The 288,358-nt window shown below is 27.1% G+C and overlaps 28 protein-coding genes across 85 annotated transcripts in view; 10 read left to right on the forward strand and 18 right to left on the reverse strand.

The window, feature by feature from the left end:
• Positions 1–4,119: 4,119 nt before the first annotated feature.
• On the reverse strand, positions 4,120–75,904 carry LOC124428997 (GTP-binding protein Di-Ras2). The gene is made up of 5 exons (XM_046973651.1): positions 75,713–75,904; positions 7,742–8,781; positions 7,005–7,150; positions 6,628–6,893; positions 4,120–4,586 (listed from the first exon to the last, which is right to left on the reverse strand). Exons 2-5 carry the CDS (start codon positions 7,926–7,928, stop codon positions 4,382–4,384), a joined length of 804 nt encoding a protein of 267 aa, XP_046829607.1. The 5' UTR covers positions 7,929–8,781; positions 75,713–75,904; the 3' UTR covers positions 4,120–4,381.
• A 3,621-nt stretch (positions 75,905–79,525) lies between these two features.
• Positions 79,526–114,914, forward strand: LOC124429162 (single-minded homolog 2). Of its 9 annotated transcripts, none has more exons than XM_046974065.1 (10): positions 79,526–79,926; positions 80,643–81,123; positions 103,951–104,353; positions 105,956–106,041; positions 106,135–106,224; positions 107,266–107,487; positions 110,515–110,732; positions 112,157–112,263; positions 113,408–113,887; positions 113,959–114,914. In XM_046974065.1, the coding sequence occupies exons 2-10, from the start codon at positions 81,100–81,102 to the stop codon at positions 114,684–114,686; spliced, it is 2,358 nt and encodes a 785-aa protein (XP_046830021.1). In that variant the 5' UTR covers positions 79,526–79,926; positions 80,643–81,099; the 3' UTR covers positions 114,687–114,914. The 9 variants fall into 9 exon arrangements, with proteins under 9 accessions (XP_046830021.1, XP_046830022.1, XP_046830024.1 ...); XM_046974066.1 differs by having other exon boundaries at positions 80,662–81,123; XM_046974068.1 differs by having other exon boundaries at positions 79,526–81,123; positions 103,964–104,353.
• A 10,564-nt stretch (positions 114,915–125,478) lies between these two features.
• On the reverse strand, positions 125,479–130,585 carry LOC124429238. 4 transcript variants are annotated; one of them, XM_046974254.1, is made up of 4 exons: positions 130,453–130,585; positions 127,332–127,453; positions 126,681–126,806; positions 125,479–126,262 (listed from the first exon to the last, which is right to left on the reverse strand). In XM_046974254.1, exons 1-4 carry the CDS (start codon positions 130,465–130,467, stop codon positions 126,067–126,069), a joined length of 459 nt encoding a protein of 152 aa, XP_046830210.1. In that variant the 5' UTR covers positions 130,468–130,585; the 3' UTR covers positions 125,479–126,066. The 4 variants fall into 4 exon arrangements, with proteins under 4 accessions (XP_046830210.1, XP_046830211.1, XP_046830212.1 ...); XM_046974255.1 differs by lacking the exon at positions 130,453–130,585 and adding an exon at positions 129,010–129,710; XM_046974256.1 differs by lacking the exon at positions 126,681–126,806.
• LOC124429235 (transmembrane protein 267) lies at positions 130,256–131,435 on the reverse strand. Its single transcript, XM_046974249.1, has 2 exons — positions 130,705–131,435; positions 130,256–130,627 (listed from the first exon to the last, which is right to left on the reverse strand). The coding sequence occupies exons 1-2, from the start codon at positions 130,993–130,995 to the stop codon at positions 130,295–130,297; spliced, it is 624 nt and encodes a 207-aa protein (XP_046830205.1). The 5' UTR covers positions 130,996–131,435; the 3' UTR covers positions 130,256–130,294.
• A 151-nt stretch (positions 131,436–131,586) lies between these two features.
• On the forward strand, positions 131,587–140,635 carry LOC124429232. 2 transcript variants are annotated; one of them, XM_046974244.1, is made up of 16 exons: positions 131,587–132,059; positions 132,180–132,379; positions 132,468–132,621; positions 133,102–133,781; positions 133,848–134,024; positions 134,089–134,453; positions 134,529–134,798; positions 134,880–135,236; positions 135,341–135,587; positions 135,659–135,870; positions 135,945–136,083; positions 136,181–136,434; positions 136,502–136,667; positions 136,751–136,923; positions 137,024–137,075; positions 137,889–140,635. In XM_046974244.1, the coding sequence occupies exons 1-15, from the start codon at positions 131,888–131,890 to the stop codon at positions 137,040–137,042; spliced, it is 3,585 nt and encodes a 1,194-aa protein (XP_046830200.1). In that variant the 5' UTR covers positions 131,587–131,887; the 3' UTR covers positions 137,043–137,075; positions 137,889–140,635. The 2 variants fall into 2 exon arrangements, with proteins under 2 accessions (XP_046830200.1, XP_046830199.1); XM_046974243.1 differs by lacking the exon at positions 137,024–137,075 and having other exon boundaries at positions 131,588–132,059; positions 137,889–138,811.
• A 343-nt stretch (positions 140,636–140,978) lies between these two features.
• Positions 140,979–142,030, forward strand: LOC124429237 (U3 small nucleolar ribonucleoprotein protein IMP3). The gene is made up of 4 exons (XM_046974253.1): positions 140,979–141,290; positions 141,386–141,700; positions 141,791–141,863; positions 141,945–142,030. The coding sequence occupies exons 1-4, from the start codon at positions 141,154–141,156 to the stop codon at positions 141,966–141,968; spliced, it is 549 nt and encodes a 182-aa protein (XP_046830209.1). The 5' UTR covers positions 140,979–141,153; the 3' UTR covers positions 141,969–142,030.
• A 996-nt stretch (positions 142,031–143,026) lies between these two features.
• LOC124429234 (phosphoglucomutase) lies at positions 143,027–152,113 on the reverse strand. The gene is made up of 9 exons (XM_046974248.1): positions 151,975–152,113; positions 150,426–150,504; positions 148,791–149,070; positions 148,088–148,526; positions 147,804–148,009; positions 147,518–147,719; positions 147,245–147,437; positions 146,977–147,160; positions 143,027–146,846 (listed from the first exon to the last, which is right to left on the reverse strand). The coding sequence occupies exons 3-9, from the start codon at positions 149,037–149,039 to the stop codon at positions 146,622–146,624; spliced, it is 1,698 nt and encodes a 565-aa protein (XP_046830204.1). The 5' UTR covers positions 149,040–149,070; positions 150,426–150,504; positions 151,975–152,113; the 3' UTR covers positions 143,027–146,621.
• Positions 149,917–156,044, forward strand: LOC124429233 (sodium-coupled neutral amino acid transporter 9-like). Of its 3 annotated transcripts, none has more exons than XM_046974246.1 (11): positions 149,917–150,245; positions 150,360–150,529; positions 150,662–150,797; positions 150,876–151,027; positions 153,662–153,819; positions 153,894–154,058; positions 154,143–154,202; positions 154,533–154,715; positions 154,811–155,013; positions 155,102–155,206; positions 155,318–156,044. In XM_046974246.1, exons 2-11 carry the CDS (start codon positions 150,384–150,386, stop codon positions 155,723–155,725), a joined length of 1,716 nt encoding a protein of 571 aa, XP_046830202.1. In that variant the 5' UTR covers positions 149,917–150,245; positions 150,360–150,383; the 3' UTR covers positions 155,726–156,044. The 3 variants fall into 3 exon arrangements, with proteins under 3 accessions (XP_046830202.1, XP_046830201.1, XP_046830203.1); XM_046974245.1 differs by having other exon boundaries at positions 150,375–150,529; XM_046974247.1 differs by lacking the exons at positions 149,917–150,245; positions 150,360–150,529; positions 150,662–150,797; positions 150,876–151,027 and adding an exon at positions 152,307–152,629.
• Positions 153,592–157,042, reverse strand: LOC124429236 (ATP synthase subunit C lysine N-methyltransferase). 2 transcript variants are annotated; one of them, XM_046974250.1, is made up of 5 exons: positions 156,787–157,042; positions 156,532–156,704; positions 156,263–156,451; positions 156,030–156,195; positions 153,592–153,738 (listed from the first exon to the last, which is right to left on the reverse strand). In XM_046974250.1, the coding sequence occupies exons 1-4, from the start codon at positions 156,899–156,901 to the stop codon at positions 156,055–156,057; spliced, it is 618 nt and encodes a 205-aa protein (XP_046830206.1). In that variant the 5' UTR covers positions 156,902–157,042; the 3' UTR covers positions 153,592–153,738; positions 156,030–156,054. The 2 variants fall into 2 exon arrangements, with proteins under 2 accessions (XP_046830206.1, XP_046830208.1); XM_046974252.1 differs by lacking the exon at positions 153,592–153,738 and having other exon boundaries at positions 155,926–156,195.
• Positions 157,043–157,213: 171 nt separating this feature from the next.
• LOC124429151 (splicing factor 3B subunit 5) lies at positions 157,214–157,923 on the forward strand. Its single transcript, XM_046974044.1, has 2 exons — positions 157,214–157,600; positions 157,821–157,923. The coding sequence occupies exon 1, from the start codon at positions 157,341–157,343 to the stop codon at positions 157,596–157,598; it is 258 nt and encodes an 85-aa protein (XP_046830000.1). The 5' UTR covers positions 157,214–157,340; the 3' UTR covers positions 157,599–157,600; positions 157,821–157,923.
• LOC124429149 (cytoplasmic tRNA 2-thiolation protein 1) lies at positions 157,896–159,525 on the forward strand. The gene is made up of 6 exons (XM_046974042.1): positions 157,896–158,037; positions 158,122–158,353; positions 158,423–158,541; positions 158,642–158,830; positions 158,910–159,114; positions 159,209–159,525. The coding sequence occupies exons 1-6, from the start codon at positions 157,990–157,992 to the stop codon at positions 159,448–159,450; spliced, it is 1,035 nt and encodes a 344-aa protein (XP_046829998.1). The 5' UTR covers positions 157,896–157,989; the 3' UTR covers positions 159,451–159,525.
• A 140-nt stretch (positions 159,526–159,665) lies between these two features.
• Positions 159,666–162,529, reverse strand: LOC124429150 (EF-hand calcium-binding domain-containing protein 1-like). Its single transcript, XM_046974043.1, has 4 exons — positions 161,229–162,529; positions 160,795–160,912; positions 160,444–160,697; positions 159,666–159,888 (listed from the first exon to the last, which is right to left on the reverse strand). The coding sequence occupies exons 1-4, from the start codon at positions 161,549–161,551 to the stop codon at positions 159,666–159,668; spliced, it is 918 nt and encodes a 305-aa protein (XP_046829999.1). The 5' UTR covers positions 161,552–162,529.
• An 850-nt stretch (positions 162,530–163,379) lies between these two features.
• On the reverse strand, positions 163,380–178,476 carry LOC124429158. Of its 3 annotated transcripts, XM_046974053.1 has the most exons (6): positions 178,305–178,476; positions 177,935–178,090; positions 165,925–165,958; positions 165,159–165,304; positions 164,636–164,877; positions 163,382–164,564 (listed from the first exon to the last, which is right to left on the reverse strand). In XM_046974053.1, exons 2-6 carry the CDS (start codon positions 178,049–178,051, stop codon positions 164,498–164,500), a joined length of 606 nt encoding a protein of 201 aa, XP_046830009.1. In that variant the 5' UTR covers positions 178,052–178,090; positions 178,305–178,476; the 3' UTR covers positions 163,382–164,497. The 3 variants fall into 3 exon arrangements, with proteins under 3 accessions (XP_046830010.1, XP_046830008.1, XP_046830009.1); XM_046974052.1 differs by having other exon boundaries at positions 163,381–164,877; XM_046974054.1 differs by lacking the exons at positions 177,935–178,090; positions 178,305–178,476 and adding an exon at positions 166,054–166,679 and having other exon boundaries at positions 163,380–164,877.
• On the reverse strand, positions 166,829–167,610 carry LOC124429159 (glycine-rich cell wall structural protein-like). The gene is made up of 2 exons (XM_046974055.1): positions 167,433–167,610; positions 166,829–167,181 (listed from the first exon to the last, which is right to left on the reverse strand). Exons 1-2 carry the CDS (start codon positions 167,515–167,517, stop codon positions 166,982–166,984), a joined length of 285 nt encoding a protein of 94 aa, XP_046830011.1. The 5' UTR covers positions 167,518–167,610; the 3' UTR covers positions 166,829–166,981.
• Positions 178,477–179,787: 1,311 nt separating the features above from the next.
• LOC124429157 lies at positions 179,788–182,400 on the reverse strand. The gene is made up of 4 exons (XM_046974051.1): positions 182,167–182,400; positions 181,316–181,713; positions 180,765–181,168; positions 179,788–180,543 (listed from the first exon to the last, which is right to left on the reverse strand). The coding sequence occupies exons 1-4, from the start codon at positions 182,255–182,257 to the stop codon at positions 180,510–180,512; spliced, it is 927 nt and encodes a 308-aa protein (XP_046830007.1). The 5' UTR covers positions 182,258–182,400; the 3' UTR covers positions 179,788–180,509.
• Positions 182,401–192,280: 9,880 nt separating this feature from the next.
• LOC124428998 lies at positions 192,281–194,162 on the reverse strand. 2 transcript variants are annotated; one of them, XM_046973652.1, is made up of 4 exons: positions 193,934–194,162; positions 193,395–193,542; positions 192,797–193,028; positions 192,281–192,456 (listed from the first exon to the last, which is right to left on the reverse strand). In XM_046973652.1, exons 2-4 carry the CDS (start codon positions 193,474–193,476, stop codon positions 192,405–192,407), a joined length of 366 nt encoding a protein of 121 aa, XP_046829608.1. In that variant the 5' UTR covers positions 193,477–193,542; positions 193,934–194,162; the 3' UTR covers positions 192,281–192,404. The 2 variants fall into 2 exon arrangements, with proteins under 2 accessions (XP_046829608.1, XP_046829609.1); XM_046973653.1 differs by lacking the exon at positions 193,934–194,162 and having other exon boundaries at positions 193,395–193,660.
• Positions 194,163–198,848: 4,686 nt separating this feature from the next.
• On the reverse strand, positions 198,849–206,203 carry LOC124429128 (spidroin-1-like). Of its 4 annotated transcripts, XM_046973997.1 has the most exons (6): positions 205,794–206,198; positions 205,133–205,480; positions 204,063–204,986; positions 202,090–203,589; positions 201,508–201,996; positions 198,849–201,113 (listed from the first exon to the last, which is right to left on the reverse strand). In XM_046973997.1, exons 1-6 carry the CDS (start codon positions 205,858–205,860, stop codon positions 200,887–200,889), a joined length of 3,555 nt encoding a protein of 1,184 aa, XP_046829953.1. In that variant the 5' UTR covers positions 205,861–206,198; the 3' UTR covers positions 198,849–200,886. The 4 variants fall into 4 exon arrangements, with proteins under 4 accessions (XP_046829953.1, XP_046829952.1, XP_046829956.1 ...); XM_046973996.1 differs by having other exon boundaries at positions 201,508–203,589; positions 205,794–206,190; XM_046973998.1 differs by having other exon boundaries at positions 201,105–201,244; positions 201,508–203,589; positions 205,794–206,203.
• Positions 206,204–215,185: 8,982 nt separating this feature from the next.
• Positions 215,186–228,188, reverse strand: LOC124428950 (glutaminase kidney isoform, mitochondrial). 10 transcript variants are annotated; one of them, XM_046973541.1, is made up of 12 exons: positions 227,869–228,188; positions 225,185–225,279; positions 221,753–221,788; positions 220,917–221,016; positions 220,669–220,811; positions 219,764–220,137; positions 219,287–219,567; positions 218,783–218,959; positions 218,542–218,702; positions 217,817–217,942; positions 217,577–217,717; positions 215,186–217,440 (listed from the first exon to the last, which is right to left on the reverse strand). In XM_046973541.1, the coding sequence occupies exons 1-12, from the start codon at positions 227,926–227,928 to the stop codon at positions 217,266–217,268; spliced, it is 1,869 nt and encodes a 622-aa protein (XP_046829497.1). In that variant the 5' UTR covers positions 227,929–228,188; the 3' UTR covers positions 215,186–217,265. The 10 variants fall into 10 exon arrangements, with proteins under 10 accessions (XP_046829497.1, XP_046829496.1, XP_046829500.1 ...); XM_046973540.1 differs by having other exon boundaries at positions 225,185–225,285; XM_046973544.1 differs by lacking the exon at positions 221,753–221,788.
• Positions 228,189–230,397: 2,209 nt separating this feature from the next.
• On the reverse strand, positions 230,398–238,563 carry LOC124428951 (sodium/potassium-transporting ATPase subunit beta-1-interacting protein). 6 transcript variants are annotated; one of them, XM_046973555.1, is made up of 7 exons: positions 238,062–238,429; positions 236,885–237,022; positions 236,686–236,766; positions 236,427–236,618; positions 236,249–236,309; positions 235,307–235,364; positions 232,148–232,285 (listed from the first exon to the last, which is right to left on the reverse strand). In XM_046973555.1, the coding sequence occupies exons 1-7, from the start codon at positions 238,113–238,115 to the stop codon at positions 232,276–232,278; spliced, it is 594 nt and encodes a 197-aa protein (XP_046829511.1). In that variant the 5' UTR covers positions 238,116–238,429; the 3' UTR covers positions 232,148–232,275. The 6 variants fall into 6 exon arrangements, with proteins under 6 accessions (XP_046829507.1, XP_046829508.1, XP_046829509.1 ...); XM_046973556.1 differs by lacking the exon at positions 235,307–235,364 and adding an exon at positions 235,864–235,897 and having other exon boundaries at positions 232,150–232,285; positions 238,062–238,433; XM_046973551.1 differs by lacking the exon at positions 235,307–235,364 and having other exon boundaries at positions 230,398–232,285; positions 238,062–238,563.
• LOC124428952 (OVARIAN TUMOR DOMAIN-containing deubiquitinating enzyme 7-like) lies at positions 237,809–241,880 on the forward strand. Its single transcript, XM_046973557.1, has 3 exons — positions 237,809–237,935; positions 240,495–240,628; positions 241,496–241,880. Exons 1-3 carry the CDS (start codon positions 237,842–237,844, stop codon positions 241,799–241,801), a joined length of 534 nt encoding a protein of 177 aa, XP_046829513.1. The 5' UTR covers positions 237,809–237,841; the 3' UTR covers positions 241,802–241,880.
• A 242-nt stretch (positions 241,881–242,122) lies between these two features.
• On the reverse strand, positions 242,123–251,027 carry LOC124428977 (short-chain dehydrogenase/reductase family 16C member 6-like). Of its 2 annotated transcripts, none has more exons than XM_046973615.1 (8): positions 250,862–251,027; positions 250,293–250,353; positions 245,083–245,279; positions 244,440–244,802; positions 243,335–243,449; positions 242,980–243,064; positions 242,804–242,914; positions 242,123–242,581 (listed from the first exon to the last, which is right to left on the reverse strand). In XM_046973615.1, the coding sequence occupies exons 2-8, from the start codon at positions 250,300–250,302 to the stop codon at positions 242,530–242,532; spliced, it is 933 nt and encodes a 310-aa protein (XP_046829571.1). In that variant the 5' UTR covers positions 250,303–250,353; positions 250,862–251,027; the 3' UTR covers positions 242,123–242,529. The 2 variants fall into 2 exon arrangements, with proteins under 2 accessions (XP_046829571.1, XP_046829570.1); XM_046973614.1 differs by having other exon boundaries at positions 250,780–251,027.
• A 3,048-nt stretch (positions 251,028–254,075) lies between these two features.
• Positions 254,076–256,136, reverse strand: LOC124429245 (short-chain dehydrogenase/reductase family 16C member 6-like). The gene is made up of 4 exons (XM_046974281.1): positions 255,999–256,136; positions 255,239–255,368; positions 255,024–255,141; positions 254,076–254,511 (listed from the first exon to the last, which is right to left on the reverse strand). The coding sequence occupies exons 1-4, from the start codon at positions 256,134–256,136 to the stop codon at positions 254,295–254,297; spliced, it is 603 nt and encodes a 200-aa protein (XP_046830237.1). The 3' UTR covers positions 254,076–254,294.
• Positions 256,137–258,085: 1,949 nt separating this feature from the next.
• On the reverse strand, positions 258,086–260,176 carry LOC124429152 (short-chain dehydrogenase/reductase family 16C member 6-like). Its single transcript, XM_046974045.1, has 4 exons — positions 260,009–260,176; positions 259,249–259,378; positions 259,034–259,151; positions 258,086–258,521 (listed from the first exon to the last, which is right to left on the reverse strand). Exons 1-4 carry the CDS (start codon positions 260,144–260,146, stop codon positions 258,305–258,307), a joined length of 603 nt encoding a protein of 200 aa, XP_046830001.1. The 5' UTR covers positions 260,147–260,176; the 3' UTR covers positions 258,086–258,304.
• A 956-nt stretch (positions 260,177–261,132) lies between these two features.
• Positions 261,133–264,072, forward strand: LOC124429246 (phospholipid-transporting ATPase ABCA3-like). Its single transcript, XM_046974282.1, has 12 exons — positions 261,133–261,327; positions 261,394–261,523; positions 261,629–261,817; positions 261,919–262,019; positions 262,119–262,283; positions 262,344–262,560; positions 262,623–262,796; positions 262,899–263,170; positions 263,258–263,347; positions 263,430–263,589; positions 263,662–263,813; positions 263,890–264,072. Exons 1-12 carry the CDS (start codon positions 261,133–261,135, stop codon positions 264,064–264,066), a joined length of 2,022 nt encoding a protein of 673 aa, XP_046830238.1. The 3' UTR covers positions 264,067–264,072.
• LOC124429141 (phospholipid-transporting ATPase ABCA3-like) lies at positions 264,061–269,906 on the forward strand. 8 transcript variants are annotated; one of them, XM_046974022.1, is made up of 18 exons: positions 264,061–264,199; positions 264,310–264,399; positions 264,490–264,736; positions 264,833–264,933; positions 264,995–265,107; positions 265,178–265,254; positions 265,331–265,532; positions 265,622–265,813; positions 266,337–266,616; positions 266,718–266,843; positions 266,922–267,128; positions 267,203–267,463; positions 267,684–267,787; positions 267,851–267,994; positions 268,209–268,356; positions 268,912–269,122; positions 269,213–269,432; positions 269,537–269,906. In XM_046974022.1, exons 2-18 carry the CDS (start codon positions 264,378–264,380, stop codon positions 269,795–269,797), a joined length of 2,916 nt encoding a protein of 971 aa, XP_046829978.1. In that variant the 5' UTR covers positions 264,061–264,199; positions 264,310–264,377; the 3' UTR covers positions 269,798–269,906. The 8 variants fall into 8 exon arrangements, with proteins under 8 accessions (XP_046829978.1, XP_046829977.1, XP_046829980.1 ...); XM_046974021.1 differs by lacking the exon at positions 264,310–264,399 and having other exon boundaries at positions 264,062–264,199; positions 264,443–264,736; XM_046974024.1 differs by lacking the exon at positions 264,310–264,399 and having other exon boundaries at positions 264,073–264,199.
• Positions 269,865–272,647, reverse strand: LOC124429142 (myb-like protein X). 3 transcript variants are annotated; one of them, XM_046974028.1, is made up of 4 exons: positions 272,474–272,647; positions 271,842–272,299; positions 271,415–271,759; positions 269,865–271,168 (listed from the first exon to the last, which is right to left on the reverse strand). In XM_046974028.1, the coding sequence occupies exons 1-4, from the start codon at positions 272,571–272,573 to the stop codon at positions 269,933–269,935; spliced, it is 2,139 nt and encodes a 712-aa protein (XP_046829984.1). In that variant the 5' UTR covers positions 272,574–272,647; the 3' UTR covers positions 269,865–269,932. The 3 variants fall into 3 exon arrangements, with proteins under 3 accessions (XP_046829984.1, XP_046829986.1, XP_046829985.1); XM_046974030.1 differs by having other exon boundaries at positions 269,866–271,168; positions 271,842–272,121; positions 272,474–272,555; XM_046974029.1 differs by lacking the exon at positions 272,474–272,647 and having other exon boundaries at positions 269,866–271,168; positions 271,842–272,121; positions 272,201–272,291.
• A 572-nt stretch (positions 272,648–273,219) lies between these two features.
• Positions 273,220–277,465, forward strand: LOC124429145 (kinesin-like protein costa). The gene is made up of 2 exons (XM_046974035.1): positions 273,220–273,508; positions 273,670–277,465. The coding sequence occupies exon 2, from the start codon at positions 273,914–273,916 to the stop codon at positions 276,458–276,460; it is 2,547 nt and encodes an 848-aa protein (XP_046829991.1). The 5' UTR covers positions 273,220–273,508; positions 273,670–273,913; the 3' UTR covers positions 276,461–277,465.
• Positions 277,466–280,246: 2,781 nt separating this feature from the next.
• Positions 280,247–288,358, reverse strand: part of LOC124429011 (protein ECT2) — a 13,725-nt gene continuing 5,613 nt past the window's right edge. For 4 of the 13 annotated variants that reach the window (XM_046973679.1, XM_046973678.1, XM_046973690.1 and 1 more), the window contains 11 exons: positions 288,221–288,355; positions 287,913–288,162; positions 287,412–287,539; positions 286,936–287,332; positions 286,404–286,844; positions 286,158–286,312; positions 285,926–286,011; positions 285,254–285,346; positions 284,148–284,322; positions 282,346–282,464; positions 280,247–281,103 (listed from right to left, as the gene is read on the reverse strand). In XM_046973679.1, the coding sequence (XP_046829635.1) occupies positions 281,061–281,103; positions 282,346–282,464; positions 284,148–284,322; positions 285,254–285,346; positions 285,926–286,011; positions 286,158–286,312; positions 286,404–286,844; positions 286,936–287,332; positions 287,412–287,539; positions 287,913–288,162; positions 288,221–288,355 (2,022 nt within the window). In that variant the 3' untranslated portion in view covers positions 280,247–281,060. The other 9 variants (XR_006943360.1, XM_046973683.1, XM_046973680.1 and 6 more) reach the window with 9 other exon arrangements.

A 288,358-nucleotide genomic window follows, 5' to 3' on the forward strand; every position in this document is an offset into this window, starting at 1 on the left:
GTATTATTCGTAATAATTCTAAAAAGACAGACAGGTAATTAGCATATAGCATGTGTCTCTCAAAGATTGAATTTCTTATTTTGATTTGTAGCTTAGCCTCTCTCATTAACTTAAAGATTAATAGAGAAATGTAATAGCATAATATAGTAATTAGTTATATATATATATATATATATATATATATATATATATATATATATATATATATATATATATGATATAATAGTATTCGACGTCTATCTACGAACGCTATGTTGTTCGTAAATCCCGAACAATTACGAAAGATTACGATGGATCACGACAGGGCTGGCGCTAGTTAGTGCTTGACTCTCTTATGCAAAAATTAAATGGAACCGTAGAATTATTTTTATTACTTGATTATTTGTAATTCTATTTTAAAATAAATATAATTTAGATAAAGATAATATAGAAATATTGAAGTGTTATGAAAAAGCACAAAACGCCACCATTTAATGTAACATAAAAAGTAAATAATCAAAATCATTAGATGTGAATTCATCAAATCTTACTAGATAATGTTTATAAAGAATATTTTTCAACTTCTCAAAAAGATCGTTTTGAGGGAAAATATTAAAAAATTGTTTTTTATAGGAATTTAAGTACCCTTATCATTGACCCCCTTGAAATCGTATAGCACTTCTTATACGTTGCATAGGCCGCACCGGCCCTGGATCACGATTATGAAATATTCATTTACATTGTTATACCCGGACGATCCGCTTGTTTTGCGATAATAGCTAACAAATATGACAAATAAAGATAAAAAATATTTTGAAAATACGTTAAGGAATTGGGAAGCGACATCGAAGATCCTATTGGACGACAGTTTTTTTTTCTTTTTTTTTTATAATCTCTACACAAAGTTACGCAAGTATGACGATCATCAGTTTGTTAGTTTTTTTTTCATCGTTTTAAATTTCTTAACTATTTTTTTATTATCGTAATTAATTCCATTGATTATGATCAATAACATCGTCTTAGAATGATACACTCGAAACGGATCAATCAGTGTCATTGAAATATTTATGCTTTTTTCTTTTTTCCGTTTTTTTTCTATCGAGATGAATCGTTTTTTATTTTTTTTAAACATCGATTTTACTGATGAATCGTATTTTGGGTAGCTTATATGGGTGTGTATCGTTATGTATATAGATGACAATTTCATATAATCAATCAATGAATTAGAATATAAGATTCTTGTGACGGAATAAAGACAAGATAATCGAATTTCTAACTAATTCGTACACGCAATTAACAATTATTGAAAATTTAATTATTGGAAAGCTCTCTATCGCATTAAAATGTCGAAGTACAAAAATCGCATACACACATACACGTTGTATGTATATAATTAGAACGTTTTACCAAGTATTCGTTTAAGCGTATTCGTGATTTAACAAGGATATTTACCTTGTCGATGACATTCTTAATTCATCTTTATCTTTTTCTTTATGTTTATACACTCATTTTTATTTTCTTATTTATATTTGCTTCCTTGCACATTTCTTTTTCTTTTTTTTTTTATATATGGGACGGTTAATTATAAATTTTAATTATCAAGTATATTTATGTTTATTAATAATATATATATATATATATCCTCATTGTTTTTCTTTTTTATTTTTTGGTGATTTTTTTTTTATCTCAAACGTTAATATGATTGTGATGCGTGAGCGATCGATTATATCTCTCGAATTTAAAAGTTTGGAAATGGATTTTGAGTTTACGTTGATAAATTAAAATAAAGAGAAATTATAAGGAAAATGAAATTGAATAAAAAACAGAGTATTCACGTAAGTACATGTAACATCGAATTTCTTAATATCTACGTGAACAGTACAAGTTGAATAATTAAGCAATATTCAATAATGGTGCATAATGGCACGTACCGGTTACGCACCATTTATTACAAGTTAATTATAATGTGCCCCTGACTGTTATATATGATGTCAGCAACTTTGTATTCATCGACTTTTTGTATGTTCCCAAATGTCGATTATTTTGTTAAGTTACATTTGTTATTAATTATTAATTTATAGGTATTAATTAGTAAGGTACAATTAGTTATTTTATTTTATTATGCACATTGATAGAGGTATCATATATTTTTTTCTTTTTTTTTTTATTCATTTACTTTTTTTTATCACCAAGCAACCATCGATTAAAAGCTTATCATATTTGTTATTGAAACATATCGTCCAGTTAATTAATTAATTAATTAATTAATTAATTAATTAATTGATTGATTTCTTTTTACCCCCGCAAGACATCAAAATTTTATTTTTCTATAATCGGTAATAAAAATAATTAGTTTTCGTAGTTAATATTTTAATTATTATTTATCTCGCACATGAATCTGTTCTATGTGGTTCTTTGTGTATATGTATACGTGTATACGTTTGTTTTTGTGTTTTTGAATCGATTATGTTGAATCGATTGTACTTTTTCAATCCCATTTGTGCATCGGTTTTCTTGCATTTTAACGACAAATTTTTTTTTCTTTTTTTTTCCTTAAATATTTAACTCTTTGCACTCAGCCTATTTTTTTTGCGTCTGCAGGATAATCAAATATTCCGGATATATTTTTTTATATGACAGCAAATAAATAACTTTTACGAAAGTTATCATATATAAATTAAAATTGTACATCCAAATTTATACAGATTTTTATTAATATAATTATAAATGGACAATGTATTGACCACAATTGGACCAATGTTTCAGTGCAAAGGATTAATATCTTTAAATATGCCTCTCGATCTTGTTCTATCAATCGTTTCAATTATTTAAGCGTTAATAACCATCAACATTTCATGAAAATATTAGAAATATTTATATCCTGATAATAGTCATGTTTCTAAATCTATAGATATGAATAAATGTTTCTCTGAATACTTTTTGAAAAAATTGTGCATCGAACGGAAGGTCTCCTTTTTATTATTATTAACATTATTATTATTATTGTTAGTTATTATTATTATTATTATTATTATTATTATTATTATTATTATTATTATTATTATTATTATTATTATTATTAAGTATATATATGTATTATAATATAATTTATATATATATTTATATATAACAATACAACAAGAGTAAGATTTCAAAGCTTAGGATGCTTAGATTAATTAGATATATACCAACGATTTTCTCTACAAGGTATTTTGATATATTTTATTTAATATATTTATTTAATATATATTTAATATATATTTTTTTTGTTTGCAATGACGAAAGCTAACTTTGTCTAAAATCTTTGTTTTCTCTCATCTTTTTTATAGAATTTTTTTCTCTTTTGTTCCTTTTCTTTTCTTTTCATAGAAGAAACGATCGAACTTTTAAATTATACGAGAGAGAGAGAGAGAGAGAGAGAGAGAGAGAGAGAGAGAGAGAGAGAGAGAGAAAGAGAGAAAAGAGACAGAGAGAGAGAGAGAGAGCCAGAAAAAAATAAATGTATCTTTTTCGTTTCTTTCTTTCATAATTTGTAATGTTATTTTATTCTCTCTCTTTGTGTATGTGTGTGTGTGTGTGTGTGTGTGTGTGTGTGTGTGTGTGTATCAATATATATATATATATATATATATATATATATATATATATATTTAATATAGCTCACTTTATCGTATACGTCATTACAATTTATGTTACATACAGTCATTTATTTTATACAAAGTAGTAATTAATATTACTTTTTTAAAGCAATTTTATTATACAGAATATCTTTAGATCATAAATCTTTTTCTTTCATAATATTGTTTTTATTCTGAACTAACTTTACTTTCCTTATATGAGGTTTCAAACGTTTAAACAAATTCTCTTTCTTTTTTCATTTTAAACAAAATTTTGTTTTTCTTTTTTTTTTACTCACAATTTTAATATAAAAACAGAAATTTTTTTCTAATTCAATTTTAACTTAAAAACTAATTCTTTACTTTTCAATTTTAAATAAAAAAAAATTCTCTTTTATTTTTATATGGACTTTAATTTTAATTTCAAAAAAGAAAAATTGCGAATTTCGATTTTTTATATAAAATAAATCCATTGCTTTTAATTTTATAAGACGAAAAATCAAAAGACGTTTTTTCCTTCCTCTTTTATTCCCCTTTTCTTATTTCTTTTTTCGTTTTTCTTTAAATTTTATTTTTTGCAGATTTTCAAAATTTGAAAGATCCATTTTTTTTTATTAACCACGTGACTCTCATTGATCCTGACTAATAATAAGTTCGGCGAATCGACGATCGACAAAATTATCTTTCGAAAAAGAATTACAACGTGACGTCAAATTTGTTTCTTTTCATTTCTTTCTTCTTTTCTTTCATTATTTATTCTTCGTTTTCTTTTTCGTTTGATCGCTTTAAGAAATGTTGCAGTCGTCTGCATGAGAGTCTCGAATTTGTTGCTTTGTTTTTCTCGAGGCACGTCTGATCAAACTACGACTTCGTGGTTTGCTTTTCACTTCTTCCGTTGTGGTTACCACGTTGACATTTTGGGTCGCAACCAATTGTGGTTGAGGACTTCCGGAACCGGCACTTCCTGATCTGCTTCCCGGACTGCCAGATCTTTGAAAATTATAAAAAAAAAATATTAGGAAAAACAATTATATTGATTCGCATCACTTCTTAATATATAAATATAAAAAAAAGTAAATAACAAAGAACGAAAATAGTAGATTCCTAAAAAAATAAAAATATTTTGCTTTAATAATTATTAAATTCATATTTATAAAATTTAATGTTCATTAAAGTTAATAATATAAAAAATATTTTATTTATTTTATTAATTGAAAAGAAACATTATAAAAAAATAAATAAATAAAAATAATAAAAAAAAGAATGAAATAAAAATAAATAATAATTCGATATTATATATATTTATATATAATCTTATATATAATATTTTATATATTATTTAATACTAAATATTTAATATTTATATTTATATTATTTATTATAATATAATATTATATTATATTTATTATAATAAATTATAATATATATAGATAAAGAAATAAAAATAAAACAATTTTTCTTTTTATATTCGTTTTTCCTTTCTTTCATTTTTTACATTTTCATATTACTATTACTTTAATAAAAGGCATAAACTTTATAAAATAAAATTTATAAAAAAATTATTAAAAACTTTTTCTAAGACAAAAGTTCGTTTTTAATTGATGACAAGCTTAATTGTATTATGCTTTAAGTTATTATAACATATTCATAATAATGATGATAATTAAAAAGTTCGTTATACAAACGTTTTGAAAGTTCAGTTGTTTATTTTATGGAAGCCGAGTAGCTTCGAGATCAGTTGATCGCTTAATGGAAATACATTCTTGTCGATTGACGTAGGACGTACAATAGATCGCAATTAAACGGAAGTCTGCGAGCGAGAGGCAGTTAAAACTTGTGATTGAAATTCCGGAAAAGAATTTTCGCTCGCATGCGCGCGCTCGCGCGGTCGCCCGTACATATTCAGCTTTCATTCGTCGAAGCGAATACATAAATACCTTTTGGAATTTCATAACTACTTTTCATATTACATTAATAAACTGAAAAAATATTTAATGATAAAAACGTTTTCTTCTTTATCTTCTTTTAATTATTTAGGTTGACTGATACATGTATTCTCGTTAAGTAATTGTTTTTTTTTCCTTTCAAAATTATAGCTTATTTAATAAATGATAAAGTTTTGTAGAATATTTCATCAAGAACTCATTCTTTATAATAGTATTGTTGTTTTCTTTTTCCTTTTACTTTTTTTTTTTTGGATATGTACTTTTTTTGGATGTTGTACTTATATACATTATCGTCAATTAATTTTTATCGAAATTATAACAAACTTGACGAAATTTTTACATTGCATTTAGAGCTCATTTTTTGTTATAGATATGTTTTTTATTAATGTCAGTATTTTAATCAGTATTTTAAATCAGTATTTAAAATAAAAACTTTAAATCAGTATTTTAAATAAATGATCATAATTTATAATAAAATACCAGTATCTATGTAATACAACTAATCGGTATTATTTTTATTGATCAATCCTGACACAATTCTGCTAATTGAATTATTTATGTTGAACAAAATATTTTTATATAATAACCCCATTTGTTTTAAAAAATATTTATCAATTATTAATAAAAATATTGATTAAATAAATAGAAGTAATTTGTTTTTTTTCTGGTCAATAATTAAAAATATTTTCAATATTTATATACCTATTTACATGTTTATTATTTCCCTTTCTTTTTTTCTTAGCGAGGAACAATGTTACCTCCAAAATGGTCGTTCGTAACGTCACGATATTTTTCCAATTATAACGTTACAATAAAAAAAGAAAAAAGGGAAAAAAATAAAAATATAAAAAAGGAAAAAAGAAAACGATCGTACGTCAACGTTGTTGTACTAGTTTGCTAGTTTTTCGCGGATCATATTGGCGTGCAAATTGACACGGTTGTTCAAAACCGTGTAATAATGGATACACTCTTCGTAGAATCCGTTTGTTCTTTAGATCCGCGTTAAAAAAAAAGAACATTTAAATTAGGACTCGTTACTGGAAAAATCTTTTAAAAAATCATAAAATCACATAATTTGTATATACCTTCGTGAACCATAAGCCGAACATCTCCGTCTCAATCCTGATTCGTCAGAATCTCCAGTTGGATTTTTTGGTACGATTCTTGATAATGTTACGAAACACCTAAATATATCTTTTATATTGTAATCGTCTTTAGCTGAACACTCCATCACCTTTGCCCGAAGTTTTGGTAATTCACAGAAAAGCCATTCGCTTACATCCTCGATTGGTACTTCTCTTCGTGTTGCAGCGAGGTCGTTTTTGTTACCAGCTACCACTATTGGTACTTCCTATTTGAAAATAGTTTTAACTAAATAGGAAATCAATGTTTAGAACCGATGGTCTAGGCATTAATCCTAGACACAATATACTTTATAGATTATTATTCAATATTCTAATACCTGAAAGTCCGTACGTTGTTCTCTAACTTCTTCGAAACATCGTTTAACACATTCGAAACTGGGTGACGATGTTATAGCGTAAACAAGAAGAAAAGCATGAGCCGTGGCTATGCTCAATCTTCTCATAGCTGGAAATTGTAAGTCCCCTGTAAAACGTGAAAATCAATTTCATTTGGACATCAAAATGTTTCGTTATCAAATCGGGATAATGTCAATTATCTTTTTTTCTTTCTTTTTTATGGAAAACGCAGATTTCGTACTTAAGAAGTTAACTTTACACTTTTATAGATAAAATTATTTCAGAATGAACGATATCTTTAGGATCTAGAGTAGAGTTTTCCAAAGTTTTATCTAGTTGGGTAAATGTTCATCAGTTAATTTTGATCTCAATTTGAACTTATTAATACTCATGATTGAGAAAGTTTTTTTCGCATATATAAGTGCTTCTAAATAATGAAAATAACATTCGTTGAACATGTTTGCACAATTTTGTAAAATCCTGTGAAGATAATCCTTTATAAAAATCAATTAAGGAATTGTTGCCTGTAATTTGATCAGTTTTTCAGTATTTTCCTGTAATTCGATCAGTTCATCATCTCTATAAATTCAAAGTCACGGATGATCTGACATCGCGGAATATATTTCTAGAGTTTGTAAGGAACTCCTGATTATATTAGACTTAAATGACGTTTTTAAATGAAATCAATCGATTTTTTTTTATTTTGTATTATACTCACCAGTAGTGTCAAGAAGATCTACTTTGAGAGTTAGATTTCCAAGAACACATTCTCTTGAATATAAATCCTCGACAGTTGGCCTGTATCTCTCACTGAAACCTTGTCCTAATAAACGACGTATTATGGCACTCTTGCCAACAGCAGCGCCACCAAGGACGACCAATCTGATTCTTTCGTGATCGGCCATGTTGTTGGTCGCCGACGGTGGCCGTGGCCGACGGCGTATTATTTTTTCTTTTTTTTTTCTTTCTCTTTTCCTCTCCCTTTCTCTCTCCCTCTAATTCTCTCTCTCTTTTTCTTTCTCTCTTTCTGTTTTTTTTTTATTCAATGACTACCTACTTGCTCGTCAATTCAGGAAGGCAAAGCATTACCAGGTACCAGGAAAAAGGATATCCGCTTTTGCTTTAGCAACCTCAACGAAATCCAATATGGCTGGCTCGGAAAAGAAATTGCTTCGATATTAATCCAATTTTTTTCTTCTCCAACTCTTATCAACGATCAATAATTTGCTACCACTATTCCTCTTTTTTTTCTTCACTTAAAACACGAAAGATCAATAGATCGATCGATCGATCAATCGATATCAAGAATCTTCTCCTCCTGACAAACTGAATTCTTGATTTGCTTTTCTTTCTCTTTTTCTTCTACTTCTTTTTTTCTTTTTCTTACTTTTTCTCTATTCACTTATTAATTCAGATAGAACTCTCTGGGCACTCTTTAAACTGAGAATTGTTTGAAATTATTATTGGAATCTAAGTGGTCTAATTCATACAGAATAGTAATTTTCTTGATACTTTGCTTTAGAAAAATTATTAAAATAATGTCAGAAAAAAGAATTTTTTGATTGAGTTCAAACAATCAGGTTAATGATCACTGAAAAATTAATATGATCTTATGAATAGGATCGATAATTTTTTTCTTTTTCTCTTCCTTTTTTTTTTTTAATTTTTGCCCTCAAAATACAATATTTTATCTAGTTTCACTAGTGAAAATATTCGATGATTAGATCCAAAATGGTTGTCTTGGTATCCCTTTCATTTCTGCAATAACAAATAAAAGAAACGAAGTTAATATTTGATTGGGAAGAATTAAATTATGTCACGTATATTTATGATTTGAGTTACTATGATACTTTATAGAAAGTTTAAGTCATTTTACTTTTTATCCTTGTGTAGCTCTATCACCTATTTCACAAAACTTAACTTTGTTCAAAGGAGCTTACGAAAGAATTGGAGGGTAAAAGAAGAAAAAGAAAAAAGTAAATGAAAAAAGAAAAACAAAAGAAGAAGAAAAAACGAAAAGAAAAAAAGAGCGCTTAGTTTCGCGAGACGGTGAAATGTTTTTGCAGTTTCTGTTTCTATGGCCGTAATTTATCGAGTAGTACCACCCTCTCTTCTCTTTATCCCCAAGGGTATTATGAAAGCGAAAGGAAAAATTGTGGCTTGTCCGGCACAACGATTTATATGTTTGCATTGAATCTTTTCTTTTGTCAAATTTTCTTCCAAAAATTCGATTGAATTTTGTCCTATTACTTTACGATTTAAGAACTTTTATTGTGTATTAACCGTTTGAGTCCCAAGGAATATTGAAAAAACACTGTCGAAGAATCCCGAACAGCGCAACCGTGCTTTCTCTAAATGAGTACGAGAAGACTTAAGTGGCACGATAGCATTTCGTTTATTTTATGTCGATGAATCTCAATCGGCGCGATAGCTCTTCTTGTATTTTATGGTCTGTACATATAAGATGTGTTAAATAACGTGATTCTCGTCTTTTTTACATCGCTCCATCACAAAGTGATTTGGATTAGTAAAGTTACCACGACATAATTTGCGACAATGCGTAGACTGCAGCACCAAAAATGTAATAAAAAGATCATATTTAATTTTCGAATAATGTAAAAAAAGAAATTCATCCAATATATTTTGATAAATACCAATGTTACAAATTATAAGTGTTACTCTCCATTTAAATTGTTTGTTCATAACACAAAAATATTTTTTATTTGTAATTCGTTATTTTATGAAATACTGTATTATTACATATGCATACTGTAAGTTTATAAATACTTCAAATTTTGTTCGATAAAAATTATTGAGAAGATAACAAAGAAATACAAAATGTTTTAGTTTGTAATGTATTATTGCACTATTATTATAGTATTGTACCTATTGTAAAATTTATTATTTACATTAAAAGAAAGAGCTGTGTGATAAAGAGCTATGTAGTAGATGTACTTGTGTTAGTAAATCTAAGCGCGCGACTTCGACAGTCGATGACGCACCGTCAGTTGTCCACAACATTCGAAATGTGCTGGGTTTTCTGGATATAAAATCTGAACAGCACGATCGCGCTGCTTGAGACTCAAATGGTTAATTGTCCTTGTTCAAAATACAGGACATGTATAGATATTTAGGTACCAGGACAGCCTGGTAATTTTTATTTCTTTTTTTCTTTTTTATTACTCTCTTGATACTATCTAATAATTCTTGATTTATTTCAATATCTAATTATATTTATAATATAATTCTTTTTTGTCAATAGGAACTTACAATTATTTTCATAATAATTATAATAATTATACTGTATATTGTTAATAATTAACAAACTGGTTGAAATCAGAATGCAATTTGTTGATGATAAAAATACTTAAATAAATTATTATATTCGTATTACGAGATAAGTAAATTAAGTAATAGTAACAATAAATTTAATGATAAATAAAAACAAATAAATGATAAAGTAATAAATAAACTAATAATACATTAATATATAGTAATAAAATAGCATACATAAAACAATTAAATAATTAAAAAATCTAAATAAAAAAATTAAAAGGAACTTAAAAATAGTAAATAAAAATGTAAAAAAATCTAATTAAATAAATTAAAAAAATTTTTAAACCGATATTATTACTGATTCAACAGCTGGGACGATTAAATATTCATTATAATTATACAAAAGAAAGTTAAGGAATAATAATTATAAAACAATATTTATAATATTAATAATAATAATAATAATTCATAAATTCATTGCAGTGTTTATTCATAATATATCATAAAGCCTCTTTCTGCTCGATTAGTTTACACAAATGCCTTAAAGGACCAGACATTTAAATTATCTAATTTACCTAATATCATTATATATAATTAATTTAATTATAATATCATTATCATAACTTATTTATTATATATAAATAAGTATATAAATATATATATATGTTATACATTTTTTTTATTTACATGAAAAAAACGTACTTATTATTACAACAACAAAAAAGCAACAACAATAATAATAATAATAATAATAATAATAATAATAATAATGAAGATGATGATGACCATGACGAGGATGATGATGATGGCGATAATGATAATGATAATATTAAAATATCGCGACAAGCAAACAAATGTAGACAGATTTAAAAATAATAGAAGAAAACACAAGAAAACATCAATTCAATAGAAAATACAAGCGAAGACTTATATTCGCATATTCATATCAGAAGTCAATTTTAGAAATACTTTTAATGCAATTAATACGCACGCTAAATCAGTTCTGACTTATTCATTCGGAACAGTCAAATGGTCCAAAACATATCTTTAGAAGAACTAACCAAACTAAATCGAACAAAATTCACGAATAATCTGAAACTATTTGAACGAACTTATACATTGAACTAATCACAATAAGCAGAGATAAAGGAGAAAGAGATTAATAGACATACAGACACTATATCAGGATACAGAAATAGAGATGCTACGAAACTATTTGAAAGAACAAAATCTAGTCACTTCATTAAACAGTCATCAAAGCAGAGAAACAAAATTTATTATTCAACCTGAAACGAAAAAAAATACAAAAGGACACGCACATAACTACGACGTAGTAAAAAAGAAAGAACTATCGTCCATAAAAGTACTAAATGATAAATACTATAATACCAAATTCAAACATGGATAAATGATTTTCATAGAAATTGCTCACATCCATACGATCACGATATAACCAAAAAAAAGTATAATTGTTCAAAAAATTACTAATCCTTAACGGACCCCTTCCGTTGCACTGCAGCGACAAAGACTGTTGTCAGGTCGGAAGTGATTTACGACAGTTAAGGACTAAATAGCAAGTACTATAATATCATTTAATATCCAAACATGGATGAACAACTCTGAACAGAAATCGATCACAGCAAGATAATTTCCCCCTCATTCTCATAAACATAAGAAATTATTCAAGCAATACAGGGACAACGTTATAATAACAAGAAACTATCTAATCTTCGAAATCAAAGGGACTAATAGACACAGACACATGTAAAAGATCCTATCAATACAGGGAAACAATAGAGCACGTAATAGGATCATGTAAATTACTAACTGGAACAGATTATATTTACGGAACACAATGCTGCATCGAAGATCAGATATCAAGAATTCGCAATACGAAATTGTCTTATACAATCACGTCTTATTTAATTATTGCCAACCACAAGAAATACGATAACAAGAGATTGTCTATGTACAAATATATACTGGTAAACATACTCGAAAAACAAGATTATGAATATTGTTTGGATAAAGTGTTAAAGATGGTTAAAGCAATAGGCCGACTATAACGAGAGAGAGAGAGAGAGAGAGAGAGAGAAAGTAAACAATTTGGTGACACTATAATAGCATTAATAATAATAATAATAATAATAATAATAATAATAATAATAATAATAATAATAATAATAATAATAATAATAATAATAATAATAATAATGACGATTATTGGAATGAAAATTATGATTGGAATCCAATGGAAAGAGTAAAAAGAAAAAAAAAATATAGGAGGAACAGAGAACGTCCAAACGTTTTGATTTACAGGTGGGTTTTTGATATATTTGTTACTTTTGTTTTTCCTTTTTTTTTCTTCTCTTCCTTCTCTTTTTTATTTTTATTCGAAAATGTTGAAAACGGTCGCGGCTGTTTCCAACGCGGAAAATCGTTGCTCGTGACAGGTGTCCCATTTAAAGCGACGCTTTAATCACGAAACTCGTTAGCCGCGACGAAAAGCCGTAATTGCGTCTCTCACCTCCACCCTGCTCTTTTCCTCATCCTCATCCTCCTTCTCCTCTATCTCCTTTTCCTCCACGCCACTTAACCTCAACGTGATCTCAACTATCTACTTTTCGTCTATTTTTCTTTTCTATCCCTCAATAATATCCGAATAATTGCGAATTTGTTGAAGCTACAGATCGAGGTTTTTTCTTTCTCTTTTTTCTTTTTCATTTTCATTTCATTTATCTTCTTTTTTTTTATTTTTTGTGTTGTTATTCGTTTTGTTTCTCCTATCGATTAAATCTTGTCAAATCAATTTTTCGAAGTCTCCGTATTATATGCGTTTAAAATAAAAAATTATAATTGTAATAAAATTTTATTTCTTAGTTTATTAAATTTATATTTTTTTTCTTTCTTTTTTTTTTAACGATTTTCATATTATCAATTATATTATTGATGTTAATTTGATTTTTAGATTATCCATTTTATTATGAATTTTTTTCCTCTTTTTGTCACAAAACTTTAAATTTTTTAATTCTTTATTGCATTTTTTTCTTATCATTACTATCATTATTATTTTATTATTATTATGATAAGATGAAAAATATATAAAGAAGTCAACGTTTTCATTAATAATTATATTAAATTTAATATTAATTATTATATTAAAAAATCTCATTTTTGGATTAATTTTGTTAATACTACGATTTATATTTCTTTAATATTTTCTCATTAAAATGATTAATTTTCATAATGAATGAAATATTTCGAAGCAAACTTGAATTGTAAAATTCTAATTGGAGTAATCAGAGTAAATAAGAATTGTGTATGTGCGTATGTACATATATTTCATAAAAAACGATTAGAAATGTATACATAACATATAAATTTATATATGTATATAAATGTATACATAGATTTTTCTTTTCGTTAAGACTTAAACCAAGCAAAACGGATTAATTGCACGAGCGTTTATTACTGACAACGAGAATAAGAAAATTCTCATCGTTCTCAGAGTATCGTCATAATTATTCGTGTAATTATTGCTCGTTCGAATCCATTTAATTATTCTTTTTCTTCTTTTTATTAATATTATTATTATCATTATCATTGTTCATCTTCACTTCGTACGAATCTTTTATTTTATATATGTAATTATTATTATTATTAATATTATTTCTTTTTTATACTAACAAATTTTTACATTATTATTTTTAGATATTATTTTTTATCAGTCATTATTAATGAACAATTTCAGATTGAAATAAATTTCTTTTCTTTTTCTTTCTCTTTTTTTTCTTAATTCTCAAATTACTCATCAAATTTTTTCATTTGAAATTCATTTCTATTGAATTATTTTTTTCAAATCAGTTAATAGTTTAATACATATTTATTATTTTATATAATAAATAAGATCGTAATGAATAATAATTATTATTATTATTTTTATCTAGCTAATAAATAATTCGAACTAAACATTATAATTTTATTTTATTTTCTTCTTTTTAAATTTTAAATCGATATTGGATCAAACAATATATTCATTCGTGAAATTGATTTCGTTAATTTTTTTTTTTTTTAGTTGATCAGCAATTGAATAAATTCTTGAAGAGAACTTGAGGTAAAAATCAATCAGAGAAACGAGTCCCAAAAGATCACATGCAGCCTGGGTTGCAAGAGTATGGTATAAAGGGCCACAAGTATTACGTACGTACACCCTAACTGACATTCAATTTCCATGGCAACGGCGAAGCTCGTCAAAGGGAAATGCGAATCTCTCGTAATGTATTAGTGTGCACGTGTATTTGTGTGTGTCTGTTCGCATCTATGCGTGTGCGCGTGTTTGCTATTTCTCTAAAGGGCTGTTACTGAGGAAAATGTAGCTAATAAACTATGCCACTTTTAGCCTAACCATTGACCACCATAAAAAAAGGAGTTATAAATGTTTTATCGAGAAATACCGATCGTCCATCCTTGGTAAAAGAAGGAAAAAAAAACGGAAGACAAAAAATGAAGTCTGATATTTAAAAGATACGAACAATTAAATAATTAATTGATATTTTTTAGACGATTTTGTTGAAATTTTTTACACATTTTTCCTTTGTCTAGTTAATAATGAGATTATTCCACTTTTTATTTTATTTTATTTATTTTTATTTCCCTATTTTTTCTTTTTTCTATTTTATTGTGAATAATCGACAAATTTTTATGGCGTTCGATTGCCAGAGGAAAAAAAGTCGATTTTTGAGAATCACAAACAATTAAATAATTCATTAATACCATTGAAGTAATATTTTTATAAATTTATAAGACCATGTAATATATTTTTGTATTATTTCTCTTTTCTTCGTTTTAATAAGAATCGTATCCAACGATTATATTTTATTCTATCTTTTGTATCGTTAACAATTGATAATTTTCGTTACTTTCTAATGTTCCAGTCCCTTTCCTCCTTTCCCCCTCCTTTTTACTTTCATTTAAATTTTTCTCATCGGAGAGTGACCTTTGTTCGATACAGCCCTTTTATTTCGATTAACGGACCTCGTGCCGTCCTACCGTGATTGTTTTCTTCCCCAACAATCCCTTTTCTCTAATGAAATTCTCGCGTATCTATCTACAAAAGACGTGGGAACGCGATACGCGGAATAATTATTTTCTCGTTTGTTGCTATTCCATCGTTCACGTGGTGAACGAACAAAAACTCATTGAACCGAACTATTGAACAATTACTTTTGGAAAACTCATCTTTCCTTTTTCTCTTCTTTTTCTTTTTTATTTTTTAATGCAATTCGTCATTTTAAATACTCGAATTAATAACAAAACGTGTTCAACATTTTCTACATTGTTTTTCGAACTGACAGGAAAAGAATGAAAAAAAAGAAAAAAGAAATATTTTTTAAATACATATAAATGTTCTTTCCGTTTTTTGATCATGTAAAAATGTATAAATTCGATCGAACGTTTATAAAATTATAATAATGTATAAACGTTTATAAAAATTAAATATAATGATACGTGATCAATGGTTTAATTTTTAATCGATGGAAATGTTTCTTAATACACATTATTTATTTGTACTTTAATATTTTATATGTAATGCCTGGGTATATGCAAAACTTCATAATTCGTCGATAATGTCGTTTAAAAGTATTATTTATTCATAAGAAATTACTCTTTTTTATGCTTCTTGAGATAGGCAATGCATTAAAAGTTTTTTTATATCATCTAGTTAGTACGACAAAAAAGGATATTAATAATTTATTAAACATAAATAAACATCGATCAAAGAATCGAACATAACGCTTATTTATTTCACGACGATATTTTCCCTCATATTTCCGATTTTCTTTTTATATCCAAGCCAAGAATGGAGTGAGCCTGTTATATTGAAAATCAGTCGGAGTGACTAAGGATATTTCCCTGAGGGAACGAATGGAATATGAATAATATATCCCTTATTGTCTTCCTCCATTTGCTGTCATGATATGTCTTACCGAACGAATGAAATCGAAATAATAATATCAAATTTCAACGAATGAACTCAACAATTTTTTTTTAACAATTTTCGTATTTTTTTAATAAGCATAAACACAAACATACACACACATTATTATTAACTATATGTAATATAAAAAAATATATATATATTTTTAATTTTTATTTAAAAAAAGACATCGAAAATTTTGAGTAAGTTGGTAAAATAAAAATTCGAAAAGAAATCAGGTGATATCGTTTATATCATGTGTCATGTGTCAAATATCGCATACTTTATAATAGCTATTAGATCTTTTGCATTAGTATTTTTAAATATTTTTAATACATTTTTAAAATAAACGTAAAAAAAATATTAATACATAATATAAGTGGTCAATATTACATCTTAATAAAAAAAAAGATTAATGAAAAATCTGTCAGTATTTTACTTTAAATATTTCTAAATATAATAATTTGTTAGTATGTTAAATAGATAATCAGTAATTATAATAAAATCAATCAGTATTTATAAAAATATTATCTACTGACAATATATTATAAATACAGATCAATATTTTCATGTACTTACATACTGTTTATTTATTTTACAAAATATGTATCATTAATATCAATAGCATCAAAATATTATCATTAATTAATAAAAATAGAATTATTTTCTAATTATTGCTAAGATGGCGATATAAAAAACGATGATTTGGGAAATGTCTTTAAACTTTCAATGATTTTCTTTGGTAATTGTAATTTACTAATTTATTCTCTCGAATATATATACATATATTTACGTACGCGTTATACACATGTACACATAGACGATCTCTTGTTATCGTATTTCTTGTGGTTGGCAATAATTAACTATCGATCATGTAACCTGTCTCTTTCTCTCTCTCTCTCTCCCTACCTCTATGATTATATAGCTAACGTCGAGGTTTAATCGCGAACTATATTATCTTGTCTGAATGTATAAGAGATACAGATTTAACCGCAAATTCCTACGCAAATTCCTAATACACGTGTTGTGATGGTTATAGAGTTAACCACTCTTAGCGTTAACTATTTGATAGGCTGTCTGGTTTAAATAAATGTTTCATTTAAAGATAAAACTATCGTATATGATATAAGAAATTAATTGAGTAATTTGATAAAATCATTATTATTTGAAATTTCTCGCTGGAATATAATATAATTACTTATAATATAATATAATTACTTGTAATATGGTAATTAATACTGTCCGTATTAATATTTATTAATGAAGTAATAATTATTAATAATGTCATTATCAATAATTATTAAGTATAAATAATTAATTCTATATTACAGGTAATAATTTATATATACTTTTTTCTTTTTCATTTTGATTTTTTTGTTTATTTTTTATTTTTCAACTTTTCTGTCAAAACTGATAACTGTCGATTAATTCTCTATAATTCAATATATTTTTTGGTAGAAAAATAAATAATACATAATGTAAAAGTTATATTAACACTCTATCGAAAAGTTTTGGAAAAGTAATTGGAGAGTATATAAAATGACTGAGTCAGAAATAAGTTATATACAGTTCAAAATTAGAAAATTTAAAAAAGATGTTTTCAAGAACAAATGATAGAACCGGAATTTGATAACAGTTTTTAATCAATGATAAAATCGGCGGACCCTAAGTAAATTTTATTCTGATGAAATACATTTTTTTTGATTGCATAGTGCCAGTGGACTTATAATTTTGTTAATAAAGAAATAATTAACCTTTGACTGTAATTAGTATTACAATGATATTTTAAGGTAAAACTGATCGTTTTAGTGTGAACAAAATTTATTTTCTTCTAATCACGTGCGTATTTCAGTTAATCTTTGCAAACACATTAGTCGATACTCGGACTAAGTGTAACAATATGGTGAGAATTGTATTATAAGCATATTTAAAAAAGATTTGCAAACTTCAGATATTTTAAAAATATTTAGAAACTACTATTTAATTGTTATTTATCAATTTTTAGTATCTCTGTTCTAATAATCGTGAAAGACGGTTTAGTTAGCCGTATGTTTGATTAGGTATATACATTCGATTTAGGTAATCATTTGTAGCAACTAGGCGAACTACGGGCTTAAAGATATAAAGATGTCTTGAGAATGATTACGAGTTTATCTATCGGGCGAGATAACCGTTGGCAAACAAGCCAGACAAATGTCATAAACTACTGAACTCAGATAAAGGAAAATTGTCAAAGAAGATGAGAGAAACTGACAGAAAGGAAAGTAATACCAAGTATGATAATAAAGAAAAGATTTCATTAGAAAGTCTTTTAAAAGTATAAATAAAATTTTAACATGAAATTTTCATATTAAATTCTAGTTTCAATTCCAATTTAATACTAATTTCAATATTTTAATCGTCTGACAAAAAAAAGAAATGGAAAAGAAAAGAAAATTCTATACTGACTACTTTTCGTTTAGAAATGAAATGTTAAATATATTTATAACAGTCATTATTTAATCAATCAATTGATTAATTGATTTATTTAGTTACATATTTAACTTATTTTGTAATATTTTTTTATAAAATTATTATTAAAAATTATAACTTTCTCATAAATGATTAATTTATTTAGTTATATACTTATATAATTGATTCATAATATTAATTTTTCTTTACAAAATTTTTTATTCTTATTATTATTAAAAATTATAACTTTCTCATTAGACCGATAATAATCCTAATGCAGGTTGAATTAATAATAAACAACATGATGATTTATTTATTTTGTCGTACACGCGAGTCAAGCTACGTTTCGATGTACATTATGCATAAATCCTTGTGTCGTAGGACATTAGCCATAATTAAATTACGAAGTATATATTATATGCGTACAAACCTCTGTCCCTCTGTCTTTTTTTTCTTTCTCATATTTTCTCGATTCGATATATCTATGATTTTGTTCATCTCTTTTGAACTCATCCGTAAGCCCCTTTTATGTCACCCTCTCATTCTCCTTTCTTTTTCTCTTCGCGAATTTATCCTCTTCAATGTCATTGCATGAATTTTTTATCGCACGTGCGATTGCTTACTAACTTTTGTCTATTTTCTCTCTCTTTCTTTCTCTCTCTCTCTCTCTCTCTTTCTCTGTTTCAGTCTACAATTATTTTTTACCATGAGTTTATATGAAGATATTTTTTCTTTTCTCTTTTTAATACATATATGCATGAGCGAGGTATGAAATTTTTTTCTTTTTTTTTTTTTATCAATCTACCACAGAAATGTTCCTGCGTTATGAATCTTTGTTTTTTTTTCTGCGTCATTAAAGGACAATTGAAATTGAAAGAATAATATTACCGATTTATAAACATAAAGATGTGTATGTGTGTATGTGTTTGTGTATCGTGTATGCGTGCGGTTAAAATGAGACATCCTATATATAGATATAGATTTTTTTGAATGATTAGAAGACGATTAAAATCGAAATAATAACGCTGGTCAAAAAATTGAAACTTTTCCTCCCCATATCTGATTTATTTAATGAATAAATTTATTTCTCACATTTCCAAGATACAGAATATTGATAGAAAAACATTAATACGATCTTTCAACAAACATTAATCATTTTAAATACGAATGAACGTAACGGTCACACAACTCATTGCTAATATATTCTTAATAATGTAAGAAAGATTTATATTTATATAAAGCAATGAAAAGATAGAATTTAATCCACGTTAATTCACGACGTTGATATTCACAAAGTTTAATGCCAATATTTTTTGCTAAAATTGAATGACGAAACTTTTTTTTTGTACAGTTTTATTGGTTATCTCAAAAAAATACCAACGATAATCACCCATCATCGAAAGATTTTAGTATTTTTAGTAACGAGATGCTCCATGTTGTCTTTTAGTGAAAGCATTAAACCTATTCTTCAATAAGAGTACTATAGTTTTCTAGGAAAAAGTTAAGGCCCTAGTATAAACTGGAAATTTTTAGGAATTGTTCTTATGGTTGTTCAATAGACAAGTCAATTTGTCTGAAAACATATTTATCATTTCAGCGACTTTAAGATCTTGCGGGATTTTAGATTGCATGAGTACTATCGATTAATCGTTCCAGGTCGACGAATGATCAAAAAACCTAGCGACAAAATTGAGCAATCAATTCGACAACTCGAATTTGTCGAGTATCGTAGCAACAGTCAAACAAAATAGATATCGAAGAAATTTGCTGCGGATGACTTTAATTAGCGAAATTATTTTCTTTGCTATGATAACTGTAATGTCGTTTGGCATCAAATGAATTAAAATATATATATATATATATATATATATATATATATATATATATATATATATATATAAACCGCACCTAGCGGAGGAATTTGTTTTTGGAGACGTAACGAATTTCTTAACAAACAGACTACTCTCCTAATTGCCATGAGTAAGAGTTCAAAACTCGAATTAGCGATATATATTCTCATTGTACGATATGTATTGAGTATTGCAAGAAATGTTAATGATTTTGAGTCGCCTAACGATAATATGACCAATAAAATCACCACAGTGCTCTCCCAGGGGCAACGATTGAGAATTATATTCTGAAACAATTCCAATTCAGTCACAAATTTTAAAACTGTAGGATAAATATGATTCTGGCAAAAAGGTTCTGTTGAGCTCTAGTGGATTTCGAAATGAAATAAGTTCGTGTAATGATGAGCGGTTATATCTAAATTGTAACTGTATGCGATTGGGATCAATGCGGAAATACCGAACGCAGGAATGGATCAAACCAAACGTGGTTAGAGTTGTGGCATGTGCGGAGTCGTGTTAGCGGTTACATTTCAACGAAGGTACGAAAAGAAGCAAGAGAAATTGATCGATGTTGCCAGAAGATATATACTTATTACTGCATAGTTCAATGTCGAAGGTTATCAGTATGGCCGTACCTAAGGTTGTTTACATATTGTCGGTTGTCAGGTCGATAAAAGATCAGAAAACTAGGACATCAAAGTCAATATCAATATCGTAGAAATCTTCGAACAGAATGAATATCTAAGAAAATGAAGTTACTTTCAAAAAAAGAAAAAATAAATAAAGGAAAAGAAGAAAAAGCAGAAATATTGAGTGCATTGGTGATTACAAGAACGCCGTACAAAAGGAATATTCTTAAAAGAATTTCTTAAAGATATTAACAAGTATGAACATCGCCTTGTTACTGTCATTAGAAGTAGTCCATCACTTTCAATTTACCATGAGAGGCGGTCTGAAGAGAATATTTTAGAATGGTGAAATAAAAAAATCAAAATTTTCTAAAATTGAATTCCCTAGTTAAAATTGTTTTAAGAATTCGACTTTTTTGATGGTTACATTCACTAGTGTCTGATTTTCCGATTCGTTGTTTTTTGCGACCAGTGAAATACGTTGAATCAAGTGAATACGTTTGCACTTTTTTAATGATTCTACACTGATTAATGTAACCTTCAAAGAATCCAAGTCAACCACCTTTCAAAAGTCTTTGCATAAATTCGTCACATATTAGACATTAGGATTCTGATAAATTCAAGTCGCCGAAATTTAATCTTTTATAGACTTGATCGTCGATTAATCATTCAATTAACCATTAGATTAACCATTAGATTGGGTCAATCATTAGATATGAGTGGTATATGATGATTAGGTATATATTAGATACATATACCTAATCGCGACAATTAAGAAAATATATGCGACTTGTTGATTGATATGGCCAGTAGAATATATTGAATAAAATGAACACGTTTGCATTACAAATGCTACTTGTCTTGGAAACAAGATGTTGACTAACATACCCTTCAAGGTGGCTAAGATCTTGAAGCAATTTTAATTATTGCATATAATTCTGAAAATTTTTTTTTCCATCATTCAATAATTTTAATTCTCCTTAGTTCGTCCTCACAGCAGACTGAATGTGAATAATCATCCCTAGCAACAGTGGCCAAGGAAGTTTTACACTTTCTGATGTCTTTAAGAAATTCTCTGAATATTTTGTATGACGTTTTCTACAACGTTCTTGTAATCACCAATGCACTTAATATTTTTCTTCTTATTTATTTTTTTGAAGTAACTTTATCATTTTAATGATTTCTTCGATATTTATTTCTGTTTGACAGTTGCTACGATAATGACGAATTCGAATGAGTTTGGTCTCTAGTTTTCTATCTCTTGGTTGACTAGTCCGCCGGAACGATTGATCGATTATATAGATGCAATCTTAGGTCCTGTATGGTCACATTGGTAATGTGACTATAATCACGCCTGGTTTGATCCCCTTCTACGTTCGGTGTCTCTGCATTGATCCCAAGGGTATGTGGTCACAACTTAGGCATAACCGCTTATCATTACACGAGCTCATCTCATCTCAAAGTTTACTAGAGTTTAACAGAATCATATTCATTCTACAGCTTTCAATCGTTGTTCCTGGGAAAGAAGCTCTGTAATGACTTTGTTGCATTTTCAAAAACAAATACTTTCGTTAGGTGCGGTTTATATATACGTATATATTTTTTTTATTAATTTTGTATAGTTGTTGATGTCGAGTGGTGTCACACTCACTATAGCAACATAGCGACATGAACAGTTTCGTCAATTAGCATCATCCGTAGGGAATACGTTAACCTTTAATGATTGAATAGGAAGATGATTTTATATGGTGAGATAATTTCGTGAGTTTACAATTCATCCTTAGTTAAGTTCCTCCTTTGGGTTATAATATCCACGTTAGGTAACCAGGGATAAGGAAGTTAGGAGATTTACGAAAACTATGCGCTTACGAAAACAAGATGTATATTCTATTATAAAATTTACTTTAAAAATCTTTCGTAAATCTTGTACGTTAAAGAATCTTGCGAAGGATCAATAAAAAAACTTAATTTAATGAGAGAACAATAATATCCGAATGTGCAGGTCAACGATATAACAATGAAAAAACCAAACAAACGATATACAAAAGACCCAGAACAATACCCGAAAACAATTCTGGTTTCGATATGATGATTATTTTTTTAGCAGAACTTCTGCTAGGATCTTGCAAGAACCTAAAAGAGAGAAATAAATTTTTTAATTAATAATTCAATCTCATTGGTTCCGATTTTTCCTTTTCTTCAATGTCCTGTTCAATTTCCTTTTCTACGATGATAGTATGGAAGTGTTATAGGGGTCACTTTGTTGACAGATGTCCCCAAAATATTTTTTCTGGATCAGCGAAAAAGTTTTGATCTCCTTCACCAATCAAACAGTTTATTGATTGCATTCCTACGTCCGGTGATTGATCACTAGTGAATTTTTTTGCGAAAAAGAAAAGAATATTTTAAATAGAACGAATTTTTATTTATTTCTACTTACGTTCACTTCCTTCATACGTTCATTCCTTTTCTTACTCATGCTCGATATTTTTTTCTTTGAAGGTTAGGAATGCGTAATTTAAAGATGTACTTAGAACAGAAAGTAAATCGATGCTTTTCCTACCAATTTTGGAACTAAATTCTAACTATCCTATCTTGTTGTTGTCAACACTCTATAATATTATACTTTGAACCTTAGATTTGAATCTTAAACCACTCATGCATTCGCCTAATGTCTCCAAACAGTTTAGAAGATCTTCAATAACTTTAATCTATAAAAATGCATTCCGATAAATTCTTCGAATTTTGCGTCAACCGGATCACGCTTCAACGCTAAATAGATTCATTTATTAAATTTTAAAACAATCAGAGGTTTACAGTAACGATAGTATTTTTATCTAGTAGAGAGCAAATCTGTTATCTTTAAATGAGTTTCTTAGATAATAAGTTAGACGTGTCTGAAGAGGGAGAAGTCGGAAGAAATGATTTTAAAAAATCTAAAAGATCAGTTAGTTCACGTCGTTTCGTAAACCTAATCACTAATTAACTAGTAAATCCGTGATTAATTCTTAAGTCTGTATTTTGCATTCAATAATTAGTTAATAAACCGGTAATCAATTATTAATTTCGTATTCCGCATTCTGTAAAATCAGTAACTAAGTAATAATCTCGTATTTTACATTTTATAAAATCGATGATCAGTAAATAATTTAGCGTTCCGTATTTGATCAAGACCTTAATAAATTTATCATACTGTAAATTTATCATACATCCAAAAATAAATGAGTCTGCAATTAGTTGAACGATTCGTATTTTCTCACTATTTCTATTGTCCTCTAATCGAATAATTGAAACGAGAGTTTACTCTTATATATCATTCGTAGATAATGTAAGTAACTTGAAATCTTTATTCTAATATTTTGTCTACTATTTCGTTCATTTTGCAGTCTATTTATCTATCAACTCTCCTTCTGTTGTTGTTGACATACATGCGCGCACTCCAACAATTGATACTATTTTCTCCTAAAGGCCATATATAATTATTGAGAATATCTGTCTTTCGGAATTTGTTGGATACTTGCTAAGAAAACGCGCGGATAAAGACGTTATCACCTTTGTCTGAGCTTAGGCACTTTTAGTCAAGCATAGTTCTCAATAATGTGTCGAGCCAAGCAATAAATAAACAATAAAAGTAGACTTCTAGACAAAATGAGCCATGAATTTATCTGGCACCTATCCTTTAAATATCAATACAACACTCATGAGTCCATATAGCCATCAGGACAAAGAACCACCTATGAAATTATTTAAACATTTCGAATGAACTATTCTAACATGCCAACGATAAGGATCTTGCTTTCTCTTTCCATGCATTTTTTACTTAAACCTCTCCTTTTCCCTATTCTCTCCCTTTCCTAATTCATTATTAACTTCGTGAATAGTTCGAAAGAAGTAATGAAGTAATTGATTCATATCGGTCGTATTCAACGATAAGATAATCGAGTCTTACCAAGATCACTGGCTATGGAGATATTCAGACAAAATTTAGTCGATAAAAAGCATTCATACTTAACATTAAGACAACTGAGTCTTACCAATAACACTGGCCATGCTTCAAACGGAGGTATCTAGCACAATAAAGTCAATATACATTTTTCCTACTCAAATCATCAAGGCTTCCGAGTCTTGCTAACATTTCTGGCCATCCCTCTTTTCGACATAACCAACAATAAAACACGCATATCACAACATCTATATCTCATTACTTCAAAAAAAAAAAAAAAAAAAAAGAAATTGTTATAATCTCGACTCACGAAGTATTCTTTATCGCACATCTACCTCAAAAGTTCCATGGGACCCTTCAAAAAAATCGCGTTCTCTCATTAATTTGGGAATGTGTCGAGCAGTATTTTGTTGAAAACATTCAACTGTTTCCGAGGCTTGTGCCGCCATTCTTTTTTATAGCGACCAGTGAGTTTAGCTCTTTTTAGATTAGGAAGAGATTAGGGCAAGATCCTCTGTGCGAATTAACCATCATCGATAGTCCGAGAAATGTAACGAAACGCACTCTCCTAGTTGCGCCTTTATCACGCAATAATTGCATTCTATTGATCTATGTACGTTTTCTTGTTCCATTGTTCGTCGGTCGAATTTATATTCCTTAAGGTCAATCTCTAGTAATGGCTTCATAGTCTAATCAAAAACTAATCATCTTAAATTACGTCAGATGATGTAATACTTATATCAATGTGATGTAATATATAGATAGTTAATAAGTGTAACATATAAATAATTGGATCCTCTACAATCTCTTTTGTTAATCGAAAAGTCACGAACACACAATTGCTTTGAAAAAGGATCAAATAGGTAATTCGATATTTTTGAGTTTAGCATCAAAATATTTGTATCAAAGAAATTATTAATTAAATTTTAATTGTTTTATTTTCTATCGAAAAATTTTCTGGATTATTTTCCTTTTTCGTATTGAAAATAATTAATGTTGTCCTTATGTCGTATCTTTGTGCAAATATAAATTAATTAGTAAATGATTAACAGGAAAAAACAATATAATTTAATATATTCGTTTATAGAGTATTTACGCCTGAAAGTAGGCAACGATAGAAGTTTATACACGCAAAGGAGTTGTCTACTTCAAGGGATACAAAAAAAGGATTTAAAAAAGGACTGAGTTTTTCATCAGACTGTGAGAGTATTGAGTTAGCATCAAAGTACTAATTTGTACTAATTTGAACAAAGGTATTAATTTATACTCTAATAAATATAAACTTCTTTTAAGTTTTAATTTACTCAATTTGCAAAAATATCTTTTTTTTTTCAAGTGTTTGAAAGTCTCAACTTTTCTTGTCAAAAGCTTCTACAAAGTAATTCGTCAAGACCAATTTTTAAGAGACAAAATTATTTTGTTCGGCTCAAACGACAAAATAAATGTTATATTCCTTTATATATATTCCTTTCTAACGATGTTATTAATTAATTAATTCATTACAAGCCGTTCTTTGGCCTTTATTGTATATTATATTTTTATTATATTTTATATTATATATATATATATATATATTTATATTTATAATGAATTATATATTTCACGGACAAACAGGAATGGAATACAAACAACATAAAAAACTATAAAAAATCTAAAATATCTTAAAAACCTTACGTGATTATAGTATTTCGAAGGTCAATAATCAGATTCTGCAGTCAAAAATACATAAGAATTGATGTATCATACGTCAGATGGGAAAATGAGTGTTAATCAGTATGATGTTATCAATTTGTAGAAGTAAAGTGGAGATAATAATTTCTTTTTCCATTTTCTTTTTTTTCCTTTCATTCTAGAATTTTGTTCGTTTATTTATGGATGGTTTCCCCTAACGTCAAAATTTTCGACGAAGTGTTTCTTTGTAGAACGCATGTATGCTTCGTGTCGAATTTCAAAATTGCTTCTACACTGAAATGACAACGAGAAAAAGGGGTCGATTTTACGTAAATTTAATTGGAAGATCGTCTGAATTGTTGTACGTGACTTTGTCAAAGATTTTTTTATTTCATTTTTCGTATTCACCGGCTCTACTATGTAATTATTTTTTATCATTTTTTTTTACGCTCACTCCATGACACTTTTTAAATAATAGATTCATGTATATATGACTGTAATACAAAAATTTTAAGAAAAATTTCAGAATGATATTTTTTAAGCTTCAATGATCTTTGTCAGATTATTTGTGAAACGTAATTAACATAATTCAAATAAAAAATTATTTTTTATACAATAACATTTATAATTACGCCTGATACGTGTGATATGCAATAGTTCATACTCCGCCAATAATATCATTTACGTGTTATCTATAGGTAAAAAGCTTCTTTAAATTTCTTGAAGTGGACGAACACTTGTATAAATTTCTATCGTTGTCTATTTTTAAGTGTAAATATTCGATAAACGAATTTATTAAATTACATTGTTTTTTCTTATTAATTTTTTATCAATTAATTTATATTTGCAGCAGAAATGTGATATAAAGGCAACATTAATTATTTCCGATATGAAAAAGGAAAATAATCCAGGAAGTTTTTCAATAGTAAAATATAATAATTAAAATTAAATTAATAAATTCTTTGATGCAAATAATTAATTCATTTATTTATCTTTCTTTGTTAAATCTTCAGATTGATTATCTAAGGCTTATAGAATAGGATATTCCTCTGGCATGCAGGATTTAAATTAGGACCAAATCCAGAACGTAAATCTACGAGTAATACTCATAAGATGTAGTCCAACAAAATGTTCTTACGAATGTTAACTATGCAGGAACGAGAAATGCTTAATGTAGTGCATTGCTTAGAAATTTAAAGGATAGCTCGAATAGCTTGTTATAATTATACAAAGCTCTATATTAAGATAGAAATTAAATAGTGTTATATATTTATGTACAACAAATGGACAACAATAAATTCTATTTAAATAGAACTTTAAAGGATAAAATTAATTTTTCTTCGATCTATATATAAATCGATTATAAATCAAAAACCAGTTGAAAATTACTTTTATTAGAAATAATGGGAAAAAATATATACATATTTATTAAAAAAAGTTTCATGATTTCATGCGTGAAATATTTTAAAACATTAACTTTAGATATATATTTGTTTAATAAATTTTTAAAAATAATTGATTAAAAAAGAAAATTAAAAAGATATTTCATAAGAGAATTTAAAAATCATTATACTTCTGGTTTATATAGCGTTATATACCTTTATAATATTATTTAAATAGAAACATCATCGTCGTATCTTTCTGAGAGATCACCATTAGACGATGTAGAATTATGCTGAAACGAGATAACGAGCATCGCAAGAGACATTATAGTTTGGGGAATGCGATATGCCGATTGTATTTTGTCAATCGAAAGTTCGGCTTTCGAGTATTAATTAGAGCATCGATAGAGGAAGTGAAGAGAAACTATGTCATGGGAAACGGTTGGCTGACAACGTTGGACATTTAATTGGAAACTGGATGGGATGGGGGTTGGTACTAACTACCACATCCCTCAAACCTCTCATCTCTGAGCACTCACTCACTCACTCACTCACTCACTCACTCACCTACCTACCTACCTACCTACCTACCTACCTACCTACCTACCTACCTACCTACCTACCTACATACCTACCTACCTACCTACCTACCTCTATCTCTCCCTCTCCCTCTCTCTCTCTCTCTATTTCTCTCTCTCTCTCTCTCTCTCTCTCTCTCTCTCTCTTTATCAATCTTTCTCTCTCCGTCTGTATCCCTCTCACTCTCTCTCTTTCTCTCTCTCTATCTCTATCTCTATCTCTCTGTGTATGGTACGTAACCACACGCTTGTATGGCTTTACGGGGTACAGTAAATTGGCCTTCGTATGGGTAAGAGAAGGTACAGTTTCACAGCTTTAACCGGTATAGACGAGAGCTAATTAGTTTCGAGAGCGATTGTAAACGAGAATAATGCCTTATACCGATTTTCGTCTTCGATCTTGTGTATTTTACTTCAATTTATTTTTCTGTTTTATTTTGATTGATGTATTTGCTATTTTCTTTCTTTATATATATATATACATATACATATTTTTATATATATATATATATTTATTTATTCTTTATATATATATATATATATATATAATATATCATATATATATATATATATATATATATATATATATATATATATATATTCATAAACTTCTTTTTTTTAATAATATGCTTTACTTTAACTTATAGTCGCAGTCATAAGAGGAAAGAATTCTTTTTTAAATCCTTCCCTATAAGCTTTTCTTTTTCATTTTCTTCTTTCGTCAATATCTTTATCTCTCTTTTATCAAATTTATAATCTTCCTTTGAATAAAATCGAAGTTTGCAGATGTGTGAATTTTCTCTGAGTAATAATTTTGTTCTTATAGTTACAGTTTCAGGGAAAAAAAAGACCAAGCAAATGCTTATTCTTTTTCTTTTTTTAATCTTTCTATGAGATTCTTTCTCTTTATGTGTGTAAATTTCTTCCTTTGAATGAAATTGAAGTTTACGAATGTAAGAATCTTTCTTTCTATAATAATCTTATCATTACAGTTTTCTTTTTAAAAAAAGAGAAAAAATAGAAAAGATAAAATAAAAAAAAAATTACTTTCTACAAAGAAAATGTTTCAAACCCTTTTTTAAAACCCCTGTAGGTAGGTTACTCATCATTACACGTCTGCCTACTAACTTATATAAACTGTTGCCTTCTGCCAGGGATAAAAAGTTTTTTTAGTCTTACATAACGTTCGTAAGAAATTTTATCGACGAAGTATAAAGTATAGCCTACCTTCAGGCATTAATAAATAAATATCTATAAAAAAACTTAATTATAAAATAAATACACTGTATAAATTGTACAAAGATATAGTTTGACAATTTGTTTTCATGGTTGTTATTAGAATAAAAGAAGAAAAAAGCAAAGGAATAAAAAAGAAGAAAATAATGAAGTTCTTCGAATAGTGCCATCGTAATATTCCGCAAAATTCGAACTGAGAAAAATGTCTTATAATAAACCGTTTGGAATTCAATGGAGATATCGAACGAAAAGAAAAAGCGAGCTAAACTCTCTTTTTCTCTTTTTTCTTTCTTTTTCTTTTATTTTTGACAGCGAATTGTGGCGTATGGAATGTTATCCATTTGCATAACTATCACAAGTATTCCTATCTTTTTAAATTCACTTTTCATTCTATCGTCGGACGAGAAAACGTCTGATCTATATGCATTCGGCGATTTTATCTATAACTTTTTGCTTTTTCTTCTTTTTTCTTTTTTTTGTGAATAAACATTATTTTTTCTTTTTCGCTTTTTTTTGGGAAAAATCCTAACAATAATATATGTATAAATGAAGATAAAAATAGAACAGGAGAGAGAGAGAGAGAGAGAGAGAGAGAGAGAGTTAGAGAGAGAGATAGAGAGATTGCGATAATTAATAATTTAATCAGTTAAACAAAATCAATGAATATTATAGCAGATATATTTTTTTTTTTTTAATTTATTTTTTACTTTGCACATTACAGTGAAATAAAAGAGAAAAGAAACATATTATATTCGAGGATAATGTACTATGTTCAAACTTACTAAAGTTTTTTCTCTCTCTATCTCTCTCTCTTTCTCTCTCTCTTTCTCGTTCTCCTTTTCTCTTTGTCTCTATTTCTTTTTCTTTCTTCATATATAACTACGAAATTTACATTAGCCAAAATATTTTTCTAAAGAACATATTTCTTTCTTTCTCGATGTTCATATGAAAATTAATAAAGCATTTTTCGTCGACGCCGATGGCGACAAGAGTGAATTCCATAGTTGCAAAGGTTTCGTTAGCTATATTAATTAAATGGGACGACAAAAAGTAATTACAACGTTGCTTTCCTATTAAAAATAATTTTCTAACAAATTTATTAAATTATACGAACTTACTGTAATGGTTTATCTAATAGAGAAATATAAACAATCTACAAAAAATAATTGTGTATATATGTTGATGTAGGTATTTTGGAAAAATAATAATTTTTATAAATAAAGAAATGCCGTGTATATATACATAATAAATATATAGTATATAAAATATATTATTATATAAACATAATATATTTATATAATATTTCATATATAAAATATATTATATATACATAATATTATGTATATAATATATATATATATATATATATATATATATATATATGTATGTATATATGGGGAATAAATACTTTTTACGTGGGTGGAATCGTATAGGAGATAATTTCAAGGTCATCATTTTTTTCCTTTTCTTTATTTAAACGGGATGTTATATTTTTTTTATCGTCTCGTTATAACCAACGTTATGACGATCCTAGATAGCATCCTAGGATTAGAAGATCATTCAAGCTGAAATGCGATGATAAAATAAATTTATTTACGTTAGAAAACATGTTCGAAGTGTCGACCATTTGCGCCGACATAAATTTATTGTCTTTTTATCAGCGAATTATGAACATTTCCATTTTTGAAATCATATTTAACCACTGTGTGCTGCAGTAATTCCTTGTATCATATTTTCCGATGAAATCATTGACAGACAATAATTTTCAATGTTCGAAGAGAAAGAAAGAAATCTAATATGCCTTTAAGTCTTCAAGGTCATCGCCTTGATAAGAACGAAAAGATAAGAATCACGAAATTGATTCTATCCACGTTCCATCAATAGATTTGAATAAAGTTCATTGATTTATCCTGAGATTCATCTTGATTATCACGGTGTTACTTGTCTTAGCAATCAATCGATAACTGACTATCGATATTCAGCGCACGGTGTTGTAAATTGCTATAATCTTTACGCTGCTCTACTGTTATTGTTTTATTAGAAACTTCAAGTAATCTTTTCCCTTACGACAAGACATTTCTATAAATTAAAAAAATTTTAATTATAAAAAAAAGAAAAAATTAAAAAAGAAAAAATATAACAAAATTTGTTAGAATAGATAAGTTCAATGATGATAAAATCGCAGCTCATTAAACAATTCGAAAGTAATAATATAATAATAATATACATTCGATGACCTTGTATGAGCTTTAATGCTAAAACGTCGAAATTATCACAATATGCGGCCATCGTACGGTGATGAAAACGAAAACAAAAAAAGTATAACATTATATTAAAAAAAGAAATAAAAAAAAGAAACAGAAAAGAGATGACCTTGAAATCTCATCTACGTCTTTTCCTACGTAAAAAGTTCACACACATTATGTACACCACATTATGTTCTCCTCTTTTTCCATGTCATTCAACTTTTGTGTATAACATTTTCCCGATAGGTATTTTTATAAATAGCGAAAATATTTCGAGCCGACAAAGTTTTCGATTCATCCTATTTAACGCTTGTTTAACGCTTTGCTAATGGGAAGTTTAGGATAGGTGACTAAAGAGTTGATTAAATAACTGAGACAGCGACAAGTTATTTAAAATAAATGTTTAGAACAAATGATAGAACCGGAGTTTGATAACAGTTTTTAATCAATGATAAAATCGGTGGAAGCTAAGTAAATTTTATTTTGATGAAATAAATTTTTTTTGATTGCATAGTGCCAGTGGACTTATAATTTTGTTAATAAAGAAATAATTAACTTTTGACTGTAATTAATGTTACAATGATATTTTAAGGTAAAACTGATCGTTTTAGGGTGAACAAAGTTTATTTTCTTCTAATCACGTGCATATTTCAGTTAATCTTTGCGAACACATTAGTCGACACTCGGACTAAGTGTAACAATATGGTGAGAATTGTATTGCAAGCATATTTCAAAAAGATTTGCAAACTTCAGATATTTTTAAAATATTTAAAAACTACTATTTAATTGTTATTTATCAAACTTTGCATATATATACGAAAAGTGATTTTTCCCTTTCTTTTTTTACTATTTTAACAAAGATGTACTACTACGTCATTTGACATTAAAGTGTTAATATAATTATATTACAATAAGAGTATAATTCTTATACGTAAAAAATATTTAAAACTTCGGATATAAAGTAACATTTAATTTTACGACAATAAAAAGTGAAAGAAATTTTTAAAAAATACAAACGTATAAAAGCGTGATTTTAAAGTTACATATATATATATATATATATATATATATATATATATATATATATATACACTATTCAAAAATAATTAATATTATTACAGATAATAATTAATATATTTTTATATAATTATGTATTTGTTTTTTATGAACTTATATTGAAATTTATTAAAACAATTTTTCTCTTCATTTGACACGAATAAAAAAATTTTATAACTTAGGATATTAGAAATCAGTTGATTAGTAATTAGTAATTAGTCAAATAGTTTTAGCTTTGATAATCGTGAAAGGAAAAGCGATTTTTTCTATTCTTTTTTGCTGTTTTGTTTTTTATTTAAGAAACCGTAATCAGTATTTGTTTTTAGAAAAGACTCTGAAAAAACATTACTATGTCATCCGATATCAAATAATTAATATATACTTGTTTAATAATTTTTTCAGGATTTTCGATTAAAATATCTAATTAATTTAAAAAAATACAGGTTTCTCCATGAAAAGAAAAACTTAAAAATTGTTAAAATTTCGGTTCAAACGGAAATCATATCTTTATAATTATTAAAAATATTTAACATGTATAATAATAAAACTTTTCTTGTTATACGTATATCTTTTTTTCTATTTCTCTAAGTAAATGCAATATTCAATCTAACCTTAATTTATAATTAATCTGTATATTTGTGAATCTATTTAAATAGTGAATGAGTTTCAAACAATTTCATTTCTACGAACTGAATAGTGTTTAATTAGAAATTAGATAAGTTTTTATTTTATTTTATTTTCAAATCTTTTCTGTTGCTTAATAATTTCATGTAATTTTTAATATAAAAAAAATAATATAAAAATTCGTTTCTTTGCCATTTTGTTTTTTATTTAATTATACAAACCAAAGGAATGTAATTTTTCAGATAACGAAGTGATAAGAATGATGATGGAATAGAAAGTTGAATAGAAAGTTTTGAAAATGAGGAAAAGAAAAATGAATGGATCGTTCACACAGGATTAAGATTTCTTATCGGAAATTTCCTTCTAAGGAGAAGAAAATAGAGAGAGAGAGAGAGAGAGAGAGAGAGAGAGAGAGAGAGAGAGAGAGAGAGAGAGAGAGAGAAGCAAATCGAAGATTAATGAACCTTGACGTTCACAAGAATCGAAGTAAATTCGAGATGTCGAAGAAAATCGTGACCGTTTAATCGATCAAAGTTGCGTTTGAACTTTGTTGCACCTTCTAATTAAGTTAACACATGGCTGCTGTTACTGATACTCTCATGGAATCTAATAAAATTAACGTAATTAAAATACTAGTTATTGACTCTGGTAAAATTTTAAACATTTTACCTAATTTAATTCGGCCTCCTTTTTTTCATTTCTATGTAAAGATTATATAAATAATCTGAAAATTATACAATACGAATCATTTATATATGTATATATAAATATATATATATATATATATATATATATATATATATATATATATATATATATATATATATATATACGGAGTGATTTGGGCAATGATGGTTTACTTTTTTTAAAGCTTTAATACATTGTAAATTTAAAGAATACACAATATTTAAAGAAAACAACAATTTATGCATAAAAATAGATATATGAGAAATTGAAGGAATTATAATATAAAAAGATAAAATTAATAGATAATTTTAGATTTTTGTAAAAAAAAGAAGAAAAGAAATTACGTCCCATGCAAAATCCCATTCGAGCTGTCCTAGTGAGATAATTCATACTTGACAATATTATGGTCCAAGTAAAAAAAAAAAGAAAACCGTTTTAAACATAACAGCAAAAAAAATGATTTTGCTCGTATAATACTTCTCTACAAAGATCACATAAATACGAAAATGTTGAAGATCATTCGTAAAATCATTTATCGAATCTAACACACCAAATTCAGTCATCTTATTTCGAGTTAGAACTTTATCGCATTCAGCACACAACGCATTCAATGTTATATTCTTTTTCGAAACTTTGATTTTTCATTTGAATCTCTTTTCGTAAGAAAGATGTTTAACTTCTTAACCTGAATTTTATTTCTTATTTTATTTAGTTATTTATTTTTATTTTATTTAGTTATTTAGTCAGAAAGTTTAGAATTTTACTTTCATTTTATTTAATTATTTAATGAGAAATTTAAGTTTAGTTACTTTTACCATTTGGAACTTTTTCTAAATTCCTTTAATTCATTGAATTAGACGTTAGCACGTTAGCAAGGATCGAATTAATTTTATTAATCGAATTTAATTTTAGTATTGTGTGTGGTATGTTTGGCACGCAAGTCTTTTTATTAATTGCTTGCTAAGAACTAGGGGAGACAGGTTCTAGTTTTTTATTTTCCTTTTTATCTACTTCCGTTACATGCAGGCACGCATGTTGTATTGCTTATTATTCTTCGGTTAAAGAAAGTACATGATAGATCATCATTAAAAATGATTAACACAAAAAATAAAAATCCAGTCTGAGTCTTTTAGCAGCCGGGTTTAAAAAGATAAAACGTAAAAATGTATAATTTTACGGAAAATTAACTATCACCGAGAAAAACGTGCCATTTATCTTGGGATTCAGTGAATGATGACGCACTAGTTTTTAGTATTATGTTATAAATACTTAGTATAATGTTATAAACATAACCTTCAAATACTATATTAACGCATTACATTAACAAATATAATTGTTTTTTCGTTAATTGTTAAGTAGATTATGATTTAAAGAATAAGGTGACAATTTTTGAGTTTATTTTATTTCTATGTTACAAATAACTTATCCAAATTCTTAATTGAAAATAAATGAAAAGAATATTGTATGTGATTATTATTGTCAGTTATAACATTTAAAACATTTGAAAATCGGACTGTATTTACAAAATATGATACCGAGTACTATTGTCTCACACAAAGGGCCATTTTACCCAGAATTACACTATACATATAAATATACATATAAATATACATATAAATATACATATAAATATACATATAAATATACATATAAATATACATATATATATATATATATATATATATATATATATATATATATATATATATAAATGTACATATAAATATATATACACACGCATATATATATGTATAATTAATAATAATAATATATACACATAATACACATATATATCGTATATAATATATATAATATAATATACATGTGTGGGTTGGAAGTTTCTAGGACTAGTTAATCGTCTCTATGTATGTATGAGATAAGTCTATCGAGTTTAAGTTAGACAAGAGATGGAAGATTCTAGAGATAGTTAGCTGTGTGTTTGCATGTATAAGATAAGTAAGTTTATAGACAGTTGAACAATAAGATGGAAGGTTCTAGCATTAGTTAGTTGTATGCCTGTATATGAGGCAAATTGGTCAGCAGTCGAACAGAGTGTGATGTATATTTTATGAGTTCCGTTGTTCTTGAAAGGGAAAAAGGGGTAAAGATATTGAAAGAGTGAGTAAAATGGAAATGCAGCGTGAGTAAAATATGTAATAGAATGGTGAAATAGAACAAAAGAGCGATAAAAGTTATCGAATGTGTATGCACGAATGTGAGTGGAGATGAGAAAGACTATGGAATGTACATGATCCAAAAAAAACAATGGGGGATAGTCTTGAGTAGAACAAGCGAGGAATAACGACGAAGGTTCTGGAATGGACTAAGTCTTGAGTAGATCAACGAGAGTGGGAAGATCAGAGAGCAGAATTAAGAATATCACGTATAGTCCTGAGTGGACCAACAAAGAATAATAAACTTTGATTAAGTCAGGGAAAGAGAGAAGAATTGTAGTATCTTAAGTAGCAATACTTTAATTATAGTATCTGTATTAATAAAGTATTTACTAACCAAGAGTAAGTGATCTGATTTAGTCCGTATCTTACATATATATATATATATATATATATATATATATATATATATATATATATATATATAATAGTTTTTGATAAATTGTGTTTCGAATTTCAGATTGAAAATAACATTTATTTTATTAAAATATTCAAAATGTTTATCGCCATGCAATAATAAAATATTTTTTCAGTGTTACATCGAATTACAGTGTTAACCGTATCGCAATACGTTCGGTATAATTTAATGGTATTCTTCGATTATGCGATATTGAAATTCTTCTATCGAAGGCCGATTGGTTGATACAGATATATTTTATATTTTAAATATCTTCAAAAAACAGAAAAAATCAAAAGGTGCAAATGATCGAGAAAATGTTGGTTTAAAAACTGCTGTATTCGAGTTGCATAGTGCGAAAGAATTTCATCATGTTGGCAAAAAAGAAAAATAGAAACACTTATTTCGGCGTATTCAGGCCGTTTTCAATTTTTACGACCGATGGATAGATATGATTCACAAATTTAAAAAATCAAAATACGACTTTCCGATAGAATTATTTAAATAAAAAGAGTCCATCAATAATTTTGTTATTCAATATAACAGCTTCCACATGTTTATCGGATTACACCGGATAAATTGCAAAATATTCTACGTATCACTCAGAAAAGACTTTTATTATGCATGAAACTCGATGACAATATTATGAATATTTAATAAAATAAAAGTTGTTTTCAAGCTAAATATTTAAAACGTATTTTGTTGGGAAGTTTGGATTAGAAATTGAAAGAAAGGAAAAAAAAATTACACCATTACAAAAAGAATTAAAAGACTTTTCTAATGATATGCAATTTGACTTCTGTTGGCATTTAAGATTTTGAAAGGGGTTGATACCACCCTTATGACTCTTAGTCCAAATTAGGTTAATATATGACAAGGACCTGTCTCGAAATTACTTCGGAAAAATCATTTGATTTCATAATAATCTCGGTAGATACATTTCGTTGGCATACTTTGTATGAATATATATATATATATATATATATATATATATATATATTTTATTTATTTATTTATACCCCTTTTCAAAATCTGAAATGATAATAAAACTCATGTTATATATTGTTTGATAAGTCTTTGAATCTTCTTTTCAATGGTACTATTATTCCTTTTTTTTTTTTTTAATTTTGACTCAACAGTTCCTGGTAAAATGCGTTTCGAATTTCAAATTGAAAACGACTTTAAAATATATATATATATATATATATATATATTGATATACTTTTATATATATATATTATATATATATATATATATATATATATATATATATATATTATATATGACTGATGTAATGTGTGTGTGCATGTATTTATGTATAATATGTATAACCAAATACATAGGTATAAATATGAGTGTTTGTATATATACATATATACATATATATGTACATATACACACACACACAATTATAATATATACCGTATAATTATATTAGTTATAATGAATCTTTATTTTTTACAATAATTATTAATTATATATATATATTTATTTACTTCGAAAATTTAAATAATAATTTTATTCATCTCGATTATTTCATCACAGTTATCTTAAATGAGACAGAAAAAAATGAATAGAAAAGGAAGAAAAGAAAGAATCAAAAGATTTTAAACAAACAAAGAAAGAAAAAAAGAATTATAGACATTAACATTTTAATTTCAAAGAAAGCTTAACAAAAATTTTAGCCCATTTACAGATTCATGTGATATCTCAGAAACAGAAGTTTGAAATTGAAATTAAGCACAAAACCTACCAACAGAAAAAACTTCTTACGTCTTTTCAACTTCTCTTTCTCTCTCTCTCTCTCTCTCTCTCTCTCTCTCTCTCTCTCTCTCTCTCTCTCTCTCTCTCTCTCTCTCTCTCTCTCTCTCTCTCTCTCTCTCTTTCATATACATCTTACACGCGCGCGTACACACACATATACACAAACACATGCTCACACACGCATGCATACACACAGAAAATAAATGGATAGACAAATATATACATCCTTTCTATCTCAATTACTAATCCCAAAAGGTATAAAGTTACTATAATTAATTTCATCGTAAATGTTCATGACACGTTTGTATTGTTTCAATATAAACTTTCGACGAATCGATCTTTGCCTTTATTTTTTTCCTTCTTGTTCGTCGATGCAACGGAACATCGATGATTGTCTATAGTAGATTGATTAAACGATTTGTTACATTTTCTTTGATCTCTTACACTTTTGATCTCTTCGATCCCTTTTTTCATCGTTAATAAAATTCACTGACATGATATATGAGTATCTATATATAAGGGGTGTTCAATTTGAATTTAACTATTAATTTAAATATTACCCTTCAAATACGAAATATTGACAGCGTTACAAGTAAGACAATTTTCATCGTAAGATATGGTGATTTTTTTTTATATAATTTATAATGTTTTTCTAAATTATTAGAAATATTATAAAGGTGGAGATGGAGGTAGGGGTTTTTGAAGGGAAATCAGAGCTGGCAAATTCAATTACAACACACTTTATATGCGAATATAATAAATTATTATATATACAATAACTTTGAGAGATATAGAAATATATAATATTTTGATGATGTTAATGTCCCAAGACAGAGATGTTAAATATTTTATGATTTTTTATTATATAGAAAAAATAAATATAAGATATTTTCTAACTGATTAAAACTAATATGGAGAAATTGCAGAATAATAACTTCAAATTGAACAGTCTATATAACTTTATATGCAAATTTAATACACAACTTTGAAAAAAATAAAAGAAACAAAAACAAAATATTAATGTTGTTAATGTCCAAAAATAAATGAGCCTGAAAACAAATCATCTTGTTGGATTTAAAATATCTTCTTTTATTATTTATTTTCGAATTAATATAGAAAAATTTCAAAATGTCAAATTAATTAGGACATCTTTTATACGCACATACACACACATATATTATTATATGTATTATATGTATATAATTGTATATATATATAATTATTATTAATTTATATATATATATATATATAAATATATATATATATATATATATATATATATAAATATATATATATATATATATATATATATATATATAAAATTTACCTTTATAATTATTATGTATACGTAATAATTATTAATAATTTGTAATTAATATTAATATACCATTTTTTTTTATTTCACCAAATAATAGTTACCTTCTAAATCTTTATAGAATTATTTCTTTAAATATTCATTTTTTTTCAAATCCTCACTCATCCAAATTTTATATAAATATAAATATAAATATAAATATAAATATAAATATAAATATAAATATATATTTACATATTTATTTATATATTGTATATATGATATATTATTATATATATTATTAATATATTAATATATATAAAACATGTATATATATATATATATATATATATATATATATATCATATATATATATATGATTATACATATATGTGAATATACGAACTACATAAAAAATGACCTTTTGATAAAGTAGAGTCAATCTCAAGTCTAGCGATGTAACGTTGCTTATCGATTATAATGTAAATTAGCGTCGATCGTGATGGCCTCATTTCCTTCTCGAGTTTCCGTTGAAATAACGTTTACGATAATGCTGATATGACTAATCTTTGATGAATTTTTACGTACAAGAGATCATTCAATTATACAGATTAATTAGAAATTAAAGAGCCCAGTTGAATATCACATTTGTTAGAAACAATAAAAAAATATATATATATATATATATATATATATATATATATATTTCTGTATGTTTATATTAAGAAAAGTTTCATGATTTTGTGTCGAATATTTCAAGATTATGAAAAAAAAACTACCAACTTCCGGTTAAATTGAAAGTTGAATGATTTTTTATTTTTCTTATGAAATATGTGATATATTTTTAATCAATTTTTCTTATAAAAAAATTCAATAACTACCTGTGCTAGGAGTTTTGCTTTGAGAACTTATGAGAGAATGGGCTTTGGATGAATTAAATAGTTCCTCTTTGATGATTTATTAGAAACAATCTTCTTGATTATATTTCTTAAATAATTATTCTCTTTTTAATTTTGCATGAATCCAATTCAATGTTTGTCTTTATCTTTAAAACACGGCTGTCTTATTCTTTTCATTCTTTTTATTTCACCAAGAAATAATTCTTTAAATTTTCATATATTTCTTCCAATCCTCATTTGTACAAATTTCACTTTTGTACATTTACTAACCGTTCTTTTTCTATTTATCTAAGATTCTTACAGTAAATTTTTATATAAAATATAAAGATGAAATATATTTTATTTTTTTAATTTTATATTATTTTAATAATAATTAACAAAAAAGAATAATATAATTTTTTATTATTATTCTATTTAAAAATTTTATTTTATTTTTATATATCATATAAAAATATATAAAAATATATAAGATATCAATTTTCTTCACATCTTCATTCTTAAGATTATTGAAAATGATTTAACTACTATTCAAAAAAAAGTACGGTTTTAATTTAAGAGAGAGTGGATTTTTGAGATTGTAGAAGGTAATGGTTTTCCATAGCATTTTTTGGGAGGTGTTGAAGAATATTCATGTCAAATTTAATGCAAATATGTTGCATGATATAAAAACCCTTCATCTAACAAACACATACACATTTTGACTTTATATATATATATATATATATATATATATATATATATAATAGATAAATTTTTTAAATATTATTCAATTAACAATCGACAAAAGGAAAAATTTATTTAATAATTTATTTAATACGAATCAATTTTAAAGAGATCAAATTTATTTATTAAAAAATTTCTTTGAATGATTTTTCTAAATCCTCGAAACTTTTAATACTTTCGTTGATAACTTTTCAAAAGGATTAGAAGTTTCGTTTCATTCGACGAGTCTGTTTAAGAGAACATTTCTCTCGTTTATTTAAATTTCAAGCGTAACTCTTCTCGTGTTCTCGACCGTAGAGAAAACGCAACACGTTCGCTATTGTTTCAAACGGCATTTCTGAAAAGGAAACGATATTGAAGCGTTACATTTCCAACTGCTCCCTCCCTTCTCTCTCTCTCTCTCTCTCTCTATCTCTCTTTTTCTTTTTTTCTTTCTCTCTTTATATGTATACGTGTATATCCGTTCGCGAACCTTCTCGACTGTATTTATTTCCGGGATCGTTCAACAACCACCGTCTCATCTCGAATTTACACTTATGGTATTATAGGCCACGATACGCATGACCTAAAGAGTGTTCATATGAGATAGAGAGACTGAGTCGTTGAAAGGAGAAAAGGGAGTAGAGTAAAGTGAAACAGTTAGATCCATACGTTTCCTGTTTAATCCTATTAATATATATACACTTTATAGTTAACTTAATCTTCTTTATATATTTTTTGATATTTTAATAATGATTAAAAGATTGATTAATTCGTTTTGGAAAACATGTTATCGACAAATACTAGTCAATTTTTTGATATTTTAATTATTAATATTAATTATTAATATTGGTTAACATGTTTCAGGGAAAATATTTTCGACAAACATTTCAAAGGGTTTTTTCATATTTTAATAATGATTAATACATTGATTAATATATTTCAAGGAAAATGTTTTCTGATAAATATTTTATTAGTTTTTTGATATTTTAATAATGATTAATAAATTGATTCATACGTTTCGGAATAAATTTTTTTTATAAGTCGACAATGTATACGATTAATCAAAATTTTTTAAATAATAATATTGTAATAATGCGATAAAGTAAAAAATAGAAAATAATTGTAATGTTCTCTGTAACTTTCTCAGTCTTTTTGATGAGGATATCATATCTTATTATTATTTTGATCTTCGTTTGACAAAAGAGAGAGAGAGAGAAAGAGAGAGAGAGAGAGAGAGAGTCTGTGATTATTTGTAAGAGAGACAGAGAACGTCGTCTTGAATATGTATCTGAATTCATAGAGAAGATCAAAGAAAAATAGGTCATGCAAGATTTTAATATAGTAGATTCGTGTCAGATGAATCTAGTGCTTTACTACTGATTTTTGTAAAATAAATAACTAATATCACTTGTAAGAGATATATAACGTCACTTTGAATATACAAATTACAATTTAATACAAAAAAAAAAAAAAAAATTAGAAAAAAGAACAAACAAATAATATTTCGCGTAATATTGTCATATAAATATTATAGACATTCATCCGTACAATATAGTACTTTACTACTGATTTCTGATTAATGACAACATGATATTTTTTTTGAGAAATATAACGTCATTATAAATATAAAATCATGTTCTAATGAAAAAAGTCGTTAGAAAAAACGAATGATAATATTCTTACGTGGATTTATCATACAATATTCATCGTAATAATATAATACTTTAGTACTTATTTCTTATTTATAAGAGTTTAATATCACTTTGGAGAGATTTAACGTCACCATAAATATAAAATTATGTTTTTATTAAAAATGAGTAAATGTAAATAATATTTCGTGTTCGAACAATGTAACACTTTTTTATTTATTTTTGATAAATAAAAGATTAATATCACTTTGAAATATATAATAACTTCACTATAAAAATATAAAATTACGTTTCAATAAAAAATATAATAAAAAAAGAATAAAAAGAAAAACATAATATTTCTTGTCCGAACAATGTAATACTTCGGTACTGATTTCTGACAAATAAGAGACTATTATCGCTTATAAGTTACAGAAAGAGTACGGTCTCGGTAGATCGAAATATATCCTCGTAGTGAGCTCTCATCTCTAGGACCTCTTCTCTTCCATCTCTATAGAAGATGATCTCACGAGCTTCTCCAATCGACGTTCCATTCTCCTTCATGAAACTGTACTCGTTAAAATCGCAGCTACTACTTTAGGAACGTACTCTTCGTACTATGTCTGGTATATTTCCTTATATGTAAAAATGGGGTCAATGGACGGACTAGAATATCGATAAGAAAGAAGAGAAGTAATCAATAGTCTAAAGATATCGATGGTTCGCAAATTTTACGACCTGATTTATAACAATGGTCTATCCAAGATTCAGCTCTATTCAGTTTCTAGTAAAGTTCAGTTTCTTACTTTCTATTGTGTTTCGAAAACAATCGTCAATGAAAAATAAAAAAAGAAAGAGAAAAATGAAAGAAATAAGAAATATCCAATGAATTTCATATTATCAGATTAGAGATTAGAATTTTGTTTAATAGGTGACGCTTGAATGTATGCCATCGTTTATGAATAATTTGTCTTTCTTCGAAAATTGGTCAACATAAAATATTATAAAATTTATCCCTTTTCTTTTTCTTTTCCTTTTTTTTTTTGAAGTGACTCATACAGTGTTACAAAATTTATCTATTCTTTAAAAAAGAAAGTAGCTTGTATACGTATAAAGTATTATAAAATTTTTCTTTTTCTAAAAAAAGAAAAAACAAAAAATGACCAATAAAAATTGTCAATGTTATACAATTTGTCCTTTCTTTAAAACAAAAAAAAATGACGTATAAATATATGTAAAAGTATTACAAAACTTTTTTTTTACATAAAAAATCCATGACTTTTACATTTAAAAAATTTCACAGACTTTTTACTTTCCCTTTCGAATATTTAGAAAAGTTTTTTATAAAAGAAAAAAAGAGAATGGTCAACACAAAGTGTTACAAAATTTTCTCTTTCTTTAAACGAGAAAAGCGATTCATATACATATAAAATGTATGTAAGAACATTGTTTTATATATCTTTTAATTTAATTAATCTTTCTTTTTTTGCATGATATATTTATATCTATTCTGTTTCAAAAATTTCATAAATTTCTTTCTATTTCACTTTTTGGATGTTTAGAAAAGTTTTTTATCAAAGACAAAGTGATCATATGTATGTGTATATATAAAATATATATATATATAATATGTTACAAATCATTGTTTTATTTCTTTTTTAATTTGTTTAACCTTTTTTTTATATAAAATATTATAATTTCTACAAAATTATATATTATATTTCAGAAATTTTACAAGCTTTCTAATTTCTCTTCTCACATAATGCATTTAGAAAAGTTTTCCATAAAACAAGAAAAAAAAACAAAAAAAAGAAAAGATTAATGATTAAATCACGTTGTTTATAATCATTCTTTTATTTATTTTTTAATTTATTTATCCTTTTTTTTATATATAAAATACTATTATTCTTATGAAAATATATATTTCTTTTCAAAAATGTCACAAGCTTTCAAATTTCTCTTCTCATGTAATGTATTTAGAGAAGTTTTCTATAAAAAAAAGGAAAAACAAAAAGAAAAGTTTGACGATTATATCGTATTATTTATACTTTAGATTATTTTTATCATATATCTGAAGAACGTTTTAGGTAAGTACTTGTGGAATCGTATCAGAAATATCACGTCGCCGTTCGTGGCCTTTGCAAGCGGTTAATGGCTTAAACCACTTGTTGAAAGTGAATCTGTCCGAAATGTTCTCGTTTTTATTTTGACGGAGAATTCTTTTCTCCACTTTTCCGTTCTTTAACTCTTCCTTTAGCAAATAACAAACAAACAACAACCAACTTGTTGTAATAGAATAGTGAATTTTCCCAAAGTTTCTACGTTTCTTCCATTAACGTTGTTTTCTACTTTTTTATGTACACAAACACATACATACACACACATACAGAGAGACAAACATACATATACGCGAGGACACACATATACAACGTAAAATATTTTTTTATCCATGAATCTTCGTTAGAAAGTTTGTAAATTGTTTGTAACGCTTAATGGTTTGGTTACTTTCAAAATAAATATCACTGTCTAACGCTCATAAAAGAGGAAAGAGCTACAAATTTTTTTTTTTAGGATAAAAAAAGAAAAAACAAATATTTCTATAAATTTCAATCAATGTCATTCTCATTCCTTCATTTAACTCATCATTTTCATTGATTTTTTTTATTGATCATTATCATGCACTTTTTATTCATTTATATTCATGGATCAAGTCTGATCAATATACTTTTATATCACTGAATTTTTTAAATAAACTTTCATTATCTCTAGGAATAAATATATAAATATTTATATTATAATATTTCATATCTAGAAATAAATATATTTCTTTAAACAAATTAAATTCAATACATAGGTACACGTATGAAATTATTAATATTAAAATATTTATATTATAACGTATCACACCTAAGAATAAATATATTTCTTTAAATAAATTAAATCTATTACATAGATACATGCATATTATTATTAATATAAAAGTGTTTGTAATTTTCTTATAACTCCAACTATTTTTCTTCAATCCAGATAAAATAATTTTTAATTGTATTTTATGTTCCGACAAAAAGTATAAACCACATAATCTGTAATGATATTCTTAATAAATAAATAAAAATAAAAAAAATTCAAATTTTTTATATAGTCCATTCTAAATTGAATACTATCGGAAATTAAATTGATATCGCCAAACAATATAAATAAATCTAACCGAACGTTAGATATCTAATGTCACATTAATTACATTGATAAATATTAATAATATAAAAATCCAAATATTGGTCCTTTTTTTACCCGATTTCTCTGTAAATACCATTTAGCTTTGTTTTAGTTTCTGATTAGTTATGCTTGTCACAAAAAGAAAGAAAGAAACTAAAGATATTGTAATGTAAATTTATTAGTGATATTATAACGTGAATTATCATTATTTCTTTATTTTCTTTTTTTTTCCTTTAATTTATACGTTTCGAAAGTTAAAATTTCACGTATATTCAATGAATTTTTAAAAGTTGAAAAAGATTACCTCTTATCCTTGAAACACGTGTAAAGGACAAACGAGGTCAAATTAACCAAGTGTCATTGGTTGAACCTAATCAATTTGGCGAAACAAAAGGGATATATATTCGGGGTATCGAAATGTCCTATGACGTTTCGCGGTTCCACATACGTGTATCGATAATCGTTCTCGTTCTCTAATTAGTTACAAGTCGATTCCATGATTTTTATAAAATACAATTTGCTTTGTTAATAATATCAAATAAATATATGATATTAAATCTAATAGGTTTATGTCTTTATGTTATCGAACGCTCTTTCTCTTTCTTGTTCTTTCTCTCTCTTTCTCTCTCTTTCTCTCTCTCTCTCTCTCTCTCTCTCTCTCTCTCTCTCTCTCGTTTCTATTCTAAAAAAAAAGAAAAAAAAATTTATGAAAACTATTTCGGTGATGAATTTTAATTAGTAGCTACCGAAATCTTTCTTAATTATAGACGATTAATAAGAGATAAAAAGATAGATAGATACATAGATAAATATATAGATGGTTAGATAGATAGATAGAGATAAATAATGTCTTCTCGAGGGTGTGAAGTTATTATCGATTAATGATTAATTTTCGATTAATAAAATTTCATTTGCGTATTAATATCATTTGCCATTTTATTGAATCATTTATGTTAGATAGATAGATGGAGATAAATAATAATGTCTTCTCAAGGCTGCGAAATTATTATCGGTCAATGATTAATTTTCGATAAATAAAGTTGTATTTTCGTATTAATATCATTTGCTATTTTTTATCGGATCATTTATCTTTCAAGGTGAAGTCACGAAGTTAGAAAAAATAAAATAAAAAGTAACAAAAAGCAAAGAAAAAAAATTTTACATTTAAAATTAAATTTGATTTGAAAATGAACACGTCGATCATTTCATGATCAACAAGAAATCTTTATGGCTGTTCAATTTTTAATTTTTCCATTTCATTTTTACATAAATAAGTAAGTAAGGAAGTAAGTAAATAAGCATGTAAGTAAGTAAGTAACTAAGTACTTGTCAAATCATTTAGAAACTATATTTGAAGAAGTTCTCACAATAACCGGAGCCAATCGGTGACAAACCTTAAGTTCTTTTTTTTAGATTATTTAATCAGCTTTAGCGTCGGCTCAATTTCCGTCTACTAAATTACGAAGAGACCAATTTCCTTAACTTTCGTTTTTTCCTTCCTTCCTTTCTTCCTTCCTTCGACAACGACATTCTAACGACGAATTTAACCCTACTTTTCAAATATCTATTCTTATTCTAAATGAATGATTTTTGTATAGACAAAACAAGAGAAGACAAAATTTTTAATAAATAATAATTATATATAAATCTATATAATAAATATATAATTTATATATAATATATTAATTGTATTAAAAATATAATTTATTTTTTTAAGGAATAAAAAGAAAAAACAAACATTTTCATGAATTTCAATCGTTATTCTTTCTCGTTTATTGTTAACCGTATTCATTTCAATCATCATTTTTATTAAACAAATGATTTGTGAATAGATAAAATAAAAGAAAAACAAATTTTTTTTAAAGATAAAACGTTTTTATGAATTTCAATCGTTATTTTTTCTCGTCCATTTCACTCATTAATTATTTTATAATGAATTTTGATCAGTTTAATGTATTTTTGATTTCTCTATTTATTTATTCCTCAAATATTTTTTGCTTTCAAGGAAAATATTATTAGAACTAACTAATCATAAATTTCGCTAGTTTATTATTATTCAAGTTAAATTCATGAGAGTTAATTAACAATTATTACACTTATAAACTCACTAGATTAACTTTTCAATTACACGCATAATTACGCACGTATACCTTTGTTTTCAACCGTATACAATAAATCATTGAAATTAGGGAATATATATCTCGTCTCTTCTTTGAATTTATAATGATAATGATAATGATAATGATTATTATTATTATTATTATTATTATTATTATTATTATTATTATTATTATTATTATTATTTATATTATTTGTATTATTATTACTATTATTTTCTGAAGAACATTCGTGACTCTTGAAATAGCTTTACCTTCTCAGTTTTGATTTATTGAAGGGATAAAGAGATAAAATAAATGTATCCAAGTTTTTCTTTCTTTTCATATTCTTTTGACAAATGTGTTGTAATCCTGAGCAACACTTCAATTTAATATATTTTAAATAATAATAATGACAATAATAATAATAATAATAATAATAATAATAACAACAACAACAACAATAATAATAATAATAACAACAACAGTAATAATAATAATAATAATAATAACAATAATAATAATAATAATAATAATGCATCATAAAAAAACTAAAAAAGTATACAAACGGACACATACAAAAAATACAAATAACAACCGGAAACAATAGATAACATAACTGGATGTAAATTAGAGGGATCATCCACACAGTTTTAAAAAACATTTCTAAAAAATATTTCGAAACGCTAAAGATACATACATACACACACACACACGAAGAAGTTCAGAGAGTGTTTATATCGAAAACGTTCATCTTAGTGCGAATACTTTCTGAGGACCCATCTAATCAGCCTAATATTCCAAAAATAAAATGGCATAAAGAAAAAAAAATAATAACAATAGAAATACATCATAATATATCAATAATACATCAAAAAAATGCAAACAAGCATACAAACGAACAAATACAAAAAAATGCAAATGATAACTGGAAACGATGGATGACATTATTTAAGGAAGTTAATTACATATGCAGATGAAATACATAGATAAACGCAACACTGCAACAAAAATATATTACACAAAGCAATAGTCGATAAATACAAGATGGAAAAAAACCAACACAATATAGTATTAACATTTTTTAATATATAAGAAGAAAAGATTAAACATGGCGGAGACTCGTTTCAATAAATGGCAAAAGTTTTATAACAGTAATAATAATGATAATAACTAATAATAATAATAATAAAAATATTAATAAAAATATTAATAATAATAATTCAGTATGTTTATCCTAAATTTATTAAAGTTAGCAACCCTTGGTAGGGCACCCCTTATGAAAATTATAGGATCCACCATCAGAGAGCCCTTAATAAGATCTCTCAGTTTCTTTCACGAAAAACAAGACGTGACTGAAAACCCTAAGTATTTCTTGTGTCTATTCTTTCTTTATATTGAAAAGATAAAGAGAAAACGAGATTGTTCATGTTATCTATCATTTTCGAAAGTATTATATTTTCTATCCGTTACGTGAATAGTATTAAATATATAATCGAAAAAAAAACAATATATATATATATATATATATATTTTTTTTTTTTTTTTTCATTATATCTCCAATATATGGTAGATATAATATGCCCTGTGATTATTTTAACTTAATATGTACCATGTTAAAAATTATACTTAACGATAATATTTTATGTCGATATAATAGAAAAAAAAAGTTCCGTTTTTGTTTTATTTTTTAACTTCTGATTTTTAATTCTAATCACTTTCAGATATGTATTTAATATTATTCATTAACCTATATATAATACCAATCAATGATACACCAACATGATTTCAATTAACCCAAATACATTGTTCAAATAAATTTCAATAGAAAAACGATGAGCGAACTAAATGATACATAAAATCTTAAAGACTCTTTAAAACGATGGGACGTAACAATACTTGCTTAGTTAGATTGAAAACAAACATGTGTTTATATCTGTATGTGTTCAACTTCGTCCCTATCTCTAGCTTTCTATTCCTTACACACACACACACACACACACACAAATACACATACAGAAACATCATATACACATACTAATCGAAAATGTATGAGCTTTTTCTTGATAACATGAGCTTGTACGTGTTATACTCACTCGTATATATTGAAAGTGCATAATGAAAGAGAAAATGTGAGAATACAATGGTGTCATTACATATACACACGCGTACGCACGTATACTTATCCATTTATACATACATATAAACATGGATACATACAACATAGATACATACTTATATATATATACATATATATACGTATGTATGTATATATATAAGCACATACGCACACACGCACATATCTCTCTAAACGTGTATAATTTTCCGAAGCGATCTTGCGTGAAACGATCAAAGGTATGACACGTGCTAACTAGCCGATCATCTATTTCTACGTCAAACCACCTGCCGATTTATTACTTGCTGTTAACTTCTTTTATCTTTTTGTTTACTTTTCTCTCTTTCTCTCTCTCTCTCTCTCTCTCTTCCTCTTTCTCTCTCTCTCTCTCTCTTCCTCTTTCTCTCTCTCTCTCTCTCTCTCTCTCTCTCTCTCTCTCTCTCTCTCTCTCTCTCTCCTTGTATCTCTTTTTATCTCGATATTAGATCAAGGAACAATCCACGTGGAAAGGTTTGGTAGTGTCCTCTTTGTAAAACATGAGAATTCCTTTTCTCACGTTAAATCTCTCTTATTACCTGCCTATAAAATACATATAAATGTTTCTATATATTCATGCATGTATATATATATATATATATATATATATATATATATATATATTATTATATATATAATATATGTACATATATATATTATTATATATAATATATACATATATACGTATATATATATTATTATATATAATATATATATGTATATATATACATATATATACATATATGCATGTACGTATGCATGTATATATGTACGTTTGGATTCACCTCGAGCAAACTTTCAGAAGGTTTCAAACAGGGCAAATAGGGAGGAGGAATGGAGAGACTTTACTCAGCCCTTTTCTATCCGTCCATCCATCCATCCATCCTTCTCTCCGTCCTCTGTTCCCTCTCCTTCCGTCTCACCATCTCTCATGGATCTCGAAATATCGCTCGTTCGTTACTCACTACGTTACGGAGATGAGTCGATGAGCATGCATATCTTCCCTCGAGCGTGATCTACCTCTCTTCTTTTTTTTCTTTTTTCTTTTTTCTTTACTTTCTTTTTTCCTTTCTTTCTTTTTTCTTTCTTTTTTCGTTTTTTTGCTTTTTTTCGTTCCATCCCTTCCAAATCGATAGTCAGGTAAATTTTTAAAGCTATCCTTTAATTATCTGCCACGATTCAGAGGCTACCCAATTAAAGCAATGACAAAAAATTGGATATAAAAAAATAAAATGAAAATTCTGTTCGGTACTTGATATCTCGTTTTAGGATTGCTTTTTTTATTTGTATATTTTTTAATTATTATATTACATGTAACATTCGTCAATTCATAATAATTTTATTTGCGCTTCGTTGATACATTAGCTTCCTTTTTCGATCATTTTTTATTGTATCGTTTTGTTGGTACGAGTTCACATCATGGTTTATAAAACATCGGGTTGATAATCACGACGAGAAATAGCTGATCTGTCACGTTAATTAGCTTAATGAAAATAAATCTATCTTTATGAAAATAATTCTGATCATATTTTCTTTAATCAAGCAATATTCCTAAATCTCTACATATAAAATCTGTCACACAAATTTTAAAAAGTATAAAATGAAAATCTTATACAAAAATAAAACTTATATTTTGAAAAAAAAAATAAAAGATTTCTTAATCCTTCCAATTCGAAATTCTTGCGCGGAAGTTTTTTATTTTAATGCCATTAAATTGTTAAACGAAATCTCTGTATATTATCATTAATTTTTCTCTCTCTCTCTCTCCCTCTTTCTCTCGCACACTCTCTATCTTTCTCTTTTTTTCTTTGGTTTTGTCAAAGGATGAAATTTAACGATGTAACGGAGAGTAACAAGAAACTTAAGAGGATTTCTAATTATTTGCGTCGAACTCGGTAAAATATATTACTACCGATTAGAGTGTCTTCAAAAAATGTCATTCATATTCAAAGAAGTAAATAACTACAGTTCGGTTTAATCATTATCAACTACTATACAGTAATTATTCATCGTTATGTTCTTTTACTTATTTGAAAAAAGATATTGGTAAGAGATATATTCGAGAATAATTGAAAAATACAAAAGAAAAAATAAGGAATGTCATAGTAACGAAAGGTTATCTAATTTTCATATTAATTTTTAAAGATTTGAATTATTCGTTTACAGGACACAGTAAACTATCTCATTTCTGAATCAGCATTCGATATTGAACTTAATTCATTTCTGAGTGACTGTGATTGTTTTTTCACTTTTTCTTTTAAACAAATGTAAAAATACATGATGAATAACAAATGTTATCATAATATTTATTTTAAACTCATTTTTTTATTTTAGATTAAATTCTATGTTTTTTTTTGTACCCTTCAATGTGTTTAAATATTTTATTGATATATAATAGTTACATATAATTATTATATTTACTAATACTAGTAATAATAGTACTATAAAGAATAATTAATCATGCAGTATTTGTGATACTTAATTTGAAACTATATATAAGTAGGAGATATTCGACAATGATAGAAAAACAAAGCAATAAATGAAAAAATGTCACAGTGAAAAGAAATTGCATAATTAAAAAATTTATTTTGAAGATCTTTATTATTCGTTTATGGCACACAAAGGACCATTTCATTTCTGAATGGGATGTTAATGGGATATTAATATTTTTGTACAAATACATCTCGAACAGATGTTTTTGTTGTCACTCAACGCATTTTTTAAATTTAGTTAAAATTCTTTTAGTTAAAATTCCCCTATTCTTCAATTTATTTAAATATAATAATTAATTGTTTAATCTGTTTAATTCATTACAAACCAATTTTTGTTGGGTTCGAAGGATAAAAAAATGTTCCGGCGAAAATTACTTTTTCTTTTTTTTTAGATAGAATACGTTGCCATTATAAAAAATTTGGTTTCTCATTTAAAAAAAAAAAAAGGAAACAAAACATGAAACATTCTAAATAAAAAATATACATGCCATAACATTTCTCCCTTGAAATCAGATAATTCTTGCATGAACAATTTTTCTCCGAAATGTTGTATGTTGGAGGAAAAAATTTTTAATGCTATGTTTTGAACACCCGATATATATATATGTATATACTATTATTATATATAAATAGTATAATACTATATTATAATATATATATATATATATATTATATATTATATATATATTATAATATAGTATTATTATGCTGTATTACTATAATATATTCGACTTAAAAAAAATAAAAGATTAAAAATTTTGTATATGAACTAACAAATAATTTTATAGTAATAAAATGAATATATATGAATATATATATATATATATATATATATATATATATATATATATACACTATATATATACGTTAGTAATATATATATATATATACACATACTAGTAATTAAAAAAAATAAGTACCTAATAGTAATAAATGTTAATAGTACTAAAAAGAAATTAATCGTGCTATATTTTCTATTCTTAATTTAAACAAAAAAGAAAAGAAAAGAAAAAAAATAAGTATCAGATATCTGACAATAATCAGTGTAAAAATATTTAGAAGAAATATTCCAATAAAATAACATTTTCGAAAGTTTTCATTTAACAGACATTAATTTGCATTTTACTTTGTAATTAAATTATAGCAGACACATCAATCATCGAAATCGATGATATTTAACCATCAGGACATGTTCACCACCACTTCAATTAATGAAATAACGGTTGGTATCCTTTACGAGCTCGACAAAGAGAACGACAACGAGTTTCACCTCGAAAGAAATTTATATACATATACATTTTTATATTTAAATATATATATATATATATATATATATATATGTATATATATACTATTGACTAATACACATGTATACATTATATGTATACACAAGTATAGTATATTAATCAATAATAGTAAAACTAATGAATATTTTCAAAATTAATTAAAATATTGAATACAAAATGATTTATATTGGTTAGTTAAAAATAGTAATATTTATTATTATGTGAAAAAAATATTATTATGTCAAATATAAAACTCCTGTATATATGTAAACATTCTATACTTGTTGAAAAAATATTGATTACAATCGTTATTTATCAATACAAAACATTCTTTAAGGAATTAAATACATTTAGACAGCTTAAAGAAAAACAATTTTTGTAATATTTTTCTTTTTGCATATATTGTAATTTTTCATTAATAAGAAAAAATCATTAAATGCATATCCCAGTTTATACTTCGAGGAATATTATTCAATAAAAGAAAAAAGAAATTAAAAATTAAATTAAATTATAAATTAATTATAATGGTTTTAATAAAAACAACTTGAATTTATCGCGGTTTTGTACGGCGTTTGGATTGCCGATAAAATTTCCTCGGGGTATTATCAAAAACGAAAAAAATAAAACTCTTAAAGCATATTAAAAAAATAAAAATTATTATCGTTCTTTTACGAAGTTGATTTTTATAATTTTTATTTAATAACAAAAAATACGGATGATTGAATTTACCATGTGTTTTTCAATAAAAAAAATCCAATGGTTTTTTTAATGATTAAAGAAAAAAAACTATGATTTCTACAAGACAAAGACTAGATGATGAAATGAAAAATAATCGCATTGGATTTCATTCAAATTATTTCCAAATAATTATCAAAATATTATTAGCATCAATTTGAACAATATAGTTTTAAGTTTGCGTTTTGAGTGCATTTAAAGTTTAAAAGACCTGTAGATAATATCGAATTCGTCAGGGTAGATTTCAAATAGTCGTAACTTTGTCAATTTTTGGAAATTTTTCCATGAAATTTTTAAAAAACAATCTTAAAAGATAATATTATCGAATAAAAATATTTTAGAAAAATCAATACTTTTGAATTTATTAAGTACATATATCTAAACCCTCAATTTTTTCGATAGGCAATCTTTTATGCACAACGTGTAAAGTCTTGCCTACGTACAGGAGGTTCGTCAAATTTTTGTCAATTTTTAGAAACTTTCCAGTGAAATTTTCCGAGAATATTCTTAAAGGATAATATTATCGAATAAAAATATTTTGGAAAAATCGATACTTTTGAATTTACTAGGTATATCTAATCCCTCAATCTTTTTGATAGATGATCCTTTTCGCATAGTATGAAAAATGTTTTACCTGTCTATAGGTATTCGACAAATTTTTTTCTCTTTTTTTTTTAACAAAGTTAATTTTAACAAAGTTAGTTTTTTTTAACAAAGTTATCACTTCGTTCTGGCGGTCTTCCTACTTTTTCATCGAAAATTTTTCGATTCGTATAACGATATTAGTATGACGATATAATCATTATTCTTTTCTTCTTTTAACGTAAGTATTCATATTTGTCCGTATTATCGGCGAATGAGTTAGAAGAAAGAATTTTATTTTTATACGATTTCTATATAACATTATCCGTAAGGAATAATTCAAACTTTGTATTGCTTGATTATTTAACGATAAATTATACAAATTGTTAATTTTCTACTTCTCATAATTAATAGTAATTTAACGAAGTTATATCAGATAAATAAAAAGATAAAAATCGAGATAAAATTGGAATAATATGGTGGACGTAGAAGAAAAAAAAAAGAAAAAGAAACAGAAATGGAAAAGAAAAGAATGAAGCAATGATATCCGCGGATCAAGTTAGAGGCTTGCAATTTAAACTAAAATGTCTTTTTTCCTACATTCAAAGAATTTTCTTTCATTTTTCTGCTTTCCCACTTTGTATCCTTTGATCTTTACCAAGGAAGAAAGTTAGATGTACCAAAGCTTACTTTATAGGGAAGCTTTTAGTCGAATTTAATTAGTTCTAAACGTGCAAGAAGCTAAAGGACGTTCTTCGCCTAGAGAGAGTAAGAGAGATATAGAGATGGATATACATGTATATAAAATATATATATATATATACATATACATACATAGATATATATACATATATATATATATATATATATATATATATATATATATATAGACAGAGAGAGAGAGAGAAAGAAAGAGAGAGAGGAAGATAGTCGTGGAAAAGATTTGTCGCATTGGTTATCGCACGATTTTATGGAAACTCAAGACTTTCTCGGGGAATTTATTTCTCTACTATATCTTCTTTTTTTATTTCTCTTCTACTTCTTTTTCTCCTACTTTTTCCTTTTTCTTCTTTGTCTTCTTTTACTTCTTCTTTTTCTTTTACTTTTTTCTCTTCCCTCATCTTTCTCTGTACTCATTGTATCTTTATTTCTGTTCTTCTTTTTAATTTTGTTCAGTTTTATTCTTTTGGTTTGCTACTAATTAAAAATATAATCTTACTTGATATTAATAAATTAAATACATAGGATGTGTTTGCTATAATTAGATCATTAATATTGTTTTTCATTTGTTAATGAAAAAAAAAAAAACATATTACGAACAGTCGTGAGTTAAAAACGAAAAAAAAAGTATGACGTAATTGACATTTCAAAGATTTAATAATTAATCTGTGAAGAAATTATAAAGAGGATCAAGAGAGAGAGAGAGAGAGAGAGAGAGAGAGAGAGAGAGAGAGAGAGAGAGAGAGAGAAAAGGGATAATTATTTGACTTACAATGAAATACGATTTTAAAGATTTCTTTAATTAGTAATATATCTTCTCCTTAATTTACGTTCTTAGTTTTGTCATTTCTATTTAATATTTATTGTAATAATTATTATTGATTTATTAACTAATATACATATATATTCTTTTTCCCTTCTGGTTCTCTTTGGAGAACGAAATTTGTTATAGTTTATCAATTCTTTTATAAAATTTATTCTAATTATCATTGATATTTTATTAACATTGTTTGTTCTTTTTTCTTTTTCTTTTTTATTTTTCCTTATTTTTAGAATGAAATCTTTACATAATCGAAATAAAAATAGTTAACAGAAGGGATTGATTTAACAATGGGCAACGTATATATATATATATATATATATTTTCTTCTCTTTGTTTTTTCCTTTTAAAAATGAAATCTTTTCATAGTTCGTCAATTCTTTTATAAAATTTATTCAAACTATTATTGATATTTTATTAAAATTATTCTCCTCTCTTCTTTTCTCTTTTTTCTTTTATTTTCAGAATGAAATCTTTACATAATCGGAATTCGAATAGGTAGCAGAAGGGTATGATTTAAGACTGAACAATATTAAATTGTCCAAGAAAAATTAAGCGATTAATTTCCATCTCCAAGATTTTATTTATTTATTCGGTTGGTTCTGAGAACCTTGAAACGACGACGATACCTTGTTCAGGGTTCGCACAAAGTAAGTTAATGAGCGGTTTCCCGAGAAGTAGAATAGCGCTGTAGTTTTTCCACGTTAAAGTTATAGGAGAAAAAGGAGGAGAAAGATGAGGGTAGAAAGAAGAAAACTCTTTAACGAGCTCTCGGCCTTCGAAATTTTATACGATGGATTTTAACTATTTCTATAATCAAATATTAACTTAATATAATATACAGATGAGAAAGTTGTCATACAAGAAGGTCATTTTTATACGTTCTTTAAATAAAAGAAAATCAATGAAAATTCATTTAACGTAACTGATCTATCGAAGTGTCAAAAAAGTGGAAATAAAATAAATTGAGTCAAAAGACGCATTAGACAAAGAAGAATCATATATATTAATATTATTTTAATTTTGAAAAAATTTTACTATAACTTCCTAATAATATCGGAGAGTTGAATATTTAAAAAAATAAAAAAAAACAATATTTTTTATATATTAATCGTTAAAGTAAACAAATACAATTGCGTAGAAAAGAAATTCGATAGGAATATAATATGAAAATAAAATATGTAAATCAATTTTTCTCTCATATATATTTCTCCTTTAAAATTATTGAAAATTATTGAGTAACTACAAAAGAAAAACAACGAAAAAAGGAAAAAGAAATTATTAAAATGAGCATATATCATAATGCACTATCTTGTAGATATAATTAATCATTTCCAATCTACTCTCAGTTAAAAAACGATGAATCAAAAAATGAATCTATTTATATAATTAAAAATTTTACACTTTTAAATATATTTAATTTTTTTATTTTATTTATAATTTATAATTAGTAATTGAATTACATTTTTAAAAATATAATTCGTATTAGTAATTGTTGTTTATAGAACTCATAATAGTTTTATTTTAACCTTAATTAAATATTTAAAAATTATCAATATCATAAGATATGTAAAATGAAAAAAGGAAAGTAAATAAAAGTAAAAAGTAAGTAAAAAATCATAAAGTCAATAGTTAGCGATAACGATTTTTATCTTAATTTTTTAATCGATTCAACAAATAAAGAAAGTAATAACAATTATATTCATTCGAATTATAATCATTCGAATTATAATCATTCATGATTTTTATGCTATTATAATATCAACAAAATGACGAGATAATAAATTAATTATTTTTTAGAAAAAGACGATAAAATTAATGAAACAGAAGAAAATGATAATACTCGTATGAATGAATTTATTGTTAGTTAAAAATATCATCTCTTTGACAAAGATCAATCTCTATCGAAAAAAAAACCTTCTTTCCCAGGAAAAATGTATCTGAAATCGTCTGTTTCTATTCTACAATAATTCACAATGTTCGAATTCAATAGATAAAGGATTAAAGTATAATATTTTAAAGAACTATTTAAATACTATTTGACAGCATAATTTGTATTAGATTGTCTCAATCAATCAATAAAGATGGATAAGCAAAAATTATTGATTTTAGAACAAAATTTTGATAATTGAGAAAATGAATTTTATCCTCTAGTCCGATCATCGCGTTCACAAAATCGAATTTCGCTTTACGCATTGAATTCCCATTTCTTTTTTCTTTTTTTTTAATCAATACTTTCAGAATAAATTTTAATACCAATACCAGAAGATATTACTTTTTTATTTCTTTAAAGATGACCAAAGAAGATGTGAAATTTTCAAAAAATCGATGTTCGGTTATTTTTTGATATTTTGATTAAATTTCATTTCCATATAGCAATACTTACAGAATAAATTTCAATATCAATTAAATATAACAAAACTTTCTCGAAATTACATGGATAATTTTGGATAATTTAATTATCGTTATCTCGAAAATCGCTGGTAATATTAATCTTGAAATTTATAGAGGAGTTGTAAAACATTATATTGCATTAATTGTAACTGAAATCAGATTGAAAAAAAAAGTTATTGTTATATGTTATTGCGATTTTATAATAACGTAAATTTTTTTTTAAACTTCTCATTTATCTACAGCTCCATTTTGTCAATATCATTTCCATCATTTTCAATTGTTCAACGTATTAATATTTTTATTATTATTTTATTAATGTATTATAATTTTTATTAATATTCTTATTAATATCTTTATTTCTATTATAATTAATAGGCGCGAAATCTAAGAAAAAGAAATATTATTATTATGATTAATACAAAAACAAAATTTTAAGTAGTTTTCTTTTTACAACATTGGAAGGACGATTTTAATGACTTTGAAATAAATCCCAATGTATTTTCTAATTTTATAATGTAATAATTAATACTCTCTAAAATGAAAGAAAGAAAAAAAGGAAGTTTTATATTCATGTTATAAATAATTAAATGCTAGGATATTTGTTAAAAACTCATAACCATTCCCAGTCCTCTTAAAAGGTCACAGTTATTTATCTTTTTATTATATTTTTAAACGGATATACATGAGGAATCAATTTTTCTCACATATATTTCCCTTTTAAAATTATTGAAGATTATTGAAATGTCACAAAAAAAAATTGCTCGCGGTTAAGTTAAGATAGGGTGAGCTTTAGACGTTATTGTTGTTGAGGTGCAGATCTCCTTAAAAATATTTTTTCTAGAGTGTCGAAAAATATTTTTGCCAAATTTGATACGTTGAACGATATAGAACCTTTTCTAACAAACGTATATACATAGATAAGTATATGCATACTAATATATACTTACACACATACATACACACATACATACACACATACATACACACACACACATATACACATATATATGTATATAATATACAATTAATTATATATATAATTCTTTTAAGTAAGTATATATTAATATGCCTATAATCATAATTTTAAAAAATAATAAAAAGTAAATAAAAAATATTTATATATTAATATGTTAAACATGCTGCAAGAGTTATACTAATAATAAAAAAGAAAGAATAAAGGATTTTTTGTTTAGTAGTTTTAAATAATAGTATAAATAAATATATAAATATTGATTGAATAATAATGATCGAAAAAATGTTCGAAAAAATGTATAATAAATAATAATCATTATTATTAACAGAATTAGATTATTTTTACGTTTTGATAAATGTTATTATTTTCGTAGATTTTGTTATATTTTAAGAAAACATAACAAAAGGAAGAAAAAAAACAGAGATAGAGATAGAGAGAGAGAGAGAGAGAGAGAGAGAGAGAGAGAGAGAGAGAACACGTGACACATGCAACGTTGTAGAAATAAAAGCTCATTATTAGTCATTAATTTGTAATTTCATCAGTCGATGCAATTATAAACGTAAAACGATGCTACTTTAATGATAATAAATAAACGATATTACCTACTAACGGTATCGTGTTAACAATTTCATCATTTTACATCAGCCCTCTTGTGGTAACTTATTACTAAAGTTATATTATTTTAAGGATATATTATTATCATTATTATTATTATTATTACTATTATTATTATTATTATTATTATTATTATTATTATTATTATTATTATTATTATTATTATTATTATTATTATTATTATTATTATTATTATTATTATTAGGTGCTCGTAATATTCCGAGGAACATTAAATTTTTGCCGATTAGTAAAATAGAATTATAGAATTTTGCCAATTAGTAGAATAGTATTATAAAATCTTCAAATTAGATAAATAAAAATAAAAGATTGATATAAGAGTTTTTATAATTATTTTTTTGAAGTTCAATTATTGAAAAGATTTTAAAGGATAATTTTCGTTGTATTTTATAAAGTGATTTATCAAAAAAAAAAAAAAGAAAATAATAATAAATAAATATAGTAATAATATTCGAAGATAAACTTTGTTTTATTATCTTGTGAGTTTCTCTATATTTTCATACAACGAATAATTTTCGATCGTTACACGAAACTTCCATTCTATCCCGTTAATTTCTTTATTTTATTTTCTTGCCGACCTCGAATAAGTATAAAATTTTTTTTTTTTTCTTTATTTCTATTTCTTTGTCCTTTTTCCTTTTTCTCTTTCTCAAACGATTACAAGCTCAGGAAATTACTTCGGTGCTTTCTATTCCTTTTTCTTCTTTCCTTTCTTTCTTTTTTCCTTTTCCTCTTATTTTTCTTTTTTTTTCTTATTCTTTTTTATTTCAGTAGAACGCGGTGTAAATAGAGAAAAAGTATTGGTATACCAACTCTGCTCTTTTACTATTTCTTTTCTTCAATTATTTCATTATATTAGTTTTAATTACTTTTTGATTATACATCTTCGTTTAAAACGTATTTTTAGAAAATAAATTTTAACATGAACGAACAATCGCAAAAATTATCGTAACGAGATGATTGTGTAAAAAAAAAAGAAAAAAAGAAATTGTAAAATTTCACATCAATAATGAATAATCGAGACTGAAAAATTTATCTTTAAAAACTCGATTAAATTATTTAATAAGAATTGAAAACAAAATTTATTTACGAATATTTAAAATTTATCTTTCAAAAAAAATAAATATTCATGAAAAATTTCTTGAAATCAGTTAATAAATTTCATCATAGCGTATATCGCTTATCGAAAATTCAAGTGAACACTCTTGATATATTTATAGAACTTTGATACAATTTTATATATATATATATTATATATATGCATATATATTCTACATGTATATATATATATGTATATACATGTCCATATGCGACAAATATTTCTTTCCTTGTTCGAAACACACAGGAACACACTTCATTTCTTTCCATAGGACGTTTATAGAATATCGGTAAGTTAAAAATATAAAAGACAAAGAGGCTCATTCGTTTCCTTCGCAATGACGTCGATGCTCTTTCAGAGTTTCCATACTCTTCAACGAAAGGTCAACCAGAGATTGGGTTTACCAGCTACATATAAATTTCACTCTCTCTCTCTCTCTCTCTCTATATATATATATATATATATATATATATATATATATATATATTATATACATACACACACACACACACACACACACACATGTATATATATATACAGTATGGATCAATAATTATATACCTATCTAAATTAACATTATGTTCGATGATTTTAGGAAAATGAGGAAAAGATAAAAGAATAAAAAAGAAGAAGAAGAAGAAAAGAAATTAATTTTTATAATTTTTCTTTTATTTTCTTTTTTTTTCTTTTTCCTTTCTTTCAAATGAGAAAAATGTTTCTTCGTTAATATTATTGATATACTTAATTAAGAGGAGATATTTCTCCTCGTGAAAATAATTATTGACTCGCCTTCTTTGTTTGCCTTAATGTATTAATACGTGTAAGTAAATACATTTGACGCAGGACCCTAGACTATTTATATCATATTTTCTAACCCTCCCTAACGATGCGTTAATAGATGCGTCATAAGAAGAATGGTGTCCTCTCTCTCTCTCTCCCTCTCTCACTCTCTCTCTCTCTCTCTTCCTGTTTTTCTCTTTTTCTTACTCTTTCTCTTTCTCTTTCACCTATTATACATAGACACTTATCTATAGTTTATCACGAGTTGTAATATAATGTAAATGTATGAAAAACATAGACATTCTTGTTAACGAGGAAATAAACGATGAATGACTGATAGGGGCTCGTTGATCAATTAACGTTGTATACGTTTGATTACCGTTTAAATTTTCATTCTTTGTCAGAGAAAAAAATATTCTTTTTCTTTTTTTATTTTTTTTTGGTCCTTTTTCTTTCTTTCACTTTTTTCTTTTCTTTCTTTTTTAAAAATAATTAGTTCTTGTTATTTCTCTTGTTATTCTTTTTGTTGTAAATATAAACAAAAAGAATTAATAGTGATATGATTTAAAATTTATTTACACATTATTTCGTATAATTAAAAAAATGTAAAATCGTATTTTTAAACTACTGATCGATTTTGTATTTCTTTTGTCCTTCCTTCTTCTTTGTTTATTTTGATTAATCGATTAAATAGTATTTTTTATTTTATATTCCTTTTCTTTCGTTGACATTAACGTGAAAAGCAATTAGTAGATTTGATTAGAAATTATTAGAAAGAAAAATAGTATTACAAGTATTACAAGTAATATAAAGAATTGCATGAAAAAAAAGAATAAAAAATCGTATAAGATCGAATCGTAAAAAAAAAAGAATAAAAATCGTATTGGAACGTGTTGGACTGGTTACGTTTTGTTTTCAAAAGTATATGTCTTTTTATTTTTATTATCTTTTTATTTTATTTTTAATTTTTATTTCTTCTTATTTTTTTTTTTTTTTTTCATTTTTTCATTCATTCTTATTTACTTCACAAACATCATGAAAAAAGAGCTCTTGTGGGTCGATCCTTTTATTTATTTATTTATTCTTTTCCTTTTTCTTTTTTTTTTATTTTTTCCATTCGTTTATATTCCGACACTAGAACAAATGGATGTTATACACATACAAAGTACGATTATAACGGAATGAAAAGAGACGCGTATATTTTTTAAGAATTCATACATGATGGACGAGCGTGAACTCGTTAAAATAAAACGAACTAGGAGAGAATGAGATTATCGAGAAAACGTTTATCCGATTACAAGCACATACACACACACATCATACACAAAGAGAGAGACAAATAAATATATATCGAACAATACATATGTATCTACTTCAGTCAGCGGTTCGACAAATATTTTTCTAACAAAAATTCATTTAGTTAAAACGATGAAAATACAAAATTGCAATTGTTTTTCGCCTTATTTTATAGAATATTTTATAGAATAATTATATATTCTATAGAATAAAATTTTTATTCCTTCTCATTTTCCTTCCTTTTTTATTTTCACCTTTTATCTTTGTCTATAAGTTTTCAATAATTTTTTCTATCTTTCTTTTTTCTTTTCTCTTTGCTTTATTTTTTTTTCTGTTTCTTTTTTTTCTAAGAGAACCACAACGATAATGTTTCCAATAATTCGAATAAAAAGTGAAAAAAAAGAAAAGAAAAGAAAACTTAACTAGAATTTTATTCTCTTTAAACGACAATTATTTTTTTTCGTGCACCTGTCCCTTTATTACTTCTTGTTTTATTTTTATTATTTCTTTTTTTTTTATTCTTTCTTTTCATTTTAATAATTTTTAAGAAAAAATTTCAAACAACATTATTCAATAAGGATAGCTGAACAATCGAAATTCTTTATTTTCATTTCATATGACTCGTAAAGGTTTTCTTATCGCATCAGTTCTATTAATCGTATCTAACGAAATAATGATTATTTTAATTATATTAATAACAAATTTTAAATGAATGAATCCTCTTTTTCTTTCTTTTTCTTTTCAATTAAAAGTGTCGATTCGATTAAACGATTGCTAAATGCAAATTTTTACATATTTTTTTATCACTAATTATCTTGTTCGATATTCTCTATGTAGTCATATAATATATATATATATTTTTTTTTTTATTATATACAATATAAATAAATATACACACACACACACACACACACATAGTACGCATATATATATACATACATTCATACATACATATACATATATACATATATGTATATATTTATATTTATATATATATATATATATATTTAAATATATATACATATACATTATACATATACATTATGAATATACACATAATATATTCATATATAAATATATAATCTATATATAAAAGTTATATACACGAATGAAGTTTAATTCAAGGTGGTTACTAGTAGTGAATATTCTCCCTAGTTCAAACTATTGACACGTGAATGAGCTTCGAATAGAACATTTTGCCCTGAAAGGGCTATTCCTTCGACTTTTACTCGCTCTCTCTCTCTCTCTCTCTCTCTCTCTCTCTCTCTGTTTTTCACTTTTTCCCACTCTCTCATACTATCTCTATTTCTCTCGAAAAGTACGAAATACTTAAACAGATTTCCCACTGGGTTCTATAGGATATTTCACGTTAAATGGCATAGTTTTCTTTTCATATTTTTTCTCTCTTCTTGTTTTCCTTCTTTCGTTCTTTTTTAAAGAAGAAAAAAAAAAGAAAATAAAAAAATAGAAAAAAGCAAGAAGAAAAATAAAGAAACGAAAAGAAAGAAGGAAAGCTCGGCTCAGCTTGCCTTGATCTGACTTGGCTTGGCTTGGTTTGGCTTGACTTACCTTGGCTTGATTGTAGGAGTCGATTGAAATGACTGACTCGACACGCACGACTTCCTACGAACTGTTAATGGACAACAGAATCCTTTTCGTCGATGATCATTTATCGAAGGCGTGATTGGAAAGTTCCAATATAAAAGTTTCTATGCGATCGTTAGAAAGCTCACGTTATATTACGATAACCGATTACTTCTTGAAAGATTTTTTTTCTTTTGTTTTCTTTTTTTTACAAAAAAAATTTATTTCTTCTTATTCCTATTCTTTTTTATTAACTTTTATCCGTCTCCTCTTTCTTCATGAAAATCCATACCGGAGGTTTATCGACAATTTCTTTTTCTTTTCATTCCTTTTTTCGTTTTTATTTTCTTTTTTCTTTTTTCTTTTTCTTTTTCTTTCTTTTCTTTTCTCTCTTTCTTTTTCCCTCTTTTATCACTTATTTTTCAATCGAAACGCTTCAGCAGCTTGAAAAGTGACTATCGAAAGGTATATAAAAAGTTTCATGAAGTAGAAGTTACCAGAAAGTTTCTAACGCGAATATTTCTTTTCGAATGCAAACAATCTTTCTTGTAATAATTTCATTTCCGATCTTATTTGTTTTTTTGTTTCTTTTTTCTTCAGTTTGTTTTTCTTTTTTCTTCTCTTTCTCTTTTTTTTAACTCACAATATTAATGTATAATTTTATTAACATATAATAATAAAATACTAATAAAATTTCAACTTTAATATGAATAGTTATTTCAAGATTAGATTCGCCCTTGTCATTTTATGCGCATTTTGTCGATATAGAAAAAGAAAATTCAATATATTGATTTACTAGTTCTACAATATTATTTATTTTTCCTTTTTCCTTTATCTATTTATTTTTAAATTAACAAAATATAAATATAATAATATTTAAAAATATAATTTTATTATCAGTTTTATTATTTATCTACCTATTAATTATTTTTATTAATCTATTAATCGAGTATAAATGAAATTTAAAATAAGTAATATTTTAAAGTAATGTAATGATAATTTATAAAAGAGAGAGAAAAAAGAAAAAAAAAGGAAGAAAAATATTAAAGAATAAGCGTTAGCTAATGAATCTTGAAAAGAAATCGAAAGAGAAAAGAACTAGAATCGTAGAAACGATTGAAAAAACGTGAAATAATACGAATACTGCGTAACACGATCACAAGCAGTAGCATCCACGGCATGAGAATCATTTCAGCTGATCACGTTCTTGTCGAATCGCGTGAGCAAATGGAAAATTCCGTTTCACAATTTATGTTCAATATTCTATTCGCAAAATCGATTAGGAGTCAAATTATGAAAAGATATTTTTGACGATAATATAAATTTGCTATTATTATTATATATATTTATAATATATAATATTATAGTATATAAATATATTTTAATATTGTGTAATTATTTATATAATATTATATATAATTATTTCATTTTATTATTTTATTTTAATGATAAATGAATATATATATATATATATATATATATATATATATAATTTCATAATTTTTTTAAATACTTGATAACATTAATTAAAAAATTAGATATTATAATTTGAATAAAAGTGTTAAGTAATAAATTGTAATAAAAATAATATTGAAATTATTTATAATTCATACTTCTGAAAAATAAATAATTTCTATTAATATTACAAATAAATATTTTCATTAATACAAAAGATCTTAATATCTTATCGTTAAACTTTGAAACGTGGAAAACATATTTCTTTTCTTCATGTTTTACATACATAGAATTATTCGAATAAATAAAATTAAAAAGAAGAAAAAAGGATACCAGAGAATGCGGTTTTACATATCAAAAGTATTTGATAAAATGTGAAACTGGATATCATTGCAGGAATGATAAATAGATATTCTTGTATATATCTTCCTCTTCCAATATGTCTTTGACACATATATATTTTCTTTTTTCAATAGTCACATTTTATTTAGTTAATACCTTTGGAAAATTTATCTCTCCATTTTATTATCATTGAAATATATATATATATATATATATATATATATATATATATATATATATATATATATATATATATATATATATATGTATATATGGATATATATATATATATATACACATATATACACATATATACACATATATACATATATATACATATATATATCCTTTAAGCACCCACGCTCTTTAACAAATGTATTCTCATCAAAAATAAACTTATAGTTAAAAAAAAAGCCTGCGCGTGCTTCGGTGACTATAAAAATATTATATTAAACATTTATACATCTCATCTATATTCCATTCCGAATGAATACGAATAAAAAAAAGAAAAAAATGGAAAAGAATAAAAAAAAAAATAGAAAATTAAAAAAAAACAAGTATCAAACATGAATGCCCGATAAACTATACTGCTTTTTTGATACGAATGATATATATCCGATATAGAATATGTGTACATATATACATATCAAATTTTAATAAAAATGTTAAATTATATTAATAATATATATAATAATATATATATATATAAAAAAGTTCGCGATGATCATTTGATATCATTTTTACAATTAAATACTTCGACCTATTTTTTTTGGATCCGAATAATATATATATATATATATATATATATATATATATATATAAATTATTATTATTAAAGTATATATTATCAAAAAATTTTAATTTAGAATTTAAATAGAAATATTAAATTATATTAATAATATACATTATAATATACACAAATATGTATATAAATATAAATATATATATATATATATATATATATATATATATATATATATGTATAAATTTATCTATACATATACATATACAGAAAAGATCACGATTTTTAATATCTAACCATATTTGTGAAAAATTCTATCAAATATTAGATCAACATTTTCATCTCAATTATTGATTTTTACAATTAAACACATCGATCTTTATCTCTTACGATTCGTTATCTAAGCTATGTGCTGAAGGATGAGAAAGCTTCAGAGAAGGCAAGGATAGTAGAGCAAAGGCACGCGCGAAGTTGGGTTAGACGGAATGGGATGCGTGCGTTCATTTCTTCTTTTTCTCTTTTCTTCACACTGATCTCCCCTCTAAAAAGTAACTACAGCTTCCAAGAAAATTGCATTCTTCAGCAATCTCTTTGAGACTCTACTTTTGTTCCATTTCTCTCTCTCTCTCCCTCTCTCTCTCTCTCTCTCTCCCTATCTCTCTCTTTCTTTCTCTCTATTTTTCCTGTAGACTATTTCTTCTTCTTTCTTACTCGTTACCACACTTTTTACTATGTTTGATAGGGTTTCTTCTTTCTCTCTCTCTCCATCTCTTTCTCTCTCTCTCTCTCTCTCTCTCTCTCTCTCTCTTTCTCTCTCTCTCACTCTTTGTTATTTCTTTTAATAAAACGATGCTTCTACTATTACTATTAGTATTGTATTACTATTATTGTTATTATTACTGGTAAGATAAAAAATAAAAAAAAATAAAAAAATTCTTATGAATGTTAAAATATCTTCTCTTGTACACTTTGTTTCATAGATTCATAGTTATCCTTAATGAAAAATAATTGTATCTTTTTGGTAGTTTGTACGAACGTAAGCATTCAAAAAAATTTTACTCGCTCTTTTATTTTTATTTTTACCTGTCATTCCTCGCACAATTAGCACAATACCGTTTTAATAATAGGAATAAGTCGAAGTTATATATTTTTATATATTTTTAAATAAAGTGTTACTAATTTTTATGTTTATATAACATTTTTTACTTCTTTTTCTTTTATTATTTCTTACTTAAATAAAATGTACTGGAACAATTCAATGGAAAGATATTTAGAATACATAATATATATAATATATTATATAGTATATATACATATATATTATGTATATACATATGTACATATATATATTTATACATACATACATACATACAATTGTGTATATTTCAGTTTATATATACTGATATATATACACTCATATAAGCACAAGCACGTACACATAACATATATATATATATATATAGAGAGAGAGAGAGAGAGAGAGAGAGAGAGAGAAAAGAGAGAGAAAGAGAAAGAGAGATACGTATAAATATATATATATATATATATATATATATATATATATATATATATATATATATATATGTACATACTTTGTATGTGTGCATGTGTATACATACATCTATATGTAAATATATATGTAGACCATTCAAACAAATACTCGCAACTAGTTAAAGTTATAAAAATGTTTATCAAGAGAAATTTTGCATAGCTTTGCACGATTCAGCTGCGAAGTGCATATCAAAAAATCTCCTTTTTTTGTTATCTCGTAGCCTTTCCGAATTATAAAGGTCAACATAGTTTGTATTTTAAATGAATACCTTTGTAATATTTTTGTTATATTCATACAGTAGTTCTCATACTTGCGATCAAAATAATATCCGACAAAAAAAAATTTTTTATTATTCATCGTTTAAAAGATAATTATGACATCTCAAAGATTGACTAACAGATACATATTCTACTGTAGATTTTATTTCATACAAATTTATATTTATATAGATGCATAAGTATTAAAAATCTGTCTCGCTGATCTCTGTGAATCATAATAAAATCTTTTCACGAAAAAATGTTTTATCAAGCATTTTTCAGTAAGTGTAATCTAACGGCATTCTACGACTCCTAACGAAGTTCTACTAACGAACCCAGTTGGAGTGGTTGGATATACTTTGGATCGTAAATATTAAAAAAATTTGGATCGAAAAAATTAAAAAAAAATCAAATTAACGAATAAATCTAGCCCTCATATAAATCTAAGAATAACTCTTGCTCAGTCGTATTATTTAACAAAAAGATTAGTCCAATAATTTTCTTAATAACCAAAAAACCTAGCTTAAACGTTCATCGACATACATTGGATGTACTACTGTAGAATATTTATTATACAACAAATAAATATTTAAAAGAAAATTGGACAAATATTTTATTATCGTACACTTTTGAATATTTAATAAAATAAAACTTCTCTTCAATCCGAAATTCGGAAAGCATTTTCTCGTGAACTATTGATTCAAAAAAAAGAAAATAAAAAAATAAAAAAGAAAGAAAGAAAATAACGAAAACAAATTAGCATCATTTTAAAGAGAATTACAAGAACGCTTGAATAACTTGTTACTTAACATCCATCGCTATTTAAGATTTTTAATAGTGTGTTATCAGTCATCTTAGGTAATTAGCACGTGATTGATATAATGAGGATCTATTTCTTTTCAAAAATGAGATTGAACTGTCACGGCGTTTTTCGAAAAAATCATTAGACTTCATGATAATCCTGGTGAACACTTTTCGTTGAGAAACTATATATATATGTGTGTGTGTGTGTGTGTGTGTGTGTGTGTGTGTGTGTGTGTTTGTGTACAATATATATATATATATATATGCATCTATCTACATGTAAGTTTTATTGTATTTACAGGTATTTGTAACGTTAACAAAAAATCGATCAGGAGTATAACTTTAGGAGAGTGTTTTTGCAGGTGGTTTAACAGTTTGAACGGAAGTATTCTTTATCGATTCGTTCCACAAGGGTGTCTCCGTCCATAAAAGGGCAATCGACCTTCGTCGTCCTACCCTTCTCTTTCCCTCTACTCTCACCCTCTCCCTCTCTCTCTCTTTTTTTCCTTCTCTCTCTCTCTCTCTCTCTCCCTTTCTCTCTCTCTCTCTTTCTTTCTCTCTTCCTTACCACTCTCTCCTTTTTCTTTATCTTTTACTATAGATGAGGAATAAATTTTGTTGAACATGAAAGTGTTCCTAGCTTGATTTCCTCAAAGAGAAAAGCTCCGGCGAATTCAACGTGACGTGAGAACAAGAACGAAGATAAATATCATTTAGACAGACAGGATACTTAGAACATCCTATATATACAATAAACTTATATACGTTACGTACACATACAATATATATATATATATATATATATATATATATATATATATATATCACAAATATGTCTGTCGAAATGCGTATTACGTGAAATTTTATCATCCAAACTGACGCATTTATCAACGATATATAGAAAATTTTTTATCATTCAAAAATCATACGATTTTATTAAGAATAATCATTTTCATTAATAATGGTTTCTTTCCTTCTCATAATCGTAAAATATCTTTTTTCTTTTTTCCTAATCGCTTTCCTAATTCCTTATTAATAAATCATATCATAATAATCTTCGCATTATAATAATGCATAAAAAAAATTAATTATTATTATTCTTTTTTTTTAGATATTATAAATAAGAAACATAATTGAATTTTGAATATCATTGAAAAAAAAATTGATTGAACTATTTGTTTCGAATAAATTAAAAAATTCATTAATAATGATTCACGTAATAACAATCTTAACGATTGTTCTTCACAAAAATTATTACATTTTGTTTTAATCCTATCAATAATAAACATAATTGAATATTGAATATAAATAAAAGCTGATTAGAAATTATTGCACTTTCAAATGATTTGTTTCAATTAAAACAAAAAATTCATTAATAATGATTCATGCCATAATAATCTTCACGAGTTTTGATACAAAAATTATTACGCTTTTTCTTTCAAATCTGTCGATAATAAACATAATAGAATTTTTAATATAAATAAAATCCAGTTGAAGACTATCGTGCTAAAAAATGATTTGTTTTTATTAAAATAAAAAATCCATTAATAATGATCTATACCATACATAATCTTCACGATTTTTCTTCATAAAAATTATTACCCATTTTTTTTAACCTTGTCAATAAAAAAAATAATAGAATTTTCAATATAAATAAAAATAAATTGAATTGCATTGATTAAATGATTTGTTTTTATTAAAATAAAAAAGAACCATTATTAATGGTTCATATTATATACAATCTCCATGATTTTTCGTCACAAAAATTATTTATCTTTTTTTTTTAACCCTGTCAATAATAAAAATAATTAAATTTCGAGTGGAGGAAAAAAAAAGAAGAAAAACAATTTCTCGAACTACGATACGTTTAAGAATTTTTAAGGATACCATACTTTTCTATATTTCTTATTAAATAATACTTGAATGTTCCTCTCGTTTTAATGATATATTTCCTTTTTCTTTTTTTCCTTTTTCGTTTTCGCCAACATCGTTCAAATCGAAATTTTCTGTGTGAAGGGTGAAATGATGAGAAATAGAACGGCACGATATTCGAAGGAAGAATCTCTCTTTCTTTTTCTTCTTCTCTCTCTCTCTCTCTCTCCCTCTCTTTTTCTCTTTCTCTTTCTGAGAACTTTCTTCCTCCTTTTTCCCTTATCAACGCAATTATGTGCCAATCGACCTTATTATTTGCATCAAATATAGATACATACATACATACGCGTAATAAAGCAAACGTGAATATCACTGAAATTACTCTCTCTTTCTCTCTCTCTCTCTCTCTTTCTTTCTCTCTCTTTCTTTGAGGAATCAATGAAGGGGAAAAAAAACAAACAAAAAAGAAAAAAAAGGAAATAAAAAGGAAAAAAGGGAGGAAAGAAGAAGACACTTTGATCGTCTCTGCTCATTATCCACCAAGAATCATCCTTATATTTGACCTAATCAAGATAGATCTATGGTAGTATGATTAACGACAATGTTAGGCGAATGGCGATATACGGGGTGTCTCATTTAATTCCATGCATTTTATTACATAACGAGAAGAATATGATCTAACAAGTCATTTCCTTCTTTCTTTTTATTTTTCTTGATTTTTCTTTCTTTTCTTTTCTTTTTTTTCACTTTCCATCAATTATCTATAATGGACTATGAAATAGAAGGAAAATAAAAAAGAATACAGAGGAAGAGAGAGAGAGAGAGAGAGAGGGAAAAAGAGAGGGAGAGAGAAAGATAGAAAAAAATAGAAGGAAATTTAGCTTCCAATTTCCTTCTTATAGTACCAGGAGTTTGGATTAGCTCGGACGATCGCACCATCTTTTTTTTCTTTCTCGCTCTCTCTCTCTCTCTCTTTTTCTCTCTCTCTTTCTCTTTTTCTCTTTTTCTCTCTGTCTCTTTTTTTTTCCTTTCATGACGTCAACACTACGCACAAGAACAACGCTATTTTCAGTTGGCCTATTCTCGGTGTTTCAATCTTTTAATTTTTCTTTTTCACTTTTTTTTCGTTTTCTTTTCTACTTTTTTCCCTCCCGACTAATCATGATAAAGAGGCTCGTGAAAAAAATGTTTCACATGAAAATAACCATAAATATATTTGTACCGAAGTAAATTTTCTTTTTTAAACATTCACAATTTTTTTAAGTACTTGATGATTTTTTTTGTTATTTTTTTCTTTCCTCTTAAAGCATAATTAGAGTAATCATCTGACTCGCCTAGATCTTAACTTCGCCTTAACATTACAATAACGTGGTAATGGTTTTTAATTTATAAAAAGAAAGTCTTATGTTCGAACGTACTGATAAATGGAACGATTGGATTGGTTCTATCTTGCCTCTAGTAATTCGGCAAGGAAATAAAAAGGAGCAAAAAAAGAAGTTTAAGGACAAGAATGGCAAAGAAATAAAAAAATAAAAGGAGAAAAAAAAAAGAAAAAGTTAATCGATGAATCAGAAACTCCAAGAAGATCTCAGATATTCAAATGTTAACTTGAAGAACTTTATACATAATGAAAGTCGATCTTCTCAAACTTACTTTCAATCCGTTTTAACACTATTATTTCGAAATTATGCATTAAAATTAAAATCAAATTCGTATGCGAGGTATTATCATATAATACAATGTACTTTTGTATATTCTTTTGTATATAATTCAGTACAAGAGTACTGAATTATTATAATACATATATATATACACACATACACATATATATATATATTATTATTATATAGTATTATTATATATATATATATATTATATATATATATATATAGTATTATTATATACATATATATATATATACACTAATATAGTATATGCATATATATTTACATACATATACATTTGTATATAATAGTCTATCATACAAATATATTGTGTATAATAATCTATTAAAGAATTAAAATTTATATAATATAATTTAGATGACATTAAAAGGTAATTAATATTATTATGAAATGGAATTTCTTTGATTTAATTTAAATTAAACTTGTCTAATTGTTTTGATTAGAAAAATATATTATATTATTATATATATACATATATATATATATATATATATATATATGTATGTATATAATAACGATTGTACGTGATATATTCTAATCCCATTAACTATGACTAGAAATAATTGATTCTAAATAATAAATAATATCATTTTGGTAATATCAGAAAATAATAAAGAAATAAAAAAATAAAAAGATAAAAAAAAAGAAAACTTACCAAAACGTAGCAAAAGGAGCCATGTCCATTGTACAATAAATGAATCGTCTAATAATCTTCTAATAATTTTTCTTTTTAAGATACACGTAACGTAATGGAAATTAAGACAAATGTGCCATATCTCCTACCGCGACGGCGAGACGGCAGGGACTGAGTGCGAGCGTCGCTTTTGTCGGTTACTGCGCTTGATCCCAACTACTACATTATTACTGCTACTACGTACTATACGAGTCACCGTATACGAGTCTGCGCATTATTATCTTTCCTTAGCGATCAACCACACTCCGTTATTCCTTCTCTATGTAAATAAAAGCTAGACAAACTCGATACAATCTTAATTGCACAGAGAATAATATTTTCAAAGTAATTAAATTAAAGGTATACGCACGCAATATGCAAACGCACGAAATTAATTAATTGATACTTCGATCTCAATTGAGATGTTGTTTATTAAATATTTAACCAAATAAAAAATTGACTTCATTTGTTTCATTGATTAGAAACGAGGAATAATTTTTTCAAAAGAAAAAAAAAAAGAAATCAATTCACTTATACATTATTTTGACTTGATAACCTTGTCCACATATTTTGTAAATAATTTTAATGTTAATTTAAATCTCGAAGACATAAGAATCGTTTTATCATCAATTAAATTTCGTATCTCTTCATTTTGATATTTTTCGTTAATTCGTAATTCGCGCCAAGATGGCGCTAATGTATCGACGAGAACCAATAACATTTTTAGCGGGATTTAAATCGAATTGGATAATTCAATAATATAATAGAAAATATTCATAGAATATAAATTTGTTGACTTTGTATTATCGTGAAAATGTTTGATACGATAACAACATATAAGTGTTGTAAGGACACACGCAGGTTAAACGCTCGAGGGTTAAACATCATGCTTGACCGAAATTACGTACTTATATAATTATCTCTTTAATAGTATACTATACCTTCTACCTGCTGACCGTTCCTCTCCTAAATTACATTCTACTTATCACCAACTTTACAAAGTTACGAAGGATTTCGAACATAAAACGATTTCTGCTTGGTCTCTGTTCTAACCACAGCTAATATACAGCTAACCATAAACTATAACATATTATTATTATCATCGAATAGATTCAAAAATTTATCGATTTAAAAAATTTTCTTCTTTTAAAAATATCGACTCGTTTATATTATATAATATTATTTGCTATCTACATTTTATTATTATTATTATTATTATTATTATTATTATTATTATTATTATATTAGTATTATTATTATAATTTGTATTATAATTATTATTCTTTTTTCTTTTTTATATTGAAATCTTCATATCAAAATTCACTCTTCTAACCTCTTATCCTTATTGCTCTATGATCCTATTATGGTTCTCAACTTGAATACGTGAACATATACTTGGTTACACGTATAGAATTTCATAGCACTGTACTCTGCAGATATGAGATTTGTTGTGTATTATGTACATATACAACTATTAGTATATACATATACAACTTTAAAATCAAATTAAAATAAATCTCTGAACAACTCAATCATATATTATTATTGTTATATACAATATTTATGTCTAATTCTAAAATCAGCTTAATTTAAAATTCATAGTAAAAAATTATATATATGTATATATAATCGTCAATCAGATGTAAATTTCTTAAATTCGTAAAAAAAGTAAAAGAAATTAATTTAGGAGCTCTAATATTTACATTAACATGCACGCACATGCACACACACGTATTCGTATGAGAATACATAGAAAATAATAAAGACGTTAATTAAATACTTTGTATTGTTATGTTTTATACTTAATAATAGATATACAGATAATTTTAATAATTAAATTTATTGGTTAAAAATAAACAATTTTCTATCTCTTGTACTTTTTCTCAGAAGCTGCGAAATACAATATTTTATTAAATATCTTAAAAAATTTAAATCGTTAAAGCAAAAAAATTTTAAACGCTTTATTTTGAACATACGGTATATCATGAAATAATATAATTTTCTGCTATCATGCAGAATTAAAATTTGAGAGTTTCGAAAAACTATGTATTATACTAATTGTGTTTTGTTTAAAAGATAATTAAAATAAAAAGAAAATTTTAATAAAATATAAACACGGATTAACCAACTTATGATAATTATTACAATTAACAGAAAGAATTACCTTCGTAGTAATACATTAATCATTCTGAATCTGTTAGAACAGTCATCGAAAAGTTAAAAAACTACAATATCGACATATCTATCCTTTTTATCGACTAACACAATTTGTTCAATACATACCATGAATCGATGTTACCGATCCGTGATACATTATTGCTTATCAATAGAGTAAATTAAAAAAGATCACCAGATTCAAATAAAAATTTGTTGTTATCAACAATTCTTGTAATCATAAAATTTCGTGACAAAATTCGATCTTCTCTAATGTCAATTTAATTAATTTAATTATCTAAAATAATGTTATTACATTATTGTTACAAGTAATTTTTTTCTTTTTCTTTGGTTTTTTTTTTTTTTTTTTTTTTATTTACCCTACACTCGCATATTTAAAATTCCAAGAAAACGACAAAGCAAAGCGATCGCACGATGAGCAAAGAAAAGTCGAAAGAAATTTCAAGAATGTCAGTACTGAATAGAGAACATTCGTGTAGCGGCATAATAATTAAGTCGTGGGAACTGTTCAGGTGTTCATTTTTCAGGTGTAGAAAGTATTGTTGTTCGGCTAACATCTGGCGACTATTATTCATGACGTAAAATCTTCGTGTACCTGTACTCTTCTTTTGGAACATCAGGTGAAAAAAAAGAGAAGAAAAAAAAAAATTCTACCAAGGTCATTCATCCATCGAACGATTTCTTCTATAACCGTGTTGGATTATATAGAAATTATATTAAATATTACATAAAAATCTATTTTACATTACTACATAAAAAATTTATCGGCATTATAAAGTTATCAAACATAAGATCCATAGGCTAGTTATCGAGTTAAATACTATTATATCAGATCATTCTCATATAAAAGGATAGTTTGATCATAACCATTTCATCGTGAAATCTGACATTAGCCAATAACCAAAATTATAATCAAATAATATATATTAGCTTTTTAAGATTCGTTATTATTAAAAGAAAACTAGCCGCATGGATGAGCTAAAGAAAGAAAGAAAATACATAATAAAAAAATGAAAAGAAACGCAAGCTTGAAAGTGAATCGCGATAGAAGATGATGGAATAGTGGAAGAGGGTGGATGAGTTAAGAAGAAGAGGAAGAAGAAGGAGAAAAAAGAAGAGAATATAACAAAGAAGTGGAGAATACAAGAAGAAGAAGAAGAAAATAAAAGAAAGAGAGAGAGAGAGAGAGAGAGAGAGAGAGAGAGGATAGGAACGATTTGGCATCTAGCAATAGGCAAGAAGAAAGAGAAAAAAGATACATTTGTGGATGTATGCGCGTATTCTCATTTCTTAACTTGGTGGAAGGGATGTCTAGTTAGATGAATGCGGTGTTAAAGGCGTGGCGTTTAAGGCCAGCCGGGTTAGTTAGACCAATCGGAAGAGAGAGAGGCGTTATCTCGAGCGTATACCCATCTTGTCGGGAGTGTATAACGTAAGCGAGTGAAATAGCGCGATGTGTTGGTGAGTGAGAGAGACAGAGAGAGAGAGAGACAAAGAGCAAGAGAGACAGAGACAGAGACAGAGAGAGAGAGAGACAAAAAGGTGAAGGAGTGGGAGTAACGTATTGAATAGTCAGAGAGAGAAAGAGAGAAGTTAACAGAGGCGAGAGTGAGGCGCAATTGTGCGCGCGCGCGCGCGCACCTATTGTGAAAAGTGAGGGAGAAAGATAAGACGATAGTGTATGTGTTGAAGCGAGAGAGAAGATTCGGCAGGTTGGATGGATGCTGGTCCACTGCACGGTGGGGAGTCCACCGTGCACCGTGCATTCGGTTGTGTTATACTCTAAAGGCCTAAATGCGCGCCAGATAGGAGACAGAAAACTCTTTCTAACGGCGTAATTACCGACAAATTGATTTTGACGCGGTTGGATCCCGAACGAAAGCTCATGGTGGTGTGGGGCTGATAGTAGTAGTATAGAGTATGCTGTCGCGCCATCTTTATACCGGAAAAGAGGGGACCTCCCTTTGACCAGTTCTCTATCTTTCTTCAAACTAATAATTTCGATTCTATCAATAACCAAGGTTATCTTTAACAGTGTTAACACGATCCAAATATTCGAGGATTATCTTACGTTTGTTCGCTTCAGTTCGTTTCGTTTCGTTTCGTTTCGTTCCTTCGTTTGTTTGTTTGTTTTTTGTTTCGTTTCTTTTTTGTTTTTTTTCGTTATTTCTTTTTTTGTTTTTGTTTTTTCAAATATATCGAATATATCCTCCTCCACTCCCCACCCCTCCCCCGATGAAAGAGCAGTGCGTATTTGTATGCAGAAATTTTTCTTTTTTATTATTATTATTTTTGCTTTTTTCCCTCCTTTTTCTCCTCGTCTCTTCGTTTTCCCATTTTTGATTTCCCGTTCCTTCGATTTTCTTTTCTTTGCTTCTTTTCCTTGTTTGTTTTTTTTTCTTTTCTTTTTCTCCTAAGAGTCTTTTTGACGGCGTTCACGTCAAGTGCATGCAACAATGTTAGTGTACATTTTTTGAAATATACGAGAAAAATAAACGATCGACTAAACACGACGGTGACACATACTTCTGTTTAATTCGTTTCTGTGAACCATTTCCGATGTTTTAGATTTGCTTTTTTTCTGATTCTTCCTTTCTTTTTTTCTTATTGTTTTTTTTTATTTATTTATTTTATTTTGTTTTTTTATTTTTTCTCCCTTTTTCTTTATATCGAACCAACTATGACAACGTTTATACCTGTGAAACATCCACCTATTGGTTATTAAATACGGATATAGACATCTTTCATTTTCGTAGAACGAACTTTTCGAATGAAAAAAAAAGAACAAAAGAAAAGAAGAAAAAAACAACAAATTAGAAGAAGAAAGAACCAACGAAGTGTCCACAAGATATCCAATTGAAAATAAGAAATCGTAATTTTTACTTAAAAAAAAAAAAAGAATTTGTTTATATATATATTCACGAAAATCGCGGATACTGAGTGCCAGTCGTTAAGCCAGAAGATGATAAAGAAAGATTGCCCTTCTTTCGTTATTTTTCATTTCTTTCTAAATTCAACTATGAGGCCGAAGAGTTTGTTAAGAAACAACTGTGAATTTGGCGTTTCGTTTTCCGAAGTATGTCAAGCACCGACGGCTTGATAAAAGTGCTCGCCACTTTTGAGAAGTCGGTGGTGTGCTGAAATCGCTTTGCGACAAGGGAGACTAATTGGTCCTCGCCTGTTCTGAGGCGCCAATGAGAAGCCTGCTCTTATTCAAGGTTCGTAAAACAATGCGATCGATCTCCTTTATATCTTATTTTACGAACGGTGCATCATTTTTTACACACTGCTTCGTTTCGTTTACTTTTTTTCTTTATTCTTTCTTTTTTTTTTTAGAAAGCGAACTATATATATACATATATGCATGCATATATATATATATATGTGTGTGTGTGTGTGTGTATGTGTATGTATAAGAATATAGAGAAGAAAATCCTTTTCTATTTTTATATATATATATAAGAATATAGAGAAAAAGCTCGTTTTCTAAAATAAAGGAAAAAATAAATAAATAGAAAAATTATTATATATATATTATATTATTATATATATATATTATTATGTATATATATTAAAAATATGTATACATAATATATATGTATAATATATATATATAAAAATATATAAATATATGACATTTTTATTTGTTAAAAAAAAAATTATAATATAATTATTGATTCATAATATATATATATAAATATATATATACCTATCTATAGGTATCTATATATATTGATTAAATATCTATATTTATTGACTGAAAAAATGATTCTAATCAACCCGCATATCATCGACACATTTTATACTCATCTCATCTGTCAATATATCTTAAGTCTTATCGATGATCAACCGATCGCATATTATTTTCCTTTGAGTAATAGACTAGCGTGAGAAGAAAAAAAAAGGGGAGTACACTCAGCAAGAGTTTATGGAATATAGATTTGCTTTGAAATCTAAATTATATACCTACCTATCTAAGTTTTCAAGCTACGCGACCGTTGCTTTTACATTTCGTTTGTGAAAAATCAAATGGCAGCGAAAGATTCAAGTACCCGCATATTATCGGCAATGAAACGTGAATCTTCTTTTTTTTTTTTTCCTTTTCTTGTTTTCTTTTTTTTAATTCGACATAATTTCATACAAATATAATATATAAATATTAAAAAAAAATATATATATGCATATATTCAGCACATATATAAATATATATATATATATATATATATATATATATATATATATACATATATACATGTATGTATGTATGTATATTTATGTAATATATGTGAAAAATTGACGATACAAATTTCATGTAAAACTTGTATATACGAAATATAAATATAAAAATAGAAAATAAAATATAGATATAAATTAAATATTACATTGGATACATCAATTTTTCTTAAAATGGAAATCGTTCAATCGATTCATTTAATATTACAACAATGAAAAACAAAATGCATAGGAAAGCGATTGTTCCTTTGTATCTATATTTTTTTTCTTTCTTTCCTTTTGATTTTTTTTCAAAACTATTACCTTCCAAGCCATTTATTTCTCTATGTTTTTCGTTCTGGTCTAGCGAATGTATTACTTTGTAGATTTATTTCTTCAGGCGCGTTCTAGAAACACGTATTAAGAGAATGAAACAGAGAAAGAGAGAGACAAAAAGAAAGAAAAAAGAGAAAGAGTGAAAGAAAGAGAGAAAGTAAGAGAGATAAGAAGAGGTAGATAGATAGAGAGACAGAGAGAGACAGAGAGAGACAGAGAGAGACAGAGAGAAAGAGAGAAAGAGAGCGATAAGAAGAGATAGATAGATAGATAGAGAGAGAGAGAGAGAGAGAGAGAGGGAGAGATAGAAAGAGAGAGAGAGAAAGAATTTTGAAAAGAATTCCATTTATTTGTACGAGAAGAAAGACAACACAAGTGACTGAAAGAGAGAAAGAAAAAGGGAGAAAAAGAGAGAAAGAGAGAAAAAGAGAGAGAGAGAGAGAGAGAAAGAGAGAGTCGATCGAGATACTATTTAGAGAATTTATACGTTAACACGTATACATGTATGTATATACGTATATGTATATCTATGTATGTATGTATATATGTATATAACGTCAAACTCTATAAGAGGATCCGTCGTTTCCTACGTTCTTACGAACTCCGAAGCGGAAAACGGATAATGTAAATAATGTCGCGCGCGTAAAGCGTCGCGCCAGCCGTTAAGGGGCGTGTCGTTTCCTAAAGTAATTTGTAGAAGAGAAGAAGAAGGAAAGACCCTACGAGAGAACGTGATCCCTTTTCCGCGAGTAGTTTCTCTCTTTCTCTCTCTTTCCCTCTCTCTCTCTCTCCCTCTTTCTTTCCCCCTCCCTCTCTCTCTCTCTCTCTTTCTCTCACTCTCTTTCTCTTTCTATCTCTCTTTATCTTCCCGTCTACGAAGGCAGACGAGAAAAGGAAGAAGGAAAAAATAAAATCAAATCAAATCAAACCTTCTTACGGATTTTCGGATGGCAGCTGCCCTCATTACTTATTCGTTTTCCCATACGCACACACACACATACACACACACACACACATACTTACATATCTATTTCTTTCATTTAGTTTGTTTACTTATTCGTTTCTAAATGATAACAATTTCTTTTTGTTTCTTTCTTTTTTAGACTTTAATCTCCGAATAATATCTATATAATATAATAAGAAAATATAAGAATTTAAAAAAAAAAAGAAAAGAAATTAAATGACAATAAACAAAAATAAGTTATAAACAAGTCGCTGTATATATATATATATCTTTTTTCTTATTGTTTTATTAATTATTCTTAATTTAAAATGATTTACTATATATATATATGAGTAACTTTTAAGATCTTCGAAGTGATTAAATTGAAAATTGATAATCTATACCTTAGTTCTCTTTCTCTCTCTCTCTCTCTCTCTCTCTCTCTCTCTCTCTCTCTCTCTGTCTGTCTCTTTCAACCTCTCTACTTATGTATGCCAATAATTAATTTTTCTGAATGAGTTCTAGCTAATAATAGTTGAATAGTAACAATTGAATGAACATAGGCACATGTCTTACAACATCCTGGCACGTGCGTAAACAGTTCTTAAGTAATTCAATCTGACGCAGAGTCATGAAACGTCTCGAAATATCCGCACGTTTTTACGTGAAATATTCGCGAGTATGTATTCCGTCAAAAGAGAGAAAGAGAGGTGGAGAAAGAGAGAGAGAGAGAAAGAGAGAGAGAGAGAGAGAGAGAGAGAGAGAGAAAGAGTGAGTGCATAGGGTTTGTATCCGTCATCGCTTGCCTTTGAAATTTATGATTCTCTCTCTCTCTCTCTCTCTCTCTCTCTCTCTCTCTCTCTCTTTCTCTTTCTCTTCATGGAAATATGCTTACGTTATACTCACATCTATGAGAGAAACATAGAAACCATTCTAACGCAATTGCATCTCTTTCGTAGACGACGGCCATAAACTCGGACAAAGAATTTTTGTTCTCTAACTCCTTTACATTTCTCTCTCTCTCTCTCTCTCTCTCTCTCTGTCTCTGTCTCTCTTTCTCTCTCTTACTCCATCTCTTTCTCTCTCTCTCTTTCTATTTTTTTTCTTTCGTTTTCTTTTTCTTTTTGTTTTTTTTTCTTTTTGTTTTATTTTAATTCCTCTTCAGCAAACTTTACGATTGTAACTTTTTTAAGTAAACCTATGGAGACAATGTTATTCATTGTGCTTGCCCGATATTTTATTGTAACAATTATTTATTCTTATTAATATTTTTAATCTATATTTCTTTTTTTCTTTTGCTTATTTTCTTTCTCTTTTTCTTTCCTTATTTGCTCATCCGTTTTGGCGGTAGGTATATAAAAGGAATGACCTAAGCGTTCGAACATATGTACAGTTATACGAAATCCGATATTTCCTATTTGAGATTTCTCGTCTGAATGATAAACGAACTAAATTTACGATTAATTTTTTTTATAATTGTAAAAAATAATAAAAAATAAAAAGGAAAAAAAAAGTAAAAACAAATGTTAATACATTAACAATTCTTGCTGAAAAATTTTTCTTACATCATTTATTTATTAGATTAAAGTATTGTAACCATGTAATTTTATTCGATCACGAAATACGTAAAATTAGATATACATTGATTTGCATAAGAATATAAAATTATTAAATTCGTTATTGAAATTACTATATTATTTAATTATTATCAAGTTATGATCGATTAATTGGAATCTTTATGTTATATGATTTGTTCGTAAAACGTCGTTTACAAAATTACTATAAATTATTATTAACATCGAAAAGATCGAATATGATTTATAATGAATCAAAAGAAAAAAAAGACAAAGAAAAGAAAAAATGATAGCATAATATCTATATACATGCTGTATTTAATATGATAAAGATTAGAAGAAAAAAATTATACGCGTATATATTTGTAATAATTATAGACTTTTTTTCAATAACTTTTGTAATGATATTTTTTAATGATGAAAAAAGAAAAAAGAAAAGAAAAAAATTAAGAAAAGGGAAGATAAAAAGAAAAAAGAAGAAAAAAGAAAATGTTATTATTATATTGATTTATCATTGCCGTCATGGAGAAACGCTTGTTACCACGCATGTATGCATCTCTCTCATGGCAAAGTGGTGGGGAGATACGTGATACCGGGATACCGAGACACGAAGTGTGAAGTTTAGTTTTGCTTACGACGACCTTTAGTTCTAGCGCGCTTGTCCTCTGACCTATCGTACATCTCGTATAACATAAAGAGAAATAGAAAGAAAAAATAATATACTATCGGTTTGAATTAATTCGAATAATAAGTGTTAGATTATATTTTTTTAGTGGTGATTTCGTTTTGATATGTGCCAATTTTCCCGCCAAAAGCTATTATTACTAGTCACGTGACTATCACCTTTGGCTATATCACTATGCAATGTAAGTCGAATCGAATTGTTTTTCTTTTTTTTTTTTTAAGTTAATCTAACTAACAAGTTTCGGTCATTAAAATTCATTATATCAAATATAATTAATGATATTATACATAATATATATATATATATATATATATAATATCTCGAATTTATTAGATGAGGTGATAAACGAAAATATGTTTCCCTGTGAACAAAGTTATAAATCTTTATTTATTAATTAGCAATTATTTGCTATTTACAGTCTTACTTGTGAACAAAGAAACGACAATTTATGTTTATTATTCACTATTTAAATTTTATTTAATATATTCTTTATGAAATTTCTTAGTAATCTCTCGTGCATAGGTCCTATTTCCTAATACCCGTCTTTCTTCAAAATCTTAACGGCTCAATTTGTAAATAACAAAAGTCAATCGAAGGGCGGGACATGAGAAGCGCGGCAAATCTAACTTAAGAAAGTATACTTTCTTTACATATATATTATTATTATGTGTAATTTCTAATTGATATGAATGCTTGATAATAAAAAGATAGATTAAAATAAAAAAAGATATATTATAATAAAAAGATATGCTCGATAAAAAAGAAAGTATATTTTTAGTATGCGTATTTATCTCATTATTATTGTTTTCTTTTTTTTTCTTCTTTTCTTTTTTATATCATTGACATTTTTACAAATTTCGCAATTATAATAATAATAATAATAATAATAATAATAATAATAATAATAATAATAATAATAATAATAATAATAATAATAATAATAATAATAGTAGTAATAATAATAATAATAATAATAATAATAATAATAATAATAATAATAATAATAATAATAATAATAGTAATAATAATAATAATAATAATAATAATAATAATAATAATAATAATTGAATATATTCTGATAAAAGCTCCAAGTACATAACTTAATTAATGAATATACTGGGAAGGTTAAAAAAAAAAAAAGAAGAAGGAGAAGAAATTTTTAGAACAAGTCTGAGAGAGGAAAGGTATAGGTGAAAAAAGAACTAAAAGGAATAAAAAAGAAAAAATAAATAACGAAATATAAAGGGTGGACTCTAAGGTAGAAACGTGTCGGTTCGTCACGGGTAACGAGCTTCAAGACGACGTGGACCATCGAGACTCTCTCGATATGGCCCGCTCAACCACGCGAGATTTCCGTAGCGCATGCCGGTGGCTTTGTAAACGAGAAACGTCATCGTAATCTCATCTTCTAACCCTTCAAACTTTTATATATATATATATATATATATATATATATATATATATATATATATATATATTCTCGATTCGTCGCGAAACATTTCCTTTTTTATTTTTATTTATTTTTTTATTTATCTTTTTTTTCTTATTTCATTTCACTGGAAAATCTTTCTTTTCCTGCGAATATCTTTTCTTTTCTCTTCTCTTTTTTTTGAAATTGAAAATATTTTTTTCTAAACTATTTGAGTTTCTTTTTCTCTTTGTCACTAAATTATTACAAATTACAAAATTATATTTTTATAAACAATACTTAATGCAATATTCAATTCGATTAATATCCAATGAATAATAAGAAATAATATATACATATAAAATATATAAATATATAACATATTTATATATATATATATATATATATATATATATATATATATATATGTATAATTTAATAATCATCAGTTATAAAAAAGAAAAGGAAAGAAAACGTGACAACTGTAATCCAACATCAGTTTGTTATAAAAAAAAAAAGAAAAAATATATGTTACATTTCCTGATATTTGTTGTTAAAATATATATATATATATATATATATATATATATATATACGATAATGGAAAGAGCAGGACACGAGATATATACATACTTACCCAGTAACTTTGTTTTACGGAAACGTTGCATTTCGTGAGATCATCGTAAACATTGGGCGTCAATGTTGAAAATACCAAAAAAAAAGGAAAGCAAACAGACAAAATGGAAAACATAATCCGAACGTAATCATACACATTTACTTGTTACAAACAAAATGTATACAAATATATACATTACATATACATATATACATACTTCATGATACGCGTTTTCATTAATACATACAGGTACGCATATATATACTTACACGCGTTTAATGACAATGTTTTATGGAAACAATACTTTTTGTAATCGTAAGAAAGAAAGAAAGAAAGAAAGAGAGGAAATATTAATCGCAATGATAGACTCACAACGACGACGATGACGACGACGACGACGAATCACGTGCTTATTTTTACTCGAAGAAGTCCGTCGGTGATTCTTGCAATGTAGGTAAGTCCGATTACATCCAGTGGATGCTTCGTCAGCATAACATGTATTCTTGTTATCATACTGTTCTTCAAGGTTACCTCATTCGTATCTACATTTAAGACACTGGTTTATTCGTTCACGATTAATTTCTCTTTACATCGTTATCTTCTTCTTAGATTTTCTTATTTTCTTTTTTTCAAGTTTCTATTTATTCGACATCTTCCATAAAAAAGAAAAAAGCGGAACAAAAAGAAAATAAGCCATATTTATTTATTTATTTTTTTTCTTTAAATAACATATTACTCTTTAAACAACATATTACTCAGTCTTTAGTTATTTTTCTTTTTTTTTTCTCCTTTCTTTGTTCCTAAGAATATCACGTAAAATTAAATTTTCAAATTTTAGTTTAAATATGTGTTATTATACATTTACGAATTATTTATATATTTTTTAATAATTTAATTAACAATATGTAATATATATTTCATTATATGAGAATAATGTTTTTTTATAATTTTATGTATATATATATATTTATTTATTTATTTATTTATTTATTTATTTATTTATTTATTTATATCCATTTAATGTAAAAAAAGAAAAATTGATTTCATTAAATGATAGTTTCTAACACTTTATAACGATCACACACATATATGTTACACAGGTTGATTTATAAATTAAAACTCTGTTAAAATATCTTGTTAGTTAGAGGCAATAGAATAGATATCTATTAAGAAAAGTTTTATGATTCCATAGATAAAATATTTTAAGATAACGAAATAAAACATTCGACTTTAGGTTAAATCGGAAATTCAATGATTTTTCTCTCTATTTTTATAATTAGTCACTTATTTTGAATGATTATCTCAAAAAAAATAATTAGACAAGTATATACACCTAAAGTTAATAATTAAGAAGATATTATTATATAATATTATATATTATTATATATTATTATATAAACAAAAACGGTAATACTAATCTTAGTGAAACTGAAATTTCTAAGAATTACACGCGAAAGTTATAAACGACGTTAATCAATCTTACAAAATGTATAATTGTAATATTTAATTAGATTGCACAAATACAAATATAAATTATTTTTAAACAAATACAAATTATTTTTTGTATTATACGAATACAAATATTAACAAACGTATTATTACTAACGTATTATTATTGATTGTGCATACAAAGAAATAATGGACACTTTAAACATTTATTGAATTAAATAAACTATTATTTTTTATTTGTTATGATAAATTAAATTCAAAAATTTTTGTTTTCAATGAATAGTCCTAATAATATAGTACTTAAATTTATTCATTGAAAGATTGTTTTATGTTTTTCATTTTTTCACAGCCTCATAAAATTGTTTATATTTAAAAGTATATATAATTATTGATCATATAATTATACACGTTATTAATATTTAACTTTAAGCCTATACTTGTTTTTATAATTTCTTTTAGAATAATTGATTGAAACAGCTAATTAAAGAAAAAAAATGGTGTTCCATAAGAGGAAACTAAAAATTATAAAACTTTTCGGAAGTCAGGTATTTTGTTTCGTACTCTTAGAATATTTTACACTTCACGAAATTATGAATTAAAATATTTTTAATTCATAATTCGAAATTACTTTTAATATATTTTTTTCCCTATTGCTTCTAACAGAGGAGTTATTCAATAGATTCTTAATTTATAATCAACATACGTATACATATATATGTACACACACACGCACATATACACACATACATATATATATATCGAATCTAATTATACATGAATGATTAAAAATAATTTGAAATAAATGTTTATTACTATAATTATCTGAATATTAGACTGCATAAAAAAAAATAAATAAAAATAAAACTAAAAAATATGAAACTTTTCTTAATATATATATATTTTTTCTATTGTTCCTAACAAAAAAATTATTTAATAAGCCCTTAATGTATATATATATTAAAATATATATATATAATAAATATTATGTATATATATATATATATATTAAATAATTTTATATATATATATATATTTTCACTATATTATATATATATATATATATATATATATAGATATATAAATATATATATAATATACTATAAATATAATATAATATACGAAAAAGATATTATACAATATCGAATCTAATCATATGTTAATTATTAAAAATAATTAAGAATAAATTAGAAATAATTAAAAATAAATTTATCGCTATAATATATCAAGATGTTTTATAAAAATAGAAACTAGAAATCATTAAATTCGGATACTCATATTTAACCGGAAAATAGAATATTTCATTTCGTTCTTTTAAAATATTTAACACATCATGAAATCACAAAATAACGGAATCATGAAATCACGAAATCATGTAATCATGAAAATTTTCTTTTCTATTACTCGTAACAAACATAATATTCAACTCCCCTTTAATTTAATTATATCTAATCGACTTTTATATATATATATATATATATATATATAAGTATAGATTTTAAATTCCTAGGAAAAAAAAACAAAAAAGAAAACAAAACAAAGAACAAGAAAAAACAAACAAAGAAAATAGAAAAAGGGAAAGGATTCGCAAAAGATTCGTTTTAAATGTACGAAGAAACGTTGACTTTTTAATGCAAGTCCTTTCCATCCTGCACGTTTCCGTCTCAATCCTTTTCCACCTTTCTGTCACGCTCGCGAGACGAGTCGTAGTTTACTGGCGAGTCGAATGGCGAAAGCAACGAAGTTCAGCGACTTCAAAAACTTACCGACGCGATGTACCTTTGCCTATACCAATAAATTCTATTCCACGTTGCTTTGCAGTGAGAATGCATCGTGCTGTTTCTTTCTTTCTTTCGTTTTCTTTTTTTTCCTTTCTTCCTTCCTTTTTTTCCTACATTTTTTCTTTCTTGTTTTTTCTTCTTTTTATAATAAGTATATAGTCATTCATATCAATAAAAAAAACTGAGCGATAAAATTTAAAATTGAAATAAACGCTTTTAAACAAATCTATTAATATCATATTTATTTAGTTCAAGATCAGAAAAAAAGAGGGACATCTTTTTCTTTTTTATTATGTATTTGTGAGAAATATAAAAACAGTTTTATGACATCCTGTATATTTGATTAAAATTTGTTTTCTTGTTTTTATTATTATTATTATTATTATTATTATTATTATTATTATTATTATTATTATTATTTCATTTTTTTTACTAAAATGAAAAAAGAAGTAGTTATGGTTTAATTAAATACTTTTTTATGATAATTTCCGAATACGAATTTATAACATTTCGGGGAGTATTTTTACATCTACGTCACACTTTTCAAATCTTTATGAAGACCACGGTATATTTTTTTTCTGTCTATCTTACGTTTTCTTTTTTCTTTTTTTATTTTTTCTTGCTTTTTTTTCTTTCTTTCTCCTCATTTTTATATGTATATAGTTATTAATACCAATGAACAAAAATTGAACAATAAAATTTTAAATTGAAAAGAATTAAATTGAAATAAATCTATTGATATCATATTTCTTCATTATTTTCCAAGAACCGAAAAAAAAGAAAAACATTCTTTTCGCTCTTATTATTTATTTGCAAATAATATAGATACATTTTTATGACACTCTATATATTTTATTAAAATTTGGCTTGTTGTATTTATTATTATTATAGTATTTTTACATCGACGTCACATTTTTTAAATCTTTATGAAGACCATCGCATAACTCTATTTTATTTCAAAAGTCGTATTTCATAGTAGATTACTACCGAAAAATACTCTCTCTTTCTCTCTCTCTCTCTCTCCCTCTCTCTCTTTCTCTTTCTCTCTTATTCCCGCTCAAAAAAAATCGAATAATCCTTTATAAGATAGAGATACATGAATATCTTATGTATATTTATTTACGAATGTGCGTGTCCATTAGTACATTGACTCTTTCAAAATAAAATTTCTACGACTATCCCTGAAAAAGAAAAGAAAAATTAAAGTAGTGGGGTGTCAAAGTTTCGATCTCCGAAATGAAATAACGAATATATGTATGTACGTGGAAGAGGGCAGAAATGAAAGAAGTCGCCGTCCATAACTTCAACGGGCTGGTTGGCTGGCTGGATGGCTTGTCTGGATGGTTGGATGGCTGGATGGATAAGCTAGCTAGTCGGGTCAGCTGGTCGTGAGCCAAGTTGTAAAATAATGGTACGTTAGTCTCGGCTCTAATCGTACGATCGACGCGCTTTAAATTACGGCCTAATAACATATAACCCGAAATTTTCAAAGGATATACAGAGTTTAGTCCATATAAAATGTTACAAACTATTGTTTACAGAAATCGATATTTTCTTATATTTTTTCATCTATTTCTTTTTATTTGTCAAATACATTAAACTATCATGACTTTTAAATGAAATAATAAGATTTGATAAGGATCATAATGGACGTGAAATGATTTATATATCATTTTTTGTTTTATATATTATTATTATTATTATTATTATTATTATTATTATTATTATTATTATTATTATTATTATTATTATTATATATATATATAATACTTTGTGTGTATGTGTGTAGATTATCAAATGATTAAATATGTTCGCAAGAATCATTTTAAATTAAATACTATCATAAGTTAATATGAAAAAAATCGTTCAAAATATCGTTACGATTATTGTAAATATCTATTATTTAAATTTTAATTACAATTATTTTCGATCAATCGATATAGAAAGTATAAAAATATTAATGTCAAGTAACACTCGTGAAATTTCACTCGTGTTTATGAACGATCGACACGCTCGTGTCGGAGATTTATTTGTTTCTTTTTTTTCTCCTTTTTTCTGTTTTTTTTTTTCTTATTTCTCCAATTGGTCATGCATAAATTTTTCTTTTTTTTTCGTACGATCGTCGAAACGTCGACTCTTTTTCCTTTCTTTATTTTTCCCCCTTCCGTCACCTACCACGTCCCCCAACTCAGTGATGACTTACGCATGTCTTTATAACTATTAGGTACTTATACGTTAAAGACGCATATAGTACGCTACGTTATAGTGGTATTATACTTTGTAAAAAGGATGACCGTGTGACATCATCCGAACTCTTGCTACGTGCCCAAGTGGAAAACACGCTCGACGTCGATTATCCATTTTTGCACGGAATTATCGCGTGCCGAGCGAGATAACCAGGTCTCATTCCTCGCGTACAAATCATCTCTGAAGATTACACGTGGAAATTAGACAAAGATAATTGGAGACGAAGTTGACTCGACGTAGGGGGTGTAGATTGATTTTCCGACCAGTGAAATTTCTATAGAATTCTTTTTAAAATTCTTATCGGTTAAAGAGATTTTTTGTTCTTTTCTTTCTTTTGTTTTTTCTTTTTATATCATGAATAATATCTCTATTGAGATGTGTATAGATATATAGAAATATATACATAATTTTAAGTGAAGAAATTCTTTTTAATATTTTTATCGGTTAAAAAGATTTTTCTTTTTATTTTATATCGAGAATATATCTATCGTAAATACAGATATATATAGATATCGATATTAATTAAATGACATCTGAAATATTACAAAATGTAAGAATAAGTATTATTATATTATGTGATAATCTGATATTTTTTTTTGTTCTTTTTTCTGCCTATTCTTTAATAATATCACTGAAAATTTTAAGCGAAATAATTAATTATTTAAATAAATATTCTATTATACAAAGTGATTATAAATTAAGAGCTAGTTGAATATTTCCTTTGTCAAAAGTAATAGAAAAAAAAATTAATTAAAAAATTTTTCGTGATCTCTTATGTCAAATTTTTTAATAATATTTATTAAAACATCCGACTTCCAATTAAACCGAAAAATTAATGATTTTTAATTTTTATTATGGAACACATTATATTTTTTCAATTAATTAAATATTTTAATCGATTATCTTTAAAAAATATAATTGTATAAGTCTTAAAAATTAATAAATAACTTATGAAATATGTTATCTAAACAGAAACGGTGAAATATATTTAATTATTTGGTCATATAATTATACATTTTTTTCATGCAAATATAATCCTAAGTACATCTTTTTATTACATTAAACTGTTGGATCGTTCTAGATATCAGTAATAATATTAGATTAACAAAAAATATATAATTTTTTTTTTTTATTAAGAAATAATGATTATCTTAAAAAAAGAATCGTTGAATTTCAATTTCAATTTCAATTTATTTCCATGAAATAAAAATTCTCAATACGAGAGAAAAATTAAATAAAAAGAAATACAAAGTCCGATCATAATATAATAACGGAGAAAAAGAAAGAATAATTTCTTTTTCATTTTTTATCTAGATATTTATATAAAAATCATTTTACAAAAAAAAAAGAGAGAAAAAAAATAACTGATTTTAAAAATAATTTCATCCTAAAAGCAGATATAATTTTTTGGTAAACCTAATATAATAATAATAAATAGTATAGATAGAAAATAACAATGAGAGAAAAAGAGAGAGAGAGAGAGAGAGAGAGAGAGAGAGGGAGAGATAAAGAGAAAGAGAAACAGAAAGAGAGAGAAATCGTTAAAAAGAAATTCAAGATGACGTTGCTTGGTGACACGAAAGTTGGGTGGCCATTTTAAAAAGCACGCTGGGGCGATCGGTCACACTTAATGTCAAGTTGAAAGTGACTTGCTTTAAGGCCGTTTAAGGGCGGGATGTACGTGGATGAAAGGGCGAAAGGGCCTCGCTTATTCGGGACCGCTGTGTCGTCCTCTCCAACTCTTCTTCATTTCCGTTTCGTTCATCTTTTTTCTTTTTTTTTCTTTTCTCTTCTTTTTGTCCCTTCTCTCTCTCTCTCTCTCTCTCTCTCTTACTCTCTCTTTCTTTCTCTTTTTCTCTCCCTCTCCTTTTCTCTTTCTCTTCGTAGTTTGCGACGAAGAGGCACGTACTTAGGAGCAAAACGACGAGGGTTGTGGTACATAGGGGTTGTGCACGATTTCCAACTTCCCCTAACTTTGGTATTCTCTATCTTTCTCTCTTTCTCTATCTCCGTATGTATGTATGTATGTTAGTATGTATATATGTATATATGTATGTATGTATTTACGTATGTATGTATCTATCTATCTGTTTCTGTCTTTCTCTTTCTCTCCCCTTTCTCTTTCTCCCTAACTTTCCCTATGTAGACCCTTTTACTTCGAAACGAGCATGAGATTTTGCTTGGGTCGACACGCGTCGAAATTAGAAAGACACTATTAGAGAAGAATTTTTATTCGTTACTATCGTGCTCAATTATCGTTATCTTGGCAAATTATAATGTTACTGATAAAATGAAATAGTATAGGTATTAAATTAATTAATTAATAAATAAATATATATATATGTATATATATGCGTTATAAAAAATTGGAAAGAAGCAAGTTATTGTATAAGATATTCCGAATAGTTAAATGTTTAATCTATAATTATATTATTGAGAAAGTGAAATAGTGTAGCTAATAAATTAAGTAATATTTATTTTTTATTTCGCATTTTCTACCAGTATATTATATTATATATTATATATATTATATATATTATAATATATTTATACATATACATATCATAATATACATATATATGAATATATATAAACATATTATACATATAAATATATATATATATATATATATATATATATATATATATACATGCATATAAATATATATATATATATATATATATATATACACATATACACATACATGTATGTATTTAAAATTAAAAAAAAGAAATGATTATCTAAAATACTCTAAAATACGAATAATTAACTATCTGAAATGTAATTATATTACAGAGAAAATGGAATAGTATAGGTAATAAATTGTTTTTACTATTTCTGTGTGGTAATTTTTTAATTATATCAGAATCATAAATGATCGCGTGAAATACCCTGAATATTTAACTATTTAATATATATCCATGAATGGTACATTTTAAATAGTTTTTATATATAATATAAAAATATATTTATTATATATAATATAATATATATTTATTATATATAATAAAATATATATATATATATATGTATGTACAATTTTTTATTTAATTCTAAAGACATTTTACACATCGGATTAAATTTCTTTACATCACTTAAAAGTATCAATATTACACGTTTGGTCAGACAAAAAAATAAATCAAACGAAATTATTTCTATAAATATATTACATATAACTCATTGTGTCTGTAAAAAAGAAGGAAAAGAAATATATATATTGAAACTTTCATTACTTCTTAACATAATCGATCTTATCGAGAAGAAAAAAAAATGAAAAAGAAAATAAAAGAACGATATATATATATATATATATATAAAGAATGATATATATAGATATATATATAAAAAACGAATATAAAGAACGATATATATATATATATATATATATATATATATACATACATATATACTTTTGTCGCATAGAGAGCGTAGAATTACACTCATACGTATACATGATCGTGGCGTCGACTCGCGTTCGGTCAAGTCGTTGTTTGTTACACGTCACGAGCGACAATGTAAGTTGAGTACGTGTAAAAAAGAGAGAGGAAAAAGGAGAGGTAGAAAAAGAGAGAGAGAGAGAAAGAGAGAGAGAAAGATAGAGAAAGAGAAAGATAGAAAGAAACGTGGCGACAAATATGCTCCTTCATCGGTCAACTCGACTCTTGCGTTGTTCCGTCTACATAGAATCTATACACACATTTTCTACTTACATTGTAGATATCAGCATGGCACAACGTTGGTATACTTTCTAAAGGGTTCAAATTGCATGATCAGCACGATAAAAATAATCTAGAATTCAAAGAGAAAAAGGTTTAGGGTGGTTTCAATAATTTTTACGGATTTGATTTATATTAATTTTTTTGTGTTTTTCTTTTCTTTTTTTTTTTTTGACAATCTCATTCATTATGAAATGTACATAAGAAAAAGTTCATAAATCTTATAAAGATATACTAAATGTGATTCGTATAAAGTGTTACAAAAATAAGAGTTTATTTGTTTAAATATAATTATCTCTCATCACGATAAAAATAAGTTTGAATTCAACGAGAAAAAGTACAAGATGATTTCAAGATTTTTCCCGAAGTAAATTTATATTAATTTTGTTTTGTTTTTGACAATCTACTTATTATAAAATAGTACTAGTAAACTTTTTTTTTTGTAAAAAATAATAATAAAAATAATAATAAAAATAATAAACTTTTATTGTAAATTATTATATATATTGATAAAAAGATTTAAAGAGTTTGAACTTCATAAATCTTGTAAGGATACGTGGAGCATGATCCATATGTTGTTACAAAAATATAAGATTATTTGATTAGATATAGTTATCTCTTATCACGATAAATAAGTTAAAATTTAACGAGAAAAATTGTTTAGGATGATTTCAAGATTTTTCACGAATCAAATTTATATTAATCCTGTTCTTCTTTTTAACAATTTATTTATCACGAAATGTACACGATGAACTTCCTTAACATTTATTATAAATTATTATATATATATATATATATATATATATATATATATAATATAATAACCTGAAGAAATAATTATATATATATATTAATAAATATTAAATATATATATATATATAATAACCCGAAGAAATAATTCTAAATATATACAGAACATAACAGATCTGTATAAAAAGTTATTAAAAAATCTATAAAGTATATTTCTTCAGATATATTTATACATTATTTAAGAATGAGACAAAAATTCGTCAAAAAAAAAAGAAAAGGATAAAGTAAAAAGTAAGAGGAAAAAAAGAAAAAAGAGAAAAAGAAGGAAAGAGAAGAAAGAAAAAGGAAAAGGGAAACAAATTTCACATAATCGATTTCGCAAGGTACTATTTTCTAATAATAGTCTATCCAGGTTTGAAATTCATAACAAGGAGACTGTTGCTCCGCCTTGGTACCTTAAAATGAAGATAATAGGGTCGAGGACAAGAAGCGAGAGAGATGAAGAGTGAGCATGAAAGCTGCATCACGCTCATTCGTTGCATTAAAATGCACGGGCACACGCGAACCACGTGAACGTCAAAGACTACTATGTAGAATGAATCGAATCACCCCCCCCTGCCCCTCGTTTATCCCTTGTTCCTACCCCAACCGCGAGCATGACTTTTGAGGATGGTTTTCCTCGAGGGGTAAGGAGTGAGAGGTGAGGATTGAGAGGTAAGGGGTAAGGTGTCAGGGTGAGGGGTGAAGAAAGAGGGGTTACGGTTAAGTCCAACACGAAAAACGTTGCCAATGGTGAAACCCGAAAATGTAGGTGAGCTGTCAGGGTTAAGCCGCGCAATGGTTGCGACCTCGCGCGTCACGATGAATGCATTGAGGCGGTCACGAACGAAAAAAAATTCACTCACGGGCTAACTCAAGATTCAACTTTTTCCAACGATGTATAAAGAAACATTTCGACGCCACCTTTTTTCTTTTTTCTTTCTTTTTTTTCTTTCTTCTTCTATTTTATTTTTCTTTTTTTCCTTCTTTTCAAATTTTTTGAAACTCCGTGTAATCTAATATTGCAGAATAAAAGAAGGAATTCGGAGTTGGGCGAGTTTTATTTTTTTTTTATTTTTTCGATTTTGTATTTTTCTTAATTTATTAATTCATAATTGGGATTTATTAATCGTAACGGTTTGATATTGTCAGGATTTTAGTTTGAGTGTTTTATATGCACATCATTTTCTTATTTGTTAAGTTATAGATACTTAACGATTTCGTTTTCGTAAATTTTCTATATTGATTCAATTTTGAATTCATTCGACAACGTTTTGTTTGAACGTGATATAAATGATTTATTTGATTTGCTCTACATTATACTCCTTTTTAATAATTTCAATTTAATTTGGAAATAATAGAACTTTCATGATTAAATTTTGTGCGTTCATTTCTGAAAGTATCATATTAAAAAAAAAAAGAATAAATAAATTTCATTGGAAGATTGATCATATCTAAACACTTAACAACAATATCCTGTTGTCTCGATCAAATTTCGATATATTAAAATCAATCGATATTTTTCTTATCGACCTTTCGAGCAAGTACAATACAAAAAGATTGAAATTTCTCTGACGTTCGAGGTGAATTGATGAGATTATAAGAAAGGTCCATTAATTGAACGACAGCTAGCGTTTGCATTCCTGCAAATTGGATTGCCTTTCACTACTCCTGCCGCTTACCACGGATATCGATTATACACGTAATAGTGAGTAATATAGTAGCTCGTACGACGAGAGTCAGAACTCTTTCAATCAGCCAAGTTTTTCAACCAGATTTACTTTCGATTTTCTCTTATTCGTTTCTTTGGTGATTAATATTATAGAAATGCCTAGCTCTCCTTTGATAACATTTTACAAATCGATATATACTTATATGTGTGAATTTGAATGATTGATTGAATTTACACGTGTGTATATATAAATGTGAGAGATAGAATGATAGTGGATTTACGTACACACAGGCACATAGAAATATACACATACAGATATATACGGAGACGTCTAGTTATCTTTTGATAACATTTTATACGTCGATGTATACTTGTATATGTAAATTTAAATGATTGAGTGATAGTGAATTTATGTATATTTATATATATACATATACACATAAGTATATCTACATAATGAATTTTATAAATACATAACAAACAAAATGGACAATAGTAATAATAAATATAACATGTTAATATCTTATTGATTGATCGATAATGTTCCAAAATAAAATATTCATCAACTAATTTGTATCAGAAATTTCAAACATATTTCTTTAAAAATATGCATACACCGTAACATTTCTATTAATGAAATACAATTTACAAATAAATTGCAGCTATCTACAAATAACGAATAAGTATATAAATACGAAACAGTGCAACGAAGATCATAAACATTTTGAATAAATTCTAAATTATGTTTGTATAATAATATGAGAAATTAGTAATTGAAAAATCTTTAAATAGACAAATACATACATTTTATCCATGATATTATAAAAACGAATGATGGAAATGAAATAGTCGTTTATTAATAAATCTATTTATAGTTAAAAAAATTAGTATTAATAATAATGGAGTACTCTCAATAATGGAGTAAACGTGGTCATAGATTTCTGGGATGATAAACATTTGAAAAACAGGTTCCTGATATGGATACCATTGAACTTTGAATCCACCGTTGCACCTTCCATTGAACCTTGGTCATTTATTTATAATTTTTCTATGAACATCTGGTAAAGATAAATTTCAACAGAAAAAAGATTCTTTAACCGCATTGACTGTCATAAGAAAAGTTAGTTTGTAGAAAGCATTTTAGTCTGTTATATCGAGGGACCAGTCTAAAATATAAAAGAATAAAACTCGAAAAAGAGAAAGAAGAAAAGACAAGGTTGAAATTCTGTTTGAGCACCACATGTTTCGTATTAAATATTTTCTACCTGTTCTTACCATCATCTTAAAGACGACGAAGAGGAAGAGGTGTTTAACGAAGGCACATGGTAGTCGTCCTTGGTACATAAGATATAGAAAGAAAAAGAAAGACATTGGAACGCGGGTCCCACCCAAGGGTTGACCACGTAAAAACGATACGACAGGTACTTTTCTTCCCTCCATTTCAAGATTTTAAACAACATATTGCCAACACGTGTTACTCCAAGTGAACATGATGCACTTTACTTCCAATTCGTAAGGTTGTTCAGAAGGTGTTAGTTGGTACAAAGTGGATATACGAAAGTGTCATAAACGATAAACGACAGAATGATAACAGATGTTTACGTCCCAAGAGATTTCTGTATCGTCTCGAGGATACACTTAGTTTAAAAAAAAAGTAAAGAAAGAAATAAGAGAGAGAAAAAAAAGAAAGGAAAAAATATAAACGGAAAAAAAAAGGAAAACCTTAAATACTAAGTTTTGGATTAATCTTAATCGAGTTACCTTGGATAGTTTAATCGGATATATAATAATACGAAGAAGAGATAATAAAAGAACGTACGGTATCTAATTATAACTAAGAATTGTTCATTGAATTACGTGAGATATTATTTTATAACTAATGTTTCCGTTAAAAAATAACTAGCAATTTTGATCAGTCATATCTTCAAGTTTCATACAGTTTTTAAAAATTTCCAAATTAGCAAATCGAAGATTTACAAACGGAATAAGTCTAGTGAGATTTATACAGGTCATAGAAGACCATTTTATTTTCGATCTATTAAAATCAAATCGAAAAATAACGAAGGAATACGATTTTAAATAAATCCCATAAATTTAAAAAATATCCGAGATTTATTAATAATTTTGATTTACAATAATAGTAAATAGTTCTTTTGAAAATAGGATTGGAATTTCTTTTTACTGAAGGGAAGTAAAACCATTAAAGATCGTCTTTACTTTTGATTTTGTCAACCGTCGCGTTTCGATCGTTGGGAAAATCCCTACGGTGTATTTCTCTTTTTCATTCTCTTTGTTTTTTTCTCTTCCTCTCTCTCTTTCTCTCTCTCTCTCTTTCTCTCTCTCTCTCTTTCTCTTTCTCTCTCTCTCTCTCTCTCTCTCTCTCTCTCTCTCTCTTTCTCTCTCACAGTTTCTGGTTAGCCAGCTAGGAAGAGTGCGCGTGTGCGTAGGAACCCTCCGATTTCGACTGACCCTGTGCTTCCAAGGGTGGAGCTTAAAATAAGGGTGTTACCACTCTGGCTTAGCTACCCCGCGAGCAAACGGCATTTTGAGACTGAGGGTGGAGACTGAGAACGGACAAGGGGTGGAGAAAACGTTCGTGGGATAGAAAGAGAAAGATTGGAATAGTGAGACACTTTACGGAGAGATGTACAACTCTGGTCGAACTACCAAACAGTGTGTCGCCACCGCTGACTACGTTTCGTCAGACACTTTCAAATCCTGACAGTTGCTTCCAATTCCATTATCAAATTATTTCTTTCCTCGCTTCGTCTATTTTGCCTACTTCTTCAAAAGGTGACCAAGTGTTGTTCACACGTACTTTTGAAAAAAGAGAAGAAGAAAGAAGATAGTGAAAAAGAAAGAATTGTCCTTGAGAATATACCATCGATAATAGAATGGAGAATTCTTTAGACATTTGTGAAATGTGTATCTCGTTAAAATAAACGTCTATGGTGAATCAAAGAAAACAAATAATAATAATAATAATAATAATAATAATAATAATAATAACAATAATATGGCACCAATGATCGAAAGTAATAGCAGTGATTCTACCATCGTTATACAAAGTGATCTTTATGTCGAAAGTTGGAAACGTAAACAAACAATTCAGAAAGGTATCAACTAATAAATATTAATTAACAATAAATCGAATCAGTGATTATTAATAATGACATCCTTACATGGAAACAAAAAAAAAGGAAGAAGAGAGAGTGAGAAAAAACGAAAGAAAAAGAGAGAGTGAGAGGCAGCGAAAGAGAGAGAGAGAGAGAGAGAGGGAATTAGTGAGAGGAAGAGAGATGGAGAGAGAGAAAGAGAAAGAATAGCAATGGCGGCGAAAGAAAAAATGATGCATTATTCAAGGAAAATTTCCATTCGTGAGAAGTTTCGGTAGATAGGTAGCTACATCGTTAGGTTGCTCTCTCGCTGGCGCTTTAATGATGGTTTGCTCCCTTTGCCTTTCGTTCTTGTAACGAGGAGTTTCGACATTGTTACGCCTTCGGAAGGCCACGATATAACGATAGTGAATATATATGTATATATATATATATATATATATATACACACACACACATACACATACATATGTATACGTATATACATATATGTATATATATATTCTACTATAAAATCCTCGAAATATTCCATCGTAAGATACGGCAACTTTCTTAACCCATTCGATACCGCAAATTTTTTCGAACACGGTCCCCAAGGTAAAAAATTTTTTTTTTTTCATTATATTGTTCATTTTCAGTAAAAAAACTTGTTTACTATGGAAATCAGCCAATTCGTAAGTCAATTCGTATAAATAAGATGATTGCACACCGTCTGTGCGGTTGGTTCCTGCAAAAAATTTTCTGTAAGAGTGAACTGTTACGCGTCGTCGTTGGTGCTCGGTTTTCACGGATAAGGAGACACAGAGTGGTAGGAACGAATTTCTTACTTATTCACGGATAAAGATGGGTCAAAGAAAAGAAAAATTTTATTATCTAAGCCAGCACTTAAGATAATAAGATTTAAGATATTATTTCTTACATGTAAGAAATTCTAAATACGCAGAATCTGCTGGCTTAAGATAATGATTTTCATTTAGGTGGTATGAATAGAAGGCGATACTATTGATGTTAATGATAGATTTGAAAAATGGAATTAGATATATGGGTTCCTGCAATGATATTTCTTAAAAATATAGATTTCGAAAATTCAAACAAAACGTTTTGTTTTATTTGGTACAAATGAAAACCAATGACAAATTATGTTTTCGTATACTTTACAGATACTATTAATTAAAAAACAACTTCTATTTAGACGAGTATTTTACTCAGAATAACTGAAAATTGCTCATCGTTACTATTGCACTCCGGTGTGCAGCCGGTCTCATAGCCTCGTAAAGGCATTGCACACACGGTATGCAATTGGTCTCGAATGGATATTCTAAAAAAGATACAGAAATAAATAAATAAATGAATAAATAAATAAACAAAAAATGACAGAAAAAGATAAATATTTATGGCGTGATGAGATCATTCTTTTTTAATTAATTAATAATTTATTTGTTTATTTACTTAGTTACATTTTTGTTTATTTCTTTTAATTTCGATGAAAACGACCATCTCGAAGCGTTTCTTTTCAGCAAACAGCCCAACTTCAGATCTTACCTTAGATCTCAGCAATACTCGGCATCATTATCATCATCATCGTCATCACCATCACCATCATCATCGACGTAACGACAACCAGAATCAAAACCACAACAACAATAACAGTCTTATCAATAACAACAATAAAAATAACAACGATAACAACAACTCGATAAGCCTTGTGACGAGCGAACCTCAAGAAATCGTGATGAAGGAGAAAAGTAAGACAGCGGCCCGATGGCGCCGGGAAAAAGAAAACAAGGAATACCTCGAACTTGGAAAACTTTTACCGCTTCCATCAACGATCACCTCACAATTGGACAAGGCCAGTATCATCAGGCTAACCACTAGCAACCTCAAGATGAGAGCATTATTTCCTCACGGTAAGAATTACTTCGTCACACTTATTTATTTATAGTTTAATGATTTGATAAGAAAAAAGAAAAAAAAATAAAAGAAATGAAACCGACGACTTTTATTATACATTAATTCTTGACGAAAGGAAACACTCTTGCACTCTTTTTATTAATTCACCACTTCTTTTACCGGACAGCTTCCAACGTAAAGGGCAAATAATATCGGATGAGATGGATGTGATTGCGCACTTAATGCATTGTTAGCCCCTACTGCTTTGTAAGCAAAGTATGGGGGCTGTTATAACGTTACAATGGTCCCTACACCGACTCTCTTTTACACTAACACCACAACCAACTGTAAGTGTTAAGTTCTTTCCTTCCTTTTTTCCTTCCTTCCTTCCTTTCTATCTACGTACCTACCTACCTACCTACCTTCCTATCCTCTCTCTCCTTTTCCTTCCTATCTACGTACCTACCTACCTACCACCCCCTATCCTCTCTCTTCTCTTCCTTCCTAACTACGTACCTACCTACCTACCTTCCTATCTTCTCCCTTCTCTTCCTTCCTATCTACGTACCTACCTACCACCCCCTATCCTTTCTCTTCTCTTCCTTCCTATCTACGTACCTACCTACCTAACTTCCTATCCTCTCTCCTTTCTTCCTTCCTAGCTATCTACCCTACCTACCTTCCTATCTTTCCTCCTCCTTCTTTCCTATCAACCTACCAACCTACCTACCTACTTATCTTCCTTCCTTCCTTCCTTCCTTCCTTCCTTCCTTCCTTCCTTCCTTCCTTCCTTCCTTCCTTCCTTCCTTCCTTCCTTCCTTCCTTCCTTCCTTCCTTCCTTCCTTCCTTCCTTCCTTCCTTCCTTCCTTCTTTCCTTCCTTCCTTCCTTCCTTCCTTCCTTCCTTCCTTCCTTCCTTCCTTCTTTCCTTCCTTCCTTCCTTCTTTTTTTCTTTCTTTCTTTCTTTCTTTCTTTCTTTCTTTCTTTCCTTCCTTCCTTCCTTCCTTCCTTCCTTCCTTCCTTCCTTCCTTCCTTCCTTCCTTCCTTCCTTCCTTCCTTCCTTCCTTCCTTCCTTCCTTCCTTGCTTCCTTCTTTCCCTCTCTCCTTCCAATCTTTCCATCCTCGTCTACGGCGAATTGAATTTCAAGTGGCTTCATCCCTCTACAATACAGATGCTTCTTTTATTCTTCAAAAAAGACACGGTATATACCCTTCGATATATGAGCTACACTCTTGTGATCGTTCATGTTTTCTCACATTGATCGAATATTATCATCGTTGATCGTGATAAAGACCGTATCAAAGAAAAAAAAAAGAAAAAATAGAAAAGAAATTATTCGATTTGATGTTGCTACGTAGAAATTTAATTTTCAATGATGTCGAGAAAGATCCTATCTCGTCCTCTTCATATTTCTGATGTCCCTCTGATATTGAAAAAAAAAAAAATAAAAGAGAGCAAAGAATACAAGGGATGTCTTTGGACACAAATGTATAACCTAAACTCGAGTAGTATAGCGTTTACGTAATTCATTCGAAATCACGTAGTTTTGGATGTTTTAACATAACAAAAGATGATGACAGAGAAAACAAAAAAAGAAAAAGATTTTAATGTATTTTTCAGGACTGGGTGATGACTGGGGTACTAGACCACCACCTAGTAGTCCTTTGGAAGCTGGTATTAAAGAATTAGGATCACTTTTTTTGAAAGTAAATTTTTAATCTATTATCAGTCTTACAAGTCTTGTTATAAAACATTTTTGTTAATCGATATTTCTTTCGATTTTCGTTATGTTGTTTCAGACTCTGGACGGTTTCGTATTCGTCGTGACACCCGATGGAAAAATCGTTTATGTTAGTGAAACAGCCAGTGTACACTTAGGAATGTCTCAGGTTAGATGCGTATTATCTTCGATTACCTTAAATATTTTCCTTGTTTTTAATGATACGACAAAATACTAGAATTAGATACATTGTCTTTTGGAGAATTCAAGGTCATCAATGTTTTTTTTTCCTTCGATTTTGCCAACTTCAGCAATAAAATGAAGATGATATCAATTCGTGGATTCATATGTTCGTAGGTTACATACTTTCTCGACGCTGTAAAATTGACATATTTTAGGAATTCTTTTCAAGAAGCGAATAAAATAAATTAAAAAATTAATTCCGTACTATTACTTGATGTTTTATTTATATACAAAACTTTTTCCGTCAAATTTGTAATTTATTACCGCGTCAATCTTTATATACGAAAATTTGGACTCAATGAACAGCATCCCAAATTCCTATAAAAATTTTTATATTATTGAAATTTCAGTACTGTATTAAAAAATAATGTTGTAATTAAGTGCCATTAGCTCGAATTCTTAAATTTCTGATGAATAAAAAAATTATGCCATTTTGAAAAAGTGTCAATTTTTCGTCTAAACTTAAATGAAAAATAAAATTTAATAAACTTTTAAACTTATTAGAAAAATATTAAAAATTAAAATTTAAAAAAAAATTAACGGATGATCCTTGATTAGAATATTATTTTACAACACGGTACTGGAATTTTAATAATTTTATGTTTTTACAAGAAGTTAAGCTGCTGCTTGTATTTTCTTGTGGAGATTAACGTGGCTGTAGATTAAAAAACTTATATGTAATCAAATCAAATGGAAAAAAATTTTTAATATAAATAAAATATTAAGAAGCAACGTGAAATTATTAGTCTTACAATTTATTTTGTTTCCTTTCTGAAAAAAAATTCTCAAAATACGTCAATTTTTCGACGCGGAGAACATATGTACCTAATCTCTTAAGAGATCATTGACCTTGAATTTTAAAGAAATATATGACTTATTTTTGGAGAGAAATTTTCGAATAATTTTATCCTATATATTTCAAGAATATAATTAATGCTTTATTTTCTTTTTCATTTTTTATATTCAGGTTGAATTGACAGGTAATAATATATACGAATACATTTGTCAGTACGACCACGAAGAGATGTTTTCGGTGTTGAATCTCCCACAAAATCCGGCGGATCTCACCGATTTTATGTTTCCACCTCCGAACTCACGCGGTGAAATCGATCTAGAACGTGTCTTCTTTCTGAGAATGAAATGTATCTTAGCGAAGAGAAGCGCTGGTCTTGTCACGGAAGGATACAAGGTATGAACGAATCAACGTAATTATGACACGTTTTATAAATATTCTATTTTTATTCTTTAGTGTATTCCGAAAATCTTATAAGATCTTTTCAAGGACAATATTTTCTTGCGTTTACTTCGAATACAATCCAGTATCCATTCTAAAGTTAATACTTTTGCAGAAAACCGTAAAAACTTCGCGAAATACATTATTATCTCTCTTCTTTTTCCCGAAATAAATATTTTTTATCAAATTTTCAAAGTACTAACTTTCGACCTACGCCGAATCCGATTATAACTTTTAAACCTAACTCTTTCCTTCTAACCCTCTATCATCATAAATAAAAATAAAGAAAAAAAACAGAAAGAAAAAGAAAAGAGAAGAGAAGAGGAAAAAAGGAAAGGAAAGAAAGAAAAAAAAATTCTTGAAAAAAGAAAAGGAAAAAAGTATCCAAACAATTAACATAACAGAGAAAGAGCATAGTCGTACAGGAAATCATAAAAGTTATATAAAAATTGAAATGCTAAATAAGAGATAAGGGATTGGTGAGCTAAGTAGGGACAGCATTATCTTGGTCACGCGCGATTCGAAAGAAAAACGAACAGGAACCTGGCAGGTAGTTGTCGATGAACGTTGCTCAAATTCGGTCCATTCGGAATGGCAAACGCAAAAACGTTTTTCCTAAACTATACCAATATAAAAATAATTACTAATAAAATCGATTGATTACCGCAAGCACTGGTGGTCGAAACTGTTATAATTTATTCGAAAAAAAAAACAAAAAAAAAGGAAAAGAAAAGAAAAGAGAGAAAAAATGTTTATTTATCTTTCTTTCTTCGTCGACTTTTTTTTCATTGACTCACGCTTCTTACAATTATTATTTTTTGCTCTTACTACTAGCTTTTTGTTCTGTTTCTTCTTTTCTTCCTTTTTTCTTTTTTCTTTTTTACAGAAACAAGACAGACTTCCATCTTAGATGATAAAAGTTAGATTATCATCAGATCCAGTCGATTAATTCATAGATATATTTGTGAAGGAACACGATCGTCGATCTTTATCAACAACCAAACAGAAATAAATCATGTTAATTCGACGAAACGACTGTTCTCCCCTAAAAGTTTGAATAGGTATAGTTAACAAATAAAGTTAGTATAGTATAGATCGTGTAGCCGTATACTTGCGATTACGAATAACGATCTTCTAAATGGTAGGAATGTTGATTAAAACAAACAATCAAAAAAGTGTCGGTTAAGTCCTCGAGAAAGAAGAAAATGTTTAGCAAATAGCTCGTCCTCGTATCTAAGCGACGATGATGACCGTAACTCTTGAGAAAATCTCATATATAAAGTTAAAGAGAGAAAACGAGAGAGAGAGAGAGAGAGAGAGAGAGATAGAGAGAAAACGTTCTGGATTTGCTAAGTCATGAATGCGACCCCCGTAAAGCTGTAGGATGAGGTACGAAAGAGGGGCCAGGAAATGCGAAGAGGGTAGGTTTTTCTATGGCACTTGGACAATACAAAGAACCGGTAGTTGGCTTCTAACCCATTATTTACAAGGATTATAAGCATTCTATTCTCGTGGCCGACAATTATCTATTTATCATTTTAATCGATTTGCCACGAGTTTCAGAGTTTTATCTGTACATTTATCTATCTATATATTTATTGTTATCTTCGATCTAGGCGATAAATTATGAGATAGGTCGTGATCAATTAGGATCAATTTACTTAGCCTTCAATTCCAGACAAACGGAACATTTCGATCACTTGCTTTCTCTCTCTCTCTCTCTTTCTTTCTTTCTTTCTTCCTTTGCTGCCGTAAATAATAATAATAATAAAAAAAAGAAAAAGAAATACTAACGATCACATAAAAAAGAATGATCGATAAACTAATCTATATCGATGGAACAATACATCCCAGACTAGTCGTTACACATGCTAGAAAAGATTACGAATAGTCTCTCTCTCTCTTCTCTCTCTTCTCTATTCCTCTCTTTCTTTCTTTAACTCTTTCTCTCTCAAAAATATACACACTCTTTTTCTCTTAGGAAGTTGCAAATGAGTTTGAAGATCGTCGACACCTCGACAGAGTATAAGCCATTGTCCTAATGAATATCGTTTCAAGATCTTTATAAGAATGTGAATCCTGAACGAAATTGAATTTGTTCGTTCGCCCTTCTCAAAACTCATATTCCTTCTCTTTCTTTCTCTCTCCTTCTCTCCCTCCCTCCCTTTTTCTCTCTCTCTCTCTCTCTCTTTCTCTCTTTCTCTCTCTGTTCTTCTCCTCTTCATTCTCCATTAACTCGTATCCCCTTAGTAATAGAGAAGAGGATCCTTCGCAGCACGTACATGCTCGTGTGATGCACCAGAATTGCATAGCATATAGTAAACATATGCAATGCGTTAGGTATATAGGGAAAATAGGGTGGTGAAACGAGCCTATTTGCCTCACAAATGTGTTGGCTTGGTTATCAGGGCTTGGTATACCTAGGTACTCGAGACACGAGCAAACCCGAGTTTGACGCTCGACGAATCTTTTTTTTTTTTCTTTCTTTCTTTCTTTCTTCTTTATTTCTCCTTTTTTCTCTTCTCTTCTTTCCTTTTCTTTCCATTACTCATTCGAGCATTCAATTAGTAGGAAGGAATTGGTAATTTGCCAGGAGTACGTTGTTCCACGCGAAAATCCACACTTTGCGCCGACGGTAGGTAGTACTTCGTGTTTCAATCATTGAAAGATGATACATATGCTCGTTCGAGTGCCATACTCGTTCTGGTATCATCAACTGGTATATTTTTGAATAATATACACCGCTCATTAATCCTTTCACCGGTATTTCTCGTGATCAATGATACGTAATAACACTTGATGATAATATATGGTTAACGTATGCAATTGGCTTATCATTAATTAGTATTCCTTACTCAAGGAATAACTTCCATATGCGATCATCTTTATCGTCATCATCGTCATCATCATCGTCGTCATCATCCTCATTCTCATTCTCATCCTCACGTTTGGTAGACGAGAACAATATCTTTCTTCTTACAGGTTATTCATTGTTCGGGTTACCTCAAGTGCATCATTGAAAGTTCAACTGGTTCAGAATACGAAGACGGTGGTACTGCTGGTAGATGCATCAGAAATATTTGTCTCCTAGCCGTCGGCCATTCCTTTCCAACATCTGCCATTACGGAAATCAAACTTTATAACAATATGTTCATGTTCAGAGCGTCCCTCGATCTCAAGATGATATTCATCGATTCGAAGTAAGAAAACAGCAAGAGCATACAAAAATAAATAAATAAACGAAATAACAAAAAAAAAGAAAAAAAAGAAGAGAGAAAGAAAGTATTTCCTCTTTAGAGATGTTCCTTAATAAGAACAAAACAAAACGAAAAAACATAAAAAACTAAGAAAGAAAGAAAGAAAGAAAAAGAAAAAAAAAGAAAAAAGAAAGAAAGAAAGAAAGAAAGAAAAAAGAAAGAAAAAAATAAGAAAAAAGATCGATCCTTCGTATTTGCCACTTAAAAATTAGCTCGAGTACGTAGAAACGAAGGAGCTGCCATTAGACTGTTTATTTCCAATGTAATTACACTTTGGTATTGGATTACCTCGACGCTTAGTGTTTGGACTGAGAAACGAAAAAAGGGGGAGAACCAAGGTCCTCTCGGTGCCAGCCATTAAAATTAGTTTCGTATTACCGCAGAGAGTCAAGGACCTTTCTTTCTTTTACTCTCTCTCTTTTTTATCGACGCCAAATAAATATCCAACGTCCACCGAGCTTGCACGTAGATATGCGACACTTCTTATTCCTTGGCATATGTATGTATACAGAGTGGCCCATATTAAATGTTACAAACTGTTTTTTCTTCTTTTTTTTTCTTTCTTTTCTATTTCTTTCTTTCTTCGCTCGCTGTTAGAAATATCAAATTGAATTAAATAAAACTGAATAATATGTACATAATACGAAACAGATTAAATAATTAAACTAGTTAGTATATGAGACTAGATTTTTTTATTTATAACTCTCTCTGCCTAATATAATGAAGAATCCTTTTTCTTCCCAATTTCTTTATATATATATATATATATATATATATATATATATATATATATTGATTCAACATTACAATATGTACTCTCTTTGATATCCCAAATCAAATTAAATGAAAAAGAAAATGAAAAAAGAAAAAGAACAAATAATGTCAATCTATCTCTAACAGTGGCAAAGATAACAGCTTTTGTAACACTTTATATGGGATATCCTATAGCCTATCTACGTACGCATGTACCTATGTATGTACGTATATACTGGGAACGAACACGTGACAAAGTAGAAACTATAGACGCACCAGTATATTGCAATGAAATTTTATACGATTTCGTTTTCTTTTTTTACTCGATAACAACAGGAAAAAAAGGAGAAGGAAAAAAACAAAAAAATAAAAAAATAAAGAAAAAAGCGATGCTACGAAAAAACATTCATGGATTTAGATATTCTTTTTCTTTTTTTATTTCCTTTTCTCTCTCTTTCTTTCTCTCTCTCTCTCTCTCTCTCTCTCTCTCTCTCTCTCTTTTTCTCGCATACATACAAGCATACACTCATACACACACACACACACACACACACACAAACGAACTTGATAATATATACATACATTATAAACATAGTCGTATATCTTTATTACAGCGCAACGAATTTAACAGGCTACCAACCACAGGATCTCATCGAGAAAACTCTCTATCATTACGTACATGGAAGCGACGCGTTGCACTTGAAACAAGCACACCGAGTTCGTAAGTACAAAGAAATTTTTTTTTGTATGCTCCATTCCCTTCTCTCTCTCTCTCTCTCTTTTTTCTATCTATATAATTTTTTTGGTAGCACATCCTCATTGTAGATATATACAGTTTTCTTACCTTCCTTATTTTCCTATTCATCTTCAATGAATTAACTCATCGACATTCTCCCGACACCCACTTGACGGACATAGACTAGCTTTGATCTTTCCCTTCTTTCTCTTTCTTTCTCTCTTTCTCTCTCTCTCTCTCTCACTCTTTTTCTCTCTCTCTCTTTCTCTCTCTCTCTCACTCTTTTTCTCTCTTTCTCTTTCTCTCTCTCTCTCTCTCTCTCTCTCTCTCTCTCTCTTTCATTTTTTTTTCTTAAGCAAACGAGCTACTGGAGTTAGCTATGTACCTTCTCCTCTCCTACGTCTACCACACGAATAGATGATTTTTATAGGACACGGAGAAACAAGTGTGTGAATCGTATGCCTTACACGTAGGCACATGTATATTATCGATCGAATGTGCAGAGTAGTAGATGGTAGTGGTAGTGGTACTAGAGGTACTTGGAGAAGAGAGAGAGAGAGAGAGAGAGAGAGAGAGAAAGAGAGAGAGAGAGAGAGTGATAGAGAAAGGAGGGTGGCACAAGCGGATGAGGTAGTGGTTACTGCTATCACTGTTTGAACAGACTCGCAGTTTCACGAGCAAGAGAAAGAGAGACAAACAGATGGGAACAGGGGAATGGCGGGAACGAGGACGGGACTGTTGGAGGATGAAGGGTGGGGGGAGCGAATGGTTGAAGGGGACAAGGAGGTAGTCTGACATAATGCCACCAACACCGATGCCTACTTGTCTGCCACAAAACCTGTCTACTATTCTCACGGAACGTTTTCCTTTCAGCTCTCTTTGTCCCCTAATGAGTTTTAGCATATGCTGTTCTTGAATCGTTCTTGGTTATGCGAATGTAAAATAATATCTAATTTTCTTTTTGTTGTTGTTGTTTTTTTTTTACCTTTTTTAGTTTTACTTTTTTTATTTTCTTTTTATTGTCGTTGTTATTATTGAATTTCTTTATCTTTTCTTTCCTCTTTCTTCTTTCCTCTTCTTCTTCTTCTTCTTCTTCTTCTTCTTCTTCTTCTTCTTCTTCTTCTTACAGTATTACGAAAGGGTCAAGTAACAACGAAGTACTACAGATTTCTAACGAAATTGGGCGGTTGGGTGTGGATGCAATCATATGCCACGGTCGTTCATAATACAAGAAGCTCAAGGCCTCATTGCATCGTCTCAGTGAATTATATTTTAACAGAGATTGAAAACATGGGACTGGTGTTGAATTGCGTCGAGGGACCTTGTTCGACAAGTCCTGGAAACCCATCTAGCACGGCCTTAACTACTCCAACAACAAGTGCTAATACGAACAAATTAGAAAATCACAGTCCAAGTTCGCCGTCCTTTCGTGGAAGAGTTAAGGAATCACCAGATACAGATTATACAGACAGTTCCGGTTATTCTGGCACAGAATTTATAGCCTGTTCTACAAATTACAGTCACTTTCTTTCGTCTCCTTATGCTGTTAATGGACCGATGCTCGAAGATGGCACTTATTACAATACCGAAGTTTTTCATTTGTACGGAGGTAAGGGGATGTATCTAGAAGAAAAATATCAAACAAATGAGTTTGTAATCCGTACCTTTCTCTCTGTCCAGATATAAATCACGATCCACTTACCACGGTACCACCACCGCCACAACAACAACAACAACAACAGCAACAACAACAACAACAACAACAACAACAACAACAACAACAACAAGAAACACATCATCATCAAATACAAAGTAATCAACAGAGGAGGCCATATTCTACGTCATCCAGTTCTTGCGGTAGCACCGATGCTATGGATAATCATTTACCTAGTCCAATCGGTTTACATTCTATTCCATCGGGATATCATCCTCCTCCTCCTGCACCTCATCCATCTCATCATCATCCTCATCATCATCATCATCATCATCATCACCATCATCACAATCAACATCAGCTAGCAGACTCGACCTCGTCAAGCATCACGGAAACAGGTGGCAGTGTCATCATGTATTCTGATTGTGGCTTTGATAACAACGACGTTTACAATGGTGTACCAACAACTCCGACGACCCTTCAACATCACGATACCTCTTATCAATCACAAAGAAATACAAATGGAACTGCTGGTAGCAATGTTAAACAACAGGCCCAACATCATCACCATATCGAACAATCGACCGCCGGTTACACAAGTGTTATCGTCGACTCTCAACAATACAGTCCAAATCCTACGCAAGATCTTCATCCCCATGCTCATCATCAGGCTGTCACATCAAGTGGTAGCACGTCTCCTCTAGTAACGCATCATCAGCATTATTACGAAACGCATCACCAATTCGTTCACTGACACCAAACGATGATGCGAGTAATGCTTGTCGTCGAGACATCAACAAGCTTACGAATTCAATGATTCTAGGAACCAATGATTATCCTGCAATTTTATTGCAATTTAATCTGGCTCTTTTGAAATATAATGAATGTAAGGAACGAACAGAAAAAAAATATTAATATTAATAATACTAATAATAATATTAGTACTAATAATAATAATTATAATAATTTAAAAAAAAATAAAGTAAAAACACTCACACACATATACGCCTATTTGCGCGCATACACACATGCATACACACATGCATACGCACACAATAATAATAATAATAATAATAATAATAATAATAATAATAATAACAATAATAATAATAATAATAATAATAATAGTAATAATAATAGTAATAATAATAATAATAGTAATAATAATAGTAATAATAATAATAATAGTAATAATAATAATAATGATAATGATAATGATAATAATAATAATAATAATAATAATGATAATAATAATAATAATAATAATAATAATAGTAATGATAATGATAATAATAATAATAATAATAATAATAATGATAATGATAGTAATAATAATAATAATAATAATAATAATAATAATAATAATAATTAAAATAATTTAAAAAAGAATAATGAAGTAAAAACACTCACAAACATTTACACGTGCTCGCATAAAAAAAAACACACGCATACCCACAATAATAATAGTAGTAGTAATAATAGTAGTAATAATAATAATAATAATAATAATAATAATAATAATAATAATAATAATAATAATAATAATAATAATAATAATAATAATAATAATAATAATAATAATGGAAACGAAAGTTTCGAAAGAAGACATCACTAGATTCGGTTTCGGTCGATGTATCAATTCGAAAGACTGTCAAGTAATGTAAATTTTTTCGAAATGCGCCATCATTTATATCGACATATCAAGTGAGATCGATCGTCACGACGAATTCTTTGTTTTCTTCTCGTTCTACGATAAATTGCCCTGCGTTACAATTTATTCCTGTCTTTCTAGTGAGTCTAACAAAAACAAAACAAAAAAAAAAACAGAAAGAAAAAAAAGAAAAAGAAACGAGAAACATACTTCGCTAATATGCATTGGAAATTCTTTTTTCAATTATAAAAGTCTCTTAACATCATCGATAGAATAATTTTATGCAATTAGGTTAATAATATCTTTCCCTTTGTCTCTGCTCGATCAGTCGTCTACATACATACATAGATACATACATATATATTAGGGGGACCGGAAAGTAATGTCGTATCTGCGCATGTCGATATTTGATTGTGATTAAAAATAAAAACTTGTTAAAAATTTATTCGTTTGAATTTAATTTAAGAAAGCGACATTACTTTCCGGTCCCCTTAATATATATATACATATATACATATATACATATATACATACATACATACACACATACTTTCTCTTCTATATAATTTAAACGTCCTTCACGTAATATCGATCTCAAGAATTATATTGAGAACAAAAATCCATTCAAGATTTTGTAAGAAAAATATTTTAGAAATGAAAAAAAAGTGAAAAAAAATGAAAAGAAAAAAAGAAAAAGAAGAAGAAAAGGATTAAACGGAAAAAATGAAAAAGAAAAAAAAAAGAAACAATGATATGCTTAAGTCACGCTGGACGTGAGCAGTACGTATTTTCCCCCTCATGGTAGTATATTAAATGAATAATATAATGAAGATGATATCGAGTTGAACAAGGGATCGATAGTATCCAAGATCGAGCATTACAGACATAGCGTTGCGCATTGCTCGTTCTCATCGTCGTTATAAATGTAAATATAAAGTGATCGGTCCCAAATCGTAGTAACGTGTACATAACATTTAAACTATGTTAATAATTAATTAATTGATTGATTGATTGATTGATCGCTAACAGAACTATCGAATTTGCTAAAATCAGATGTAAATAGTTATTTCTTACATAGATCCGAAGACTGACCGGTGCTTGTGCCAACCGACCAAAGAGATATGCCCTTCTTAATAAAAAGAAAAAAAAGAAAGAAAAAAGAAAAAGAGAGAGAGAGAGAGAGAGAGAGCGAGAGAGAGAGAGAGAGAAAAAGAGAGAGAAAGAGAGAAAGAGAGAGAGAAAAAGAAAAAAAGAATGAAAGAAAGAAAGAAAGAAAAAAAAAGAAAAAAAAATAAGAAAGAAAGAAAATAACAACGATGTTATTAATTTATTTAACATTTCGTCTGAATCCCCTTTTTTCAGAATTACTAATTGAGCCGATTATTTAAGAAAATGGGCTAACAAAACAAAATATTCTTTTCTTTTTTTTCTCTTCCTCTTCTTTTTTTCCATACGAATTTACACGCATGATATATGAATTGAACAAATGTCATTAGATTTCTTTTTAAACTTTCCGAGCCCCTTTCGTAATTAATGGCACAATTATCCTCCATTATTTTCTTAGTTTGTCGATAATAATAATCTGTCTTAATTCTATTATTTTTTCTTTGTTTTCTTTCTTTTTAATTCGTTTTTGTGTTCTCTTCGGTCTTTATTCTCGTACCAATTCTCTTTTTGTTTTAGATCCAAGTCTCGTCTCCGATTGTTTAAATAAAAACGAAGAAATCTCCTGGTGATTCTTCTGTTTTTCTTTTTTTTAATGCTTCTTATACAGACGATACGAGGACCAATTGTCATCCCGTACGAACAATAAATTAATTGTTCTCGGGATAGAAATTCTCGGCTTGGCTTTCGACGGTCGCGTGCTTGCACGCCAGGGGTCCCTTCGTCAAGGCTGGCACGTGGCTGTTTATAATCACCCTTCCTCCCCCCCATCTAACCCATCGACCTCAACCCCCTCCCCTGCTCTTCTCTTTCCCTCGTACTTTACAGTGTATCACCGAAAAACGTCGTGAATATCTTTCCAGTTCTCGTCGTTTTGTAAACGTCATTTTTAGTATCGTCATCGTCAAACGCGTTTAATTGCTCGTAAATCTTGATCTAGAGATAAAGAAAGTGAGATGGAGAGAGAAACTTGGGGAGAGGGGTGAAGGGAAGAAGTACAAGGGTCCTTTGAGACGAGGAAACCTTTTGTTCGTAGAAGTGACGTAAAATTACTAATAAAGTCACTAAGGGAGGATATGAGAATTTTTCTTCTATCTTTCGATTTTATTTAAAAAAAAAAACGCGGTATGAAAGAAATATTAAAAAATGAAAAATAATGGAGATTAGTTACGTTGTATGTTTGTTTTAAAAGATATGTAATATAGGTGATAAGTATAAAGGATTACAAAATTTTCGTCTTCTTTTTCTTTGACGCATAATTTCCACATAAAGCGTTCAAATTTAATCGCTTTAAGTGTTGCAGACATTTTTTGTTTTTTTTCTAAATGGACCACACAGTTATACGGATTGACATCTCTGTTTTTAAAACAGTTCACAGTAAAATGTTACGAATTGTTTCTTTATCAAAAAAGAAAAAAAAAAGAAGCAAAAAATTCATCGAACATGTTTATCATTGATTAATTATGCAAATTTAAAATTATTTAATGTATAATTATTTAATCATGAAAAAAAAGAAAAAGTAAACTGAATGAAATTTTGCGAGTCCTTCAGTTGTCAGGAAAAAATCTTGCTTTATTTTATTTCTTTTTGTCCTTTTTTTATTAGAAACAAAAAGACGAAAAAAAGAAAGAAAAAGAGAAAGTAAATAAATAGTGTTGTTAAGAGAGAAAAAACAAAAAAGAGGTAGAGAGAAAGAGGCGTGAAGAAGGATATGGTAGATCGGATACAACAACGAGAAGGGAGGGGGTTATGGTTTCTATTATAAGGACATGTGTGACGGAGAGAGGAGGGATCGATTGTGGGCCGCGTGCGGCTCGTTAAATCGTTCGCAAACCCAGATGAATAGGAGGGACACGTAGCTGAGATTCTGTGAAATTGTGCGATCACTCGTTATAGAAATCACCAAGAGAGGATGATTGCCCGAGGCCAACCTAACTGGCGTATCTCACATCATCAAAGAAAGCTCAATCATATATATATATATATATATATATATATATATATATATATATATACATATATATTTTATTTTGAAAAATTCAACATAATTTTTTTAGTTAACCGGCGATAAATCTTATTATTTATGTCTTTCTATAAACGTTGAATATCAAAGATCTGATTACGGATTACCAAAATAGTGTCAGATGTGGAAAATTTGGCCTTGTTTATCTTCGACGATAAATCGTTCTATACGAATTCTGGAAAAGTGGGGTAATCAAAAGGGACCACCAGTTGGATGAAAGTGGGATAAAGCTGAAGAAAAGAGACGAGTGTTACTACGATTTAGAGACAGAAAAAGTAGGGCGTCAAGGATTAATATAAATACACTTGATGGCCGGCAATTTCGCCAAGTACGCCATTGACTAATGAATTATTTGATATATATATATATATATATATATATATGTGTGTGTGTGTGTGTGTGTGTGTGTGTGTGTGTGTGTGTGTGTGTGTGTGTGTGTGTGTGTGTGTGTGTGTGTGTGTGTAATAAATAATACATATAATGTAGTATGTATATATATGTTATATATATAGTATATATAATAATAATAATAATAATAATAATAATAATAATAATAATAATAATAATAATAATAATAATATATAAAATATATATGTATACATATAGATTTTGTTTATTTTTGTCAAATAAAATTAAAAAAATATGTGCAAGATGAAAAATTCACATGCATGATGAACAAATATGGTGTCTTTTTCTTCTTTTTTTTTATTATTATTATTTAAATTAAGTTGACGAACCACAGATTGAACCTGTATTTATCTTCTTACGTTATCGAGAAAATTTTCTTTCCTTTTTACATATGTTGGATGCGCTCTTAAAAATATAAAACTCGAAATACTTGAATGTAGGTTAACATACATATGTCTCTGTTCTTTTCGCTATACATATTTTTAGATATGAAAAAAGTAATATATACTACTTAAACAAATTTTTAAATTATTTTCCCCTTTATAATTGTTAGAGAATTAAAAAATTTTAAACATAAACAAAGAATCCTATCGCGACGGTTGGCGATGGTTGAGAATCACTGATCTAGAAAAAATATCTGAAACAAAAATGGCTTCTACTTTCGAGATTGAACTCTACCATGGTACGTATTAAATTGTATCGAGTAATAGATAAATCTGTATACCTCTATTTTTTCTTTATTTTTTTTTATGGCTACGAACGAGCAAAAATCGTCAATTCGATAATTCGATTTGTTCTCCTAGGTTGCTACGTCAAAGAATAACAATATTTAGTCAGTATCGTACACGTGTCGAAAGAATAACATATGCGTTGAAATTGGAAGGGACGAGAATAAGAACCACGTAAAAAATGATGCGTTATCCGTAAGGATTAAGACCATAAAGGCAAACGATTTCAGAAGGGTGACGGGTACACTATCCGAATAAACTAAACGATTACAGGTTGATGGCACAAACGCCGTGGAATAATACTTGAAACGAAGTGTGCAAAGAACGTTTGTCAGAGATTTGTAAAAATATCCTACATGAAAATAATTTGCAATTATGTCCTGGAAAAATAAAAACTTGAAGAACGCGTGCCATCTCGTTTAATCTCGTTTCTTTATCTTTGTTATTTGTGATAATACGTTTTATAATACGAAAAATCTCTGTACATTTAGTTTCCATCGTTTTTTTTTTATAATCATTCTTAAATATTTAATAAAAACTAAACAATCGAATGTTTATACAAACGCATGTATTTCTACTTTAAATAATACAAACAATCAAATGATTTTCTTTTTTGGATATTTCTTTTTTTTGATTAGAGAGGATTTTATAGATATTTTTTTTATTTTGCATTTTTTTTAATTTTTTTATATATTTTAATTTTTTAAATACGCTTTCTATTTATGTTTAATTGTGTATGCAAAAATATATTGCATATTTTATTTGCCCTAAATATGCATGAAAGTGTATGTACATTAAGAATCATTTAAACACCTTACATCATAATAAAAACGTAATAAAAAAATTTGAAAACGTAGACATAATATTAAATGATTCAATCGGAATATATAATACATGATATATAGTATATAATATATAATATATAATGTATAATGTATAATATATAATATATAATATATAATATATAATATATAATATATAATATATAATATATAATATATAATATATAATATATAATATATAATATATAATATAATTTTCGTAATCCATTAAAATTTATATTCCTAGATATTGCTAATGATTTCGGAGAAAAAAAAGAAAATTAAAAGGGAAGTAAATGATATTTTGAAAAAGAATCTAGGATTTATCGAATCATAAAAAATTTCAAATATTTCAAGGGAACCAGAAGAAAATCTGAAATTAATAAAAATTCCCTTGCATTTAATTATTTATGACAAATGAATATAAACCATTTGTTTCTTTTGTAAGGTATCAATAACTATAATATTATAAAATAAGAAAATCCACCGAGAATCATTCCAAGGTCATTATTATCAGCGTTTCAACGTAATAAAAAATAAACTATGTAAAATTCAATTTTACCATGATTCCGATCGAATGGATGATGATTTCGAAAAGTCCTAGTGATATTTATTTTCCTTAAACTTCCTTTTATTAATTATACCTGAAAAATTGTTAAAGGAAATAAAATTAACAAAATGACGTTCAAATAACAAAAAAATTTCAAAAAGAAATTCGAATTGTTTGTTATTATAAAATCGTAAAAATATATTTTCTTCAATCTGATATCAGATATAATTAATGCGCCATAATGTTTTAGAACTCATCTATACATTTCAAGTTGATATCTCCAGCAATTCTCGTGACAACGACCATAAAATTATTAAACAATGTAATTTCTAAATTTTCAAAATTCTATCATATAATTTATGAGTGAAAATATATTACAAAGAAAATGTGTAAAAGGTCAATTAAATCTTAAAATTTTCATAAAGTCAAACGGAAAAATATTCTTAAAGGATTTTAATATCGCAATATGTGAAAAAGCAAATTTTTTTAAAATTTCAAACCATCCTAATCCTCTTTCTTGTGGAAGACTCAACACCAAAAACATCTTTTTATGATCATACTAAGAAATGTATTCGTATATATTGTTACCTTTCAATTCAACCTGAATATAAGAAATGAAAAAGATAATAATGCATTAGTTATATTCTCGAAATATACAGGATAAAATTATTCGAAAATTTCTCTCCAAAAATAAGTCATATATTTCTTTAAAATTCAAGCTCAATGATCTCTTAAGAGATTAGATACATATGTTCTCCGCGTCGAACAATTGACGTATTTTGAGAATTTTTTTTCAGAAAGGAAACAAAATAAATTGTAAGACTAATAATTTCACGTTGCTTCTTAATATTTTATTTATATATATATAAAAAAATTTCTTTCATTCGATTTGATTACATATAGGTTTTTTAATCTACAGCCATGTTAATCTCCACAGGCAGCAACTTAACTTTTTGTAAAAATATAAACTTATTAAAATTCCAGTACCGTCTTGTAAAATAATGTTCTAGTTGAGAACCATCTGCTGAATTTTTTTTACATTTTAATTCTTAATATTTTTCCAATAAGTTTAAAAGTTTGAATTTTAGACGAAAAATTGACACTTTTTTCAAAATAGCATAATTTTTTTATATTTCGTCAGAAATTTAAGAATTCGAGCTAATGGCACTTAATTACAACATTATTTTTTAATACAGTACTGAAATTCAAATAATATAAAAATTTTTATAGGAATTTGGAATGCTGTTCATTGAGTCCAAATTTTCGTATATAAAAATTGACGCGGGAATAAATTACAAATTTAATGGAAAAATTTTTGTATACAAATAAAACATCAAGTAATAGTACGGAATTAATTTTTTAATTTATTTTATTTGCTTCTTGAAAAAAATTCCTAAAATATGTCAATTTTACAGCGTCGAGAAAGTATGTAACCAACGAACATATGAATTGATATCATCCTCATTTTATTGATGAAGTTAGCAAAATTGAAGGAAAAAACATTGATGACCTTGAATTCTCCAAAAAACATAGTATCTAACTCTAGTATTTTGTCGTATCATAAAAAACAAGGAAAATATTTAAGGAAATCGAGGATAATACGCGTCTAACTTGAGACATTCTTAAATGTACACTGACTGTTTCACTGACGTAGATAATTTTTCCATAGGGTATCACGACGAATACGAAATCATCCAAAGCCTAAAATAACATAACGAAAATCGAAAAAAATATGGATTAACAAAAATTTTTTATAACAACATGGACAAGTCGATAATACATTAGGAACTTATATTTAAAAAACTCTTTAACGTCAGCTTTGAAAGAACATAAACAGATTGTCTTTATTATTCTGTCATGTTTCATCCTATTATTGAGATTAGAAACAAAGAACATCAAATTTTTAAAAAGGCTCATGATTTATTTTAACACGAACTATAATGCATTAGTATTATTGCGAAAATATAGAATGTGTGTGTATATATATTATGTGGTGGAGTCCGTATGTGTATGTATATATATATATAGTGAGTATTATATAACACATTAATACATTGCTTATTACATTATATATAATATATACATATTTTTCATATTTGTAGAGTATATTTACACATTTTATGTCCATAAACGTCATATGTTTCTTGCACATTTATCGTACATAAATATTCGCAGTTTAAATTAATAATCTTTTTAATTTTCTAAAATATTAGAGATAAATAATTCTATAAATAAAATTAATTTCTCTCTCTCTCTTGCTTTGCTGCCGTAAATAATAATAATAATAATAATAAAAAAAGAAAAAGAAATACAAACGATCAACTATAAAAAAGAATAATCGATAAATTAATCTATATCAATGGAACAATACATCTTAGACTAGTCGTCACACATGCTAGAGAGGATTACGAATAGTCTTGTGAACGAGTATACAAACGTACAACATATCTACATACATACATACAACCGTATGTATCGCAATCTCGTACTATACACAGTTAGCTTAAAAACAAAACAGAGAACATAAAAAAGTAGAAACAAGAAAAAAATAAGACAAGTAAGCGAAAGCAAAACACAAAAAAAAAGAGAAGAAAACAGGAAAAAATGAAAACAAAAATGTGGGAGAGGAAAAAAGAAATGAAAACGAGCAGAGCGTGATAGTGGCGGGGAGTTGCAGGACGGGGTGTAGATAGAGGAAATAGAGTGGAGGATGTTGGGTGGTGGGATAAATCTGAGTAGATGTGGGTATCGCGCGTGTACGAGGATGCGCAAGGTAGTTAGGAATTGCGCAAGCGCGGTACAATTTAAATCCTAGAAGGTTACACTTTCGTGTATGTAAGTACATGGAGTTGAACTAATACATCGATAAATTTGTATATGGGGGCGGAGGCAAGAGCGGTAGCAGGGGTAACAGGGGAGCGGAGGAGTAAGGGGTGGACAGGCAGGCAGGCATATACGTACATAGGCTTTCAGTACATACACGTAGATCAGAGAATGGGTTTCCGCGCAATCAAAAGGTAGGGGGGTGCTTTAGGAGAGTCTCACTTTGGTAACCAAGGTTACGGCACGTAACGCCGCCCACAACCCTCAGGCTGTCTTGTCCGATGTGTTTGCTCGATGATTTTATAACAATTACGGCCTATCCCCGTATTATTGCCTACTCCCTGTGGCAATGCCACATCCCCATACACAGGAGCGCGCGCGCGCGTGTGCATGCATGTGTGTATGTGTGTGTATGTATATACATATGTATATATATATGCATATATATATATATATATGTATATATATATTTTTACATAGGCATACATAAATAACTTCTTAGAGACAAATAAATATCAACCTCGTCATCCTCGTCCTTGTCTACGTCGTCGTTCTCGTTGTCTTCTAGTATGAGAAGTTACGACAGTTCCATCAGGAACAACGTTGGTAAGTACTTTATTTGCCACTGCCACTTGTCATCGTTTCCTTTCTTTTTTTTTTCTTTCTTTTTTCTTTTTTCTCTTTTTTCTTTTCTCAGAAACTTCTATGGACACTACTACTGCTGTTACTACTGGTACTACTACTGTTATTAAGGTATCTCATTCTGGATCTCGACATTGTTCTTATAACTGATCTTGACTATTTACTTTTTAGCATTGATAGTATTAATAGTTAAAAGAGACTAATTTGTGTACTTAGATTATTCAATAAGCAGCTGACATTTCGTAATTTTTTTCTTTTTCTTTTTCATTTCTTTTTCTTTTTTCTTCTTTTTTTTTGTTCTTGTAATTTTCATGATATGTAATGAATTTTTGTTTTTCCTTTGCTTTTTTTTTTTTTTTAGATAATATCGTTGTTCAACGTCGTCCAACAAAATAGATTATAAAATGAAAAAAATTAAAAATTGTAATTGATTTATCAATAATAGAGAATTTTTTATTTTCAGTAGCATCATTCGACAGTTTATGTTAGGGTAATAATTATGAAATGCAAGAAGTTAAAGGGATTTATAAAAAGTCAATATTTAAGTCTTATTAATTTATTGACTTGTGTCCGTAACATTTTCATTCTTTCTTTCTTTCCTTTTTTTGTATTTTTCTTTTTCTTAATTATCTTATAATCAAAAAAAAGATATATATATACATATAAAAATGGAAACTATAATGGCATTTACGATAAATAATATTTGGCGAATAACGTGAATGTTTCTGGAACGAAATAACATAATTAAATTTATTATTAATAGTAGATTTATCTAATAATGAGACTAGCAAATTCGTATGGTTATTAAGAAGATTACAATACTTAATTTCTAATTTATTCTATAAACGATCTTTGGAATATAAGAATGTTTTTCTTATAATTTCTTGTCGGTTACAAGGCTTTACAGTCGATTTAATTTTTATCAAATATCGTCGAACGGTGGATACATACAGCGACATCTGAGAACAATGTCGCGAATCTCAACAATGCCGATAATAAATAACATGGCGGGAAATGTTTGAAAAGTCGATAAACTTACAGGAAGGAAAAAAAAGAAAAAAATAGAAAAAGAAACGAAAATATTGCAAAAGAAAATACAAATTAGTCTTAAAATATATTTTACTAAATGATTCTATGAGGCGTATATATATATATATATATATATATATATATATATATATATATGTGTGTGTGTGCGTTCGTGTGTGTGTGTGTGTGTACGCGTGCAAGCGTACGTGCGTGTATGTAGAGAATATAAATTAATTATGAGTTATTTTCTCGCTCGTTAAGTACTATTCTCGAGAATTTTTAAACTAGATTAATGTCAAAACTTCGACAAAGCCTCATGATAAGTTCCATAATTGATATCTTTGTGTTTTGAATTAGTATCCTCGTTGAAACTGTCGCTCCCACAATACATTGAGAATCCACGACGAGATAACTCCTCACCAGGCACGATCGTCGGATTCGTGTAACAGAAATCCGCCATCATATTCGTCTGTCTGCCCAACTGGTTGGACCTGGACAATCATGGATAAATCGTCACTTTTATTAATAATTATTTTTCAATATTATTTCTTCCTAAATGAAAGATCGTAGATTGCGATAGTTATACGAAGGAATCTCGATCGTTTTCTTAAACGACTAGATAAGAGAGAAAGAACAATCGTGTCGCAAGCGTTATAATAAAGATACGCTATCAACGATTATTACCGTCGATGACATTTGTTAAATTCCATAGCGACTAGTCAAAAATAAAAAGGAAGAAAAAAAAGGAAAAACGAAAACGAAAATATTGCTAAGAATTTTTTCTTTTTTTTTTCTTTTGTTTCCTTGTTTCTTTTTCCTCTTTTTTTATTTTTTTTCTTTTTTAAGGCACTCCTACGTTCATTATTACTTATCTCAAATATTTTTCGTCAAATATTTTTATATACGTACACATACTCTCTCTCTATCTTTCTCTTTCTCTTTCTCTTCGTACCTTTCTCGTCCTCTTGAATGGACGCGTCGTAGATCAAGTAAAGGTGTAGATAATTCCGCCAAAATGAAACTCCGGGTATGCCACTAATACGACGTTTTTATAGTCAGACAACGATATAGATAATACTTTAACCCCTTGCACTTTTATTAAAAAATCTTTCGGAGGTATTAATTGAATTAAAAAGATCTATATTTCTTCGTATTGATTGATCTTACTGACGCGGGTTTTCTTTTTTGTCTTTTTTACTTCAGTCTCGCGTTTCATAAAAAAAAGGTCCGTACAATGGATTATAAAATATCACACCGTTACTGATAAGAACACGAAACTGGACGATGAAACTGCTCGAACAAAAAGTGCAAGCGGTTTTAATGGGGAGGAGAATATCAAAGAAACGAAAAATAAAACGTAACACAAAATTTGTCTAGCCCTCCTATCTCTCTCCCTCCCTTCCTTCCTTATCTTATTCTAGTTAATTTATTTCGAAAAAAGAAAGAAAAAAAAACGAAAAAAAAAGAAAAAATATATTTCAACCGGAAATAAGAAGAAGAAAAAGAAGAAGAAGAAGAAAGATTTTCTAAAAGAAATAAAAATAAGTATATACTACTTACTCCGCTTTAGCGAGACGTTTGATTTTGCAATAAAAAATGCAAAGTAAGCAGAACGTCAGCAGATGTAGACCCAATCCGACGCCACAGGCTATGTAAAAGTATAGATAGAGATCTAGGGTGTCCTATAAAAAGAAAAATGAAAAAAGAAAAAAAACATATCGACATATATGATCGGATTAGATTGGATCGATCGTGACATCATTTGATAGAATCGGTGAGAGTTTAGTCGATCCAGGACATTCTTGGAAAAGAAAATTCCTCGCGTATTTTTCAACCTACGTACGTACTTACTTACTTACGTGCCATCGACGAATGAAAGCATTTCATGCATAACGTTATGAAATCTTCGTTGGTAATTTCGAGAAGGAGAAAAGGAAACGTTTCGGATCGTTGGATGCGTCGCGTACGGATTAACTTTCATCGTTCTTTCACAAAAAAAAAGGAAAAAAAAAACTATATACATTAATCGCCATCTCACAATGTATGCCCTCGTTTGTATGTGTACATATTTCTATGCATTTTATTACTTATTATATATATATATATATATATATATATATATATATATATATATTATAAGAATATATATATATAAAGGACTTGCACCATTCGACCTTGACAACGGAGTTCCTTCGAAGTGATGCGTTAGCATTAGTAATTAAAAATCAACGTCAAATTAAAAATTTATTCGAATCGGTCAGCCTCGACTTTTCTCTTTTCTTTTCTTATTTTTTCTTTTTTTTCGTCATAATCATCAAACCGAAAACGGTTTTCTTGTACTTTGATGGATTTGAAAAAAAAAAAAAACAGAAAAATCGCGGGAAATTGTGCATTGCATCAATGAGACGCGAAAAAGTGGAACTCCGGTGTTCAAATTACAAATATTTTCTCGATCATTATTATCAAATATATATTTCAAGGAGTCGTTCTTTCTCTCTACCTCTCTCTCTCTCTATCTCTCTCTCTCTTTCTATCTCTCGTATTTTATGATATGTAAACAAAGAGAACGCAGCTGCTCTTCTTTTTTTTCTATATATTCTTTTTTCTTTTCTTATTTTTTATTTATTTCTTTTTTGACAAAAAATTGACCAAAAAAAGAAAAGTCCTATAATTCTTTCTTTCTTTCTTTTTTTTTTTCATTTCTCTTCGCAGATTTTCTCACAAAGGGCAAGATGATTCATTGAGATTCTACGTTTGCTGTTAAGGAGTTCTTGGAAAGCGAATAATTCACGACGTAAACATTATTCTGCGAAGGAAAGGTATTCTAAGCATGGACACGAATGGGCCGTCTCGCATGAAAATGCATGTCTAATTACATCTCGAACAACGTCGTAATAATAATGACAGAATATCAAAACTAACTAGCTAATTAACTAACGAACGAATGAACGAACGAATATTAATAAGATTATCTTTCGTAACCCAAATAATTCTCCACATAATTTTCCTCGTGATAACGAAACATGATGTTTTTTGAAAGAGAAAGAAAGAGAGAGTAAAAGAGAGAGAGAGAGAGAGAGAGAGAGAGAGAGAGAGAGAGAGAGAGAAAGAGAAAGATAGAAAGAGAAAGATGGAAAGATAGAAAGATAGAGAGAAAAAGAGATAGAAAGAGAAAGAAAGAGAGAGAGAGAGAGAATAAAATAGATTATAAAGAAAACAATCGACATTCAGAACTTACCATTACAAATGAGAACCGATCGATAAGAATACGAGTGTGCGTTAATGCGCTGACGTATCCTTAACGTGTAAATTGATGATCGTAATCAAGATATCAGTATCAAGCTGTTATCATCGTTGACGTCGCATCTCCTATGATCGAGCACCATCCTCAAGACATTTTTTTGTATTAATAACAGACAAGAATTTCTCTCTTATTCTTTTCGCTCTTTCTTTCTCTGTTCCCGAGTGAATGAAAAGAAAAAAAAAAAAAAGAAAAAGAAAAAAGGGAAGAAAAAAGAACAAAATGAAAACTCAATCTTCCTACGTAGAGCAACGTTAGAACGTAAACTTCTATTGTTATATTCGTTGAATACGTTTTCGTTCGATCGATATTTTGGAACAGGTGAAGCCGGGTCTGAGAAAGAAAAAAAGCCGTGTCTTCGACCGAACAAATTTCAAAGAACGCGGAGAACTGAGCGGGAGCACGCACGATAACGTAATAAAGTACGCTAACGGCGACGCCCGTCGAACGAGCGACGCTGATAAAGACCCTCCTCCTCCGATCTGTGTATCTACGTAGGTACCTTTGTCGCAACATACGGGAGTCATATGTACATACACATACGTGTGTGTATATATATATACACACGTGTGTATATATATACACATATATATATATATATATATGTATAATAAATACTTCATCGATGAACAATATATATGTACGTGTGTAGCTTTCGTTAAAGCACCTGTGTAGAGTTTATGTCCACACTTTCCTCCTTCTTACACCTTCTGATGTTTCTACTTGTTACTACTTATTATAGTAAACTCGCGTTCCTCCTTCCTACGCGACTTCTTCTCTAGTTGAATACTTTCACTGCAAACTTCATGATGTTTTCAAATTTTCCTTGTTATCAAACACGTCTCTTGAAGTATTGTAGCAAAGTTTATCTCAATAGTATGTAAACATCGTGAGTTTACTATTGTATTCCAATGAGGTCATCCATACGTTTCCTACATTGTTTATTTGCGATTAGATCGATTTGTTAGATTATAAATATTGCATTTATGAAGCAGGATCTATGCCGTCTACAATTTTGACAGAATTACATTTGTCTGATATTTCAATTCTATTATAAAATATTTTTGATTTTTTTATGCCATTGGAATTATATACGTATTTGTCTTTATGAATTTATTCGACGTACATTCGTCGAATTAGTTTATAAAATGATTCTTATTATATTGTCTGATAGTTTATAAAATAATATCTTATTATATTATATTTCAAATTTATACTATTTTTATACAATATTAACATCCGTTAGGTTTTCACTAACTTTTGGTAATAATATACGAAACTGCATAAACCAATGCAAGATATAAGGTAATGCCATACTTATACTTATGTATAAATTATATGGTATAGGCTGCGTAGAACCAAACGGACAAAACCACAAACCTCTTCTTGTGGCATCGCGAATGTGATGACTTAAAAAACTTGCAGACACAATCCAAGAATATTGATTCAATGATGGACAGTTGAAAGTCGTCGAACTCAAAATTAGAATGAGCCATAACAAAATAGGAATGGTGGTACAATGCAGGAATGGTCGTTTGTTTAAATTCGTGGCATCCTAAAAGAAATGACAAGAGTTAAAACATCAATACGTTTTTGATATTACAAATAAAATAAATCAATAAAAATGCTTACACTCAACTTCCAACTGCGCGCAGCTAAAAAATGATCTACGTCGATGAAAGAAGATAAGGCAAATGAAAAGAATATATCGTGCAAGTTTTGTACGAAAGATTTCTTTGATAAAATTATGATTAACGTCCATGTTAAACCACCCACAATAGCATGAGTTAAATTATCTAAAATTGCACGTGCCACTGCAGTTTGAGCATACTTCAAAGACATGTCACCCATAAACGAACTTATACCTATTAAACTTGTAAGTCCTAATTTCAAAATTAAGTTCCATTTTCTATGTACTATCATGTTAAATACAATGGAATTATTCACAAACGTTTAACCCATTATAACCTGTCACAAAGTGACATTATAAAATTTATAACATAAAAAATCACTTATTATATAAAAATTACAACAACGAATTAGTTGAGAAGCGATTTTTAATTATTTTATAATTTTTTTATATAATAAACTGACAATTATGATAATATAACAAAAAGAAATCTTCGTAAGAAAGATAGTAAAAAAACTTATTGATAGAGGGTCTTCATTTCATTTGATTACAGGAACTTTAATTGCAGTATGTTTCCACTTATTTTTGCGGGAAATAAAAAGTAAAGTCATTCTAATAAATGTCACATATATATTTTTTACGTTGATCCGTTGTCAATCAAATGGTATCATCGTTTCATCGCGAACTTTTGTCCATCCTAAACGTTCTCGTTTTAAAGCATTATTTCCAACGTGTACAAGCATTGCACGATCGTCATTTTAAACTTCATGTTATGGCGACGAAGAGTTGGCAATAGTATGATAATGCGCATGCGCATAGTTATACTCTTACTATAGAGGAAGCCACATATGTATTTGAATACGAAACGATTTCTAGTAATTCTTATTTCAGCCGTTGGTCGAACGTATCCAATGCGTAAAAGCCAGCAGAAGATATCCACCAAATGCTAAGAGTCGTGCCGATGTGTCAGAAAAATTTCATGATTGCAGTACTGTATCATATATTGTATACAGCACTCTCGTGTATGACGTTCTATCGAGATGGTTCCGTCAAGTGGTGAGATATAATTATAGGAGCGGTGTTTTTCCAAGCCGATTGTAATGGTATGATAAAATATATCATTGCAAGGAAAGCTATCTTTCTATTTACGGATGTTTATAATTGGCATGTCTCACGGCTGTGAAAATGGAAGTAGAGAGCTCAGCAAAACGGGACGACGTTCAACGTTTAACAGATGATTCCGCAAAAGTTACTGAAGAAAATAAAGAGACTAATATTGAGAATACCGGTAGAGAATCGTCCTCGTATTTTATATCAGCTGAAAATGTAGAAGAAAAATTATTTGACGTGGAAAGTCGTAAGTTTTATACAAATTTCACATTTAGTGAACAAACACAGAAAAAGAATCTTACATTGAATGATAGTTCGAATAAGAGAAATATTTACAAAGAACATTCAGAAAATTTTTTCTTCTTAGATAATAAAGATTACGATGAGGAATGTAAGACTGATTCGATGGAAAAAAAGATAGAAGATACTAGTAATATTCAAACACCTCAACCTCCATTAGTATTTACAATTGACTTTGGTAATAACAAAGAAATTGACAAAGTCAAATATCAAAATTTGTTTGAGAGATACAATGCAAGACATAGACGAAATCTTTCTACATCTAAGGTGAATAACTTCGCACTTTGTTGTATTCTAATGATTACTAATAAACGATAATGATTGTATATTGAGTTCTATTGTAATTAATTTCTAGGTAGAAGTAAGTGGAAAAAAAGGAAGTGCATTAATGTCTCCCAACTTGGTACAAAAGCAGAAAATTCCTAGTACCCATTCTGAAGGTTATTTCAGCAGCGAAGATGATACAAAACGTAAAACTGATTCACTGACAGAAAAATTAAAACAATTAAGTAATTTTTTTCTTTTAATTAAAATTAAATCATTTGATTTCGATTCGATAAATTACATCATTGGCATGCTTCAGATATCATCAAATCTGTTTGTAGATAAAATCTGAATAAACAGAAATAAGTTATCACACCTACATTTTAGAATTTTACATCATAATTCTAAAAGATCTATTTTTATTGATTGCATTTCTATAAATATATGTATATTTCTGTTACTTATATATATAAGAATACTATAAATTTCAATTGGTATACTGTGTATTTGAAGCCCATATTAGTAAAGCATGACTCATCATGAAATCATCTTTACCTTGCTTTTTAGTATTCTTCACAAGTACATTCAATATGCCTTGAGTAATGCATGTCTATAAATATATTAACGGAATCATAATCATATTTGTGCATACTAAAGATATAAATTTTTTGTAAATTAATATAATATAATATAATTAACATTTATATATTTCTATTATATTAAAGGTACAAAATCCATACATAGAACGCATTCTCTCTCAAAAAAATCTGATATCGATTTCAAATTACGTGATGCTTCAAATAAACAAGAGTTAATGACAAGGTCTTGTGACGAACACACAGGAGATGCGAAAGTATCAAGGCAGAATCTTTCATTGGAACTTGATTACGCGTCGAAATCAAACACAAAAACATATTGGACATCTCAAAAATCAGCAACTATCAATGATTTAAGTCATATTGAAGCATGTAATTATGATGATGATTCAAATGAAAAATCATATACAAAGAATATAGAATATATCGCCAGTGACAATACATACGATAATGAAAATTATTTTGAGACATCTATGAATAGCTATTCCCAAAAAACGTCAAATATTAATTATACTTTAAACGATTATAATTTTGAAAATCCAATTCCAAAAGATATCAATTTGTCCAGCAGCGTTAGTTGTACTATGGATTTAAATATTAGCAACATAGAAGAAGATACAAATTTAGATGTATTTAATGTGAGTAACATTGATGTTGGTTCTGATGGAACAGTAAGTGAAGCTGGAACATACACCATTCATAAAGATTATACAGATGAAGAAAAAGCAAGGATGGATATTGATAAAGTTTTCAGTGTTGGCGTTTTAACGGAAGAAGAAAACAATGAATCTTATGTTCATAGTTTTAAGGTATGTAATTAAATAAGCTTATATAAAAAAAATTGCAATATATCCTAATGAGAATTTTTTCCATAGATGAGTATTTCACGGGATAATAACACATGGATATCGGAGTGGGCTACTCAAGTTGCAGAACATAATTCTTTACCACCAGCAATTGGTGGTCCTACTGGTCGTACTCCTCCTTTAAGTCCATCAAAGATACCATCTCCAATACATTCTAAAAGTCCAAGAATGGCACGTTATCGACATGTATGTATTTATAAGATTGTAGATAGAAAATTAATTCAAATATAAATATTTAAAATTTATACAGGAACCAAGCGATAACAATATGGATACAGAATCATATTTACGGATAAAGGAAAGAATAGATTTAATATCAAACCAACATAGCTTAATTGACTCGGGTGGTGAATCTGACGAGGACACAAGCAATAGTTATAATACACCACCACACAGCTCACAACGTACACCAGTACATAATTCTTTAGCAAGGCGTAGTAGTTTGTCTGAATCTTTATTCAGAAGAATTAATACCAATGATAATCGAAGAAGTGTTCGTAAATATTATAACTCAGATAAATCAAAGACTGAAGATGGTGGTACAGAACTATTAAAGAGTCCGTCCCGAACTTTAGCATCTCATTATTTGGGAAGGAGAAGTAGTTCCTTGGATAGGTAATTTAAATAATAAATTACTTACATGTGAATGTAGTAATCCTCTCATTAAAAAATATTCATATATTATTACAGAAAAGATTATACTTCCGATACTACAGAATCAAACACGTCCAGAAAAAATAGTATGAAATATTCTACCAAGGATGATGCCAAACATACCAATAGTCCTGTTTTAAATCGCCTAAGGCCATCTACACCAAAATTAACAAACAGTCCTATTGCATCTCGTAAAACATCATCAATGAAAATTATTAATTCGCCTATGTTAGAAAGAGCTAAACATTTGACGAAATCTATGCCACAAGCAAAAAATATAGGATATTTTACTTGCGTTGAAAATAGGTATTTATCATTATTACATATATTTTTGTACATTAGAATTTAATTTCTATAGATGTTCTAATATATGCTATACATTTTTAGTCCATATATGTTAAGAAAATCGAATAGTGCTACAAATTATCATGAAGGAGGTTCTGTTCATAATAAAGAAATTTGTATAAGTTCTGGGATACCACGAAATTTTCTTGAATTGCAACGGCAATTAAACATACAAAGATCATCAAGTAATGCTAGTATTGGAAATTTAAAATCTCAAGCCATACTATCTCGACATAGTAGCTTTAATAGTAGTGATATGGATAGAATTTCTACTAGGAATAGATTTCTTGTTGCTTCCGATAGTAGCAGTGAAACTGGAGAACAACAATCAAAATCTCCTATACATCCTATTTCTTCTGGGATTAAATTGAATAGAGCATTTAGCATAAGAAGAGCAAGGTATTGGCAAAATAATAAATTTCTTATAAACATATTTATATATACATTATTGAACGAAAAATCATTATCAACATTTTAATAAAACATAATTATAACATTTATAGATTAAATTGTGAATCTGATACAACACCAAATACGACGCCGGAAGAAAGACGTCGAAAAGCTCAGACTGATGTTAAAACTACAACATCAATAAATAAACAACAAAGTTATCAACGTGGGAGGACAAGTAGTGTTAGTGCTTTTAATAAAGATGCATTAAAAGCATCAGAACCCTCCAAATCTAGAACACCATCTATCTCCAGGAATGATGCTGGCAGAATAAGCATAAGAGCACCAAAAAGTTCTTATGTAAGTTTAAAAATTAAGAAATAGAATCTAAAAATAAACATCAAAATATAAAATATTATTATTATCTGCAGCATGCTTCTACTGGACAAAGAAGTGCACAGAAATCTAACAAAGAAACTAAAAATTCTGGCAGAAGTAATTCAACACTTACATCAAAAGAGGTAGAATTTCAAAATTGGAAAAGAAGAAAAAGTTATGATCCAATGAAAGCAGCTGCAGAAGGAAGAAAAAAGCTTGTTGATGGTTCGAAAAAACATCACAGTACTGAAGATAGCTCCGGAAAGTATGTATTTATTGCAAAAATCAATATTTTCAATTAAATTTATATCGATAGATTTTAACATAAATTTTTTTTAGTCATGATAATTCTGTGTTACGCTCAGCTAGTTTTCATGGAACTGGTGGTACTCTTTCATTAGCAAATGAGTGGTCTGATAATGAATTAAATTACTCTCAAGATGAAAATCAAGCACCTCCTCCGTGTAGCGTGCAATTGGTATGGAAATATATTTTCAAGCATTTTGAAAAAAAAATATATTTTATAATTCTTGTAATTCAATGTATTTTGAATTAATTTCTTTGAATTTATATAGGAAAGTGATAGCGATCTAGAAACTTCATCATATTTACAAACAACTCAAAATGTTGTCTCAGCAATGTCAGCACGTATGACAGGATATAATCCCTCGTTAGCAGATTCTGACAATGAAAGTGATGATGATACCAGTCAAAGTTTACATCAAAGTACGTCAAAAGTAACGCATCAACCTAGCGACACAGAAACAAGTGATGAACAACACGTTACACAACCCCCAATTTCTAATACTAAATATAATAGAGCATTTAGGTAAATATATAATATAATTTTTGTATATTAGATAAATTCTGTCAATATGTATTAACGTTATATATAGTTTACGTAGGGCAAGGCTAGAACCACAACCAACAAAATCAATGAATTCAAGTATGAATAAACCCAAAGTTGCACAGGAAACACGTGCAAAGTTAGAACATAACACTAGTATAAATAGAACTGATTCAGGACGTTTTAGCATGCGAGCTAATAGAATCTCAAGTGCTGTAAGTTTTAATCCCAACATTTATAAACCTTTGTAGTATGTATCTATGTGTGTGTGTTCATATTAATGAAACATATATTTTAGGGCCTTAAAGGTAAACCAAAGGAAACAAAGAAGCCTGTTACACCAAATGCAAGAGAAGTAGAAATGCAAAATTGGAAACGTCGTAAGAGTTATGATCCTATGAAAGCAGCACTAGAAGGACGAAAGAAAGCTAGTTTATCAAAGAAATGCACTAATTCCAATCTCTCACCAAGGTATAGTTTGAAATATTTTCTTTGTCATAAAAGGAAATATAAAAACGTTCATTTCATTGTCTTATTAATCATATAAGTAATCATTTCACTATGTTGGTAGGACTGATAGCGATCGATAATAAAAAGATAGAGATCGTCGATGCAAGCAAGTGGTACGATAAAAACTTGTTTGAATTTAATGAACTTATAGATTTTTTCAAGAGATATGATTATCTGGGATTGATGACTATTTTTACATACGACAAATTTCTCGAAAAAATCAATAAGTAATAATTCTGCTTCCTGATTCTGCTCGTTGTTTACATTCGTTGCATCCAGGAATCAAGAAGTGTTCATTGTACAAACTATCTGGGACGAATCTGTTAATAGAATTTTATTTGTTCACTATCGATTCCTGGTTAATTTAATAAGCACTAATTTTTTTCATAACATATTTATAATATCCATTGAGTGCTTTTACTTCATCAATATTATGTGTCAATCAATTGCAATAAGAAACTCAATAGGATGCACAACGCTGTAATTTCGTTTCACTTTGCCAAAATTTTAGTCATGTTAGAGCTTTTATGGTTGTGTGTGTGTGTGTGTGTGTGTGTGTGTGTTTGTGTGTGTGTTGGCGCGCGCTCGTGTGTGTGTATTTTTCAGTGAAATATCTATAAAGCAATAGATTGATATTCCTATTTATATGTAAAGTATAATATTTCGCTTTTATGACAAAAATTTGTTTCTTTAACAAACTAAATTTAAGAAAACGAATACTTATATTTAATAATTTATTTGGATTAACATTTTTATTAGTTTTTAATTATTTTCTTTCTTTTTTCAGTTCTGTATTAAACTTTGTTTTGCATTTGCCAGTGGCATTGAAAAGAAATTTTATGTTTTAAGCAGTATGAATAATTAAAGCTTCAATTCTTGTTTTATTCAAGGAATGATAAATTTACTTATTATGTATTATTTTTTAGCCATGTAGCTAGATCACAAAGTTTCCATGGTTCAATGGGTCTAGGCAGTGGAGACTGGAGTGATGAAGAATTAGCTATATCTGCAGATGAAGCTCCTCTTTACTAAATCAGGTAGCAACTGTCTCTAGGATTAAAATGTGCAACTATATCGAAAGTAAGATAAAATGAATTTTTATAGACCTTAATGTACATAATTAAACTAACAGAAGCTACTTTGCAAAAAATTTTATGCACTCGTAATCAGTTTCAGAAACGGGGAAAAAAGAAAGAGAAAAGAAAAAAAAATAAGCTGTAGCCAAACATTTTATATATTAAAAATTTGTATAGCCTGCAATATATGATATAGAGAGATCTTTTGTTTGATTCAATTATTTAAACTTTTTATTAGTATAAGCACTATAAGCAGATTAATTTTGTTTTCTTTTACATTGGAAAAGACTAAACAAATATTATGCAATACATATGTAGTATTTGAAACTTTGTGCTTATCACTATTATCTCTCTAAAAGATAATTATAAAACTAATTTATTGAATTAGTTTATCTATGATCTAATTTATTTTATAATAATTAAATAATTTGTAGTCTTCAGTATTTATATAATAATGTTATAATATAATGAATATATACACTTTTCTATGCTTGATATATTGACAAGAAGTTTCTAAGAAATTTTCATGACAAAATGCTCTCTATGTTATTGTATTACAGACGCAAATTTTTTTTAATTTATTCATTTATCGATATAATAACTATAACGGTGTATTTCATGTTAAATTATATACCATAAAAAGAAATTGAAAATTTTATAGTAAACCAATAATTTGCTTAGCTACATAATTACGAGTGCACATACAATACATATGTCGCTTAAACTATAACTATGCAATAAATTAAAAAAAAATTTTGTTTTGATAAAATGAATTATTTTTTTATTTAATAAAATGAATGTGATTATTATATGCTTTACAGTAATATAATAAGTATTGTAGTTTACTATTGATTTAATTAATTTACATGCTTTTTTCCATCTAAGCTATGTAAATAATAGTAAACCCATTAAATTGATCCTAAAAATTGAACATCTTTATATAGTTTGTTGAACGTTATGATCTGAAGATACAAAATTATAGCATTAGGTATAAGCTATTCATTGCGTATTTAATATCATTCAAATATCACTACATCTTCCAAAAGTTTTTTTATTGTTGTTTAGAAAATTCTATTACATGTTTGTTGTGCCTGTATTGCTCTATTACAAATTTAATAATAATTTTGCATCCTCTGAAAGATACATTTTGTCATACTTCAAAAGCGAATATAAAAGAATTATTGTATACTTAGCTTCCTTTGAATATTGTAAATTAATCAAAAATTAGTCTGATTACAATTACATTTTTATTGCACAATTTTATAAAAATCAAAAATTTTTCTTCCTCTTATTATCTATTATACACATATTATTGAGAATATATTGCAATGATAAAAATAAGAAGAAAAATATAGATCTTCTCTGTAATAATAACCTCTAAAGACAAATAATTATAATTACATCTTTTCCCAATTTTTCTTTTCTTTTATTATTTTTTCTTCTCTTTGTTGATAAAATACATAATATTATAAACAATATCTACTAAGAACTAAATATATAATTCAATGCAAAAAATATATTCATTTTCTAATAGATAAAATTAAAAATTCTAGTAGATTATTACAATTAAGTATCATTCATAACAACTTGAGGAAAGATAATTTTTATATCTTGCATTGAATTAAAAGAAAGGTGCTAACTAAACTAAATTGATTGCAACGGTCATCAAACGCGGCTATATAAATATAGTCAAAAAATTAAACATGAATTTATTATTAATAAATATTGATTACCTATTCATATAGAATTTAATCTTCTAAAGTTGGTACTGATATATTGTGAAAAAAATTAGCTTATTTTTTACTTGTGATATGAATTATACTCTCTGTATACTTTATATAGTACATTATATATAGACAATTGTATTAGGAACAAATTATTATAGTATATAAGCTCTTATATTATATGATAGTATATATATATTATAGGTTTTTATTTTTTAATTCCACATCAATGTTGACATGTTCTTCCTTGCAAATGTGAATGGGCTTCCAATGAGAAGATCATTGTATAACTATAAAACAAATATTTTGTTAATTCCGACAAAACTTAAAGAAGGACAATGTTTTTATTAGCTATGTCCTATAGCATCACTTTATGATCGCTGAAATATATATTTACTCGTGCTTTTCGATTTACAAGAACCAAAGTATGCTACAATTCGAATATTTGATAAATGATATCATTTATATCAATTTATATTAATTTATATTAACATTTAAAGAATTATGTTAAGTCAATTGCGTTAAAATATAAGTTATGATTTAAATTTTTATTTCTATATATAATAAATTAAAAATAATATTAATACCACCAATAAACCCTCCATTTACATAATATTAACATAAATGCAATTAATTCTACATTATGTATTTGATTATTCTTATTCATTTGCACACAATGACAACCAATATATTTTTATATATGCAGTGCCTAATATACGTTCAATTCTATTGTTAAAATAATTTTATAAAACATGTAGGTTGGTTCCTATTCTCATATTTGTTTTCTGTAATGTGTAGAAGAATAATAATATATTAAATAATAATGTATGTTAAAAACATCATAACCTAACGAATATATAGAGTGACGTGAAATTTTTGGTATAGTTTTTAACCTATCAACACAAAATCTGAAAAGAAGATATTTATTATAAATCTCAAATATTGCATTTTTAATAATATTAAAAAGTGGCGTATTTTCTATCTTTTTATTTATAATAAGTAAATATACATATATATTTAATATTAAATTGATAATGTTTATTTATTTATTGATTTCAATGCAATATTAAAATATATCATTCAAGAACATATATTACATTATAATACATATATGTATTATATATATATATATATATATAAACAATATTAAATTAATTAGTTTTATATATTTATTTATCTTATGTAGCTTTTCAATGAAAAAATTTAAGATTTTATTAAGGCTTATTAATACTTTATTAATACTTCGAAATTAAAGCACGCAGTACTCTATATAATTTACGAAGAAATGAATGAATTCTTGACAAGTTGGTAACCCTGATTGCATATGCGTTTTTAACCTCGTTATTTCAGTTAAGTTTTATTGTCACGTTTTTATTAAGTTATTATAAAATATGGTGCGAAAATTAAAATATCATGAGCAGAAATTATTAAAGAAAGTTGATTTTATTTCTTGGGAAGCGGATAATAATTTACATGAAGTTAAAGTTTTGAGACGTTTTAGAATTCAAAAAAGAAGTGATTATACAAAGTATATAAATTATTATTCTGTATAATATTTGAAACATTTAATCTAAAATATATGTTCAGTATGAGATTTGTAACTTGAATATTTTCATTTCATAGATATAACAAATTGTCACGTCAAATTCGAGAATTAGGAGAGAAAATTAAGGAGCTCGATCCTGATAATCCATTTCGCATAGAACAAAGTGCATTGTTATTGGAAAAATTATATATGATTGGTTTAATATCTACCAAATGGGATTTATCTCTTACACAAAGAGTATCTGCAAGTTCTTTTTGCAAAAGACGATTGCCGATTATCATGGTTCATAATAAAATGAGTGAAAATTTAAGAATGGCAACGCAATTAATCGAACAAGGACATGTCAGAGTGGGGACAGAAATAGTAAAAGATCCAGCGTTTTTAGTAACAAGGTAATAAACAAATTAACATATTAATGTAAGATATTAATATTATATAAATAGAAGACTGTTAATAAGAAAATAACTATGTTACTATTTCAGAAATCTTGAAGATTTTGTAACATGGGTCGATACTTCTGCTATTAAAAAGCATGTATTAGAATACAATGATGCTGTAAGTATTTCATAAAACATTAATGCACTTTTTTTATTTGATATATGTCATTTTTTTAATTTTATGTTATTTATTTTACAGAGAGATGACTTTGATATAGTGTAATTAAGTGCGGGAGATAAATGTTTCTATTCTTTGAAATAAATAAGTTATTTTTTCCATTCTAATGAAATGAATCATTTATATATACCTCAATTCAATAATATAGTTATATTTTTTTTTGTGAATTATTTTTAGAACGATATGGATTGTATGTATACATGTCATAACTATTTGCTTTAGTTTGTGTAAGATTTGTTACAGCAAGACTGATCTCAGAAGATAAAAGTGGACTAGTACTTTTATCTACCTTTTCATTTAAATTTGTATTTATATCTGTATTTTTTATATCTGGATTTATAACTTCTGTTTCTAATATGGTCTTGCAAGTATCCTCAACATAGGAGCTACATAATTTATTATGTATTATATATTATACATTTTTTATAAAAGTAAACATCAATATAAAAACATATTTACTTATTAAAAATAAAGAAACATCTTACCTAAGTGTTAATAAATTTTTAGCAATTTTTAGTACTTTCTTACGTCGATTCAATATAATATTTTTTAGTATATTAAGTTGGCCAATATAATCAGGTTTTTTGGTAAAATCAATTTCACATTTCATACTTTGAGAATCAAAGTACTTTGGTATTTCAAATGAATTCATTCGAGTTAACTGTTTACTTTGTATTTTTAAATTGTACAAACTTTTAAAATCTGTATAATGATTTCGCATTTTTTGACAATATTGTGTATTAGTATGTTTTGTAGTCTTATGGTGTTTAGAGTCTATAGAATAAATCTTAGGTAGAATTTTAGGTAGAGGTTTAAAGGTAGAATTTTTATGCTTTTTATTTGAAGTTTCTAATTTCTGCCTCTTCCAAGTATTCATCGTTAATTGTTCTGTATCTTTTAATATTCTATCTTCTATAATTTTGGGTTTAGTATGAATAAGATTTTCTGTATAATTATTAGATATACACATTTTTGTTGACTCTTTCATTGGACTTTTTTTATCTAATAATACATGTTTTTCTTGTAATGTAATATTACTTTTGTCATTGGTATTTAATACTAGTGAAGATAACTTATTTTTATAAGAAAAAAATTGAGGATTCTTCAATTTTTCATTATTTTTATTAATTATTTCTTGCTTCGGATTTTGCTTGTATTCGTTTAATAATGAATTACGATCTTTGGATTCTTCATTGAATGATTTACATTCGTTAATCGAAGACGCGCTACCCAAACTGTATATAGATTTTAAAACTAGTTTACAATCAGAACAAAAACTACCAAGTTTCTCTGAATTATTAGAACAATTATTACTTTCCATTGTACATAAAAAAAAAATTATACGTTTTTAAAATAGTACATATATTAATGTTTGTCAACGTTGGGGAGGAAACAACAGTGTATCCATCTGGTGTTAAATAAGAAGAATTAAAAATGAATATTTCACAAATGTAATATCAATAGATTTATGATTTACACATTGTATAATATTAAGTAATAAACTTGTATTGTTTAATAAACTATATCGAAAGTATGAAATAAATTTGAATTGAAATATAAATTTTAATTAATGAAGCTGAACATTTATTGAAAATTAATTTTTTTCATTATTACAATGTACAATCATAAAACATTTGATTTGATTTATGTTACTACATATGATATTTGCATTTCTATGTGATTGTGTTGAAAATATAGTAATTAGTCGACACTAAAGTTCTTCAAAAATTATCAATACTCATTGTTATAAAAAAAAAAGAAATATACCCATTCATATACATTCCGTTGTACAAAATCAAAGATTTAAATATTTTATACAAATAGAATAGATATTCATTATAATTACAAGTATTATTTCTGACACAATCATTCCTTTCAATATATTTCATTGTAGGGATTTATTTATGTCAAATAACAATTTGACAATAGTAAAGTTTAAACTAAAAGATCTACATATTTTGCATACTGCACACATATGCAACATAGATATTTATCAAAATCAAAATTAATTTGGCCACATTGTTGAAACAAAGATTGCGTGCTTAATGCATAGCCACTGGCTTATTTCCTTACAATGATAATTAGTATTTATTATGATACAAATGTTATAGTTAACATTTTTACAGTAAAATCGGCAGTCATTGCTGGTCTCTATGACACTGCTACCGCACTGCAGATCATTGCTATGTCATAGAGAGTATTTAGGGTATTTTGCTATATTTTATTTGTTTATGAATCATCCAAAATTTTTTATAACACTCTATGACAATGGCAATAAGCTGAATGGGAGTTTGTGTCGGCTCAGGTCCCCAAGTATCCCCCTTCCTTCTTCTACTATTTACAAAATTCTCACCTCACAATCTCTTCAAACACTGGCAATTGCATCTTGCACAAAATGTGTAGTTAATTTCATTATTAAGTTTGAATAATTTTGTATATCTTCTGAATTATGTATTGCTGCATATTTTGTCATTTAATAATGATGTCAATTATGAAGAAAAAATAAATATATGAAAATGGCATGTTCGTTTCATCGAAATATTGTATTTTTGAAAGCTAGAACATTCCCTCAGGAATAATTTCAAATGTTTGTAAATTTAGTTTTACTTCTTTAGATAGTATTTATTATTAATAAAAAAAAAAGATAATATATTATTATTATAAAAATATATATAAATGTCATTATTATTGTTATATACCAATGTTTTCACATATTTTTTTATAATTGCTACAAAAAATTTACATTACTATCTATTATTTCGTTGATTAATTGTGTCATTTATACACACTTTATCTATGTACTAAATCTATGTACTTTATGGTACATAGATTTTGTTACATATATATTGTAACAGTTAATCAAATTTTGTTCATCTTATATGAATTCCTTTCCTGACCATTACTACTCTTTTTATACATATTTTTGTACATACCCTACTCTATCGATTAACTCCAGTGAGATACTAAGCAGAAGAGCTACTTATTTAATTTAGAAAAGTGTAATAGAAATGTTAGAAAAAAAATTTTTTCCTGTTTTACTATAGTACATATAATAGTACGGATATATACGGATTTTTCCATAAATGGAAAATTATTTATACAGTGATTATCGTTTTCCATCGATAATTTTTGATAGACATAAATATTATTTCAATGTTAACAAAATATATGTAATACATTATATGCTAAGTATCTCGGTGATTAGGAATCGTACCTACATAAAGATATATGTTTCTCCAAGCTTTATGACGTATTGATCATAGAAATAAAATTTCTTTTTCACAATCCTTGGAGAACCGTCCAAGCAATTTATATACTCGTGCTTCTTTCTATGTCTCATTTACTTTATCAAGACCAATATCAAGACATTAATATAGTTGTAATAGAATACAAATTCCGACATAATATTTTATTATTATAGTGTCGGATATTTTTTTTTATTTTTTTTTTTATTTTTTTGTATTTTTTTTTTTTTTTAAATAATCACATAAGTGAAGCATGATAAATACAACATAAAACTTTGTATTCATAAATAATTGTTACTAATATATAAAGAATATCTAATATAATATACAGCAATAAAATAAACAAAATACGTAATTATACGTTCTATAGATTTAATAGTTCATATTAGTTCAAATGATTTAGTAAACTGACAAGTAACACGGTTTTAACTTTATTATTGTTGTAACGATTAAATAATAGTGCATTGAGTGCAGTTTTTATAGTTAATAGAATCTATGTATCAATTATAACTTTATGTCTGTATTATATACTATCACAAAATATGAATTAATTATTAGAGGAAAATATATATTTTACTATTCATCCCGTAAGATACTTTTACATATATTTTCAACTTTCATAATTAATGCTTTTTATAGTAACTGTGTGTTCATCTTTCAGTATATATTTATTCATAAATGTATTTTTATTGGTTTTGTAAGAAGATATAGTATAATTTAAACTTAATATCCGTGTCAGATGTCATTGAACCATTTACTAATCATATATCACTAGTAGCAATCACTACTAATATAATCAAAATTTACACCAAGAAATTTACATTACATTACTTATGTACAACGGTTATTAATTGAATATAATTAATGAGATTTGTATTAAAATGCGAATTTTAGTGTCGACTTCTTCTATATTAATATAAAACTTATTTGTTTTATAAAATTAATATTTTTAAATATGTGCATACCAATATAATAAAAGCTAAATAAAAGAATAGTAGAATAATTTTGCAGTAGTACGATGTTATGAGATTATTTTTATATTGTAACAAAACATTTCTATTGTTTTCTTTTTTCCCTAATTTTTATTTGGTTTAAGAAATTGTTTAATTCGAAAAATGTATCTAAGTTATAGTATCATTAATACCTTTACTCATTAAGTTTTAAGTTTAATGATACATTAACACAATGATTATGACACTATATGAATAGTGTGCTATTATAACAAGACATTAATATATTGCTTTTATATTAATGTAAGTAAAAATCTGTATAAAAATGGAAAGATTACTAAATAATGGACAATGAAATTTTCCCATGTTAATCCGTCCTAATTATAATAATAAAATGGCACAAGTTGTTTTATATTCACAAACAGTTTTACTTTTTTATTATGAAATTATGAGTAAAACTGTAACCTAGAAATATTGTAATGAGAACAATATGCATTACCTCTTTATGTAATGACAGTTGGCGCATCGCGTCCAGTATGCTGAGATAATTTACTTAAATCTAATGCAATGTTAACTAACGGTTTTAAAATTTGTTGAGCATCTTTTTCATAAACAGATGGATCATTTTCATAGCTATCAATATATAAACGAATCGTTGCTCCCGAACTTCCAGTTCCGGATAAACGATATATTATACGAGAACCATCTTCAAATAATATCCGTAGGCCCTAATTTATAAAATAATATAATAATAACAATAATAATAATAATAATAATAATAATAATAATAATAATAATAATAATAATAATAATATAATTAAAATAAATTTGTGAGACTATGAAAAGCTTAAATCTTACCTGTTTATTGGCTTGACTTCCATCAATAGGATCAGTATATGAGTAATTGTCTGCAAGTTTGACAGTATAAGTTTTATTTCCAGAGGATAATGTTGTACCAACAAATCCTGCTTTTTGAATTGCAGTTTCGACCTCCTGCATCACTTTATTTGCATTTTCTACTTCACAATTCTCATAGTCATATCTGAAAACATATGTATTACATAACAGCGGTATAAATAAGTCTCAAGTCATTATCTATTGCAACAGTACAATATATAATTTATACCTTGTAAAGAAATTGCGTCCATAACTTTTCCAATGATCTAATAATACGTCTTGAACAGATTTCCCAAGCTTTGCGATAACATTGAGCCATGCAAGACAAGCCCATATACCATCTTTTTCGCGTATATGATCAGAGCCTGTACCAAAGCTTTCTTCTCCACAAAGTGATAGACGACCAGCATCCATCAAATTTCCTAATAATTTATTTAATGAATTATTCTATAACATAGTATATGAAACATGCTATATAAAAGAATCTATTAATCATATGTACCAAAATACTTCCAACCAGTAGGTACTTCAAAACATGTAACTCCACCTTTAAGAGCTACTCTATCTACAGCAGCACCTGTTGGCATAGATCTTGCATAACCTTTAACGCCGGTCTTTTGAAAATAAGGAATTAATTTCAAATTAGCAGACAATACTGCTAATGAATCAGTAGGTGTTACAAAGAATGCATTTTTTCCTAGTATCTGTAACAATTTTGAAGTAGCAATTTCAATAAAAAAATTTGTTTACTTTATTTTATATAATTTGTTCAGATTCAATGTTATTACCATATTTCTATCTCCATCTCCATCAAAAGCAGCTCCAAAATCATTTTTAGGGTTATTTTTCATGGCGTTTACCAAATCTATTGCATAAGTTAAATTTGGATCAGGATGAAGTCCCCCAAAATCTTCTAATGGAGTTATATTAACAAGACTTGAATTATCCACACCTAATTCATCACTGAATATACGTTTTATATAAGGTCCCGTAACTAGAAGGTAATATTGATTATTCTATCATTGGTAAATATAAATTTCTATTTGAAAATTATATAAAATCTTGATAATACCTCCATTCATTCCATTAATAAGGACCTTGAAAGCTGGTCTTTGTTTGCTTCCTTGCAATAAACTTTTAATACTAGCAAAATCAAAAATGTTTTTCATAAGCTCTAAGTAATCATTTACAGAATCTATTATATCAATATCAAATGGTTTCCCGTCAACTTGAATAGAAACGTTTTGAATTTTATCAATATCTACGTTTATCTCAGGTATTATTTTATAACTTTTGAGCGTTTTAGTGATTTCATAAATTTCATTTGTTACTCCATCTGGGGCAGGTCCTCCATTTTCACAATTAAATTTTATTCCAAAATCAGCATTAGGACCACCAGGATTATGCGATGCCGTTAACACTATTCCTCCTTGTGTTTTGTATTTACGTATTATAGCAGATACAGCTGGTGTAGAAAGGATCCCATTTTGTCCAACTATTAACCTTCTTACCTAAAATAATAGATGTCATTGTCACATTACTCTTCATTTTCGCCAGCTAATGTTGCCAAGTATAACAGAAATAAAAATAATTAAGTAATAACCTAAGAAGATCGTATATGTATTACTTTTATCATAAATAAAATCAGGTTTTTTTAACTATAAACTATAAAGGCATGCAACGAGACAACTTAGATAATATAATTTCTACTAAGTTACATTTAAATATACATATAATAATACTAAAAATAAATGTGTTTTACTTGATAGACATACCCCATTGGCCGCAGTGATTCTAATAATCTTTTTAACAGCATCTTTCCCATAATAACGTCCATCACCACCAACAACAAGAGTACATCCGACACATTGGGAACCCAAAGCATCGAGTATCGCTTGGACAAAATTTTCAGTGTAATGTTCCTGTTGAAAAATTCGAACAGCTTTTCGAAGTCCAGACGTACCCGGCTTTTGGCCTTCGTACACTTTGGTCTCCACTGATAGACTGTTCACTGCGATGGACATGTTTTTTTTTTTTTAATATATTTAAAAGCAACTGAAAAGAAAATGAAGAAGTTTCTTTGAAAATTATTTAAAATAAAATAAAAATATGTGTATAGCCTCAAGACACAAGAAACTTCGCCAACGTCTGCTGGCAGACTAAATTCTACCGACGGTGCCTGACTTCGCTGCCAATGACATTCAAGGGCACGAATCAACCATCTTGAAAAATCGCGCCACCACTTAGAAACAGAACTAAAAACATATGTATCTCGGTATTTCTAAACAAGATAAAATGCATGTCTTATAGAACGCTTAAAAAAATAAAAAGAAATAAAAAAAAATGAAAGTAGATCAATAATTTTAATTAATTTTTGATCATTTCTTAACACTAATCAAACTCAAAGTAATAAAGAAATTATCAATGGAGATAAATCATTATTTCTTGTATTTACACAACACTGGATTTCATAATTTTTATTTGACTTTGATTATGACCGGTATACGATTAAATATCTGATATTTGACCCCTCTGTCATTCCGATAAATAAATAAATTGTTATGCGTTACTTTTGAATAGAAAATAGAGTTTTTGAAAAATATGAGGAAATGGTTTATTTTAATTTATAAAATATGTAATATTTTAATATTAATATATGATATGAAAATAAAAAAGGATCAATTCAAATGATCGGTTAAAAAAAAATTATTGAAAAATAAGAAGCGTTAAATCTTATGTATAATTAATATCTTCATAGATATAATCATGTTTCGAAAGTTTCATTTTGCATTATCGCATTTACGCTTCTAGAAAAGCCCAAGATCAAGTTAAAAAAAAAAAAAAATGTCGATGCTTACGCACGCATAAAGCAGTTCGTGGTAACCATCAATAAGCAAAATAAGAACACGAACAAAGCCGGGGAAGAGGGCGTATATATTATATCAAGGATCCCTGATATAAGTTCGGGTTTACAAAACGGATACATAGCTATCTCGAATACAGTTTTCCAATAGACTTTGTAGTGAAAACATGTGCTTTAAATATCATAGTGGTGTTCTGTTCCTTTTTTTTTTTCTTTTTAAAAAGAATTGATATAATTAAAATTATTGTGCATAATTATTTATAAGTATTTTAAGATCTTATTAATTCATATTTTATTTTAAGAAATACGTAGAAAAAAATATTTATGAGATCCTGTTTAATTATCATGTGTAGCTGAATTTAAAAACGTACGTTATACAATGATTTTTTTTTGTTAGTTTGTTTTTTTTCACGATAATATGTATAATGCATTCAATTAGATTTAGATTGCATGCTATTATTATTACTATAATAATACTTAGTTTGTTTATTGCTAGGATAAAATTATGTATATGTCTACTGATTATTGGAAAGGTAGAAATACATACCATGATAGCGGATCGGAAAGTACACCATTACTTTCTTCAGATTCTCATTGTAGTCATGGATCAGTTATATTTCAAAATTCTGAAATAAGTGATTTAGAATTTCAGTACGTAGACAATTCAAATAGATATTAAAATACATTAGATGTAATCTAATATATTATGTGCTTTCCAATCTATTATGTAATTTATTATGTAATTTCTTTTCATTTATTAACAAGCATTTATATGTTTTAAAGACATGATAGTATAGAAGCTGACAGCTTAAATTCAATGGCTACTATTTTTCCAAAAAGATTACTTCCTGTTTTACAAGATAATACATCTACACCAGCAGATATATGTCAATGCTACGGAATACATAACTGTAGCTCGGTAAGAATATCAAAGTATTAGGAAACTAGTATGTGAACGATTTTAGCATTCTTATTTGATTCTATGTTACTATATTAGATAAGGAACAAAAGATATGATGAGAGTAATGAGCAATCATTGTCGAAGGAATATAATATAGAATATCTATCAAGCAACTTAACAATACGACATGAGAGTATCGAGATTTCAAATAAAGATATTAAGCCAAAACAAAGTTCTTTAGTCACAATGTAAGTAACATTTATGAGTACATAAAAAAGAAAAAAGATAATTTTTTACTTCCATGTAAAGATAAATTATAAGAGATATATGAGTATTTATACATTTCAAAAAAAATAGGAAAGGATGAATGATATATTCAGAGTAAAGTTTGCATCAGAAATCATTTCATTTTTTACATGTTATAGACGCTGATAAAGGCGCGATATCTTGTTGCTCAGTAATATTTATATTCGAAATGGAGATACAAAAATATAATCTGAAAATATTGATTGTGATTGATGATAAATATCGGCAAAAATATCCATAGTTCTAATTTTCTTGATTTATTAACGAGCTTCCCGCTCTTTTGTAGTTCAAAGTTCAGAGAAGTTATCAAACGATTTGTATTTATTTCTTTTTTATTTATTTCAAATAATCATAGATTCAAATAATAATTCGTTATAATTAAATTGAATTTTCCCATCTCTTGTCAATTGATACAGAAATGTTACGAAAATACATACACATATATATATATATATATATATATATATATATATATATATATATATATATATATGCAAAAAAGAAAAAAAATCGAAGTTCAAAAACACGTTATAAGTTTATTCAGGAAGCATAGAATAATTATGCGTGTGTTTCATAATTTTATCTAAAGGGTTATCTCTCTGTGCTAAAGCCATATAATTGACAAACTTCGTCTTTTAAAATCGCTTTTACTTGTAAACGTTATCCTAATTGGGTCATCGCAAAACGTGTCATTGCTAACTAATCAAATAAGCTCATAAATTTTAAACATTTTCTCTCTCTCTCTCTCCCCCTCTCTCTCTTTCGCTCTCTCTCTTTCTATAAGAAACTAATTTCACGAAGATATTTTACTCTTAAAGATCATAGATTTCTTAACGAACACGATTACTACATTTTTATTCAACATTTTACAATTACAATTTGAACTTACCGCATTATGGTCATTGTTTGAACGATGATTTTAAACGAACAACGGTCGTCGACCTTCGTACGAGTTGTCGTGAACGCGTGTATGATGATGAATCTTGCATCCACGCCCAACACATGAAGAACCTGATCGATGAGAAAAATAATCGAACGTAATATAACAACGACAATGATAACGACAACGACAACGACAATGATGACGACAATGACGATGATAACGACGAATTTCGTTCATGAATAAGAGACGAGTTTTTATCAAAACGACGCCATGAATATACGAGAAAATAAATAACGTTCTTTCGAACGTCTATTAAACTGTTCTTTATAATTTTAACAATGTTCTCTAATAAAGACGACAATAAAAACAGTCTTTTTTCGGCTGGTTGTACCAGGAGCCGGTGTCCGACCGGTTTGCATGCAGCAAACGTTCTCTCTGCTTGCGTTCACCTTCGTATCGAAAGGGTTAGTGCTCTTTCTGTGTCTGTCTGTTGCCCGGGCGACAGACGAACTTCTCTCTCCCCTTCTATCCCTTCCTCCCACCTTCCCTACTACCTAACCTCACCTCACCACCCTCTGTCGGCAGACGAAGACGGGTCAATGCCCTTAGCACCGTCGAACCTTCCTACCAGGCATTTTCAGTATGCGCTTGTATCTAAGAGGTGTGTCCTATGTTCAATGATATTTTATAGACTTTTTTTTTTAAATCTTTTTCAGGACCTTTACAAGATATGTCTTTCTTTCGAATAAAATATATTCGAATTAATTATTATTTCTAATATGTCCTCTTTTTTCTTTTTCTTCATTCTACCTTCATTATTCTTCAAATTTGTATTTGTCGAATTAATTTTGATCATGTTTGAGGATTGTTAATTAATACTATTCCGACTAATTAAGAGATAAGACTGTATCTATCAAGAGACTATTTCTAAATGTATTTTTAGAACTTTGAATATTTTCTAGCTCAACCAATCGTATTTTATCGAGAGGGGAAAAGCTCTTGGAGTATTGATCTATTTTTTGTTTCCTTTTTGTTCCTTTTTTTTTTGTTTTCACGATCAGAAAATAAATGCTTTGACTTTTATTTGGCAGGTCGATAATTATATTATTACATGATTTATTTCGCATTGAGACAGATTTAATATACAAGGTAGTCCGATAATTATTATCAACTAAAATATTTATTTCTGTTATGATAATTAGAATAAATTTCTTTAATAGAATTTTAATAGAATAGAAGAGAGAATAATATTACGATAATAATAAATTTTGTTTAACGAAATATTCTCTAACTTTTCACGATTTTATATGTTCAAGGTTGCAAGATTAGGTTAAATCATATATAAGTTTCAATATCAATTGACTTTTATTAATGATTATTATAAAATTATCTCTAAATCCAAAATATATTAGATATTAAAAAATTTACTAGAATAAATTTTACTTAAAAAAAACTTATTTACAATATAATCAAATAATTATCAGATACCCCCTATGTAACTTTAACGTAGCGATATGTTAAAATTATTATCTCACCCATATATGTGAAGAATATTTGTTTCCCTGAAATATCCTTGCTTATTAAAGTTTAATCCAAAGTTCAAAATTGTGAAACCGAACTTCAAATCTTTAGCATTATCATTATTTAGCATTATCATTTTCTAAAATAATCATCTCTTCACGTTTATTTTTAGTTTCTCAATATGGAATACGATATTGGGCTCATCTTTGCTTACTATGCCATGGGGTATTCAAATGGCGGGTTTCTTTCCTGGAATTATTCTTGTATTAGCAATGGGTGCTTTGTGTCTTTACACTGCTTATCGTTTAATAGTTGTACACCAATACCATGGTGAGCTAATAACGAAAGTAAAAAGAGAAACAATTTTTTTTCATGACAATAGCCTAATTGTTACTTTTTTAAAGGTTCACGAGAGAACATCGAAGTTGTACAATTAAGTCGAATATATCTTAACAAATGGGTAGAATACATAGCAAGGATCTTTAGTATTTCAGTTTTGTTAGGTGCAATGATAGCCTATTGGATATTGATGTCTAATTTTTTATATAATTCAGTTAATTTTTTTTATGGTAAGATTATGCAATGTCCAGAATGTATTTCACTTTGTATTAGAAAGATAATTATAACTAATTCAAATTTACATTACATTTTAGATAATGTCATGGGACTGCCTACGTATTCTATAACTGATAATAATACAGATATTGCAGAAAGTACATATTTATTTCGAATTAAGAAGTTTACTTCCTAGTAAAGATAATGTTAGTTACGTAAAGAGAGTCACAATGAAACATTTCAATATAATTTCGTATCATAGTTAAACAATCGTATCTATGTCAAATTTACGATTTGTGTTTAGAAAATATTAATTCGAAATATTAACTGCTTTAACATACGCCTGTTTGTTCAATATGCTTGTTCGTTTAATATCTGTGTTTCTCTTTATGTTTCATAGTTATCCATATTTATAAGAATCATCAATGTTAATTAATTGTAATTTATTACACTTTTTTAAAATAAAAAATATATCATCTTATTTACAGTTTTGTGTACAAGAAAAGAAATGTATAATGGCAGTGATATAATAATGGCACAAGAACGCACATTTGATGCTTTAGGTCCAGCATGGGATTTGCACAAAACAGTACCTGCATTTTTAGCTATAATAATATTTCCGCTACTTAACTTCAATAGCACCACATTTTTCACGAAATTCAATTCCCTTGGTAACACAACAATATTATTTTAAAAATGAATAACATTTTTGTTAATATTATTTATAAATAATTCATTTCATATACATATATTCTATATTTTTCAGGAACAGTATCGATTATATATATAATTATATTTGTTTTAATAAAATCTGCGTCATGGGGGATACATATGGATAAAGCAATGTGGGAAATTAGTTGGGTATTGAAACCTACATTTCCAGCATTGTCTGGTATGCTAGCATTATCATTTTTCATTCACAATATTATAATTACTATAATGCAAAGTAATTGTGATCAATCTAAAAATGTAAGTAAATTTATATATATATATATATATATATATAAATAATACTTGTATAAATGAAAAGGTTTATAAAATTGTTTTCAAATTGTAGGGTAGAGACTTAACGATAGCATATGGTCTCGTTACAATAACCTACATTATAGTAGGTGTATCATTTTTTTTGTGTTTTCCTCTTGCCAAATCATGTATTCAAGATGTAAGTAATTATATTATACTTAATTATAAAAAGTAATTATATTATAATTAATTATATAATATAATTAAAAATTTTAAGTTAATGAATTTATATACTTTGTCTTTTTTACAGAACTTATTAAATAATTTTAAAGAATGGGATGCTTTAACAATAGTTGCTCGTATAGTATTATTATTTCAACTATTAACTGTTTACCCATTACTCACATACATGTTAAGAATTCAATTGATTTCATCAGTATGTAAGACATCTACCATATATAGCACATTAATAACCAATTTTATTTTGATTTCGATCTGTATATTATTTGCTACATTTTTACCATACATTGGAACTGTCATAAGATATACCGGTGCTTTAAGTGGCTTAATTTATGTATTTACTTTACCATGTTTACTTCATTTATCTTTTTTGCGAAAGCAAGGAAAGTTGACTACAATTTCAACAATTGTACATTTAATTATACCAATTATTGGTATATTAAACCTTATAGCTCAATTTTTTATAGTTGATCATTGATATTAGATGTAATGCTTTGACAAAATCATTATTATAAATTCATATTTAATTTTATATAATAAAATGCATAAATTTTGTTAGAGATATTTAAATGTCTTGTACGTTTGTTATTATTATTATTATTATTTTAATTAATATTATTGTAATTTAGCAACAAATAGAGAAAACTTCTCTGAAATACACATTTGTATCTCATTTTGTACTTTTTGCAATTATAAATATTTAATAGTATGATAATCAATATACGTCCAGCAATTACATAGATAAATATAATTTATTTAATATAGAAAATAAATTGTATTACCTATTTTATTCTGAAGTTTGCATTTTTATTTTTTGTATAACCACACAGTATCAACACCTTCGCCAATGGTTGCAATTGGATTTGTATTCGGAAGAGGAAATCTACAGACTATTATTACAGAATCTTTTTGTAATTCTGTATTAAATTTTTGTTCAATATCTTCCATCTGTAAAAGTGATTTGATATTGTATACAAATATATGAAGTTAAATAAAATAAAATAAAAAATAATACCATTTGTTCAACCCCAAATAAAATCACATTATTATAATTTTGTAAATTACACTTCCATAAATTTCTTCTAAAGAATCGAGTCCGAGATGACAGACCATTTGTAAAAGCTGTTAGTCTAGAATACCATACAAGCCATGGATTTAGTTCTATACCATATGACTTAAAACCAGCTTTTGCTGCTGCTAAAACCTATTTAAAAAAACAACATTTTTAATTGTTAAAGATCGTTCTTTTGTTCTTTCATATTTAAGTAATATTTTATGACTTACAATACGTCCATCTCCACTCCCAAGATCAATCAATGAACCTGAACGTCCTTTTAGAGCTTGTAAAACGTTCTGTATTTGTTGATTCGTGGCTGGTACATAAGGTAAACAGATCTTGCGAAATGCTGGACTCACAAAAGGTATACATACTATGCTAATAGCTGTTGCCAATCCTCCTAGTGACAAATCATTATTAAAAAGGCTATTATCAAACTAAAATAAAAAGGATACATGTAAAATTAAACATTAATTATATACCTGTTACTGCTATAAGACTAATTCCAAGTTTTGTTAACCTTGGTTTATTATCAATATTATTTGATGTTTCGGTGAAGTACTCCATTTTATATGAAATTATATATAATATATACATATATAATAATTAATTAAAATATATTAATTATCATCTTATGTCAATGAACAACATTACTTATTATTCTATGATTATAGTATAGAGGTTATGTTTATAACAAAGCATGCTACTTGTATGTTCCTCGTTTTATAATCTATTCGAGTCTGCTTATTCTATCATATCGTCATAACGCGTCTGCGCAGTTGTATGTCATAAATAGGTTAGAAAATTTGGCAATCTAATGTTAGTACCTTTGTTAGGGTAATATTGTATTTATAGTATATAGTAGGTTGGCAATATGAATAGTAGTATATCTTTATATTTACTTGGAATATAATTAAATAAATAAAATATAGGAAGAAATAATTAAGAAATAATTTTAAGATTGTTTCAGATAAAAATATAATTTATAGAATTCTCTATAATCTTTATAAGAAAATAGAGAAGTAAAATAAAAAGTATGGGTGAACGTTATAATATACATAGTCAGTTAGAACATTTGCAATCTAAATATATTGGAACTGGACATGCAGATACAACAAAATTCGAGTGGCTTGTGAATCAACATCGGGATTCTTGTAGCTCATACATGGGACATTATGATTTATTAAATTTTTTTGCAATCGCTGAGAACGAAACTAAGGCACGTGTGCGATTTAATCTTATGGAAAAGATGCTACAACCTTGTGGTCCTCCTCCAGAGAAGCCAGAAGATTAAACGTAAGAAATAATTATTTTAATGTCTACGAATAGAGAGGTTATTAAAGATAAATTTCTATGGATTAATGGATATGGATAAATCTACAGATTGGAGTATCATTTTTAAGTATTATTGACAAATTAATTGTATGTAATAAAGAAGATTCATGTTCCGTATGTTTATACTATTTTGATCATAAATTATATAATTCTTATTTCATTTATTCCTTTTTTGTTTTAGGGTTTTGAAAATAAAATCATATTTAAGATTTAAGTATATTCTTAAGTAATGATACATATGTTAGACATTTAAGTTTTTAAATAAATATTATTAGTTAAATATATATATCTTATACATTTGATTATAAAACCAATTTTATATATCAAGAAGTTAAATAACACTATTCAAAATGCCTATTCAGTGTACTAGAAATTGTGGTAAAAATGCTATTCTTAAAGTAAGTATATAATTTTCACCATATGTATTCTAAATTATATTATAAAATATTAGTAATTATTTTGGAATTTAATACTTTTATCAGAGACCTAAGACCGGTGATACATTATGTAAAGAATGTTTTATCTATGCCTTTGAAACCGAAATACATTACACCATTGTAAAAGGAAAATTATTTAAACCTGGCAATAAAGTTGCTATAGGAGCATCAGGTGGAAAAGATTCAACAGTATTAGCATATGTATTGAAAACTTTGAATGAACGCTATGATTATAAGCTTGACTTATTTCTTTTATCCATTGATGAAGGAATTACTGGTAAATTAATGAAATATATAACAAAACAACAAGTAAAAATAATTTTTTATTGATTTAATATACCTATAGGATACCGAGATGATAGCTTGGAAACTGTGGAAAAAAATAGAGATGATTATGGTATACCATTAAAAATATTATCATACAAAGATATATATGGATGGACAATGGATGCTATAGTAGAACAAGTAAGCCATACATTTATCATTTGTAATACTTTAAGCATCATATATGAACACATTAATGTGTCAGTAAAATAAACATTTGTTTGTTTGAAATCAATTGTAGATTGGCAGAAAAAATAATTGTACTTTCTGTGGTGTATTTCGAAGACAGGCATTAGATAGAGGAGGTGCTTTATTAGGTGTGGATTGTATTGCAACAGGTCACAATGCCGATGACATAGCTGAGACAGTTTTAATGAATATTTTACGTGGTGACATTGCTCGGTTGCAAAGATGTACGGCTATAATAACGGTTAGATAATTTCAAATTTTTATAAACAAAATTAATACGTAATGCAGGATGATTTGAAATGTCTTACTTTTTATTATAGTCAGGAGCGGATGCTATTGTTAGATGCAAACCATTGAAATACGCTTACGAAAAAGAGATTGTTATGTATGCACACTTTCAAAAATTAATTTATTTTTCTACCGAATGCATATATGCTCCTAATGCTTATCGAGGATATGCTCGAACATTTTTAAAAGATTTGGAAAAAGTAAGACCATCGTCTATCATAGATATCATTCATTCTGGTATGTATACTTTTAAAATAAGAATTTCATCATAACAGTTAATATTTATTTTTTTAATATCTATAATACATAGATCATTAAATTTTAATGTCAGGTGAAAGAATGCAAGTAAAGAGCAGTGTAAAAAATCCAGAACGAAGGCATTGTAATAATTGTGGATTTGTTTCGAGTCAGGAATTATGTAAAGCTTGTATATTATTGGAAGGTTTGAATAGGGGACTTCCAAAATTGGGAATTGGTAAATCTAATAAAGTTAAACATATATTGAATACAAATATGAATGAAAATGCAAAAAGTAAAGTTGTCTCTTCAAGCATGTCTGCGATAGATTTTTAACATTAAAATTCGCATAAGTATATGTTTCCAATATACAAGAAAATCTTTCGTATGTAATAAAATATAAGTTCTTAATTGTTTTCATTATACGAACTTCTCCTTTTATAACACATTTTTTATTGTGTTCTTCCATATTATGTAATATTCGGAATGAAATTCCTTACTTTTCTGCAATATTTCAAATCAAGATGAAATCGAAATGGGTAACAATGGTTTCAATATTGTAACGATTTGATAAAGGCTGTACAATTTTCTTCCGTAGGTAAACACTGTCCGAAAGCTTCGAGTAGCAATGGTTCTTTTCTAATTGCCATTTCATAATCTTGAAATGATATTTTTCCATCGCGATTGACATCGAGTTTTTTCAAAGTCAATTCTGATAAATCTCGTATTCCCTCATCCGGATCTTCTTCTCCTGGTTGCTTTATTAAACAGTTTCTTAAAAACGTAAGAATATCAATTTAAAAATTGACAGCATAAATGAAAATACAATAATTTATATGATTTTCATTTAAGATAAAATGTTAAAAAGTATAGTTACGCCTATCGAATTTTTTAATTTTTATTATGAAAGAACTAGGAAAATCTTAAGATTTTTAATTAATGTTTAAAATTTTTAATAATCAATAGATTTAATTATTTATTTCCTATAATTATTTATATGAAAATATAAATATTGTGCCTAGAGAAAGGCAATACTTTATACTCGATTGATAATATTATCTTTTTTTATCAATTATTTTTTTGATCCTGACATGATATTGTTTCATATTATATGTGTGTATTGTCGTATTGACTGTCACTAACGACTCGAAATTGATTTATCGATAGAATATGGTGTATTGCCTATCACCAGGGATCTGCAATCAATGTTAACGATATAATAATATGTATTAATTATCTCGATAAGCAATTTATTGTTTATAATATTACATCTAAAATTTTCATAGTTATTTGAAAATAATTAAAAGTTTTAATATGATATATACATACTTAAACAATTGAAAGATCTCATCTTTCGTAATAAAACCATCATTATTTAAATCGTAAACACGAAAGCAGAAATCAGTTTTATCCTGTAGATTGCCACGGAGGAAAACATCGAGACCCATGATCCACGATTCTAATTTAATAGTACCTTCATTTTCGCGATCCCAACAACAAAACAATCGTTCTACCAACGTATCTTCGGTTATAACTTTGAAAGTATTGTGAAGAAGATCGCGAAAAATAGATCTATCGATTCCCTAAAGTATAAATTTTTACTATTGATTATTGAATTATATTTTAATAAATGATTTGTAAAAAAGAAAGAAAGAAAAAAATATATATTATTCGAATTACCTCGACACTGTGCATTGGTCTTGGCTTTCTGTAAATGTCCATCGATGGATTCACTTGTTGGTGACCAGTTTGCGTCATTAATTTTTTATATAGTTTGCAGAGTCCATCTAATTCTGTTCTATAACACACATGGACGAGATTTGAAATATATTTTTTTTCTTCTTTTTTTTTTTACAAATTATTAAGTACCCACAAAGTATATAGTAACGATTGAGAATGAACGATTTCGAGAATGTTATTGAAAATGTAACATTTTTTTTATTACATTATTTTTTCTTTGATTATTTCTATTTCTAATTACGAATAATCATATTCTATTCGCGAATCAAACAATCTATCCAGGAAATTGTTAAGATAGTAATAATAAAATAAAAAATAAAAAAGAGGAAAAAGAAAAAGTAAGAAAAAAAAAATTAATAATAATTTCATCAGACCTGTTAAATTTAGTCTTCTTCTTGAGAGACTCGATAACCTTGACAATGTAAGCGGAATTTCTGGCGTTTCCGCTTTCCGGCATTTCTTTTTTACGCGGAGGTCGTGGCTCTTGTTTCGTTGGCTTCACTGAGGACGGTCTTTTTATGTTTACCGAGGCCTTCCAAGCACTCGTGAGAAATAAGGAAACGCTTTTCATAAGAGTCGTTGTAACATGAACGGTGTCTACCCCTCCGTTACCTTCGACGTCGGCGCCGACGCTGAGTTTCGTTTGCTCGTTTTCATGCATTCTCGGGTTAATGCCTTTCGGTTTCTCGTTTGACATATTTTCTTTTTTCAAAACAAATTGCCTATTTATACAATACAATTAAAATCTGTTACGGTATTATTTTTTTTCCCTCGATATTAAATTATTATTATCATCGTCTAAACTGGCGTTTTTCAAACTACTACTTCACAAATCTTGAATTTTTTACGAAATACCTTGATTATTTTATAGGGTAGGTTGAATAAATAAATTATACAAATAATTATAGAAGTTAAAAAAAATAAAATAAACTTTTATTCTCAAGTTTTAATAATGTGGAACAAAATATATGAAAATAATAAAATAATATTAATTTTTATAATTTGTGTTTTTATTTAAGAACAGTTTTGGGAAAAGCTGGTTTAAATTATAATAATGTATTAATAATTATTTTAACATACAAAATGTATATTCATAGATGCAATTATCTCGCGATTGATCGAAGTTACAAAAAATTTTAATAAAAGTAATTTGCATAGCTCTGAGCTAGCTATTATGTAAATTATTTTTTTTTTCAATTTATAAAGATCAACACAATTCTTTGTAAATGGATACCTATAATTTATTTTTTGCTCATTTGCAAAAGTTGTGGTCATTTATATCTATAGTTATGGTCATTATATCTGATAAAAAAATGCTATTATGCGTTGTTTACGAGATAATTAACATTTTATATATTAAAGTAGTTGGTTTTTCATGCCACAAATTGATAAACATTCATCAGAATAAAAAAATATTTTAAACTCGGCTATATCTTCAACAGAATTATTAAACTTCGATTCGCTCAAATACACGACTGGTTGATGCGTAAATAATTTATTTTTATAACATATAGTATAAATCACAGTACATTACGAATCTGTTAGTCGTTAATCTCACAAACGATGCAGTAACAATTTTTTAATAGATATAATTTTCATTGAAAATAATCACTACTATATATATGCGAGAAAATTATAGATATTGATTAAAAAAAAAAGAAACAAAAATTACTAATTAAAAAAAATTTCTAACTAAAAATTATTATTATTAATTTATATTATTAATTTATATTATTAATTAATTAAGTAAGATAATAATATTTCATAAAACATATATTCTATAAGAGTACCAGTTTCATATTTATAGAAATTCTATACATAATGATTATTATTTTTTAATTTCTATTCTATAAGATATATAAATTATTTTTAAGACATTTCGCGATGTATATATTTGTCAAACACGATAGGAAATTTCTAGATTAACATCCAATCGATTGATCAATAAAATATAATCAAAGGAAAGTCTTATCAGACCACTTATACTCGACTTATAATTAATTTTGGAATTATTCGAACGATTAACTTTTTTTTTTTACATAGTCTATCGTGTTCATTGTAGCTCAATTTTCATCAAAATTTGTACACTTTACTTAATAACGAATAATTGAAGATAATGTACATTTTTAATCGAGAATGCATGTTAGAAACTCATTATAAGAAATAGAATATTAAAACTTCCATTACCAAACCATATAACAATCATGCATGGCTGCACATGTATCGTACAACTTAGAAAGTTTTGTGAAGTAAATGGTTGTATCACTGCGGCAATATTTTTATGATTTTCTTTCACATAATAATATCGTACCAGGTACAAGATAGCCAGTTTTAGTATCATATATATGTATACATACATACATATATATATATATATATATATATATATATATATATATATGATATTATATATATATATATATATATATATATAATATATATTTAAATATATAAATATATATATAATTTATGATATATATATTTATATTCATATATATATTTAAATTGTATTTATATTCATTTAATTTTGGCTAATATATTCTGTAATATTTTACATAGTCCATTCTGTGCATTAAATTTTGTAACACTTTATATGGATCATTTTATGCATTAATTTTCTAATAATTTATGTGGGCCACTCTATGGATTTAATAGATCATAAATACCTTGTACATTTTATTTTATTTCAGATGATTAGAATCTAAGAGCTAAAATTGGAAATGAGAAATTTGAAGTAACGAGAGAATTAGAACTCTCGGAATTGTGAAGGTCGATTAAATCGAGCCGAGATAACCGTCGGTACATCTATTTTAGAGTTCTAATTTAACTTTTCAAACTTTTCACTTGTAATGGCTGATAGGTACTATGCGAAAAGTATTAAAACTTTAAACGATTTCAAACGTATCTATTCTTTTGTAAAATGAAAATCGTATAGAATATATTAGACGTTATTTAAAATTACGACAAATATAAAAATCTTATATTTAATGTTTAATAAATAAATTATAAGAACATATACGTATTCGTATGATGAATTCCTGAGAGAAAATAACAGGAATAGAAAAATTCTAATACGTTCATCTAACGAAATTAATTTCAATGAAAAATTATGATACATTCGTTTAATACTTTTCGATAATTTTAATTTTGTTAAATAAAAAATATATTTATTTATTTATTATAATAAAAAAACTTACCGATTAAACCGAAGAAATCACTTTAAAATGAATTCTAAGGAAAATGACACGTCGTCGTTAACAGCAACTATTTGTTTTATCGATCAAACGTGTTAAATAGCGCCATTGAAAGTATTGTAATATTCTTGTTAGTCTGTTACTAACGAAAGTTCAAAGACCTATTTTATCATCGATCATCTTACGCGACTATATCGTAGAGGGATTAAATATATTTTATTTTTTAAGAAAATCGATTCATATTCATTTGGAATATTTTTATTTGTTGTTTTATAATAATTTTTATTTGTTTGTTTTATATAGTTAATTGCATTATAAATGTTATAAAATGTAAAAGTTAATGAATAGATATATGGTTAATATTATAAGATGATAGATTAATATATTGGGAATATAAAGATGAGTTCAGATTTTTTTTTCAAATTTCGTGTTAATATCTAAATATTCAGTCAATGTTTAGGAAGATAAAATGTATCGAATGATTCCGGTGATAATTTGACCATCGAATGATGATTCCTAAAATAATATATAAATTCAAAATAAGAATATTTCTTGAGAATATTAATTTCATTTTAAAATTAATTAACCTGCACCACTCGTTCAAATATTTTCGAAATTGGCCAAGAGCGTTTTGTATCAAAAGCAACATTTCGTCAATTTGTTCAGCACAGGTTTTAATCATTTTAGCCCCTTCTTCGATATATAATTTATCGTTGTTCCAAGTTTCTTTGTTGTTTTTTTGTTCCATTAAGGTAGAATCAGAATTTTCACTTCTTTTCAAATATTTCTCAGGTAATTGCCAGAAAGATTGATTTGAAGATTGCAGCCACTATAATCGAAGAAAACAAAATATTATCAATTTTAATTAATAATATTTTACATACTCAAATATTTTATATTGACAAATATATAACATAAGATTTATTATAATGTAATATTAATTGTATCAGTCAGTTGTTCTCAACTTATCTATTTTCTTTTTTTTTTTCTCTTTTAAATCCTTATTTTTTTCGATTCATTTTTGATTAGTTCTTACACGATCTGAGTAAATTTTAATATCTTTGATTATTAAATTTTAATGAATGTATATGAATTAAATCAATTTCTTACCGGTGGATATATGAATGGTGAAGGTAACCAAAATACATTTGTAGTAGATTCGGGTTCATTCTTCCAATCTAATTGCTCCATTCTATCTGTCATTTCATCATCAAACGATCGCTCGATTCTCTTCGATTTGTCGCTGTCATTTTTAGCTATTTTAACGATATATTTTTTTTAATTTTAATGAATTAAATTGTATTTTTTCGAAAACGTCAAATTTCTATTTCTCTTTTTTTTTTTGCATATGAAATCATTTCAAAAAAATCAATTCGTTACAGCATAGGTGGGCAACTTCTTTCCCACACTAGGCTCTACGGTCTTTACTATCAATCAATTCGTTCCCCCACTATTTAACTGGCCAACACTATGTTTATAAACATAGAGGTTTTCTCTTTACATCTTATCCTTGTACAGAATAGGGATAGATGAAATATGAGTATTATATCTGTGGTTGTAAGGAAAAAATGGCACATGTCACGTTTTTACTTTCGAGATACTTGTTGTCGTTTAAATGTCCCGATGCATCAATTTTTTTTATTCCCAATGTTTTCTTGTTTTCTTTTCAGTGTGTAAATAATCGATTATCCATAAAAAAATAAAAACAGAATTCACGAGGCACGGCGGTATTAAATAGTGAGAATCATTTTCTTTCACTTCACCGGAGAAGACAAGTAGAAATACGGGTCGTTAGTTGCCTACCTACTCGGTACAATTTAAATTCTCCATTACGTTATAAATAATTAGAAATAAAATTTTATAATTATAAACTTACGCATTTCATCGAGTATTATCGAACGACATTGGATCTGATAAGAGAACAATGAAATATGCAATTATTCATAGTGAAATAATATTCTTAAGGATAAAAAGTAATATACGATTAATTTCATGAAAAACTTACGCCTGTTACGATAGCGAAAAATAATATCAATTGACATTTCATGTTTTCGTTTCTTCCGTATTTCTCACTTTCTATTTTTTTTTCTTTTTTTTCTATTTTTTTTCTATTCCTTTTTCTTCTTGGAAGTTACATGCGACGTGGTAGAATAGTTTCGTATGAATACTGCGATTTATCACGAGGGAAGCTCTTTTATTCCATATTCCACGTAATATGTGTATGAAATAAGATCATACGGTATCTCGTGTTTGTAGCAACTTCAATGACAATCGGAAATTGGAGAAACACAGAACAAAGACTGTTACTGATATCGTTTCGTATTAGACGAGGTTATTTTTTTTTTCCATTGTCTTACTAGCATTAATAATTTTCTAATAAAAGTGACGTATAAATCGAGGAATTAATTAAAATGTATATTTTCATAAAAGAAAGATTAAAACGATTTTACAATCGTTTATAAATTTTAAATATGTATTCATTATATAATCAATATTTTGTATTACACTTTCATAATAATTATCGATTATTAGAATGTGTCAGTATAATTGATGTTCTTTATAATTATGCAATTATAATGCGCATATATATTTTATATACTTCACGTAAATTAAATAAATTGTATATTTCGTGTATGTTAGAGATATTACGTTTTATTTTACTCATAATTATAAACAATAACATGTATAATTATTATTATAAACTAATAATTCTATCAAATACAGACAATATCATTTGTCATTTAATGTAACATGAATTATAAAAATGAATTGTAACAATATTGGTAAATATCTTGTTTTATTTCAAAATAATCTTTATAACAAAATATAGTTATTATAATATTGGACGGGTTACTAGTTATTCTACATATTTTTGAAAGTTTTGTCATAGCATTTTTTTGTATAAGCTGTCTATATAAACGTTCGCAGTTTATTTACCCATGTCCACCGCCATGTCCACCGCCATATCCACCGCCATATCCACCGCCATGTCCACCGCCATGTCCACCGCCATGTCCATTACTACCGCCATATCCACCGCCATGTCCACTACTACCGCCATATCCACCGCCATGTCCATCATGTCCACCTCCGTAATGATCAGCAGCTCTATTCAATCTGTTCAACATGGGGCCTGAAATAATTCAAACAACATCGACATAAATTATGTTATTATGCGTGAGGAATAATTATAAAAAAGGATAAAAAAGGATATCCAAATTCGTTGATTTTTATTTCAGAATTATAATAAAAATAAAATAAAAATAAAAATATTCAAATATGTTATGAATAAAAAAGTTTTGAATGATATTTCTTCTTTTTTTTTCTTCACGCAAACTTCTCTTTCAAAAGAAGTTTGAAGCCAAATCTAAATTAAGGATTCACCTTCGTATGTTTCTGCTTGAATCGAAGGAAAAGCTAAAGTTGTTGCTGCGCAGAGAAGCAAAATAAACGTGAAGATCTTCCACATTTTTACGTTATATTTTTTCACAAATTTTAATAACGAGGAAAATTATTAATCGACTGCTTATTTACAAAGAACAAGTGCGAAATGATGCAGATGATCAACTTCTCTGTCCTTATATACATTCGATTAAATGTCAATTTGATAAGATAATCGTTAAATGTTATATAATATTTCTAGTAAAGAAAACAAACTTCTATTATATTTACATACTTACCAAACGAGTATTAATCGATCGAATCTGATAAACATCAACAATTTATTCTATTTCCTAGGTAATTATTTTTTTCTTGTTCCGTTTTTGTTTTTTAATCTGTTATTTTCATATTACGATTTTTCTCATTAATCAAATGTCATTTGCTAAATTGTATAATTTCATCGAATAAAAATCAGAGATGATTCATCAGTTTGTAAATTTATTGTTTAAATTTCATTTTTAATATGTAAACAAGAAAAATATTGTAGAATGTATGATTGAACGTGTTGTTTGTACAAAACAGATAAAAATGTATATATTGGGAATATATTTGATGTAAAGAAATGTTTTTTATTGGTTATCTACTGTAGTATTTTACGTCTTCAGATTGGTGGTGATTTGTGAAAGAAAACTTTTTACAAAATTGACCTTGACCTTGACCTTGACCTCCAGCAGACCCCAAATGAAGCATACGCCTTTTTTTCCTTCTTCCATTCTTTCTCACGCATAGACTCCATGCAAAGGTATCTATGCGTTAAATAAACAGTGTAATATAATTAATTTTTTATTATGGATTTGCCTTTGAAATGTTAACATAATATAAATAATATTAATATAAGAGATAATGGAACTTCATGATTTTTTTTCAAGACAACCATTAAGATGACATCCAAGGTTCCATTAACAAGTTTGATCCTCGTGATGGATTGAATATGAAAATTTGGTCAACACTACGGCTTTTTTTCCACAGATTTCTACCGATCTAAAAAGATATACAAGGTGATTCATTCAAGGTGTACATCTTGTACAGAGTGTTTCACATAAAGTGTTATAAACTGTTTCATCGCCACTATATCTATGTTTGTTCATAGCAATAAATTGGCTGAAGTATTTAAATTTTAAACTACAATTTTAGACTTTTAAAATGGTACAGATTTTATTATTAACATTTTAATGTTAAAATTATAATTTAATGGCAATTATCCTTAATATATAAAAAGTATTTCGAACTAATGATAACTACGATAATCAGAAAGTTTCTTTAATGAGATCCAAAAGTTTTTGGCAAAATTTCAAATATTTTAATATAATAACTTTTATTAACTTTAACATTCCTAATATTATATAATCCTAAGTTTATAAACAGATTCAAATCCTAATTGAAAATTCATATTCTAAGTTTATTAAACAGATTCAAATTGTGTAACTAAAAAATAGAAGTTCATAAAAAATAGAATAAAAAATAGAAGAAACATGATAAATCAGATATACGGAAAATATGATCAATAATAAGATACTTTTAATGCTTCGTATTAAAAAAATTGATCTTTTATTTATTATTAAAATGAAACGTATTAAAAAAATACGCCGCATGTTATAAGACGTATTTGGAATTAATTATTCGTTTAATAATGGAAAATGGTAGTAACAAACTCCAATATTACGCTGCATTCCTACGTGACGGAAAATCATGAATATAAATAACGCTTTTGCCGACTATGATTGTTGTAAACGTGCCATCGTGAAGATTGTTAACTGTGACGTTAATGCGTACCTGACTCAGTAGTAACAAGATCAAATCGATTTGATTTTCAGTCGTGACAGAAAATAACGTGAAACGAGTTTTCCACGCAGCGTATGTTAAAATTAAACGATAATAATACTTTTTAATTCTCTTTAGTTATTTATATTAATAATTCCATATAAACATTTCACTCTTACAATCAAAAATACCTAAGCGTGAAAAATACCAGAACATGTGAAACGACGTGATTGACGTTTCAAATTCACGTCTCGTAGAAACGCGGCATTAAGAAAAATTTAATTTAATAAGATTTATTCAACAATAGTGTTCTCCTTATTCAATTTCTAAGGTATACAAATATTAAAATAGATATACAAATATTAAAATAAATAAAAAAATATTAAAATTATTAAGTTATATGAGAATGAATATCATGTTTTATGCCGAGTTCCAAATGCAATTTGTCGTGACTCTGGAAAATCAGGGCAACGAATCATTTAGTTAAGCTCTACTATGCTGCAATGGTCAGTACGTTTTAAATGTAACATTGTACTTTCTTATTGTATTGTATGAACATTTTTTTTGAGTAAAGCCAAAGCTTTACAATTTGATCATTTGGAACAACGTTCTCATTACTTTTTTTCCTTGACAAGAATGTAAAAAAAATTATAGATATTATGTACGATATTTTCCTTTCGAGTTTAAAAGATCAATAGCAATGACATACTATGAAATTACGTACAAATATTGCCGTCATTTTGTTTTCATTAACATTATAATTAAGTCTCGAGAATAACGATCTGTTTATGTTCGGTTGATCGATCTTCTTGATTTACGACTTATTCCTCCGCGGATAATATCCGTCGTTTTAAATGGAAAATAAAAAACAATAATCATTCAATTATTATATTCCTTTCAATGGCTATTAGTCTTAAAAAGAGTATTTCATGATTTTTAACTATTGTTACTAAGACTTATTAAAATTATTATTAGTAAGATTAATATTTATCTATTATCTAATATGTATTATTAAGCTTAATAATCTTAATAATTATCTGAAAAATTATTTTTTTTAATTTATAAATATTATTATTATCATTATTATTATTAATTATCATTAAGTAAGGATGGTCATCTATTTGATTATTCGCCATATACCGTAGTTACAGAAGTAGCAACATCACTTTTAGCGATGGAGCTACTATTAGTAATGGCGGTTACCACTGCAGGTGAGTATCCAGAGATCCAGAACAAATGGATGCACTAGAAAAAGAATGTTTGAAGTGTGAGTAACCTTGATGACGATAATTACCCTTGAAAGGTATGAAAGATAGAACAGGATCTTCATCTTTGCCATTTATGTCGTCTTCTTCTTTTCTTTGCCAAGACTAGTTTTTGATCGATTATTCACCGTTGCTTCGGTAAAAGGTGCTATTGGTTCGGTGGAAGATGTTACAGATATCACAATTTCTGGTTTTGAAACGTTTACTTCTTGTTTCATGCATTCGTATCATGTTAATTATTAAGATGACTAATGCGATCGATTAGAGGAAGTATGTTGAAAATAAAAATTTAATTAATTTTAATTAATTAATAAATTATGAATTTTTTAGGGTATTTTTAAATTAAACTTGTTAAAAGAACAATTCCAAAATTTATTTCTATCCGTTCCTTAACTTGAAAATCATGGTACTCTTTATCAACACGTTAATCCTCTGGTACATATCGATTCTCATTTTGTACCGGTACCTCTTGATCATTTTCAGTCAAAGCTATAATAAAATCCAAACTATAAAAATAACATACTGTTAACTCGATAGAAAACTTGCACTTGTTAATATAGCAAAAAATAATATCAATTGATATTTCATGTTTTCATTTCTTGCGTATTTCTCCCTTTATTTTTTTTTTGTTTTTTTAAATTTACGTGCATCGAGATGTAAAACTTTTGCGTTAATATTGCGATTTTCTGCGAGAGAAGCTTTTTTATTTCATATACCACGTAATGTGTGTATGAATTAAGATCATACTTTATTTGTTTTTTCTAGCTATATTAATGATAATCAAAAATTGGAGGAGAAACACGGAACAAATACTGTTACTATTGTCGTTTTATATTTCAAGACGTTTTTCTTTGTTATTCATTATCCTATAAGAGTTAATAATTTTTTAATAATAAAATCGAAAAAATAATTAAAATATTTTTATACAAAATAAATTAAAACGATTTTAAGATCATTTATATATTTTTAACATGTATGTTTTATTCCATAACTTATATTTTGTATTAGATTTTCATTATAATTATTTATTATTAAAACGTGTCATTATGATCGGTGTATCTCATAATCATGTAAATTTATTGCATATACATATTTTATATATTTCACGTAAATGAAATAAATTGTATATTTCGTGTATGTCAAAGATAAATTTTATTGATAATTATGAACAATAATAAGTATGATTATTATTATAAATTAGCGATTATTTCAAATCCGGACGATATTAGTTGTCGTTTAGTGTAAGAGAAATTATAAAAATTGAGTTGGAACTTTTTCCCTATAAATCAATTTTAACTGTATTGTTAAATATTTTGTTGTTTTATTTGAAAATAATATTCTGTGTAACAAAATTTACATATTGGACAAGTTACTTTACATTAAACAAATTTATAGCTGCATTCTTGTTTATAAATTATGTACATGAATGTTCGCAGCTTATTTATCATAATCACCACGGTGTCCATAATGTCGACTTTGATTTCCATTATAATGATCATGATAACCACCATTATATCCATCTTCATTTTCTTGGTGATGTCTATGTCCATAAGTAGTTTGAAGATCAGCATTTCTGTCTGATCTTACTAACATGACATCTGAATCAATTCAACATCAACATTTATTATTCTTTCTGCTTGCTTCATATATCAAGGTAGCAATGAAAATAAAATTATAAATATAAGAAAAGAGATTCAAATGATATTATTTTTTTTTACACAAAATTATTTTCTAAACAAAATTTTAAGGTAATCCTATACTTAAGAAAGATATACTTTCGTTTGGTTTCGTTAAGAGTGCAGAATAATTCAAAGTTGTTGCGATGCAGAAAATCAAAGAAAGTGCGAAGATATTTAAAATTTTTATGATCTATTGTTCTACAGATTTTTAATAACAGGAAAAATTATTGGCTGAATATTTATTTTGTTTCAATGTTTTTCTTAGAAACATCAAGTGCGAAATGATGTAGGAAATCATCTTTTCTTGCCTTATATGTACTTTATCGGAGGTCAGTTTGACGACGTCTTATGAGAGTCGTAAAACTTCTTTGGATGCAACAAGTTGACAAAAAGAGAACTACTTTTTTATTAACATACCTATTAAACGAGTATCTATTAATTCATTGAATCTTCCAAGTTTCATTGTAATCAGCAAATATATTTCGATTGTATTAATTATTCTCACTCTTTTTCGCTTTCCTTTTGTTTTTCTTTTTTAACTTATTTTTTTTACTTGGGAATTTTCCTGCTTGATCAAATGTTATTTGTATCATATTAAATAATCAATGTCGTTTCATTAGATTGGTTGAGTTAAACCGAATAATTCGATCGAATAAAAATCAGAGTAGATTGATCAATTTATAAATTTACTGTTTTAATTTTATTTATAATATATGTAAGAAAAATATTCAAGAATGTATAATCGAACGTTACGTCTGTACAAAATAGATAGAAATATATATATCGGGAATGTATTTGGTATAAGAAATCGGTGGAGATCTGTTAAAGAAGATTTTTCGTAAAATTGACCTTGACCTTAAAGGTGAAACCAACAGACTGCGAACGAAACACAAGTTTCATTTCTTTCGCTCTCTTCTCTAACACACAAGTCTTGCACAATAGACCTAACGCGTTAGATAATCTAATAATAACTAACTCCTCATTCTGTATTAGCCTTTAAAATGTAAGCATATTGTAAATAATGTGTACAGAAGAGATAGTGGAATTTTATTATATTTTTTCAAAACAACTATTAAATTGAAAACCAAGATTCTATTGGCATGTGATATGACATGTGGGGTTGGACATGTTTAGAACATAAAAAAATTTAATCAATTCTATCGTTGATTTTTTTCATAGATTTCCATTAATGCAAAAATCCATATATGGAATGATTCTTCCAAGGTATACATCCTGTATATGATGGTTCACATAAAGTATTGTAAGATATCTCTCTTCTATGTCAATTTCTATGTCCTTTAATAATCTTTTTTCTAATCACAGTAATAAATTAACTGAACCACATTTAAATGTTAATCTCTAATTTCAGAGTTTCAAAATGACATTGATATAATGATTAATATTTTAATGTTAATATATAATTTAGTGGCGATTGCCTCTAATGTCTAAAATGTAATTTAAACATAATGATAATCACGATAATCAGAAATTTTCTCTGCTTGAATCCAGAAGCTGTTCGCACAATTTTAAATATTTATTTTAATACATAAATTTGGAACATTTAGTAATTATCGTGTTAATACGTATGTTTATCGAACAATATGAAATTATGTAACATTATTATTGAACAATGGAAGAATTATAATAAATCTTGTACGATGAAGACGTTTCGCTGTTAAAGAAAATAAACAATTTATGCTTTGATGCATTAAAAACACGTCGTATGTCACAAAGATCACAAAGCACAAGATGTGCTTGGAACTGAATCATATGTAATATATTTAGAATTAATCGTATAATAAGGAGAAATATAATAAAGATATTCTGTAAAAAAAAAAACGAAACGGTTTAACAAGATTTATTCGAGAACATATTTTTGCTTATTTTATTTCTAAGATATACACGTATTAAAAATCGTTTGCTTAGATTAATAATTATAGACGATTATTAAGTTACATGCGAATGAATTATATTTTTTATGCTGAATTCTAAATATAATTTGTCGTGAGTCTGGGTAGTCAACAGAACAAATTATTTCATTAAATTCTGCTACCCAAATTCGGTGAATGCTACAATGGTCGGTACGTTTCAAACGTAACATTGTATTTTTTTATTATATAGTATGAACAACATCTTTTTTTGAGCTAAGCGAAAGTTTTACAATTTGATCATTTGGAACAGTTATCAATATTTTTTTTCTTGACAAAGCATATAACAAAAAATATAGATATCATATATGATATTTTCCTTTCGAGTTTAAAAAAACCAATAAAAATAACATACTACGAAATTACGTTCAAATATTGCCGTCATTTTGTTTTCGTTAACATTATAATTAAGTCTCGAGGATAACGATCTATCAATCTTAAAAAGAGCACCTCTCTTATGATTTTTTTTACTATCGTTATTAAGTTTTACCAATGTATAATTATTTCCACAATTATTTTTATTAATTCATAAATATTATTATTATTATTAACATTAATTTTTATTAACTTAGGATTATCATACGTATTCATACATATTTGCCTTATGTGATCCGCCATATATCGTCGCTAGTGCAGTAGCAACATTACCCTTATCGGAAGAGTAACTTGGCAAAGATGATTACCGTTGCAAATGAGGACCTAGAGGATCCAGCATAAGAAGAGCTAAAGACTATCGAGAAAAAATTGCTTAGGTGTGGGTAATATTTATGACGTCGATTATTATTGAAAGGTATGAAAGGTACAACAGGATCTTCGTCTTCATCATTTACTTTGTCCTCTTTCTCTTCATTTTCCACTTGAACTGGGATCTTCCTTTTTTGCCAAGACTAGCCTTTGGTCGATTATTCACCGTTGCTTCGATAGATGGTGCTATTGGTTCTTCAGATGATACAGGTGTCTCGATTTCTGGTTTCGAAATGTTTACTTCCTGTTCCAAGCATTAGTATCATGTTAATTATTAAGATGACTAATGTGATCGATTAGAGGAAGTATGTTGAAAATAAAAATTTAATTAATTTCAATTAATTAATAAGTTATGAATTTTTGAGAGTCTTTTTTAATTAAACTTGTTAAATGAACAATTTCAAAATTTATTTCTATCAGTTCGTTAATTTGAAGATTATGATCCTCTTGATCAACACATTAATCCTCTGGTACATATCGATTTTCGTTTTGTACTGATATCTCTTGATCATTTTCAATCAAAGCTTCCTCAAGTTCTGAAGCAGCTTGTACCTCGACAATGGACATTTCCGGTTTGTCGATAAGTTCAGGATCATTTTTAAAGTTGGATGATTGCAAGTTATCGAAGAAAGTAAAGCTTCGTCATTTACAGCATATTACTTAGGCAAAGACACCATTTACTTGGCCACCGTTATTGGAACGATGTGCTGACCTGTAATATCTGTTATACATCATGAGTCTTTGGAGATAGAGTTGAATCGATGATTATTTCTCTCTTATAAATAATACTGGATTCTCATAAGCTGGATTCCGTTTGCCGATGCATAAATAAAATTTGTTTTATTTTATCGTTTAGCCGTTATTGTAATATAAATCGATTAAAGATTCTAGATATATACAAAATGCAATTTTTACAGTTATCATTTAAATAGTTATTATAATTACATATATTAGCTTTATGTCTATATTATTATCTTGATTTTTTTACAATTTTACTGTATTATAATACACATAATTAAACAAAAGATAAATGATGATGAATCTTTCCATAAATATTTAGCCTAGATTATTTACATAATTATTTCTAACTTCACAAGGAAAAAACTATTTTGAAACATTAAATAGACGATTCAAAAACATTGTTTGGCAACGTCAAGAGTTATGAAAATATTTTTAAAATAATCGATTTAAATGGGACATTTTGCGTATATTAATACTTTCTGAATCGATTTTTAGATTTTGTTGGATGTATAATTTAAGGCAGTTTTTTTATCGCTAGATATATGAACGGTGAAGATAACCGGATTAAATTCGTCGGTGATTCAGCTTCATTCTTCTAATCTAATTGTTCTATTTTATCTGTCATTTCATCGTCAAACGACCATTCGATTTTCTTCGGTTTGTTGCTGTCATTTTTAGCTTTTAACAATATTTTACTTTTAATTTTAATAAATTAAATTCCATTTTTTCGAAAACATCAAAGCTATTTCTACTTTTCATTTCTTATGTATACGATATCATTTCGAAAAAATGAATTCGTTACAGCATAGGTAGACAACATTTTCCCAACCTAGGTTCTACGGTCCCCACTACTAATTAATTCGTTCTTCCACCATTTAACTGGATAACACTCTATGTTTTAGACGTAGAGATGTTCTCTTTACATCTCACTCTTGAATTGGATAAGGATAGATGAGATATAAGAATTATATCTGTGATTGTAAGGAAAAAACGGCACATGTCAAGTTTTTACTTTTGAGATACATGTTGTCGTTTAAATATTCCGATTCACCGATTCTTTTTATTTCCAATGTTTTTTTGTTTTCTTTTCAGTATGTAAATAATCGATTATCCATAAAAAAAAGAATAAAAACAGAATTCAAGAGGCATGGCGGTATTAAAAAGTGAGGATCGTTTTCTTTTACTTCATCGGAGAAGTCAAGTAGAAATGTGGTCTGCCAGATGCACACTTATACGTTACAGTTTAAATTCTCCATTCTCTTATAAATAATTAGCAATAAAATTGTATAGTTATAAGTTGACGCATTTCACCGAGTATTATCGAACGACATTGGATCTGAAAAAGAATAATCAAATAATTAATTATTCGTTGTGAAATAAAATCCTAACTATAAAAATAACATACTATTAACTCGATAGAAAACTTGCACTTGTTAATATAGCAAAAAATAATATCAATTGATATTTCATGTTTTCATTTCTTGCGTATTTCTCCCTTTATTTTTTTTTTGTTTTTTTAAATTTACGTGCATCGAGATGTAAAACTTTTGCGTTAATATTGCGATTTTCTGCGAGAGAAGCTTTTTTATTTCATATACCACGTAATGTGTGTATGAATTAAGATCATACTTTATTTGTTTTTTCTAGCTATATTAATGATAATCAAAAATTGGAGGAGAAACACGGAACAAATACTGTTACTATTGTCGTTTTATATTTCAAGACGTTTTTCTTTGTTATTCATTATCCTATAAGAGTTAATAATTTTTTAATAATAAAATCGAAAAAATAATTAAAATATTTTTATACAAAATAAATTAAAACGATTTTAAGATCATTTATATATTTTTAACATGTATGTTTTATTCCATAACTTATATTTTGTATTAGATTTTCATTATAATTATTTATTATTAAAACGTGTCATTATGATCGGTGTATCTCATAATCATGTAAATTTATTGCATATACATATTTTATATATTTCACGTAAATGAAATAAATTGTATATTTCGTGTATGTCAAAGATAAATTTTATTGATAATTATGAACAATAATAAGTATGATTATTATTATAAATTAGCGATTATTTCAAATCCGGACGATATTAGTTGTCGTTTAGTGTAAGAGAAATTATAAAAATTGAGTTGGAACTTTTTCCCTATAAATCAATTTTAACTGTATTGTTAAATATTTTGTTGTTTTATTTGAAAATAATATTCTGTGTAACAAAATTTACATATTGGACAAGTTACTTTACATTAAACAAATTTATAGCTGCATTCTTGTTTATAAATTATGTACATGAATGTTCGCAGCTTATTTACCATAACTACCGTGATGTCCACCATAATGTCCATTTTCGTGCCCATGGTGATGCCCATGATAATGTCCATGATGATAACCATCATGATGTCTACTGTCATGGTGATGTCCATGTCCATAAGTAGTTTGAGAATCAACAGCTCTTACTAAAATAACGTCTAAAACAATTCAATATCAATATAAATTATTCTATAGAGGAAAATAATATTTTAACTAATACATTCAAATTCCTTGTTTCATATATCAAGGTAGCAATGAAAATAAATTTATAAATGTTATAAATAAAGAGTTTCAAATGATATTATTTTTTTTACACTAAATTATTTTCTATATAAATTCTTAAGCTAAGTCTATACTTAGGAAAGGATCTACCTTCTATTGGTTTCGTTAAGATCCCAGGAAAAGTCAAAGTTGTTGCTACGCATAGAATCAAAATGAATCCGAATATTTTCAACATTTTAACTATCTATTGTTCCACAAGTTTTAATAACAAGAAAAATTATGAACTAAGTATTTATATCGTTCCAACGTGTTCTTTGAGATCGTCAAAGGAGAAATGATGTACGAAATCATCTTTTTCAGCTTTATATATATTCTGTTAGAGGTCAGTTTGACAAGATAGTCATAAAATGTCGCGGGATGCGTCAAGTTGACAAAAAGAGAACTGCATTTTTATTAACATACCTACCAAACGAGTATCTATCAATTCCTTGAATTTTACAATTCTTATTAGCGTCAACGAATATATTCCGATCGTATTAATTATTCTCTTTTTCGTTTTCCTCTTGTTTTTCTTTTTTAATTTATTGTTTTCATTTGGAGATTTTTCTGCTCGATCAAATATCATTTGTATCATATTAAATAATCAAGAAATGTCATTTCGTTATATTGGTTATTGGTAAATCGAATAATTCGATCGAATAAAAATCAGAAATGATCCATCAGTTTATAAATTTATTGTTCAAATTTCGTTTATGATATGTAAACAAGAAAAATATTGAAGAACGTATAATTGAACGTGACGCCTGTATACAATAGACAAAAATGTATATTTCGAGAATGTATCTGGTGTAAGGATATGTCTTCCCTTGGTTATCATTGGAATATCTTACATACTCAGATCGGTGGAGATCTGTTAAAGAAGATTCTTCGCAAAATTGACCTTGACGTTGAAGGGGAATTCAGCTGGCAGCGGACGAAACTCACATCTCCTTTCTTTCCTTCGTCTCCTTTCCTTCGTTGTATTCTCTAACATACAGGTCTCGCACTATCATACTAACGCGTTAAGTAAACAGTCTAATAATAACTGATTCCTCACTCTGTATTTGCCTTTGAAATGTAAAAATATTGTAAATAATGTGAATATAAGATATAATGGTTTTATGATCTTTTTTGAAGATAACTATTGAATTAAAATGCAAAGTTCCATTGATATGTCGAGAATATAAAAAGATATGGATAATTCTGCGACTGGTTTTTTTTTTCATAGATCTCCATCGATCCAAAGATTTACAAGGTGATTCATCTAAGGTATACATTCTGTATAAGGAGGTGGTTCATGTAAAGTGTTATAAACTGTGTTCTCGCTACTGTATCTATGTATTATATATTTATGTTCATACATTTTTTTTTATCATAAATTGTTTGAACTATCTAGATTTTAAATTACAATTGTAGATTTTCAAAATGGCATCTTTTTGGATATTATTGTTAATATTTTATTCTTAAAATATCGTATAATGTCTAATGTATAAAGAGTGATTTAAACATAATGATAATCAGAAAATTTTTCTACCAGGGTCCAGAATCTATTGGCAGAATTTCAAATATGTAGTTTAATATAATAAGAAAAATTTTGTACGAGGAGGACGTTTCGCTAATAAAAAAAAATAAATAATTTATGCTTCGACACATATAAGAACACTTCGTATGTCACAAGTCGTACTTGGAAAGAATTAATTCTATAATAAAGAAAAACGGAATAAAGTTTTTCTGTGAAAAAAAAATGAAATAATGAAATTCGGTTTAACAAGATTTATTCGACGAAATATTTTTCCTTATTCTATTTCTAAGATATACACGCATTAAAATTCGTTTGCTTAGATTAACAATTACAGACGATTATTACGTTACATGCGAGTGAATATCACGTGTTTTGCCGAATTCCAAATGCAACTTGTCGTGAGTCTGGGTAGTCAGTAGAACGAATTATTTCATTAACTTCTGCTACCCAAGTTCGGTGGATGCTGCAATGGTCGGTACGTTTCAAACGTAACATTGTATTTTTTTATTGTATAGTATGAACAACATCTTTTTTTGAGCTAAGCGAAAGGTTTACAATTTGATCATTTGGAACAGATCTCATTATTAGTTTTCCTTGACAAGAATGTAAAAAAGATTATAGATATCATGTACGATATTTTCCTTTCGAGTTTAAAAAACCAATAGCAATGAGATATTATGAAATTACATTCAAAAGTATGTTGCCATTTTTCTTTCGTAAACATTAAAATTAAGTCTCGAGGATAACGATCTTTTTTGTGCTGGGTTGATCCACCTTCTTGAAACATTTACGACCTATTCCTCCGCGGGTGATGTACGTCGTTTTTTACTGAAAACAGAAAAACAATAATCGTTCAGTTATTAAATTTCTTTCAATTATTATCAGTCTTAAAAAAAGTATTTTATAATATTTAACTATTATTGCTAAGTCTCACTAATATACAATTATCTGAAAAATTATTTTTTTTTTAATTTATAAATGTTTATTATTATTATTACTATTATTGTTATTATTATTATTATTATTTTTCATTATTTTAGGATGCTCACCCATTTGGTGATCCGCCATATGCCGTTGCTACAGAACTAGCAACACCACCTTTACCGGTGGAGTAACTATTAGCAATAGCGGTTACCGCTCCAGGTGGGGAACCAGAGGATCCAGCACGAGTGGATGCACCAGGGAAACTAAAGACCATTGGGAAAAAATTGTTCAGGTGTGGATAGCCTTGACGACGACGATTACCCTTGAAAGGTACAAAAGGTACAACAGGATCCTCGTCTTCGTCATCTACGTCATCTTCATCTTCATCATCTTCCACCTGAACTGGGACCTTCTTTTTTTTTCCAAGACTAGCCTTTGGTCGATTATTCACTGTTGCTTCGGTAGAAGGTGCTATTGATTCGTCTGCTGATACAGGTGTCTCAATTTCTGGTTTCGAAACGTTTACTTCCTGTTCCAAGCATTCGTATCATGTTAATTATTAAGATGTGCTAGGAGAAGTATGTTGACAATCAAAATTTAATTAATTTTAATTAATTAATTAATTATGAATTTTTGAAAGGGTTTTTAAATTAAACCTATTAAAATTTATTTCTACCTGTTCGTTAGCTTGAAGACCATGTTCCTCTTGATCATGATGTTGATCCTCTGGTACATATCGATCCTCGTTTTGTACCGGTATCTCTTGATCATTTTCGGGCAAAGCTTCCTCAGGTTCTGGAGCGGCTTGTGCCTCGGCACTAGACACTTCCGGTTCCTCGATAGGTTCAGGACCATTTTTAAAGTTGGGCGATTGCAAACCACCAAAGAAAGCTTCTCCACTGACCGCATTTCCTTGGGCAAAGACACCACTTGCTTGGCCACCGTTATTGGAACGACGTACTGGCCTATAATATCCGGTGAACATCATGGCTCTTTGGGGATAGGGTTGGATTGGTGTCCTTTTCTCTCTTACAAATAATACTGGGTTTCCAAAGGCGTCCATCATAAGTGAAACTGAAAGGATAAACCTCTCTCTTTGAATCATGTCATTTCATCTGAAACTATATTACGTCTGAAATGAACCGTTCGTGATCATTTACATCTAGAAAGCACGTACGATTTGAATCAAGCTACGCATACGGATTACTATATTTGCCTGGATGCGTGAGTATGTGTGTGGCCCATATTTGAATTCCTGTTAATATTATCATTGGTAACTCAGTCCGTTACCTCTTATTGAATAGTACATGCTTTTATTTTAATTCTATATGGACAACTACTAATCCCAATAAAGCAATGGATAAGTCTGGAAGACTTGAATGAGATTTTAAATATTTTAATCTTTAATAATCAAGTGATTTGAATAAAATTTTTGAAACTATTTCTAATATCAGGTTGTAAAAGAATCAATTACAATTTTAATAATCATGCATTTAGATGATCGAAACCCAAGATATCTAGACTCACCAGGTTCAGCCGGTATAGCTCGAGACTCCACTAGAACCACCGTTATCGATGCAAACAAGATGCAAAGAAGTATCGTCGAGGAGGTAGTCATTTTGGACGATGAATTCCAAATTCTTGATTAGAATATGAGGTATAAGTAGATAACGTATTATGGCAACACTCTATGTTTCTTCACTCGTTATCGAAGCACTAGCACCTATTCTAGTTGGTGTACCTGGTGCAGGAACCTTTTGCACGATGATGGCATTGTTAGCCGTTGCCGTACGCTTTTATACCATGCCCGTGGAATCATTGTCCATGTGTGACGAACGGGACGGTCATATGGGATGGGTTGTCTACGTAGATACGGGGATGGTATCTTCTCTTAAGACTCCCCACCCCAGCCCTCTTCACCACCATTTTACTTACCATCCGTCGTTATTCGTCAGATGCTCCTGGTGTCCAGCCAACGCAGAGAGGAGAATCGCTGTAACGCACATCGTTCCTCGACGGTAATACGTGATCGTCTTTCGAGATGAGACGGCAGCTTAATCTGATGCATTAATTGGGATCCCCACCGATCGCAATCTGGTTTCGGGAGATCGTGCACCGATCGCGAATGACTGCCCTGTTCGATATAGGAGTCCCGTTTTCTCGTCTGCCAAAACTGTTTTACCCTTTCCTGTCAAGTGTGATCTTCTTTTTATTTTCTCTCTCTTTCTCTCTCTCGCTCTCTCTCTCTCTCTCTCTCTCTCTCTCTCTCTCTCTCTTCTATTTATTGTTCCGCAAATTTTATTTTTTTTTCCTTTTTTTATTTATTTGAGAAGTTACGGGTATTCGTATAAGCATAAGCATAAGTGAGATTTGTTGGTTCTTTTTTTCTTTTTAATGATTTTGCCATCATCGTAATGAAGATCGATATAAAACTTTGGATATGTAAAAAATGCAATTTTTTGAGATTGATCATTTAGCTTGTTATTATAATTACTGACACGTGCGATATATATCAGTTCTTAGTCGAAATTATTGATGTAGTTCCTTCAATAACTCCATGGTATTATGAGCAAGATAAATTAAACGCAAGATAATTGGTAAATCGAATCTTTCTTTGAATATTTAACTCACATTGTTTTTATTATTATTTCTAACTGTGCGCAGAGATGGAAGAAACTTTGTCTTGAAACCTTCAATAAACGATTGAATTATATTCTTTTTTATCAACAATGAAACAACGAATATATTGTAAGGATGATCGAGTTAATCGGGACATCCAATCTATATATTAATAATTTTTGAATCGATTAAAAATAAAAAAAAAACAAAAAAAAAAGAATACAACCATATTTTTCTTTCTTTTTTTTATCTTTTTTTTCTCCTTTTTAGATTCTCAAAAGAAGAAACATGGTGAAGCTTTCTAATGAATTCAATCGAGGAACGGATCGAATGTGAATGGTTTATACTTCTTTTCACTTTTCCTTCAATCCCTTCGCGAGGGTGCGAGATGTTGACTCATGGATCGAGTCAAGATAAAAGGATCTAAAGACGGGCGACGAATAGAGGAGAACGAAAGGTTCATACATTTTCAATTGTTCTATAAATATACAGAATCCAAGAAACGAACCAATCCTATACCTTTCTTCTCCCTTTTGTCTTTTTTCTTTTCTTTTTCTTTTTTTTTTTTTTTCGTTGACGTATTCGCAGTTTCGCGAGAAATTACGTTTTCGGAATTTTTATCTTTATTAATTCTTCTCCCCTTTCTGAAAGAAAAAAAAAAAAGAAAAGAAAAATATTTCCAAAATGCTTCAAAAATACTTCAATACATTTTTCTTTTCAAATCCAAATTTATATAACCTATATTCAATTTATAGAATCGTATATGAAAAAAATAGATTTTAAAATCTTGATATAATCAAGTATAATTAATACGTTAGTTATTCCGAAATGTTTTCTATTTTAATTTTCATACAAAAATATTTATTTTGTAATATTGCAAAAAGATGATAAATTAAAAATATGTATTCGTTTTGTTGTAATATTCTTCTATTTTTATATAATTTAAGAAAAAAAACAGTGGAAAAATATTTTAACATTTTGTTTAAATCGATATTTATATATCTTCAATTAGATCTATATAATCGTAGATAAGAATAATAGATTTCAATCAGAATAATAAATTTCAATTTAATCAAGTATAATTAATTTGTTAGTGACTTCGAAATGATTTTTTTTTTAATTTTCATACAAAAGTATTTGTAATATTGCGAAAATATGACAAATTAAAAATAAATATTTGTATACGTTCTATTATAATATTTGCCTATTCTTATGTAATACTAATTTAGGGTGTAAAGTTGTTAATGTTAAAGAAAAAAACAAAAGACAATTATCTTCAACAAGAAAAATATTTTTTAATAAATCAAAAAATGCTTAATTCTTACAGTCACAGTTTTTTTTCTTTACATTGTAATCTTTTTAGTTGTCAGTCGTTAATGTTAAATAATAAAAAATAAACAATTATTATTAGTATGAAAAATATCTTTTAATAAATAAAATGAAGCTTGATCCTCGCAATCATAGTTCCTTTTTTACATTAGTAGTATTTCTTTTCTTTGTTTTTATCGAGAACATGAACATTTAGATATTATTTATCCGGAAAGAAAAGGAAAAACAGAAAGGAAAAAAAGGAAAAACAAAATGGAGAGAAATGACGTAGGGTTAGAAAGGGATGAGCAATTGTAGTTTTTCCTCGATAAAGTCGTAGCTGAAGAAGGGAAGAACGGAGAAGAAGGGACACTGACACGTCAAGGCGGATCTGCCTGAGTCCGTTTAGGATTCAGGACACGATGTCCACGGCCACCGCCATTGGACTCTTACGGACTTTTGATCGTCCTCAAGAATTATCGTCGCCTCTGACCAGTCATACTCCAGACGTTTGAGCGAGTATGACTGACATAATATTAATATTAAGAGGTCTCGGATCTCCGTAGGAAGTTACGTCAAACAAACGTCATTATTCCTACCCTATAAGTGACGATAGTTTCGTATAAAGAAATCAGGCCGATTTGGTTCTTCAATTTTTTCTATTAAAATATAATATAATATATAATATTGTGTGTGTGTATGTATATGTATATTATATATATATATATATGTATATATATGTATAATATACATATATATACATATATATATATGTATATATATATATATATATATATATATATATATATATACATAATATATATAGTGCAAATCATAAAACTCGATGTAAGTTACATTAATCACTGATGATTTCATAATTTGTTATACAAATGATCTTAAATAAATTTATTAAACTCTAATTCTTCTTCTAAATTAATTTTACAAAAAAGGAAGGAACAAAAAAATATATATAATATATTATATTATATTATTATATATTACATATATTATATATTATATATATACATATAGGGCAAACTGTAAAACTCAATATAAGCTATAATAATCGCTAATGATACCATAATTCGTTATACAAATGATCATAAATAAATTTAGTAAACTCTAATCCTTTTTGTAAATTAAATTTATAAAATAGGAAGAAAAAACGTTGTAATAGTCTTTTTATTTTATTTATTTTCATTTTTGTTTTTTGAGTTACTATTGGTCAACATTTTTTCTTGCAACAAGATTTCACAAAACTTTTAAATAAAATTATTTCATTTTTCTTTCTAATTTTTTTCTTTGTTATTAATACTATAATATTTGTATGAATAGAATGATAAATAATTTGTATAATTCTTTTTTGAAATTCTACGTAGGTTTTGCTCGATTTGCTGTACATTTGTGTAAAACTCGCTCCGATTTATGTACGTGGGGGTCATCGTACTCAGCGAATTTTGGGTTGCGTCGTATAGGAAGATCTTTTTTTTTTCAAGTTTCAAGACCGACCACGCGCACCCATCATGATCGGAATATTAATTGATGAGTAGAACAGTAGACCGAAGTGAGCTCGATCTCATTTGTATCAACAAAGAACGTAAAAGGAAGGTAGAAAAGTGTGTCAAATTCGTTTTGACTTATAAATTAATTATATTATAAATAAATTTTTTTTTGAATTTTTAACGTTATGTTTTTATCACGCAAAATACTTTTATTTTATATTTATTTTAATATTTGTTAACGTTAGAAAAAAAAAGAAAAATATTCTTTTTTCTTGCATTTTTTTCGTTCCATTTGATTCTAAAATTTCGTTCAGTCATTTTTTATTGTTAATTCTAAAGAACTATTTTATTCTTTATCCTATGGATTGTAAATTCACAATAAATCGATAATTATATCGTTAAGAATAAATGTAAGATGAACCGGAAACAAGGCTTCTCGATGGACTCTTAAATTCGATCAACGATCGATTCGTATCGCTGATCTTATTTGCAATCGCTCGTAAACAACATCTGTTAGCTCGAGCAGGCAGCTTCGATGCTGCTCTTATGTTAATCGTTGATGCAACTTCCATAATAATGAAATCTCCTATCGATCTATTCTGAAATCTTCCTTTTCTTCGATTTCATTTGCTATTCCGAGATTTGAATTTTATTTTTTTTTCTTATACTAAATTTTATTATTATTATTATGATTTATTATAAATTAATAATATTTATTAGAAAGTTGATCGATCAACAGATTTTGAGATATTTATATTTTTATTCCAAAAATGATTGGAAAGATAATATACATAAATAAATTATAATTTATACGTTATATTAATTATTATTATTATTATTATTATTATTATTATTATTATTATTATTATTATTATTATTATTATTATTAATAATGAAACGTATTAATTATATATGAATTATATATTAATATATAAATAACATATTTAGTGTAACACATAATTAATGTGACATATACTATTGTATATTAATATATAAATTATCATATTAATATATAATATATTATCATATTAATATATAATAATTATATAATATAAATAGTTAGTAAGAATTTTGTTAATTAAGAATAGACCGTTGTTAAAAGGTCTATTTTACGAAATAAATATTGTTACTTTTCGACTAATTAAATAAATCCAATTAAAAGCACGTCCATTTTCGAGTTAATATGACGGTACAGAAAACAAAATACGGCGAGGTGCAGATCTACGATATGAATATGCAATCCATTGGGATCGATATCCTGCATTGACGAAGAAAGTAAGCCGCAATGGCAGGAAGTATCAAAATATTAAAATCAATCTTTTTTTTGATCGGATAACGGTTATTATTATTAAAATAATGATGACGTATCGATGCGTATAAGTTACGTTAAGAATCAGATTTGTTGATTATTAAATATCTTAATAACTGATTATAATTCATATTAGAAAAGTAATATCATTTAATTTCACATTATCAATTTTATTATTACATTTATATATATTATTAGATATATTGATTTTATATATATATATATATATATATATATATATATATATATATTATTTATATTTCATATATATATATATGAAAAAGGGATGATTTGAAATTTAAGAATTCTAATTTTAACGAAACTTCGTAATATTTACTAATAATGATTTTTATTTTCGATAAAAATTTACTTTAAATAGACAGAGATGAGGGAGTTTGGGGAATAAAACAATCCCTTTAATATATTCGATTGACAATTTCGATCGTTGGCCTAATTTTTCGTTGTACATATTGAAATTTTTCATAGAGAAATGAAGAAATTTCTTAAATAAAAATATCGTTTTCTTTGTTTCATACGTTGTCGATAAAAATTTTTGAGGACAAAAAAGTTTCGATCGCGTACAAAAGGCATAAATTAAGGATTTCTTAGGAATCGTCGAATATTTTCGGCAGCATGTTCTTTTTTTCGTCTCTTTTTTTTCCTTGTCTTTTCTCTTTTTTCTTTCTTCCTTTTCTTTCTTCTTCTTTCTTTTTTTTCGTGAATATACATTGGTATCCGTCAATGGAATCTCATTTTCTTTTTCTCCCTACCGTATATAAGCTCTGAATTAAGATTAGCCAAAGTCGAATTACGCGACTCGTGCAACGTGCTCGCTCGACTCGTTCGTCGACTCTCCTGAGAAATTCCAAAGCTATGTGCCGATTAATATGCGTATCTCATAGTTACCTACGTTAGATGCTACACGAATATTTTCGGATAATTTTGATATGATAAAAATCGACTTATATATACATATATATGTATACGTACATATACGTATACTTATAAAATCGAGTTCTATTAAAAAAAAAGAAAAACAAAAAAAATTGGTGGACCTTGATTTTGTAAAATCAAAAACAATTGATCATATCGGTCTGTGGAAATAGATAACATTTGTCTAAACAAAATTATGGACAATCATTATAAAATTATTTGCGAATAAATTAAAAAAATAAATATAAATAAATTAAAAGAAAAATAAAATTAATTTGAAATATAATAACTTATTATAATGAAATTAAATAATACAATAAAATAAATATATATGGATTGTACTGATAATAGAAACTGTGTATTGGCAAATAATAAAAATAAAAATAAATATAAACTTATAATAATTTATTATAACGAAATTAAATAATATAATAAAACAAACATAAATGCATCATATCAATAATAGAAACTATGTGTTTTGGAAATAATAAATAGAAAAAAAAACTTATAAAAACTTATTATAACTAAAATAAATGATATAATAAAGCAAATATAAATAGATCATATCGATAATAGAAGTATTAGTAATTAATATTAATAAGTATTAGTAAGTAATAGTATTAGTAAATAATAAAAATAAAAAAAATAAAAATATAGTCCTATAATAACTTATTATAATGAAATGAAATATTACAATAGAACAAATATATATGAATCATATCGATAATAGAAACTATAAGACTACGTCAATGAACGAATCTGCGTATTCGTGCCTGCGTGTAAGATAGACAAAAAAAAAGAAAAAAGAAATTAGAAGAAAAACAAAGAGAAAAAAGGAATAAAAGAAAGATAGAAAGAAAAGAGGAAAATGAATGAAAGTGATCGTTAAACAAAATGAGTAGCGGGCACGTGAGAGCGTGAAACGCTTTCGAAGGAACGTATCCTGCTGATCAGCAGTCAGGAGATCGAGTTGGGGTCCTCCGCATGGGATTTAGCGTCCAGGTTTTCCAGGGAAGACATAAAATAGTCGCAGGTGTATCGTCGGCCGACATAAACGCTCGCGCGCGGCTGCTTGCACATACAAGGACTACGAATCCTGAATCGATAAAGAAATCGATGCAAAGGAGGCTTCTTAACTCTATGGAATATACCTCTGACAATCAGCCACCTGCGAACCTTTTTATTCCTCTTCTACTTCTACTTCTTCCTATTTTATTATTTTTATTTTGCAAGGAACGAACTCTCAGAAGGCTCCCACCGTGAAAATCGATCGCGAAACGATTTTATATTCGATACGACAAATCTACGTTTCCGGAGTTTAACGAGGCATTGCTCGATCCTTTTTCTTTGTTAATTCTGACGTCAATCGTACGAAGAGAAATTATATGACATTTTTAAATAATGATATTCAGTTATTGTTACGTAATATATATATATATATATATATATATATATATATATACATTTTTATATATTATTATATATATATATATATATATATATATTATTCTTATATACATATATTTATATATATGTATATAAGAATTTTAATAAATAAATATATAATATAATATAATATTTAATAAATAAATAAATAAATATATTCTGAATTATATAAAAACTTGTGGAATAAATTGATCGAAATGTGATGCGTTTTATTATTATTTCATACTAATATTACTTACCATAGATAAAAAACAAAACTTTCGTTGAAAGTAAAATATGTAATTGTACGATTATTAAATGAAAAAAAGGAATGGTTTTTTTTTATTTTCTTCCATTTTTTTGTTTTTTTTTTTTAATCCAGAAGATAAAGTTTAGATGATCTTTCATGTATCAGGATTCAATGTATAGAATGTCCAATCATAAGTATGATTTCATCGTCATAAGATATTATATGATGTTAAATATGCGAATAACGAACGAAATATAAAAACTAGTATCCTTCGCGAAATGTTTTGTATTCGACGTGATAAAATATATTTACTGATTTGTTTAGTCGAACTATGTTCATAAATCAAAATTTAACGATCTTCTTCCGAGTAATCAATATTAATCCCGTACATTTTTGCGCATCCTTCTTAATTAATTCCGTTGTAATTAATGGACTTATTTACGAAATCATCGCAAAATATATTCTCTATCAAAATATAAAAACAATGTAATTCATAAAAATAAAATTTTAACAAGGATTTTTCTTATGTAATCTTTATATCATCAAATATCTCATTTGTTATCAATTTATATGTATATATATATTTTTTTTTTTTATTGATTTAATCCAAATGTTAGAATCTGATAGGGTCCTTCTTATATTAAGATTCAACGTTTGGGATGTCAAATTAAAAGTATGACAAACTCCAACGTCAGGAAAGACCGCGAGTCTAGCCACGCATTCACCATAAAATATATGACGCTAGCTGCGAATAATGCACGGAATACAAAACTACCTCCCTTCGCGAACTATCTCGTATTCCACGTGGTAGCACATTTGTTTACCGAAGCCGAACTTTGACGTAAATCAAAATTCAACGGTCTTCTTTCGAGTAACCAACGTTAATCTCTTACATTCTTTCGCGTCCTTCCCGTCCGTCGTAATTAATGGACTTACTTACGAGATCGCTTGGATCATTGCAAAATAGATTTTCTATCGTAATAGCAACATAAAAATAAAAACAACATAATTCTTAAAAATAAAATTTTAACTCTGATTCTTCCTATATAATCTTTATATCTTCAAATATATTTATGGATTTTTCATTTAATATATACATACATATATATATATATTTATTTATTTATTTTTAATATATTTAATATATTATATTTATATTTATATATATATATATATATATATATATATATTTAATACATAAGTAAATATATATATATATATTTATTTACTTATTTCTTTTAGATTTATATAAATTAATAAATTAATAAGAAAAAAGTAAAAAAAAAATAAATAAATAAAAGAAAATGATTTTGATATACTAAATGGACGCATCGAATTTCATCCGGAAATATTTTTTTTGGATTATTGAAAAAAAGAAAATAATATTTAAGTCCGTCAAGTCAAATTGGACGTCCTTCTTATTCGACTTCATTATTGGATCTTATAGAGATAAAATAAAAAGGAGAAAAATGTCATTTAACGTGGGTCTCACTCACATTTTGGAGGTGCGTGTCACGTGCTCGCGTAGTATCTCGTGCTACAAACGGTAGGGGGTGCATAACTCGTTGCTTGGTACATCGCGGCATGACGATCGTGATGGCGGCTATCTTTTGAGACCGGCTTGCCATATTTCAGCCAAACGATTTTTTCAGCTCACAGCCGAACGCGGAATGCCTGCCAATTAGAATTGCGCGGCAAATGTATTGTTCGTTCGTGACGTGATGCTTATTAGGTTGCATCCAATGCATAAGATTCGTTTTGTTTTGTTCTTTTTGTGTTTATTTTTATTTTTTTTTTATTTTTATATATTTTTTTTTATGCACGACCTCTTTTTATTTTCTTCTCTTGATTCTCTAATTTCATTCATATGCTCGACTTTTGATTTATTTTTCTTATTTGAATTAAAAACTAACAGAAATTAACAAAAAAGGAATCGAATATTATATATATATAAATATAGATATCTATTATCAGTGTGATTCAAATAATTTATTACATATATTTCCGGAAATTTGTTTTAAATTTTATTGAAATGAAAAAGAAAAAAAGAAAAACGAAAATATATGTGATGATTCTTTTTTTATATGCATTAAACAAATAAATCTTAATATTAATATTAATACGGAATATTAATATATAATATTAATAGATAAAACAATTACAATAAATACGTATTATTTAGAATTAGAAATTCAATTTCGTATATTAAAGTAAGAATATAAAGATAGAAAAAGGATAATCAATTGGGAAATTTATTAATTAGGATACTGATATTGAACATATACACGCTAGAAGTGTTATGACACAGAAAAATTTTTATTAAATTTTTGATACATGAGCCGGGTCCGAAAGATAGTCGAAACGTGTGATCACAGATGAGGGTGGGGATTGTGCGGTTGTCCTCGTTGTTTAATTTTCTTTAACGTTTCTGAGACTTCAGCAAGTATCCCGCGACTCCAAGATCCAAATATCTAAAATATTTATTACTAATTGTATTAAGGAAAAAAAGAAGGGAACAAAAATTCACATACGATTTAATCCTTTTATGAATTAATTTATACATTTTTATACATCATCATTATTATTATTTTTTTTCTTCTTTTTTTATATAAGCTTCAATTATAACAATTAAGTAATCGTTGCATCATCTTTATTATTATCATTATTACTTATAAATAATAATTATTGTTCAAATATTATAATGTTTAATTTGTACGTTACTGCAAAATATCATCGTAAGTTTTGAAACGAATTGTAAAATCTATTTCTAATCATTTCAAAAATTGTTTAATTAACATTATCAAGTCTCACCTTGTTTGGGATGTAACAGATCCACGCTTTGCTCTAGCCACTGGTGTAACACGACTCCCGTCGCTTGAAACGAGCCTGGATGCAACTGGAGTTGATTTTTCAGGCGAACCGGTAGTACCCGATGGTACGTTCGAAAGTAATCTTTTGCCTTGACGACTTTCTTTAGATTTTCTTCGTACGCTTAGATCGGATGATACGACAATTTCGTCAAATGTTGTTCCATAAATTGATGCTGATCTCGAACGATTAGAAAATTTATTATTTCAATTCGATATTAATCAAATGATAAGTGAACAAATTAAATCGATGATACATTATATCGATTAAAAAAAAAATATATATATGTATATACAGAGATAAAATGTATATACATTGCGTCTCATATAAAATGTTAAAAATTTCGTTTCACAAAGTGCATATCTGTAACACTTTATATGAATTTTATATGAATGAAACTTTATATATATATATATATATATATATATATATATATATATATATATATATATATAAAGATCTTTTTTCTAAAGCATTATCGTCATCTAATCATTTAATACACTAACATTATGTCGAACAATGAACTGCATATGTAACTTACATTTTGGAGGGGGTACCTGTCCTTGAGCGTTGATCATTACACATGCCAATACGATTACCAAAAGAGCCAAAAATTTCCTCATATTTCAAAATGTAATTTTAAACGTGTTCCAAGAATCTTGAATTTCTTTTTTTTCTTCCTTTTAGACCTTCAGAAACGAACAAACAAACAAACACAAAAATGACCACAATTGTTACTAATCAGCACAACGCGATATCCCATATAATACGTCAAAATGATATTATTATTCACTGTCTCAGTTCGACGTTTTATAAAGAGAAAAAACAAGACAAAAAAGAAAAGATAAAAAAAGCAAAAAAGAAAAAAGAAAACTGTTCGATGATAAATTATCTTAGTTTCTTATAAACTTTGACCTTAGCGAAACAAAAATAAAGAAATTCGTTTAACGTCACTTTCGAACGTAGATAATTTAAATGTTAGACAGTGAAATAATAATATAAATAAGAATAAGAAGATGAAGAAGAAGAAAAAGAAGAAGAAGCAGAGAAAAAAGAAGAAGGAAGAAGTTGTCTACTCACCGAGGATAACCAGAAGATACTTTCCGAGTCGACAACCGCACGAGAAATGCGGGCACAATGGCGCGGGAACCTTCAAGAAAGCACCGTGTGCATTTGCTATAGTGAGTGGAAAACAGGAACACAGAACGTGGTCCATGTACGGGAGGAGGTGCTTTAAAAGCGTCGGAGACTGTAGTTTCTTGCACTGGACAGACCACTTTCTATTTCATTTTTTTTTCCTTCGTATCTGTTTCTCTTTCTCTCTCTCTCTCTCTCTCTGTCTGTTTCTCTCGTACTCCTTCTTGTTTTCTATCTCTTTTCTACACACGATTCACTACGTCTGCCTTCTTTCTATCTCGCTCTTCTTCTTGACTGGTTTACCGGCTGGTAAAATAGCGTGCCCAACAGGGCCGTCTAAAGCGTGGTTAACGAACTACCTACGGAGTGAAACCATCTATTCATTTTTTTCTTCCTTTTGATTCTGATTCGTCTTTATTATATCTTTTATTTTCCACCGGCAGCTGGAAGAAGTGGTCATTGTTTTTAAAATTTTTTATAAAGCAAATCCTATGATTTGTTCTTTTTTTTTTTTATAATGATATAAATATCTCGAAGATTTTTCGTTCAGTCGTTGGATTTAATTTTTTGGATAAACAAATTCTGAAGTAGATTCGTTATAGTACGTGTTGGATAATTAATTGTTTGAAAATTTTTATGAAATAATATGACCGTTAAATTTTCATTCTGAATGAGATCTATGTGTTTAGCGATAGTATATAAGTGGTGATCTTTATTGATGATCCTTTTAAAATGTTACAAATCACTTTCTACTCGAAATTTCTTTTTGTTGCATATGAAATGCAGATGACTTTGTAAATAAATTTTACGAAGCTTCTTTTTCGTTCGAAAAGAAAAAGAAAAAATATCTATTATTTATATTTACATTCCGTTTTATTTAAAAGATTAAATAAATCTAAATTGATTCTTCATTAAAAATTCATTCCTATCATATTATTTAATTATTTCAAATTAATCAATAATATTTATATTGGACACTGACCGAGTTTTTTTATAATATATAATCAGAAAGAATAAAAATATACGTGTATAAATGTATTTATAATTTATAATTCAATAATGATGAAAAGAATCAATTGGATTATTTGTATAAAATATTATTTCGAATCTTTCGCGTTATCGCGAATCTTTCAGTCGATTTAATTGAATAAAGAAGAGAAGGGTATCAGAAAACGGAGATTGCGGCACTGAAAAGATCACGTGTGCAGATCGTCCGGTCATTGCACGGAACTTTTTGGATCTCCATTTTACTTCTTTGCTTTTTAGAAGTCCTCCTCCTTTTGGCTTCCCTTTGTGCTGTTAAACCCCAACCCTCTTTATCTTCTTCTCTCCTTCTTTCTTCCCTTCTTCCAAAGATTCTACTATTACTACTCTCTCTCTCTCTCTCTCTCTCTCTTTCTCTCTCTCTCTCTCTCTCTCTCTCTTACTCTCTCTCTCTTTTTCTCCTTCTCTTTCTCTCACAGCATCGAACTTGGCGTTGTTTCGTTGGTTTTATTTTGAAGAACATCTGGTGACTGGTTTCGGTACAAAGGAAACTTGCTTCTCAGGAAATCTCAAGAGAAGAGGGTGGTTTCTCTCTTGTCTTAACTATGCATTATATTTACTTATAAATAGTGACGTAGAATGTTTGTAAACAACCAAAATCGCCTACAACATTAGTCCTAGTAATAATGATGATCATAATGACCTTGATAAGGTTAATACGAAAAAATAAGTTATTATATAATTTATACATATATATACATTTTTACAAATTTTTGCGAGAGAATGATATGTTAAATATAATATTTTAAACGTTATCTTGGTACAATATTTTTTTTATCGTAAGAAGAAGCTAAATTGAAAGATACATTTTAAATAAATATAAACGAATGACGATTCAATCCGAAATTTTAATTTTAAAAGTATTTTAATTTCTAATACAATTTTTTTTAAATTACTAACTCTTCCTTTAAATTTTCTGATCTCGAGGAAAAAAAAACAAAAAGGAACGAGAGAAAAAAAGAAAAATAAACGAGAGCTAAGCAATAATTCGTTCCAAAGAAACTTTGGGTCGTATTAAAGACCGACATCTTTAAATGTCCTCCAGAGCGTTGTTTAAAAAGCATGTTGGAAAGAGTAGCTGGTAGTAGTACGGGCACGAAAGAGAGAATGTGTAGGTGCGATTTTAAAACGAAAAACCGGTGGTGCATCCTTGCATAACTGGCTTGAATCGTAAGATCGAGTGCGTGTACCGTGACCGAACACACGGTCTGGATCTCTTTAAAACGAGTTAATCCGTATATGCGTCTGGCCGTCTGCTGATGTTGCTGCTGTCGCTGTCGTTGCCGCCGCTGCTGTTGCTTCTACTCTTGTTAGACCGCCTGAGAACCAAAAAGATTCATTTTCCCTTTGTCCATTCTTTTTCACACGTACCCAAAAGGATTTCGCCTCAATGGTACAATGCCAACGTGCATTTACGACTCTCTCTATCTCTCTCTCTTTTTTTCTCTGTCTGTCTTTCTCTTTCTCTCTCTCTCTCTCTATCTCTCTCTTTCCCTCTCTCTCTGTCTGTCTGTTTCTCTCTTTCTCTTTCTCCCTTTTTCTTTTTCTTTTTTTCTTTCTTTCTTTCTTTCACATCTCCTTGTTTCTTCCTGCATATAAATAAACAACGAGAGAACGTCATATATATCTATATTTCTATGTCCTCGAACTCGACCAATTAGAGGACTAACAAAAAGATATATATATATTATTAATAGTATACCAGGAGAGGACTTTTTTTACAATACTTTATGAATTAAAATATTTTGTCTAAGAGATAAATGAAATTGTTAATTGATTCAAAAATCAGACAAATTATTATTGGTACGAGAGATTTGGATTTTTATCATTACATCATTTTTATGATTACAATTTTTTGCATTTATAATTCTTTCTTTTTTCCATTCTTTTTTCTTACCTCTCCTGCCTCTCTTTCGGTATATAAATAAATAATGAAATAATGAAACGTATTTCTATATTTCCATGTTTCAAGTTTAGGATCAGCAAACAAAAATGTATATATTAATGTACGAAGAGACCTTTTTAGAATAATTAAGATGAATTAGAATAAATTATTTAGAGTATTGTCTTAGGGATAAATGAAATTGTAGATTAATTAGAAAATTAAGCAAATAATTGTTGGTATAAGAGAATTAAAATTATTATCATTACATCATTTTTATGATTACGATCTGTTGCACTTACAACACTTTTTCCTTTTTTTTTATTTACTTCACCTATTCTGATCTCTTTTTCTATATAAATAAACAATGAGAGAACGATACATAGTTATGTCTATATTTCTATGTTCTTGAACTCGACCAACTAAAGAATCAACAAAAAGATATATGTGTGTGTGTGTGTGTGTGTGTGTGTGTGTGTGTGTGTGTGCGTGTGTGTGTAGGATATTTTTTGAAAACCTACCTGGTAGATACGAATTAACAAGTACAATCACATGATTTTGTTAACATGAACTTTATTAACAATTATTATTAATTATTATTAGGATGTAACAACTTGGAAACTATAACTATTTTCTAGAATTCTGGCCTACTTAAGGCGTTTCTTTTCATTATTCTTATTGATTAACTCAGAATCTGATCCAGTCAGGAGGATACGCAATTTTCTTAAAGCTCTTTACTCACTAACTCTCCTTGTTTAACTAACTTCTTTTTTTCCATAAACAAACGTGCCTCTCAAAAGACAAATTATACTCTACTCTCCTTGACTACCGATCGGCCTACCTCATACAAACACATGACTAATTAATTCTAGAAACTTCCATTGGCATATCTCACACTCACACACACATACACATACATAACTAACTAATTCTGGAACCTTCCATCTCTTCGTTCAACTGTCGATCGGCATATCTCATATATGCACACATACATGACTCTAGAATCACATGAGCTCTGGACCTTCTATCTCATATATACATATATACAGAGAAGGCTTTTTAGAGCTTCTTTGAATTAGAGGACTGTTTTATAAATATATGAAGTTGTTGTTTGATTCGAAACGAAACTGGGTTTATATTAGCTTTTTAGTTTTTTTATGTCCTCGAATTCAACTAGTAAATCAACAAAAATATATATACCCACACATACATATATTATCGGTATATGGAAAAAGAATGCTTTTTTATCTTTTTTTTTTAGAATTAAGAGACTGTTTTACAGATAAATGAAATTATTGATTGATTCGAAATGACACGGATTTAAACCTGTATTTTTATATCCTCGAACTCGACCGCCGACCAGTTAAAGGATTAACGAAAAGATATATCTATATATATACATATGTTATTGGTATATAGAGAGAGAATATAAAGAGAATGCTTTTTTAAGGTTTTTTCTTAGAAGCAGAAGATTGTTTTATAGATAAATGAAATTTTTAATTGATTCGGAACGATATAGATTTTTATCTCTATTTTTATGTCCTAGAATTATGTTAATTAGAGGATCAATCAAAAAAAAATATATATGTATACATATATATATATATATATATATATATATATATATGTATACATATATATATATATATATATATATATATATATATATATAATATTATATATATAAAACTCGTTCTCTTTCTCTTTCTTTTCATCTTTTCCTTTCATTCATTTATCTCTCCTATCACCTTACTGAATATAAGTAAACAATAAAAGAACGATATGTATACATACATTTCTGTCATTTAACTCGACCAAATGGAGGCACAATATAAAAAATATATATAATTAGTAGTATATCAAGAGAGAAGACTTTCTTTTAGCATACTTTTTGAATGAGAATATGCTCATAGGGATAAATGAAATTGTTCATTGATTCGAACATCAAACAGATAATTATTGATATAAAAGAATCGAGATCGTTTTCGTTCCATTGTTTTTATAGTTACAATCTTGTATTAGATAATTAAATAAACACGTTGACTAATTTGTTAATTGAATAAAAAGATCAAGATTACTGGATTACTCTAATGTCTCGTTAGAATATTATTATTACTATTATTACTACATTCGATTGTAAAGAAAACGTGAATCAAGATAGATAAATCATTCTAATGTGTTATTAGAATACTATTAAAGATGATTAGAATCTTGTTTTTTAGATCGGACGGATAATAAATAAAATGAATTATATATCGTATAATTTTAACAAAAGACTAATACAAATCGTGATTATTTACGTGAAAACAAATTTTTATGATAATTATTTTATAATTATAATTATATGTTTATATATCTATATATCAATATAAATACATAAATGTTTACTAATATCGAAGAATTTGAAAATTTTTTATAGAGCTATTTAAATAAATGTAATAACTCACAAGTTCATATAATATTGTATATAAAATATATAAAACATATACATGCATATTTACGTAAATCTTTTGCAAAACCAAATATTATTTCTATCGGTTATCTAATCTTATTATAATCATAGATTTTAATACTTTTCGTTTTAGAAATAAAGAATAGAAAAGATCGATTTTAAAGAAATAATCAAGCGAAGAATTTTTTTTTTAATGACAATCCGAGTGTATCGAATGTATCGTAAATTTTATTTCAAATTTTTAGTGCTTACAAATAAGACGCGCAGTAAAATATTATGTAAGAGAGACGAGAATGAAAGAGTGTTTACGTCAAGCGCATACAAGATAAGAAGTTGATAATAGAGGAGAATTTCAAGGAAAATCCGAAACGAATAATGTTTGATGTTAAAGTAATTCTTGGTAATTATATATGAATTACAAAAAAAAAAGAAAAAAAATCGCACAATAATCCTTAGGACAAATTGAACGTTGATTACAGTTGTTTTATCTTCCATATATATATATATATATATATATATTTTTTTCTCATCCTAATCTCATAATATTCATAGTTAAAAAACAAATCACAATTAAATTTCTGACATGTTACTTTGAAAATTACGTAGGTGCGTAAATGAGTGCGTGTATACGTTTCATAAAAGATTATTAACAAATGAATATAAAAATACTGTATTTTTCTTTTTTCTAGTTCTTTTTTTTCTAAACACTCCATTCTAAATAATTTTATGTGAATTCTATGATTTTGAGGGAATAACATAAAATATAAGAAATAATTTTCGTTTTATCAATGTGTTATGGTCACTTCCAAATCAAAATAATTTATCTAAGCGAGGATATATATCTAATTTAATATTAGATATTAAAGATTAACAATATCGACAAATAGCTCGAGGGAGACACAGAAATGAACAATACAATTACAGTTCACAATGACATGCCTGGTTACACGTATTACAAACTACTATACCGGTTTTGTACAAAGTTTAATTCTAACGTGAACAAATGGTTCCTATTATCTTCGATTCGACATTATCAACAATTAGTCACGTGTTTTATCGGAAGTTAAGCAAATATTGTATAATCCGAGTATTATATCATATTACTCGATTCCTATATCCATTAAAAAGTATGGACCTACCAAATAACACGATCTTTTTTTTTGCAATATCTTCGAATAAAAAATGAAAACAAATTATAAAAAAAAATTTTACTCGGCACATCTTATATATTGTTTACAATTGGAAATAATGTGACATAATTCAATATAAAAAAAAAAGTAATAAAAAAACACAAAAATCGAATAAAGGTATTTACAAAAAACAATTGTATTACAACATTAATGGCAAAAGTTACTCGCAGAATTATAAAAGTTGCTAGAATAACAAAAAAAAGGAAGAAACAAAACAAAGAAAAAAAAGTTGAATCGTGCAATTAATAACTTCGGTCACTTTGCGAAAATGAACCATATAGGAATCGCTTTATCGAATGCCTGATAAATCGTTGTTGGAATGTTGAGGTCAGTCCACGAATACGAGCATATCACTAGTATCAGCAGTAGCAGATGCATGACTCGATGCCGATGATTTCGAACCAAATCCTGTAGCACTACTGGATGCCTCAGCATTGGCTTTGGCATTGGCCGATCCACCAGCACTCGAAAATGCACTTGATTTTGCATTTGAAGTTGCATGGGACGATCCACCAGCACTAGCAGAAGAGTTAGCGTCGGAATAAGCGCTTGATCCTGTTGAAGGGAACAGATGAATCATTTAATTACGATCAGACCCGTAGATACAGCTTCGACGAAAGCAGTAGACGATGATTTGGTCAGGTCGTCTGACACGGAATGACGGTCGATTCTCGTAAGCTCGGCCGCTGAATGAATGAAATGAAGTTATTGTTAGTTTGTTACCGTTAGGACGAATTAAACAAAAAAAGAAATAGAGAAAGTAAGAGAGAAAGAGAGAGAAAGAGAGAGAAAGAGAGAGAAAGAGAGGGAAAGAGAGAGAGAGAGAGAGAGAGAGTTAAAGTTTTGATAAAAAGTGTTAAAGAAATTTATATTCTAGGGTAACTTTAATTTTCAATCGAGAATTTATTTATTATTGTTTAGTAGAGATTAGAGAAAAATCATAAAGTACCTGATCCTCCACCGTATCCTTTATTTCCATAACCTCCTAATATGCTTGACCCACCATATCCTGATCCTCTTGAACCACCTGAACTTCCAGCATTAGCACTAGCATCGGCATTGGCAGCAGCGTTTGATCCAGAAGAACCGTATCCTCCACCTAAACTTCCCGAACCTCCATGACTTCCACCGTAGCCACTTGAACCACCTTGTCCATCAAATCCTCCGATGCCTGATCCAGATCCCTTTATGTTGCCACTTCCATAACCACCAAATCCACCGGAAGAGCCAGAATTTGCATTGGCATTAGCACTGGCACTCGATCCGGCAGAACCACCACCAAATCCAGAGCCTCCAGATCCAGCGTTTCCACCAAAAGCACCTCCACCATTACTTCCGCTGAATCCTGAACCTCCAGATCCAGCGTGTCCACCGAATCCTGATCCTCCAGATCCAGAACTTCCTCCTAAAGCACCTCCGCCAATACTTCCACCGAATCCTGAACCTCCAGATCCAGCGTGTCCACCGAATCCTGATCCTCCAGATCCAGAACTTCCTCCTAAAGCACCTCCGCCAATACTTCCACCGAATCCTCCACTTCCAGATCCAGAACTTCCTCCTAAAGCACCTCCACCAGTACTTCCACCGAATCCTGATCCTCCAAATCCAGAACTTCCTCCTAAAGCACCTCCACCAGTACTTCCACCGAATCCTGATCCTCCAGATCCAGAACTTCCTCCTAAAGCACCTCCACCAGTACTTCCACCGAATCCTTCACTTCCAGATCCAGAACTTCCTCCTAAAGCACCTCCGCCAATACTTCCACCGAATCCTCCACTTCCAGATCCAGAACCACCTGATGAACCACCGCCATATCCTCCGCCATATCCATCTTGTCCATTGTAACCACCTGTTCCAGATCCAGAACTTCCAGCATTAGCCGATGAAATAGCATTTGCATTGGATCCTGCCGAGCCACTACCGCTTCCATAACCACCCAAGTTTCCTGAACCAGATCCTCCAAGACCAAAAATAGGACTTCCTTTAACTGGTACGTTACTCTGCCCACCATAACCACCTGATCCAGATCCAGAACTTCCAGCATTAGCCGATGAAATAGCATTTGCATTGGATCCTGCCGAGCCACTACCGCTTCCATAACCACCCAAGTTTCCTGAACCAGATCCTCCAAGACTCAAAATAGGACTTCCTTTAACTGGTACGTTACTCTGTCCACCATAACCACCTGTACCAGATCCAGAACTTCCAGCATTAGCCGATGAAATAGCATTTGCATTGGATCCGGCAGAGCCGCTACCACTTCCATAGTTTCCACCCAAGAATCCTGATTCTCCAGTACTTGGATATTTAGGCTGACCACCATAATTAGGTCCATTTAAAATGATTGGGGCACCTTTGGTAGGTTGATTTTGTGTACCAGCATAACTTCCAGTATTAGAATTCGCTGAACTTCCTGCTTGGCTTCCACCATAATATCCAGAATTTGTTTCTTTTGGTAGAGTCGTTGGTATACCTTTAGGTTTGTTTTGATCAATTATTACTATCGAAGGACCGTTGTTACATCCAGAACCACCACAGCTTGGTTTTGATGGAATTTGGGTAGGTATTCCTTGAACATGTCCTTGATAATGTCCTGTCCCTGTTTGAAGATTGCTAGATCCACCAAGACTGCCATATCCACCAAGATTACTTGATCCACCAGTTAAGAAAGGATTCTGTGCTCCAATTTGTCCTTGACCGTGTCCCTGAGCATTAGCATTAGCATTTGCATTTGCATTTGCATTTGCATTTGCATTTGCATTTGCTCCAGCACTTCCAGATCCACTAAGGAAAGGATTGTTTGCTCCGATATTACCAAGATATTCACCTCCACCATTATATCCAAGTGATCCAGATTGACCAGCAGCATTAGCATTAGCATTTGCATTGGCATTAGCTGCGGCATTGGCATTACTAGTTGATCCACCATTTAGGAAAGGATTTCCTCTTCTATGACCTGTTCCAGAACCATAATTTCCATTATATTGCCCGGATCCGCCTGAATTTGCACCATAATTGCCATGATATCCACCTGAAAAAAATAAAAAATTGTTAATATTTTTTATGGTAGACATACATTCATATCTTTACAAAGAACAACAATCAGACATAATTAAGCATGAATGAACAAAATTGCGAAACATAAACCTAGTAAGTAAATCAGATGCACAATATGTAAATGGTAAATAAAATGGAAGAGTATTTTGTCATATTTCTGTTTAGTTATAACGGTTACAAGGCCACAATTTTCAAGCGGAAGTTTTCTGCATTTATGTGGAGTATGCAGATTCGTCCACTTCAGGACGGATTAAATACATGAGATATTTCACAAATTGTCAAATTTCCTTATGGAAAGTTAGCAAGAAAGAAACAGCAATACATATGAATTTTTCTTGCACTATGTTTGAGGTTCATCCCAATTAACCCTTTTTGAATACATATATATACAGATACATATCAATGAAGAAGAACAAGACATCTTTCAAACTCGATAACGAAGCTCACCTTGAGCTTGAGTCGGAATGCTGTCACCATCGATAACGAAGATTTCAATAGGTTGTTGCTTTGGTCTATGTGGATGATGATAATGAGGTCGATGTTGAGGATAGACACCAGGTCTGCTTATTGGTTGTTGTTGCGGACCTTCGACGATAACCACTGGCAGTGTTGCTGAATTATGTAACTCAGGAACACTATGAATAATCGGTCTTGGTTGTTGATGTATTGGGTTTGGTGGAGGTCGAGTTATTATTACAGGTCTTTGTTGGACAGGCTGTGGTCGTTGAATATTTTGCGGAACGTTTATAGGAATGGATTCGATTACTGGTACTATATATCCACGGTCAATCTTATTAGCATTAGCATTAGCATTTGCATTTGCACTGGCACTGGAATGAGCATTTGAATTTTGTATAGGTTGCCGAATTATCGGGTTTGATGGAGATTGATTTATTATTGCAGGTTTCTGATGTAAGATAGGTTGTGGTCGTTGAACCGTTTGTGGAATATTTATAGGAATTGATTCGGGTATGTTATATCCATACTCAGTCCTACCAGAATTAACATTAGTATTTGCATTTGCATTGGCACTAGAATATGCATTTGAATTTCCAGAAGTACTACCACTATTTCCTTGGTACTGAGGATAAGATGGGCCATAATCAGCGACATAAGTTGGTCCTAAAGATGGGTTTGGTTTTGATGGAAGCAAAGTACCTCCATTGCTACCACTATATGCATCAGCATTTGCATTAGCATTTGACTGAGCATTTCCAGAATTATATGAGGAACCATCGTAACCGCCGTATTGTCCATTCGAAGGAAAGATATTGTTCGAATAAGGTTCACTTGGTCTTAAATTATAGTTGCCAGTGATATCATTGTTATTTAAAGATCCATCGTTGTAAAGACTCGAAGAACCATCATAGCCTAATTTGGATAGAAGAATTATGGATAACGAAAATATTTTCTAACCGATCTTTTGATCATTTTTGTTTTAACCAAAAAACGTAGACAAAATCTTTGATGATTATACTATAACATGGTCAAATTTTACAAACGTTTTTTTTTCTTACCTTGTGCACCACCATTGGCTGAAGCTCCAGCATTGGCGTTGGCGTTGGCATTGGCGTTGGCGTTGGCGTTGGCGTTAGCATTGGCGTTAGCACTGGCACCATTATAACCATAACTTTGAGCATTAGAATTTGCCTTGGCAGATGCAGAACCACCCCCATGGGCTGTTGCTGATGCCGAGGACGATGCCAAATTGGCGGACACGCCCAATGGTCCAAGATTCAAATTGGTACCTAATGATTGAGCATTGCTATTGGCAGAAGCTTGACTCTTATCTCCTTTGCTAAATAGTCCAAGTGGATCCAAAAGACTTCCACTTGATAAACCTGATGTCAAATCACCAATTAAACCTAATTGAAGCAGAAAAAGAAATATACATATATTATGTAAAGACATTACTATATGTTATATGCCTAATAGAAAAAAATATATTTCGTATATACACGAAAACTGATTTCAAATAAATTTTCTTTCATAATAACGAAAAAGTAAATGGTAAGTATTAAAAAAAAAGTGTTAAGAAAGTTTTTATAATTTGATAGAAATCACGTTTGTAACTATCATCGTTGTAATAAAAAATTTGTAAGAATTCGTATCGAACAGTGATAGTTTAATGTAAAAATTAATTTTGTTTTAATATCATTGTTACAATTTACAACTCACCAGGTTTAGCAAAGGAATCTTGAATGAAAAGTAGTACCAACACTGGCACGAAACTGAACAATCTCATGGTGTTCTCACTTTGTGGTTCGATTGGTTATCACTCGCGATATTTCTTTCGTTTCGTTTTGGTTCTTTTTTCTTCTTCTTTTTGGATTTCTTTTTTCTTTTATACGAACGAGAGTATCTCTATGGTCAGAGAGTCAAGAACGACTGAAGCTCTTGCACGAGACAACATCTTATATACGACAGACAAGTGGATTTTACGTCTGGCAATAATTGCCAATCGATCTCAATCGTGACTCGTTTTTCTTTCCGATATTTTTCGATGAATCGATACGATAGGCTATAATGTTGTTATAAACGAGAATTTTTAAATAACGAATAGCTTAATAACCATGTAATCCTAAATATTTTAATAAATTAAATTGTAAAAAAAGAATGAGAGATAATCTATACGATAGATCGGACAAAACTTTCACTGGTAGAAACTCATACGTAGACTCGACACTGTCAAGGTCCACTCACTTCAACGAAGCGTTTTATATTTTACAATCTTGGGGTATCCCTCTCCGTCGATGATTAGAAGAAACATTATCTCTGATTTTGATAAGCGGCATTTCCATATTATATTTTTTCTAAGTATCATTTTTTCGTGGGGATTTTTTTTCATTTATTATAAAGTTCAATAATAATTTAATCGAAAGCAATGAGAAATTATTACTCGACAGAAATAGATGGTTCTCTTTGTTGTAACAATGTTTAGAAAAGTTTCTTTGGAAGAAAAAATATATATATTTTTTATATATATTATATATTACATATTTATATATATTATATATTTAATATATATATTATATATACATTATATATATACGTTATATATATATATATATATATATATATATATATATATATATATATATAAAAGGAAGAAATGAAGAAAAAATATCAAATGAACAAAGAAATGTATTCTTTGAGAAAAAATCTTGTAAAAAATAACGTCAATTTTTATATTATATCGATGATTCTATTATTAGCAAGTTAGTTAAATAATAAACGTAATTTCCAAAATTATAGGCCGAAATTCACACTTCGTTTGTAATTTAAATGAGTATATCCAATATATGAAAAAAAAGCAAATAAATGTAAGTATTTATGCAAACCTTCATTCAAGATTAATGCCGTTTTTTAATCGGTGACGATTCGAGACATAATAATTATAATATACAATTAAATGAAGTAATATACAGAGTTATGAAGAAGATATTTTGTATTAATAAGTCATGGTAGAATACTAATTTCTACGTGATTGTACTTAACTTTGTTGTTTTTTCTTCTTCTATTCTTTTTTATTCTACTATAGATTAAAAAATCTCGCCTTTTGTTTTTATCGCACCATAAGTTTTACATATATTTTTATAATTAATTCTTTCACTATTTAATAATAACATTAAGCTTTTTAAAAATAACTATTAATCAATTCAATTATAATTATTATAAATTCATATCCAATGATAATTTTAACTTATAAAGTTAATAACTTATCTTTTTTTTCTACGTTAATTTATAGCGTTATAGTGTTAACATTAAATACGATAATTATCTAAATTAATAAATAATGAAAAAAAATAGAAACAAAAAAAAACAGGATTAATCATAATTAAATGTAAATGAAAATAAGGTCAACGTGTGATATGACATTTAATAAATCGATCAATCAATCAATTAATTAATTAATTGTACAAAATTAGTACAAATTTGAACGATTAACCTTAAAATTATTTAACTTGCTTGGAAAAGTATAAAATATAAAATTTTATCGACGCGTGAATCGAATAGAGATTAAAATCTCAATTCATCTTGAAGAAGCGAACCTGTTTTTTTTTTCGCGTGACAATTGCATCGAGGAACAAGTTAGATTGGTGCATCTTTTCTTTCTCAAACATTCAAACGAATATCCGGCTATCGCGAATATACCGACATACCAGTTACATTAACGTATATACATATGTACGTCCTTCGAATTTTAAATGACAGACAGACATATAACGTCACATAAAAGATAATGTCGTGGGAGATTCATTATTTGCGGATGAATCGATGTTAAAAGAAAATCAACTTTCAATATGTGTGTGTGTGTATACGTGCGTATTTTTAATCTTTTTTTGTCAATATTATTTAAATATTACTTTAGACACTTTTCAAAAGATCTAAGATAGAAATAAGAAATTATTAAAGAATTTTTCTATAAAACTTATTACTTTTTTCTTAAAAAATAAAAAAATAAAATATTCTCTTTGTTTTCTCTTTCTCTTCGTCTCTCTCTCTCTCTCTCTCTCTCTCTCTCTCTCTCTCTCTCTCATCTTTTTGCTGATATATAACGTATTTAACAATTCATCGATTTTATTCAAAATGTTTATAACAACTATTTATTTAATGAAATTAGAAGATAAAAGAAAATAAAAGAGAAGACAGTACCAAACGAAAAATTGACAAATCATATGTATAATTTTTCAGAAAGAAAAAAAAAAGAAGAAATTATTACAATAGGTGAAACTATTGACTTATTAATTCGAAACAGAAATGCCTTTTTCTTTGTCAGACCACAAGAGATAACTGAAGAGAGAAAATTAATCGAAACTCGAGTAGGGATTCTCTTTTTTTTCTTATTATTATAATATATATATATATATATATATATATATATATATATATATATATATATATACGTATTGTTTATGTATTAACAAATTTAATATATAATTTATTAATCTATTATGAATTAATATTATTAATATTATTTTTATTTTTTTTTGTTTCATTAATATTTGTATCATTTATATATTTCCCTCTCTCTCTCTTTTTCTCCCTCTCTCTCTCTTTTTCTCCCTCTCTCTCTCTCTCTCTCTCTCTCTCTCTCTTTTTCTCTTTCTCTGTCTTTCTTACTTATATAAATATTAAAGTTAGAAATATATGTTTCTCAGTAATAGAATATAATAGAAAACTTATATGATTTATACTTTTATTTATTAATAAGACAATCTTAATGAATAATTACGCTTAGAATTCCAAAAAATGGAAAAAAAACAGAAAAAAGTAAATGAAGGAATTATTTTGTGGTAAATCTCGTAGAAATACTATCGCTAAATCTATATTTTGGCATAATTAACATTAAAAATAGATACACGAAATAATGTCATCGTTATGAATTATTATATGAAAGAAGTGGGATTAAATATAATCTAAAAATGGTGGTCTTGTAAAAAAAAATAATATACCTTTAAGAATTGACTAATAACAATTTTGCGATCGGTATAACAGACGCTGTTATATCTCGAGTTCTCGATTCTCGCTTACGAAACCTAAATCGTTCCGGTTCTTCAAGGTCAGGTTCAATGACTGCTCTCAGTATCGAGCTTCTCTAGCACGAATGAACGTTGAACGTGCTCTTCCACGAAAATGGATACTAGGAAGATTAAGAAAAGGCTAGTATATTAAATTAACTGTAAATATTGTAGATGTTATAAGAAATTTTCTAGGAAAATCGATTTTTATTAAATTACAAAAAATATATAGAAAATAAAAAAGAATGTTATATTAAAATTATGTTAAAGTATAATATAAAAACAAATAAATAAATAAATATATATATCTCATTTATAAAAAATACTTAAACATTCAAAAGAAAAATTACATAATAAATATTATAATAAATATTACCATATAAAAGAATTATACAATAATAAAACTATATTTATATTTACTATAGTAATTGTAATATTACAAAAAAGAAAATGTAAATAAACACAGAAACATAACAGGAAATATTATATAAGATCTAGATAATAGATACATATATACATACATACATGTATATACATATATATATATATATATATATATATATATATATATATATATGTATAGAAGGGGTAAGAGAGAAAGAGAATACGTAGAAGCACATAATATGTATATATTATAGAACCGGATATATAAATGAAACAAAAGAAATACTAAACGAATGATTAATAAAATAAGAACGACAAGAACAAAGAGAGCATGATCTCGCAACTATTCATCGATATATCGATATATTGGTATTATTATCGATAATTTATGAATGATGTTAATGAGTTATTTTTAAAATGTGTACCCACGAAGCTAGATGTCAGACGTTAAACTAATAATAAACTGAAAAAGGTTTCTTCCCACCACTCTGATTATTACTCTCAACGACTTTCTAAACGTAATGATCGAACGTAATATAAGATCTCCGGTAAGCAACTATGATTATTCAGGAGCCGTCAATGAAATCGGAAATCCCAATGAGAGAATAAAATTCAATAAAGATCAATGTTTTTATCTTTTATAACTGCGATGATCATACATTATTTATTTCGCTGTTTTTTTCTTTAGACTTATGTTTTTTCTGTTTTGTTTTTTCTAAAATCACCATTTTGTAATTTATTTTCAATTTTACTTGAACATTTTCTCAATATTTCACTGATAAACACGTATGTAGGTATCTTTTAAAAATATTCTAATAATCGTTGAATTTTGTTTATATTTTTCTGAATTTAAATCAAATCACTGAACGATTTTCATTGGTGAATAATGAAATGTGGATCAGTGAAAAAATCAAATATAAAATCGAAACATTGAAAACATGCATGTATACCAAATGCAAATTTGACATGAATTGTATATCTATGGTTTTATAAATTTTTACAGCGCAAATTTGATTTTTATTTTTAAAAAAGTTCATTTTTGTAAAAAGTGTCAAAATAAAATTTTTTTTTGACTAATTAATATAATCATTTAAAATGCTATCTACGTATATGCTTAAATGTTATAAAGCTTTTTAATTTTAACGAAACAAAATAAACATAACTTGATTTTTTTTATTATGGAACAATTTCTAATCTATCCTTCATTGCCATCTAAGAAAAAAAAAATATCATCATCATAAATATTATTCAGGCACGTGATTAATTACTTCGTAGATGTACTCCAAAAAATCAAAATTAAACTGCGAGATTATTGAATCATTTTATTTGTAGATTTATTTATAGACACGTGAATCTTCCATGAACTAACTTGTAGACATATTTCAAAATCATTGAACCATTTTATTCGTAGATACACTATAAATCACATCGAATTGATTTATTCATAAACACATGGATCTTCCACGAACTACTCTGTAGATATATTTCAAAATCATTGAATCGTTTTATTAATAAATGCATCATTCGCAGAAATATTAGTCAATAAATCTTCAATTAACTATTTCGTAGATAAACCACAATATTATCATTATAATTCAAAATGATACGATATATATAAAAATGACACATTTTCAATTAAACATTTTCAATTAAAGATAATATGAAAGAATGATTTTTAATTATTATTTATCGGATTAATAGATAAATCGTATTAACATTTAATGTTTCGTTAAATGATTAAAAAAAAGATTAAATGAGAAAAATTAAAAAAAAATTAAGTGAGCTTGAAGATACGGAGATAAATAATAGAATAAATAACTCGTCAACTCGACAATAAGATCATGATTGAGATATCGTTACGAAATCGAAACGAAGTTGAGACATACCATAACGAGAAAGTCATGAAGGACCTTCAGCTCTTTTCGTCCTCGTCATCATGACTCATTCTCATTCTCGTGTCGAACGAGAGTCCATGCACGTAGAAATTCGGTGTTGCCGAGGAAAACCCAACGGCTATATGTTACGTTATCGAAGGATCGATGGAAACGGAGATGCGGTCATTTCTACAATCATACACGTTCGTTCCGTCTCGCAAGAGTCACAAAGTGTGACTCCTTGCTTAAATACTCCTACACACTGCATACGTCTTTTAACATTACAATTATCGAAGAATGTCAAAAATGATCGAAAGAATCTTTTTTCTTTTTTTTGATTTTACGATTACTGATGTCATAACTGTAAAAAAAAAAAGAAAAAATTAGAAAAAAGCATATAACAATACGATGAATTGTACTTTTTCAAATAGTAAATAAAACACGTTTATTATTAAAAAAAAAACAATAAATAAATAAAAAATGTTATTACTGTTACTCTGAAGTCGCTTCTACAAAAAAGAAGAGAAAAGAAATAAGTTTGTGAGTAATTATACCAACGTATGATTCTTTATATAGCTATTTTGATTATGTAATACATTCCAAAAAAAAAAAAAAGGAAAAAGAAGAAAAGAAAAAAAAGAAAATTTATTAATGGCCACCACGTTTTCTGTTTGCTTTTTGTAAACTTTCCGTTATTTTATTTTATTTTTTTTTTTTCTCTTTCCTTCGAATATACACGCGCGTCAGACACAACACACATATCGATATAGAGATATGATGTATGAGAAAGAAGGGAAAGAGAAAGAGGCAAAATTCTCCTTTCTAAGTCCTCCAATTCTTCTCGCTTGTAAAACTATATAGTATACTGACATCATCTTACTGGAAATTTTGAATTTACTGGTAAGTATGAATCCATACTTGTGAATTTCCAATCAATTAGAATTCAATACATCGATTATATTATATTTGTCTTAATAACGTTTTTTTTATATAAACTTTATGAAACTTTTGTTACTTTTGTAATTAATATTGATATATTATATTACGAACGGTTAGAATTCGACAGTTCAGTTTATATATATATATTAATTATCTTCACGTTTTTCAATTAACTTATATTTTGTGTTATTTTTAAGAAATAATAATCACATGAAATCATTAGAGCAAATATTTCTAATATTTTCCTTTTTTTTTCGGGAACATTATTTGCTCTGTAAAAACAGAATTTGACTGTTTTTTGAACATTTTCAATCGAGCAGCAACTTATAATAATTTCTTTTTTTTGCATATAAATTTTATGACATAACTTCTATAGTTAATATTCATATTTTTTGATCGATTAGAATTCAATAGGTCAATGTATATATATATGCATATATACGTATATATTAATCATTTTAATGTTTCTTAATTAACTTATATTTTGTTTAATTTATAGGAAATAATAATCATAAAATTACTTGAAAAAGTATTTCTAATATTTTTTTTATTTATTTTTTCGTTACAGGATAAATATAATATTATTTATCCTGTAAAAACAGAATTTGGCTGTTATTTTTTTTTTAATTTTTAATTGAGGAAGAAACTATGATAATTTGTTATATAAACCTTATGATATAACTTAAAATTATTATTCGTATTTTCTGATAGATTAAAATTCAATCGATTCATTTATATATATGTATACATAAATCGATTACTCGATAATATATATATTAATTATATATATAATAATAATATGATTTACATACATTAAATATATTAGTATATAAAAATTTGATTTATATATATTAAATATTTTTATGTATTAAAATATTAATATATATATATATATATATGTATATAATAATTATATAATTTATATATATTAATTGTCTTAATTTTTTTTTTTGTTGACTTATATTTTGTATCATTTTTAAGAATTAATAATCATATAAGATCATTTGAACAAATATTCTTAATATTTTTCTATCTTTTCTTCTCAGGAACATTATCTATTCTCTAAAAATAGAATTTATCTATTTTCCGTATATTTGTAATCGTGGTGCCACGTATGACAACATTTTTTTATATATATCTTATGAAGTAACTTCTGTAAATAATATTTGTATTGTTTGGTCGATTAGAATTTGATAGAGCAATTCATATATATATATATATATATATATATATTGGGTGGACCGGAAAGTAATGTCGTTTCTGCGTATGTCGATATTTGATTGTGATTAAAAATAAAAACTTGTTAAAAATTTATTCGTTTGAATTTAATATAAGAAAGCGACATTACTTTCCGGTCAATCCAATATATATATATATAAATTATCTTAACATTTTTCTATCAACTTATATATTGGAAAAAGAAATCCCACAAAATCATTAGAATAAATATTTCTAATAACATCCGATTTTTTTCGCAAACATTATTTATCCTATAAAAACAAAAATTGCTTGTTTTTTTTATAAATTTTTAATCGAAGAACGACGTATAAGAATTTTTTTTATATATATAAATCTTATGACGCAAGTTCTTTAATTAATAGTCATGTACAACCGGTCTGTCGTTTAAAAATTATACGTACTTCCTCTCTTATATCCAAAGAAAAATATTATTCTCGATATTTCATCAAATGTAATGATCATCATACACAATGATCATTGGAGAATGCAATGAACTTCGATACGCTGAGATAACGCAATAAACGTGCGGGATCAAGGTCGGGATGAAGATTTTTTTTTTAATTTTATCTATAATCTTCGTAATGAGTTAAGATTCATTTACTACTAACGTCTATGAACATCAAATCATTTTCAATAATACATTCGAAAGAATGATGTAAATGATGTGCAACTTTATTTTATATTTCAATTATTATTATAAACACTTGATAAAAAAAGAAAATTTATTTGAAAGATCTTTTCGTATAGCACGAAAAAAAACAAAAAAGAGAACAAAATAAAAATATCAAATCATTATCGATTGCAACGACTTTAATAAAAGTGTTCGCAAAAGATATTTTTTTTCAGTAAAGGAATAAAATAAATCGCAAAACTAAAAATTCCACGTTACTAATTTGTTTTGTTCATATAAAAAATTTTTTTCATCCGATTTGATTACATACAGACATTGTAATTCTAGAAAAATCTGCAACGCGTCAATTTCCGGCACGAAAATCTAAGGCAACATCCTATCTTCTCGTAAAAACATAAAATTATTAAAATTTCAGTACTATCATGTGTAAAATCATAGTTGACGACCATCGACAAATTTTCCTTTCTATTTCAATTTTTAATATCTTGTCAATAAGTTTAAAAATCTAAATTTTAGACAAAAACTTGACACTTCTTTTTTCATGGTCTAAATTTTTTGTTTTTCACGAATTAAAAAATTTGAGCCGATGCCACTTAGCTACAACATTATTTTCCAAGTCAATATTAGAATTTGAATAATTTCGTAACAGGAAGTTAGGATGCTCCTTATGGAGCAGAGATTTTCCTACAGAGATTAACTACATGTAATCAAATAGAACGGAAATATTTTTTTTTTGCATAAATAAAAATACCAAAGAATAACATAGAATTATTAGTTTTTCAATTTATTTTACTACTCTTCTGAAAAAAGAATTCTTTAAAAATACTAATATAAATACCGAAAAATATTAAATAAAATATCGAAGAAAAGTAAAAATCAATCATTGGACGTCGAGAACGAACTACAATAAAACACTTGTATACTTTATAAAAAAAAAAAAAATATCGTTCGATTTATTTTAACAGGATAAGAAAGATAGGATCTCATAGATAATATTTATTTCGTAAACTCGGCAAATACATAAGTGGATCTATGATCGAATAATGATCGGGAATAGGATCGATCATATCAATCATCCATTTTTTCTTTCTTTCTTTCTTTTTTTTTGCATCGATACAATGAACTTCTCTAAGAAGTATAATATAACAGCGAAATGATCGACTCTTTCGAATCGCTAAAATTATGAAGAAAGTTGCATTTATAAAGCGAGATATTGAGTATTAAAGTATAAGAAGAGAACTTAACTTTGAGTTTACTAATACTGAAATTAATGTCCATATAATATACATATAGATACATACATATATATATCATCACAAAATATGAAAATATTTCATATTACATAAATGAATATTTCCTAAGAATTCATTATACCGTTAGATTAAAGACAATAATTGTTTATGTTACTTCTTTCTCTTCTTTTTTTTTAATCAAATAAATTAATTTTCTTCTTTTTTCTTTTGTTACTAATTATTACTAAAGATATTTCAATTGCATTTATAAATAATTTGTATTTTTTATTAAATTATTATTTCTAATCGCTTTATAAAAAAAAAAGAGAATTCTCCAATCGTCGTATTTCCATTAAACGTTATTAGATCTAACGGAAGATGAATCGATAAACACATATAATTATGTAAATATACAAATAATATCTATCTTAAAAATATTATTAAGAACACGAAAAAAAGAATATACGAAGAGTTGAAGCTACGATAGCTACGATAGGAATCATTTTTAATATTATCTCAAAAACATTAATTGCCAGCACGTAAAATAATTGACCTAATATCAGAAATATAGATCATCAAAAAACTTTCGATCGTATGCCCGTATAGTCCTTATTATTGTCATTTTTGTTCTTCTTCAACAAAATATTTATTTGTTTATACACATATACAATCCGATGAAAGGTAATATTCGCAATTAGAATGAGAGAGAGATTTCGAATATTTATATATATCTAGCATAACTATAATAATATTAATAATAAATCTACTCTGTACTAGAGGTATTCGTGTAATCACGAGAAAATTGACATCACACCTATCTTATCTCTCTTCTTCGATTTCTTATATCGTAAATAATATATAGAGGCGTAGAAAAGGACGCTTCTGAGAAATTAAATCTATAAATCAACGAATAAATAAAAAAACAAAAAGAGAAAACGAACAAATACTGACAGTACGTGATTGAATACTGAGTAAGTGATAATAAATCAATGAAACTCATTGAAATTGATTTAATAATGAAATAAAAGAGATTCGTATTGTTATACTGATAATGATAATAGAGGTAGACGAAAAAGTACTGTTTAGTTTGTTAGAAAAATCTTTTAAATTTCTATCGAACTCTAATTTCAGATTTAATTTAAATAATTTGAAACCAGTTAAGTCTTTAGAATTTAATCAAATTGAATAAAAATTTGAAAAAAAGGAAATACTAATATTAACTTATAAATTCATTGATCTATTTGAATTACGCCTGGAAATAGGCAATCCTTCATACTAGGTCGATAATGTAAATAGCATGGTAAATATATATCCTCTACATTTTGAATTATGTTCATCGACAGAATAAGCTTCTCTATTACATATTTATATTCACATACATATATTACTTTTTTATCTATCATCTTGAATATAAAAAAAAAGAATTAAATTCCTAATTTGAAAGCAATAATATTATCGACAAAGTATACTCTGTTGCCTATCTTTAGGCGTTTTTTTTTCTTTTTTTTTTTTTTTTTTTTAAGTAATTGATTCGAGAGAAAATTAATGAATAAAAATAATTGATTAATAATCATTTAGAACTGAACAATGAACTAATCGATGATATATCGAATATGTTCGTAACTCATCGAAATTAATACATTTTGAACTTTCGTTTGAAATAATTATTTATGCAAATAAAAACATTTTAGAATAATGAAATACGAACAAAGATCATCAACGTCAGTTATGATTATCATCGATATGTAATTAATGTTTCCCTTTAATTCTGACTCTTTCGATTTTTATGGCGTTGATATCCTTGAATTTCTAAATTGATGAAATCCTTTTTATGGTAATGGTGACTGGCCGATCTTTTCAGAAGACTTTTCCTCATTCACTTCGTTCTCTTTATTTTCCACGTGCTCGCGTTCAGTTTTGTGCACAAGCGCATAATTGTTTAAATATTCTACGACCTGCATGTGACCGAAATTTTTCGCCTCGTCTATTGGTCGTTTACCCCATCTATATAAAAAAATTTTTTGTGAACATAATTTGTGTATTATCAATGAAAAAAGGTTATAAAAAAATTATAAAAATTTGCACAATTAGTAAATCTTAAATTTATTATTAATATTAAATTTAACTAATTAACTCTTACCTGTCTTTAGGATCATGAGGTACGTTGCATTGTTCGATCAGGAATTCAACGCAATCCAAATGACCTTCGCTAGCGGCCAAATGTAAAGCTGTCCTTCCGTCATAATCGGACAATGTCATGTCCATACCACTTAATCGATGTCTAACAATATTTAATAGAAATAAAATTAATATAATATTAATGATAATAATAATAATAATAATAATAATGAGAATGAGATGGATAAAATTTATGAAATACCTTCTCATTGCAGGAACATCACCACTGGCAGCACTGAAGAGAAGATTGACTATGGATAGACCCTTCGTTTCGTACTTGTGCCTTCTCGGATCTTTCTTGTTGGTCGCGTGCTTCAGATTATCGTACCTATGATCATAGTAGCTACTACACTAATCGAGTGAGAAGGAGGAGTGCGAAGAACGAATCTCAACGGAAGGTCGTTGAGTTTTCATTCGGTCGGTCGTGTTGCCGATCGTGTGCCGGCGTCGTTCATTCATCGTTTTTGTTTGTCATTTCGTTTGGTATTATTTTGATTTTGCATTTTGGCGGGTGTACGCATGCGGGTTAGTGTACGGCGGGGTCGTGAAACAGAGAGGAAGACCAAGAAAAAAAAAACAAAGAAGGCACGTGTTATTATCAGCTGTGATTACTCTATCAATATCTTTAATAATAATATTATATATGAGCCCGTTTCTTTTTCTTTTCTTTTTTTTCTTTTCAATTTTCATTTCAAATGTACATAGAGCCTATGAAAAAGGAAAAAAGGTGTTGATAGGATTGTTAGTAATGTGTTTATAAACTTTATGTTGCATCGAAGCATCTTAAAAAATTTATTTATGAATGATAAGTAGGAAAAAAGATCGATCAAAAAGTTTATTAACAAATGAATGAAATGACAAATGTTAAAATGTTAATAAATATCATAGATATTCGATGAAATAACTAAATTAGACGATCGTACGTACCTATGAAAATTAAACTCGGTCACGAGTTCCTCGCAAAATTGTACGCCTCGGCAAGAATTGCCAAGAAGATCTAAAGGTGGCGACCACGTACAGATACCCATCACATTTGGTATAACTACAAGGAGACTTCCAGATACTCCAGATTTTGCTGGTATTCCAACCTACATATAATATAATAATAGAAAAGTAATCATAATGACGATGAAAAGGAAATAATAATAATAATAAAATAGTATCTAACCTTGAATGCAAATTGACCACTGTAATCATACATTCCACAACTATGCATCAGACTAAGTACATCTCGAACGCTATCCGGTTTAAGGACCTTCTCTTCAGTAATAGGACATATACCACCGTTCGCTAATGTCGCCGCCATTACGGCCATAGTTTCGCAATTTGCTTCCATTGAACAGCACTACCAACAACAACGAGGAAAAAAGGTTTTATTTTTAAACGTTAAACGCAAATGGATATGTTCAATAATAAATATAACGTTCTTAATATTATATTATGGTATCTCTAATAAATGATATAAAACGACTATTTTCAAATATAATCAATAAACGAAAGAAAAATATGCTGGCAAATATGAATGAAGAAAAAAAAAATATTCTTCTTGTAAAAAAAATTTTTTAATAATTATTCAAAAAAGAAATCGTCATCTCATTCTATTAAAAATTGTTTGTTTTTAATAATTATAATAATTCTACTATATTAATATTATATATATTATGATACACACTTGAAAGTAAAAGTCCATGATCTCACGGAGATTCGTTTTATCTGGGTAACACTTGTGTTCTCTCATATAAAAGCCGAGAGCATAATTTCTATCGGCGGCTTCACGTTCCGACAAGAAAACTGCATTGTTGAAACCAAAATTTTCGTCTCCTGCCAATCTCTTGAAATAATTCATAGTAAAATCGAATTTCTCCGCCAATGTCATTTCGGGTTTTATGAGAGACTTCAAGAGCGAGCAAACTAATATAGCACCGGCATTGATCATCGGATTATGCGGTTTTTCTGTATTAACAAATGAATTTTTTTTTTCTTTATGTCCTCATTTGACTATTGTTATTATTAATCGATCGAATGACGTACAATTTGTAATATAAATAATTAGAAATTTTTTCGATTCGAGTATAGATCGATATATAAATAAAAGAGATGTTTAACATTATAAAATAAAAATTTTACTCGAACCGTGAAAAATCCTTACTGTTGTAATCCAAAACGAGCTCGTTGAAATTCCTTCCCGATGGTTCTTGACCAACATACTGATGAACGACTTCTTGTCCTAGCCTATCCAAAGCTATCGCGTATGTCAATGGTTTACTGCAACTTTGTAACGTAAACGGAATTGAGGTATCTCCGATACTGAACCTTTGACCATCTATCGTACAAACTGAGACTCCCCAATAATCCGGGCTCATTCTTGCTAACTGTGGAATGTACGAAGCAACCTTGCCCTCTGTATTCGATTTACATTTCCAATAAAAATCTTCTATGTGTTTTGTGAAACCTTGCCAATCTGGAATAATGAACTGATGCCTGAATGCTCGTGATATTAACACTATGTTCGGATTTACGATTCTGAAATAACAAACAAAATAATAATAGATAATTATTAAAAATTAATGGAGAACATATCGATGCTCTATTTTGAGCTTCATTCATAAATTCATGTCAAAATAATGATTCTCAATGATTTTTGTAAAAGATTTTTTTTAAAAGCATCGATTATTGTTTAAAACAGAATTATTAAATAACGAAGTTAAAAAATTATTTGCCTGAAAAAATTATTAGTATTAAAAACTTTTGGCGAAATCTGTATTAAAAATCATTTTTATTTATTTGATCAGTAGTTTTATTAATTTATTATAATTAGTACTAATTAATGATATGTATTTTGTAAAATAAATTATCAGTATAAATAATTAATCATGGTTACGTTAAAATTGAGTTAGAGTTATTTATATTACGTATTGATATTTTATTATAAATACTGACGATTTATATAAAATACTGGTTAAATATTTAAAAATATTGATTTGATAAATAGCAGCAATTAAAAATTCTGACATTAACTATTAATCGGTCCAAAAATTTGGCAGATTATTGTACCTTCTAAATTGTTCCCTGTCTAATCTCTGCGTCTCGTATGACACACCTTCATGTCCTCCACTTTTCGAATGTTCCTTCTTCAAATTGTCCGAAAATTCTTGAAGTCGAGGATCATTTTTTCTTAAACCGGTCGCCCTCAAAGCCTAGAAATTAACAAATGAAATACAATTTAATCGAAATGTTAAAATGTTAAAATGTTAAAAATAAATAACTGGTTAATTTAAGATTATTCAATTTGTTAAACTTACAGCGAGAAACTTGCCAACCGAGAGAAGACCAGTTTCCTCGTTTTTGAACATATCAAAGAGTACATCTTCAGCATTTGATGCATGATCTTGATCTTTCGTGCTGTAAAAATATTTTTAATATTTTTATTTAATCAACTCGATCAAATTGTTATTATTACAAATTAAACCAATATAACTACATAAAAAGTATAAATATTATCATTTCTATAATATTAATTTGCTTTCTATAAAACAAGGCATTATATAATACAAAATTAAAATTAAATACTATAAACTAGAATGAACTACTAAAATCTGATAAATAATTTTAACAATCAATCATTTTGAGAATGAATATTATCAATCAATCATTTACTTTTCGTAATAAATACAATCATAACTCGATTCTCCAAACATGATATACACAGAGTGGTCGTAAATATACCACACGGTATTTGATTATTATTGAAAATATTTGTGTCGAGTCATGATTTGACATTTCAATACAAAAACAAATGAGATTTATTAAAGCACACCAAATACACATATAAATTCTTCATGAAAAAAAAAAAGAAAATTTTATAATCAATACTATAAAATAATATTTACAATCACATTTACAAATAAAAAAATGTTACATGAACATCAACTTCGTACTTTCTTTTTCTTTTTTTACTAATCAATGCAAATAATAAAAATATATCCCGTGTTAAAAAAAGAAAAAGAAATAGAAGAAGCACGTTTAATTAGAAGATAAAATTAGTATTAAAAAATAATAATAATAAATAAATAAATAAATAAAAAAATAAATAAGTGAAAGCAGCGAAGACGACATGCATTGTACTCATGGTACTCACTACATGTAATGACTGTCATGAATGAAGCTGTATTCGCTGAAAAGAGAGAAGAAGAAATGGGAGAAAAATTTGATTAGTATACATATATACGAAATATTCGATTGAATTAGTTTTACCTAAGAAATCGTGCTAACACCATCGACGATTTTTCATTTTTCTTCTCTAACCATATCGAACAAGCGATCTTTGATCTTATCGAATAATCCATGTATGAATCAATATATTTTACCTTCAAATTTCGATCATTTACGTCGATATACGGCATGATTAAATATTTCGCACTTTTTCTTTGCAAAATAACAAAAAGAAAAAAGAAAAATAAAAGAAACTAATTCTAATTTTTCTAATATTTGTTTTCAATCGGAATTAATACAATATTAACAATATTAATAATGAGAAATCAGTCTGAGTACATTTTATAATAAAATAAAATGAATCATGATAAATCCAATTAATTTTTCTAATATGTCTTTCTCGATCACGATTAATAAAATAAATATAAAAAATTCTTGTGATATAAATGAAAGAAAGAAACAACGATTAATCTAATTGATTTTTCACTCAATCACAAGTAATGAAAATTGATATGAGATTATTATATTATCATAAAATTACAAAAAAAATAATAAATTATTATGATATAACAATCTTTCTAATATAATCTAATCGATCACAATTAAAAAATACAAATAATAAAATTAATGCAAGATTCATTATTAATAACATAAACGTGATATTAATTTACACTAAAACGATATTGCTCGTTTTATTTTAATTTAATTATTATTATTATTATTATTATTATTATTATTATTATTATTATTATTATTATTATTATTATTATTTATTTATTTATTTATTTATTTTTATTATTATATCTGAATTATTATTCAAAACGACACGTACAAAACATATTCCGTACGATCGATACCAACACTGATCGAAAAATGAACTCTTCGATACTTGGAAATAGTAAAAATAGGAAAAAGAAAAGTAAATAGAAATTCTAAGCAACGTTAATCGACGTTAACTTTGAAAAGCAACTGGAGTTTCTGTCAAAATGACGTTTGAACTATCGAGTTTATATCCGATGAGGGACACGAATTTGAAAAACATACATAGAGCGTCACGAATGTCAATTACGGATTCAGTGTACCACCCGCGGATCTAGTGATAAATAAATTTAGCGATTAGCGTGATTAGAACTACGATTGTTGTGTGACGTACATGTGGGTGAACATCTGTCTTGTCAGTTAACATCAAATTCTCGGAACGTTCAGAGTAATTCAAATCGACGATACTTCGTTTTTGTAAATCCTTTTTATTTTCCTTTAAGAAAAATCTCTCGTTTTATTTTTCTTTTTTTCCTTTCTTTATTTATTTATTTTATTTGCATGAACATCACACATATGTTTCTTATGCAATAGTGCCATTATGAAAAATTTTAATTCTCGTTCTAATTTTTGATGGAAATACTACTTTTTTGTTTGTTTAGAAAAAATCTTGTGTTTATTTTTTTTTCTTTTTATTTATTTATTTGTTTATTTATTTTATTTGCACGAATATCACACGCATGTTTCTTAAGCAATCACATCATTATGAAAAGTTTTAATTCTCATTCTAATTTTCAAGGGAAATATTATTTTTCATTTATTATGTCTGAAATATTTCCCGAATCCTGAAATTTTTCTAAATATTTTTAAAAAATAAACAATTATTAATATTACATATTAAAGAAATTTAACGATAATAATTTGGACAAATTATCTAATAGACTTTAATATTATAGCGATATCATTTCAAATATTGATCAATAATCTCTAAAAAAATGGCCAATTCAATTCGAAAAAAATTTTAATAACTAATTAACAAACATTTGTCAAGATATTTTCTATACAATATTAAACTGATAATAAATCATAAGAATCATTCTTCTTACCCATAAATCGAATAATTTCTTGCAAAAGTTATTTCGTTAAACGCAATTAAATCATCGATGTAATAACCGCCATATTCATAATCGTTCATATTTTTTATTTTGTTATATTGTACTCTTTTTCTTATCAAAGTAAAATCTAAGAACGTTCGTTCCAATATACTCACTTCACTTCAATATAGTGACTATTTTGAAATAATCCTCATAGAAACTACTTATAGAATTTATTTTAATAAAAAGTTATGACGTTCGAGGTTCATAGTTGTAATCGATAAATTGTTCTATATTGATTCAGATCAATAACAGATCGGTTAGAACTAATCGATCAATCGATTGCTTTTATTCTTCGATCGATAGAGATAATATTATGTAAATGTAATTAAATAATATTATGATAATTTATCTTCTTTTTCTTTTTCTGTTCTTTAGTAATATCTCTCAAAATTTTGAACGAAATAATTAATAAGTTATTTAAATAAATATTCTATTATATAGGTTGATTATAAATTAAGGATTAGTTGAATGTTTCCTTTGTTAGAGACAATAGAAATAAAAAAATATATTAAAAAATGTTTCGTCATCTCTTTTATCAAATATTTTAACAGTACAAATTAAAACACCAAATTTTCGATTAAACCGGAAGTTTAATAATTTTTAATTTTTTTTTATGGAACATCCTGTATCGTTTTAGTATTATTAATATATTTAGATATTTTAATCGATTATCTTTTTAATTTGACAAAAATTATTAAACAAATATAAACCTAAAGTTAATAATTAACTAAATATTAACATATGAAATATATTATATAAACAGAAACAGAATTAATCTCAATGAGATTAAAATTTAGAAAAACTAGAACCAAAAATTATAAACATCATTAATTAACTAATATCTGAAATGTTACAGAAGTTATTAAGAAATATGACAACAGGACGTCGAATGTGCAAACAAGAAAACAGTGGACATTTCGAATAATTTATTGAATTAAGTAAGCTATTACTTTTATTATAAATTAAAGTCTATAGCTTTGATTTTTAATTAAGGCTTAGTAAAGAAGTAACTAAACTTATTGATTGAAGATTATTTTGTATGTTTTTCATTTTTTTATGGCCTCTTAAGTTGTTTAGATATTAATTAATCATATAATTATACACGTGTTAATATCTCGTTAATTATTAACTTTATCCCTATACTAGATTAATAATTTATTTAAAGATAATTGATTAAAATATCTAATTAATTAAAAAAATATAGGTTTTCAAAAAAAAAAAAATAAGTAAAAAAGAATTAAAAATCATTAAATTTCCGGTTTAACCGAAAGTCGGGTATTTTATTTCGTACTATTACAATTATTAACACGAAATCACGAAACTTTTGTTAATACATATATATATATATATATATCCTTTTTTTTTATTACTCCTAACAAACGAGATATTAAACTTAATTTATAATCAAACAGTATATTAAATATTGTTATAATTTTTTTTACCGTGTCTGAGCTCGTTCTAATTCTAAACCATTTCCAAAAGTAACGTCCATGTATCTCAACGATCTCAACTTCTTCGATGTAGGCAAAGGTTGCAGCTGTTTCTAACATAAAAATACAAATGAATTTTTCAAATTTAAAAAAATAACAAATAAATCGTTAGAAAAATTTTAATTGTTGTCATTTGTAATAAATCGTAATCAACGGATAAACTTGCTTTTAATAAAAATACAAATATAAAGAATATAAAATAAATAGAATACTATATACATCGTATAGTATTATACTTTTTTCAATCTTCCAAATTATAAAAAAAATTCCACTAACTTATTTCAAAATGGGTCACCCTATAAGTATATCAGTTTATGTCCACCCTTAAGCAGTTCATACACTATAAATTTGTGGACATAGTATCGAGTTAAATTTCAAACAAACTTAACGAGTGTAATTCGAAAATATTTACAATTTATCGAACAAAAAATTAGATTCTATTTAAGTTTTAAATCGTTGTCGTCAATCGTTTTAAAATTAGATTGAGAAAAATTAACAAATCCAATTAAATACACAATCCGATTTGTATTATGATCATTTACAAAATGTTATATTATTAAATTAATTTTTTTTTATTAATTTTTAATATTATAAATAATAGCAAGAAAAAATATTCTTAAAAAAAAAGAAAAATTAAAATAATCTTAAAGATTTAAATAAAAGAGATATGATTGAATCGTTATAAAATATTTTCGAAAAAATGATTTTACGAAAAAGAATCCTTTTTCGAAAAAGTGATTGCTTTCTCTTGCACAATACAACTTCGTATTGATCCTTTGATGAATCAACCCCCTGCCCCTTCTAATACTCTCCTTCTAATACTCTAAACAGAAACCTGCCACGTGCCCTACAAATCAGATAGCGACTGAACGCACGCAAGCACGTGATTTTTTTTATACACATGTGTATCTATGTATTTACAAGAAAAAAAAAAATAATTAAGAATGATAATTAAAAAGACAAAGAATTCAATACAAATTCAAAAGAAAATAATGTTCATTTCAAATAAACTTTTTGAGATTTCATTTTTCTGTTATAACAGACAAAAATAATTTACATATATATATTACATATATATTACATATATATACATATATGTTTTGTATAATTGCATTTGTGCATTTCTACAGGATGATAATCACATAAAATGCTACTAGTTATTCTCTTTTCATATATGACTTAGTATAGTAATATTGATTTAATAAAAAAATCAAAAAAGAATTCTAATTCTCCATTTAATTAATAGTAATTAAAATGAATCGTTAAAACGACTTAATCAAATTGAAAGATTATAAGAAAAGTTTAGAAACTCATTAAACGAATCATGGATCTTTTCACGGTCGTTATCTATAACATTTAATCAATCGTCATTCGTGAGAAGTTGCAAAGATATTTTTGTCACTCAAAAGAGGCCATTGCCGTTGCCCACGTGGGCATTCGTAACGTAACAAACTCTAGTAAAAAGTAAAATTTTTTTTGTTTTTAAATAAATAAATCATATTTCTTAAAATCGTTTCAGATATTGTTATTATCATATCGAATTAGTATATCACTTAATATAATAGTATATTAATATATCGTGAAAATAAAATATTGACTTTTGTCGATAAATAATATTTGGACAATAATTAATTATTAGATTAATTATCAAACGAATTGTAAAACGTATGGTCCACATAAAATGTTACGACAATTTCGTAAATGTTACGAAACACTTAAGGGTGGTTCACATAAAGTGTTACGGATTATTCTCATTGAAATTCATATATATATATATATATATATATATATATATATATATATATATATATATATATATATTACATATACACGCGCACACATGCGCACGCACGCATGGCATGACATATAAAAATTCGTTTTATATGTTCATTGCTACAATTAAATCTCCTTTTATTTTAAATTTATATCTATAATGACTGACTAATACACTTCGTATACACCCTGTATATATTTTTTCTAATGCTATAAATTTTTCATTAAGACCATTTTTATAATTACTAATATTAATATTACATTAGAGACAAATATTTAAGATATGATCTTTGGACTGTAAAATAGTATAAAAAGGAATTAATGGAATAATAAAAATGCAACAATAGTAACAATGAAACACTAACTTTTCATTTACAAAAGAACATCACTACGCATCAATTAAAAATAGAACGATTTCCATAATACTTTTCCGATGAAAAGAAAAAAAATTTTTAAAGAAAGTAGGTCAGATGAAAAGTTGCGGAAAATGTAAAAGATCAAAAAAGAAGAAAAGAAAGAAAAAAAAATTGTTCACCCTAACAATGGTTAATGCAAAAATACACTCTACATCTATACATCGAGTGATTTTTCGATACGAAGCAAATTGTTCGTATTTCATCAGAATAATAAAGAATGTATATAATACAATCAATAAAATTTGAATGAAAATTGATTATCGCGAAAAATAAAAGAAATACATATTTCACAATGATAATGATTTAAACGAGAGAAAAGAGGACAAAAAAAATGCTCACTTTGGGGTATGTAATTGAATTAAAATGAATATTTGAAAAATTTTAAAAAGGACAAAAAAGAAAAAGGGAAAAGAGAAAAGAAAAGGGAAAAAATGATCATTTGTTCACCTTGCTGCTTGTATGAAGTCTCTTAAAGCCGGTACAGCCGGCTTTCACGATTTTGAGCATTCTATTAGTGATTAGACGACTTAACGATCCGCTAAACTCTAATCTTGATATCCTAACCTCGTTATACTCTTTTTAACGTAAAACACTGTTGCGTTAAATAATCCTTTTCTGTATTATCTCTCGTTTCGTTTTTCTCACTTTTTTTTTTTCTTTTTTTGTGATTCAATTTAATAGATGCACGGCCTTTAAAGGCGCCGCACAAAGAGACGAACGACGTCCCTTAACGTTCGTTCGGTCGAATGAAAACTGTCGTAACAAGAGCGAAGAGGGTAGAGAGGGGGTTCTGCGGTTCGAAGGGACGCGGCGACGTAGACTTTTGTGACATGCGCAATGATTTACTCTAGTCTCTCATCCCCACTTCTTCTCATCCCCTTCGTGAACGATCGTGCCAATTCGTTTCTTGCGAAGTATCCCGGCCGTGATGCTAAAAATTATTCGATCGATCGAAGTTTATTGCGCTTTCCTTTCAAGAGTCGAGTTTCTCTGACACGATGATTTATTCCGTAAATTACGCATGATTTACATACATATATATAAGTATGTATGTACATTAAATCCATAAAAGACGGAATTAAAGAGTATACTATGTAGGAGAGTGTTTGAAGTGAAATTATAGAGACAAATTGTGTTTTTCTACGATCAAATAAACGTAATGAAGGATCTTTTTTCTTTTTCTACAATCAATTTGTAGTTTCTTTTTTATTTTCGTTAGGCTTCTTTTCAGATTCGATCAATTCGTTTCATATTTTTCTTTCTTTCTTTTTTTTTAACAAAAAATTTATCGAAATAATAATTGCAAAATTATCATAATTAAATTACTCTCATATATTTTTGTTGAAATGTAATTTTTTATAATGTATTATTAATTTTTTTTTTTTTTAACTCGAAGTTGTTCCTTCCTTTTTTTCTCCTCTTTTCTTTGATAAATTTGCTTAAGGTTAGAAATGTCAAGCACACCGAAATGATATTATTTAAATTTTACAAATTAGTAATCCCATTGTTGAACACTTATCATTTATTGTCTTTCGATTATTATTATTTAATAATAATGATACATTGTACATTAAGAGAGCGAGGATTTGATAAATTTCATCGCTATTTATTGATGAACAATGAAGATCTTCGTAAAAATACGAGTTATAAAAACACTTGCGACTTCCTAACCTTGATTACTTTTTTTTTTTTTTAATACGATATAAGTTAAAAAGACATTATATCTATTACAGACGGCATTTTTTCAGTTAAAAATAACGCTTAAGGTTATCAATAAGGTACTTATAATTGTTCTTTCGAAAAAAGAAAGATAATAATACTTTTTAACAAATTTTTTTTCTCTCTCTTATCACCCCCAACTGTATCAACAATTATGAAAATGACCTGAATTAAAAGTCGTAAAAAAAAGTAAAAAAATGTGATTTGTCAATTATTTGGCATTACATTAATATCTACGTTAATAATGTAAATGAAATAATTAACAAACAAAAATAATAATAAAATATGACTTAGGTCAGTTTCATAATTATTAAGGTCAACTATATAAACACGTAGGAACGTGTATGTATGTATGTTCACGTGTCGAACATATAACTACGTAGATACATATGCCTTATCAACGAAAGATATTTTCTAAAATTATGGGGTTTCAATACTTCGTCTTATTGCAGATCATTTATCATAATTGAGCGTAATTAGAGCTGTCGAGATTATTTCGGTTAGTTAGGGTCACTTTTTTTTTTTTAAGAAGTGAGGTTATAATTTCATAACATTTCATCAGATTTCGTTTCTTATTATTATTTTAATTTAATTTATTTATATGCCTTGAGTATGTGAATTACGTTTAAGTTTTGCAATATTTTTTTTCTCTAATAAAACGTCTTAATTTTTTCTCTTTTTTTATTTGAGCTTTGTGTACTTCAGTAGTACTTAATTATTTTGATTTTTTAATCATTAGACAGCTCTAATTAAAAACAATATCAAAGTACACTTAATTATGTTCTTAAACGATTTAAAAATCAATAATGATGGATAAATAAATGTAATTTTAGGAACAAAATATTCCTAGTTTACTAGGAAATTGTTTACCCCCATCTCCCAAGAAAAAAGAACAAAAAAGAACAAAAGATTTGAACAATTAAATTTTGAAATAATTAAATGTAGATATCTTAAATAAGCATATAACTTACATATATATACCGATATTTAATACTTTGGTGTTTATATCTCTACGTTCTCTACTACAACTTGCTACATATATTGTATTACAGTTGCATAACATTACCGAGTGCATAATTATTAATATCGTTACGTGCATATGTATATTATAAATGTATGTATGCATTTGTATTTTCATATAAAACAAACATATTTTTAATATTTTTGATTGACATTTGTAAAAATATTCAGTCAAAGACTGAATTACTTTTTTTTATTGCACGCTACTCGTGATAATTTTTCTTTTGTTTATTATCCTTATGTTTATTATTATTATTATTATCATTATCATTATTATTATTATTATTATAATATCTATATAGATAATCGCCTAGTTTTAATAATTAAATTTGTCAATTGGAAGACTATATTTATAATTAAAACGTGCATGTCACGTTTTTGGATATGTATTTGTGAGTTTTTGTTCTTTTTTCTCTTTTCCTTATTTATTTTATTTTCCTTTAAAATTTCAATGAAAATATTGCATATTGAAAGAGAATAATCAAATGATTGTCTTCTTTGATTACTTTTGTGAGAGATTATTTCCTCTTCTTTCTTTTTTTTTTTATTTACAGATGACAAGAGGTGCAATGTTTTGATTTAATGCATAGTATATATATATAATAAAAATTGTTAACTTTCATTCACAACGAATAAGATTATAGCCATTCTCAAGAATAGAAATAATAACGAGAATGTTTAGAGAAATATTTTCTAAATTACAATAATGGCGGTGTCGTTAAATTCGCTGATAAAAATAATATACGTTGATAGTATATTGTACTAATATGCATATACCCCTAGTGGTGTAAAATTTTCAACGTTTCTAAAACCTGAGATTCAAGGCATGATGTCGGTAAATATATATGTATATATATTGAGTAAACCTATAAAAACAGGGTTTATATAGATTACTCTGTATAATATATAAATTGTTTGAAGTTAGGATTACAATTTGCGAATATCAAAAAATAAAAAATTGTTCTATTAAATAAAAATTTAGAAATCTTTTCTTTTGTTTCCAAAATAGATAAGAGTATAAAGTTCATACATTTAAATAAGTATTTTTGTGTAAAATGATACAAATCTGCCATAAGCCAATTTATAATATTTTCAAATTCGCAAGTTATTATCCTAACTTCTCAAAAACATAAATTGCTAAAAAGAAAAAAAGAGCCTGATTCAACAGCAACGCACAATAAAGAGTTTGCTTAAAAGTCTTAAATAAAATCTGTACAAAGTCTATTCCTCTTGTGTCAGTCCGTATCAAAGTAAAGCTTTAAAAATCATCAAAATGATAAAAAAACTAGCCTTCTCATTTTCAATGAGGAACAAAAAAATGGATGCTAGGCTTCTATTAGAACATTATTAAAATATCATATCACTGTATCCTGATACGCTGGTGGTCCACTAAGAACAAATTGTCTTTGACTTTGCCTAACAATATCGGTTCTGCTAGGTACCTGAGGTGTAGCCCTGACACCATGATAATTGCTATAACTTGATCTAGCACTAGCAGGCCGATTGCTATACAAATCTTCAAGATCTTCGCCATTCAAGCTTTGAGTACTAGTTTGTTGAAAAGTTGGATTGCTCTGACCTTGCCAATGCATAGTATTCAGATCATTTTCTTGCCAATTGTCAGTGAGATTTCGTGTTGAGCTACTTCCATCCCAGATAGGGAGATTCTGATTGGAATAATTACTTGTGTTCGAATAATTGTTACTATCCTGTCCAGTCCAAAGCGTTGGCGAAGAGACAGCCATGTTCACAGCTTCTGGCTGCCAATTAGAATTTCTATCTCTGTCCCAACTTATTGAAATCCTATCATAATTCAATGTTCCTTGAGACAAAGAGTTTACGTTTTGATTGGTTAAATTACTTGGTGCTGTATTAGCATAAAGACTCTCCTGATGGTCCATTATCCGATTAACTGGATTCTTTCGACGTGATTGTCTGACTGAACTTCTTCGACTGGATCGACGTGTACCATCTCGTGATATCACAGAACGTCTCTTGACTCTTCGAGGTGTCATTGGCTTAGGTGATACACTATCGTCATGTACAGGAGGCTCTGGTTGAGAATACTCGATGCTATACAACGGCCGAGGCTGCTTTTTCTTCTTCTTCTTCTTCTTAATTTGTACTGTTGGAGAAAACAAAAAGACAAAAGAAATAACATAGAGTGACTTAGAGATAAATAGAAAAAGAAAGATGTATTTGAGTCTATCATATTAATCTATCGATATTATCGATATTAATTATTGACAAAATCGATTTTGTTATAAACAAATATAAATCTCTATCATGATAATATATTTGCAAATTAATCGATATTACAAGTTTTTTTTTACGGTATTTCTTTCTTGGCAATTCACGTATGTTATTCATACATGTTAGTAATTATAAAAATGACCTAGAAAAATTGAATTTTTAAATTAATTTTATTATATAATATTATATCATATTATATATTATATTGAAAAACAACTTAGACTACTTTCATAATCACTCTCATATGTATTGTAAAATACATTCCAACACACCCATTGTTAATTGATTAAGAATTATTGATGTCACATATTTTTTAAGAATAATTTTCCCTTGCAAAAATAAAAATATATTACTTGTAATAATGTACCCAAGATTATTTCTGAAAAGTGATTACCCAAAAAGCTACACAGCCACACAAAATTCTATAAGATTTCCCATAAACCAATCAACCAACCAACCGTAGAGAGAAGGAAGATGTTAGAAAAAGGAAAAAGAAGAAAAATGAAGGGGTTAATAAATAAAAAAGCAAGCAATAGTAACATTGCACATTTATTGTCACTAATAAACTGCATCAAAAGGATCAATGCAATACAGTCAAAATAATAATACAAAACTAATTCCTACGTTCTTAAAAAATTATGCGTTATTTATTTTTCTTTTTTGCAAAATAAAGTGACAAGAAAACTTGTACTTTTCTACGCAGGACGATAAAGAATCCAATTCAATATATATATATATATATATATATATATATATATATATATATATATATATATACATATTGATCTGAAAACATTACATATACAGCAATGATTATAGTCCGATTTTCGTAAATCTTTTCTATTCATTATTTATTATAATAAATTCTAATTAACTTTTTTACTTCTTTCGTCATATTTAATATAATTTTCATCTATCAAAGGAATGAGTTCGTATGATAATGTATGAGTAAAAATAAAATAAAAAAGAAACAAAAAATAAAAAATAAAAGAAAAATATCATGCAGAACCGAGTCAAAAGTATATTCATCATTCAAATTTCATATATTTTTTTTATATGCATCGTTATAATTTTTATATACTTGAATTAAGAAATTTTATAAGAATATATAGAAATTAATTATTTTCAAAACGTTCGAAGATGAAATCATGATGAGACCAACTACCATGCACTACTAAACATACTTAAATATTTATAGTTTTCCATAGCACCACATAGTAACCAAACGTTCAATGCTATAAGTAATAAGCTAATAAAATGCAGTCCAAAATATAATAAAAAACAAATAGACATATTGCTTGAGAAAAGTGATGTTTGAGAAACCTATATCTTATTAATTGTAGGTATAATAGTAAAAAAAAATATTCATTATTATTATTATAATATAGTAATAATGATAAAAAAGTACAACGGGACGACTTCATCATTATTTTGCACATACTGCAGAAAAAAATTCGTTAGAAAAACAAATTAAACAAAATTCTCATCCTAAATTCTAATATCAGGTATTTTTCTGCACATGTGCAAAGTTATACAAAAATTGTGCTCCAATTATTAGTTTAACGTTTGAAATCTGATTATTTTTTTGTACCAACGCATACTTCATAGAGCCATATAATGGCTAATCATCTATCTATCACAGTGTACGTATCATAAATTTATCGATGAGAAATAATAATAATAATAATAAAGTAAATGTCGTATACATATTTAAAAAGCCCTGAACAACTGTGAAGTTAGTATGTATGTATGTGTATAAATTAAACGCAGCTAACGATTAATTTAATTAAAGTTAAAATCAACAATTAACACAACTTATATTCATAGATATTAGATCAGTCCATCTTTACGTAAAACATGAAAAATATTAACTATAAATCATTATGGTGAAGCTATAAACCACAAAACGAGATAATTTCAGGGAAATGGAAGTTATTATGAAAGGAAGTGGCACTTTAACTAGCTACACTAATCGTTTCATGTATTTGGCAAGTATAGGAATTTTATGTTACATTTTCATATCCCAAAAAAGTGGCAGTATAAAGCAAAACAAAATTTTAAATCAAAACAAGTTTCTCTTGCAAAAGGTATTTCTTATAAAATCTTTCTGAAATTTCATTTATAATCGAAGAAATTTCTTTCCATCTCTGTTTTATATTTTCATATTTTTACGTGTGTATATATATATATATATATTATATATATATATATGTATACATGTATATAAAAAAAAGATAAGTTTCTTTTTTCAATAATTATTCCTTAAACAATATATTCTAATATTTTTTTACTCTAAAAATTACTTGCACATAACGATAGAGGTCTACTTTCTCTTTTAGATTTATTTGGTCTGTCATGATTATTCATACTTTGATGACGATCAATGGCCAATTTTGGATCAGAGTAAAATGATCTTAAAGGCTGTTCACGGATATGATCTGTAAAAATTCTAGGTTTGCTAGGTGTCCTGGTTGGTTTTCCATGACTTGATTGAGTTTTACATTTAGTAGTTGTAACAGAAACATACTTTGAAGAATGTGGATAATACAATTTATTCTTTTGATATTTTAATCTTGCCGCACTATCCAAAGAATCATATTCATCATATGGTGAAATAGGTCTTTGAAGATGATCTAAAGGATTCGAATAATCGGTCGAATATTCCACGTTTTTCATATCGTTATTGGATAAATTACTTCTATTACTTATGATAGTATCATCTCTGTTACTATTTTTACTATTACTAGTACTATTAAATGATTTGTCATTTCTTTTTGGAAAAGTTGTATCTCGATAACCAGATTGGTGTGAGCTAGTTGTGCCTGCAGGATAATCTTGATTGGAATTTTTATATGGATGAGAAGGTGGTGGAAGTGCCGAATAACTAACATACATAGGATGCAACTGTGTGTGGCCTGCCAACCCAAAGTCATCACCGCCAACAAAGTCAACTGAAATATATCATTTAGAATCGATAATGTTAGAGTAAATTTGCTGGATAGATACGGGCGAAGTTTTTACCTTTAAAACTTAAAAGATATAAGTGATACAACTGTGATGAAATGGTAAAAATGTCGAAATTTTTATTTATTCAATCTTTTCAAAATTAAAATAAGTCTGTCCCACTGATGTATTTTTATTGAATAATAGTGACTACCTAATATTTTCAATAACAAGACAACAAGAATTTTTTTCCATGCTGAAATTACTGATAAAATTTTTTCGAATATGGCAATTTAATACATCAAATAAATATTACAATTTTGTAAGCTGCAGAAAGTTATTTCTTACTACTCTTGTACATTCCAACTAAAAAATGTATATTGAAAATCAAAGAAATATATAACAAAACTACGTTTCAAAAATCTTGTATTTTACAACATAGTCAATCGTGCCGAAACGAGCAAATGAATAAATGCGTGCAAATTGTGTATGAGGCAAAGCACTTACCAGAATGGGGGATCAAATCCACCAATGAAATCAACTGTAATTAATAACCTTTTTTTCAAGCAATAATAAATGATCTGATAAGCTTAAATTATTAATAACTAGCAGAAATAGTTTACTGCAGCTTTTAATTATGATACAATTTATATTCCATAAGGATGAGTATACAGATTTTAAAGCTACCATTATTTAACAATTTGAATTTTACACCTGAATCCTATTAAACTGTATTAGAAATTTAAATGCATGATAATATCATCATAAAAATATATTCCTATGTATTACCTATTCTATTTCTTTATTTTTATGTAGTGTGAAGTATAAAAAAATAGATTATAAACTAGTAAATAAATATAAACAAATTCTTTTTACATAAATTAATACTTACAGCTATCATCTTCTTCTAAAAAGACCTTACTTAGACAAATCCCTCCTATAATTGCCATTAACTGAAACATTCGAATATAAATTACTAAATACGAAAATGATATCATTTGTTATACATCATACTTTATAAATAGTATCAAAGACACGTGTAAATAAAGCTATATATAACATACACATACCCCTAAAAGACATTGTGTAGATGCATGTAGGATTTCTACTACTTCATAATCCAGTACACAATCCGTCACATTACTGGGACGTGCTGGCCTGAATAATTCTGGTTCAGTAACATCATATACAGCTTTACAACCAGGTCCATTTACATGCCACCAGGAAAAACTACCGGTACCAAGATTTAAAATATCACTATTCTGAAAAAACAAATATTTGTTATAATCAAAATCTATGAATCCAATTATCTAACTTTAACTTACTTACTTTATCCAGTACTCCTATACTGAGATAAAAACATATCATAAATATGTTCCACCCTAACCAAAGTGTGTTCCATATACAATACTGAAATAAAAAAAAAAAGAATAAATATTCGTTGATTAGAGCAAATTATCTGTCCTATTAATTTGTGATTGCATTCCTTTAAATAATATTATTAAATAATTAAATAATGTCTACGAACCGATATGATATATTTAGGTCTGTATTGAAAGCTCCCAAAAAATCCAAGAATAACAAATATTATATTAAAAAAATTGACCAGTATCGGGGCCCACATAAACCCCAGAAAGTCGAAAACTTGACGCTCTACAGTGGTAATCTGTAAATAAACAAAAACTTTATGATCAAATACAAAAGGAGTAGTAATAACAAATTAAAGTATCTTATGATAATATGCCAATTGCTTAGATTCTATTCATTTCCTTTTATTCTTAATCTGTGCCAATTGTCTTGTGTTCCAAATACTTTGTTGATTGGTCATTCTCTGTTAGAACTTGTAACACTTATATATGCGTGTTAAGTTAAAGAGATAAAACGTTAAAGATATTTAAAGATTATTTTTTTTTTCTTGTTCTAAAGATTACGTATCAATTCTAAATATAAATGTATCTACATATCAATTTCTTCTAAAATCTTAGAATAACGTTATAAAAAATACGATATCAAATTATTGCAATAAAAATAAATCGTTAAATTGATCCATCATCAAGAACTTCGATGCTGCAAGTGAAAGCTTCATCTAAAAAAAAAAAGAAAGAGTAGCCTAGTTCCATCTATATATATATATATATATATATATATATATGTATATATATATATATACATAATAATAATACTTTCGCGTGTGCAAAGCAACTTATCATAATAGAACAACATAAAAAGATAAACCAAGAAACTGAGGTCGATAAAATGATAAAATGACTAATCTACAAAGTCGGTAGTACCAACTCTATCGTAGCGTCGATTACTAGAAAAGAAAAATGTATACTATTCTCGAGTAAAACGAAATAAGAGAGAAAAAAAAAAGAGCACGGTCTGTGTATGATGAAGATAGCGATCGGTCATTTCGATGAAAGAAAGATGAGATAAAAACAAGAATATCTATATTTTTAAGATTCGTAATCCGTAAAAAAAACGCATGACTCAGTTAGAAAAACGTGTTGCATGTATCCTTTCTCATATATGTGATGTGTGTGTATATGTGTGTACGTTACGTGCATATAGGTACATAAGTACGTAAGTACGTTATTAGTATATATACGTATGTGTGTACGTGATGATCGAGAGACTACTGTAATGCACCTGAGATGTCCGTTGTGCATTTCCGTTTATATAGCTAACACTGAATATATACTTACAAGTTGCAGAATGCATATCGTCAATAGAAAGTGTCTCCTACTGCAAATTCCCATGTCATTTGACCAAACGATCGTTGTACTTTTTCTTCTTCTTTTTTCTTTCTTTTTTTTTTTGTTTTCCTCGTTTTCCTTTTTTCGAAAAAACCGTCACAATTTTGGGAATTCACTCAATAAATGGCAATGATTTTCTTACACCAGACGTAGACCGCATATCGTACCGCAATTTTAATGCTTCGTTGTACACAGTGGTGGCACGTTTCGATACGACGCCATGTTAACTTCCGAAATAATATACTCCTCACTCTTTTCTTTCTCGCGAACGACTGGCTGCCTCGGCGCGCAATGACACGCATCGCTTCATCCCGTCGTCCAGGCAACCGACTTTATTATTCCTCTCGTACGAACGACCAATCAACTAGCACCGAACGAGTTCCTTCCTGCGTAGTAATCTTCTGCGCAACTCGATCCGTGTGACGTATTAATATTGTGACTTAAAACAAGAATTCAAATCTTGCGATCAAATTTTAATAAAACGACCTTATTTAACAACAAGGATATGATAGGAATTAAAATAAAATATTTATTATGTTTATAAATATGTATCGAAACATATTCTAAATTTATAGAAAAGAGATAATCAAAAATAGAGAAAAAAAGAAAAAACATAAGTACCACGAATTAAATTAGAATTTAAATCTCCTTGTCTATTGTGAACATTTCATATTAATATATTTTTCTCTACTAACTTTTAAAAAATAATAATACGCACGCATATTCTATAATATAATAATATTGTTCAATTTGTCATAGGAATGACGATCGAGATCGAATAGATATATTTCTGATTTCAAAGTGCTAATGTCAATTTACTATCCTCTACATATATATATGTGAACGAATGGCATTTTGTGAATATTTAGATGCTCTATGAGATGTGGCTCTTAAAAGGGACACGCGAACAGATTGTCAATCGTAAAATCTCGTTCTCAGCTTACGAGATATATTTACGAGATCATTATTAATTATAACAAATAAAAGTGTCTTCAAAAGGAAAAATTGAAAACTGGACGCTAATAGCGTTCAAACGATAACCCTATTGAGAAAATTTTATATACCGTATTTGTATTTCTTTCTGTGCTCTCATATATTCAAAAAAGGTAATAGAATTGTTATATATATATATATATATATATATATATATATATTTTTTATGAATGTAACCAAAAATTTAATGAATTTAATTTTTACACATTTGCTTAATTAGGTCGTTTTCATAATTATTAATACATTTCGCGAGGCTCGTGGTGTCTGTATCAATAATTCTCAATTATTCATTTTTTCCAAAAATTATTATTCTTATTTATTTAGGTCTTATATCACAATAACGTGTGAAAACCGTTGATATACATAATTTACACGTTTTTACAAATCTTCTCTTTTATCTTGCATACGTAGTGATCATTACAATCAAGAATAAAACTCAATTTCTTACTCTTAATGTGTATAGAAGAGTGCATGCACCAGTTGTCCACGAAGAATGAGAACGGATGCCTTTCTTGTTACTAAATTAAACATTATTTGGACAGTGGAGATTTGCAAAATTATCAAAGGCGCTAAAATTTAATTTAGAAAATTCTTATAGTTTATGGAAAGCTGAGAGAAATTTCGAGACAAAGCTCGCAGAACGTTTTAACGCTTACACCCAAACTTCTAGGAAACGTAAAGGAAAACGTGCTAATTTTAATAAAGGAGGTAAAATTTTATAAAAAATATTTTAATAATTTTTTATTTTAATAAATAATTTAATATTTTAATAAATATAAAAATATAAAATATTTAAATTATATGTATATATATATATATATAATATATATATATATATATATATATATATATAATACAAATATATATATATATATATATATATATTATATATAAATATAATGATAAAATATAAAAAAAATTAAAAATATAAAAGATTTTAATTTTATAATTGTGTATATATGTCTATACATATACGCATAATTATAAAATAAAAATTTTTTTATAAGATTTTACCTTCTTTGTTAAAATTACCACGTGTACATAATCTACATCAATCAACCATGTTTATATTTCAGTAGCGTCATTACAGTGATATAAAAAATGATTGATATAAAACGTTACAACGTATTTTCTTCGTCACTGTCAGAGATATAAATAAATTATTATAATTATTTTATTTAATGGAGTGTGATTCTGACTCATATTTAATTTATAAACATTTATATAAATGTTTTTTTTCCTGAAACAAATTACTTGTTAACTTTTACAAAAAAAAAGATTGTAGTTATAAAAAAATATTTCTAAGATATATATATTTTTTATTTTTGATACGTTTTATGTAAAAATATCAATTACAATATAATTAGAAAAAAAATGAATTCATTACAGGTACGGCTCGTTTAAGGTGCAGAGAGGGCACGTTTCGCGTGCATAAAATTTATGGAGATGGAAATTGCATGTTCCGTGCGCTCAGTTATATTCTTTGGCAAAATGAAGAAGAGCATCAATATTTACGTAACACGGTTAGCTAGTACAAATATAATTGCTTCTTCTTTATATACAGGATGTCTCAGAATAAGTAGAAAATATATTCAAAGGTAGTTTTATTCCAAGTATCGAAAAATTAAAAAAAAGTTCACATAAACATATGTCATATTTGATTTTGTTTTCATGTTTATAACAAATTATTGTTATTGCAATAATTCTTTTATTATACGGACGTAGTGTCAGTACACTTCAACTGAAATTCTAGATAATTTCTGAACAATCGATTTCCAAAGAAATGGATAGGCCTTGGATCAATTTTATTACCTTGGCTGTCCGCTCATCGGACTTACAATTAAATCTAATCAATTTTTTTTAACTCGTAGAGTTATTTGAAATCCATTGTGTACAAAACGGCCATTATCGGTGTTGAAACTCTTCAGTGTGCAAGAATTGAACATTGATAAAACGTCGGCAGGCTTCTACTCAAATGCGAGGAAGTTATTTCGAATCATTTTTTATAAAAATAAGCAGATAGAGCTTGTTGAAAATCAAATTTGCTATAAGCTCGAAAACAAAATTAAATAGTACATACAAGCATGTATGAACTGTTATCTTTTTTTAATTGTTTTACAGCCCATCTCTAAAATATTTCCTACTTTTATATGATATAAGTAACATAAATCATTTTTCTAGGGAAAATAATAATAAAAGATTATAAATGCATATGAATTATTTTATTAAATATAAAGAAAATTTTTTGTGTCATTCAAATAATATCATAAAAAAAAATTAATTATTCATTCGCATCTCTAAAAAGAAACAAAAGAAAAAAAGGAAAAAGAAAAAATTTTTTGACAAATAAAGAAAAATATTAGATATTAATTAAATGAATTATACTGTAGGTTGCTAAATATATAAAGAATAATTGGCACGAGTATGGTGCTTTTGTAATGGCCGAGTGGAATATATCAAATCCTGAAGAATATTATGAGCATATGAGAATGGTTGGGACATTTGCAAGCGAGCTCGAATGTACGGTAGCAACGAAGCTTCATCATATGAATCTTTCCATCTATCGTGAGATCGAAGGCAAAGATGAATTGGAACGTGTTTTTCACAGTCATGTTGACTATTATTATGAGACTGCGAGGTTGCTCTTCACCGGACTTTCAGAAAGTGGTCATTATGATGTTTTACTCAACGATTAACTATATATTTCTTTTTAGAGAATTTTTCTTTTTTTATTATTATATATATGTGTGAAAAGGGAGAAATAAAATATTTTCGATGTTCAGCCTTTTACTTTATATATATATAATACAAGTCATATCATGTATACAAATAATTCGATAATATAACAATACTTTTCTATAATTATTTTTTTATAATTGTTTATTTTGTAAAGAAAACAAAAATATTAATTTTTATAATAATAAAATAAAACAATAAAATATTTTCTACAAATGAAAATATTTTGTCATTTATGAATGGTACAATTTTCGAGAAGAAAAATTTATGTTCTTATAGAATATTTTATATTTAAGTTATGAAATATAAATTACATGAATTGATAACGAAAATCGTTATTGTACATCAATAGTCATTATCCATAAATAAGTTATAAATAGAATACTTTGTAAATTGTAATATTGTAAAGAGTCCAATAATTATTTGTTTAACATTCAACAATTAACCGAAAATTTGTTATAAATATTAAAAAAAAAAGCAAAAATTATGTAAATACAGAAAGTTTCATTATCGACAAACGGTCATCGTTGACTAAATTATTCTGCATAAATTAATACAAAACAAATTTAAAAATGCATTCACATCGTTGTACTTCCTTCTAATCCTCATAAATTTATGTCAAATATTTTTTTCTAATTTTATTAATTTTAAAAATTGCTCCTATTAACGTAGTTGCATTCTAACCTCTTTAAGTCCTATACCATCGTGTTATCGTCGTTATAATATTGTAAATTACACAGCTAAAATAAAAATATTTTTATATCATTTTACAAAAAAAATAAATAAACATTATTTTTAGATACTAAAAACATTCTTTAATCGTCTTTTTTTTCGTTTTAACATGCACATTCTATGTCATAATATGAAATAGATGGCGAAAGAAAATTTTTTCAAAAATATGGTATGCAAATAAATAAATTTTATATAAATGAAATAATAAAAATTGTAATACTTTGTCTAACCTTATTCGATAGAACAAAGGCGAACACCAACCAATGTTTAAACTCGACTGATCTCTTCTGATAGCTTCGACAATGTCTTTTGCAACTCGTTGCTCGCCCTGTCTTATCGACCTATAAATGATTTATTAGAAAGTCAACAATAATTTTTTATAGTAATAAATAAATTCATTTTCTACCTGTTTTTTGTCGTAGGTGCAACCGCAAGAAATGAGAAATTATTGACGCAATTACTTAATTCTCGACCCAAACACTCCATCAGATCTGTTACCATATAAATCATGTAAAAAATCGTATAATTTGAAATAATTTTATAGATTACAACAGAGTTATTCATTTTCTATTATTTTTTTTTTTTATTTAAATAATTATTTAATAAAAATAAAGCTTATAATAATTTATAAATAATATTTATTTAAATTAAGATCTACTAAATTGTAATATTTGTGTTGTATATTTTAAAAGCTAATTGTATTCATAGTTGTTAAAGAATATTAATTAAATTCATAGTTAAATAAAGAAAGATATACGTACTAGCTATAGCAGTTCTGGAACCTATATAAGCATCTTCGTTCGATACGACAGGCATTACTCCAACTATATGAACTCGTTCTCGATTTAACATTGAAGGTAAGAATGCCAATATAGTCTGTAGAAATGAACAATAACATCAATTTCTTATAAAATGTAAGAAAAATATCTTTTTATTTTTATTGTAAATTTTTTTGCACCATTGATCATTTCAAAAATAGTTGGTATAATATTAGGTGGACCGGAAAGTAATGTCGTTTCTGCACATGTTGATATTTGATTGTGATTAAAAATAAAAACTTTTTAAAAATTTATTCGTTTAAATTTAATTTAAGAAGCGACATTACTTTCCGGTCCCCCTAATATAATCGATTATATATTATCATTTTATTTATTTATGCTATTTACCATTTGCCGACATTATTATTTATCATCTGTCGATAAAAAATATTTAACTTAAGTGATAAACTTATTTTAATTAAAATTATTTTTTATCGATAAATGATATTCGCAAGATAATGATAACAATGCAATTTTAAAATACTTATTGACAAATAAGTATTTTACTACATAAAATGAACTTTGATCTCTTACGAATGATATCAAAGTACATTAAATAATTCTCGTCTGGAAAAACAAGACTCATTTATATTCAATGGCAGTTATTGGTAAGATTTCCGTGTAGGAAACATTAGCATATGTATATTACAGAATATAGATAAAATTTCTATTTACAGACAATATTTATAACATTTAGAATGGATTTAATATTTAATAAATTTTAATAATTAAATGAATTTAATATTTTAATAGAAACAAAAAGAGATATTTATAATTAGAAGCAACATTTCATTGTTAAAATATTATATATTAAAAGATTTACAAAGAAGACATTTTTTTTGTCATCTCAATCAATTTTGAAAGCATTTGTAATACTTAGTATAAAGTCGAAACAAATTAGAAATTTTACATTATTTAAATTTGAATGATAATAACGAAAGGAATTATAATTGCAATAAAGTAATTTTGTTTACAAATCATGAATATACATTATGAAGGTAGTATAAGAAATTGTAAAAAATGACATAAATATCTCAATTATGCTTACCCAATAATGGCTCATCAAAGTTGTATTAGCAGTGTCAAAAATATCCTGACCCGCTGCACCAACGCATGTTACTAAAATATCGATACCGCCAATCTCGTTTTTAACCTTTTTCGCTATATCGTGGATATTATTATGGTTCAATAAGTTGCATTGATATGCTATAATCCTTGGACTTCTTCGAGATGCGTCCTGTTTTCCTTGGCTTGTTGTAATGTCTCCTTTTAAGTTTGCATAACGAAATTGGAGATCTGATGCTATTTGTTGTACGGAATCATTAATCTCGTCCACACAGATAACTGAGCATCCTCTCTTTGCAAATTCATCGGCTAAAGAAGCACCTAACGATGACGCTGCTCCTACTATCTAAAAATTTATTAAATAATTAAATAAATAAATTACTCGAATTATTTGATATTAAATTCTTTATACTAAATATTTACTTTGATTTGATCGTTTTAAAAACGGAGAATTATTTCGTTATTATAATCAGTTGATTTTCTTTTTTTTTATTTTATTTATTTTTTTTTTTTACTATAATTTGTTGCGATTTTATTTATCAATTATTTTTATATGTTGATTATCGATAAACTAACCAATGAACAATCAAATAATAATAATTACTATGAATTTGTTATTAATTTACCAGAACAACATTTCCGGTGAGATCTCTTGGTGGCTTTGGTAACACAGACTTAATCAAATTCAGTATACTTATGAAGCATGAGATTGTAATTGCAATTAGGAACTCAATACTGAGGTAAAAAAGTAACTTCGCCGAAGGAAGTCCAATGTTCGTTTTATCTACCAGTGTTCCATCTCTTTCTGACACCATTACCGAATCTAAAAAAAATCCTTTTTGATTAATTTCTATTAATTTCTTCTTTCATGCTTTTTATACAAGTTTTTCATATCAACTTGATTTATGTATACACACATCTTTTATAATATTATTAATTTAATATTAATCATTAAAAAGAAATTGACAAAATTTTTTTTAATATTCTCACTATATAACTTTGGTATTTTTTTTGTTTTCTTTTGTTTGTAACTCATAAAGACGCAAAAATACCCTCCTGTAATAAAAGATTATAAAAAAAGAACAAAAAAATAAATAAATATAAAAATAAATTTTAAAAATATATTCTATAAATTTCTATCTATCGGGTGAATCACAAAACACGTGATCAACTTACAATTAGATTGTTCTATTGTTATTGAACTGATCGAAAATTTATTTCTCTGATAAAACATGGTTTCAAAAGAATGTTAAGATGATTGGTATAGTATAGTAAATTGTTGATTCTTCTTTTTTTTTGGAGTTTTCCAAATCATTATCAGTTTTCTTTAGACAAATCTATAATTTCCTTGTTGTTTATCTTTCAACGGATATTGAAAGAAATTCTGTAAATATCATAACGAATATTGTTTTTTTTTCATCCCATCAACCGAAAAAACATTGAGAAATTACTTTTTACTTTAATTAAAAGATGATATTCAATGTGATGTCCATCAGTTATAATAAACTTCGGTAAACGACAAATGTATGATTGTTTAAGTCTTTCTATGGCATATCCATTGATAGCCAAACATGCGTTTATAAATATCTCTCGTATATCTTCCGCCTATGTTGAAGTTTTCGATATCATATGATGTGTTTCACAATGTACAGAAAGAAATGTTTACAAACGGTAACAGTGAAAGATCAAATCAATGACGACTAATATTAATATATCAACAATTCAGTCTACGAAATCATAGCACATACGATATTCTTTAATATACAATCACACAAAATTCTTTCAATTATGTATGTATAGGATATTTGTTTTAATGTTTCTTTTATTTGGATGGAAAAAGAAAAACAAAAAAAAATATTTATTAATTAATATTTATTATCTTCGAGCTAAATTCGTCTTGATATCTGTTAAAAGATAGATATAAAGAAAAAAAAAGAGAAATTATAGGTTCATCTATAAAAGATTGAAGGACGATCTTGAAAATTCATTACCTTTAATTAAGATAAGATAATAAAAAAAAAAGAATCTTCACGCAATCATTTTATTGATATGTTGCGGACTTTCAGGATTTTTTAAATTCCTGTCGAATTCGAAATTGGTATTTTCGTTGTTCAAGACCAATAGTTTAAAAAAAGTTTTATAACCTTTCGTTTATTTCTCATTTATTTGTTTGTCAATAAAACGAACAAATAATTGACGTGTTATAGTATATGTAAATTCTATCGATGATCATCATTTTTTCGATAAGTCCCTTTTTTCTTTTTATTTCGATTAATTTTCTTTTTTTTTTTGATTGATCATTCATACGAGATCACGTTATTTTGATTTGTTTCGTCTAAGCCTTTTTTATTATCTCGGAATTTTTACGCTTATTCAGCTTTTACACGTGACGTAAGCACTCGTAAACGTACACGTTTACGACTATACATCTTGCTTTAATTTTATATTTCGAAATGTGTATTTTATTAGGATATAATTACCGAATACTATATTAAATTGGACTATAACATAACAGCTGAATAATTTGAGTTAATTACGTTTCTTTGTTCACCCGATATATTGATATAGAATTTTATATAGTTGTTATTAAATAATAAATATTTATTAATAAAATAAATTAATAAAAAAAAGGAAAAAGTAAAAGATATTTTTTCTTTCTTTTTCTTTTTTCCTGTTTTTTTTTCCCACGAATCTAGTTTTATTTTTCTTCTTCTTTCTTTTTTTTCTATTTCTTGAAGAAATTAAATATTTAAATATTATTGGAATAATTTTGTCAAAAATGATATACTGTACTAGGTCAATGAATTCGACGATCCATAACTATAATTAATTTTGTGAAAGGATAAGAGAAACCGGATTGGAAGAAAGGTGCATATGTACATTAGATGACTATGAATTTATGTTTTAGAAATCGCAAGTTAATATGTAAAAATAATAGAAAAAGAGAGAGAGAGAGAAAGGAATAACAAAGAGCACCAGATATATTATACAAGTTCCTACTACGATATCCAACTCTTACGTTAACGATTTCAAGATTTCAAGCCGATATTATCGATAGACGTTCTGCATTAGAAATTAGTTTTATTTTTTCCTTATTATTGCCTAACGAAACTCGTTAAACTTTTTATTTCGTTTTTTTATATCATTTTTCTTTTCCTCTAATCAATAATATTCGAATTATTTTATACACAGGATGTTTATGACATTATTACTAATAATTATTTTTCTAGTATCAATTAATTTGCAATATTTATAATAGATTCTTATTGGATATATTAAATTTTAAGATTTTATTTGTAAAAAAAAGAAAAAAAATTTTTTAAATAGAATTAATATAGTAAAAATCCTATTAAAAACGTCGCCAAGTTACTTTAATTTTGCAAAATTTCTTACAAATTTTGTAAATTGATTTAAAGTATTGAAAATTCATTCTCATCTATTTCCTTTTTCTAATGTGAAATACTAAATTTTATTATATATATATATAAAATCAAAAGAATATCTGGAAATATTTGTTTTTGGAAAATTATATAATCTTACTATAAATATGAATGTTATGGTTTAGTGCAATCGTGTAGTTCATTGAACAAGAATTCGCTTTAATCACTATATTGAAGTAAGCATGAGTTAGCAGTATAATCATTTTTTAATTTTCTTATTACTAATTTTCTTTATAAAAATAAATCTGCGTTACTTATCACGAGATACTTTATACACAACCTCGTTTTTTCTCATAATTGTACCATTGGCATAATTAAAATACATATTATACTTTTGACAACAGTAATAAAATAATTCATATGTAAAGCATGATTTTAAAACAATGCAATCAATTTTTATTAATTCGATCATTAAATGAAAAAATTTCAATGAGATTATTTATTTACTTTTAGAAATGCACAAGTGAAAAATGTTGATATTTTACAATTGATTTTTTAAGAAACAAAAAATTTGTTCGATTTGAATTAATTTAAAAAAAGCTTTGAATGATTATTTTATAAACTCGAATTTGAAAATTAAATTATAAAATTATTATATTATTAATAATGGAATAATTGTAATATTACATTTCATAGTTAAAAGCTGAACTAACTTTTTTTAGATTTTTTATTGCTTTAATAAAAATCTGTCCATACCGGTTATATTAGATAACAATCTGAGAACTTCACACGCATCAGTTTATATTATAATGGCTTTTTTGTATTTTGTATTTTGTATTTGTTATGAACTTTGAGATATCAAAATAAATATATTGAAAAATGATTTTTGCTAATTTACAATTATATTATGAATTTTCTAATTTTTAATGAAAATTAATTTCTGATAATTAAGAAAATTAAGTTCTGATAATATTCTCATTAAGTTCTCACTTAAGTGTAATCATTAATAATACAAATATATCAATCGATTAATTTAGATGTTTCAATATTTGTCATAAAAGATTTTGCATAAAAGTGATTTATTCAATGAGATATAGCAAATCGAAAACGTATTAATTTCAATGAAATAAAAAAAAAAACAAAATATTTTAAAAATATGCAAATAATAAAACTGGTAAAATAAAAATGTAACTTCTCATCTAAATTCATATAAGTTATCAAACTAAAAGTGGTTAACATAAATGAATATTTGAACGTATTATTAAGTTTTTATTACGAATTATTATGAATTAATTTTCTCTCCAAATTTAAAATAAAAATAATTTTTATCTTTTCGATCAATTATTTACAAATTTATAAGATTTTTTTTTTAACTATAGCATAATAATAATTTTTTTTCAACACCAACAGAATTTCTGATTTAGAAATTATCCAAAAAATTATTTTAACTAATAATAATTTTTAAAAACTATTTTCTTTTTTTATTAATGCATATTGATATAAATAGCATTCTATTAAAAAAATATATATTTGATTTTCAGAAGAAAATAATACAATATTATGGTACATTAATAATAGCTAGGAAAAGGAAGTAATTTTAAGATCTGTCATTTAAGATGACTATGTAATTTCTAATCTTAATATTACAAGTAGCAAGTAAACGACTTTCTATAAATTTGTATAAATTGATCATAATTAGGTAACATATTTATTTTTGAAATAATTCTGAGATTTTCCAAATAATTTGTAAAATAATTATAATAGATCATTATCAACGGAGATATACCCTTAATGATTGATCGAATATAACGTATCTGATCGATAATTTATGTATATAAATGATATTTATGGATATAGAAAACCTTGATTCGAAGTCATTACTTTTTATATTTAATTTTTATCTGTGACATTTAAAATTCTAATATAAATATTAATAATTATCGGACATAATTTATTTTAATCTCTTCGGTCCATATTTTCTTTTTTCTCAATTTATTCAGTTTTTTTAATGATCTTAATTAATATAATTAAATATAATTAAATATTTTCTTTTTACATTTTTTTTTTCAATTTCTTTTTACGTTTCTTTTAACATTATGTAACACAATGGAATAATATGTTGTTATTGGAGAGAACAATAAAGACATAATATATATTTAGTATATCTAGTATTCCTTTTTCCTTCTGCTTTTTTAACATGATAAAAACAACGAACTGAAATGAATATTATACTACTAATGAATAGGGAGTATTAGATAAGCAAATGTTATGAAATTATTGCCCCTATTTGTAATGAAAATCAATGCAAGTGTACATCTAACGAAATTAATAATCTATTTAGAAAAAAAATAAGCTTCATTTTAAAACATAGTTTGAAAGATAAATAACTACGAAATTTCGTTCCAACGGAAATTAAATTATGTATTTTCATTAATAAGAAAATAAAAATTGCATACCTATTTTCATTCTTTTATAATGAAAAGTAACGTTTTCTTCTAATATGGAACAATTGTATTACTGAAAAAAAAGAAAATTAAAAATAATTGTTAATTAATTTATTAGATATTAAACACAAATGATTTTTTTAATCGACGATATTTTTTAAAGAACGTAGAAATTCATAATTTCGTGAATAAAAATGTTATAGTAATTTATTTCGAAACTACCGATTTAATTTCACAAATTCGTAATTTTTATCGCTAATTTATAATAATGTAAATTGAAAATAAATATTTCATTCATTATTGCTTGTATATTACTAATATATATTCTTCATTCAATTATAGAATAAAAATTAAACAAAGACAATTCGATTTCAATTATCATCTGGTTGCAATAAAAATTATTTAAAAAAAAAAATTACGATACCGTTAATTAAACAAATAATAAATGTTAATCATTTTTTTAAACAGTCGATAATTCTAATTTTACAACAATAGTTACCGTTAACAAAATAAATACACACAGTCTAACGGACACTGTAAACTCACGAATAGAAATAAGAAAATTTATAAATATTAATTACATAAAGTAAATATCACAAAAATTTTTAATCACATGCACTACACATAATAATAATTTTGTTTCACTAATAAAAACATAATCTATAATTATTAAAAATGGGAACGAAAATTGTTCAGAATCAGTCGATCGTTTCTGTCAGGTTGCTTTGCTCGCTTGAACTTGACTGAACAGTGATTTCGCGTTCAGTGTGCTTACCTACCAAAGCAAACCTAACCCGAGACAAGGTCATTCGTAACGTATTCATTATTGCTGCCTTTTTGTTTCTCATAGTCATAAATTCATGCTAAATGCAAAAAGAACTTTTTATTCTCTTAAACGTTTTCTTTTCTTTATCCATTTTGTTTTCTTATTTTTCTATCTTCATTTCTTTATTTTAATTTATCTGCTTTGATATTTATTTTTTCGTTGTCACACATTTATAGGAAGTTAGAAAATTTTTATAGCAAGCAATGTTGTTTTAATACAAATGTGAAATATCTGAAATTAATTAATTAAAATTAAAAATGACAAAATTAAAATTATGTATCTTTTATATAAAATTTGGTTTAATTATACAATAAATCTTTATATTAAATATATAATATGTGTTCATGAATTGATTGTTATTATAATAATCTAATGTAAATCATATATTTCATTTATATAACAAAAAAAAAATGAGTGATAAATTTAATTTACTAATATTTTTGATTTTGATATAAATACGATTTTTATAATATTACTGAAATATTGATTAAAAATTATATTATAATACTATAATTATATAATAATTATATGATATCATAATAATACGATATTTTATTTTATTATTAATAATACGATATTATATTTCTATTCTTTTTTTTTAATTTTTTATTACACAAAATTTTCACCATTAATTTTTGTTAATTAATAAAATAAACCTTCCTTAACTCTCCTCTAAAGTAAGCGAAAAATTCTCATTTTTGATCCTATATAACTATTACCAAATACACGTAAGTATGTCTACATTATCTATAGTCGGTAAGTATTTCTATCGACAATCCTTTATTTGCCAAAAGTATTTTTAAATGATTTACTTCTTCTTACTATCTTGACTCACGAGATCTGCCGTTGTTGAAAAGTTCAAACGAGTCACAAATGTTTGCTATAAAATTCATGAGAAAGCTTTCTCAGATACTTACAATATGTACACAATTATGCAACGCGAATGCATACAAAACTTTTTATAATCTTTAATGGAAACTTAATAAAAAATAAAAGAAAACACAAGGAAGAAGACAAATTCATACAATTTCAAATTCGTTCACATTTCACATTTTTGCATAAGATATTATATAATGTTTATCGTATCGAACGATATTGTATCTTGAAGAAAAATCGATGATCAAAAAATCAATTGCAAGTATCAACGTTATTCCCCGACATTAAATATTTGAAGTGTCTTCGAAAAATACATTTTCTGCGAGATGAGAAAACATGCTCGCACATTCGCACGAGTCATTCTAAAGGTATTTGACCTCATACAAAAGTCAACGTAGTAGTCTTTCCGAGACCTTGAAACGATATCTTAAAAATGTAGCATCTTAAAACTTTCTATTTATTTATACATGAGATATCTACGTATAAAAATGATACCCACACACACACACACATATACACATATTAAATTATTTAAAGTTATACATTGAAACGAATTTTAAAATTCGATTCTTTCATTATTTTTAACTTACTTATTGTTAATATCTTTTATTATTATAATTTCGTGATCAAAAATAATATAAATCGGCGTGCAATTCATCAAAACATTTGATAAATTTATATTTATCCGTCAATCGTAAAAACATCGTAAACAATTTTCTTTGACGATCTTATTTAATGCAAAACAAATAACTGATCCTTTCCTAGAACTTATTGTTCAATATAATCACCGTTTTTACGTTATAAAAACCGTGGAATAAGGTAAGAAAAAGTTTCAATTAATTTAAATTAGAGATCAAAGAACACATCATAAATCATTATAGCGTGTTTTTTGTTATTCTATGACGTGTATATTTTTTAACGATATATATCAAGTTTAAGATGAATAATATCAAGTTTTGTTTACAGGCATCAGTTAGTCTTTTCAAAAACTACATTTGGAAAAATTAACTTTACATATATATGATTAAAATATTATTAGAAATTAATCGATAAATATTTCATATAATGGGTGGTTTACGAGAATGTTCGTGATTTCAAATGATATAAAAAAATATATAGAAACGAAAGAATTATTTTATATAATTTAAATAAATCTATAGATATTAAAGAATTATAATGTAATATAACAGTTAATCTTACTGTAAATTCAAATGAAACACTTTTTGATTGTATCGATATTTTAATAAATCCGATGTCAACTGATTATAATATTTGTAAATAGTTCGATTTTTGATCGTACGCTCAACCTCCTTATTTTTTGTTTTCTTTTATTTCCTAGAACAAATTAACATCGACCGGTCCAGATCAATACCGTGTTTGTCAATAAAATAATTAAATCATTTGAATATGTTTACGGAAATATCGTTATTATATATCCGTTTTTTTATCGAACTGTTTTTTTATCGAACCGTTTTTTTATCGAACTCGTATGAATTTTTTACTGACAAAATCGAATGTCAAAAGATGGCTTGCCAAATATTTTTCTTTGATTCAATCGAAATTGAATTATCAATTGCGATACGCAGCATTCTTTAAATATCCCCATATAAAAATTTATTTGCAGATTAAATTATTTGATAATGTTACATATCCGGCTTTAGAAAAAATAAATCCAAGACTGTCGAAACCAAATATAGGGCCAAATTTCAAAAAATAATGTTACATAAAGTGTAATTTTATATGTATGTAATATTACATGTAATAAAAACAGATCTTTATATATAGAGTTTTTATATAATTAAGTATTAAATTAGAGCACAATATACGCCAAACTATTAGATCTAATCTATATCGTCGAGTAATATCTAAAATTCATAAATGTTCAGGAGTGTCTCCAACAGATAACTATAATAAATATTTCCTCTACTGTACATTTGCAGAATCATTCAAAATCACAGACGTTTACATGGCTCACCCTTTATATTAAAATATAATAATTTATTGTTAAAAAATTGAGATTAATTGGTTAATTGATTCTACATTTTTTAATTATTTTTTTATTTGCTTAAATTCTATCTATATATTTATTAATTTGTAAAGTTAAAAATTGTACTTTTATGAACAATAATAAAAAAAAAATAATAATAATAAAACAAGGAAGAATAACAGCATTTTAATAACGCAATTAACGTCGTTCCGGAATAATCAGGAAGAATTAATTTTCAACGTGATACAACGTTCCTTCAATTCTCTTTTCATCGACGTTCGCGAGGAAATCAAGAATCAGTCGCATAGCTGACTCAGGAATAATCCTAAAAGGAAAGAAAAAAAAAGAAAAAGAGAAAGAAAAATGAATAAAGAAAAATATTACGCTTTGATAAATGGAGTCGTCGAGAGAAAAACCTGTTTATGGCGTTCAGGGAGAGAAGACATCGTGGTATAGAATATTCCGTGTAATTTTTTCTAATCGCTTTAATAATTTCACAAGCTACGTATTCCGATGAGACGACTCCGAAAATGTAAGGAAATCTGTAAATAATAAATCGTGGATTCATTTTTAATGAAATAATTTTAAAAAACAATTTTACTTTATTCATATTCGATCCATGCGCAAAGAAATATTTTTATTTTAATAATTAAATTTCTGGATTGTTATTAGAAAAAGAACAAAAAACAAACAAACAAACAAAAATAAAACCATCGATTTTTCATACATTACGCGAATTTAACATTCAAAGTGAACAGAGAAAGTTCCACGGCTTTAAATGCTGTAACGTGTCATGCACGAAATTATTTCATAAGTACTTTACAGACCTATTCATTAAAAACATATCTCGTTGATATTTATAAATGTCCATATAAACGATATACAATAAGAAAATAAGAAAATAAGAAAAAATATTAAATGAAAACTAACAAATTAATGTAACATTCAATTTCGCGAACTTATTTATCAAGTTGATAAATTAATTATATATAGAAGATTTTATATAAAAAAAATATATTTATATTTATTAATTTTAAATATGTTTTAATATAACCTATACTTAGGATCTTTTGCTAATCCTGTGTTAACGTAAAACGGATAAATCGTTGTGAAATGTATGTCAAGTTTCTTAGGATTCATTCTCACTTCTTCGTATAGAGCTTCCATTAGACCTTTTGTCAGAAAAAGAAATAAAAAAGTTTTTAGTTTTATGTATGTAAGTGATTTTATTTTCAAGATTGTATTCAAATTAACTAACTATATATTTACCTCTAACAGCAAATTTCGAGGCACAGTAAGGGACTTTTTGCGATACTCCGCATATTCCACACATACTGTTTATAGCTACGATGTGACCTCTACCTCGTTGTAACATTGATGGAAGTATTGTTTCTATCGTCTTTATAAAATCAAAGTATAATTCTAATAAAAAATTTTAAATCAAAATAATTCTTTATAATTCTTCATTAATCAACACAATGTTGTTTGCCACAGGATCATTATTAATTTGTTACGTATATTTTCATTTATTAATTTCTTAGAATTATTTATAAAAATTTGGGAAGGTTTAACCATGGAGATAGGTTATTACCTATATACAATATTTTGTAAAGGATAGCCACTAAAAGACTGAATGATATAAAATAAAAATAACTTTTAGAAACACGTTGTTTTAATTTTGTATTATTGCTGGACATTATACGTAGCTATTTTAATCTCTAAAGAGTGCTATATAATCAATAAAAAAAGAAAATAAAGAAAATTGAAAATGAATAAATTATGACTTTTTCAAATCCTTCAGTCTTTTGATGACGCAAAAACAGTCTTTCGATATAAGCAAAAAATTCAATAGCTTTCGATAATAGTTTATATAAACAGTTTTTTACCAATGCATTATTCAACGTTATCGATGATATATATAATGTTCTTGCTTCAATTAAATTTGTATCTTTTTTGTAATTTCGAAATTATCATACTTATGGAAAATGTAACAAACTTGTATTAATTTTTTTTTTCTATAAAATCTTACCCAAAAATGCGATAAAACGTTGACATTAAATGTCCGTTCAATTTCATCGGAATTATGATTGAGAAGTGAACGATGATACAACACGGCCGTATTGTTAATTAGAATGGTAATTTCTGGTATTCCAACTTTCCTCATCATTCTTGCATAAGATTTATTATATAAGATAACATTTTTGCATAAGATATTATATAATGTTTATCGTATCGAACGATATTGTATCTTGAAGAAAAATCGATGATCAAAAAATCAATTGCAAGTATCAACGTTATTCCCCGACATTAAATATTTGAAGTGTCTTCGAAAAATACATTTTCTGCGAGATGAGAAAACATGCTCGCACATTCGCACGAGTCATTCTAAAGGTATTTGACCTCATACAAAAGTCAACGTAGTAGTCTTTCCGAGACCTTGAAACGATATCTTAAAAATGTAGCATCTTAAAACTTTCTATTTATTTATACATGAGATATCTACGTATAAAAATGATACCCACACACACACACACATATACACATATTAAATTATTTAAAGTTATACATTGAAACGAATTTTAAAATTCGATTCTTTCATTATTTTTAACTTACTTATTGTTAATATCTTTTATTATTATAATTTCGTGATCAAAAATAATATAAATCGGCGTGCAATTCATCAAAACATTTGATAAATTTATATTTATCCGTCAATCGTAAAAACATCGTAAACAATTTTCTTTGACGATCTTATTTAATGCAAAACAAATAACTGATCCTTTCCTAGAACTTATTGTTCAATATAATCACCGTTTTTACGTTATAAAAACCGTGGAATAAGGTAAGAAAAAGTTTCAATTAATTTAAATTAGAGATCAAAGAACACATCATAAATCATTATAGCGTGTTTTTTGTTATTCTATGACGTGTATATTTTTTAACGATATATATCAAGTTTAAGATGAATAATATCAAGTTTTGTTTACAGGCATCAGTTAGTCTTTTCAAAAACTACATTTGGAAAAATTAACTTTACATATATATGATTAAAATATTATTAGAAATTAATCGATAAATATTTCATATAATGGGTGGTTTACGAGAATGTTCGTGATTTCAAATGATATAAAAAAATATATAGAAACGAAAGAATTATTTTATATAATTTAAATAAATCTATAGATATTAAAGAATTATAATGTAATATAACAGTTAATCTTACTGTAAATTCAAATGAAACACTTTTTGATTGTATCGATATTTTAATAAATCCGATGTCAACTGATTATAATATTTGTAAATAGTTCGATTTTTGATCGTACGCTCAACCTCCTTATTTTTTGTTTTCTTTTATTTCCTAGAACAAATTAACATCGACCGGTCCAGATCAATACCGTGTTTGTCAATAAAATAATTAAATCATTTGAATATGTTTACGGAAATATCGTTATTATATATCCGTTTTTTTATCGAACTGTTTTTTTATCGAACCGTTTTTTTATCGAACTCGTATGAATTTTTTACTGACAAAATCGAATGTCAAAAGATGGCTTGCCAAATATTTTTCTTTGATTCAATCGAAATTGAATTATCAATTGCGATACGCAGCATTCTTTAAATATCCCCATATAAAAATTTATTTGCAGATTAAATTATTTGATAATGTTACATATCCGGCTTTAGAAAAAATAAATCCAAGACTGTCGAAACCAAATATAGGGCCAAATTTCAAAAAATAATGTTACATAAAGTGTAATTTTATATGTATGTAATATTACATGTAATAAAAACAGATCTTTATATATAGAGTTTTTATATAATTAAGTATTAAATTAGAGCACAATATACGCCAAACTATTAGATCTAATCTATATCGTCGAGTAATATCTAAAATTCATAAATGTTCAGGAGTGTCTCCAACAGATAACTATAATAAATATTTCCTCTACTGTACATTTGCAGAATCATTCAAAATCACAGACGTTTACATGGCTCACCCTTTATATTAAAATATAATAATTTATTGTTAAAAAATTGAGATTAATTGGTTAATTGATTCTACATTTTTTAATTATTTTTTTATTTGCTTAAATTCTATCTATATATTTATTAATTTGTAAAGTTAAAAATTGTACTTTTATGAACAATAATAAAAAAAAAATAATAATAATAAAACAAGGAAGAATAACAGCATTTTAATAACGCAATTAACGTCGTTCCGGAATAATCAGGAAGAATTAATTTTCAACGTGATACAACGTTCCTTCAATTCTCTTTTCATCGACGTTCGCGAGGAAATCAAGAATCAGTCGCATAGCTGACTCAGGAATAATCCTAAAAGGAAAGAAAAAAAAAGAAAAAGAGAAAGAAAAATGAATAAAGAAAAATATTACGCTTTGATAAATGGAGTCGTCGAGAGAAAAACCTGTTTATGGCGTTCAGGGAGAGAAGACATCGTGGTATAGAATATTCCGTGTAATTTTTTCTAATCGCTTTAATAATTTCACAAGCTACGTATTCCGATGAGACGACTCCGAAAATGTAAGGAAATCTGTAAATAATAAATCGTGGATTCATTTTTAATGAAATAATTTTAAAAAACAATTTTACTTTATTCATATTCGATCCATGCGCAAAGAAATATTTTTATTTTAATAATTAAATTTCTGGATTGTTATTAGAAAAAGAACAAAAAACAAACAAACAAACAAAAATAAAACCATCGATTTTTCATACATTACGCGAATTTAACATTCAAAGTGAACAGAGAAAGTTCCACGGCTTTAAATGCTGTAACGTGTCATGCACGAAATTATTTCATAAGTACTTTACAGACCTATTCATTAAAAACATATCTCGTTGATATTTATAAATGTCCATATAAACGATATACAATAAGAAAATAAGAAAATAAGAAAAAATATTAAATGAAAACTAACAAATTAATGTAACATTCAATTTCGCGAACTTATTTATCAAGTTGATAAATTAATTATATATAGAAGATTTTATATAAAAAAAATATATTTATATTTATTAATTTTAAATATGTTTTAATATAACCTATACTTAGGATCTTTTGCTAATCCTGTGTTAACGTAAAACGGATAAATCGTTGTGAAATGTATGTCAAGTTTCTTAGGATTCATTCTCACTTCTTCGTATAGAGCTTCCATTAGACCTTTTGTCAGAAAAAGAAATAAAAAAGTTTTTAGTTTTATGTATGTAAGTGATTTTATTTTCAAGATTGTATTCAAATTAACTAACTATATATTTACCTCTAACAGCAAATTTCGAGGCACAGTAAGGGACTTTTTGCGATACTCCGCATATTCCACACATACTGTTTATAGCTACGATGTGACCTCTACCTCGTTGTAACATTGATGGAAGTATTGTTTCTATCGTCTTTATAAAATCAAAGTATAATTCTAATAAAAAATTTTAAATCAAAATAATTCTTTATAATTCTTCATTAATCAACACAATGTTGTTTGCCACAGGATCATTATTAATTTGTTACGTATATTTTCATTTATTAATTTCTTAGAATTATTTATAAAAATTTGGGAAGGTTTAACCATGGAGATAGGTTATTACCTATATACAATATTTTGTAAAGGATAGCCACTAAAAGACTGAATGATATAAAATAAAAATAACTTTTAGAAACACGTTGTTTTAATTTTGTATTATTGCTGGACATTATACGTAGCTATTTTAATCTCTAAAGAGTGCTATATAATCAATAAAAAAAGAAAATAAAGAAAATTGAAAATGAATAAATTATGACTTTTTCAAATCCTTCAGTCTTTTGATGACGCAAAAACAGTCTTTCGATATAAGCAAAAAATTCAATAGCTTTCGATAATAGTTTATATAAACAGTTTTTTACCAATGCATTATTCAACGTTATCGATGATATATATAATGTTCTTGCTTCAATTAAATTTGTATCTTTTTTGTAATTTCGAAATTATCATACTTATGGAAAATGTAACAAACTTGTATTAATTTTTTTTTTCTATAAAATCTTACCCAAAAATGCGATAAAACGTTGACATTAAATGTCCGTTCAATTTCATCGGAATTATGATTGAGAAGTGAACGATGATACAACACGGCCGTATTGTTAATTAGAATGGTAATTTCTGGTATTCCAACTTTCCTCATCATTCTTATCGTTTCACGTACTTCCAATCTCTTCGAAACATCAACGATGAAACCATAGACCTAAACAATTTCTTTGAATTCGATATCATGTTTCAAGAACTTTTGAAAATATTACAACCTCTCCGCCATTTTTTGATACGGCAGACATCGTTGATCGATTTGCATCTATATCTACGTCCCAACAGATCACTATGCAACCCATTAAGCCTAATTGAATCGCTAATTCTCGACCAATACCATGGCCAGCACCGGTAATCTTATAAAATACACAAAAAAAATAAAATTAAGAAATAACCTATTAAAATAAATTATTTACAAAAATAAACAATTTACGGGAATACTTATCCGTTGATTTTTGCTATTATGATCAATAGTGATAATTGACAAAAGTATTAAAAAAGCTTAATATATATATATATATATATATATATAGAGAGAGAGAGAGAGAGAGAGAGAAAGAGAGAGAGAGAGAGAGATGGGAATATATTCTTTACTAAAACTGTTTCTCCGATTAAATTCTTCATAGTGGTAGGTATAACGACCTTGAACGATGCAACCATCATTGCCAGAGTTATTTTCATCGACAATACGATCAAGTCTAAGATGACTCGTGGAAAAGTGAAGGATCGAAAAATATTCTTGATCTTCCATTTTCTATAAGATTGATATAAAAACATACTGTATAATGAGCTTCTACAAAAAAATTTCTTTCAGAGCTTACTTATTATTCACGTCACGTGGGATCGAATCGATATCTGTTTTTAATGAAACCATGAGTTTTCTTTTCTCTTATTTAACGTATCAGTTTTTGATTCTTTGCATGTTACGTTGATAATTTCAAAACAATTGATAACGATGTTAAACGTTCCCTTCATTACGTTCGTCTTCTATTTTTTTTATATGGTATATACCATGATTAATGTCAATGTAGAATAAACATATTATCCATCGAGTTTTCAATTCGTATGTTTTTTTCTCGTCTCGCTATGATGAATAATCGTTGGATTACAAGATCAAGATCGTCTAAACCAAATAATTTTTTTACAAAATGGAGAATACTCTTTTGGAAAGATATACTTATAAGAAAGCATAGCATAATCATCACCATTTTGGAAATTGTAATACCTATTATTTTTTGTTTACAAATTCGATTAATATTCCAACCATTACCTCTTCATATGAAGGTTCGATATATGTTATAATTTCTTTTTTTATAATTAACTGAATTTTTATTTATTATACCATTCAAGGAATTAGATATGTATACGAAAAAGGACATAATTGATAAATTACCACATGATGTAGAATATTGGTATGCGCCACAAAATGATTTTACCGATGATTTGATGTCACGTTCTTCACGTATACTCAATATAAAAAGTATACTTTTTATATGGAATAATAATCATAATAATAAACATGAATATTTTATTATTTCCAAAGTTATTCGTAAAGCTATTAGATTTTACATTCTTTTCTTCATAGTACAACCAGCTGACAGTGAAAAGAGTCTTATTGTGTTGCATTATTCAAAAAATATATCTACCAAAGCATTATGGGCAATCTTTGAAGTAAACAAAGATGGACGACCGAACACTTTAAATTACAAAATTCGTTCCTCAGAGATCGGCGAAAGTAAACTTATGATGCACGATGAAGAACCGTCTTATAAAGGTGAAATCTCAATTTTTTTTTTTAAATTTCGTTTATTGGGTCTACGATAGTATTGTTGGTTAACCATTAAGAGAAATCTATTTTAACCTATCTTAACATAGATCCTTACATCTGGAGCGGTTTCATGGCATTTCAAATGGCAATTGAAAATTCTTTTATCGATATGTGGAAAAATTCACAAATTTCTCCTATAGGAGAAAACGTATGTATTTCTATAATATTTCTGACTTATTAGATTCATAACAATTATTAATTAATTGATAGTTTAAACAAAGTTTCATCCTAACCTCTTACTTTGTAGTTGACAATAACTCGTTATCCTTATTATAAGATTGATTTTCTTATAATACAAAGTATCGTTTATCCGAATATTAATGTTATTTATTACATGACTGTGATAGCTTTTCTTCTTTTACCAATGGCAAGTCTGCAGAAAATGATTCACGACAAAGAAACTGGTTTCAGAGTAAGTTTTGAGAATTTTACAATGATTATTATAAAAGGATAACTTTCTTTTATTTTTTAGGGTCTTATGAGATTAACAAATATGTCATTTACCGTCATGTATCTCGGTTGGTTAAATTATTTGATGATTTCTTGTTTGCCAGTCGGAATAGCATGTACCATATTACTCTATCCAATATTCATGAATTCTTATTTAATAACGATTTTTCTTTTTATTACCATGTATATTATTCTCTCGACATTAGTTGTCTTTGCCGTTGGAACTTTCTTTCGATATTGTAAGTCATATTATTATTTAAAAGAGAATTTATCAATCAACAAGAATCAAATATCTTAACAGCAATGAAAGCGATATTGATATCACTCTCAATTTGGGTATTTCTATCTTATTTTACTATTGTTCTGGATGAATTCTTGGTAACAGCTTCTCTAACTTGGCGTATTGTATCGTTGATTTTACCACATAGTGGTTTACTTTATGGAATTGTGGCATTCGCATCTAGAACAGAAATTGGTAATAATATAATAATAAAAAAAATATTTAATTATAAATGAAATTATAATATTTATTAAAGTTTCAAGAATATTGTTAATTTTATTTGTTCTTCTATATCAGATAAATATTTATTAAATTCATTGAAAGAATTTTTAATTATCAATGGAACTCAATCATACATTAATTTATCATCCCCAATATCGACAAGGGAGATCTCTGAGACAACAAACAATGAATACGAAATTATTTATATAAAAGAGAAAATATCTATTAATATAATTTTGATATCTTGGATTCTGCATATTATTTTTTGGTTATCTCTTACAATATATTTAGATAACATTAATCCTGGTCAATATTGGAGTGCTAAACCATGGTACTTTTTATGTAAGGTAGAACAAATTACATACATTATCTGAAATTTCATAACACTATTTGTTTACTCATTATTATTTTAATGTATAATTTTGTCACATTAGAGAGCTCATCCAAAAAATATATATTACAAGTATAAATTACGAGGTTCCACAAATTGGTCAGCTGTGGAAAGAATCCCATCCTTCATAAAGGTATTTATAAAGCATACAATATGATATAAAAATATTTCGAAAAATTCCTTGTCATAACTAAACTTTTCTCGTATTAAAATAGTCATCAATCTTAATACGATGTGCCACTAAAAAATTCGGTACATTTGGCAATAGTTCTACAATTCTGAACGAAGTTACCATTGACTTTTATCAAAATGAATTCAGTGTAATACTTGGAAACAATGGTTCTGGAAAGAGCACTCTATTAAAACTTATAACAGGTAATAGTTTATAAATATTTAGCTAATAAAACCTTGATCCTACAGAGTATATACTCTATTTAATACATATAGGAATATATAGTCTTTCGGATGGTGGTATTTATGTGCAAGGAAGAGATTTCAATGAGGATATAAATATCACAAATTTCTTTGGTTACTGTCCTCAAGAGAATATTTTAGTCAATTATATGACAACTGTTGAGCATCTCTACATATTTGGAATGGTAAATATATTTTATATATATCTGTATTAATCATATTTTCTTTTTAAGAATTAATATTTTAATTAATTCTGAGCAGATGAAAGGAATGACATATAAAGATGCTTATGCCAATGCGTTGGAATTATTAAAAAAGCTTAGATTAGAGTCTGTGAAGAATAAAAAATTAAAAGATTTATCTAATGGCATGCAAAGACGTATTTGTCTGGGAATGGCCTTAATTGGAGAGTCTCAAGTATTTAGAAAAAAGAAATGAATGATTAATTTCTAAAATATTAATCACATTAATTGATATCAATTTTGTGATATTATTTAAGATACTAATATTGGATGAGCCAGCTAATGGAGTTGATTCGGAAGACAGAAGACAAATTTGGGATTTGCTATCGGTAAGCAAATCCTATATACAGATTGGCTTTCACTTATATTACGTGATAGTGGTAACTGTAGGACATCAAAAGAACGAAAACAATATTAATGGCAACTAATTCTATGGAAGCAACAGATATTTTAGCGGATAGGATAGCAATTATTACAAATGGAATAATCGAATGTTATGGTTCAAAAATGTACTTAAATCAACGATATGGTATATAGATTATTTTATTATCTTTCTATAAATATTTTTTCAGATTGATATCGTCAAAAGCAATTTTATCGAATTATCGTATTTTTATAGGGATTGGATACATTTTAAGTTTAGTGGTACATGAAAATTATAACCTACACCTTCTGCAAACAGAAATACAAAAATTTTCTTCTGAAGTAATCACTTTGCGAGGTATAATGGGTTTGGTAATTAGATTTGATGTACCAAGAAACAGCAGGTTTACGAAATTATTACAATATCTTAACAATAACAAGCAAAGGCTGAATATAGTCTCTGTTACTTTCACTACTGCTAGTATTGAAAATCAGTTTCTAAGGTGTGTTGCAATATTTGTCAAAAAAGAAATAAATAAATAAAATATGACAAAGAAAAAAAATATATAGGTTACAAACTTTGAACATGTCATTTTTAGAATAAGTCTTGCAAGTCATTTCAAAGAACGTGGTGTAAAATATCCTAGTAAAGAATATGAACTCATTGTTCAACAAAGAAGACAAAATATTTTACGAAATGGTAAAATATTTATAGGAATTCATATAATATTTATACGATGAGATCACATTTTAATTTTTAGCCAAACCTTGGGATCGACTTTCAGGAACGGTATTATGGTATCAACAAATTTTTGCTATGTTTTTTAAGAAATTTTTACATGTTACTTCATCTTGGAAATTGTATCTATTATCTGTAAGTTTCACTTCTATGTCTATCATTTTAATAAGTTTAGAAGATTTTAACTTTTATTATTTATATATAGATAAGTTTGGCTACAATCACGTTAATATTAGCTACGATGATCAACGAGCTTAGTAATTGTACAATTTTTGATACAACGTAAGTAATTTACTAAATAATCAAAATGATAAAATAAACAGTATTCCTACAGATTAATTTCTTGATGAATCAATAGGGAAAAAACAATGAGTTTAAAGGATTATGTCGATAGTAATTTTAAAACATTATATTATGCAGCCGACAGTACACTTGCTAACAAATTTCTTGTTACTCTTTACAAAACTAGTCATTCATATAACGAGAAAGGAACATATCACGTGTTGAGAACCATCTCAGCATCAGAGATCATGACTAATCCGAATCTTCACTCTTTAAAAGTTCGTACTAAATTACAATTATTTTCTATCATTTAAATATTAATATGATAATGTAAAAAGAAATGTAAGATTTGATATATTATTAACAGTTCAAAGATCGTTGTTTAATATCTGTCGATATACAATCCGATGGATCTATTGATCTTATGTATTCTTCAACTTTCATACATAGTGGACCTGTTGCGTTAAATTTATTAAACAATGCAATACTACGTCATTATTGTGGTTCTAATAAATGTAATATTGAATTAAAAAATCATCCTTTGATCCATCCAAAGAAAGTAAGGAACGAGATTTAATTGTACTTTTTCAAAAATTATTCTACTGTCCAAAATAACAGTTAAATTGTTTATAAAAAAAAAATATATATATATATATATATATTAAGTTTAAAGTTCAAATATAAATAATACTTTATAATAATAAAAAGAAATAATATTTACAAGCATGATTAAAATATAATTGTTTTAACTCCTGATGATAGGCAATTTAGTAATACATTTATTTTACCGATATTTAATATGTTGAACATCTTTATCGATAAAATAGCATATCGATAATACTTAGTGGCAAAGTATCGGTAAATATTATCAATAGAAAGTTAAAAAAAGATGTTTTACTGGTAAAAATTTGTTACAAATAATGTTATCGACTATACACAAAGTATTGCACCAGGTTTAAAATTAATAATTAAATCTATTACTACTACTAATAATAATAATAATAATTATAACATATATTTATAGTTTATATAAATATATATATATATATATAACATAAATTGATTATATTAATTTTATTTAGTGGCAGCATCAATTTGTACATTCTCGAAACATAAGAAACTGGCAAAACGCTGCAATTATCGGAACTCTATTTCTTCTCTTACCTACGATCGACTTAGGGATAAAAGAATTAAATTCCTTATCAAAAATGTTGCAAATCAATACAGTAGGCGTATCGACTTTGATGTATTGGATACCTATCTATATCATAGATCTTTTGATATATATAATTACAGTATTAATTCTTGCAGCATTCTTCCTTGTTACATATAATGAAGAAATATTTCTGGTCACTGATATTGGTAATATAATTATAATTATAAATAAATATTTTATATTATATTTTATTAATATAATTTCTTTAATTTTCGTTCAAATATTTCAATTTAATAATATATTTCAGTTCAAGTACTTTATATTTTTCTGTTCTACGGTGCTTGTGCGATCCCATTCAACTATTGTATACAATTATTCACAAGGAAACAACAAAATGTTTATTTAATTGTAATATTAATAAACATTTTTGTGAGTAAGTGATCACTATTATTTATATTATTCAAAATAGTTTATATTATATTGCTTAATAATTTATTAATTTTTATTATAGTATTATTATTAAATGGATTTTTTATATTTCCCATATTTTATACATTTGACCATTATGGACGATATTTATTCGAATTATTTTTGCATATTATTCCATCTTACAATCTAGCATGTGCTCTAAGTAATTATCTTATATTGAATTTATACAACAAAAAGTGTAGTAAAAATACTTGTGACACTGAAATTAGTATAGAAGATCCATGTTGTCGTGAGTAATGAAATATTATAATTATTTTTACGAAGTCTAATCAAAATTTAGTAATGTTTTTCGGATGTTTTTAGAAAACTGTGGTGAAAAAATGTGTTTTAAATCATTAAATACCATGTTAACTAGACAGTCTGGTCAAGATTTTTTCCATTCAGTGTTTGACGATTTAATAATCATGTTATCGATGACAATCGCTTTACATTTAATATTACAAATTTTCGAAGAGGCGAATCGTTTAAAGTGGTACAGACCTATCGTATCATATGAAAACAATAATAATACATTGGAATTAACCGTAATCAATGAAAAGAAACAAGTAGAAGAACACATGAAATGTAATTATGTTTTTAATTGTTAACATGATATGATAATGATTTAAACATGTACATAGATACACATAGCATAAATACACATACATATGCGCACACGCGCGAAAACACACACACATAGAGACAGACACACTCCCACACACACACACACATATATATATACATATATATATATATATATATATATATATATATATATATATATATATATATATAATACTTTCAGTTTACAAAGAAAATCAATGTCTTCCTAAACACGTTGTGTTAGCAGCTAAAAATTTGACAAAAATATACGGCAAAGCTAAAGTTGTTCAAAACATCAATTTTAACGTAAGCATTAGAAAAGATTAGAATAATTTAAACTGATAAAAAAGCATAATAATATTCTGTTAGGTATATCAACGAGATTGTTTTGGTCTTTTGGGACTTAATGGTTCTGGAAAGTCAACAATTTTTAAAATGTTAGTTGGACAAACAAGAATGTCTGTTGGAAAAGCTGTTATATATGAATATGAATTTCTAAAGAATTTAGAAATGGTGAGAATCTAAATTCTAATCTCAAATTAGGTATTGATAGATATATGATAAAAAATTGTTTACTTTTTGTCTATACTTATAAGTTAACGATATCTATCGTCTAACGATAACTATCCTCTAACGATAACTATCCTCTAACGAATAAGTTAACGGTCTCCATATTTCTAGTATAACAATATAGATATTTTAATAATATAAAAGAATCATTTCAAAGTTCATAGGTATGATAGGATATTGTCCGCAAGTCAGTGGTTTGAACGATTTCATGACAGGAAGGCAACATTTGATATTATATGCAGCTCTTCGTGGTATACCTTCTGAAAATTTAATCGATGAAGTCAATAAATGGATAGATCTATTAGGTAATACAATTTCTAGTTCATTTTTTAATATACATATATTAAATTATAATCTTATATATGTATATTATGTATGTTATTTAATTTTATATTTATTATAGTATATATAATCTATTTATTTAATTGACAAGGTACTATATCGGCAATATGTATCGACAAGAATCATTAAAATATTTTTTTACTGACGAATATTAGTCACAATATTATTGATGATGTACAGAATGTTGCCTATCATCAGGCGCGACATTACAAATCATATAAAAAATAAAAAGTTATAAAAATTTTGCTTAGTATATCTTCGATGCGTAAAAAATATGCTATATAATATATAGCATGGCGAATTCTTATAGTAAAAAAACGGAAATACATTTCTATTGTACGAATACTTATTTCCCTCATTGTATATACATATATAACAGCGTTTTTTCAATTTTGTATGTTTTTCGTATGTTTATATATATATATATATATATATATATATATATATATATATATATATGTATGTATATATATATATATATAAATTAAAATTATCGTCGAAACGAAATTAACTTGCAGATCTTTTGGGGTTTGAAAATGTGAAAATTAGAAATTGTTCCTGGGATATACAAAGGAAGATTTCTATTCTCCAGAGTTTGATTGGTGATTTGCCATTGATACTGCTAGATGAACCATCCTCGGGAATTGACGTAATTGCTAGACAAGCTATATGTGATGTATTGTATCAGATTCGAGAGATGGGAAGATCATTGTTAATTATCACGCACAAGTATTTATATTTTTATCTGTTATTAAAAAAAAAAAAAAAGAAATTATCAATAGTTAAATGAAGTGAATATAAATAAATAAATAAATTTAGTATGCAAGAAGCTGAGGCAATGTGTATTCGTGTTGGAATCTTAGTGGACGGACGATTTGTAGTAATTGATTCCTGTGAAAATTTAAAAAGAAAACATGATAATAATTTCATTCTAACCATTAGTGTAACGCCAGTATTTCAAGATCCTCAACATTTAGTAATAATTAACAATGTCATGAACGAGGCATTTCCTGGTATTAATTTAAAAGATTTTCATTTGGTAAATAATTTAGAATTTATTTGTTTTATAAAATATACTATTATTGACAGTCATTAAGTTTTCAAATTGAGAATTATGGTTCCTTTTTTTTTTAACTCTTTTAGGGAATTATCGAGTATGGATTAGAAAGTAATATTTCACACAGCAATATGTTCGACATGTTAGAACAACTAAGACGAAGATACCCGTGGATAACAGATTTTACTATACATCAATCATCGATGGACGAAGTTTTTCTCGATTTAGCTATAAAGAATGATTCAATTATTCAAAAACAAATATTACGGAGAACAAAATTCTTGAATTTTTTGAAACGTTTTAAACAAAGAAGCAAACCTAGAGCTTCAATTTTTACAAATTCATAAGATGTTCAAAATATATACATACATACATAAATATATATTTACATTAAATGCAATAAAATTTAGTGTTAATAAAAATGAACGTCATAAATTAACTCGATTTCATTGAATAATCACATAAAAAAAAAGATCCAATAGTCACATGATCATTTCCTTATTTTTTTTTTGTCTATTCGTTTGTTTAACACCTTTTTGTTTATTTTTTTTCATACGAATATTATGTGTTTTCTCGTCTTTCTTTTTTAATGTCTTATGTGCTAGTTCAATATCTTCCAATAATTCCTTTGTTTGTACTTCATTAAATTGTTCATCTTCGTTATCATCGGTGTTCGAAGAATTATTATCATTTTCTTTCGAAATATTTGTCATTGTTCTCTTTGATTTTATTTTCGTTGGGAAGGTTACAATATCACTAATCTCTGAACAATGTGTATTGTATAATTTTGTTTGTACGTTGCCTGAAATCGGTGTGCTACTTAAGATTTTATCAAGATTAATTTTCGTTGTTACCATCGGAGGTTCTTTATCTTCTATCGGTACAATAGATTCTGTTATTGACTTCATAGAAAGTATCATTTTCTTATTAGATTTGTTTACATTGTACGAAGCTGTTTTATCCTTAATATCCGTTGTTTTACTTTTATCAGTTTTTTTAATATTATCTTTGAACAAATTTTCGTCTGAACATTTTGTTATCGACGAAGATCCACTTGAATTTTTTTCATTAAGATTTTTCTTACCCTCTGTTGTGGTATCTGCGATAGCTTTTTCAGATAATTTGTTAAAATCTTTTTTTAATTTGTTTTTACTGACTGAAATTTTTTTGTCCGTTTTATCATCCTTCTCAGTAATATTTAAACTGCTATTTAATTCTTTCGCGAGTAATTTTGTTTGTCTGGAGATCGATTGACGTTTTGGTCTGCTTTCAATTTTTTCGCCATCCTCGATACACTTGGCGGATCTTTTAGGCGTATTTTTTCTATCAACAAATTTCTTTTTCGAATTGTCAAAAAGATTGAGTTTATCGAAATCTAAAATCGTTTCTAATTTTTCTTCATTTGCATTTGGCTTTTGTGTCGTTTTCATCGCAGCCAACTTTTTGTCCTCTTTCTTCGTATTTTTGTTTCTTTTCTTTTTTCCAATGTTTTTGAGCATTTCAGTTGAATGTAAATTTTCTTCGACATTTTTATTTTTTTTATCATTCAATTTTGATCGTTCCTCATACTCTTCCAAATTCGACGAGCATTTATCACTATTTTCGATTTCTGAATCAGTTAAATCGTTTTCAAGATTGCTTTCCGAATTTATTTTCTTTTTTTTCTTTTGATAATCTCTTTTTGTTTTTCTCAATGTACTATCTTCATCTTGTTGAGACTGTATATCCAATAGTTATTTAAAAAAAATAAAAATAAAAATAAATACATAATAATATTAATAACAATATTGATAATAATTTATATAGCATACGATTTTTGTTTTAATTTTAATTAAATAAATAAATAAACATATATGAATGTTTAATTATATTTTAACGTAATGAAAACGTTCTCAAAAAATCTATAATATGAAATAAATTAAACAAATGAATAAATAAATATATATATATGTGTGTATATGTACCATCGATGGCATATTATTGTTATCAGGATCCTTAGATATTTTCGGCCAATGAAAATAGCGATTATTATTAATCATTTTTTCAAATGCATCTCTTAAGTTGAGCTTTTTTAATGGTTTAAAATATTTATTTAAGTTTTGAATAATTTCTTCCGACAAAGGTTCATCGTCCCTTTGTTCAGTACTTATTACATATGGAAATGTTTCATTAAATTTATAGGCCATAAACAGAGTAACATTATATGTTTCACTAAGTTCGATCAATTGTAATTCTGACATGTGTAAGTGAATTCGTGTGTATCCAAGACAGGTGTCTATGGAACAGTTCATTACATCTCCAATAAAATTCTAAACACAAAGACCCATTGATTGTTACTTTTATAATTATTAATTAAATAAATTAAAAAAAAATGTTTCGATTATACATAACCTTTAAATCATAGTATTGTTTTCGACGATAAATATAACAATCGATGTAATGTTTGCAACATTTTAAAAATGATTTCAAATTATTCGGATTATCCAATGGATATTTTGATAAAATATCATTCAAATCGATCGACAAAGGCATCACCCATTTTCCTAATTTATACTGATTATCAATTTGCAAAATTTCTATGGAAAATAAAGAATTACTCGTCACTTTGTCTCCTGCTGAGAATTCTATCACAATTGGCTTGTCAGATTTGACGCAGTAAATTCCAGCAAATCTGTATAAATCATTTCTCAAATTAATGTTCGTATATTTGTTTTTTATTGAAATTGAAGATGAGTTTAAAACATGTCTACAATAATCCAATTGTTTATTCAATCCGGTTGTCGTCAATGATTGTTCGATTATTTCTTTTTCTAATTGTTCTTTTAATTCCTTAACTTCAAGGATATCAGCTGTCAAAGGACATCATTTTTATTTTTTTTAAATATGTTTCTGACACTTTTATAAATTTATTATTATTATTATTGTTATTACTATTACAAATACTATAATTATTACTTGAAATTATTTTCTCTGAAATTTTCTTTTTTCTTAAATTTGAATGAAAAAAATTGTTACTGTTTTACCTTCAGTAGTTAGTTCAGTTAAAGGTTTCCGAAATTCCTCCGAAGATTGATCATTAGTATTTTTTTTATTAAATGTATTGTCTATTTCATTATCCGACATTATTGTTTAAAATAATAAATTTATTATTAATTTTCGAGATTTTCATCAATATAATTAGAATAAATTGAAGGCACATAAATAGAACGCACTTTATTTAATATTTATAAGCTATCTTTTTATTATAAAATTGTAAAATCAATAAACCTATATCTCTTCATAAGCATCTTCTAATCTACTATTTCGATTAATATTATGATCGATTTCCTTGTATATATATATATATATATATACTTTGACCTTTTAAACTTCAAAACACAAAACAAATTGACATTCAAAACTAAAAAAAAACAAGTAATAATAGAAATAAACTTTTAATAAATTTTATAAGTTCTAATTCAAGATTTATATATTACAAAGTAAAAAATTAATGAACGTTCGATAAATATATATATATATATATATATATATATATATATATATACGAATTAATTAACGATAGTTAGATAAATATATATATTTTTTTATATTTGTTAGTTTATTAAACAAATAGAAATTTATCGCTAGTGATAAGTTAATTTTCTTTCTACATTATTCTACGACATTTTTCGTTTTTCGGATATTTCAATTTCGAATAAATTTAATATCGAAAAGGAATAATAAAAATTAAATTCTTTTAAATAATAATTATATTTGAAAAATAATATTATTTTTCAAATATCTGATTAAACGACTAATCAACAAGAAATATTAATCAAGATGGCAGCAACGAATGTGAACAAATGACAGCTAGCACCTGCCACTACTGTACGTTATAAAATTTACTATTATCCATAGGTGGCTATAACTACGTTAAAGTATTTTACAAAATATAAATTAATGTAAACATTCTGTATAAATTTAATTTTATGGAACGTATACAAGAATAATACATTTATTCGTTCCTCTATATCATATACTTAAACTTTGGGTTAAGTTAATAGGTTAGAAATTTATAGGTAAGTTAACTTCCACTTATTTCTTTTAATTATGCTAACATTTTTGACTCAAATGGTGGAAATTATTCTACGTATTCTTTTTTTTTTTTATATCTAATATAATAGAAAAGTATGATGACTCTCTTTTATAAATTTTCTTTCTTTCTTTGTTTATATCACAGAATGCTGGGAAAATTGAATACAAATTAAATGTATGTTTGTGTGTATGTGAATTCTTTTGGAACGAGAAAAAAATATGTAACTGTTCGAAAAAAAGTTGCTTATCAAATTCAATCTATTCAATCAATTCAATTCTACAATAAGTAATACGACATTAAGACGAATTATTATTTCTTGCATTATCATACAATGCTATTACACATGTGATTATTTTATTCGATTGAAATATTTGAAAAATTCATCAAAATGATACATTACGGACCCTGGATTCATCAACAAGCTATCTTAGATAACCATCAGTATTATGCTCCATATATCACTGTGATGCCACAATTTCAACATCGTAATCAAGAACAACAAGATTTGGATGAAGAAGAAAGCGAACAAACTGGAGATGAAACGCATGATACAATGACTTCTGCTACATCAGGAGAACGCAGTTCTAGTGCTGATCTTTTCAGATTACAATTCGCAGCAACGCAATGGTCTAAGTTAGTTTCTAATGCGGAAGGATTATTTAATAAACTTATGACAAGCAATATCTTACCACATACAGAACAAGATCAAATTGAGCAATGGCTTTGTATGAAACAGGAATATGAAGAATGTATTACCAATGACGATGCAACTAGTTTACATGGTTTTCCTGAAAATACAAGAAAATCTTTAGAAAGAATCGAAGAGGTAACAGAAACAGATGAAAAAACAGACGAATCTATAAATAGAGCAGAATTGAAAAATAATTCGAATAGTTCATCAGTCACTGATAGTGATATATCAGAACCTGAAGAAGACGATGAGGACGAGGACGATCATAGCGATGTAAGCTCAGAAAGTCCAGACTTTTTAGAAAAGCTCGATGAATGTATGAATAAATTAAAAATGGATACAGATACAATTGTTGAATCCAAGAAAGATATATTTAGAGAAATGAACATAGAAATCATTCCAAATATGATAAAATCTATAAATACGAATAATAATTACGTTTCCTTAGCGAAACCGATTCCTGCTAGAAATCCAAATTCCAGACGAAATTCTATGCTTCCAGGTTCCGAAATGTGTAATGAAGTACTAGCTTTTAATGATAATTTTAAACCATATAAAAATCATATGCTTAATAAAAAAGCCACTCAATTCACTGATGCTAATATCTTCGACAATTATGAATCTGTAACACATGGTAATGAAAATCTTACTGTTCAAAATGATAACTCTCCAGATTTATTAATAGATGCTCTTAAAACTACAGATGTGCCAGAACCAATCAAAGAATTAAAATCATTAACATTAAATAATGAAGCTAAGCAAACACAGGTCAGAAAGATTCAGTCAGATTTAGATGGAGCTCATAAACGTATCGAAGAATTGCAAACGACTATAAAGATCAAAGAACGTTTTATTGCAGATATGATAAAAAATTCTGATGCTAGAGCAAGTGCAAAATATAGATTTCAAAGAAAATGGAGTAAACTAGAGGAAGAATATTACAATACTAGATCTCAATTAGCACAAGCAGAAAATGCATCTATATATAAAGATTCTGAAGAAAAGTCAGCTCATAAAAAGGAAATTGAGTTATATAAAAATATGGCGATACATTATGAAAAAAGATTAATGGATATTGAAATGATAAAACAAATTGCTGGCGATTCGGCTAAGAAAGTTTTGGAACTTGAAAGTTCATTGAATACATCTAAAAAACAAATGGAAAAATTGAAAAAGCAATTGAAAAAGGAGGAAGAACGAAAAAGAGCATTAGAAGAAGAATTAGCAGAAGATCAGAAAAAGATTCGTGAATTGGAAGAGAAATATAATCTAACTGCGTCCAAGTTAAAAGAAATGCAATCAGAGAGTGAAGATGAAAAGAATAATACTAAATTAAAAACTGATTGTTCTGAGAAGAAGAAAAATTTACAAGACGTAAGTGCTAGAATATCTCACCTTGATCATGTCTTAAAAGAAAAATCAATGGATTTGGAGAGAACAGCAGATACGGATGAGAAGGAAGCACTTCGTCATGAAATTCGAAATTTAAGACGTACGAGAGATTGCCTAGTTGATGAAAAATGTGATCTGGATGAAAAATTTCAAAAAGAAAAGACTTTAAGTACAGTCGAAGAACGACAACTGTTAGAATGTGGAGAAACAATCGAAGCGATCGATGCTATGATAGAGCATAAAAATGAAATGATCTGTGGACGAAAAGGTTTCGATGAAAATCAATCTCAGCGTGAAAAGGGGGAACGTATGTTGATGGAACGATTGGCGAAACTTTCTGATGGTGAAATGAGAACGTTGTTTTATAAATATTTTCTTAAGGTGATTGATCTGAAAGAAAGTTCAAAAAATTTGGAAGTCCAAAATGCTGAACTTGAAACTCACGTAGAGGCTCAAGAATGGCGTATACAAACTTTAACTAATGCTTTAAAGCAGACAAAATTAGAAGCCGAAAGGAGAATTGTATTAATGCAAAGAGAGCACGAAGAGAAATTACATTTAATGTTTAGGCATATTGCGGAGGAAACAAGTAGTTCAGGACATGAGAGATTAGATAAGGATTCTGAATTAGCGAAATATAAAAGAGAGAATCGAATTTTAAGAAAACGATTAGCAGATGTTGAAGCTTTGCTTAAAGGTCCAACAGCACCACGTACGGCAAGTCCAGCAAGAATTCCACAACAGGGATTGAAACAAATTGCTGCTGCTGGTCGTCCTATAACCAAAGTAACTAGGCAACGTAATAAACTCATAATACAAAAAACTACTGACTGTGACAAGAGAAAACAGTGAGTTTTATTTAGTTATTTATATTTTTCTATTTATATAAAAAAAGAATTTATTTCCTTTTTGTTATATATTTAACATGAATTTTTTTCTATGAAAATTAGTAAAAATTGAGATGAGAAATTAACTCTTTATACTAATATTTGTCTTCTTATAATTAATCATTTATCATCTCGTTTACATGTAGTAATAAGTCATAAATGTTGGCAATGTATTAATATAAAAAAAAACCAAATGTATGCAAAGTAAAGACAAAAATGTGTAAAGGATTAATTCTATTATTCAAATACCGTAGCATATATTAGGTAAGATTAGCATTTACTTTCTGAGCTATATATAATATTGTGAATTAAAATATTAAAGAAAAAAACATATATATATTATGTAATCTTCACAAATTAGATGTTTTCCTAGCTAAATATAACTTTCTAAAATATATTGTTCCATCACATTAATATTTGTTTTATTAAAATACATTACATAGGTTCATGATTATTCATTATTAATGTTAAAAATAATTTTATTTTGTAAAACTATGTAAAAGATAAGAATTATAAAATTATGCAGCATTGCAATTATTTAATTAGACAAAATAATTTGAAGATTGTAAAATTCTTTTCCGTTAATGTAAAAATGGAGTACTTATATTAAGTCCAACTTGTTAAAAGACATAATTATGTGTATAATATGAATTAATAATTTAATTATTATTACATAAGGTTTAGTAGAAATTCATTATATATAAATATTATATGTAAAGAGTTTAAGTCGAATGCATGTTACGACTTACTGTATGTTTATATTATACAAATAGAATATGCACCGTATACATACACCTGCGGAAATTTAAATCCATAATTTGTTGAACACAATATGTATAATTCTATAAACTATAATAACTTTTGAATCTCATTTATTATAGTATTTATATGAATTTCATATAATTGATTCATTAATTATTTGTTTATATATATGTATATTTAAAATTGTCGTTAAGTGCAGAAAATATTTTCTATACCATTGAAAAATACTTTTTATTCCAGAGTGACATAATAACACAAAAGTAAATAATATATAGATTGTGCAGATATAAAAAATAAAAACGAAACATGTTATAAATAGAAAAATGTAATGTTACTTACTACACTACTGTATTTTAACAAATTCTAACCTATTTCAGTTGTTATAATTTATTGTAATTTTTGTAAATAAAAATTCATGTTATATTATAAATTTAATAGAATAATTCTTTCAGAAAACAAAATTACTATTACTTATAAGTAAATAATGTTTACCACATTATTTTTTATTTATTAATATGATGTAACTAATATTATAAATATAATTACACGATTTACTCAAAGACCGATACGATCGATTATGGGGTTCGGAATCGATACTTTATGAGGATTGAAAAAAATGTTTTTATGTAATATAAGTTTTATGTTTTTTGTTTTTTTTTTTCTTTTTTTTTTCTTTTTTTTCTTTTTTTTTATAATAAAGATTAAATTTATACATATATAGAGATATAATAATATTTAACCGGAAGAGACTACGTGAAATTTACTTAATAATTTTACAATACGTTTGTATGTAAAAAATACTTTCTATACTATTGAATTTACACATATTGCTTTTTTTATTAATATGTACAATATAAGAACAAAAGTGTGTAAATGTCATTACTGCAACCCTGAAATGGCATTGAATGATGAAAAAATATGTAAACAATAAATTGAATAGTATCTATTGTTATTTTATACATAATCTCTATATAGAGAATTACAAATTAAATTAACTGATCGAATTCACTGTTAATCTATAACGTTAAATTGATTTCAAGAGTACCATTTCTGAGTTAATTTAATAATAATACTTTATTATTATTATTATTAAAATACAAGTATTAATGTAATATTTTATTTCTTTTCTAACATGAACAAGCCACTTTTATTTCAAAATTTCAAAGATTTTAATTATGCAAAAATCCATTATACAACCTACGTATTGGCAATTTCAAATATTATTTCCTCGAATACATAATTGTTATGTGTCGTGCGCTAGCGCGCGCGTTGTGTGTATGTAATATATATATATAAATATATATATATATATATATATATATATATATATATATATATATATATATACAACTCTATGGAAACAATTGTTTAAATAGTTTAATATATTCGGAACCTTGTTAATAACATTACATTTAATAAGGTGTATTGAAAAATAGTGAATACTACATTTGAATTCTTCGAAGTGGCTTGTTCATTTCCATAATTTCTTAAACCGGATAAGAATTTTTCTGAAACATTAATTACAAAAATTAATATTTGCTTGGTAAGTATTCGTTCATTTCCATAATTTCTTAAACCGGATAAGAATTTTTCTGAAACACTAGTTACAAAACTTAATATTTGCTTGGTAAGTATTCTTATATATATTTTTTCTTTCTGATACGATATTTGAACAATTAGAATAAAAATATTTAAGATTGATGGAAATGTATAGAATATTATCAAATAATGACTACACACAGAGTAGTATTTTTATATTAGTAGAATATTAATTTGGATGAAAATTAAATGAATATTTCTAATAGTTTTATAAATTCCATTACACATTGTGCACTGATATTTTGAGCATATAACAAAAATCATTACTAGACTTCACTGGCAAGTTCTTGCAAAGGATAAACAAATAATCGTTGCGATATATTTAAAGTTAAATTAAATGTTTAATATTAAACTAGCAAAAGATAATAATTAAGATGGATTCAAATAACAAGATAATGTACAACGAACAAGATAAGATAGACAGTTGCAATATTTTGCGTCGAAAAGAAAAATAGCTAAACACTGTGCTATCTTTAATAATAAACTTATGTAATATACTATAATAACATAAAATAGTGCAATTATACCCTCTGATGTTTTTATCATAAATGACTATAAAACTTTTGAAAGGGACCCTTTAATACATGTACGTACATCATACATCACGACACACATCACATATGTGTATGTATATATATATATATATATATATATATATATATATATATATGTATGTGTATATATATATATACATGGTTTTTAATTTATATAATTCTGGACATCTATATATAATGTAGTAATTGAATTAGTAAAAAGATGCAGAAAAATTATAATATATATAAATATATATATATATATATTTATATATATATTATATATATATATATATATATATATATATATATATATATATATACATGTATCAATGTACATATGTATAGATAAACAATATACAAAAATTCAAGGTTATATATATTCTATCTGCTTTTCAAAAACGTGTTGATTTATGAAACCAATCCAATAATATTTTTCTTTTTAACAAAATTCAATAATTTTTATTGAAATTGTTAAATAATATTAATCTCCAGGAAAATTAATAAAAAATTTAACATTTATTTTCTGCATCTTTATCTAAATTTTATAAAGAAGGAAAATAAGTGAATTTTTGCTGGGGGATTCTACATTTATGTGATATTTTGTTATCAAATCAAAATATATATATTTATATATATGCATATATAAACATATATATCACACACACAGTGTATATATATACATATATATATGTATATATTTTTTAACATGAACATGTATATATATATATATATATATATATATGTTCATATATGTATATATATATATATATATATATATATATATGTATATATGTATATATATATATATATATATATATATATATATATATATATATATATATGTATACATATATTATGCTTCTAATAAAAAATACAATAATTATTGTAATGATATGTTTCGTAGCAGTAATTATCGTATATTCAAAATATTACAATATAGAAAACGTTGACTCTTATTTGTCTTTTAATCCATTGCAATGAGCATAGTATATGTTTTCTTCTGTGGTCCAATATAGATAATTTCGTGCATGTTGTTTATTGTTTCAATATATATATGATAGGCAAAAAAATTATGACAATTATATGCGAATATTAAAATATATATGCATATACAAAATGTAAATATTTAACATTTGCATATACGTAGATGTAACTTATCACTATATGAAATTTTGACTTTTTTTACTTACTCTAAGCAAACAAATTTTGAGGCTGAAATTAGTCAAAGTTACATTGTACGTACTAATCGATTTTAATTATGTCTCAAAAATTGATATCGTGTACAATAAATTTATCTAAATAATTACCTTTTTGTAATATTTGCAACATTAATAGAATCGTAAATATTAAGGGATAAAGAAATATCATTGTAAATGATCAACTTTAGTCATATACTATGTTGTTCCATAAGATTACATATAAATTACTTAAAAAGTCAAGCATATTAAACAATCAGATTTTATCTGATGCATACAATAAAGCAACATATGGCAGAAAAATAAAAGATCAAATTTAGTAATAATGATAATATAAAATATTATTTGCATAAATCATTTTTGTTTTCAATATGTTTCTAAAAGTAATCAACGAGTAATTTCCATTGTAGACTTCACTGATATTGAGAGAAATAAGAGCAAGGAGCAATATGTGATATAGATGATCTGCTTCTCAAAGATCAGACTTGTCCTGTACAACCACTTCTGAACAATTTCTGGTAAAAAAAATTGTAAATATGAAGCAACTTTCATAAACAGATAAACAAATCAGTATCGTTTATATAAATTTTATGTTATAATAATAAATGTTATAGTAAGAAAAAACTAAGGAGAAACTATAAGATAAAAAATGTTTCTACCTTAAATATTTTTCCATGCCTTCATTAAATTTCAGTAATTTCAGTTTAATACAGTATAAATAAATTTGTTTAATTGATCTTCCTTAGCTGTTATGATGTTATAAAAAATACATTAAGAATAGTGAACTATATAGAAAAAATTTAATAAATACTTTATTAAACAGTTAATGCTGTATTATTTTACAAAATATGTTTAGAGAACATTCAATATTAAATGAAACATATAACAAATACACTGAACGGTATGTGTTACGAATCAATAGAAGACAGATATTTATAGACAAGTCTTGTGAAACAAGTTTCAAATACATTTTTTTTGTATATTATAATGTCCATAACAAACTTGCTGGCTAAATTAGTTTTACAGATGTAACTAGTAGATTAGTAACATGAAAAATGCCATAAATAAGGCACTTCGATACCGAAATCGACATAGTAGATGTGACGTAATTAGGCACATTTTTATACCTTATAAGTGGCACGTATTATTATCTTCAATGAATTTACAAAAAAGTACCATTGTAAGTAATTATATTAATTAAATTCATAACGACATAACTCATGACATTTTCGGGCCCCTTCCATCAATCGCAGACTATGTGTAGGCCAAATTCTTAAAATTACACTACAAAGATTTTCTAAAAATATGCGTCATTTTAAGATAAATAATTTTTCTAAACTCATAATAAAAAATATTATAAGTTTCTGTAGAGTCTGGGATTTTAAACTATAATGTAGTGTAAAATGATATACTTTTTCAGAACTGGGTCACACATCCTCCAATTATCAAACCACATTTGCAATTATCTTATTTCATTATACATTTATTATGTATATGTATATATATATATATATATATATATATATATATATATATACATATGAATGTACCTATATATATATATATATATATATATGCGCAATATTTGGGTGCGATAAAATAGATTTGCAAATGTTGTCTGTAAGCACAATGGCAAAGATATTAAAAAAGAAAAGAAAACAACATTCAAGCAATTAGACCACAGAAAAGCGGACCGAATACATTGAGCAATGGTAGCAGAAAAGAGAATGCATGAATCCTTGTATATTGATTACAACCTTCGAAGTGAAGCCATACTGAGGGAGCTGCATTTGGCCTTTCGAGTCGGTTGAACCGACATGGGTGCCACTAGAACATCGTCTCTAGTGGGCGAGTCTGAACCACCATTACCCAGTTCCTGGAAAGATACACGAAGAAGTTTTTCTTTATCGCATTATGTTAAGTCTGGAAGGAAAAACCTTTAAAAGCAAATTAAAATATATTTCTTAGGCAAACATGCATTGAACATACTTAAAAAATTTGCTATTTCAAAAGAAAAATGAAAAAAGTATTATAGACTGAGGGAAATATATAAAAAAAAAATTCACACAATTCTATGCACCACACTTTCACAAATACAAGCTTGATCTTATCATGATTAAAATTAAGTATTGCTAGTAACATTGATAATTAATGTTTATAATAATAAATCGAGTATACATATTGAATCTAAATAAAATTAATATAAGGAAGTAATACTTATATATACAATAATATCTTAAACATCAATATATATTCTTAAACAAGTAATCATTTCTAACACAACAATTAAACTTCTATATTGATATATATCTGGGATTCGCAAAGAAAATATATCTGCGCTGATAACTTTCATTAGTGAACGTATATTTAACAAAAATAGAAAAAAAAAATAATCAAGAAAAACAAAAATAGATCAATTACATATGTAAAAAAAAATAGATCAATTATATGAAACCTTTTTTTAAGACAACCTTAACAAAAACAAAAAAAAATCAAATAAAGAAAAACAATAGAGAGAAAAAAAAGAAATTAAACTGTTTAACATTTGGTTGAATAATAAGAAAAAGAAAAATTTGCCATAAGTCGTATTTTACAAGGAGAAGACATGCTTGTAGAAACTATATCAATAAACAAAAAATTTATATCGTTTGAAAGATATGTCTAACTATTTATAATAAATGAATAATGGAAGCAATAGCCATCATCTTATCAATTTAAATTGTGACGCGAAGCGTTTTGATCCAGTCGAAACACCCCGAGACATCACATTCCTAGAAACAACATGTTTGTTTTTCAAAGAAAGCATTTAAAAGATTTTTCCCCTCTCTACTCCCTTTCACGAGAGAAGATATTCAATTATGTAAATAGTGAATCATTTAATAAGATTATAAATTTGAATTTATTTAATATATTATACTTACATGATATATATATGATAAATTCATCCCTTGGTTTTGTACAAGCATGAACATATAAACTTTCAGTAATATTAAATAATAATTTCAATAAAGATGATACATGAATAATTAATAAACTCCATTTATATTCGATCGAACAAAGAACGTAAAAATAAAGGCATAAAATAAAGCATTACATTAAATTATCAGTTAAATTAAATTTAGAAAAAACGGAACTATTAGAAACATCTGTTATTGTCATTTTAAGTAGTATATGTACATCGTACTGAAAAACTTGGTTTTGTCTTTTTTCTTTCTTTTTTTTTTTTTTTTTTTTTTTTTCTAAATAAAAAATTAATCTATGTATATATATATGAGAGTAATATTATATTATTATAACATAGATATATATACAACGTTATAATTAATAAGAAGTTTTAAAAGTTATCATGCAATGAATTGTAATTTTCATTTGTTAAGAAAAAAGAAAATTATATTTAAGTATGTATGAAATGCATGCTTCAAAAAAAAAAAAAGAAAAGCATAAGAAGAATAAAAATCTCCTGTCGTGAAATGAAGATGAGCAAGAGAAATACAAGAAAGCAAGAATAATTAAAAAAGAATATATATATATATATACAATAAAAAACATATCAACTAACGTTAATATTGTTGCAACTAGCAAGTCTCATCTGGGCAAGTTGCTGGCTCGCTGGAGTGAGACTATTTGTTGATCCAAAAGGTGACATCATTGTAGACATAGCTCTCTTTAGTTTACTAGGAGTTTTGTTAAAACTAAACGCTCTACCGACTTTCCTCCTTGTACGAGATGCAAACCTGAGAAAAAATATGCTGTGTAAATGTGCTAAATGTATAAAAACGTATATAAGTTATGCAACACTGAAACTTTTCTTCCTCTACACAATAATTATTTCAAAAGATTTATAGTATTGTAATATATGAAAATGTAATGTTTATTGAAGATCTTACGTAATTGTTTAAACTACAAGAATGATAGAATATTATAAACAATATATTATTTCTAATATTGTTTAATAATAAATATTAAGAGGAAGCAAAGTTTTCAACAAACAAGGAGATAATGGCGGTAAAATACAAACTGAAAGGAACCCCAAAAATATGAAATATACCAGTTCAAGTGTAACCACATCGAGTGCAGTTACTACACTACGATCTATGTAATATTGAAATTTTTCATGCAAAGCCAAACAATGATTCATTTACCAATATAATATTTCAATATATCTAATTCATGCCAAATGATAATATAATACAACAATACAAAATTAATTCATGAATATGAAAAATATGTTTACTAACACAATAAATAAAAAATTTTCAAACGCAAGAAAATAGAGAAAATAGATTCCTCTATATAACAAAAAGGGTTAGTCTTCAACCTTTTTATGTACAAATATATAAAAAACTTAATTATTGAAAGAAAAAATGAAAACACAAGACATAATAAATATTAAATAATAATTTACAACTAAAACATGTACAAAAGTAATAAAATTTTGTCAATACTGCAGACGTTTATGCTTGAACTGGTTGAATTGATCTATGAGAATTGAGATTTTTTCCTCTTTTTTTCTTTTTTTTCATATCTTTTTCTTTTTTTTCTTTTTTCTTTTTTTTTTTTTTGTATTTCTGACTTCAAAGCATGAGAATGATGGACTCTAAAAAGCAAGGGTTTAAGGACCAAAAGCAAGTAAAAAAATGTAATCAGCCTGGTGCGAAAACTGACGGTAGTGGGACATGTAACGTAGTTTCACACATGCTATTGAGTAGGAACACATACGGGTCCATATACTCCAGGTAAAAATTATGAAATAGGCTCCTGCAACCAAACCAGTCGTCGCCCCATTATTTTTTTTTTCATTAACATGCAATACAGGAAAAGTTGAACTACTCTTTTTATATTTCAAACAATTCTTCATCGTAAATATGTTTTACTTTTATTTTTACTTCTTCAAAAAAATATGATCAGAAAAATGCATAATAAACAGATCTTTCTTAACGAGTTAATCGATTTCAACATTTCCTTTAAGATTGTATAAAATTTCATAATAGTATTTATCCCGCCTTATTTATCATATATATAAAATCTACATAAATAATTGATAGTAAAACTAGACTAAACTAAATCTACAAAACTGTAAGCACATGATAACAGTGTAAGGAAACAGTGTAACTTTGTCCTAAGAACAAAAATCATAAGTAACAGAGATATTTAGGTGTTTTGATTTAAATACACTATCTTGTACATATATATTATAAATACAATACTCATTGATTAAATAATGGCATGAATTGAAAAATGTGCTAACAGTTATGAGAGGAAACTATCATCTTGACCACACACAAGATGAAGAACTGTAAAACTACAATATATTTTTAAAGAAATACGTGTACTTACTTAAATGCTTTACTTAATGTTCCTAACGCTACATCACTAGTATCAATTTCCAGCTGATGTGAATCAAGACTTATCAGGAACGTATCCTAAAAAGTAAAGAAAAAAGAGATTCTTATTATTATGTATTATTTTATTAATAATTCTAAGTAATATTATTTTGTGTGTAAAATATTCATTAACAATGAACTCCTACACAAATATTTTATTAAAATATATATATATATAAACATACCGCATCAGCCTTGCAAACTGTATTAGCCATCTGTCTGCACAAAGTACGTAAATAGTTTGTTTTGTTTACATCTTCATCAATAATTGTAAACGAAAATAATTTTTCCTTTAACTCCTGGTTACTTCTTACCATAAGTGCAAATACTTTCTGACATTCTGTCAGAGATCAATAATATTAAGTTATATATGTATGGTACTATTACTTTGGTAAATATATATATATCGTTGAAAGTAACTTTATACCTACCTTCAGTTTCTCGAATATCCACAACCTTTCTAATAGTACTAAGGGATAACATTTTTATATGCTTATATGGCTTTCCTTGGCTTAATTTTGCAGAATGTAATCCATTTGCAGTATTAGGACTTTTTAATGAGTTGAACGCTTTTGATCTTTTCTTACAAATTTCTAGAATATCCGTAAAGAGAAATAGAACCAAATGATCGCCACGACCACTTAGACCTTCACTGAGTTCCATTACGTCGCATTTTCCAATAAAAGATCTATGCGAGGATACTAAATGTGGTGGGCAATTGTCAATTTCGTTAAAGATATCAAACATTGCCAATTGGCCTTCTGTTTTTCGTTTATCCTCGTTAATATAAGTCATAACTTCTTTAATACTGCTAATTGATAACTCCAACGCACTATAATCCGGATTACTTTTACTTGTGTGCTTAAGGATATCTATGAAATTTATTTTTAAGAAACATATGAATCATTCTATAATCAATACATTACATAAAGATTCTATTATATTTTTATTTACTTTGCTTACCATTTAATAATAAACTAATACTGGGTAACCTCTGTACTGGCTTTATTAAGAGCTCTTTCAAACTTTGCCTGCCACACTCAGGTTTAGTCTGGCAGATCTTCAAAAAAGCATGAAAACGTGGCTTGTTTTGATCACATTGGTCTAGCATTTCCTTTGTATTTTCGAAGAAATTGACGTACGGAGGATATGCCTTGACTAGGTCAGGTGCAAACTTCAGAAATATATTACCTATACTAACATCTTCTGTCCAATAAGTAGCGCTATAACGTAGCTCTTCTAACATCTTCTTATGGACCTCATAAATTGGTGGAAAGTTACCAAAAATAATTTTAACTTCTGTACTATTCACTAATTCACCACTACTTTCTATAAGGTCCTCCAATGGTGATTTAAATAACTATATAAAAAGAAAACTTTTTATATAAATACGTAATGTGTTTCATTGTTATAATTAAATTTATAGATTATTTGCTTACCGTCATAATTGTGCTCAAAATACCAACATAATTAGATTCTGTCTGCACTAATTCAAGAAAAACTTGATGACGTGGGGATCGATTTTTCCTACTACTCTCTGCATTAACAGCTTCTACCTCTGGAATATCTGTCAGTTATTAATAAAGTAATTCATTGAACTCTTCCCCTCTCACATGGTTCATATAATAATAAAATGAAAAAGTATTGTTATATATAACATGTTACAATGTTATTGATTTTATTCTAATTTTCTACTTTTGATAATATTAGTAGACAAATACTGTGATATGAAAATATGCAAAGTCATTGATTTGATTATATAAGTTAAATGAACCATAAGTAAAGGGAAGAAACAATTTGTTTAATTATCAAATTAAAATTCATGCAAATATGTAATTAAATTATATATTTAAATTTTATAATAAAAAAAATAAGAAATATTAGTAAATTATTAATTTAATTAGAGTATGATTAGCCCAATAAAATTATAAATTACTCACCATCGAGCAATTGTTTATCAGGACTCGCTGTGCAATCAAGAAAACTACCACTCACACTTAGATGCCCAGCATCACTGACGCTAGATCGTCTTTTGTGCACAGCTGGCGAGTCTGTTCCATTTTGAACCAAACTAGATAGAGTTTCAGCAAGACGTTTACGTTTTCGTCTTGTGGATGCTGTACTTGGTGTAGCTGTCTGCTGACTATCTCGTCTGACTGATGCAGTTGGTGATAGCACTGATTCTAGATACTAAATGTAAAATAAACTATTAAAAACAAACGCTGTATACTGATCCAGTTTTACTTACATTCTCAAATAAATAGTCTTTTTCGTCAGCTGCTCCTTCATCCTGAACAGATGTCCAAAACCATTCCGCTTTTACAACGTGAGCTTTTACAGACGCTAAATCAGGCAGTGTATTTACATTTGATTCATCCACAACCTA

The sequence above is a fragment of the Vespa crabro genome, chromosome 14 (genome assembly GCF_910589235.1).
Source record: "Vespa crabro chromosome 14, iyVesCrab1.2, whole genome shotgun sequence".
NCBI classification, from domain to species: Eukaryota; Metazoa; Arthropoda; class Insecta; order Hymenoptera; family Vespidae; genus Vespa; species Vespa crabro.

What these genes read in the sequence shown, in the direction of transcription:
- LOC124428977 (XM_046973615.1), bottom strand. An exon ending in GCACCTACGACAAAAAACAG is followed by an intron (nt 242,915 to 242,979) that starts GTAGAAAATGAA and finishes AATCATTTATAG; the next exon opens with GTCGATAAGACAGGGCGAGC. An exon ending in CCTTTGTTCTATCGAATAAG is followed by an intron (nt 242,582 to 242,803) that starts GTTAGACAAAGT and finishes TTTTTATTTTAG; the next exon opens with CTGTGTAATTTACAATATTA.
- LOC124428952 (XM_046973557.1), top strand. Translation starts at nt 237,842, where the DNA reads ATGACTCAGTTAGAAAAACGTGTTGCATGTATCCTTTCTCATATATGT. An exon ending in ACGTGCATATAGGTACATAA is followed by an intron (nt 237,936 to 240,494) that starts GTACGTAAGTAC and finishes AATTCATTACAG; the next exon opens with GTACGGCTCGTTTAAGGTGC. An exon ending in ATCAATATTTACGTAACACG is followed by an intron (nt 240,629 to 241,495) that starts GTTAGCTAGTAC and finishes ATTATACTGTAG; the next exon opens with GTTGCTAAATATATAAAGAA.
- LOC124429149 (XM_046974042.1), top strand. Translation starts at nt 157,990, where the DNA reads ATGCCTATTCAGTGTACTAGAAATTGTGGTAAAAATGCTATTCTTAAA. An exon ending in GTAAAAATGCTATTCTTAAA is followed by an intron (nt 158,038 to 158,121) that starts GTAAGTATATAA and finishes TACTTTTATCAG; the next exon opens with AGACCTAAGACCGGTGATAC. An exon ending in TGGATGCTATAGTAGAACAA is followed by an intron (nt 158,542 to 158,641) that starts GTAAGCCATACA and finishes AATCAATTGTAG; the next exon opens with ATTGGCAGAAAAAATAATTG.
- LOC124429150 (XM_046974043.1), bottom strand. Translation starts at nt 161,551, where the DNA reads ATGTCAAACGAGAAACCGAAAGGCATTAACCCGAGAATGCATGAAAAC. An exon ending in AAGAAGACTAAATTTAACAG is followed by an intron (nt 160,913 to 161,228) that starts GTCTGATGAAAT and finishes TGTGTGTTATAG; the next exon opens with AACAGAATTAGATGGACTCT. An exon ending in GAGATCTTTCAATTGTTTAA is followed by an intron (nt 159,889 to 160,443) that starts GTATGTATATAT and finishes TACGTTTTTAAG; the next exon opens with AAACTGTTTAATAAAGCAAC.
- LOC124429152 (XM_046974045.1), bottom strand. Translation starts at nt 260,146, where the DNA reads ATGATGAGGAAAGTTGGAATACCAGAAATTACCATTCTAATTAACAAT. An exon ending in ACGTTTTATCGCATTTTTGG is followed by an intron (nt 259,379 to 260,008) that starts GTAAGATTTTAT and finishes GATTTTATAAAG; the next exon opens with ACGATAGAAACAATACTTCC. An exon ending in CTCGAAATTTGCTGTTAGAG is followed by an intron (nt 259,152 to 259,248) that starts GTAAATATATAG and finishes TTCTGACAAAAG; the next exon opens with GTCTAATGGAAGCTCTATAC.
- LOC124428951 (XM_046973551.1), bottom strand. Translation starts at nt 238,115, where the DNA reads ATGGGAATTTGCAGTAGGAGACACTTTCTATTGACGATATGCATTCTG. An exon ending in CGATATGCATTCTGCAACTT is followed by an intron (nt 237,023 to 238,061) that starts GTAAGTATATAT and finishes GTTTATTTACAG; the next exon opens with ATTACCACTGTAGAGCGTCA. An exon ending in GACCTAAATATATCATATCG is followed by an intron (nt 236,767 to 236,884) that starts GTTCGTAGACAT and finishes TTTTTATTTCAG; the next exon opens with TATTGTATATGGAACACACT.
- LOC124428950 (XM_046973540.1), bottom strand. Translation starts at nt 227,928, where the DNA reads ATGCTCAAAATCGTGAAAGCCGGCTGTACCGGCTTTAAGAGACTTCAT. An exon ending in ACCGAGTTTAATTTTCATAG is followed by an intron (nt 217,943 to 218,541) that starts GTACGTACGATC and finishes CTATGATCATAG; the next exon opens with GTACGATAATCTGAAGCACG. An exon ending in CCTCATGATCCTAAAGACAG is followed by an intron (nt 217,441 to 217,576) that starts GTAAGAGTTAAT and finishes TTTTTTATATAG; the next exon opens with ATGGGGTAAACGACCAATAG.
- LOC124429159 (XM_046974055.1), bottom strand. Translation starts at nt 167,517, where the DNA reads ATGTGGAAGATCTTCACGTTTATTTTGCTTCTCTGCGCAGCAACAACT. An exon ending in TCAAGCAGAAACATACGAAG is followed by an intron (nt 167,182 to 167,432) that starts GTGAATCCTTAA and finishes GAATTATTTCAG; the next exon opens with GCCCCATGTTGAACAGATTG.
- LOC124429128 (XM_046973996.1), bottom strand. Translation starts at nt 205,860, where the DNA reads ATGAGATTGTTCAGTTTCGTGCCAGTGTTGGTACTACTTTTCATTCAA. An exon ending in AGATTCCTTTGCTAAACCTG is followed by an intron (nt 205,481 to 205,793) that starts GTGAGTTGTAAA and finishes TGCTTCAATTAG; the next exon opens with GTTTAATTGGTGATTTGACA. An exon ending in AGCCAATGGTGGTGCACAAG is followed by an intron (nt 204,987 to 205,132) that starts GTAAGAAAAAAA and finishes TATCCAAATTAG; the next exon opens with GCTATGATGGTTCTTCGAGT.
- LOC124429151 (XM_046974044.1), top strand. Translation starts at nt 157,341, where the DNA reads ATGGGTGAACGTTATAATATACATAGTCAGTTAGAACATTTGCAATCT.
- LOC124429245 (XM_046974281.1), bottom strand. Translation starts at nt 256,136, where the DNA reads ATGATGAGGAAAGTTGGAATACCAGAAATTACCATTCTAATTAACAAT. An exon ending in ACGTTTTATCGCATTTTTGG is followed by an intron (nt 255,369 to 255,998) that starts GTAAGATTTTAT and finishes GATTTTATAAAG; the next exon opens with ACGATAGAAACAATACTTCC. An exon ending in CTCGAAATTTGCTGTTAGAG is followed by an intron (nt 255,142 to 255,238) that starts GTAAATATATAG and finishes TTCTGACAAAAG; the next exon opens with GTCTAATGGAAGCTCTATAC.
- LOC124429246 (XM_046974282.1), top strand. Translation starts at nt 261,133, where the DNA reads ATGAATAATCGTTGGATTACAAGATCAAGATCGTCTAAACCAAATAAT. An exon ending in TTTCTCCTATAGGAGAAAAC is followed by an intron (nt 262,020 to 262,118) that starts GTATGTATTTCT and finishes CTTACTTTGTAG; the next exon opens with TTGACAATAACTCGTTATCC. An exon ending in GAATCCCATCCTTCATAAAG is followed by an intron (nt 263,348 to 263,429) that starts GTATTTATAAAG and finishes GTATTAAAATAG; the next exon opens with TCATCAATCTTAATACGATG.
- LOC124429233 (XM_046974246.1), top strand. Translation starts at nt 150,384, where the DNA reads ATGTATATGTCTACTGATTATTGGAAAGGTAGAAATACATACCATGAT. An exon ending in AGTTGTACACCAATACCATG is followed by an intron (nt 153,820 to 153,893) that starts GTGAGCTAATAA and finishes ACTTTTTTAAAG; the next exon opens with GTTCACGAGAGAACATCGAA. An exon ending in ATTGTGATCAATCTAAAAAT is followed by an intron (nt 155,014 to 155,101) that starts GTAAGTAAATTT and finishes TTCAAATTGTAG; the next exon opens with GGTAGAGACTTAACGATAGC.
- LOC124429142 (XM_046974028.1), bottom strand. Translation starts at nt 272,573, where the DNA reads ATGTCGGATAATGAAATAGACAATACATTTAATAAAAAAAATACTAAT. An exon ending in AACTGAACTAACTACTGAAG is followed by an intron (nt 272,300 to 272,473) that starts GTAAAACAGTAA and finishes GTCCTTTGACAG; the next exon opens with CTGATATCCTTGAAGTTAAG. An exon ending in AACAATACTATGATTTAAAG is followed by an intron (nt 271,760 to 271,841) that starts GTTATGTATAAT and finishes CTTTGTGTTTAG; the next exon opens with AATTTTATTGGAGATGTAAT.
- LOC124429238 (XM_046974254.1), bottom strand. An exon ending in AAACGTCTCGCTAAAGCGGA is followed by an intron (nt 126,807 to 127,331) that starts GTAAGTAGTATA and finishes ACGTCGTATTAG; the next exon opens with TGGCATACCCGGAGTTTCAT. An exon ending in AAGATAGAGAGAGAGTATGT is followed by an intron (nt 126,263 to 126,680) that starts GTACGTATATAA and finishes ATGATTGTCCAG; the next exon opens with GTCCAACCAGTTGGGCAGAC.
- LOC124428998 (XM_046973652.1), bottom strand. Translation starts at nt 193,476, where the DNA reads ATGAGGAAATTTTTGGCTCTTTTGGTAATCGTATTGGCATGTGTAATG. An exon ending in ACAGGTACCCCCTCCAAAAT is followed by an intron (nt 193,029 to 193,394) that starts GTAAGTTACATA and finishes GTTCGAGATCAG; the next exon opens with CATCAATTTATGGAACAACA. An exon ending in TCTGTTACATCCCAAACAAG is followed by an intron (nt 192,457 to 192,796) that starts GTGAGACTTGAT and finishes TAAATATTTTAG; the next exon opens with ATATTTGGATCTTGGAGTCG.
- LOC124429162 (XM_046974062.1), top strand. Translation starts at nt 102,347, where the DNA reads ATGGCACCAATGATCGAAAGTAATAGCAGTGATTCTACCATCGTTATA. An exon ending in TAGGATCACTTTTTTTGAAA is followed by an intron (nt 106,042 to 106,134) that starts GTAAATTTTTAA and finishes ATGTTGTTTCAG; the next exon opens with ACTCTGGACGGTTTCGTATT. An exon ending in GAAACAAGCACACCGAGTTC is followed by an intron (nt 112,264 to 113,407) that starts GTAAGTACAAAG and finishes TTCTTCTTACAG; the next exon opens with TATTACGAAAGGGTCAAGTA.
- LOC124429157 (XM_046974051.1), bottom strand. Translation starts at nt 182,257, where the DNA reads ATGACTACCTCCTCGACGATACTTCTTTGCATCTTGTTTGCATCGATA. An exon ending in AGCTATACCGGCTGAACCTG is followed by an intron (nt 181,714 to 182,166) that starts GTGAGTCTAGAT and finishes TTATCCTTTCAG; the next exon opens with TTTCACTTATGATGGACGCC. An exon ending in GTCTTCAAGCTAACGAACAG is followed by an intron (nt 181,169 to 181,315) that starts GTAGAAATAAAT and finishes TGCTTGGAACAG; the next exon opens with GAAGTAAACGTTTCGAAACC.
- LOC124429236 (XM_046974250.1), bottom strand. Translation starts at nt 156,901, where the DNA reads ATGTATATATTATATATAATTTCATATAAAATGGAGTACTTCACCGAA. An exon ending in TAGTCTTATAGCAGTAACAG is followed by an intron (nt 156,705 to 156,786) that starts GTATATAATTAA and finishes ATTTGTCACTAG; the next exon opens with GAGGATTGGCAACAGCTATT. An exon ending in TATTTGGGGTTGAACAAATG is followed by an intron (nt 156,196 to 156,262) that starts GTATTATTTTTT and finishes TCACTTTTACAG; the next exon opens with ATGGAAGATATTGAACAAAA.
- LOC124429237 (XM_046974253.1), top strand. Translation starts at nt 141,154, where the DNA reads ATGGTGCGAAAATTAAAATATCATGAGCAGAAATTATTAAAGAAAGTT. An exon ending in AAAAGAAGTGATTATACAAA is followed by an intron (nt 141,291 to 141,385) that starts GTATATAAATTA and finishes TTCATTTCATAG; the next exon opens with ATATAACAAATTGTCACGTC. An exon ending in CCAGCGTTTTTAGTAACAAG is followed by an intron (nt 141,701 to 141,790) that starts GTAATAAACAAA and finishes TTACTATTTCAG; the next exon opens with AAATCTTGAAGATTTTGTAA.
- LOC124428997 (XM_046973651.1), bottom strand. Translation starts at nt 7,928, where the DNA reads ATGGCCGATCACGAAAGAATCAGATTGGTCGTCCTTGGTGGCGCTGCT. An exon ending in AACAACGTACGGACTTTCAG is followed by an intron (nt 6,894 to 7,004) that starts GTATTAGAATAT and finishes ATTTTCAAATAG; the next exon opens with GAAGTACCAATAGTGGTAGC. An exon ending in TCGGCTTATGGTTCACGAAG is followed by an intron (nt 4,587 to 6,627) that starts GTATATACAAAT and finishes TAATTTTCAAAG; the next exon opens with ATCTGGCAGTCCGGGAAGCA.
- LOC124429234 (XM_046974248.1), bottom strand. Translation starts at nt 149,039, where the DNA reads ATGTCCATCGCAGTGAACAGTCTATCAGTGGAGACCAAAGTGTACGAA. An exon ending in GAATCACTGCGGCCAATGGG is followed by an intron (nt 148,527 to 148,790) that starts GTATGTCTATCA and finishes CTATTATTTTAG; the next exon opens with GTAAGAAGGTTAATAGTTGG. An exon ending in TATTAATGGAATGAATGGAG is followed by an intron (nt 148,010 to 148,087) that starts GTATTATCAAGA and finishes ATTACCTTCTAG; the next exon opens with TTACGGGACCTTATATAAAA.
- LOC124429141 (XM_046974017.1), top strand. Translation starts at nt 264,288, where the DNA reads ATGGCAACTAATTCTATGGAAGCAACAGATATTTTAGCGGATAGGATA. An exon ending in GGAAATTGTATCTATTATCT is followed by an intron (nt 265,108 to 265,177) that starts GTAAGTTTCACT and finishes ATTTATATATAG; the next exon opens with ATAAGTTTGGCTACAATCAC. An exon ending in ATTAATAAACATTTTTGTGA is followed by an intron (nt 266,844 to 266,921) that starts GTAAGTGATCAC and finishes TTTTTATTATAG; the next exon opens with TATTATTATTAAATGGATTT.
- LOC124429235 (XM_046974249.1), bottom strand. Translation starts at nt 130,995, where the DNA reads ATGATAGTACATAGAAAATGGAACTTAATTTTGAAATTAGGACTTACA. An exon ending in CGCGCAGTTGGAAGTTGAGT is followed by an intron (nt 130,628 to 130,704) that starts GTAAGCATTTTT and finishes CATTTCTTTTAG; the next exon opens with GATGCCACGAATTTAAACAA.
- LOC124429158 (XM_046974052.1), bottom strand. Translation starts at nt 178,051, where the DNA reads ATGGACATGGACATCACCATGACAGTAGACATCATGATGGTTATCATC. An exon ending in TGGACATCACGGTAGTTATG is followed by an intron (nt 165,959 to 177,934) that starts GTAAATAAGCTG and finishes TTCTCTTATCAG; the next exon opens with ATCCAATGTCGTTCGATAAT. An exon ending in CACCATTCATATATCCACCG is followed by an intron (nt 164,878 to 165,158) that starts GTAAGAAATTGA and finishes CTTCGATTATAG; the next exon opens with TGGCTGCAATCTTCAAATCA.
- LOC124429145 (XM_046974035.1), top strand. Translation starts at nt 273,914, where the DNA reads ATGATACATTACGGACCCTGGATTCATCAACAAGCTATCTTAGATAAC.
- LOC124429232 (XM_046974243.1), top strand. Translation starts at nt 131,888, where the DNA reads ATGGAAGTAGAGAGCTCAGCAAAACGGGACGACGTTCAACGTTTAACA. An exon ending in TTTAGCATAAGAAGAGCAAG is followed by an intron (nt 135,237 to 135,340) that starts GTATTGGCAAAA and finishes TAACATTTATAG; the next exon opens with ATTAAATTGTGAATCTGATA. An exon ending in CTCCGTGTAGCGTGCAATTG is followed by an intron (nt 136,084 to 136,180) that starts GTATGGAAATAT and finishes GAATTTATATAG; the next exon opens with GAAAGTGATAGCGATCTAGA.